Below are 223,071 nucleotides of genomic sequence, written 5' to 3' on the forward strand. Positions count from 1 at the left end.
CGCTGCCGCGACATCCCCTCTCCGCGCTGCCGCGACATCCCCTCTCCGCGCTGCCGCGACATCCCCTCTCCGCGCTGCCGCGACATCCCCTCTCGCCACTGCCGCGGCATCCCCTCTCCGCGCTGCCGCGACATCCCCTCTCCGCACTGCCGCGACATCCCCTCTCCGCACCGCCGCGACATCCCCTCTCCGCACCGCCGCGACATCCCCTCTCCGCACCGCCGCGACATCCCCTCTCCGCGCCGCCGCGACATCCCCTCTCCGCACTGCCGCGACATCCCCTCTCCGCACCGCCGCGACATCCCCTCTCCGCACTGCCGCGACATCCCCTCTCCGCACTGCCGCGACATCCCCTCTCCGCGCTGCCGCGACATCCCCTCTCCGCACTGCCGCGACATCCCCTCTCGCCACTGCCGCGACATCCCCTCTCGCCACTGCCGCGGCATCCCCTCTCGCCACTGCCGCGACATCCCCTCTCCGCACCGCCGCGACATCCCCTCTCCGCACCGCCGCGACATCCCCTCTCCACGACATCCCCTCTCCGCACTGCCGCGACATCCCCTCTCCACGACATCCCCTCTCCGCACTGCCGCGACATCCCCTCTCCGCACTGCCGCGACATCCCCTCTCCGCGCTGCCGCGACATCCCCTCTCCGCGCTGCCGCGACATCCCCTCTCCGCGCTGCCGCGACATCCCCTCTCCGCACCGCCGCGACATCCCCTCTCCGCGCTGCCGCGACATCCCCTCTCCGCACCGCCGCGACATCCCCTCTCCACGACATCCCCTCTCCGCACTGCCGCGACATCCCCTCTCCGCACTGCCGCGACATCCCCTCTCCGCACTGCCGCGACATCCCCTCTCCGCACTGCCGCGACATCCCCTCTCCGCACTGCCGCGACATCCCCTCTCCGCACCGCCGCGACATCCCCTCTCCGCACCGCCGCGACATCCCCTCTCCGCACCGCCGCGACATCCCCTCTCCGCACCGCCGCGACATCCCCTCTCCGCACCGCCGCGACATCCCCTCTCCGCACCGCCGCGACATCCCCTCTCCGCACCGCCGCGACATCCCCTCTCCGCACCGCCGCGACATCCCCTCTCCGCGCTGCCGCGACATCCCCTCTCCGCGCTGCCGCGGCATCCCCTCTCCGCGCTGCCGCGGCATCCCCTCTCCGCACTGCCGCGACATCCCCTCTCCGCACCGCCGCGACATCCCCTCTCCGCACCGCCGCGACATCCCCTCTCCGCACCGCCGCGACATCCCCTCTCCGCGCTGCCGCGACATCCCCTCTCCGCGCTGCCGCGACATCCCCTCTCCGCGCTGCCGCGACATCCCCTCTCCGCGCTGCCGCGACATCCCCTCTCCGCGCTGCCGCGACATCCCCTCTCCGCGCTGCCGCGACATCCCCTCTCCGCGCTGCCGCGACATCCCCTCTCCGCGCTGCCGCGACATCCCCTCTCCGCGCTGCCGCGACATCCCCTCTCCGCACTGCCGCGACATCCCCTCTCCGCACTGCCGCGACATCCCCTCTCCGCACTGCCGCGACATCCCCTCTCCGCGCTGCCGCGACATCCCCTCTCCGCGCTGCCGCGACATCCCCTCTCCGCACCGCCGCGACATCCCCTCTCCGCACTGCCGCGACATCCCCTCTCCGCGCTGCCGCGACATCCCCTCTCCGCGCTGCCGCGACATCCCCTCTCCGCGCTGCCGCGACATCCCCTCTCCGCGCTGCCGCGACATCCCCTCTCCGCACTGCCGCGACATCCCCTCTCCGCACTGCCGCGACATCCCCTCTCCGCACTGCCGCGACATCCCCTCTCGCCACTGCCGCGACATCCCCTCTCCGCGCTGCCGCGACATCCCCTCTCCGCACCGCCGCGACATCCCCTCTCCGCACTGCCGCGACATCCCCTCTCCGCGCTGCCGCGACATCCCCTCTCCGCGCTGCCGCGACATCCCCTCTCCGCACTGCCGCGACATCCCCTCTCCGCTCTGCCGCGACATCCCCTCTCCGCACTGCCGCGACATCCCCTCTCCACGACATCCCCTCTCCGCACTGCCGCGACATCCCCTCTCCGCGCTGCCGCGACATCCCCTCTCCGCACTGCCGCGACATCCCCTCTCCGCACCGCCGCGACATCCCCTCTCCGCACTGCCGCGACATCCCCTCTCCGCGCTGCCGCGACATTCCCTCTCCGCACCGCCGCGACATCCCCTCTCCGCACTGCCGCGACATCCCCTCTCCGCACTGCCGCGACATCCCCTCTCCGCACTGCCGCGACATCCCCTCTCCGTACTGCCGCGACATCCCCCACAATCAAATCTCCCCCTCCTCTCTTACCTCCTGTTCTATCTTTCCTTTATCATCTGCAACCCGGAACATTGAGCTGCCAGTCCTGCCCCTCCCTTAGCCATGTTTCAGTAATAGTTATAATATTCCAGTCCCGTATTGCTATCCATGCCCTGAGTTCAGGTACCCTTCCTGTGACCCTGGCTCCTTCACGTGCAAGAAAGGTGTCCAACCGCAGATAAAGAATACTGAGGGAGATAGAAAATGGGTGACCATCAGACAAAGGAAGAACAAGGCGGCAGTACAGGGGTTACCTGCAGTCATCTCCCTCCAAAACAGATGTACCATTTTGGATACTGTTGAGGGAGATGGCACACCAGGGGAAGATGGCAGCAGCCAGGTTCATGGCACCGTGGTTGGCTCTGCTGCACAGGAGGGCAAGAAAAAGAGTGGCAGAGTTATCGTGATAGGGGACTCAACTCTACGGCCGCAAACGATGGTCGCCCATTTCCTATCTCCCGCAGTATTCTTTATCTGCGGTGTGACCAATTCGCTAAACATGCTATCCACGACTTCCTCAGCATCATGGATGCCCCAAAGTGAATCCATCTGCAGCTCCAGAGCCGTCAAGCGGTCTAACAGGAACTGCAACGGGACACACTTCTTGCACCTAAAGGAGCCAGGGTCAGTGGAAAGGTATCTGAATTCCCACATCACACGAGAGGAGCATGACACGGGTCTATGACTCCTGCCATATCATAACCCTTAAGTCAGCTTACAATAACAACAACAATATCAAGAGAAAAAGAGAAAAAAAGAAAAGAAAAAGCAACTTGCTAGTCACCAGCCAGTCACTTATCTGCTGGCTGTAACGGCACATTTCGATTTCTTTCTACCTCTCACTTGCCCTCGAGTCTCCCTCGTAGGTCCGCCTCTCCACTCCTCCCGATGATGAGCACCTCGAGTCTCCCTCGTAGGTCCGCCTCTCCACTCCTCCCGATGATGAGCACCTCGAGTCTCCCTCGTAGGTCCGCCTCTCCACTCCTCCCGATGATGAGCACCTCGAGTCTCCCTCGTAGGTCCACCTCTCCACTCCTCCCGATGATGAGCACCTCGAGTCTCCCTCGTAGGTCCGCCTCTCCACTCCTCCCGATGATGAGCACCTCGAGTCTCCCTCGTAGGTCCGCCTCTCCACTCCTCCCGATGATGAGCACCTCGAGTCTCCCTCGTAGGTCCGCCTCTCCACTCCTCCCGATGATGAACACATCTTTCCCCTCAGCACTGAATTCCTACTCAGCTCCAAATGCTTAATACCTTCACTCTGGCTGAAGTCTCACTCCAGCTGACGGTCGCATGCTTAACCTACTGCCTTATATGAGCTGGGATGACTCACGCACCAGTTTAAAATTCCTACATAATTTTTGTGAGGGCCACGAAGAATCCAGTGCAAGTTTGTAGGATTGAAAGAAATAACTTTATTTACAATTGCATAACAACGGCCGCGGCAGTACTCCACCACTGCTCTCTCCTCTCTAGCTGGTCCCACACTGACCAGCTCTATTTATGCAAGTGACTCTGCTAATGATTTCTCCACCCTCCTCATTGAGGGAGCTCATACATATTAAGGATTGTGGGATAGGCAATAGTCCCCAGCCAGTAGTAATCAGGCAGGTTATCACAGTAATCACACCCATTGAGTCCCTGATCAGGCTTCAATTGATTAACTGAGTTTTTAAAAAAAAATTTAATTCAAAAAAATATACTTTATTCATAAAATTTATCATAAGCATAACAGAGCATTTCGAATTGGCTTGACTGTACATTTCCATCAGAGTTACACATTGCCTTGACTTTCTTCCATTCGATTCAATTTTGATAATATTATACACATATCACTCTTTACATTACAATTCCTTCTTAAATATTTACATTGTCATGTTTGTTTTATACATTGGAGTGTTGGTGGCCCAGACTGAGGGGGGTTTACACTGTTACCCGTCCCTCGGTGTACATTTGCTGGTAAGACCTTACACAGTGGTCTTTCCCCATTGCGCCTTGGCGGCAGCTGCCCCAAGCTTGAGTGCGTCCCTCAGCACGTAGTCCTGGACCTTGGAATGTGCCAGTCTGCAACACTCGGTCGAGGACAGCTCTTTGCACTGGAAGATCAGCAAGTTTCGGGCAGACCAAAGAGCGTCTTTCACCGAGTTGATGACCCTCCAGCAGCAGTTGATATTTGTCTCGGTGTGTGTCCCTGGAAACAGTCCGTAGAGCACAGAGTCCTGTGTCACAGATCTGTTCGGGATAAACCTTGACAAATACCACTGCATCTCTCTCCAGACCTTCTTTGCAAAGCCACATACCACAAGGAGGTGTGTGACCGTCTCATTTCCCCCACAGCCACTCCGAGGACAGCGTGCATTGGCGCAGAGCCTTCGGGTGTGCATGAAGAATCTGACAGGGAGGGCCCTTCTCACCACCAGCCAAGCTAGGTCTTGGTGCTTGTTTGAAAGTTCTGGTGATGAGGCGTTCTGCCAGATGACTCTGGCAGTCTGCTTAGGGAACCATCCAACGTCCTCCACGGTCTCCTTTTCCCTGAGGGCCTCGAGGACATTACGTGCTGACCACTGCTTCATTGCCTTGTGGTCAAAGGTGTTTTTCTTCAAAAACCTTTCCACGAAGGACAGGTGGTACGGTACGGTCCAACTACTTGGAGCGTTCCGCGGCAATGAGGCCAGGCCCATCCTTCGTAACACCGGGGACAGGTAGAACCTCAGTATGTAGTGACACTTGGTGTTTGCATACTGGGGGTCCACGCACAGCTTTATGCAGCTGGACACAAAGGTGGCCAACAGGATGAGGGAGGCGTTGGGTACATTCCGCCCTCCCTACTCCAGAGGTTTGTACAGGGTGTCCCTTCGGACACGGTCCATCTTGGATCTCCAGATGAATTTGAAGATGGCTCGGGTGACTGCTGCGGCGTAGGGTCGGGTTATGGGCCAGACCTTCGCCACGTGCAGTAGCACCGAGAGTACCTCACACCTGATGACCAGGGTTTTGCCCGCAATGGAGAGGGAGCGTTGCTCCCACCAGCCCAGTTTCTGCCTTGCCTTTGCTAAGCGCTCCTCCCAGGTTTTGGTGCACGCCCCAGCAGCTCCGAACCATATCCCCAGCACCTTCAGGTAATCTGACCTGACAGTGAAGGGGACAAAGGACCGGCCGGCCCAGTTCCCAAAGAACATGGCCTCGCTCTTGCCACGCGTTACCTTGGCTCCCGAGGCCAGTTCAAACTGGTCGCAGGTGGTCAAGAGCCTGCGTACAGATGCAGGATCCGAGCAGAAGACGGCAACGTCGTCCATGTACAGGGAGGCCTTGACTTGCATGCCTCCACTGCCTGGGATCGTCACTCCCCTTATACCCGGATCCTTCCTGATGGACTCGGCAAAAGGTTCTATGCAGCACACAAACAGGGCAGAGGAGAGAGGGCAGCCCTGCCTGACTCCGGATTTGATCTGGAACTTTTCTGTTTCCCACCCATTGATTGAGACTGCGCTATAGATGTTTGTGTGGAGCAGTTTGATCCAATTGCGAATTCCCTCCCCAAACCCCATTTTGGAGAGCACATCCATCATGTAGGTGTGCGATATTCTGTCAAAAGCGGTCTTTCCTGAGTTGGCTTCTCCCAGAATCCTCTTCTGCCACCTCTACTGAGTGAACTTCCTCCTGTTTGTCACTGGAGGGGTTCTTCGGCTCCCCACAGTACAGTCGAGGTGACTGATTGACTTCGCCCAGGATCTTCTTCTGCCGCCTCTACTGGATCATCCAGTCTCATGTGATATATGACGGGCAGCTTCCCAATAACATCACAGTCAAACGGGTCTTTGCATTTTATCTTCTCTGGGATTTGCTACTGCAGAGTGTATACATCTGGCCCCAGGTGGGTTATCCCCAATGCAATGCTGCCCTGGAGATCCAACAGCGGCTTCACATCTTGGCTGACAATGTGGAACTGGAAGTTGTCCTGCGTGCAGTGGAGAGAGGCTATGCCTCCCACACGTATGGTTTGTCCACCATATGCAACAAGATTTCCCTTTGTGGTGGAATCTAGTGCAGCACAGGGCCCGATTTCAACAGAAACGGCTTCGACAATACATTGCATTTTGCTCGGGTGTTGATTTTGACTTTAAAACTTTGCATTACTGCAAGCAATGTTAAACGTTTAAAATATTTCACCTTTGCCCATGAAATGAAAATCGCTTATTGTCACAAGTAGGCTTCAAATGAAGTTACTGTGAAAAGCCCCTAGTCGCCACATTCCAGCACCTGTTCGGGGAGGCTGTTACGGGAATCGAACCATGTTGCTGGCCTGCCTTGGTCTGCTTTCAAAGCCAGCGATTTAGCCCTGTGCTAAACAGCCCCTTAACATGATGAAGTCGACACTTTTGTAGTAGGATGTTTTGAGAGGCTCAGTGCTCTGGTTGTTTTGCTGTACCTCCAGCTTATTCTCACTGTTCATGTTGTGAACCGTGGAGCTGCAACGCGGCCAGTGGTAGTGGCAGGTTTCCGTGGCTTAGAGCTGCGGCACTTGGCAAAGCGATTCCATTTGCCACAGTTGTTGCAATGTTTACTAAATGCGAAGCTTCTTTTTTGTGGATGCTGGCCGTGGCAGTCTGGGCAGAGTGCGTCCTGAACTGAGAAACCAGTTCCTTGGTGCTCCTCCCGGGTTGCTCATTTAGCACGCAGATACTAATAGTGGGTTGAGATTTCTTCTCCCAGAGCAAATGCTTGCGCACAGCATCGCTGTGTATTCTGCATACTGTGCAATCTCTTCCGAGTTCATCGGTTAGGGATTTGACCACATCGACTTGTCGAGTTTCTGGTCAGTGGTGTTAAAAATGTGTCTGTCCAAGGTGTCTTCTTTGCTGGCGCACATATCTGTTCAATCTTTCTACAGTAGCTCAGGGTGCTCTTGGTCTTTCTCCTCTTGGAAGATAAGGGGTTCAGATTTTTCAACCATCTCCAGGCCGACTGGGTTCGACAATGTGTATGCTTGTATCTTCATCAATTTATCAGACAGACTGGCAGAGCAGGACTTGTGCCATTCTTTTTCAAAACTTCTTCCAGTTGTTGGAAATGTTTTCATCGAAGTTGAGCGGGTTGATGGGGTGAAGTCCTTGTGCCACCTCAGCCAGCTTCTGACGCCCATGTAAAGTTACTGGGTTGAATGGACTAACAATTTAAAGGGTTTACTGGAGTTCTTAAGCAGCTCTTACGTGCTGAGTGTGTGGCCATGCCAGGGAGAATGCCTGCGGCACCAACACATCACTTCCTGTATACAGGTTGTCACAATATACACATGGACACACAGTCTACACAAAGGAATATAGGGTGCGATCGAAAGGCCACGCTGTGCCCGAAATGCGTGGCTGCTGGAAGCCGAGAGACCCCGCTCAAAGGATCTACCCGGCTCCCAACGCCTCACAAGATCTAACATAATCTCGCGGGACGTTGCGAAATAAAGTCCGCCCATTGTGGGCGGGATCACTTTTGGGCAAATCTGCATATTAAAGCGAGACAGCTAGTCTCACTTTAATGTACAGTTTCCTGAGGTGCCCAAGGCGTTGGGATCTATCCCCTTCCCCTCGGAGACCTCGGGTGAGCGTTGTTCAGTACTGGTCTCCAGCAGAGCCAACAGCAAACTAGACGCTGCGTCCAGCCTCCTGATGAAAACGGTAAAAGACGCCAAGTTGCTCGACGTCTTCAGCAACCCTGCAGACGGAGCGCAGCGTAGATACACATGGTTACGGCCAGATTGGTCCGTCCGCTCCAGAATAGACTTCTTCTTTGTGTCCCGTGCTTTCACGGTCAGGTCCACCGATGTGAAGCCGGTGTTCTTCTCTGACCACTGCCTCCTACAGGCCGACTGCCACCTGCAGGAAGACCAGGGGGCGGGCAGGGGGACATGGAAGCTGAATGTAAAACTGTTGACTCCAGAGAACCTCAAGGAACTGAAAAGGCATTCAAAAGGTGAGAGAGAGACGAGGGGCCATGACCAGGCTCCAGAAATGTATGCAAAATTTGCCCCAGCTGCAGTCGATGGGGTTGATGTCAAGGAGGATCTCCAAGAGGTGAAGAGCCAGCAAGCCTCGCTCTACACCTCGGAGGCCTCCAAGGTTATCTTCCGTTCCAGAGTCCGCTCCGTGGAGCAGGATGAAAAGTGCTCACGATATTTCTTCCAAAAGGTGCACAGAGAGACCTTTGTGATCAGCAGCCTGAAGGAAGAAGATGGCTCTGTAAAGTCATCGCAGTCTGACATCCTGAGGATCAGCAAATCATTTTATGCCGGACTGTATGATCTGTTGCCAACAGATAACACTTTCTCAGGCCTTGCTATCGTCTATCACGGAGGTCTTAGGCAACAGCGAGCGGGAAAACCTGGACAAACCGCTAACTCTGGAAGAGCTGACAAAGGCCGTCAGGTCCTTTGAGATGAGTAAAACTCCCAGAAGCGACGGCTTACCGGTTGAGTTGTATTCGGCTCTGTGGGACTGGATGGGCCCAGGTCTGCTGGAAGTGTACGAGAATATGCTTCTGGACAGCAGCATGCCAGAATCCATGAGGAAAGGCATCATCACCCTCATCTACAAGCAGAAGGGGGAAAGGGAAGAAATTCGAAATTGGCGACCCATTTCACTGTTGAATGTGGATTACAAAATTCTAGCCAAGGTCATCGCCAATCCGGTCAGGTCTGCTCTGGAGTCAGTGATCAACCCTGACCAGACCTGTGCTGTACCCGGCAGGAAGATCTCTGATAGCCTCATGCTACTCAGGGATACGCTCGCCTATGTGCAGGACAGGAAGGTGGACACCTGCCTCATCAGCCTTGACCAGGAGAAGGCTTTTGACAGAATATCGCACACCTACATGATGGATGTGCTCTCCAAAATGGGGTTTGGGGAGGGAATTTGCAATTGGATCAAACTGCTCCACACAAACATCTATAGCGCAGTCTCAATCAATGGGTGGGAATCAGAAAAGTTCCAGATCAAATCTGGAGTCAGGCAGGACTGCCCTCTCTCCTCTGCCCTGTTTGTGTGCTGCGTAGAACCCTTTGCCGAGTCCATCAGGAAGGATCCGGGTATAAGAGGAGTGACGATCCCAGGCAGCGGAGACGTGCAAGTTAAGGCCTCCCTGTACATGGACGACGTTGCCGTCTTCTGCTCGGATCCTGCGTCTGTACGCAGGCTCTTGAATGCCTGTGACCAGTTTGAACTGACCTCAGGAGCCAAGGTAAACTGGCAAGAGCGAGGCCATGTTCTTTGGGAACTGGGCCGACCGGTCCTTTGTCCCCTTCACTGTCAGGTCAGATTACCTGAAGATGCTGGGGATATGGTTCGGAGCGGCCGGGGCGTGCATCAAAAACTGGGAGGAGCGCATCGCCAAGGTAAGACAGAAACTGGGCGGGTGGAGGCAACGCTCTCCATTGCGCGCAAAACCCTGGTCATCAGGTGTGAGGCACTCTCGGTGTTACTGTACGTAGCGCAGGTCTGGCCCATTACCCGACCCTACGCCACAGCAGTCACCCGGGCCATCTTCAAATTCATCTGGAGATCCAAGATGGACCGTGTCCGAAGGTTCACCATGTCCAAACCTCTGGAGAAGTGAGGGAAAAACGTACCCAACGTCTCCCTCATCCTGATGGCCACCTTTGTGTGCAGCTGCATCAAGCTGTGCGTGGACCCCCAGTATGCAAACACCAAGTGTCACTACATACAGAGGTTCTACCTGTCCCCGGTGTTACGAAGGATGGGCCTGGCCTCATTGTCGCGGAACGCTCCAAGTAGTTGGACCGTGCCGTACCACCTGTCCCTCGTGGAAAAGTCTTTGAAGAAAAACCCTTTGACCACAAGGCAATGAAGCAGTGGTCAGCACGTAATGTCCTCGAGGCCCTCAGGGAAAAGCAGACTGTGGAGGACGTTGGATGGTTCCCTGAGCAGACTGTCAGAATCATCTGGCAGAACGTCTCATCACCAGAACTTACAAACAAGCACCAAGACCTAGCTTGGCTGGTGGTGAGAAGGGCCCTCCCTGTCAGATTCTTCAGGTACACCCAAGGGCTCTGCGCCGTTTCACGCTGCCCTCGGAGTGGCTGTGGGGGAAATGAGATGGTCACCCACCTCCTTGTGGAATGTGCCTTTGCAAAGAAGGTCTGGAGAGAGATGCAGTGGTATTTGTCAATGTTCATCCCGAGCAGCTCTGTGACACAGGACTCTGTGCTCTACGGACTGTTTCCAGGGACACACACCGAGACAAACATCAACTGCTGCTGGAAGGTCATCAACTCGGTGAAAGACGCTCTTTGGTCTGCCCGAAACTTGCTGATCTTCCAGTGCAAAGAGCTGTCCTCGACCGAGTGTTGCAGACTGGCACATTCCAAGGTCCAGGACTACTTGCTGAGGGATGCAATCCAGCTTGGGGCAGCTGCCGCCAAGGCACAATGGGGAAAGACCACTGTGTAAGGTCTTTCCAGCAAATGTACACCGAGGGGCGGGTAACAGTGTAAACCCCCCTCGGTCTGGGCCATTAACACTCCAATGTAGAAAAGAAACATGACACTGTAGATATTTAAGAAGGAATTGTAACGTAAAGAGCTATATGTGTGTAAGGTTATCAAAATTGAATGGAAGAACGTCAAGGGAATGTGTATCTCTGATGGAAATGCACAGTCCAGACAATTCGAAATGTTCTGTAATGTTTATGATAGATTTTATGAATAAAGTATATATTTTTTAAAAAAACTGGTCTCCATAAACGGCGATCAGATGGAACGTCACTTGTGGGGGGTTCCCCAGGGGATTGGAGGCCACCAGGTGCATGCCCTTTGGGCAGAGTGGTATCCTGGCACTGTGGGTGCCACCCAGGCAACCTGTCAGTGTCACCTGGGTGCCAGCCTGGCATTGCCAAGATGCCGAGTGGCACTGCCAGGGTGCCAAGCTAGCATTTTGTGCGCGATGGCAATCAGGCCGGGATGTCCTTTGCGGGTGTTGGAGGGGTGCGCAGGGGGCCTGGGGACCCTCCCATTGGGGCTTGGGAGGGGGTGGTCAGGGACTACTTTGGGGGCTCCAGAGATCAGGATGCCATTTCTCATCTCACTACACTGAGAGGGTTCGGCGAGTGGAGCTCCTCAGTGCACTAACGGGGCTATGTGCAGCCTCGCCTGCGTGATCCCCGCTGCAGCCTCCAGCTAACCCGAGTGCCATTTTATAGCATTGTGTTTCTTGGAGCTGGAAGCGCTGGGAAACACGGCGTCAACCACACTCGCTATGGGACTTTGTTCCCATTTAGTTAAATCCTGCCCATATATTCATTAACCAACATCACTGATGCACAATCAATTACTCTCGAGACAAGGTGAGTCATAACTAATAGGCTTTAATCAGCTAGAACTGTACCCAGCAGCTTCGATACAGAAAGTGAAGGCTGCTGGGACGGCATTGGTTCTTATATCCCGCCTCTCAGGGCGGAGCTATGTACGTTAGCCAATGGTAGACTCCGAGGTCTTGCCAATGGTCATCCACCTCTCAGGTACTGCAATACCTGGTATTACCACATTCACCCCCTGTTAAAAAAGAACCCAGCGGGGTGATGGCCAGCGTTACTGTCGCCTTTTTGCATGGTAGGACCAGGTATGGAGGTACTGTGATGTCGAGGGTACAGAAAAAAGTTTTTATGGTGCAGCAATCAGACGATTGGATGGCCTGGTCGTCCTTCTGGAGCGTCTGGGCTTCGGTGATGATCCTGGTGGGGGCCCCGGCGGTTGTGGCTCCGGGAACGTGGTGTCTTCCTCCCAGGCAGCTTTGTCACCCCTAGGTGGCGCTGTTGGGGTGAAAAGTGGGCAGGGGGGAGGGGCGCCTGTAGGGGGCGTCGGTGCCTGTTCGGTGCTGGATAGGGGCGGCGGCAGTACTGACCCTCCGGTCAGGTGCTGCGGGGAGGGTGGGGGTGGGGGCAATGGTGCGGGTGCGCGTGGGGCTCCGGCGGGCACCAGGTCCCGAAGGGAGACCGTGTCTTGGCGGCCGTAGGCATACTGGGGGTTGGCATGCAGCAGGTGGACCCTCTCGACCAACGGGTCCGACTTGCGCGCCCTCACATGTTTCCGCAGCAGGACGGGTCCGGGTGTCACTAGCCTGATTGGGAGCGAGGTCCCGGAGGAGGACTTCCTGGGGAAAACAAGGAGACGTTCGTGAGGTGTCTGGTATGTGGTGGTACAGAGCAGCGACCGGATGGATTGAAGGGCCACTGGGAGGACTTCTTGCCATCGGGAGACTGGGAGATTCCTGGACCGAAGGGCCAGCAGGACGGTCTTCCAGACCGTTCCGTTCTCCCTTTCTACCTGCCCGTTTCCCCGGGGGTTGTAACTGGTCGTCCTGCTCGAGGCGATGCCTTTGCTGAGCAGCAATTGATGCAGTTCGTCGCTCATAAAGGAGGACCCCCTATCGCTGTGAATGTATGCGGGGAAACCGAACAATGTAAAAATACCCTGGAGGGCCTTGATGACGGTGGTCGTGGTCATGTCCGGGCAGGGGATGGCGAATCGGAACCGGGAGTACTCGACAATCACGTTAAGGAAGTACGTGTTGCGGTCGGTGGAGGGGAGGGGGCCCTTGAAATCCATGCTGAGGCGTTCAAAGGGACGTGAAGCCTTTATCAGGTGCGCCCTCTCTGGCCGGTAGAAGTGCAGTTTGCACTCCGCGCAAATTCGGCAGTCCCTGGTGACTGTCCTGACCTCCTCGATGGAGTAGGGCAGGTTGCGGGTCTGAATGAAATGAGTGACCCCCGGGTGGCAGAGGTCCTCGTGGAGGGCTCGGAGGCGGTCCACTTGGCGGTGGCACAAGTGCCGCGGGACAGGGCATCAGGAGGCTCGTTCAGCTTCCCGGGACGGTACAAGATCTCGTAATTGAAGGTGGAGAGTTCTATCCTCCACCGCAAGATCTTGTCATTCTTAATCTTGCCCCGCTGCGCATTATCGAACATGAAGGCCACCGACCGTTGGTCCGTGAGGAGAGTGAATCTCCTGCCGGCCAGGTAATGCCTCCAGTGTCGCACAGCTTCTACTATGGCCTGGGCCTCCTTTTCGACCGAGGAATGGTGAATTTCGGAAGCATGGAGGGTACGGGAGAAGAAGGCCACGGGTCTGCCCGCTTGGTGGAGGGTGGCCACCAGAGCTACGTCGGACACGTCGCTCTCGACCTGGAAGGGGAGGGACTCGTCGATGGCGCGCATCGTGCCTTTTGCGATGTCCGCTTTGATGCGGCAGAAGGCCTGGCGGGCCTCCGTCGACAGGGGGAAGGTTGTGGACTGGATCAGGGGTCGAGCCTTGTCTGCGTAATTAGGGACCCATTGTGCATAATAGCTAAAGAAGCCGAGGCAGCGCTTTAGGGCCTTGGGGCAGTGAGGGAGGGGGAACTCCATGAGGGGGCGCATGCGTTCAGGGTCGGGGCCTATGACTCCATTTTACACTACGTAGCCTAGGATGGCTAGACGGTCGGTGCTAAACACGCATTTATCCTTATTGTAGGTCAGATTAAGGATATTCGCGGTCTGGAGAAATTTTCGGAGGTTGGTGTCGTGGTCCTGCTGGTCATGGCGGCAGATGGTGACGTTATCAAGATACGGGAACGTTGCGCGTAAGCCGTACCGGTCAACCATTCGGTCCATCTCACGCTGGAAGACCGAGACCCCGTTCGTGACACCGAAGGGAACCCTTAAAAAGTGATAGAGCCGCACATCTGCTTCGAAGGCAGTGTACTGGCGGTCACCATGACGGAGGGGCAGCTGGTGGTAGGCAGACTTGAGATCCACCGTGGAGAAAACCTTGTACTGCGCAATCCTGTTTACCAGGTGGCTATACGGGGAGATGGTACGCGTCCAGTTGCGTAAACCTGTTGATGGTCTGGCTATAGTCGAAGACCATCCTATGTTTCTCCCCGGTCTTTACCACCACTACTTGAGCCCTCCAGGGGCTGTTGCTTGCTTCAATGACCCCTTCCTTCAGCAGCCTTTGGACCTCCGACCTGATGAAGGTCCGGCCCTGGGCACTGTACCGTCTGCTCCTGGTGGCGACGGGTTTGCAATCCGAGGTGAGGTTCGCAAACAGGGAAGGTGGGTCGACCTTAAGGGTCGCGAGGCCGCAGACAGTGAGGGGGGGTATAGGGCCGCCAAATTTAAAGGTCAGGCTTTGTAGGTGGCACTGGAAATCCAGCCCAAGAAGGGTGGCTGCGCAGAGGTGCGGCAGAACGTACAGGCGGAAATTGCGGAATTCCCTGCCTTGGACAGTGAGGTTCGCTAGGCAGAACCCCTTTATCTCCACTGCGTGTGACCTGGAGGCCAGGGAGATCCGTTGGTTTACGGGATGGGTGACAAGAGAACAGCGCCTTACCGTGTCGGGGTGGACAAAGCTTTCCGTGCTCCCGGAGTCGATCAGGCACGACGTCACGTGGCCATTGATGGCGATCGTTGTGGTGGCTTTCGCTAGCGTCCGGGGCCGACTCTGATCCAGGATAACGGAGGCCAGCTGCAGCAAGGGGGAGTTCTGGTCGGGCAGCGTGGAGTCGGCTGTGCTGGGGCTTGAGGCCCCATCCAAGATGGCGTCAGCCACGGGTCGCACATGGAGTCCGGGGATGCTGAAGATGGCGGCGGCGAGGGACAAAATGGCGGCGCCCACCCATCCAGCGTGGTGGCCGGGGGGCAAAATGGCCGCGGCCGTGGGTCGCACGTTGCCTGGGGATAGAAGGGCGGCGGTGAGCCTTGGACGGCCGGGACCTGAAAAAAAGGCTTCCGATAGTTGCTGGAGACTGCTGCCATGGCACAGCCCTGGCAGACCGCGACATAGTGGCCTTTCTTGCCGCCCCCTTTGCAGGTGGCGGTGCGGGCTGGGCAGCGCGCGTGCGGATGATTCGCCTGGCCGCAGAAGAAGCAGCGTTGGCCGGTGGTGAAAACGGGCCGTCTCGCGGCGCAGGCCTGCGGGGTTAGCGGGAAAGTCTGGGGGGCTGCCGCGACGGGGTGCCACGCAGCCCAGGGGGGCGCCGTGCGTCCGGGAGCAAAAGCCAGTGCGTTTTTGTACGCAACGTCCATGGACCCTGCCATGGCCCGTTCCTCAGTGAGGTCCAGTGTGTCCATTTCAAGGAGCCTTCGGCGGATGTCGGGGGAAGTCATACCTGCCACGAAAGCATACCGAATTAAAAGTTCCGTATGCTCGTTCCCCGTAACTGCTGGGCAGCCACAGTTTCGGCCCAGCATTAGTAGTGCCCGATAGAAGTCTTCCAGTGTTTCTTCTGGGCTCTGCCTTCTCGTAGCCAGCAGGTGACGGGCGTAATCCTGGTTCAGAGGACGGATGTAATGTCCTTCTAGCAGCTCCATAGCTGCAGCATAGTTCGCCGCCTCTTCGATCAGAGGGTAGATCGCAAGGCTGACCCGCGAGCGTAGAAGGTGCATTTTCTGCCTTTCCGAGGGGGTGTCGGCGGCCGTGTTGAGGTAGCCCTTAAAACACGCCAGCCAGTGCTTGAAAATAGCAGCGGAGTTGTCTGCGTGGGGGCTGAGCTGAAGGCACTCCGGCTTGATGCGGAGATCCATCCTTTCAGAAGTTCTAGCTGATTAAAGTCTAGCACAAGCAATTACTCTTGAGACAAGGTGAGTCATAACTAATAGGCTTTAATCAGCTAGAACTGTACCCAGCAGCTTCGATACAGAAAGTGAAGGCTGCTGGGACGGCATTGGTTCTTATACCCCACCTCTGAGGGCGGAGCTATGTACGTTAGCCAATGGTAGACTCCGAGGTCTTGCCAACGGTCATCCACCTCTCAGGTACTGCAATACCTGGTATTACCACAATCACTAAAATAGATTGTATCACATTGCTGTTTGCGGGGGGGGGCTTGCTTTTTGAAAATTAGCTGCTATGTTTCCAGCACAACAACAGTGATCACATTTAAAAAATATTTTGCATCCTGTGAAGCACTTTGGGACATCTTGAGGTTGTGAAACTTTCTATTATCTTGCTACTGCTGCCCGCTTCCTCTCATATTTCCAGCTCATGGTGTGGTATCCCTCACCCACGCAACACCATATTGTTTTGCCCGATGTTTTCCTGCATTGCCTTCCTCGGCCTCAGACCTCATTATTTTGCTTAAAGCTGAACCCTGAATAGGGTCTGCAGATATCACTACAATGGCGGATTCTCATCCAGATCCAGGGCGGAGTGTCTCTGCTTCTAAGGAGGTTGTAGCCCCTGCTTCTTCCCCTTTAGCACCATTTGCTTTGTGAAGGAGAGGTGGAAATGTAAAGGACGGTGTGTAAAGGAAATGTAAATGTATAGGCGGCATGGTGGCGCAGTGGGTTAGCACTGCTGAATCACGCCGCCGAGATCCCAGGTTCGATCCCGGCTCTGGGTCACTGTCCGTGTGGAGTTTGCACATTCTCCCCGTGTTTGCATGGGTTTCGTCCCCACAACCCAAAGATGTGCAGGCTAGGTGGATTAGCCATGCTAAATTGCCCCTTAATTGGAAAAAAATGAATTGGGTCTCTAAATTTATAAATAAAAAATAAAGGACAATAACGTTTAGTTGTTTCAAAAGTTTCATTTGGACCATTTTATAAGGCCACAAAGAGTCCACACCGAGTTTTGCAGGAACAACTGGGTCTTCCTTCGTTGATACCTGACTGGTCGTCTCTATTTATACACAGCCAGACATTGTCAGAGGTTTCCCACCCCTTGTCGGGGGAGCTCGTGTTCTGGAAGATCCATGGTGTAGTTAATCATTTCCACCCTGTAAGACACGTTTGGGTTATAACAGACCAGGAGAAACATAACTATGCAAGGCACTTCCAAAGGATTGCAAAATGTATTCTTAAAATAGCACCACTGCAGTATAACCTAGCAACTCAGAGACAGTAGAATTCTGAACCTGACTTGATCAAAATGAATATAAAGTGGAGTGGGGTGAAGCAACAAGCTGGAAAGGAGAGACTGTCTCTTGGACAGAATGGTAACTGAAATGAAATGAAAATCGCTTATTGTCACAAGTAGGCTTCAAATGAAGTTACTGTGAAAAGGCCCGAGTCGCCACATTCCGGCGCCTGTTCGGGGAGGCTGGTACGGGAATTGAACCGTGCTGCTGGCCTGCCTTGGTCTGCTTTAAAAGCCAGTGATTTAGCCCAGTGTGATAAACCAGCAGACATCAATACAGTATTATATTTTATTGATTCATTGAACAGGGACCTGACAATCAACAAGTAATAAACAGTCCACTCATCATTTTCTTTGCATCCCAGTTGTTATATAAGGGTCAAAAGCCACTGGTCCTTTCAAGGATCTGAGCGACAATGAACCTATCTAAATGGAGCTGTGCCTATTTTTAGAGTTGTTAAGTTAAAACATTTACTTTTTAAACGGAATTCACAGAAATGGTGTAAAGCGTGTGACAACAAGTCTATAGGCCATATTATATCTCTCTCAATCTCTCAACTCGCTATCACCCATTTTAAAATATCACGCAAAAGTCATATGATCTGTCCCAGGGAGTGCAACATGATTGAACTTATTTACAGAAGCCATTAGCTATAAATGAAGAATTCACCTTAACTTCACATACTGAAATTCCAAATTCTCCTAAAGATAATTCTTACTATTGGCTCACAGTTTGGGGAAGATGGGCAGGCAGCATGGTAGCACAGTGGTTCGCACTGCTGCCTCACAGCACCAGGGACCCGGGTTCAATTCCGACCTCGGGTAACTGCCTATGTGGAGTTTGCACATTCTTCCCGTGTCTGCGTGGGTTTCCTCCGGGTGCTCCGGTTTCCTTCCACGGCCCAAAGATGTGCAGGTTAGGTGGATTGGCCATGATATATTTATTGCTCCTAGGTGAGGTTACAGGGTTAGGGTGGGGGATTGGGCCTAGGTAGGGTGCTCTTTCAGTGGGTCGGTGCAGAATCGTTGGGCCAAATGGCCTCCTTCTGCACTGTAGAGATTCTATGATTTTCTGATGATCTAAATCTAAAATCTAAGTCTTGCAGTGGTATTGTCACTGGGTTAGTAATCCAGAGACTCAAGCTGGGGACATGTATTCAAATCCCACCAGATTCTGTCCTTTTTTTAATAAGACCTTTGTGAAGGGCTGGTTCATGATGTGGAGCGACGGCAACAGCACAGGTTCAATTCCCCGACCAACTGGGGTTATTCCTGCTCAACCTTGCCCCTCTCCTGAGTGTGGTGACCTTAATGTTAAATCACCACCAATCAGCCCTCCCTCTCAAAGGGTCCCCTGGGACTGTGGAGACATTTATCCTCTTGTTGCACTAATTACACTAAACAGCACTCTAAGGTCAAATATAGAACGGATTAGATGCAAAACATCTCTCTTGCACTCTATTCTAGCATATATTTCACTCTCAATTTTAGAAAAGCATTAATTATTGGAGCAGTTTAAAATTATCCACCCAGTAATCCTAACAGTCTGTCTGGGTAGGATGAACTATTCAGTGTGATTCATGGCATCTAGGAACTGGTGCCAAATGCTTCTAAGAGTCTTTGCTGAAAGAGAACGTTTCTTTCAATATTTAAGGTGTCTGAAAGGGTGAGGCAGAACCAGACATATCTAAAAGATGAAATGCCAACCTGGTGAAGCTACAGCACAGGATAAGCAGCAATGTAATAATCACGCCAAGACCAGTCTTCCGGCACCATACCCTTTTATTTATACAATGGACAAGGCCGCAGCCACGGCCTACAGCGCACATGGAAACTGACACAATACCGGCCCAGGTGGAAGCAGCGAGCTTCTCATTGGGTGAGCTCCCACCTGCTCAATAGTGAGGTTCATACACCACAAAGTCCATGGGAAGATCTATTGATGATCCCTTGTGTCCTTCGTGGCCACTATAACATCCCTCCCTCCTTAAGTCCATTTTCCCCCCCCGGTACCCCCACTGTGAGAAAGACCCTTCTGCCGCTTGGCAATTGGTCTGAGGTCAGCAGAGGGTGGGACCTGATCTGAGCTGGTGACCTTTGTTTCTGGAGGGAGTGCCAAAGGGTTACTGACGTGGTTCCTCTTTGGGGTCTGCTTCAGTCATCGATCGCTACAGTGCAGAAGGAGGCCATGTTGGCCCATTGAATCTGCACTGATCCTCTGAAAGAGCCCCCCACCTAGGCCCCATCTGCTGCCCTGTCCACGATACCCCACCTAGCCTTTGGACACTAAGGGGCATTTGAGCATGGCCAATCCACCTAACCTTCACATCTTTGGACTGTGGGAGGAAACTGGAGCACCCGAAGTAAACCCACACAGACACGGGGAGAAAGTGAAAACTCCACACAGACAGTTACCTAAGGTCGGAATCAAACCCGGGTCCCTTGCGCTGTGAGGCAGCAGTGCTAATCACTGTGCCATTGTGCCGTACAGTTGGGGCACCAGCGTTCTCAGCTCCTATCTCAGAGTCCGTGTCCCCATTATCAGGAGGGACACGCACTGGATTGGCTTTGAACTATTGTCCGGCTCTGGCAACAGCCACCTCCATGGCCGGCAATGAGGCTTGTTCGGGGGTGGAGTCCCTGCTCCTGAGGTGGTCCAGGTGTTTTTTTATGACCTTCCCCTGAACCTCAATTTTCAATGACACTGGCTCCCTTTTCTCTATTATGACCCCAGGGATCCAGCTGGGACAGTCTGTTAAGTTCTTCACATAAACCTGATCGCCTGTTTCGAATGTTCTTTCTCTCCTTGTAGAGTCGTAATTTATTTTCTGGTTCTCTTGTTGGGACTCCGCGCTCCCCTCCAGGTTTGTGAATAATAGTCTTAGTCTAGTATGACGCCGCCGTTCGATTAACAGTTCTGCTGAGGCAATTCCTGTTGTTGTGTGAGGAATGTTCCTGTAGTTGAATAAAAATGATGCCAATTTGGTCTCAATGGATGTCGTAGGTTGCTTCTTCACGCCACCTGTTCCACCAGCCCATTTGACAATGGGTAATAAGGTGCTGTTCTGATGTGTCTGATGCCATTGGATAGCGTGAAGTTTTGGAACTCATTACTGCTGAAGACAGTGCCATATCGGAAACCAGGACCCTGTTGTATTTCCTCAATTGTAGCGTGGGAGCATGTGGAGCTCATGTGGTGTATCTCCAACTATTTAGAGTGTGCAGATACCAGGATCAAAAACATGGAACCCATAAAATGCCATGTGCACTTGTACCTATGGCCTGCCAGGCCACTCCCATGGATGTAGGGAGGGTGAGGGAAGGAGCTTACAATTCTCCTGGCATGGATCGCACTGTCTCACCAAGACTGTGCTTTCTGAACAGAGGCTGGGCCACCAGATGTAGCTCCTGGCGAGCATTTTCATTTTCAATGTTCCAGGGTGGCCATGATGTAGTTCCATAAGTATCGGACACCGCCCTGGGCGAGGAACAAATACTCGGAACCATCAGAGAATGATGCCGTCCTCAACACTGAGCCCATCTTCCTTAGTCAGATGGGGTTTGATTTCTTCTGAGAGTTGTCCTTGGAATCCACCTTTCAGGATCATGTACTTAGGGTGGCATGCTGGCACAGTGGTTAGCACCGCTGCCTCACAACACCAGGGACCCGGGCTCAATTCGTTCTCCCCGTGTTTGCGTGAGTTTCCTCCGGGTGCTTCGGCTTCCTGCCACAGTCCAAAGGTTTCAGGTTGGGTGGATTGACCATGCTAATTGCCCCTTAGGGGTGGTTGCAAGATAATGGCAGGGCAATGGTCCTAGGTAGGGTGGCCTTTTGAAGGGTCGATGCACACTTGATGGGCCGAATGGCCTCCTTCTACACTGTAGGAATTCTAAAATTCAGGTTCACTTTAGTTTAGGCAGAGTTAGAGAACAAAGAACAAAGAACAATATAGGATAAAAGCAAATTACTGCAGATGCTGGAATCTGAAACAAAAGAGAAAATGTTAGAAAATCTCAGCAGGTCTGGCAGCATCTGTACGGAGAGAAAAGAGCTAATGTTTCGAGTCCAATGACTCTTTGTATAAGCTAACAGTCAGAGAATGTGGGGAATATTGGGGAAATGTGGGGAATGTGGGGAAAAGAACAATACAACACAGGAACGGGCCCTTCGGCCCTCCAATCCTGCGCTAATCATGTGTCCTATCTAGACCGCCTGTATCTTTCTATACCCCGTCTGTTCATGTGCCTATCCAGATAAGTCTGAAATGTCGCTAACGTATCTGCCTCAACCACCTCACTTGGCAGTGCATTCCAGGCCATCACCACCCTCTGTGTAAAAAACTTACCCCGCATATCTCCACTGAACCTTTCCCCCTCATCTTGAACTTGTGCCCCCTTGTAATTGTCGTTTCCGCCCTGGGAAAAAGCCTCCAACTGTTCATCCTATCCATACCCCTAATAATTTTATAAACATCTATCAGGTCGCCCCTCAGCCTCCTTCTGTCCAGGGAGAACAGTCCCAGTTTGTTCAATTTCTCCTCATAGCTAATACCCTCCATACCAGGCAACATCCTGGTAAACCTTTTCTGCACTCTCTCCAAAGCCTCCATGCCAGCCATGGTCTCATTGAATGGAGAAGCAGGCTCGAAGGGCCAGATGGCCTACTCCTGCTCCTAGTTCTTATGTTCTTATGTTATGTCCTTCTGGTAGTGTGGTGACCAGAATTGGACACATGTGACCTAACTAGCGTTCTATATAACATAGTTTTCGAGCTTTTATACTTGATACCCTGCCCTATGAAGGCAAGCATGCCATATGCTTTCTTTACCACCATTTCCACCTGTGCTGCCACTTTTAAGGATCTGTGGACCTGCACGCCCAGATATCTCTGTGTCTCTATGCTCCTGATGGTTCTGCCATTTATTTTATAGCTCCCACCTGAATTGGATCCACCAAAATGCATCACCTCGCATTTGTCTGGGTTAAATTCACCTGTCATTTCTCTGCCCAATTTTACAGCCTATCTATATCCTGTTGTATTCTCTGACAATTTGCATCACTATTATACTCCCTATACACACATGAATGCGTAGCAAAATTTGGTTCCAACTCCATCTACAAGTTTACTGACGACATGACCATAGTGGGTCGGATCTCGAACAACGACGAGTCAGAATACAGGAGGGAGATAGAGAACCTAGTGGAGTGGTGTAACGACAACAATCTCTCCCTCAATGCCAGCAAAACTAAAGAGCTGGTCATTGACTTCAGGAAGCAAAGTACTGTACACCCCCCACGTCTTTATCAACGGGGCCAAGGTGGAGATGGTTGACAGCTTCAAATTCCTAGTTGTGCATGATGTGTTGGGTGTTCTGGATCACATACAGGTCACCAACACTTGAAATAGTGCAACACTATTTTATTGAATCATTAACTGTTTAAACTTACTTAGACTGTGGGTTAATACGATACTAGCTTTAACTAAAGACCTTTGCCTTGTCCTAACCAGTCGATGCACTCAACACATGGTGAATGTCTGTGTTGCAGGCTGTGAGCTCTGTCCTCCTAGCTAGCTGCAACTCGAATGAGCGGGAACTCTGATGCCCCCTGTCTTTATCGTGCGTGTGCTCTCACTGGTGATTGGCTGTGGTGTTGTGTGTGTTGATTGGTCCCACTGTGTGTCCATCAGTGTGTGTCTGCACCATGATATACTGGTGTATATTATGACTGTGCACATCACCAAAAATCTGTCCTGGTCCACCCACGCCGACGCTACCACCAAGAAAGCACAACAGCGCCTTTACTTCCTCAGGAAACTAAGGAAATTCGGCATGTCCACACCGAGTCATACCAACTTTTACAGAAAGCATCCTATCTGGCTGGATCACAGCCTGGTATGGCAACTGCTCGGCCCAAGACCGCAAGAAACTTCAGAGAGTCGTGAACACAGCCCAGTCCATTACACGAACCTGCCTCCCATCCATTGACTCCATCTACACCTTCTGCTGTCTTGGGAAAGTGGGCAGCATAATCAAAGACCCCTCCCACCCGGCTTACTCACTCTTCCAACTTCTTCCATCGGGCAGGAGATACAGAAGTCTGAGAACACGCACGAACAGACTCAAAAACAGCTTCTTCCCCGCTGTTACCAGACTCCGAAACGATCCTCTTATGGACTGATCTGATTAGTACTACACCCCTGTGTGCTTCACCTGATGCCGGTGTCTATGTACTTACATTGTGCACCTTGTGTTGCCCTACTACGTATTTTCTTTTCTTTTCCTGTACTAAATGATCTGTTTGAGCTGCTCGCAGAAAAATACTTTTCACTGTACCTCGGTACGCGTGACAATAAACAAACCCAATTCAATCCACTCACTCAGCCTGTCCAAATCCCACCTTGGCAGCCTGCTAATGTATAGTTCCAGCATTTGGACATAATACTCTAGTTGAGACCTATAAAGGTTTATAAATGTTTAGCTGTATTCCTTACTTTTGTTATAAAGCCAAGGAGTCCACATCGTATTATAATGACTTGAGCATCTTATCTTGCCACTGTGAAAGATTTCTGTGCGTAAATTCCAAGATCTTCCTGTTCCTCCACCCACACTAAAATTGTCCCATTTTGTCTCCTCAATAATTTTGTCAGACTCCATTCCAAGTATATTATGATGTAGAAAATTCTGTGCCATGAGTCATTGCAGACTATTGATAAAAGTTCTTGTTGCCTGTCTGGTTACAACAGGGGCTGAAAGCAGAGTGTCTCGGTGAATGGTAGGGAATTGTGAAGTGCGGTCCCCCAGGGGTGAATGACCACTGCTCTATCTGGTATATATTAACAACCTGGACTCAGGTACACAACGCATAATTTCAAAGTTCACAGTTGACATGAAAATTGGTAAAGTAAACAGTGAGCAGGACAATAACAAGCTTCAAGAGACATAGATGGACTGGTGAAATGAGTAGACACATGTCAGGTGAAATTTAATGCAGAGCAGTGTGAAGTGATACATTTTCATTGGGTAAATTAGTAAAGGTAAAAATGGGGTGCCGTAACATCGAGACCTAAAGCGTGGATGAACACAGATCTTTGGTCGTGACAGTTGAGAAGGTTGTTAAAAAAAAATAGGATCCTTGATTTTATAAACAGAGAAACCATCGGTTGTGCTCCAGCTAGAATATAGGCTGCGATCTAACGGCCTCATTGCGCGGGAACCTGGCAGAATGGCTGCTGAGGGGATTGGAGGGGCTCTGTGGCTGCTGCTCCAGTGCTCGGGGAACATGGGGGAGCACCTGGGGGTGTGGGGAGGGGGGGGGGTACTGGCCGAGAGGGCTGGGTGCCATCGGTGGGCTGGAGGGGTGAGGGGCTCAGTGCCCATGGATCACACAGGCCACCCCCTGGATTGTGTATACCCATAACAGGGGCAACAAACACCCCCAGGGCAGAGCTCTGTCCATGGTAATATGATGAAGGTCACTTTAACTCCCTCTGACTATGAGCAGCTTCTGGCCGCACATTGAAGGCTATTGCGAATGGGGAATTGGCATTGTTAGTTATATGAACACTTCACAGCTCCCAAGTAGAATCCCGTGGGTACACCTCTCAGGTGAGTGTTATTGCCTAGCATCCCAATCAAACTGTGAGGCCTGGACATTTTGCCTGAACCCTGGAGGTGTCATCACCAGAGAGGCAACAGTCAACAATCTAAAGCTGGGGATATCCCAGCGATCAGAGGGTGAGTGTGTGTGGATCGAGGAGGTAACCTAAGTCTGTCCAAGTTATGTTCCCGGCAGGGGTCCAGGGTCTGGGGTCCGGTGTCCAGGGACCCTGCTGTGGGTGGGGTGATGGTGGTGGTGGTGGTGGTGGTGGTGGTGGTGGGGGGGGCAGGCAGACTCCACCAGCACAACCGGATTACACCCTGAGGGAGAATGCGGGGAATGTCAGGGCCGGGGAGGCTCGAAGGACCCAAGAGGTTCCACTCCCTGAATGTTCAACTCATGTATGACCATCACCTCTAGGCCAGGCACGTGTGTGTACGTTTCCCAGGGAGTGGGCATGACAGTTACAGCCTAGGACACTCAGAGATGCCCACCTTCTTCCAGAACAAATCCAGGATGATAGGTTGGCTCTTGGGGGATAAGGGGTACGTGCTGAGGTCCTGGCTAATGACACCAGTGCAGAGGCCGGAGACCAATGCGGAGGCCCGGTATAACAAGGCCCATGTGACCACCTGGGATGTCATTGAGCGGTGCATTGGTTTCCTCAAAATGTGGTTCCGATGCCTTGGCCGCTCTGGTGGTGCACTGCATTACATCCCCTGGAGGGCGATGTGCTGGAGATGGAGGAGGCCTGTGGTCTTATCTGAGGGAGGAGGACGAGGAGGAGCCAGACCAGGAGGGGCTGGGACACGTTCCTCAGCAACTGGGAAATGCTCTGGAGTGCCTCGGCAAAGTTTGGGACATGTCCCCCAGCGACTGGGACATGATGTTAAGGTGCTCTGCCATGGCTGTCACTAACTGAGCCACGCCTTGGATACACCACTGATGATGCTAATGTCATGCTGCAGGCTTTCCACTGTGGGCAACACCCAAGCAGCGTTGGCCTCGGTGCCACACATTGCCTGCGCAATATCTTGTGCCTGTAGCTTTTGGGACTCCTCCAATCGGCTATGGACCCACTAGAGTGTTACTGACATTGCCTTCTTGAATCTCATGGCCACACCCTGGCACCTGCATCAGCTCTGGGATAATCTTGTTCAGATACTCGGCATCTGACTGGGACCCAGCTGTGTCCTGGAAGCCAGCAGATATTCGATAGAAGCAGGAGGGTTGTTTCCACTGGCGGGTGAAACTAGAACAAGGAGGAATATCCTCAAAATAAGGGCGAGCAGATTTAGGACTGAGTTGAGGAGGAATTTCTTCACCCAAACGGTCGAGAATCTGTGGAATTCCCTGTCCAGTGAAGCAGTTGAGGCTACCTTGTGAAATGTTTTAAGTCAAAGATAAGCCAAATGTCTTCTTACTGCGATTATTCTCTGATTCTATGACCATAAGATTGCCTAAAATATGACATTAAGTTGAGAGATCTGCCAATATGTGTTTATAATATCTGGTGTGAGAAATGGAGGAGCGTTATTCTGTGTTTGAGGTTAAGGCACATTGTTGGGTGTGTATAGAAGCAGCCCGTCAAGTCTACAGTAACCCTCTGAAAGAGAACCCTACCTAGCTCCAGTGCCCCGCCCATCTTCGTAACCCCATTTAACCTGCACATCTTTGGACATTAAAGGGCAGTTTAGAATGGCCAATCCACCTAATCGGCACATCTTCGGACTGTGGGAGGAAACCGGAGCACCTGGAGGAAACCTATGCAGACACGGGGAGAACGTGCAAACCCCACATAGACAGTCATAGATTATCATAGAATTTACAGTGCCGAAGGAGGCCATTCGGCCCATCGAGTCGGCACCGGCTCTTGGAAAGAGCACCCTACCCAAGTTCAGCACCTCCACCCTATCCCCATAACCCAGTAACCCCACCCAACACTAAGGGCAATTTTGGACACTAAGGGCAATTTATCATGACCAATCCACCTAACCCGCACATCTTTGGACTGTGGGAGGAAACCGGAGCACCCGGAGGAAACCCACGCACACACGGGGAGGATGTGCAGACTCCGCACAGACAGTGACCCACGCCGGAATCGAACCTGGGACCCTGGAGCTGTGAAGCAATTGTGCTATCCACAATGCTACCGTGCTGCCCCTAAGGTCATCTGAGGTCGGAATTGAACATGGGTCCCTAGCACTGTGAGGCAGCTGTCCTAGCCACTGTGCCAACCTGCCGGGGGGGACCTTTTATGGTAAAAGCCACCATCAGCTGACAATGCAGAGCGGGCGGGCTATAAAAGAGCCTCCTGGACAAACAAGCAGGCTCTTTATCATGGATACAACTTACCTGCCCAACTCCATGATAATTAACGGAACAGTTACTGTGAACACAAGGGTGCTATTTAAATTTAAATGTTACTTGTAAATAATTCACTTTATATTGGTTTCATTTTTCCAAGTGTGCATCATCGTTCTTTGTTGAGATCAGCTTAGTCAGAGAGCACAATGTAGTGACACACCTCAGGATTGGCACGTATTGATGGTTACAGGGAAGTTAGGGCGTTTCTTTACTGTGGAACAAACAATGTGATTTTTGTAGCTCACTCTTTATTGAATGTTCATGTTAGTGTCCACTGTTGTACTCGCCACTCTGTGAGGTATGTCTGAACCTCGAGACTCAATTCGCCTTCCCTTCTACATATTGGCAGGGACAGTGGCTGTGATCACTCTCAGTGGAATAGTTGAAGCATTGCAGATGAACTCAAAGCTCTGTGAGGACTCTGCCAGCCAACATCCTGAGATGGAGCTACATGTGGACAGTATTGATACCGCCCTTTTCTGACCTTGGCCGACTTTTTCCATCAGCTCCCACCCCCCGCACAGCACCTGTACACCAGACTCTTCCTTCTTCCACTCCTCCGCACCTCCAATCCCGTCCTCTGTCTTCCCTTGGATTTCACTTCCACTCTTCCATCCCAGACCCCATTTCACATCCCCACCCTTCCACCCCTCACCACTGACTCATCCTTGGTGGTCCCGAGCCTCTGGGCATCCTCCTAATCCCCTCTGTAATGGCATCCTCCTAATGCCCCTCTGGAGGGCGGTGGAGGCCGGGGCGTTGAGTGTCTTTAAGACAGAAGTTGATGAATTCTTGATTTCCCGAGGAATTAAGGGCTATGGAGAGAGAGCGGGTAAATGGAGTTGAAATCAGCCATGATTGAATGGTGGAGTGGACTCAATGGGCTGGATGGCCTTACTTCCGCTCCTATGTCTTATGGTCTTATGGTCTTATGGTATTGCTGTAGAACTCAACAAAGAAAACCGCTGACCTCAGGCATAACTGTGCAAAGCTGATTGTTGCACATCACCTTTAAACAAACACGAACAGTGCCATGAGAGTCCTGTGTGCCGCTGGCTTTATCTTGAAGGTAGGACATAATTAATAAAAGATATGGGGGGGGGTCACGTCATGTGAGCACAGGATTGGCTGCAGTTTTGCGAGCTTCGGATCTGCTCATGTTTTATTCTGTCTTTCCATCCTGTTGCACACTTTGGATTTGTCTTTTCTTGGGGTGCATGACTTGTGTTATGTCCCGGGAAGTGTTTTGTCAGTGTTCTTGCAAGAAAGAGCCGAGACAAAATGCCCAAATCCTTGTTTGTCGGTAGCGGCTGGAGAGGGTTGGTGTGGGCCTTGCTTTCAGTGGTGCAGTTGCACTTCAGCGGCACTTGGTAGTGCTGGGTGCATCGAATGATGGCTGCCAGCAGAGATGCCATCCTGGCTGAAAGTCAGGGCTCACTGCCAAGAATTGCCGGGTACTGATTTGGAGGCGCACAAGGAAGTTCTTGCACTTTCCCTGGTGGGGCCCATCTCCATTCTGTCGAATTCCTGCTTCGTGGCTTGTTGACCATCCTGACCATTTGGGAGAGGGAGAGGAGGACTGAGTGGGGAAAATCACTGAGCCCGGTCGCCGGGATGAGGTGGCGGAAAAGTTCCCGCGTGAGTTTGAAGATTGGCTGCCATGTTTTAGCAATCTCGACTTGGAAACCGGCAATTTCAGATTCGATAGGGCACATTGTATTCTGCCTTTGAGGCTGGGGTCCGCTTGGTCTACCAATTGCTGGTCCTATATCGTCCTGTTCTCGATGTTCGTCGGAGGGGTTGGAGATGGCCATACCGGTCAAGTCACCCCTCCCCCACCGGCCGAGGGCTAGGCTGTGGACCGCCTGGGTGTTGGTGAGATAGCATGGTGGAGGTAATGGTGTCTCGTACTTCAACGTCGGAATCCGTGGGAGATCCTGGAGACTGTTCGTCGATTCTTGGCTTTTGCTTTCTTCATGCCTTCGAGAAGCTGTCTTTATGCTGAGCACTGCCCTGAAATTCATTAGTTATCGTGAACATTACTTGCTATTGATCATGTTGCTGTTTGCTTGATGCTGTCCTTTTTCCTACAGTGGAAAGTGCAATGTGGGTAAGATGACCTGTACTGTTCATTACCCTGATTCAGCACGTTCACGTTTCGTCGAATATAAAAAATGGGGTTTGTGCATAGTTTCAATCGTAAAAGTAATCATGTCTCATGGTGTCTTATAATCCTGGTGGTTAAAGGAAAAGGGTGTTCTTTGTCTTCACCTTCCTGTCTCATTTAGTGGGAGATGGAGCTTGGAGGTAGGAGATGGGTAGGATGTTGGGGTTGGTAGGGTTAGTTCATCCTCACTGTAATTGAAGATCGTTCCCCCCAGTTAGAGCTAATCCGTTTCGGGTTTTTCTTTTGTTTCCTTTTGAAGTTAAGAATCCGTGCTTTTATCCTTTGTCGGCCCGGAGAGATTTTTTGTTATCCTGGGGAGGACTGGGTCCTGTCTGACTCCTCCTTCGGGTTGAGTTTGCCTTTTCTCCTTACTTGAGTCTCTCTCTTCAGCTGTTTTCAGTACTATTGGAGCTGATTGACTGGCAGTCTGCTACTGAGCAGACTGAGATGGAATTGGTGTATATGGTTGAAGATGGTGGGAGGTGAGGATGGCCCTGGGTATCCTTTGTATGGCGGTGGTTTCTGCAAATTGGCTTGGGAGGCCCTCCCTACCAGGGCGTCCTTTTGATGTCACCGTGATGGCCCCCCCTTCTCTTTGGGGCTGGGAGGGAATGCCTCCTTTCTTCTGTTGTGGGTTTTGTGAGTGTCTTGTTGTCCCCCATGAGGGAGGGTCAGTTCTGGTAGCTCTGGTCGTTTCTTCCTCCTCAATGGGAGATCCTCGGTCCAAGCTTTACATGGACCTATTGCTGCTGGTTCTCTCTTCATTATTTTTTGACTATATGGGCGGCATGGTAACACAGTGGTTAGCACTGTTGCTTCACAGTGCCAGGGCCCCAGGTTCGATTCCAGCTTGGGTCACTATCTGTGCAGAGTCTGCACGTTCTCCCTGTGTCTGCGTGGGTTTCCTCCGGGTGCTCCGGTTTCCTCCCACAAGTCGCGAAAGACGTGCTGTTAGGTAAATTGGACATTCTGAATTCTCCCTCTGTGTACCCGAACAGGTGCCGGAATGTGGCGTCTAGGGGATTTTCATGGTAACTTCATTGCGGTGTTAATGTAAGCCTACTTGTGACAATAAAGAATATTTTAAAAAATAATAATAATTGAGTCTCAGGCCTGGATGGGGGTTCGACTGCACTTTGGATGTGTTTGTAACTTCCTCTGAGAGCTGGGGTTTGCGCGGGCTTCCTCTGGGCATGATGTATCCATTCATGGCTTCTGCATGGATGCAGTTGGGTCTGATATCTGATAGAGAAGGTTGGGTTGCTGATGCCTGTGGTGTTGCCGCAGACGAGGGGGCTGTGTGGCGGTGTGTGCCTGTTGTGGCTGCGGGGAGTGTGGCGTGGGAGGGTGGACACCATTCTGCCATGTCATGCTTTTGTGACTTCATCTTGTTCTTCCCTTGGTGTCTCGTGGGGTCGCAGGAATATTGGGTTTTGCCCAGCGATTGCTCCCAGCCAGCCATGATGTTGCACTCCTGTTCCATGTTGTGCCCATGTTTGTTGAGCCTTTTGCTTCTGCTCTTCTTTTGTATGGTATTAGTTTGTAACTTTGCTGCGTCCGTTTCTAAATTGTACTATTCCAATATACTTTCAAAAAATAAAAGATTTACAGTCATGGATTGTAAATGTATTACAAGTGGGAATGCGCTACATCATGGTGTGAGGGCCTATACCCGAACCTGATCCTCTGCATCTCGGCCCACCACCAGAAAACTGACATTTCAGCAGCCACTTAATTCAGTCGCCTGGGACACTTAGCTTTTAAATTGTAGATTTATTTGTTTAAATGATTTTAAACCCTCCCCCCCCAGCTTTTAAATTGTAGATTTATTTGTTTAAATGATTTTAAACCCTCCCCCCCCAGCTTTTAAATTGTAGATTTATTTGTTTAAATGATTTTAAACCCTCCCCCCAGCTTTTAAATTGTAGATTTATTTGTTTAAATTATTTTAAAGCCTCCCATTCCTCCCCAATGATATGGTGGGATTTGAATTCATATCTCTAATTTAGCAGTCCAGTACTATTGGGACATGCATCACATTGGGAGTGCCTAATGCCAGCACATGGCTAAAACAGAAACTTTTTCCAGTGCTGGCCACTGGGATTCAGCACTTCAATAAACAGAAAACATCCTGAACTCAAATCGAAATAACACCACGTGGATCAATGACAATCTGTTGCGTGCTGTCTACACAGAGTCGGATGTCGTTCAGTAGGCTTTAGGACCCAGAGGAATCCAATTGCGTCTCCTCTGTATCTGTGTGGGTTTTTTTTGAGTCAAGGAGTTAAGCAACCGAGAGGGAACTAAAAAGAATTTTGTGAAGTCAAAGTTGGCAAATCGTCTTCAAGACAGCAGTGGCTCCGAGGCTGCCGGCTGCACAGGACAGCGCTACTCCCCAAACAGGGAGTGAATCCGGGGACAGTGTGAGAGGCTTGCACCGAACGTCAACATGAGAGAGCCGCGCTTCAGGGACAACTTCTGGGTGAGTGGCTGAAGCTTGCGTGGGAGCGAAGCGGGGGCATTGGTGACAGACCTCCTGAGTGAACAGGGTACAGCGACACCCCCAGCACCGCTTTCACCATTCTCCCTTCATCTGCTGGGGGTTAAAGACATGTTTCACTCTTCCAGTTTCCATATGTGTGTCTGGAGGAATGTGTGTATGTATGTGTCTGTAGGGGAATGTGGGTGTAGGAATGTTTGTGGGTGTTTCTGTGTGTGCGTATGTATGTATGTGTGTGCGTCTGTGGAGGAATGTTTGTTGGTGTATATGTGCGAGTGTATGTGTGTATGTATATGTGGGTGTTTGTATGTGTGTGTATGCATATGTGTGGGTGTATGTGTGTGTGTATGCATATGTGTGGCTGTATGTGTCTGGAGGAATGTTTGTTGGTGTATATGTGCGAGTGTATGTATGTGGGTGTGTGTGTCTGTGTGTCTGGAGGAATGTTTGTGTGTGTGTGTATGTGTCTGGAGGAATGTTTGTGTGTGTGTATGTATCCCTCATGAATTCTGAAGGTCAGAATTATTCCTGGCTTTGTTCCTGGATTGATGGAAAGACTGCCTGCCTATGGGTGTCTTTGCATTCTGTGATTCCATCTAGTTCGCACCTACATTTTTTTCTTGGAATGATTCCGCATGCTGTCCCCCCTCCCCCCTCTTTTACTCACACAAAGGACAATTACAAAAATATAATACTGTTGGTGTTGGAAATCCAACCGCTGATATACTCAGACTGGCAGCTTCAGCGGGGAGAGAAACAGAGTTAACACTTCAGGTTAAATAACCTTGGTCATTTCCCATGTCAGGGCCTTGCCCTGAAACACTCTTGTTTCTCCTTCCACTGATGCTGCCTGACCTGCTGAATATTTCCAGCACTGACTTGTGTTTATCATGAAGAAATTTGAGGAGGCAAAGAAACATCAGTTTAAAAAGCACCTCGAAACAGATGGGAGGAACTGGGAGACTGAACCAGCTGAAATCTGCTTCCTCCTCCATACAAAGCATGATTTAATATGCCTCTGGAATGTGCCTCGAGTCAGCAGGGCTTATTTTAAATCGAGGTGTCACTATGAGGGAAATATCTGTGAGATTGCTACACGGCATTGGTCCGACTATCTAGAGGAGTGTGTACAGTTTTGATTTTATTTAAGGAATGAAATGAATGAAAATCGCTTATTGTCACAAGTAGACTTCAATGAAGTTACCGTGAAAAGCCCCTAGTCGCCACATTCCGGTGCCTGTTCGGGGAGGCTGGTATGGGAATTGAACCGTGCTGCTGGCCTGCCTTGGTCTGCTTTCAAAGCCAGCGATTTAGCCCAGTGCTAAACAGCCACTACCAATGCATTAGAAGCGGTTCAGGTGACTGATTTCTGGAAATGTGTGAGGGAGGAGAGAAAAACAAAGAACAAAGAACAAAGAAATGTACAGCACAGGAACAGGCCCTTCGGCCCTCCAAGCCCATGCCGACCATGCTGCCCGACTAAACTACAATCTTCTACACTTCCTGGGTCCGTATTCCTCTATTCCCATCCTATTCATGTATTTGTCAAGATGCCCCTTAAATGTCACTATCGTCCCTGCTTCCACCACCTCCTCCGGTAGCGAGTTCCAGGCACCCACTACCCTCTGCGTAAAAGAACTTGCCTCGTACATCTACTCTAAACCTTGCCCCTCTCACCTTAAACCTATGCCCCCTAGTAATTGACCCCTCTACCCTGGGGAAAAGCCTCTGACTATCCACTCTGTCTATGCCCCTCATAATTTTGTAGACCTCTATCAGGTCTCCCCTCAACCTCCTTCGTTCCAGTGAGAACAAACCGAGTTTATTCAACTGCTCCTCATAGCTAATGCCCTCCATACCAGGCAACATTCTGGTAAATCTCTTCTGCACCCTCTCTAAAGCCTCCACATCCTTCTGGTAGTGTGGCAACCAGAATTGAACACTATACTCCAAGTGTGGCCTAACTAAGATTCTAATCAGCTGCAACATGACTTGCCAATTCTTATACTCATAAATAATCTTTTATTGTCAGAAGCAGGCTTACATTAACACAGCAATGATGTTACTATGAAAATCCCCTAGTCACCACATTCCGGCGCCTGTTCGGGTACACGGACGGAGAATTCAGAATTCTCAGCTGGTACGGGAATTGAACCCGCGCTGCTGGCCTTGTTCTGCATCACAAACCAGCTGTCTAGCCCACTGAGCTAAACCAGGTTGAGGGAAGGTTGGAGATGCTGGGCCTGTAACCATTTGGAGTTTAGAAAGTTGAGAGGTGACTTGATTGAAACCCATAAGATCCTGAGGTGTTTTGGCAGAATGGATGTTTCCACTCGCGGGAGAGACCAGAACTAGGGGAGAATGTTTTTAAAAAAAAAAAAAGGAGAGCTCCCATTGAAGACGGCGACGAGAAGAAACTTTTTCTCTCAGAGGGTTGTGATTCTTTGGAATTCTCTCTTGACTAACCAGGGAGTGAAAGGTTATCAGGGGGTTGGTGGATTGTGGAGTTGAGGCCATAATTAAATCAACCGTGATCTTATTGAATGGTGGAGCAGGCTCAAGTGGTTGGATGGGCTGCTCCAGTTCCTAATTTGTATGTTTATAAGAATGTGAACCTTCCAGATGCACTCAGTTTTTTATGATGAAAGGTTCCACTGCAATGAAGCTAAGACTACACATTTTTATGAAATATATAAATATCATCGTGGCTACTTCCTAAAATTTTAAAAACTGAACTGAAGCTTTAAAATGACTGAAGCCATATCTGGCTATGACATTTGAAGAAAAGGAACTTTCTGGCCATATCAGAGAAGTAGACACCTCATTATTTCTGAACAACCGCTATTGGGTAGTGGGGGAGGGTATGGGAGCCGGTGAAGGCAGCATCATGTAAGGACACGAGTTTGGGGGCACTGTTAACGGCACCTCTGCCATTCTTGCCATCTCGGTACTCCACAAGGCCGGTAGTAGTGGCATCCTTGAGGGAGAGGGGACAGTGGAGGCAGCACATGGGGCTAGAGGGGTCGGTGTGGGCACCGATATGTGATAACCACTGGTTCGCTCCGGGGAGGCTGGACTGGGGGGGGGGGGGTTTCGGAGATGGCAGCAGGCAGGGATCGAGAGATTTGGGGATCTCTTTATAGATGATGGTTTCCCGAACTTGGAGGAGCTGGAGGAGGAGTTTGAGTTGCCAGGTGGGAATGGGAACCGATATCTACAGGTGAGGGATTTGTGCGGACGCAGGTTTCAACATTCCCGCACGTGCCGCCTCAGAGGCTACAGGATAAGGTGGCATCAAGAACAGGAGTCAGAGAGGGGAAGCTCTCCGAGATCTATACAGAACTGATGGAGTGGGACGGAACCCGATAGGAGAGGTGAGGAGAAAGTAGGAAGAAGAGTTGGGTGGGGAGTTGGAGGCCGGGTTATGGGAGGAGGCCCTGAGGAGAGTTACTGCATCCTCGTTGTGCGCCAGGCTTAGCCTGATACAGTTTAAGGTGGTGCACAGGGCACACAGGACTGTGGCCCGGATGAGCAGGTTCTTTGAGGAGGTGGGGGATAGGTGTGGGCGCTGTGCGGGAGGGGGGTCCTGCAAACCATGTCCAAATGCTTTGGGCATGTCCGAGGCTGAGGGGTTTCTGGCAGGGGATTTCTGACGTCATGTCAGAGGTATTAAAACAGAGGACGGTTCCGAGTCCAGAGGTGGTGATCTTCAGTGTGCCAGAAGATCCGGGAGCCCAGGCGGTGAGAGAGGCCAACGCCCTGGCCTTTGCCTCCCTGGTGGCCCGGAAACAGATCTTACTAGGGTGGAGGGACTCGGAGCTCCCAAAGCCGGGAGTGTGGGTTAGTGACATGGCGGTGCTTTTAAATTTGCCTTGAGCGGTTCATTGTAGGGGTTCGCTCGAAAGTGGCAGCCGTTCATTGACTTCTTTAAGAAAAATTAAGCTGTCAGTGGGGGGGAGGGGGGAAAGGAGAGGCATGGGAGAGATGAGTAAGGGTAGGAGAATGGAGGGGTGGTTGGGGAAGGTGGCATTGATTGTGTAAGCCATATTGGCTGGGGTCTGAGCCTGGAGGGGTTTGTTGGTTATATTATTGTGTTTTTGTTTTTTTGTTGAAATTTGATGTTTTAAAATTATAAATGCCTCAAAAAAATAATTTCTGAACAAACGCTAACAGCACTGTGGGCTGTGGGAACCAAATTCAAAGTGTCACGAGAATGTCACTTGAAGAAATGTTTGGTTGCTCATATTACTGCAGTGATGTTGGAGTGTGGGTGGAGCTGGGCTGTCTGTCAGCTTTTTACTTTTGTTTTAGGCTGTTTGCTGCAGGGTGTGTTTTAGTTTAGTTTTCAGAGCTGGATAGCTGCAGTCACAGCCAGAAGGTGTATTAGAGTCTCTCTAAAGACTGTAAATCGATCCTGGTGATTTAAAACTAATAACAGTAGTGACTTTAACTTGATGTGCTTCTGGTTTTCAGTCTTATGGGTGTTAAAAGGAAAGCTTAAACATAGAACATAGAACATAGAAAAATACAGCAGAGAACAGGCCCTTCGGCCCACGATGTTGTGCCGAACCTTTGTCCTAGATTAATCATAGATTATCATTGAATTTACAGTGCAGAAGGAGGCCATTCGGCCCATTGAGTCTGCACCGGCTCTTGGAAAGAGCACCCTACCCAAAGTCAACACCTCCACCCAACACTAAGGGCAATTTTGGACACTAAGGGCAATTTATCATGGCCAATCCACCTAACCTGCACATCTTTGGACTGTGGGAGGAAACCAGAGCACGCGGAGGAAACCCACGCAGACACGGGGAGAATGTGCAGACGCCGCACAGACAGTGACCCAAGCCGGAATCGAACCTCGGCCTCTAGAGTTGTGAGGAAACTGTGCTAAACACTGTGCTACCCACGGAAATTGTGAAAAACAAAATTGAATTGAGAAAAAACTTAATTTCACATGCACCCAGAAAGCAAATGAGCAGCCTTTGGGGGTGGGCACGCTCTGAGATATATCCTGACCTTTGGGTGGACTCATTGCCAAGCATTGCTTTGGCTCGTTCATAGCGGCATTAAGAGTAATCTGTATGCAGAAGGCAGCAGATAAAGGGCGACAGGCTTTTTACTTCATTTTGTTTGGTTGGAGGTTTTGGAACTGCTTTTGTATCATAATGAAACTGATGTAAATACAGTGCTCCCAAGAGCTATGAGGAACGAGAAGACCCTTGAACAAAGCAGGATCTGTGAAATGGCCCCCAAAGTATACCAACGTACACAGTATTCCAGGAAGCAATCATTCCAAGTTGCAGAATTATGTACTGTATTTTCATTTAAGAACAATCCACCAAACTCTCATTTATATTTTGGAGCCTCAGGGTGTCCTTAGAATATTCTAAAGTGCTTTGACTGCAAACTACAAAGACCAATGCTGTTTGGCAGGTCAATGCTAATAATTAATGCTCAAGTTTGCTTTCAAGGTGGCCCGATAGCAATATTTCAAATTCTAAAATAATACATTTGCTGACACGAGCAGAAAGAAAATCTGTAGACAAAGCAGTAAGGAAGTAAACTCAACATGTTCCCCTTCGTACTTGGGTCATACTTGTATAGTGTTATTTCCCTCCAAATTCCTCCTGTAATGTGAGGTCTGAAGAAGGGACGTACGGACTCGAAACGTTGGTTCTATTTTCTCTCTCCACAGATGCTGCCAGATCTGCTGCGTTTTTCTGATTTTGGTTTGGATTCCAGCATTCACAGTATTTTGCTTTTATATTATTGAGGTTTCTGTTCATTTATTTGTTCACAGGATGTGGGCGTCACTGCCTAGGCCAGCATTTATTGTCCATCCCTAATTGCCCTTAAGATCCTTGAACTGCTGCAGTCCATGTGGTGTAGCTACACCCACAGTGCTGTTAGGAAGGGGGTTCCAGGATTTTGACCCAGCGACAGTGAAGTCTGCTGCCCATGTCCTCATGGTGGTAGAGGTTGTGGGTTTGAAGGCGCATCTTGCAGATGGTACACACTGCAGTCACTGTGTCGGTGGTGGATGTAATGTAAGGGTTTGGCACCTAGAAAGTTAATAATAATCTTTATTGTCACAAGTAGGCTTACATTAACACTGCAATGAAGGTACTGTGAAAAGCCCCCAGGCCCCACATTCCGGTGCCTGTTTGGGTACACTGAGGGAGAATTCAGAATGTCCCATTCACCTAACAGCACATCTTTCGGGACTTGTGGGAGGAAACCGGAGCACCCAGAGGAAACCCAGGCAAACACGGGGAGAATGTGTAGACTCCACACAGACAGTGACCCAAACGGGGAATCGAACCTGGGACCCTGGAGCTGTGAAGCAACAGTGCTATCCACTGTGCTACCATGCTGCCCCATATAATGTGGGACTGAGTACAGTACTGCCTGCACAAATGTAAGAGAACATATGACCTGCACCCAGAGTTAGTCATATTGGACAGATGCGTGTGCATACCCAAGAATGGAGACAGTTCTGAGCTTGTACCTTTACTGTATATTTGCAAATAGTTCTACAAGTCAGCAAAGATGTGCAGTTCATAGAATCCCTACAGTGCAGAAGAAGTCTGCACCGACGCTTCGAAAGAGCACCCTACCCATGTCCACTTCCCTGTCCACCCTGCCCTATCCCAATAACCAGCACATGCCTGGACACTAAGGGGCAATTTTATCATCGTCAATCCACCTAACCTGCATATCTTTGAACTGTGGGAGGAAACGGGAACACCCGGAGAAAACCCACGTAGACACGGGGAGGATGTACAAACTCCACACAGACAGTGACTCAAGGCTGGAATTGAAGCCGAGTCCCTGGCGCTGTGAGGAAGCAATGCTAACCACTGTGCCACCTTGTTGCCCCTTTTAACAGCAACGGGGTCATTAGTCTACTTCAGACTATAAAGACTTCATCAAAACCTATTGGGATGTAACAGTGAGATGTTTTGGTCCCCATATTCAAAGAAAGATATTATTTCATTCGAGGCGGTTCAGAGGAGGTTCACGGATGATCCCCCGGTATGGAGGGATTGTCTTGTGAGCAAAGGTTAAACAGGTCGATACTCTACTCATTTGAATTTAGAAGAATGAGAGGTGATCTCATCGAAACATATAGGGTTCTTAAGGAGCTTAACAGGGTAAATGCTGAGAGGATGTTTCCCCTCATGGGACAGTCTAGGGCCAGAGAGCATAGTCTCAGAATTCTGCTCAAGCTCCGGAGGTACGACTTCCAACTGGTCATATATTCAGCTGCACTCAGTACACACCAATATTTATTACCATATAGGCACATATTCTTGTGAAAAGGGGGGATGTCATGATATTCATATAAACATATCATGGTGCAAACACACACGCACACTGATGGACAGATCAACGGACCAATCAACACACACGCAACATCACAGCCAATCATCAGTGAGAGCACACGCACTATAAAACGGGGAACACCACAGTTCCCACTCATTCCAGCAGGAGATAGCTCAGGGCACAGAGCTCACAGCGTGCCACTCAGACATACACCATGTGCTGAGTGCCTCTCGAAGATAGTGCAAGGGCTGGGTACACAGGTTAACTGGTAAAGTACGAACCACAGCCAGAAGTATACAGTAGATGTTATCAAGAATAATAAGACAGAGTTGTACCATCTACAACCGTGTTGGTGCGTTTGTATAGCGGAACACCCAACACGACAGCGCCATTAGTTTACATGAAGTACGGGGAGAGGAGCATAAATACCAGCACAAATCAGTTGGGCTGAATGGCCTGGTTCTTTCCTGTAAACTAAATGTAATGGCTTATATTTTGTATTCTCCACATCCTAATCTTGTGATCCTTCTCAGTGCATTCTGAGTGACCAGTATAAAAGAGGTGGCTGCTTATCAGGAACCGCGTGTAAGTATTGTAAACTGTGAGGAGGACAGAGTAGAACTTCAAAAGGCCATATGCAAGTTGGTGGAGTAGGTGGTCGATGAAGTTCAATGCGGAAAAAGTGTGAGATGATTCATTTTGTAAGGCAAAACATGAAGGCAGTATAAAATAATGGTTGAAATTCTTAAAGGGGTGCAGGAGCAGAGGGACCTGGTATTTCAGTGCATAGGTCATTGAAGGTGGCAGGGCAGGTGGCGAGAGCAGTTAATGAAGAATGCGGTATTGTGGACTTGATTAATCGGGACACAGTACAAAAGCAAAGAGCTGAACGTATACAAGACCTTCGTTAGACCTCAACTGGAGTATTCTGTACAGTTCTGGGTGGCATGGCACTCTATAAGAAGGATGTGAACACATTGGAGGGAGTGCAGAAGGGATTTGCAGAATGGTTCCAGGGATGAGAAACTTCAGGATAGATTGGGACTGTTCTCCTTGGTGAGAAGAAGACTAAGAGGAGATTTGGGCGGCACAGTGGTTAGCACTTCTTAGCGCCAGGGCCCTGGGTTCGATTCCCAGCTTGGGTTACTGTCTGTGCGGAGTCTGCACATTCTCCCCGTGTCTCCGTCGGTTTCCTCCCACAAGTCCCGAAAGACGTGCTTGTTAGGTAAATTGGACATTTGGAATTCTCCCTCGAGTACCAAACAGGTGCCAAAATTGTGAGGGGGCTGGACAGAGCAGATGGAGAGAAACTTTTCTGCTTGTAAAAGGATCAAGAACGAGATTTAAAGTGTTTTGTAAAACAAGCGAATGTGATGTGAGAAAAACGTTTGCACACGAGTGGTTCGGGGCTGGAATGTGCTGCTTGGAAGTGTGGTGGAGGCAGGTTCAATCGAGGCATTCGTAGAACATGCGGTGCAGAAGGAGGCCATTCGGCCCATCGAGTCTGCACCGACCCATTTAAGCCCTCATCTCCACCCTATCCCTGTAACCCAATAACCCTTCCTAATCTTTTTCGTCACTAAGGGCAATTTATCTTGGCCAATCCACCTAACCTGCACATCTTTGGACTGTGGGAGGAAACCGGAGCACCCAGAGGAAACCCACGCAGACACGGGGAGAACGTGCAGACTCCGCACAGACCGTGACCCAGCGGGGAATCGAACCTGGGACCCTGGCGCTGTGAAGCCACAGTGCTATCCACTTGTGCAATAGGGCATTGGATGATGACTTGAATAGAAATTGCAGAAGAATGGCACTAAATCATGACATTCGTTTGAAGAATCGGTGTAGATACAATGGGCCAAATGGCCTCCTTGTGCTCTGCGAATTGTGTGATTCTGTGAAGTTGCTTTGGTAAAGGGTACATTTATTTCACCCTTCTATTAAACTGTGTAGCAATGGCAGCAGTTATCCCAGATGATATTATCAGGTTTGCAGTTTCCATATTATTTAAAGTTAGAAGCGGGATTTTCCGGGCCTTCCCGTCGGTGGGATCTTTCGGCCCTGTTGAAGTCAACCCTCTGCCGTCGGTTCCCTGGCAGCGGGAAGTGTAAACCATGCAAATTTCCATTGATTGGTGGGAGATCCGACCGGCAGCCAATGGTGAGCCACTATCACTATGGGCAAACTCGCTGCAGGAGGACTGGGAAACTCCGGCGTGGGCCTTCTGAATGGTTAGCGCAGCACTGGCATGGAGTAGCACTGGGCTCTCTGGCTGCCAGTTCTGTGAGTTTGGTGCATGAACTCGGAATCGTCTAGTACTTTATTTGTCCTGCTGCTTCAGGAAGCCTTGGTGTTCTGATATGCTTTTGCTGCAATGCAATGTTACACAAGTTGTTACACAAGACGCACGTGGCTCTTCAGCAGGCAGATTAGATCCTGCAGCTCTCAATGAGGAAAATGTGACAGGTCTGGGACGGTCAGAGTGCATCATTCGGTGTGATGCTGGGCTGAGTGTGTCACACTGAGCACACAATATTAAACAGTAGAATGCTTTGAAATTCGCATCAGGTCTATGGAAGAAGGAGAAAATGATTAGACTTTGGGCGAATTTTAGTCAGGAGTGACATGCAGACTGTTAAGTTAACTGAAACATCAGAGAATTAGATTGAATGCATAGCAGAGAAACAGATCATTCAGCCCACATGTCCATGCCTATGTTATTCGGCACGAGTCTACCATCCATTGCATTTCCTTCCTCTCCGCTATTAAGACCATGAGACATAGGAGCCGAAAGAACCCACTCGATCCATCAGGTCTGCTGTGCCAGTCAATGAGATCATGACTGATTGGATACGCTTATCCTCAACTCCACTTTCCCGCTTTATCCCCAGAACACTTGATTTCCTTACTGATTAAAAATCTGTCTATTTCGGCCTTGAACATACTTAACGACCCGGCCTCTACAGCTCTCTGCGGTAAAGAATTCCACAGATTCACTACCCTCTGAGAGAAGAAATTCCTCCTCTGTCTTAAATGGGCAGCCCCTTACTCTGAGATTATGCCCCCTGGTTCTAGACTCTCCCACAAGGGGAAACAACCTCTCAGCATCTATCCTGTCAAACCCCCTGACAATCCGATATATCTCAATAAGGTCACCTCTCATTCTTCTAAACACCAATGAGTCCAGGCTCAACCTACTCAACCGCTCCTCATAAGAAAATCCCTCCATACCCAGGGTCAACCGAGTGAGTCTTTTCTGGGACTGTCTCCATTGCCAGTGTATCTTTCCTTGGATAAGGGACCAAAACTGTTCACAGTATTCCAGGTGTGGTCCAACTAGTAACTTGTATAGTTTTAGCAGGACTTCCCTATTTTTATACTCCATTCCCTTTGAAATAAAGGTCAGAATTCCATTTCCCATTCAAAATACCTGCTGAACTTGCATGCTAGCTTTTTGTGATTTCTGAAAAAGGACCCCCCAAATCCCTCTCTTTTTAAATTTATTTTGCAGTCTTTCTCAATTCAAATAATATTCAGCTCCTTTACTTTTCCTACCAAAGAACATAACTTCCTACAGTATATTCCATCTGCAAAGTTTTTGCCCACTCACCTAACCTGTCTATTACCCCTCTGTCATCCTCACCATTTGTCTTCCTATTTATTTTTGTGTCATCCGCAAACTTGGCAACAGTGCATTCACTTCCCTCGTTTAAGTCATTAATATATTTGGGGGTGAATTTTCCGAAGGCGGGGATCTCCGTTCTGCCGGCAGCGCCCCCCCCCCCACTTGTTTCCTGATGACGTGGGGTGGCTACAATGGGAAATCCCATTGACCAGCGGTAGGAATGGAGAATCCCAGTGCCAGCGATGGGGTGCCACCAAGAAACACGTGACTGGGGAGCTGGAGAATTCACCCCATTTGTAAATAACTGTGGCCCCAGTACTGATCCCTGTGGCACTCCACTAGTTACAAGTAGCCATCCTGGAAATGCTCCTCTTATCCCAACTCTCTCTCCTCTATCAGTTAACCAATTTTCTATCCCTGCTAGTATACTTCCCCCAACACCATGGGTTCTTATCTTATTAAGAAGCCTTTTGTGTGGTACCTTATCCAACTCTTTTTGGAAATCCCATCTACTGGTTCCCCTTCATCTCATTACCACCTCAAAGAATTCTAATACATTTGGCAGACATGATTTTCCCTCCATGAAGCCATGCTGACTCTGCTTGATTGTATAATGCATTTCTAAAAGCTCTGCTATTACATCCTTCACAATGGACTCCAACATTTTCCCAATGACAAAAATTAAGCTTATAATTACTTGTTTTTTGCCTCCCTCCTTTCTTGAGTAAAGGTGTTACATTGGCAGTTTTCCAATCCTCTGGGACAATTCCAAAATGTCACCATACCCTTCTGTTAATTTTCCTCATGATCATCTAGTTTCCCTTTGAAAACATCTAAGGTTATTTGCATCAAACACTTCCTGTGACAGCGAGTTCCACTTTCTAACCATGTTCCAAGAAAAGAATATTGTGATTATTTTTGTATTGTTTCTCTGAATAACCTTCTTCTCAAACCAGGGGCCGTAAGTGTATCCTCTCACAAGTGGGAATGTTCTCTCCATATCTAATCTGTCCAATTAATTCATAATGCCTTCGACCAAATCGTCTTTCACTCTTCTCTTCTATAAATAAAATAGTCAAACCTACTCAACCTTTTTCAATGGCTGTAATTTTCCTGTTCTTGTAAAACAAAATATTTGTGCATACCCCAGTGTTTTCATGTCCATTTTACAGTATGGAGATGAGAAGTGTACACCTTGCTGTAAGTGCAATTTAACATGACTTTAGTACTTTTGAGTTCCATTCCCACGAATATGAATTGTAAGCAGGAGTGGGCCATTCCGCCCCTCGAGCCTGCTCCAACATTCAATCAGATCACGGCCAATTTAATTGTGGCCTCAACTCCACATTGCATCTCCCCCAATCCTTGGGCAGATATTTCCTCCCCTTCTTACCAGCAGGTATCATCCGGTCCTGCCAAAGGCGACCCCCCCACTCCCTGGGAGGCAGGTTCCCCAGCGAAGAGACGGGCGCCTGCTGACGACCAATAGGAAGTCGCCTCTGTCGACTGCGGGGGAGCCAGAAGTCCCACAATTATTTTGAAACTGTGTCCCCTAGCTCTCCCACACTGAGAAACATCCTTTCAGCATCCACCCTGTCAAGTCCCCTCAGAATCTTGTGTTTCAATAAGATCATCTCTCATTCTGCTAAACTCCAATGGATACAGGGCCAGCAACTTCACCCTTTCCTCAAAAGAACCCCCCCCCCCCCCCAATCCCAGGTATCAATTAAGTAAGTGTGCCTTCTCTGTACTGCTTCTAATCCAGTTATATCCTTTTCAAATGGGGAAACTAAAACTAAACACAGTACTTCAGATGTGGCCTCACTAACACCCTGTACAATACTTCTGCTCCCAACTTTTATTTTCCATTCCCCTGGCAAGAAACGACAAAATCTCATTTGCCTTCCTAATCACTTGCTCTACCTGTGTACTAATCTTTGGTGATTCATGTAACAGGACACGCAGATCCCTCTATACCGCAGAGTTTTGCATCAATAATATGCTGCTGTCTTATTCTTCCTGCCAAAGTGGGCAAGTTCAATTATTCCCACTTTATACTCCAACTGCCAAATTTCTGCCCACTCATGTAACCTACCTATATCCCTTTGCTCCTTGCTCCTTACTCCTTACATCCTCTTCACAACTTACTTTCCAACCTTCCTACCTATGTTTGTGTCATCAGCAAATTTAACAACCATACATTCAGTCCGTTCGTCCAAGTAATTGATATAGGGCGTAATCCAACAGCTGTGCCGCGTCCGACTCGGGATGCGACTGCGAGAGGCCTCTCAAGATTTTTTTTAAAAAAATGTATTTTATTATAAACTTATCAAAACAGGTTACAGCGAATAAACACCCCGGGAAACATACTTCCCAACAATCAACTACACAGCCTATACAGATTTTTCCCCTTTTTCACCCCTACAGCCCCTGCAACGAACAGCCCCTCAAACACGGTCTCAAATATCCCCCACCTTTTCTGAAACCCCCCTGCTGAACCCCTTAACTCATACTTTATTTTCTCTAACCGCAGGATGTCATACAGGTCACCAAACCATGCTATTACCCCCCGTGGCGATGCCTACCACCACTCCAGTAAAATTTGTCGCCGTGCAATCAGAGAGGCGAAGGCCAAGACATCGGCCTTCCTCCTCTCCATGAGCTCCAGCTTCTCTGAAACCCCAAATATCGCCACCAAAGGGTCCGGATCCACCTGCTCCTTCACTATCCTGGCTAAGACCGCGAACACACCTGCCCAGAATCTTCCCAATTTTTCACAATCCCAAAACATGCGTGTGATTCACTGGCTCCCGCCCACACCTCTCACACTCATCTGCTACCCCCTGAAAGAACCCACTCATTCTCGCCCGAGTCATATGCACCCCGTGCACCACCGTAAGCTGTATCAGGCTCATCCTTGTACAAGAGGAGGTCCCGTTTACCCTACGCAGTGCCTCACTCCATACTCCCCAATTGATCTCCCCTCTCAACTCCGCTCCCCATTTCTCCTTGATCTTCCTTATCCGCTCGCCTCCCTGCTCTCCCAGCCAATTGTATATATCCCCAATTGTATATATCCCCTCCCCTTCCACATCCGGAACCAGCAGGTGCTCCAGCAGGGTGTATCCCGACAATCTAGGGAACCCCTTCCAGACCTTTTGTGCAAATTCCCTAACCTGCAGATTCCTGAGCTCACTCCCCCTCAGCAGCTCTATCCTCTCCCTTAGCTCCTCCAGACTAGCAAACCCTTACTCCAAATACAGATCCCTCACTTTGATCAGCCCCTCTTCCCTCCACCTCCTATATACACTATCCATCCCCCCTGGCTCAAACCTCTGATTCTCGCACAGCGGCGTTAACGCCGACATCCCTTCCACCCTAAAATGTCTCCTCAACTGATTCCATATCTTCACCGTGGACTGCACCACTGGGCTCCCTGAATACCTACTCGGAGCCATTGGCAACGCTTCCGTCACCATAGCCCTCAAACTAGACTCCCTACAAGATTCATGCTCCATCCTAACCCACTCTACCCCTTCTTCCCACCACCGCCGCACCTTATCCACATTCGGCGCCCAATGGTTAGCGTAGCGTTCAGGATAATGTCAACAACATGGATTCGGTTCTCGTTCTGGTTGAGGTAGACCTACCTCCTCAATCTGCCCCTGAGAGTAGAAACCACCGCTGACAAAAATCTGCTGGAAAACTGCTCTGGATGAAGCATCAGCAGAAAACCGCTCTGTACGAAGCATCTGCAGACAATGGGCCAAGGAGTTGTCTTCAGGGCGACTGCGCATTGTGATGATGATGATGACACCAGGAACAGGCCATGAGGCTTGCCAGATCCATGCCAGTGTTTCTGCTCTACACTGAGTCCTTCTGCACCTGTTTGCACAATATCAGAATAGAACAATTCCTGTGCTGTTAATACCACCTCAGCAAAGTTAGGAAAAGGAGCTTCCATGCTTGGAAAAGCTGACCGACCAACCTCAAAATGTCCCCTTAAAAGCTGAGAGCTCAAAGTACAAATGTGCTTTGTTTCACGGCGACTAAACTAAATTAATTTTATTACACAGAATTCCAGGTTTACTCAACCCTCCGAAGAGATGACTGAATGAATATAACGCAACAGACTTGCATGCATGATTGTGCCATGAATGCGATCTGCTGAGCAGCACATTCTTGGATCAGCATTCCTTCAAAAATTACAAGTCAAAATGACTCGAGACTTGCCAGGAACGGCTGCCAGGCAACCTTTTTTTAAAAAAAAAAAAATGACGTCAGGTTTCAAAAATATAAATCTGATTGAACCTGAAAGTAATAATATGGAAAATAAGTTAGTGGGGTGATAGAAATAAATTATGTTTGGATAACTTTAAGTGCTATTTGGTACCTGAAAGTAATGACGGGAATGGATTGACTGACTATTACTATTAGAACTGGTAGCAATGATCAGGAACATATTACAAGCAGCACCTTGCCCTGTTCAGTTTTAAGCAAACTAAACTTGTTATGGTTGCCTGGATGAATATTAGAAAATCACCTCCCCTCTGCATTATAACAGTAAATAGTAATTTGCAGAAGAGGTTATGTCATTTTTGAATCACATCATTGCAGTAAAGTTGCCAATTTGGACAAGACCGTTCTATACCTCATGGACATGTTGTTAGTTAGTTTGAACTTGTTTTTTGTGTGTTCGTCATGGCCATTGTGGGAAAGAGCAAGCGCCAGGAGCTGCTTGCTGGTTTGTGGCGTCCGAGGAATGTGATGCCACATCGGTTGTTTCAAACTGAATAGGTGACAGTAAAGCAAAGGAGCTAATTGTGCTCCTGCCCAGCCTTTTAAACCCACATCGCTGACTCGTTCTCAACATTCGGTCAGGTCAATATTAACCTTCGGGCAAGTCTAAAATATTCCCTGCCCAAAGAGAGTTGGAGAATTATGGAGAATCTTACTCTGCTGCAGATCCTGATTTTGTGCAAAATGGGTGGCAGTGAGCTGGAAGCTCAATGTAAAACAAACTTCAGGCTTGTTATCCTCTGTTTAACACTGACACACCAAGCCAAGACCTACCCCACAGTCTGAGAACAAGACTGGGCAATGTCTAGCCCCACGAACGGCAACCTAGAAGCAGTGTAAATATAATTAATTAATTTTTGTCCTATTTTTAAAAAGAAACATTAGTACTTACCTACCTTGACACTGTGCGTGGGGTGGATTGGGTGGGGGGGGGGGGGGGGGGGGGGGATTTTAACAGGCCAGCACAAGTGGGTGGAGTGTATGCTTAGCATGTCCAAAGATGTGCAGGTTAGGTGGATTGGCCATGCTAAAATTGCCCCTTAGTGTCCAAAACGATTGGGTGGGGTTACAGGGATAGGGTGGCGGCGTGGGCTTAAGTGGGGTGCTCTTTCCAAGGGCCAGTGCAGACTTGATGGGCTGAATGGCCTCCTTCTACATTGTAAATTCTATGTGGAAAATTGAAGCACGTCCGCAACCCATCCCTAATGTACTGACAGCGCACTTGTTTAACTGCGACCTGTTTGGCTGCATGCGAGTACCTGGCTTGTTAGAGTCTGCAGCATCATTCGTGATTAATTAAGACACCAATTAACCTCAATGACATGGAAACAAATTGGATTTAACACCTTCAGCGTGGCTTTCACGAGGTTCAGGAAAATTGTCTGTGAAAAAGGGGTGCCTATTGGATACAGTTCATGAGCGTTTTTAAACTCCAGGCTGTCTATTGTCATGAAAAGGTCAGTTCCTCCTGGCTCCCATCGGTTAGCATCGTTCTTTCTAGCATTAGATTTTGGAGATGTTTGGGCACTCTCCAAAGAGAGGAGCACCATGATAGAAAGTGCGATGGATATTTATCATACTAAATCAGGAAAAGCAATAATGTGGTGTGGTGGCATCAGGAGGTGGAGAAGGGAGAGGGGGGTCAAGATCAAATAATGCACGAGGTGGCACAGCAGCACAGTTAGCACTGCTGACTCATGGTGGCGAGGACCCGGGTTCAATTCCGACCACTGGAATTTGCGTATTCTCCCCAAGTCTGTGTGGGTCTCACCCCCACAACCCAAAGATGTGCAGGGTAGGTGGATTGGCCGCCGAAAAAAAGAATCGGCTACTTTAAATAAAAAAAGATCAAGGAATGCACTACCCAAAGGCACAGGGTTCTGTGACGTGGGAGGGGGTGAGAAATGACATGGTCAGGGGCGGAGAAAGGGGCCATCAGGGATGGGCTAGGTACAGAGTGGAATTAAAGGGGCAGGAGTTAAGTGGGGAAGATGATGGACGGCAGTGGGGATTGGAGGCGCAAGCCTCCGGTAAGGTTGGTAACGTGGAACGTCCAGGGACTGAATGGCCGGTTAAAAGGTCCCGGGTGTTTGCATACCTCAGGAGCTTGAAAGTGGGGGGTGATCTTTCTGCAGGGGTCGCACCTCTTTGTGAAGGACCAGGTTAGGTTAAGGAAGGGGTGGGGCAGGCAGGTTTTTCCACTTGAGGTTTGATTTAAAATCAAGGGGACTGGCGATTTTAATGAGCAAAAAAATGGGATTTGTGAGTGTGAAGGAGGTGAGGGATCCGGGTGGGAGATATGTGATTGTGAGTGGGGTATTGGAAGGGGCACCGGTAGTGTCGGTGAATGAGTATGCCCCAAATTGGGATGATGTGGGTTTTATGAGGGGGTTGCTGGCAGCAATCCCGGATTTGGCCACTCACCAGTTGATCATGGGAGGAGATTTTAACTGTGTCCTGGAGCCGAGGGTGGACAGATCGAGCCCCAGGTCGATGGGTCGGGTACGAATGGCAAGGGAGCTGGGGGGTTTATAGAGAGGATGGGTATGGTGGATCCATGGCGCTTTCAGAACCCAGGGGGAAGGGAGTATTCCTTCTTTTCACACGTCCATAAGGTGTATTCGATGATTGACTACTTTGTAGTGAATCGGGAGATTTTATTTGGGGTGGAGGGGGCAGAGTATGCGGGTATAGTTATCTCACACCATGCACCCCACTGGCTGGAGATCCAGTTTAGAACGGGACGAGAGCAGAGGCCGGGGTGGAGGTCTGACTCGGGGTTGTTGGCGGATGGAGGTTTTTGTGATCAGGTGCGGGTGGCGATTAAGGATTATGTGGAGTTGAATCAGAATGGGGAGGTGTCAGCGGGCGTCTTTTGGGAAGCACTGAAGGCAGTGGTCTGGGGAGAAATTATTTTGTTTACGGCTCGTGCAGATAAGGAAAGGAGGGCAGAACATGACCGTCTAGTGAGCGAGATAGTGGAGGTGGACAGGGAATATTCGAGGGTGCCCACCATGGAGGGATTGGCGAGGAGGATAAAGTTGCTGGGGCCCGGGGGTGGTGGCAGAAGATCAAACAGGCTTCGTGAAGAGCAGGCAGCTCGCGAGTAATATAAGACGGCTATTGAATGTGGTGATGAATCCGTCGAGAGCTCTGGTACCGGAGGAGGTGGTGTCCATGGACACGGAGAAGGCATTTGATCAGGTGGAGTGGCAGTACTTGTTTGAAATTTTGAGAAGGTTTGGATATAAGCCGAGATTTGTGGCATGGGTGCGGTTGCTGTATGTGATGCCAAGGGCGAGGTGAGGACGAATGATATGAGCTCATGAAGCTTTGACTTACACAGGGGTACGAGGCAGGGGTGCCCGCTGTCGGCGCTGCTGTTTGCGATGGCCATAGAGCCGTTGGCGATGGCTCTCAGGGGGTCGGCAGAGTGGTAGGGGATAATGAGGGGACAGAGGGAGCATCGGGTGTCGCTATATGCCGATGATCTCTTGATGTATGTTTCGGATCCGTTGGAGAGTATGGGAAGGATTATGGGCCTATTAGGGAGGTTTGGAGGGTTCTCGGGATACAAGCTGAATGTAGGGAAAAGCGAGGTATTCCCGGTGAATGAGCTGGCACAGCGGGCGGATTTAGGGGGGATGCCATTTACGGTAGCGAGGGATAGGTTTAGGTACTTGAGGATTCAGGTAGCGAGGGAATGGATGGGGCTCCATAAGTGGAACTTAACGAAGCTGGTGGAGGAGGCCAGGGAGGGTCTTAAGAGGTGGGATACACTGCACTTAACGTTGGCGGGGAGGGTCCAAGTGGTGAAAATGAATATTCTGCCGAGGTTCTTGTTTATCTTTCAGGCTCTCCTGATCTTTATACCAAAGGCCTTATTTCGGAAAGGGTAAACGGGACCTCCTCTTGTGCAAGGATGAGCCTGATGCAGTATAAGGTTGCACAGGGTGCATATGACTCGGGTGAGAATGAGTGGGTTCTTTCACGGGGTAGCAGACGAGTGTGAGAGGTGTGGCCGGGGGCCAGCGGATCACGCGCACGTTTTGGGGTTGCGAAAAATTGGGAAGATTCTGGGCGGGAGTGTTCGCGGTCTCAGCCAGGGTAGTGGAGGTGGACCCGGACCCTTTGGTGGCGATATTTGGGGTTTCAGAGAAGCCGGATCGAATTTTGCTGGAGTGGCGGTCGGCATCGCCACCGTGGGTAGCAGCTTGGTTGGGTGACCTGTATGACTTCCTACAGTTAGAGAAGATAAAGTATGAGTTAAGGGGCTCAGCAGGGGGGTTTGAGAAAAGGTGGGGGATGTTTGTGACCGTGTTTGAGGAGCTGTTCGTCGCGGGGGAGAGGGGGTGAAAAAGGGGGAAAATCTGTACAGACTGTATAGTTGATTGCTGGGAAGTATGTTTCCCAGGGTGTTTATTTGCTGTAACCTGCTTTGATACATTTTGTAATAAAATACATTTAAAAAAAAAAAGAATGCACTACCCACATCAATGAGTGTGGAGACACAGGCACAACTTCCTTAACCTTATGGAAGAGCAGTGTTTCTGCAGGCTGAATTTTGTTTTTGTTCATGGGAAGTGGGATTCAGCATTTATTGCCCAACTTTTAATTGCCCTCCAGAAGGTGGTGGTGAGCAATCACCTTGTACCACTACAATTACCTGGTGTAAGCACACCCACAGTGCTATTACCGAGAGACTTCCTGGAATTTTGACGGTGACAGCATGGTGATATGTTTCCAAGTCAGGATGGTGCATGGACTCATTAGAGAACCTCACTTAAACCACCATGAAGGTGGCCTCTCTCTCACCTTGGCATTCTTGTAAGTCCCTGTGACATCAAAACACTCGCAGCAAGGTCAGGGCCCTTCATCCTCTCTGCTATCGTGGAGAGTGTGTGTGGCTTGTTTTTCAATATCCTGTGGAGTTGATGTTGCAGCTCCAGCAGTCTCCTTCTCGATGTTAGTCCATGGGGGTCCCAGTGAGCAGAATCTGGAGAGGATTGCACCCACCCCATCACCCAATATGCACTCTTCAGCGTGTCCCTCTCCCCTGCTAGTTTCTGCTAGTGTTCACTTGTAAATCATTCGTCACCAGGTGAAAACCCAACAAGCTTTCTAACTGGCTCACTAAAGGCCTGAGTAATTACACTGCTGAATGGGCTGTGTGTCCTGTCATGAGATATCCTTGGAGGAAATGAGGTCCTTTTTTTTTTTTCTTTTATAAATTTAGAATGCCCAATTCATTTTTTCCAATTAAGGGGCAATTTAGTTTGGCCAATCCACCTTTGGGTTATGGGGACGAAACCCACGCAAACACGGGGAGAATGTGCAAACTCCACACGGACAGTGACCCAGAGCCGGCACCGAACTTGGGACCTCGGCGGCGTGAGACTGCAGTGCTACCACTGCGCCACCGTGCTGCCTCAAAATGAGGTTCTTTGAGGAATAGTTAGAGGGTAACTCCTGCGACACTTGCAGCACAGATGAAGACTTTGGAAGACAAATGAAGGGAATATGAATTTGTTGTGGTATTGATTTTGACAGTCATCATAAGTCAATCTTCTGACAGTTCAATCATTGATGATATAAGGTCAGCATGTGTGTGTCAAGTATTTTTAGTTGTCCACCAACCATCTCACAGGTGTTCCGTGCCCCTCCATCTTTACTTGAGAGCCACTTAACTTAATGACCTCTTCCTTTGCATATCTGATCTGCACAGTTTGCAGTGGCCCATGTCCAGTCGCTCTCGCACTCTCTCTCTCTCTCTCTTTTTTGCACTTCCACTCTCTTCTGCAAAGGAGGAGGTGAGTGAGTGAAGGTGAGGTTTTCACCCAGTGGATGGATACAGCACATCTGGTAAGGGACCAGATGACATGTAAGGATTGACCTAAAAGTGGATTGATAAATTGGGAGATGAGGATGTGGATAGAAAGTGGAAATTAGGAGTGATGTGGTGGAGTGCACTCGGTGTAACAGAGGGAAGGTGAGGAGGGTAGAGGTGGATGTGGGGTGAAACATCACTTTCTGATCTGGTAGGGCCATAAACTGCTTCCTGCATTGCCTGGGTGCAACACTCCTGGTTCTCGCCATCACAGCCACCCCCGAGCAGGCCTTCCTTGTGTCAGTCATAAGATTCTTCTCTGTAACTAGGGAATAGCATGTCCTGCCTTCTCCTGACTACATCCGGCAGTAACTCCAGGAAGGCATCGTTAATTCTGGTTGCTGCCCATGCTCTTTTTCTATCCATCCAAAGCAGCTGCTGACTCTCCCAATTTCCATTTTGCTATTGGCCATTTAAGCAATGGCCCTCAGATTGTGCCAAGTGAGTGTGCATTATGCCAGCTCCGGGGTTCAAAAGGAAGTTGTGCCATGTGAGTGTGCATTATGCCAGCTCCTCCCGTGCCCGCCCAGGAGTGAAACAGGAACAAACAGCGAAACGCTCCCGGAGACAACAACGCCCGAGCAAGCACCTGCACCACCACCGGGGCTGAGGCGATCGACGAGGAAGACCAGACCGCCCGCTCGACTCGTGGAATCCGCGTGACACCAAGAAAAAGCAAGAATGTTGTTGTAACAAAAAAATTTTTTTTTGCCCGTATTGTAAATAGTTCTCACAAACTTGTACATAGCCCAGTGTAGGGCTAAAGCTGTATTAACGCAGTCCGAAATTTGTTCCAGGGCCAGCCGTGTAAACCCCTACCACCATGCGAACCACCACCCCGCCGGGTTCCTTTTTAACAAGGGGTGAATGTGGTGGTATGTATTAGGGGTAATGTGGTACCTGTGAAGCCGAGAGGCTATTGGCTGACAGGTCCCGGGTCCTGGTTGGATCTGCCGACTTCTGGCTCCACCCTGAAGGCGGAGTATAAGAGCTCGAGTTTCTCCCCGCAGCCTCATTCTGTTGCTGAGCTGCTGGGGACAAGTCTCGCTTAATAAAGCCTAGATAGACTTCATCGCTTCTCGTCTCGCGTAAGTCATTGTGCGCTACAATAACCATGTAACTGTTGCAAGTTCTCATCACTTAAAATTGTGAAAGGATCTTGGAATGGTAACCACGATAAGTAAATTGTGAAATGGCTGCAAAGAGCATGACAATGTTCTGGGAAAGCTTCCATTTCATCATTAGCAACTGCAGTGTTCGACAATGCCTATTATTAGGTCACACAGAACGTTGTCACATGTTTAACAGGTTGTAGGTAAAATCCATCTCTTGTTTTTGGCCCCTATGCGCTCCAAAGGCATCCTGAACATTGTATCTGATGAGACTGGAAACTCTGTCTATTGCGAATGGCATGCTCTGCTAAGTTTCTTTTTGTTTTATTTGTTCACTGGATATGGCATCACTGGTCAGGCCAGCATTTATTGTCCATCCCTAAACCTGTCTTTAACTCTCCTTGGCTGAAGGGTAGATCATGAGGCACACACGTTCTCCATCCTGGAGGGCTGGAGAGCTGTCAGCCAATCTGATTGGTCATCAGTTCTCCAAGGCGGGTCTTCCTTCCAAGTCGGCTGCCAATCAATGTTCACTTGAGAGTAAAATGGCAGCAGATCTGTCAGAGATGGTGGGGTTGAGCCGCTGCCATCTGAAATATTCAGGCCTAGATGTTGGGAAAGATGCCTTTCCAGGCATTTGAAATTAATCAAACAGGAAGGATCTAGACCATCCAGAGGAATACGTTTGCAATGCAATAGACAATTAAATTTGACTCCTATGACCCATAAGGTGCCAGTAACCAACGTTGAACGATTACATTCTATCAGATTTACAAAGGAGTGCTAAAAATAACAGGAAATCTTCACTGTATAAATGACCTTTTACAGTCCTCATTCAATACTTATGTAAAAATTTACACTAGATGCTGCGATACTTCTCTTTTCCGAATCCTAGTTCAAACGTTGCCTTGGGGGCAGCAACAACTTGTATTTACATAACAACTTTAATGGAGTAAAATGTCGCAGTATCATTATCAAACACAATTTGGCGCCAGGCACAGATTGGGGAAACTGAGGAAAAGCAGTCAAAGAGGTAGATATTATGGAACATCTTAAACCTCTCCATCTCTCTCCTTCCGTTATGAAGGAAATGTTAGCACTTAATGGCCGGGATTCTGCGTTTGGGAGACTATGGGTGTGGTTCCTAATGGCACCTTCAGCGGGGTGATTCTTGGCACCTGCAGTGCCACAAAACACCCCACTATTCAACGGCACTTTACCTTTTTCTTTGACCTCTGGGAGATTCTCTCTGCCGAAGCTGCACTTAGAATTTCCTGCTGGCGAGCTCGTCGCCATTTTGTCTGGCTACTCCAATCGTCTCCACCTCCCTACCACCCCCCCCCCCCCCCCCTCCATCTTTCACCCCTCTATCATCCCCAAACTTAGGGTGGCCTCTGGGAAACCCGCCTCACCCCCACTACCTGGGAAGGAGCCCCCGCGCCAGGCCTGATGCCTGGCAGTGCCACATGGGTGCCTTGGCAGTGCCAGTGTGGCACTCAGGAACCAGGCTGGCAGTGCCAAGGTGCCCAGGTTCCAGGGGGAGAACCAGGGTGCCGTACTGCCCTGTTTCCGACCATCTCGGGGTCTCGTATAGCCTGGGAGACACCCCCCAGGTGCAATTCCACCTAGTCCATGTTTGTGTGGACCCATACTAAACCACACGCTGGCGATGTCTCCCAGGTGTGGTCGTTGAGTGCCGGGTGCATTTGGCAAATGGATATTTAAATGAGAGGCCTCTTGCGAGATTCAACAGCCTCATCCCCACACCATATTGGGCGCGGTGAGGCTCCTAAGGTTCCCTCTGGAGCTGAAACTTGCGCTGGGAACACAAATCAGGACGTGATTCCCAATCCTTAGCCATGCAAATTTATGTGTGGGGGTCTCTTTAACTAGAGGGTCTTCTAGGTGGGTGGGTGGGGGGGGGGGATGTCAGTGGGGGGGAGGTGGGCCTCCGATGGACTTTGGGGGTAACTCTCTTAAAGAGTTACCCCATTGGACCACCGCTCGGCCCACCGCTTGTCAAGACCTGCACAAATTCTCGTGCACGTGATTCCAGGCCCAGAGGACTGGAGAATCACGAGGGCCGGATAATTATGGTGTCCGGCCCGATAAATGTGTCATTAAGACCCCACTTGTATCCTCTCGCTGGAGCAGGCGTGAACCTCGATCCCAGCGGCAATGCCATTTTCTGCCCGACGCTTGATTCTCCGCCGCCGGTAACGGAGTTCCCGTGCAGCTAAGAAATAGTCCAATTTTTATGCATATATTAGGTTGATGCGACCATAAATTCACACGAGACTATGAGTAGAAGTGAACAGTGGTTTTAATCATCTAGATCTGTGCCTGTCTGCGACTGCACTGTACTGAGTGCCGCCTACAGGCTGCAGATCTATATACCAGCCCTGAGGGGGTGGAGCCATAGGCGGAGCCCACAAGGGCATCAACATAATACAATACAATGTAATGCAATACAATGGTGAATGGTAGCAGTAATACATTCACCACATCCACCCCCTGTTAAAAATTGAAGTCCAGCGGGGGTGAAGTGGGTTCACAGATTGAGTCTGCCCAGCGCCTTGATCGTTCGCTGCGATTGTCTGAGCTCTGGCTTCGCTGCGGGCACGGGTGTTGAACTCGTAGCTGCAGGCACGGGTATTGGGCTCGTTGACTCCGGGAGCGTGTCGTCTGGAGCTTCATCACTGTAGGTCGGCGATGGGGGAAGGGGGGGTGTAGGCCATGTAGGGGTGGGGGCAGTGTTCGGTGTGGGGGGGGGGTTAGGTAATGGTCACAGGGGAGCTGGCGGGTGCCAGATCCCAGAGGGAGACTGTATCTTGTCGGCTGTCGTGGTGCGCCATGTAGGCATACTGAGGGTTGGTGTGAAGGAGCTGGACCCTCTCGACCAGGGAATCGGACTTATGGCTCCTCATGTGCTTTGCTTCCGGAGGAGGACAGGCCCCGGTGTCGCCAGCCAGGACGGAAGTGAGACCCCAGAGGTTGACTTCCTGGGGAAGACAAATAGGCAGTCATGAGGGGTCTCGTTCGTGGCTGCGCAGAGCAGCGACCTAATTGAGTGGAGCGCGTCGGGGAGGACCTCCTGCAAGCGGGAAACTGGGAGGCTTCGAGACCGTAGGGCCAGAAGGACGGCCTTCCAGAACGGTGTTCTCCCTCTCCACCTGTCCGTTTCCCCGGAGGTTGTCACTGGTAGTCCTGCTCGAGGCAATGCCCTTACCGAGCAGGTACTAACGCAGTTCGTCGCTCATAAACGAGGAGCCCCGGTCACTGTGGACGTAAGTGGGGAAACCGAACAGGGTGAAGATGCTATGTAGGGCCTTAATGACCGTGGCCGCGGTCATGTCGGGGCATGGGATGGCCAAGGGGAAATGGGAGGAGAGGGGCCCTTTGAAATCGACGATGAGGCATTCAAAGGGGCGGGATGCCTTCACCAGGTGGGCCTTGTCTGGCCCATAGAAGTGCGGCTTGCACTCCACGCAGACTTGGCCCTGACCTCCTCGGTGGAGTAGGGCAGGTTGCGGGCCTTGATGAAGTGGAGAAGCCGGGTGGCCCCGGGTGACAGGTCATTGCGGATGGCACGGAGTTGGTCATCTTGCGTGCTGGCGCATGTGCCGCGGGACAGGGCATCTGGGGGCTCGTTGAGCTTCCCGGACGATACACAATATCGTAATTATAGGTGGAGACTTCGATTCTCCACCAAGATTTTATCATTCTTGATCTTGCCCCGCTGTGTGTTGTTGAACATAAAGGCTACCGATTGTTGGTCGGAGACGAGGGTGAACCTCCTACCAACCAGGTAGTGCCTCCCATGTGCCACAGTTTCCACAATGGCTTGAGCTTCTTTTTCGACCAAGGAGTGTCGAATCTCGGAGGCGTTGAGGATACGGGAAAAAAAGGCCACGGGCCTGCCTGCCTGGTTAAGGGTAGCGGCCAGGGCGACATCTAACGCGTCGCTCTCCACCTGGAAGGGGATGGACTCGTCCACCGCGTGCATCGCGTTGTCAGCCTTGATGCGGCTGAAGGCCAGACGGGCCTCGGTCATCAGGGGGACGATGGTGGCTTTGATAAGTGGGAGGGCTTTGTCCGCATAGTTGGGGACCCACTGGGCATAATACGAAATGAACCCGAGGCATCTTTTCAGTGCTTTGGGGCAGTGGGGGAGGGGGAGTTGCGGTTGGGGTCGGGCCCTAGGACTCCTTTATCCACGACATAGCCGAGGATGGCTGGTCGGGTTGTGCGGAAAACTCATTTCTCCTTGTTGTAGGTGAGATTGAGGGCTTGGGCGGTTTGGAGAAACTTCTGACGGTTAGCGTCGTGGTCCTGCTAATCATGGCCGCAGATGGTGACATTATCCAAGTACGGAAACGTGGCCCACAGCCCGTACTGGTCCACCATTCGGTCCATCGTTCTTTGGAAGACCGAGACCCCGTTGATGACGCCGAAGGGAACCCGGACGAAGTGGAAGAGGCGGTCGTCTGCCTCAAAGGCAGTGTAGTGGCAGTCTTCCGGGCGGATTGGGAGCTGGTGGTATGCGGACTTCAGATCTACTGTGGAGAAAACCCGGTAGTGTGCAATCTGATTCACCATGTCCGCTATCCGGGGAAGGGGGTACGCATCGAGCTGCGTGTACCGATTTATCGTCTGGCTGTTGTCTATAACCATCCGGTACTTTTCCCCAGTCCTGACGACCACCACTTGGGCTCTCCGGGGCTATTACTGGCCTCGATGATCCCCTCACTCAAGAGCCGCTGGACCTCTGACTTGATAAAAGTCCTGTCCTGGACACTATACCGCCTGCTCCTGGTGGCGACGGGTTTACAGTCGGCAGTGAGGTTCGCGAAGAGCGAGGGAGGGATGACCTTAAGAGTCGCGAGGCTACATCCGGTGAGAGGGAGGTAGGGGCCTGCCGAATTTCAGGGTCAGGCTCCTGAGGTTGCACTGGAAGTCCAGTCCTAACAAGAGAGGAGCGCAGAGATGGGGGAGGACATAGAGTTTAAAATTGGCGTACTCGGTGCCCTGTATCGCGAGGTTCACGACACAGTACCCCCTGATCTGCACTGAATGTGATCTGGAAGCAAGGGAGATTGTTTGGGATGTGGGGGAAATCTGGAGAGAACAGCGCCATACCGTGTCTGGATGTATGAAGCTCTCCGTGCTCCCAGAGTCAAACAGACAGGGTGTTTCGTGCCCATTGACCCTGACGGTCATCATCGAGTTCCTGAGGTGCTTGGGCCGTGACTGGTCGAGGGTGACAGCGCCGAGCTGCTTGTAGCCGGCGTGGTCGCAGGTAGTGGGGTGGTCCCAAGATGGCGGCCCCCTTCGGTCGCACGTGTCGGGCGGTGTTGAAGATGATGGCCAAGATGGCGGCCCCCATGAATAGCACATGGCAGGCTGGGTTGAAGATGGCAGCCAAGATGGCGGCCCCCATGAGTCCCACATGTCGGGCGGAGTTAAAGATGGCGGCCCCCACGGATAGCACAAGGCGGATGGCGTGTCGGAAAGGGGAGGTACCGGCAGGCATCAGCCATGCTGCGGGGTCTGCGGGCCTGTGAGTCTGTGATTCGGGCCTGCGATTTAGGAGCTTTGAGTTGGGCCAAGCAGACTTTGGCAAAATGTCCTTTCTTGCCGCAGTCGCTGCAGGTCGCGTTCCGGGCCGGGCAACGCTGCCTGAGGTGCTGGTTCTGCCCACAGAAATAGCAGGGCGGCACCCCGGGTTGGGCGGGCAGCCGTGCGGCACAGGCCTGGGATAACCTCGGGTCAGGTGACCACGAGGGACTTACGTGGTCGGAGGGGAAAGCATTGATGCTCTGGAAAGCTACTTCTAAGAAGGTGGATAGTTTTACCGTCTCTTCTGGTCGAGGGCACCCTATTCGAGCAGGCGCTGTCTGACATAGTTGGACCGGACTCCAGCCACATAGGTGTCCAAGATGGCGAGTTCCATATGCTGCGAGGCAGCGACATCCTTGTAATTGCAGTTTTGAGCGAGTACCCTCAGGTCACGTAGTTATTCCTCCAGCGATTCCCCGGGGCGTTGACGACGAGTGTCAACGAGCGTTGACACCGGCCTCAATTAGTGTCTTTTCGGGATCGCGACTGCGTCTGCGTACGTGGTCGCTTCCTCGATAAATACGGAGATCCGGTGGCTTACCCGGGCGTGGAGCAGACTCCGCTTCTGTGCCTCGGTGACGGCGGGCGAGGAAGAGGCAGCGAGGTAGGCCTCAAAGCAGCGGAACCAGTGCAAAAAGATTATTTTGGCGTCAGCTGTCTGTGGGTCGAGTTCCAGTCGATCAGGTTTGAGGGCGGCTTCCATAGCGATATCTTAGCTGATTAAAATGATGCGACCATCAATTCATACGAGACAATGAGTAGAAGTGAACAGTGGTTTTAATCAGCTAGATCTGTGCCTGCCTGCGACTGCTCTGTACTGAGTGCCGCCTACAGGCTGCAGATCTATATACCTCCCCTGAGGGGCGGAGCCCACAAGGGCATCAACATAATACAATACAATGTAATGTAATACAATGGTGAATGGTAGCAGTAATGCATTCACCACATAGGAGCAGGAGGGGAGCAAGATAAAGAGTAGGCCCACTCAAGAAAAATGGAGGGTGGTTATGCGTGGCATCACAGGAAGTGGGTGAAACCCTTAATGGGCACTTTGTATCGATATTCACCAGGGAGAAGGACATGATGGATGTTGAAGTCAGGGATAGGTGTGTGAACATTATTGAGAACGTCAATATATTAAAGGAGGGGTGTTGAGTATGCTAAATTGCGTTAAGGTAGACAAGTCCCCGGGGCTGGATGGGGTTTATCCCAGATTACTGTGGGAGGCGGCTGGTGAGCCTGACATCAGTGGTGGTGAAGCTTTTGGAAAAGATACTGAGGGACAGGATATATGCACATTTGGAGAAAAATAGACTAATTAGTGACAGGCAGCATGGTTTTGTACAGGGAAGGTCATGTCTCACCAACCTGATTGTGTTTTTGAAGAGGTGACAAAGAAAATTGATGACGGAAGGGCTGTGGATGTAGTTTATATGGACTTTAGTAAGGCGTTTGACAAGGTCCCACATGGCAGACTGGTAGAAAAACTAAAATCACATGGGATTCGAGGTGGTCTGGCGAGATGGATACAGAACTGGCTTGGTTACAGAAGACGGAGAGTAGCTGTGGAAGGATGTTTTTCTGAATGGAGATATGTAGCTGGTCGTGTTCCGCAGGATCAGTGCTGGGACCTCAGTTGTTTGTAGTATATATAAATGATCTGGAGGAAAATGGGGGTGGTCTGATTAGTAAGTTTGCGGATGACGCAAAGATTGGAGGAGTTGCTGATAGTGCCAAGGACTGTCATAGGATACAACAGGATATGGATAGATTTGAGACTTGGGCACAGAAATGGCAGATGAAGTTTAATCTGGACAAATGCGAGGTGATGCATTTTGGAGCATCAAATCTAGGTATGAATTATACTGTAAAAGGCCTTAGGAACATTAACATACAGAGGGATCTGGGCGTGCAGTTCCACAGTTCCCTAAAAGTGGCAACACAGGTGGCCAAGGTGATTAAGAAGGCCTATGGCATGCTTGCATTCATCAGCCGGGACAATGAGTACACGAGTTGGGAAATCATGTTGCAGCTTTATAAAACCTTGGTTAGGCTGCAGATGGAGTATTGCATACAGTTCTGGTCACCACATTATCAGAAGGACGTGAAAGCTTTGGAGAGAGTGCAAAAAAGGTTCACCAGGACGTTGCCTGGTCTCGAGGGTATTGGCTATGAGGAGAGGCTGGATAAACTAGGATTGTTTTTGCTGGAAAGACGGAAGCTGAGGGGAGACCTGATCGAGGTCTAGAAAATTGAGAGGCATAGACAGGGTGGACAGTCAGAGGCATTTTCCAAGGGTGGAAGTGTCAATTTCTTTGTTCTTTGTCTCAGAAGCTGAAGGTGCATTCAATAAATCTGGAGCAATTATAAACAGGAATTCTCAAGAAGCCAGTAATGGAAGAGTTCCAATAGTGCAGGAGCAGGAAGAGGAGCAAGTGATACCTTGGCTACGATTGGGTAGATAAGAATGAAACTAGGTGAGAACAGCACCACCCAACTGGGTGACATTGGAGACGTGTTGGAGAAGGATGGTGTGCCCAACCATGTCAGAGGCTGCAGATAGGATGAGGAGGAATAGTTTACGTTTTTCACAGTCGCATTGGACATGATTTATGACTTTGATTAAAGTCGTTTTGGTAATGTCAAGAGACCTGATTGGAGAGATTCAATTATGGATTTCTGAATTGGCGTTGCCAGTTGCTTAAAGCAATCGGTTTTACAGAAAGTAAGAGTAAAAAAGAACAAAATGATTAAAACGCTAATCAAACACTTGAAATGTTCTAAAAATGTAATTGGAGCTTCAACTGTTGGGTAGAATGGAGTTTCCATCTGTAACCGTAAAACTTGAGTTTATTGGGACACATACCACATAAAATTTCGAAACACCTTCACTATGGGCTGCATAATAAAGTTTGACAGCCTTCCCATTAGGCCTACATTACATCTTTAGTTTGGTAGATTGAGGAATAATAACCTTCTGGTTTTATGGACTCTTTTGTTCTATCACCTGAATGAATGGTGGTTTGTGATGAGTCAGGCTTAAACCAACACGTACTTCCTCAAAGAACTTGTTTTACCCTGCTTGTTTATCAACAGATCTACCTTGCTCCCTCTCTCGCACTCTATCCCTGCTCTCACAATCTCAAGTACTTTCAAAACTATACTGATCCATTCTTGGCCAACTTGAAACAACATTTTGCCTGAATTAACAGGCACTATTAATTGACCAAGAAATGAATTCATCAAGCCCTTTGCCAGGCCAGAGCATTATATGGACTTCCTCAAAAGTGTATTCCATTGTTTTGATTGGGGCTTTGTGTTGGCTGGACCTGTTGAGCTTTGAATCTTTTTGATTCATTTTTGGGATGTGGGTGTCGCTGGCAGGGCCAGCATTTATTGTCCAGTCCTAATTACCCATAAAATATTATGATGTGGAGATGCCGGCGTTGGACTGGGGTGAGCACAGTGAGAAGTCTTACAACGCCAGGTTAAAGTCCAGCAGGTTTGTTTTGAATCACTAGCCTTCGGAGCACTGCTCCTTCCTCAGGTGAATGAAGAGGTAAGTTCCAGAAACATATATATAGACAAAGTCAAAAATGCAAGACGATACTTTGAATGCGAGTCTTTGCAAGTAATTCTGGCTTTACAGATCCAGATGGAGCAATTGGAGAGAGGGATAGTCACAGGTTAGAAAGGTGTGAATTGTCTCAAGCCAGGACAGTAGGTAGGATTTTGCAAGCCCAGGCCAGATGATGGTGAGGTGAATGTAATGCGACATGAGTTCCTGGTTGAGGCCGTACTCATGTGTGCGGAACTTGGATATAAGTTTCTGCTCAGCGATTCTGCGTTGTCACGTGTCCTGAAGGCCGCCTTAGAGAACGCTTACCCGAAGACCAGAGGCTGAATGCCCTTGACTGCTGAAGTGTTCCCCGACTAAACATTCCTGCCTGGTGATTGTCGCGCGATGTCCGTTCATCCGTTGTCGTTCATCCTTAGAATGTTGGCGGTGAGCTGCATTAATGAGCCGTTGCAGCCATGCCGAGTAGGTACACCCAGAGTGTCGGGAGGAAATTTCGGATTTTTGACTCTGTGATAATAAGACCATAAGACACAGGAGCAGAATTAGGCCATTCGGCCCATCGAGTCTGCTCCGCCATTCAATCATGGTGGATATGTTTCTCATCCCCCATTCTCCTGCCTTTAAAAAAAAAAGAATTTATTCAGTCACTTGTATAACAAACAAAACAAATAAGAGCAGAAGTGAAATTGTACAACATAATAAATAACCAACACCCACTCCTCCTCCTCTGCCCCCTTCTGCTGACACCTCAATCCTCCTTAAAAAAGTCAATGAACGGCTTCCACCTCCGAGCGAATCCATCGACCGACCCCCCTCAAGACCAACTTGACCTTCTCCAGCCTCAGTAATTCTGCCAGGTCATTCACCTACACACTTCGCTTTCGGTGGCTCCGAGTCCCACCATCCAAGCAAAATCCGTCTGCGGGCTATCAGGAAGGCAAAGGCCAAGACATCGGCCTCTCTCGCCTCCTGGACTGCTCGGTCTTTTCCGACACCCCAAATATCGCTCTCTGGACTCGGGGCTGTTGTGTTGAGTGCTCTGGATCCGTGGATCACATACAGAGGGCGGTGGAGGCCGGGACGTTGAGTGTCTTTAAGACAGAAGTTGATAAATTCTTGATTTCTCGAAGAATTAAGGGCTATGGAGAGAGAGCGGGTAAATGGAGTTGAAATCAGCCATGATTGAATGGTGGAGTGGACTCGATGGGCCGAATGGCCTTACTTCCGCTCCTATGTCTTATGGTCTTAAGGTCACCAACACTTGAAATAGTGCAACACTATTTTATTGAATCATTAACTGTTGAACACACTCTGACTGTGGGTTAACACGATACTAGCTTTAACTAAAGACCTTTGCCTTGTCCTAACCAGTCGATGCACTCAGCACATGGTGAATGTCTGTGTTGCAGGCTGTGAGCTCTGTCCTCCTAGCTAGCTGCAGCTCGAATGAACGGGAACTCTGATGCCCCCTGTCTTTATAGTGCGTGTGCTCTAACTGGTGATTGGCTGCGGTGTTGTGTGTGTTGATTGGTCCCACTGTGTGTCCATCAGTGTGTGTCTGCACCATGATATACTGGTGTATATTATGACAGGGGCCACCTTCACCTCTAATACCACAGACATTACGTCTGCAAACCCCTGCCAGAACCCCTTCAGTTTCAGACATGGTTCGTGGGGCTCCCCGCGCACCGCCCACACGTGTCCTCCACTTTCTCAAACAGCCTGCTCATCCTCGCCACCATCATATACGTCCTGTAGACTACTTTAAACCGAATAAGACTGAGCCTTGTACACGACCAGGACGCAATCGTCCTCCGCAGGCCCCCCCCCCCCCCCCCCCCCCAATCCGTGGGCTCTGACTCCTACAACCTCCTGTAAAATTCCTCAAACACTCCATTCACCCCCACCGGGTCCAGCACCATGCTTCCCATGGTTTACTCTACCAATCTCCCTCACTGCCTCCTGTTTCCTAAACCGGTTGACCGCCATCCTACTTGCCTTCTCCCCACACTCGTACATTGCCCCTCTGGCCCTCCACAACTGCCTTACCGCCTTCCTCAAACTTCATCTGGAACCTCTGCCTCTCCCTCAACAATCTTGCCTCTGGGGCCTCCGAAAACCTCCTGTCCACCCTCAGAATCTCTTCCATCAGCCTTGCCTGTTCCGCCTTCTCTCTATGTGCCCAAATCGAAATAACCTCCTCCTTGAGTGCCTCCGATAGCATGGCGGCGGTGACCACCCCCGTGTCGTTCAGCTCCACATACCCACAAAGAGGCAACCCTCACTCACTCGCACACCTCCTCATCCACCAACAGCCTCACATCCAGCCTCCACTGGGGTCGCTGGGCCTCCCCTGGTCCACTTGCAAATCCACCCAGTGCGGCGCGTGGTCCAAAACCATGATTGCCGAATACTCCGAATCGACCGCCCCTGCCAGCAATGCCTTGTCCAACAGAAAAAAGTCAAAAAAGCCTCCCAAACCTCCACGGGTCACTCCCCCCTCCCCCATCCGCTCCATAAACACCTCCAGCTCCCTCACCACCCACCTCATAAACTCCACATCATCCCAATTTGGGGAGTAAACATTTACCAGGACCACCAGCATCCCCTCCAGCTTCCCACTCACCATCACGAAGCCCCCCCCCCCCCCCCCCCCCCCCCCCCCGCCGAATCAGCCACAATATCTGGCAGCTCGAACGTCACCCACTTATTCACCAGCACCGCCACCCCCCCTCGTCCTCATGCCCAGTCCCGAGTGGAACACCTGCCCTACCCATCCTCTCCTCAACCTTGCCTGATCCCCTATCTTTAAATGAGTCTCTAGTACAAAACAAAAGCTACGTCCTCAGGCGCGCAAACACACGTGACCGTTTGACCCGCCCATTCAGCTCCCTCACGTTCCACGTGATCAGCCTGGTCGGGGGGCTCCCGCATCCACCTCCCTTGCCGATCAACCACATCCCTTTCTGGGCCAGCCCCTTCCCTGTGTCATGCGCGCCCCCCCCCCCCCCCCCCGGATGTCCGCTGTCATCGCTCCCTTTTCAACTGCTCCACACCTTCCACACCCTTGTCAGCATCCCCCTTCCCCCAAAGAGAACAGCCGCACCCCCATCTCCTGCACCAACCACCTAACAATCCCCCACTGCCCTCCCGTTAACCAGCCCACCCAGCTAGCCTGACAGCCCCATGCCCAAGACCTCCAAACCTCCTACTACCACCCCCACCTGATTTCCCCCCCCCCCCCACCACATCCGCACTCCCTCAAGAAATACAGAAACAGAAAAAGGTGCACTCACCCTTGATGCTCCCCAATACCCTGCCACCAAACCCAACAAAACATTTCAAAGGAGAAAAAGCTCTCCAAAAACAACCAAAAGAAAACATCTCCTCAAACGTTGAATGTCCTCCTTCTCCTGCCAGCCCATTGTCCTTAAAAACTCCACCGCCTCCTCTGGCTTACCAAAATAATATTCCCGACTCTGGAAAGTCACACAGAGACGGGCCGGGTGCAGCACCCCAAACTTCACCCTCCTTATTGTGGAGGGCAGCCTCGACCTGGTTAAACCCGGCCCTCCTCTTCGCCAGTTCGGCTCCCAGGTCCTGTTACACCCGCAGCTCGTTCCCCTCCCAGGTACACTTCCTCGTCTGCCTCGCCCACCGCAGAATCTTCTCTTTGTCCAAGCAGCGGTGTAATCGCACCGTCGCCCTCGGCAGCTCGCCCGCCTGCGGCCTCCTCATCAGCGTCCTGTGCGCTCGGTTGACCTCCAGAGGCTGGTCGAAGGCCCCTCTCCCATCAACTTTTCCAGCATTTTGGCCCCATATGTGCCAGCCTCCGCTCTGTCGGTGTCTTCGGGCATATCCACACGTTCTGCAAATTTTGCCTTCTGGAGCAGTTCTCCAGATCCTCCACCTTCTCCTTCAGCTTCTTTTGGGTCTCCCGCATCACCCCCACCTCAGCCACCAATGAGGCCAACTGCTCCTAATGCTCCCCCACCACCCAGTCCACTTTCTAGATCTCCTGGCCCTGGGACTCCAGCCTCTATTGCAGTCACTTAAAATTCCAGTACCAGTCTCCCCGAACAGGCACCGGAATGTGGCGACTAGGGGCTTTTCACAGTAACTTCATTTGAAACCTACTTGAATAAGCGATTTTCATTCATTTCATTTCATTTTCAAATGGCCAACTCCCGATTCAAAATGGCGAACGGCAAAGGCTGATGGGAAAGTCAGCCAAGAAGACACAAACGAGCAGCTGCAGGTTGGCTGTGTATTTACCTCTGGAAAGGCCAGACACTATCGATACCAGCAACCATCAGCATAACAAAACACCAGCCATCTGCATACTAATGAGCAATCCCCGGGAACAATAAGCAACATTTAGACACACAAAGCAAAACCAGACTCTTCGGCGCCAGCAGGAGCCTACACAAAAGGAGGTGAACGAGCACCTCAAGACCGCCCATCGATCAGGGAACCGCTCCAGCATTGGAGAAAATCGAACCAAGCGATTGGGACAAAGTCCAATCACTTGGGATCAGGTACAGGGTCCGCCCCGAAAGGCGGGAAGCCCCTGGGGACTATAAGAATTGAGCCCCAAGTTCAAATCGCTCTCTTCTTCTCCACCTCTTCGCCCGGGTCACCCAGCAACAACGAACCAACATTGACCGTGACCGGTGCAGCGACTCCAGTGATCATCGAACTTGTAAGTCTTAATTCAACGCTCGCTATGAGATAGGCGCTCCTATCTACCAATCTGTACCCACTTCGAATCCCGCAGACTCAGAACCCGAACGAAAGGCCATTTGTTCCCCTGACCTGGTGGGCCAGTTCCAAGTTAAGTATAGGCCTGTTAGTTGTAGAAGTAGCTTAGATGTAGAATTTGTACATGAGTAGCGATTACTGTGTATAATAAATGTGCTTTGATTTAAATCTTACTAATCGGGGTATTGGATTATTGATCATTACTCAGACTTGAACCTCGTGGCGGTATCATAAAGATACCTGGCGACTCGAGAGCAAAGGTAATAAAACAGAGCAATTGAACTAAGGCAAAGTTAGCAACACTATCTACTCGCTCAATCCCCACTTTGGCGGCTCTACCACCTTCGCTAGGTCTTCCTGGGCTTCCCTTCTCTGCTGGCTGAACTACTCATTTAAGAAGTCCACCAGCTGCTCCATTGACCACTGGATGGCCAGAACAGGCACTTTGCTCTCTGCCATCTTAACCTGTGGCACATGAAGACTCTCCTGCTCCATCAGCTCCCTTCTTCTCAACTCACTCTTAATTCGTGGATCCATCCACCAGCTACACCAGAGGAGTTGCACCTTCTCCTGGCACACTTGCACCTCTTTCCATCCAAAGTTCCACCCCTCCGACAGGGAAAGGACTGAAAAATTCCACCTTGAGCGGGATACACGAGGAGAATGTGCAGTGACCGCCCCGGCCTGGCATACCGCCACAAAATGGCCCTTTTTGCCACAACCTTTGCAGGTGGAGGAGTGGGCCGGGTAGCGCTGCCGGGGGTGCTTGGCTTGCCCGCAAAAATAATAGCGGGGCCCCCCAGGTTTGCCTGGTAGCCGCGCGGCACAAGCTTGTGGGGGGGATGCATCGGGGCCGGCCGAGGGTGGGTTCCATGCTGCCCAAGGGGCTGCCGCGCGGTCGGGGACGTACGCGCAGGCGTTTCGGGAGGCCACATCCAGGGAGCTAGCAAGGGCCCGTGCCTCCTTGAGGCCTAGTGTCTCTTTCTCCAGCAGCCGCTGACGGATTTGGGAGGACAGCATACCTGCAACGAATGCGTCCCAGATTAAAAGTTCTGTGTGGTCGCTGGCTGAAACTTGCGGGCAATCACACTTCCTACCCAGTACCAGGAGCGTGCGGTAGAATTCATCCAGCGACTCCCCTGGGATTTGTCGCCTTGTCGTTAGCAGATGTTGGGCGTCAACCTGGTTTACTGGGCGAATGTAGTGTCCTTTCAACAGGGCCATCGCTGCCTCGAAATCGTCCACATCCTCGATAAGGGTGTAGATCTCTGGGCTCACCCTCGAGCCAATCTAAGGAATTTTGGAAAATTAAGAGGGAAATTAAAACCAATGCATCTATTATCGCAGCAGCCACTTTTTAAAAGACTCTAGGACTAAGCCCATCAGGACCTGAGAACTTGTCAGCCTTTAGTCCTAATATTTTTCTTGGTTGTCTTCGTACCCTTTCCCTGGTGACCCTCAGTGGGGGAGACGGTGGGTGGCTTTGGAAGACTTCCACGAGAAACTCTGGGCCTCGAAGATCAGGCTCCGGACTGCACCAACCAGATATGGCAGCTGACTGGGCTGGCTGGCTGAGAAACAGCAACGGGGCACTGGTAGAAGTGCGAATGCTGTCATTCTGAGAGAAGGTGGCAGTTTGTGCTCCAGGGAGCTACTGCTATTCCACCCGGGGCGATGCTTTAGCAACATAGAAGTCTGCTGGATCTCAGACAGCTGTACGCGATAAGAACTGGAAAGGTCCTTTTGAACAGCGGTATCCACAGTCCTGAACATAGCAGTCTCGGCCTTGAATGGCAGTGAGCATCAGCCTCATGACCAAGCTTCGGCTACAGTGTCGAGGCCTTGCTTTTGTTGTGGTGGAAGTTGAGACCTACAGATGTTGCATCATGGCCACGTTTACAAGTGCTGTCATTGGAGTTGCCCACCAACTCCAAGCTGGAAAAGATGGGCTCAAGGCTCAGCACAAATAACTGTTTAAAGTTGGAGCTGGACTCCTCCATGCCCCTTAACAGTGACCACAGCTTGTCTGGCATGCCTGTCAAAGCACCAAGCACAGGCTATCATCATTTACCTGTATATCTCCCATTGAATCATCTGAATACCCTGCAGCAAACACATCACAAAGTCCGTAATCACACAATCTGTGGCTTGCATCATTCCAAGGGCCAGTGCAGACACGATGGGCCAAATGGCCTCCTGCACCGTAAATGTTATGATTCTATGAATAACATCCCTAATTTCCCATGTAAGCCATGGGAAGCCACCTTTATCATAGAATTTACAGTGCAGAAAGATACCATTCGGCCCATCGAGTCTGCACCGTCTCTTGGAAAGAGCATCCTACTTAAGCCCACGCCTCCACCCTATCCCCATAACCCAATAACCCCACCTAACCTTTTTGGACACGAGGGCAATTTATCATGGCCAATCCACCTAACCTGCACATCTTTGGACTGTGGGAGGAAACTGGAGCACCCGGCGGAAACCCACGCACACACGGGCAGACTCTGCACAGACAGTGACCCAAGCCGGGAATCGAACCTGGGACCTTGGAGCTGTGAAGCAACACTGCTAACCTCTGTGCTACCGTGCCACCTTTTCTTGTTTTACTTTTGTGCCAGACAGGAATAAACAATTGTTGCAGTTCCTCAATGCGCTCTTTGAATGTTTGCCATTGCCTATCCATGTTATCCCTTTAAGTGACATTCCCCAATCGATCATAGCCAACTCATTTTATTGTAGTTTCCTTTATTAAGATTCAGGACCCTAGTTTCAGAATCAATAACTTCACTCTCCATTTTGATGAAAAATTCTATCATATTATGGTCGCTCATCCCCAAGAGATCGCACACAACTAGATTGCCAATGATTCCATTCTCATTACATAGTACCCAGTCTAGGATGGCCTGTTCTCTAGTTGGCTCCTCAACATATTGAACCAGAAAACCATCCCGCATACACTCCAGAAATTCCTCCTCTATGGTATTGTGGCTAATTTGATTTTCCCAATCTATATGCAGATTACAATCATCCATAATTACAGTTGTTCCTTTATCACATATGTCTCTAATGCCATTCCCAACAATATCACTGTAATTTGGGGGTCTATGTATGACGCCCACTAAAGGTTTTTGCCCCTTGCTGTTTCGCAGCTCTACTCAAACAGATTCTGCATTATTGGAGCTATTATCCTCCCTCACTATTGTGTTAAGTTCCTCCTTAACCAGCAATGAAACCCCATTGCATTTTCCTTTTTGTTTGTCTGTCTTTCCTAAATATGATGTGGAGATGCCGGTGTTGGACTGCGGTGAGCACCGTAAGAAGTCTTACAACACCAGGTTAAGGTCCAACAGGTTTGTTTCGAAGATTCGAAACACACCTGTTGGACTTTAACCTGCTGTTGTAAGACTTCTTACTTTCCTAATACTGAATACCCCTGGACATTCAGTCTCCATCTCTGGTCACCCTGCAGTCATGTATCTGTAATCCCGACAATCCATTTGTTCATCCACTTTATTGCAAATGTTCCACAGTTAAGGCACAAAGTCTTTAAGTTTGTCTTTTTAACATAACCAGTCCCACTCCCAATATTTTTCACTATGGCCCTGTTTGAATATGTCTCTTGGTTTATCTGCCTATCACTTCTTATTCCCCTTTCTGTCTTTTGTTTTTGTTCTTATTTCCTCTTCCTCTGACTCCTTGCATACGTTCCCATCCCCTTGCCCTTTTAGTTTAAACCCTCCCCAACCACTCTAGCAAATACACCTCCAAAGACATCAGTCTCGGTCCTGCCCAGGTGTAACTGGTCCCAATGCCCCAGGAATCTGAAACCCTCCCTCCCATCCCATCTCTTCAGCCACGTATTTATCCGATGTATCCCGCTATTTCTACTCTGACTATCACGTGGCACTGGTCGTAATCTTGAGATCACTACCTTAGAGGTCAAACTTCTCAATTTCTTCCTAGCACCCTGTATTCTGCTTTCCGGACCCTCATCCCTTTTTTACCTATGTCGTTGGTACCCATGTTACCACGACCACTGGCTATTCTCCCTCTCTCTCCAGAATGTCCTGTACCCGCTCCGAGACATCCTTGACCTGACACCAGGGGAGGCAACATGCCATCCTGAAGTCTCATTTGCATCCACAGAAATCTATCCATTCCCCTTACAATTGAATCCACTATAACTATTCCATCCTCACACTTTTTATTCCTCCCCTCTGCAGCAGAACCAACTGTGGTGCAACAAATTTGGCTGTTGCCGTTTTTCCCTGAGAGATCATTCCCCTCAACAGTGTCCAAAACGGTACCTGTTTTGCAGGGTAATGGCCACAGGAGATTCCTGCACTGCCTGCCTAGCTCTCTTCTGCCTGGTGTTCACCCTATCCATTGCAAGTGGTTTGGGTCTGGAATGCTCTGCCTGGAAGTGTGGTGGAGGCAGGTTCAATTGAGGCATTCAAGAGGGCAGTAGATGTGCAGGGGTATGGGGAAAAGGCAGGGGAATGGCACTATGTCAGAATGCTCATTCGAGAGTTGGTGCAGGCACAAGGACCAAATAGCCTACTCCAGTTATGAAAGCAACTTCTAATCCCACGAGACAACTGGTGGAATTTAAATTTAATTAATAAATCTGGAATATAAGATAGTTTCATGACTATCGCAAAGACCCATCAGTTTCACTAATGGGAAGGAAATCTGCCAGTGTTATCCAGTCTGGCCTACATGTGGCTCCAGACCCACAGCAATGCGGTTGGCTCTTAATTGCCCTCTACAGTGGCCTAGTGAGCTCCAGGCATTTGGGGGTGGGCAACAAATGTTGGCAGGAATGGCCTTGCAAAAAAAATAAACATGTGCCTCATCATAGGAGTTGCACCACAATTGTTCATCACTAAAACTTGGTTCTTGTATATATTGACATGTGTGCGTGGAAGAATGGTATAGTAGATATACAAAGAACTTGAGCCATCACGCCTGCAGCTCCCGCAGGACCCCACTGCTTTATTATTGTATTTAATCTGAACAAAAGCTAAAAGAGGAGACTTATCGAATGCTGGGGGGGGGGGGGGGGGGGGGGGGGGGGGGGGGGGGGGGGGAGGGGGAAGAGAGAGAGAGAGAAACCAGTCAGTGCAGAACTTTCCACTTCCTGTCAGCTATTCATGGAGCAACATCTGTTTCTGTAACCATTGGTCTGTGATGGTCCTGAGCCACAGAGAAAACAGAGGGAGAACTAGTTTGGGGGGGAAGAAATATAATTTCAACCCTTTCGACTGTTTGGATTTTCAACAAGGCCGTCCCTTGTAACCATGAATGGTTAATTCCAATTGTGAGGTACCCTCAATAATGATGCTTAGAGATTAAACTGTAAAGAAGGCTTATTAGGCTAATAACTATGCTACAGATTTGGACGAGAGCTGACTGCTATACAGACCATGAGTCAGGCCTTTATGTATGGCTCCCAGATGGGCGGAGCCAGAGGCGGAGTCCCAGGGTTCCAAGCCTGGCCTTAAAGGGGACATCACCTTACATGATGATAAGGCAGTAACCGTTCATCACAAATTGTTTCTTTCCCTCTGGCTTATGATATTTGCATTTCTTTCTACTTCCAGAGTACAGACATAACCAGTTCCGTTGGCTATGATAATCTGATCCAACACATGAACGATGGCGAAAAACATGCAAAGAGTTGGAGGATTTTATCAAACAGAGGTATGGGACTTATTGTGACTCACAGCTGGGTTAAGGATCTCCACTGACAGTCTATGGTGTGGTGTGAGGCGGGTGGCAGCACACTGGTCAGCGAGAGTTTGGGTAGAATTTGGATCCACTCTGTGCTGTGGAAATGGCTACACGGCACACAGACCTGTTTTCCTGATCAATTCCCACCGACTACCACCTTAATATGACGGAGTTGCCCAGACTGGGCAACCCTCAGCTGGGACCCTCCAAGAACCCATGAAAACCAGTGTGCCGTTACAAAGAACAATACAACACAGGAACAGGCCCTTATGCCCTCCAAGCCTGTACCGGTCATTATACCAACCTGTGCCAAAACCCTCAGCTCTTCCTTGCGCCGTATCCCTCTATACCCATCCTATCCATGTGTTTGTCAAGGTGCCTTTTGAACGCTGTGACATTGAGATGACCCCATAATATTTACAGGGCAGGCAGTCTGTGGAGCAAACTCTGGGAGGGAGAAAACAAATCCCCACTCCCTCTGCACTGCGCCGGTTTTGTGAGACATACTATTATCACTGGAATGGGACTTCCTTCCATCCCACAAGCGAGTGTCGCTACTAAGCTGATGCCGACATCTCCAAAGTCAAAGATGTGCAGGTTCGGTGGATTGGCCATGATAAAAAATTGCCCTTCGTGTCCAAAATTGCCCTTAGTGTTGGGTGGGGTTACTGGGTTATGGGGATAGGGTGGAGGTGTTGACCTTGGTAGGGTGCTCTTTCCAAGAGCCGGTGCAGACTCGATGGGCCGAATGGCCTCCTTCTGCACTATACATTCTATGATTCTATGATAATCGGGAGCTATCAGGACAGAAGGCTATGAGAACGTTTTCTAGAGGTTTAGAAAACTGTGAAGGGTCTTTTCTCATTCTTCCCTGGGATGTGGGCAACTCAGTCCCGAAGTTGGTCTTGACTGAGTGGCTTGTTAGGCCATTGCAGAGGGCAATTAAGAATGAACCATATTGCTGTGGGTCTGGATCACGCGGAGGCCAGACCAGGCAAGGGTGGCAGATTTCCTTCCCTAAAGGGGCATTAGTGGGACAAATGGTTTTTATGGCAATGTCACAGTTTTAAGACGTCAACCATTACTGGGACTAGTGTTTTTATATTTCAGATTTATTAATTGATTTCAAATTCACCTGATGCCATGGTGGTTGGTATTGGAACCCATGTTCCCAGGGCATTACCACTACACCCACCATCTCCCTGTCTTGATGGTTACAGAAGGAAATGCTATTCACTTGGCAGGGCATCTACAGAGTGAGGATAGAAATTGAGGAAACTTCATACTGAGAATTGTCAGAGTATGGAAAGCTTTGCCCTTGTACATCAATATTGCGAAGCACTTCAGGACGTCCCTAGGCAGCTAAAGGTCCTTAGGTAGCGAAAGATTCTGAGGGGTGTCCATTATGTCGTTTAAATGAGGAGCAGATTAATATTTGAAGCTGAAGAAATTGTACAGTTGACTAAGAGACAGCAGTGCAGTGGAGTTGGTCTAGAAATACTCGCAGGAAGACCCACAGACTCGTATAACTCAATGGCCCCTTCCGTTTTATAAATGTTGATGAATCCACGGTGGACTACATCACAGTACTTTTGGTGTGCGATGGCCTTGGGTTTCATGCCTGTTCTCTGAGTCATTTGGCTCAGGTGAAGCAGCAATAGGGGCTCTACAGTTAGCCTCAATATCCTTTTGGCTAGGAGAGAGTGAATGCAATCGGCAGAGTCTAGCGACAAGCCGCGATTCCCTCATGATCGAATATTTTGCCGTCTTGTGGTTCACACCGTGCAGAATGGCCACATGGCTGAGGGATCAGCAAAGTTATGGGCAGTGGCATCTGGTTCCAGCACGGCTCGCAGCTGCAGGAAATGAGGCAAGATGAACTGTATAAGACTAGACATAGCATCTTTTGGTGAATGAACATTGTTCAACAGGAAACAGGCCTTGTGCTCCGTGGAAGTGGCAGAGCTGATTGCGAATGGCTATTTCCGGAGTGTGAGTCTCTACAAAAGCTGAAAAGCTAAGGACATAAAACACTGGAAATACCCGGACAGTCAGTTGCCATCTGGTGCCAACTGGAGCATCAAGATGATGTGCCCATCCTCACTTTCCCATAGCAACTTGGGTGAGAATCAATATGCTCTTTCCCCAACAAATCTCACATTACAGGAAGGGCTTAAAAGATTTGTGCAAAGTTGTTCACATCCAACATTTTTTTTCTGGAATTCTAAATTCGAGCTGTTGCTGAGATCAAAGCTGAAAATGATATTTGTGGATCTTTGCCTTGTTATATTCCTTGACGCAAACACTGTGCAACTGGCAAAATGGGGTTGCTGGGGACTGGCAAAGTGCAGTTAGAAGTCACGATAAGTGAAACTCGATGTGTAGTAAATGCAGAAGACGGAATGAGGATGCTGGATTCGTCTCTTCATACTGCAGTATCGCAATTACAACCTCAGTCATTGGCAGATCAAGATGGTGAAACACTTTGAACGGAAATCATGAGTAACTTTCCTCCTGCTGACTGGGTGAGGAGGGGGGGCGGTGTTAGCAGGAGGTCTAACTACTGACTGAAATCAAAACCCAGTTACAGTCACATAGTTGACAAATCTATGGACGTTGCACAGACTTTCCCATTAGATCATTTTGTCAGAATGTTGCAGGTATCTTCAGCTAATTGACTTATTGGGCGGAATTCTCCATTTTTCTTTGTCTTAAGTGCAATGGCGGGCAGCACCATTCTCGGTGGCCAGATGAGTGAATTCATGTCCGATTCAGCGCTTGGAGCATCATTAATTATGCATGAGCGAGAATCTCTCTGAATCACCTGGCATGCCGGGAGCTGATTCATCCACCCGCTATCAGTTGACGGGTTCCAAGGCCGAGGTGCCATATGTACCCACCAGTCGGTACTCTCCTATCACTTCCCACAGCCCACTTGTCTTCACGAGAGCCTGAAGGATATCTGGAACCCAGAGGCAAAAGGTTAGCAACCTCCAGAGGTCTGCACCGCAATTCAACCACCATGCCCTCGAGGACTCGATTTGAGGAGTCCAGGTGCAAAGACATATCATCTACCTAAGGAATGGGCCCAGAAAACACATCAACCTCACCTCTCTGTCTTGGGAGGCCATTGCCCAGGAGTCAGCACAGCTGGCAACTGCGCCTGAAGCACCACGCAGTGCAGGAAGAGGATGAATGATCTTGTCCCTCCACCACGGTAAGTCCTCTCTCAGCTCCCTCCACCATCTAACTGGCATCATGTACTCAAAGTGCATCATCTTCATGGATCTCACACATCCAATTGCTCATTCTCTCATGGACACTTTCGCATCTGTCATGTTGCTCACACTCCATCCCTGACCCTTGTGGGGTCGGCTCCCCTCTCTGCTTAGCCAGATTGTGAAGGGCACAGCAAACTGTGATAATGCAGGAAACCCTCCGATGTGTATTGCAGAGAGCCCCCTGAGTGGCCCAGACATCTGAATCGCATCTTCAGAAGGCCTATGGTCTGCTCTGTGAAGGAGCATGGGGAGCTGTGAGCAGGGCTGTTCCTCTCATTGGCAACCGATTCGGCAGCCTTCCACTGTTCGTCATCCTCATCTACCTCCTTGCCCCCCCGCCTGCGATCGTGCCCCTTCAACTTTCCACCACTCCCTGCCCTTACCCCTGTCCTTCCACATTGCCCCCATCGTCTTCATTATCTCCCCCTCACCTTGCACCCGACCTCCAGTCAAACTTCGGTCTGTGGGAATGGAGGCTGCATGGGTCCATAATGACCAGCTTGGCATGGAGCTGGAGGGCATGAATCATTCTTCCCCAGCAAAGTGGCGTTCAGTATTACAGGACCGGCGCAGCACTCTGGTGGGGCGGAGGATGGGGGGGTGCGGGTCTGTGGCAGTCAAATCGCAGTGCTGAGTGAACTGTGGTCCGCCTTGCACCGCCACTCTTTTTCAAACCGGTTTGAGGCCGGCGTGATTTCCTGCTGCTGTGACACTAGATTGGGAAGCCGTGTGGAGATTCCGGCGAGCAGAAATTTTGATGAACATTCATGAGATACAAATGAATGTCATGGGCGGGATTCTCCACCCCCCGCCGGCTGCCCTATTCTCCGGTGCCGTTTTTCGGGCAGGGGCGGGATTCACGCCATGCGTGTCGCAGGCCATTGGCAGCGCCCCCCCCGACGATTCTCTGAGCACCGACGGGCCGAGCGGCCGTCCGTTTTTGGCCAGTCCCGCCGGCATGAATCACTCAGCTCTGACACCGGCGGGACCTGGCCGGTAAGTCGGCGGGGGCGGTCCTCTGCGGGGGGGGTCCACGGTGGCCTGGCCCGCAATCGGGGCCCACCGATCTGTGGGTGGGCCTGTCCCGTGGGGGCACTTCTTCCTTCCGCGCCAGCCCCTGTAGGGCTCCGCTATGCGGCTCGGAGAAGAGAACCCCCCGCGCATGCGGCAAAATGTGCCAGCCGGTCTGCGCATGCACGGAACCACGCCGGCGGTTCCGCGCATGCTCGAGATCACACTGGCCCTTCGGCGCATTTGCAAACTCGCGCAGTCCCTTCGCCACCAGCTGGAGTGGCGCCAAAGACTCTGGCGTCCACCTAGCCCCCGAGACAGGTGAGAATTCTTCACCTTGTGGGGCTGTTGACGCCGGAGTCGTTGGCGCCGGTTTTCCCGCTGGCGTGGGGACTTAGTCCCCGGAAGGGAGAATCCCGGCCATGGTGTTCACGCCACCAGGCAATGGAAGATCCGACCCGCCATTGGGAGAATTTCAAACTGAGTTTTCGCTGGCGGGTTTCCGACTATTCGGCTCCCGCGGGATTCTCTGCTCCACCCGCCGCCAAACATGCCATGGACGGGATGAGACAATTCCGCCCGTTGTTGGTGGTGTGTTTTATTGCAAGTCTGTAATCATTTCAGTAGCATTCTACCTAGTTGTTAACACAAAAGCAATTCACCCTGCTCTCCACAGCAATAATTACTGCTTCTGCACCCGTGGGTATATATAACTTGGTGTTCAATACGTTTCATTTTGGATTTCTTTCCCCATGACAACCAGATCACACGGGCCCGTCTCCGGACAAAGTTTGAGTATAACATTCGTTCCCCTATCTAGAACATTCGGTTTCATCTCGAGTTAACAGAGACATTTTAAAACAAAACTGTCCTGTAAAGTCCCACATTCGTAAAGGTAGCCCGCTGAAATAACTTGGGGATTAGGAAATCATTCAGCAAGATGTGATCAACAAATTGCTGACCTAATTGTACCTTTTTCAATAAATCCATTTTCATTTGCAGATGAAAACTGGCCATCTGGACAAGTCACTAGAGCACTAGGCGTCCACAAAACTGTACATTTGCATTTACCCAAAATATAATAGTGCCAGGGTTGTGAAACGTCAGTTACATTAGAGACTGGAGAAGCTGTTTTTTCCCCTTAGAGCAGAGAAGGTAAAGGGGATATTTGACAGAGGTGTTCAGAATCATGAATCGTTGTGATAAAGTGATTAAAGGGAAATTAATTCCCGTGGCAGTAGAGTCGGTAACCAGGGCCGGGATTCTCCCCTACCCGGCGGGGCGGGGGATCCCGGCGGGATGGAGTGGCGGGAACCACTCCGGCGTCGGGCCGCCCTAATGGGGTGGAAAATCCGCACTTTTTGGGGCCAAACCCTCACCTTGAGGGGCTAGGCCCGCGCGGGAGTGGTTGGCGCGCCGCCAGCCGGCGGGAAAGGCCTTTGGTGCCACGCCAGCTGTGGCTGAAAAGACTTCGCCGGCTGGCGGAAGTCCGCACATGCGCGGGAGCGTCAGCGGCTGCTGACGTCATCCCCGCGCATGCGCAGGGGGGGTGTCTCTTACGCGTCGGCCATGGTGAAGGCTGTGGCCGAGGCGGAGGGAAAAGAGTGCCCCCACGGCACAGACCCTCCCGCGGATCGGTGGGCCCCGATCGCGGGCGCAGCCACCGTGGGGGCACCCCCAGGGGCCAGATCGCCCCGCGCCCCCCCCAGGACCCCGGAGCCCGCCCGCGCCGCCTGGTCCCGCCGGTAAGAGAGGTGCTTTGATTCTCGCCGGCGGGAGTGACATTCCAGCAGCGGGACTTCGGCCCATCGCGGGCCGGAGAATCGCCGGGGGGGGTTCGCCGACCGCCGCGGCGCGGTTCCCACCCCCGCCGAATATCCGGTGCCGAAGAATTCGGCAACCGGCGAGGGCGGGATTCACGCCAGCCCCCGGCGATTCTCCGACCCGGCGGGGGGTCGGAGAATCTCACCCCAGAAGTCACTGATTTAAGATAATTGCCAAAAGGTGAAATGAGGAGAATTTCTATTGCAATGAGTTGATATGATCTGGAATGCACTGCCTGAAGGAGTGGCGAACACAGATTGCAAAGCAACGTTCAAAAAGAGAACAGGAATTAGGTGAATTGCCATAGAGGGATTGCAGCGAAGGTTGACGGACTGTTTCCCAGGGTGGTAGGATTGTTGTACAAGGAGAGATTGGGTTGTGTGGGCCTGTATTCACTGGAGGTTAGAAGAATGAGAGGGGATCTCATTGAAACATATAAAGCTGTGACAGGGCTGGCCAGACTGGATGCAGAGATGTTGTTTCCCTTGGCTGGGGGGGGGGGGGGATCTAGAACAAGGGGGTCACAGTCTCAGGATACAGGGTAGGACTGAGATGAGAAGAAACCTCTTCACTCAGAGGGTGGTGACCCTGTGGAATTCTCTACCACAGAAGGTTGTGAAGGTCACGTCACTGAATGCATTTAAGAAGGAACTAGATAGATTTCTAGACACTAAAGGCATCAAGGGGAATGGGGAGAGAGCGGGTGTGCGGCGCTGAAATAGACTCGGCCATGATATTGAATGCTGGAGCAGGCTCGAAGGGCTTAATGGCCTCCTCCTGCTCCTGCTTTCTGTGGTTCTGTGAATGCATGGCAGTTTCAAGGAGCTGGAGCAAGTCCGGAGAATGACACAGGCAGGGGAATGGAATTTACCAGAAGGGATGTTTTGTTGCAGTTGTACAAGGTGAGAGCACCTCTGGAGCACTGTGCAGTTTTGACCTCATTTGAGAAAGGGTATAAATGAGTTAGAGACAGTTCAGAAAAGGTTCACTTTACTGATAGCTGGAATGGGGGTGTGGTGAAGGAAATATCTTATGAGGAATCAACATCCTGGGGGTTACCATTGATCAGAAACTAAGGATTAGCCATGGGGAGGTGGTGGCGTAGTGGTATTGTAATTGGACTTGTAAACCAGTGACCCAGAAGGTGTAACACCTGCCACTTGACCTCTTCCATGCTTAACATCCCAGGCCCAAAACACTCATTCCAGGTTAAGGAGCGTTTCACTTGCATCCCTTCCAATTTGGTCTACTGCATTCGCTGCTCCCAATGTGATCTGTTGTCAACAGGGGCTGTTTAGCACAGGGCTAAATCGCTGGCTTTGAAAGCAGACCAAGGCACGCCAGCAGCACGGTTCAATTCCCGTAACAGCCTCCCCGAACAGGCGCTGGAATGTGGCGACTAGGGGTTTTTCACAGTAACTTCATTTGAAGCCTACTTGTGACAATAAGTGATTTTCATTTTCATTTTTCATTTCATTTCATCTCTATATCGGAGAGGCCAAACGCAGACTGGGTGATCGCTTTGCTGAGCATCTTCAGTCTGTGCGCATTCAGGACCCTGATCTTCCTGTTGCTTGCCATCTTAGCAAAAGACCCTGCTCCCATGCCCACATGTCTGCCCTTGGCCTGCTGCAATGTTCCAGTGAAGCCCAACGCAAACTGGAGGAACAACATCTCATCTTCCGGTTAGGCACGCTACAGCCTTCCGGCCTGAACATCGCATTCAACAACTTCAGATGATCAGCTCGACCCCATCTCGACCCATTTGTTTTCATCCCATTTCATTTTAACTGTCTTTTACCATTTCTTTCTTTCTTAATATATATTTAATTCCCCCCCCCCCCCCCCCAATCTTATCCACCTTTCTCCTCTTTGCTTCTCTCTTCCCCTCCCCTACATCTACAGTTTACCCACTGATGTTAGTTGCCCTGCTGTTTGACCTTTCACATCTTTTGTTCTCTCTGGGGACTGCCATGAGCACTCTTTCCCCTTGGGTTCTGTGGCCATTAGCACCCGGTTTCCCTGGGTTTCTGTGGCTACGACTCATCTTTCATTCTCACTCCACAGTATAAATGTTTCCCACTTTCTCTGTCTGTTAGCTTTGACAAAGAGTCACCGGACTCGAAACGTTCGCTCTTTTCTCTCCCTACTGATGCTGTCAGACTTGCGGAGATTTTCCAGCATTTTCTCTTTCGACCCAGAGTAATGCTCTGGGGACCCAGGTACAAATTCCTCCACAGCCGATGGTGAAATCTGAATTCAATAAAAAATCTGGAATTAACCATTGTCGATTGTCTGGTGTCCTTTAGGGAAGGAAATCTGTCGTCCTTACCTGGTCTGACCTACACGTGACTCCAGACCCACAGCAATGTGGCTGACTTTTAACTGCCCCCTCAAGGGCAATTAGAGATGGGCATTAAATCAAAATCAATCAAAATAAAATATAAAAATTCTGTGGCTACCAGTGTAGGTCAAAGGTGAAAAATCCTATCACGTGTAATAGGATCCTGACACCCCCCAAAGCCTGTTCACCATCTACAGGGCACAAGTCAGGAGTGTAATGGAATACTCTCCACTTGCCTGGATGAGTGCATCTCCAACAACACTCAAGAAGCTCAACACCATCCAGGTTAAAGCAACCCGCTTGATTGGCACCCTATCCACAAACATTCAAACCCTCCATCACCAAATAGTAGCAACCGTGTGTACCACCTACAAGATGCACTGCAGTAACTTGCCAAGATTCCTTAGACAACACCTTCCAAAGCCACAACCATCTAGAAGGACAAGACCAGCAGATACCTGGGAACCGCACCACCTCCAAGTCACTCATCTCCCTGAATTGGAAATATATCGCCGTCCCTTCACTGTTGCTGGGGCATCATCCAGGAACTCCATCCCTAACAGCACTGTAGGTGTACCAACACTTCAGGGACTGCAGCGGTTCAAGAAGGCAACTCACCACCACCTTCTGTAGGGCAACTAGGGATGGGCAATAAATGCTGGCCTAACCAGTGATGCCCACATCCCATAAAATGAATACATTTTTTTCAAAAAGGAAAGGTTGGACTGGCTGTGCCCGTGTCCATTGGAGTTTAGAAGGTGAGAGGTGATGTTATTGAAACATATAGGATCCTGAGGGCACTTTTACAAAAGAATAAATTCAGAGTGCCAAATACTTTTTTCCCAATTAAGGGGCAATTTAGCGTGGCCAATTCACCTACCCTACACAAATTTGGGTTGTGGGGGTGAGTCCCATGCAAACACTGGGTGAATGCAAACTCCACACGGACAGTGACCCGGGACGGGATCGAACCCGGGTCCTGAGCGCTGTGAGGCAGCAGTGCTAGCCACAGTGCTGCCCAGATCCTGAGGGGACTTGACAGGGTGGATGCCCCCTTGTAGGAGGGATGGAACTTGGGGATACCATTTAAAAATAAGGGATCTCCCAATTTAAAGCAGCGATGAGGAGAGGGTCGTGAGTCTTTGGAACTCTCTTCCCCGGAGATCAATGGAGGCAGGGTCAATTAATATTTTTTGAACAAAGGTAGACAGATTCTTGATTAACAAGGGAGTCAGAAGTTATTGGGAGCTGGGAATCTAACATTGAGGCCACAATTGAATCAGTCAAGGCTCGAGGAGCCAATTGGCCTACTCTTGCTCCTAATTGTATGTTCATATGCACAATGGGCAGAATGGTTTCCTGTGCATTATAATTCTATAATGTAAAAACTGCTTTCTTCCTCTGTGTTCTTTCCAGGTCCCGGGCTGGCTGCACTGCTAAATCTTCCTTCCCACCCCCATCCCAGTGGTCAGATAGATAGGTTCTTGATTAATAAGGCGATCAGGGATTATGGGAAAAGGCAGGAGAATGGGTTGAGAAAAATATCAGCCATGATTGAATGGCGGAGCAGACTCGATGGGCAGAGTAGCCTATTTCTGCTCCTGTGTCTTATGGTCTAATGGACGAAGTCTTTAGTGGATGATCACAACATTTTAGGCAAATATCATAAAGTATAGGGCAGTTAACAGACTTTAATTTCCCCGAGCCGTTAGGAAAGAGTTAATTAGATAGAAATGCTGTTGATTGCTCTTTACGTAAATTTATTTATATTACCTGTGTCCAGTAACTTCTTGCTGGCAGTATAATGATTCCTTTGATATTAACATGCCCCATTGTTAACAAGGCCATGTCAGTTTATGTGCCTGAGTGAGTATGTAGACATGGGTTCATAGGTCCTAGAGATTCATTAATTGACACATACATTCCACAAGTTGCTGTTTAGTGTCAAGTGGAAAAAGAAAGCCGTTTGTCTGATATCACTGAGGACTAGGTCCACTATCCAGAAAGGACATAGTGGGGGGGATATGTTGGGAGACTTGACAGGGTGGATGCCCCCAGCCCAGGGGTGATCGGGGACATGTGGGGCAGTGGACCTGGCACGCTGGCTATGCCAACCTGGCACTACCAGGTTGGTGGTGGTGGGTGTCTGTGCCAGATTGGCACTGCCAAGGGGGTGAGGCTTGAAAGGGGTGGGCTTGGAAGGGGGGAGAGAGGGATGATTGCTACCGCGATTGGGGTGGGGGGGCTGATGCCAGCAAGAAGGGGGAGGGGGACATTAGTCCTGACGCTGGCAACGTTGCAGAGGGAGGCCTGAGCAGTCACCAGGTGTCCTTTTCTCTGTGAAGTCGGGTTTGCTGGTGCGTTTAGGCCCTGCATCTCTCAGTGCTGGTACAAATTATGCCCCCTCCAAAAAAAATGACTAAATGCGGGAAGATCGCGATGCATGATTGGCAGCAGTTTTCTCGCCCGAAGAAACACTGTCATTTTTTGAGGAATTCCATCTAGTGTGTCTTTCACTGAGAGAAATCTGTCACACTATTCACGACGCCCTATGCTACTCTTGCTCATGTATTTGCTTTGTTTGGCCCCTTGTTCCGCACTGTAACCAATCACTGTTTGTCGATGTATCATTTGTCAATGTTCTCTGTTGATAATTCTCTTTTGTCTACTGTGTACGTTCCCTCGGCCGCAGAAAAATACTTTTCACTGTACTTCGGTACATGTGACAATAAATCAAATCAGAATCAAATAATGAGATTGCATTTCTGTGAACCAGGGCTTCCATCGAGGAGAAGTACGGGAAGGAATTGGTGTCATTGTCAAAGAAAGTGTGTGGGCAAACTGAACTGAAGTAAGTGCATTCTTCAGATTAATCTTTCTGCTTAAAGTTCAAGAGTGTTCCGAAGGGGATTAAAATAAATCTGCCAAGTCCCCCCAAATATGATGGTTGATATGAAGGGTGATGAACCAGTATACATGGGAAAAGCTGAGGGAAGGAGGATTAGAATCCTGTCAGAGGCTAATGTTAATAAGGAGTATTTGGTCTGCACCACATTAATTTTTTCTTTAATGCGATGCAAATTGAAGGGAATCCTCTTCAATTAAGGTAATAACCGGTTTGGTATGTGGCAGATGGTATGGGGACACGTTCTGTCAGTGGACTAGTAATCCAGAGGCCCAGGCTAATACAAAAATACGAACATACAAATTAGGAGCAGGAGTAGGCCGCTCAGCTCCTCGAGCCTGCTCCACCATTCAATAAGATCATGGCTGATCTGATTGTAACCTCAACCCCACATTCCTGTCTACCCCTTTTGACGCCTTGCTTATCATAAATCTATCTACCTCTCCCTTAAAAATATTCAAAGACTCTGCTTCCACTGCCTTTTGAGGACGAGAGTTCCAAAGACTCTCTACCGCTGAGAGAAAAAAATTGGCCTGGTCTCTGTCCTAAATCTAGTTCTGGCTTCTCCCACACAAGGAAACACCCTCTCCACGTCGACTATGCCAGAAATCTTCAGTATCATATGTTTTGATCAAGTCACCTCTTACTCTTCTAAACACCAGTGGACACAAGCCCAGCCTGTTCAACCTTTCCTCATTAGACAACCTGCCAAGTCCAGGTATTAGTCAAGTAAATCTTCTCTGAACTGCTTCATACACATTTACAACATCCTTCCTTAAATGAGGAGATCAATACTGTAGGTTGCACTCCAGATGTGATCTCACCAATGCCCTGTATAACTGAAGTATAACTTCTCTACTTTTCCAATCAATTCCCCTCGCAACAAAGCTTAACATTCCATTAGTTTTCCTAATTACTCGCTGTACCTACATTCGAATCTTTTGTGATTCATGCATTAAGATTCCCAGATCCCTCTGCACTCCAGAGCTCTGCAATCTCTCACCATTCAGATATTTTAAAACATTTTTCCTGCCAAAATGGACACTTCCACACTTTCCCACATTGTACACCATCTGTCAGACCTTTTCGTATTTATAGCCCTTTGTAACATCATTCTGACCTCTTAACATCTTACTTCCATACCTTTGACCCCATTATCCAAGTCATGTATGTAAATTGTAAAATGTTGAGGCCCCAGCACTGACCCATGTGGTACACCACTTGTTACATCTTGCCAACCAGAAAATAATCCAATGGGCCAACTCTGTGTTTCTTGTTAGCTGGCCAATCTTCTATCCATACCAGTAAGATACCCCCTACACCTTGAGCTTTTATTATTTGCAACAACCAGGTTGGTATCTCATCAAGTGTCTTCTGGAAATCTAAATACAGTACATCCACAGGTTCCCCATGATCCACAGCATCTGTCACTACTTCAAAAAACTCCCAATAAATTGGTTTCCCTTTCACAAAACCATGTTGACTTTGCCTGATTGCCTGAATTTTTTCTGTTATAATGTCTTTAATGGTAGCTTTCCGATGACATGTTAAACTAACTGGCCTATAGTTGCCTACTTTCTGTCTTCCTCCCTTTTTGAACAAAGGGGTTACATTTTCCATTTTTCAATCTAATGGAATACTCTGGGGACATGGGTTTGAATCCTACAATGGCAGCTGGTGGGATTTAAATTCAATTAATAAAATATAGATTCAGTTCATTAAAATATAAAATATAAATTTAGTTAATAAAATATATACATCCCTGCACCAAAAAAAAGTCAAGCCTTAATGAATATCGTCCAGTGGCTCTGACATCCATCATCATGAACTGCTTAAGTCATGAAGGTTAGTCATGGCACGAATCAACTCCAGCCTCCCGGATTGCCTTGATCCACTACAGTTCGCCTACCGCTGCAACAGATCCATAGCAGACACCATCTCCATGGCCCTGCACTCAACACTGGAACACCTAGATAACAAAGACACCTATGTCAGACTCCTATTTATCGACTACAGCTTAGTCTTCAACACCATCATTCCTATGAAACTTATCTCCAAACTCCGTGGCCTTGGCCTCGGCTCCTCCTTCTGCGACTGGATCCTGAACTTTCTAACTCACCGGCCACAATCAGTAAGGATAGGCAACAACACCTCCTCCACGATCATCCTCAACACCGGTGCCCCACAAGGCTGTGTCCTCAGCCCCCTACTATACTCCTTATAGAACATAGAACATAGAAAAATACAGCACAGAACAGGCCCTTCGGCCCACGATGTTGTGCCGAACATTTGTCCTAGATTAATCATAGATTATCATTGGATTTACAGTGCAGAAGGAGGCCATTCGGCCCATTGAGTCTGCACCGGCTCTTGGAAAGAGCACCCTACCCAAAGTCAACACCTCCACCCAACACTAAGGGCAATTTTGGACCCTAAGGGCAATTTATCATGGCCAATCCACCTAACCTGCACATCTTTGGACTGTGGGAGGAAACCGGAGCACCCGGAGGAAACCCACGCAGACACGGGGAGGATGTGCAGACTCCGCACAGACAGTGACCCAAGCCGGAATTGAACCTCGGACCCTGGAGCTGTGAAACAATTGTGCTATCCACAATGCTACCGTGCTGCCCTTGAGAACAAATAAATCTACACTATATCATTTTACCATAATCCATGTACCTATCCAATAGCTACTTGAAGGTCCCTAATGTTTCCGACTCAACTACTTCCACAGGCAGTGCATTCCATGCCCCCACTACTCTCTGGGTAAAGAACCTACCTCTGACATCCCCCCTATATCTTCCACCATTCACCTTAAATTTATGTCCCCTTGTAATGGTTTGTTCCACCCGGGGAAAAAGTCTCTGACTGTCTACTCTATCTATTCCTCTGATCATCTTATAAACCTCTATCAAGTCGCCCCTCATCCTTCTCCGTTTTAATGAGAAAAGGCCTAGCACCCTCAACCTTTCCTCGTAAGACCTACTCTCCATTCCAGGCAACATCCTGGTAAATCTCCTTTGCACCTTTTCCAAAGTTTTCCACATCCTTCCTAAAATGAGGCGACCAGAACTGTACACAGTACTCCAAATGTGGCCGTACCAACGTTTTGTACAGCTGCATCATCACCTCACGGCTCTTAAATTCAATCCCTCTGTTAATGAACGCTAGCACACCATAGGCCTTCTTCACAGCTCTATCCACTTGAGTGGCAACTTTCAAAGATGTATGAACATAGACCCCAAGATCTCTCTGCTCCTCCACATTGCCAAGAACTCTACCGTTAACCCTGTATTCCGCATTCATATTTGTCCTTCCAAAATGGACAAACTCACACTTTTCAGGGTTAAACTCCATCTGCCACTTCTCAGCCCAGCTCTGCATCCTATCTATGTCTCTTTGCAGCCGACAACAGCCCTCCTCACTATCAACAACTCCACCAATCTTCGTATCGTCTGCAAATTTACTGACCCACCCTTCAACTCCCTCATCCAAGTCATTAATGAAAATCAAAAACAGCAGAGGACCCAGAACTGATCCCTGCGGTACGCCACTGGTAACTGGGATCCAGGCTGAATATTTGCCATCCACCACCACTCTCTGACTTCTATCGGTTAGCCAGTTCGTTATCCAACTGGCCAAATTTCCCACTATCCCATGCCTCCTTACTTTCTGCATAAGCCTACCATGGGGAACCTTATCAAATGCCTTACTAAAATCCATGTATACTACATCCACTGCTTTACCTTCATCCATATGCTTGGTCACCTCCTCAAAGAATTCAATAAGACTTGTAAGGCAAGACCTACCCCTCACAAATCCGTGCTGACTATCCCTAATCAAGCAGTGTCTTTCCAGATGCTCAGAAATCCTATCCTTCAGTACTCTTTCCATTACTTTGCCTACCACTGAAGTAAGACTAACTGGCCTGTAATTCCCAGGGTTATCCCTTGTCCCTATTTTGAACAGGGGCACGACATTCACCACTCTCCAATCCCCTGGTACCACCCCTGTTGACAGTTAGGACGAAAAGATCATTGCCAACGGCTCTACAATTTCATCTCTTGCTTCCCATAGAATCCTTGGATATATCCCGTCAGGCCCGGGGGATTTGTCTATCCTCAAGTTTTTCAAAATGCCGAACACATCTTCCTTCCTAACAAGTATTTCCTCGAGCTTACCAGTCTGTTTCACACTGTCCTCTCCAACAATATGGCCCCTCTCATTTGTAAATACAGAAGAAAAGTACTCGTTCAAGACCTCTCCTATCTCTTCAGACTCAATACACAATCTCCCGCTACTGTCCTTGATCGGACCTACCCTCGCTCTAGTCATTCTCATATTTCTCACATATGTGTAAAAGGCCTTGGGGGTTTCCTTGATCCTACCCGCCAAAGATTGTTCATGCTCTCTCTTAGCTCTCCTAATCCCTTTCTTCAGTTCCCTCCTGGCTATCTTGTATCCCTCCAATGCCCTGTCTGAACCTTGTTTCCTCAGCCTTACATAAGTCTCCTTTTTCCTCTTAACAAGACATTCAACCTCTCTTGTCAACCATGGTTCCCTCACTCGACCATCTCTTCCCTGCTTGACAGGGACATACATATCAAGGACACGCAGTACCTTATACACCTATGACTGTGTGGCCAAATTCCCGTCTAACTCAATTTTCAAATTTGCTGATGACACCACCGTAGTGGGTCGAATTTCAAACAATGACGAGACAGAGTACAGGAATGAGAGAGAGAATCTGGTGAACTGGTGCGACGACAATAATCTCTCCCTCAATGTCAGCAAAACAAAGGAGATTGTCATCGACTTAAGGAAGCGTAGTGGAGAACATGCCCCTGTCTACATCAATGGGAACGAAGTAGAAAGGGTCGAGAGCTTCAAGTTTTTAGGTGTACAGATCAGCAACAGCCTGTCCTGGTCCCCCCATGCCGACACTATAGTTAAGAAAGCCCACCAACGACTCTACTTTCTCAGAAGACTAAGGAAATTTGGCATGTCAGCTACGACCCTCACTTCTACAGATGCACCATAGAAAGCATTCTTTCTGGTTGTATCACAGCTTGGTATGGAGCCTGCTCTGCCCAAGACCGCAGGAAACTACAAAAGGTCATAAATGTAGCCCAGTCCATCACGCAAACCAGCCTCCCATCCATTGACTCTATCTATAATTCCCGCTGCCTCAGAAAGGCAGCCAGCATAATTAAGGACTCCACGCACCCGGGACATATTCTCTTCCACCTTCTTCCGTCAGGAAAAAGAGACCAAAGTTTGAGGTCACGTAACAAACGACTCAAGAACAACTTCTTCCCTACTGCCATCAGACTTTTGAATGTACCTACCTCGTATTAAGTTGTTTTTTTTCTCTACACCTTGCTATAACTGTAACATTATATTCTGCAGTCTCTCCTTCCTTCCCTATGTAAGGTATGCATTGTTTGTACAGCATGCAAGAAACAATACTTTTCACTGTATACTAATACATGTGACAATAATAAATCAAATCAAAAAATCAAATATAGAACATAAAGCTAGTCTCAGTAATGGTGACCATGACAACTAGCATTGATTATTGTAGAAACCCATATGGTTCACTAATGTCCTTCAGGGTAGCACGGTGGCCCAGTGGTTAGCACTGCTGCCTCACGGCACTGAGGTTCGATCCCGGCCCCGGGTCACTGTCCGTGTGGAGTTTGCAAATTCTCCCCGTGTCTGAGTGGGTCTCACCCCCACAACCCAAAGATGTACAGGGTATGTGGATATAAAAATGTTTTTTAAAAGTTTAATGATGTCGTTTAGGGAAGGAAATGTGCTGTCGTATTTGGTCTGGCCTAAATGTGACTCGAGACTCGCAGCAATGTGGTGGCACAGTGGTTAGCACTGCTGCCCAACAGTGCCAGGGACCTGGGTTCAATCTCAGCCTTGGGTGATTGTCTGCGTAGAGTTTGCACGTTCTCCCCATGTCTGTACAGTTTCCTCCGGGTGCTCTGGTTTCCTCCCACAGTCCAAAGATGTGCAGGTTAGGTGGATTGGCCATGCTAAATTGCCCCTTAGTATCCAAAGATATGTAGGTTAGGTGGGTTATGGGGATAGGGCAGGGGAGTGGGCCTAGGTAAAGTGCTTTTTCAGAAGGTCGATGCAGATATGATGGGCTGAATGACCTCCTTCTGCTCTGCAGGAATTCTATGACTCTTAAATGTCCTCTGAAATGACCTAGCAAGCCATTCAGTTCAAGGGCAATTAGGGATGGACAACACATGCTGATCTTGTCACATCCCAAAAAAGATTAAGTAGAAAAGATGCAATTCATCACTCTCTCTACATTATTTGAGCACAAAGATTTTATTTCAGCTCTTGGCATCCTGTTTGTCCTGGTCAGACTAAAGTATTGGCCACACTTCATTGCTCCCCTGACATTGTATTTATTCCTGTCCTTTGTTATTTTCTGTAGATCCACAATTTCTTGGAAAAAGTGGTAATTAAGTTGCCTTATTAGTAATTAATAGAATTAATTAATAGACTGTACAACTAAATGGTCTGCCAGGTCTTCTGAGGGCATAAGGAGTCAATTGCATAACATGAAATGGGATTAAACATAAGAACATAAGAACTAGGAGCAGGAGTAGGCCATCTGGCCCCTCGAGCCTGCTCTGCCATTCAATTAGATCATGGCTGATGGACTCCGCTCCACTTTCCGTCCCGAACACCATAACCCTTAATCCCTTTATTCTTCAAAAAACTATCTATCTTTATCTTTAAAACATTTAATGAAGGAACCTCAACTGCTTCACTGGGCAAGGAATTCCATAGATTCACAACCCTTTGGGTGAAGAAGTTACTCCTAAACTGAGTCTTAAATCTACTTCCCCTTAATTTTAGGCTATGCCCCCTAGTTCTGCTTTCACCCGCCAGTGGAAACAACCTGCCTGCATCTATCCTATGTATTCCCTTCATAATTTTATGTTTCTATAAGATCCCCCCTCATCCGTCTAAATTCCAATGTGTACAGTCCCAGTCTACTCAACCTCTCCTCGTAATCCAACCCCTTCAGCTCTGGGATTAACCTAGTGAATCTCCTCTGCACACCCTCCAGCACCAGTACGTCCTTTCTCCGGTAAGGAGACCAAAACTGAACACAATACTCCAGGTGTGGCCTCACTAACACCTTATACAATTGCAGCATAACCTCCCTAGTCTTAAACTCCATCCCTCTAGCAATGAAGGACAACATTCCATTTGCCTTCTTAACCACCTGTTGCACCTGTAAACCAACTTTTTGCGACTCATGCACAAGCACACCCATGTCTCTCTGCACAGCACCATGTTTTAATATTTTATCATTTAAATAATAATCCCGTTTGCTGTTATTCCTACCAAAATGGATAACCTCACATTTGTCAACATTGTATTCCATCTGCCAGACCCTAGCCCATTCACTTAACCTATCCAAATCCCTCTGCAGACTTCAGGTATCCTCTCTACGTTTTGCTTTACCACTCATCTTAGTGTCGTCTGCAAACTTGGACACATTGCCCTTGGTCCCCAACTCCAAATCATCTATGTAAATTGTGAACAATTGTGGGCCCAGCACTGATCCCTGAGGGACACCACTAGCTACTGATTGCCAACCAGAGAAAAACCTTTAATCCCCACTCTTTGTTTTCTATTAATTAACCAATCCTCTATCCATGCTACTACTTTACCCTTAATGCCATGCATCTTTATCTTATGCAGCAACCTTTTGTATGGCACCTTGTCAAACGCTTTCTGGAAATCCAGATATACCACATCCATTTTCTCCCCGTTATCTACCGCATTGGTAATGTCCTCAAAATTGCAGGCCACACCGAGTAAAAGTAACACTTCCCTTTTTCCTGGTGGACATAACAACTATGTGGCAGAGTCTGTCATGGTATCTTTCTCCGTTGCTACCTCACAAACTGTAGGCTTTAGTTACTGATTAACTGGACTAGTCATCTGAAAATAAAAAAATGCTGTTATGGTAGGTTGTGAAACTAAACTCAGTAAATCTAGTAAACTGTGGGTCAAGAGTGACTGTGATTGTTTGTCTGCAGAATTCAGGTTTCCTAAAGTTGTTCCTTGCCACCAGAGTGGCCTACATGAAACCCAATCCCAATATTTGGTTAATTCTTAATGCCCTCTGAAGTGGTCCCTCCTGCTACTTTTTTAACCCAACTAACAGATGGGTGATAAATCCCGAGAACAAAGTACTATAGAATTCCTACAGTGCAGAAGAAGGTCAGTTGGCCCATCGAGGCTGCACTCACCCTCGATCCGAAGTATACTATCATTGTGAATGTAAAGAAGGCTTGTTACACTTTCAGGTTACTTCTAATGAGGGCACAACTTGTTACAACTCTCTACTCTTATAAAGGGAGTTTAATAATTAGTTGAATGATCACATCTACAAGCGAAAGAACAACATTTGAAGTTTATAAAGAACACGGATTTAATCGTATATTTCAATGACTGTCGATCACTTCCTCTGCACTGATCATACCTTATAGTCCCAGCTGTCCGCTCAGTCTTCTCTTTTTCTTTGCTCCCCCCTCTAGCACTTTGAAGAGAGCGTTTGATGTCTTTAAGCAACGTAAGTATTTCCCTTTTCTAAGCTGCGAGTGAGAAGCTGGTGAAGTGGTCCCAGTTTTCTGCTAATGTTACTTTGAGCGGCATGCGAGAGTTGTTTTAGTTTGGATTCTGTGATTGGTGTTTGTGGGTTGTCTGCCATTGTGTACAGTGTGACACTCCGATGAGATAATACTGGACAAAAGCAGCAGTGCCGACTCGCTGCCATGAAGGACTATGACTGCAAGAGAGAGAGAGTTGAAACGTCGGAACTGATTTTATTAACCAGCGATTTGAGGGAGATTTTTTAATACTATAAATTATTAAATAGAAAAGGACTGTTCCTCCAGTTGAGGAGTCTAAATTTAGTGGACCGATATCATTCTGTTTTATAATTGGGTCCGTCAGTCTTGAACTCTAGGCATGGGACCTAGACAGATTATAGACATTGGGCTGGATTCTTCCGCCCAGCCCGCCGCAAGATCGCCACGGGTGAGACTATTATGGGCCAGGGTTTAGAAAACTCCAAAGTATATCATGGAGTTCACCTGACCCACGATTTTTAATAGATTGTGGTTATGGGGAGCACGTGGGTCCACTCTCCAGGTGTTATGCAACAGAGGCCCTAAGTATTTTTAAAACAAAACAATGTTTATTCTATGAACCCAGTTAACATTTTCTAAACACACAGTAAACATCTTATCAATCACCAGCACACGTAACCCCCACAGATACAATACTCTATAGGTAACCCTTAATACCTTTCCTAGCAACATCCAAAAGTTAAACCCTTTTTACAAAGACAGCAGGTTTAATTCTCTACAGAAACAGGAGAGAGAAATATACAGCATCTTGTTCGAATGCAGCTGTCCATCTCTGAAAACAAAACCAAAAACAAAACCAAAAACAGAGCCACAAAGCAGCTTTGCAGCTCAAAACGAAAGTAAAAAGACAGACAGCCCAGCTCCACCCACATACTGACATCACTGCAGCTATTTGATAAACAGCTAATTCTTAAAGGTACATCCACCTGACAGAGACGCGGACAGTGGAAAAGTCCATTGACCTCGGACAGGGTTCTCCGGTCGCCGGGCAGATGCGGCCAGAGAATACCGCCCATAATCTGGTATTTGCTCAATGCTTTTTAAATGTATTACATGTAAACAGGTCATAGAGTAGGCATGTTGCTCCTATATCTGATTCCAACCCCCCCCCCCCCACTCTCTCGTGTATCACACGTGACTAAGTGGTACATCATCAACTATGCCGTACATTAACGTATCCCATCTGTTCACCCTTTATGCTACAGTGGATACATGACCAAGTGCAAGAGATTTAGCACACGGAGCAGAAGAAACTGTTGACGCAGAGTAGGATGACCTGATTTTCAGAAGTGAAAACCAGGACAAACTGAGGTAATGCTCCCTCACAACAGAAACGGACTTCTCTTTGCAGTTCCTCACCTGCGGCAACCTCTCTGTTTTTATCATGGTGTTGCCAAAAACAGATTAGGCAGCCATGAATTGGTACCTTTTCTCCTGAAGCAGACCTGGGGCTTGATTCTCCGAGCCTCCGCAGTGAAATCGCGTTCGGCGCGGGGGCAGAGAATGGGCGTTCGTCCAGAAATCATGCCAGGCGCTGCTGAATCAATTCGCCCGGGAGTCGCGCGCGCAGATAGGGGGTCATTGGCAGAGCCCCCCCCAACTGCCGTGATTTTCCACGCGCAACTGGCCGAGTTCCCGACGGTGTGGGTCTAACCACGTATCGGCCGACAGGAACCGTGGGTGAAGGCTGCGGGCCCAGTCTGCGGCAGCCCTGGTGGGGGCATGGGGATCAAGTACCGGGGGGGGGGGGCCTCGTGCGGCTGGGAGGGGGGGCGTGATTGGGCAGGTAATATGGAGCGGCACGGGGCTGATCGCTGGGACCTTCTTTCCTGGTCCAGGACCGCCGGCTGAGTCCGCCATGTCGCATGGGACGGACGCCACAGGCCGCCCCCGTACGCATGCGCGGTCTCCGGACTGGAAGTGTGGGGCCCCGTATCCGCAGCCAGAGCTGCGAGAAGCATTCCGGGCCCTGCTAGCCCCCTGCAGATGGGAGAATCACTCAGGACTTTCTTAAGGGAAGTCCAGAGTGAAACGCTGGCGTGGGGTCATGGCCTCATTTTTGGAGAATCCAGCCCCTGAACTGTGCTGACTGATGTTGTGAAGCAGACACAAACTATACCAACTGCTGGGCAAAGTGGCAGATGTAGGACGCATGTGCAAACCTAAATTCAATTCTATCTTGTTCTGCTCCTGCAGAATAAATGGGAAAGCTGAAAACTGGGATATTTGAACCATTTTGCGGAAATGTCAGGACACTGGGGCACTGAATGAAAAACTGGTAGTGCCCCCAACAAATTCTAGCTGTTCACCTATCACAAGAGGCTGGATATTTGGCCCACAGGGGCCGGAATCCGAAGTGAATGGGAGCGAAATTTAGCCAGGGCAGGATGCCGGTTCCCCAGCTCCATCCTGCCTTTGGGTATCAGATGAAGATTAAATGAAGGAGTAAGTTTTGCGCATGAGCAGTGGGAGAGAGCACATCCTGAGTGAGACACAACCAGAGTGAGTGTGGGCATCGGGAATTTGGAGCGGGAATTCAGTGCAAAGGGGAAAGTGCTGCTTTTTTCTTTTTTTTTTGCTTTATAGATTTTTTAATCTTCAGAGTAGTCTTGCCCTGCTGCAGCAATAGAGGCAACAAGCTAATTGGTAAGTAGGGGTAATGTTTCTAATTTACTACTTTTATCACTTGGACTATAAGGTCTTTTTGTGGTTTGTAGTTTGTAGGGGTTATATTCTGCAGCAAGAAGGCCCTAGAGTATTTGATATTACCTGATATTAAGCATCTTCCAAAGGTTTAATTTAAAGGGGTAATTCATGGGAGAGTTCACAGCCATGGTTTGCTCCTTCTGCTCCATGTGGGAAGCAGGGAACATTTCCAGTGCCCGGGGCCAGCATGTGTGCCTGGACATGTCTCCTGGAAGCCCGGGTTTCTAAGCTGGAGTGGCGGCTGGGGACATTGTGGAGCATCCACGAGGCGGAGACTATCGTGGATAGCACATACAGAGAGGTGGTCACACTGCAGGCTGAGACATCACAGGCAGGAAGGGAATGGGTGACCACCAGGCAGAGCAAGAGGACTAGGCAGGCAGTGCAGGAATCTCCTGTGGACATTCCTCTGCTAAACATATATACTATTTTGGATACCGTTGAAGGGAATTGGCGGATTTGTTCAATGTGGATAAGTGTGAGGTTCTCCATTTTGATCAAAAAAATGGAAAGGCACCTTATGATCTAAATGGAAAGGAACTGCGAAGTGCTTCAGTGCAGACAGATCTGGGTGTCCACGTGCATAAATCTCAGAAAATTAACATGCAGGTACAGCAGGTAATAAAGAGTCCTGGCCTTTTATAGCTAAAGGAATAGAGTAATAATAATAATCTTTATTGTCACAAGTAGGCTTACATTAACGCTGCAATGAAGTTACTGTGAAAACATAAAGTAGGGAAGTGTTGCTCCAACTATACAAGGTATTGGTGAGATCGCACCTCCAGTACTCTGTACAGTTTGGTCCCCCTTCTTGAAGAGGGATGTAGTTGCATTCGAAAAGAGGCAGTTCAGAGGAAGTTCACTATATCGATGAGGATTTGTCTTGTGAGGAGAGGTTGAGTAGCTTCGGCCGATACTTGTCTCGAATTTCGAAGAGTGAGAGGAGATCTAATTGAGGTATATAAGACGATAAATGGTATTGACAAAGTAGACATAGAGTGGATTTTGCCTCTTGTAGGGCAATCTAGAATGAAAGGTCATAATTTTAGGATAAGGGGTAGCAGATTTTAAAAGGGATGAGGAGAAATTGCTTCTCTCAAAAGGCTGGGAATCTGTGGAATTCACTACCCCAGAGTGCAGTGGATGCTGGGACATTGAGTTAATTTAAGGAACAGATAGACAAATTTTTAATTAGTAATGGGTTGAAGATGGAGAACGGGCAGGAAAGTGAAGTTGAGACTGAGAGGAGATCAGCCATGATCATATTGCATGGTGGAGCAGGCTCGAGGGGCTGAATTACTCCGAGTTTCCTATGTCTTACAGTCAGAAACGGGAATTTATAATGGAGAACAAAGAAATGGCTGACCAACTACGTATATACTTTGATTCTGTCTTCACAATGGGGACACAAATAACATATCAGAAATGTTGTGGAATGCAGGGTTTAGTGAGAGGGAGGAACTGTAGGAGTTCAATTTTAGTAGAGAAATGGTGTTGGGGAAATTGATGGGATTGAAGGCTGATAAATCCCAGGGCCTGATGATCTATATCCCAGAGTACTTAAGGAACTGGCCCTACAAATAGTGGATTCATTGGCAGCCATCTTGCAAGATTCTATAGACTCTGGAACAGTTCCTACAAATTGGAGGGGAGCTAAAGTAACCTCGCTATTTTAAAATGGGAGGTAGAGAAAAAACAGGGAATTATAGACCAGTCAGCCTGATGTCGGTAGTGGGAAAAATTCTCGAGTCCATTATCAAAGATTTTACAGCAGAGCACCTGGAAAACATGGCAGAATCAGACAGAATCAGCATGGAATTACCTGATAAATCTACTCGACTTCTTCAAGGATGTACCTAGTAGAGTTGATGAGGTAGAGTCAGTGGGTGTGGTTTATTTGGACTTTTGGGAGGCTTCCGACGAAGTCCCACATAAGAGATTAGTGTGTAAAATCACAGCTCAGGAGATTATGGGTAGTGTATTGAGATGGGTAGAAAACTGGTTGGCAGACAGGAAACAAAGAGCAGGAATTAACGGCAGTTAGGAATGGCAGTGACTATTGGGATACTGCAGGGATCAGTGCTGGGACCCCAGATATTCAGATGAGGGAGCTAACTATAATGGGTGTAATTCTCCCCCAACGGCGCGATGACCGCCGACTGGCGCCCAAATTGGCGCCAATCAGACGGGCATCGCGCCGACCCAAAGGTGCGGAATGCTCCGCATCTTTGGCGGCCTAGCCCCGACATTGAGGGGCTAGGCCGGCACCGGAGGGATTTCCGCCCCGCCAGCTGGCGGAAATGGCGTTTGTTGCCCCGCCAGCTGGCGCGGAAATGCGGCGCATGCGCGGGAGCGTCAGCGGCCGCTGAAAGTTTCCCGCGCATGCGCAGTGGGGAGAGTCACTTCCGCCTCCGCCATGGTGGAGACCATGGCAGAGGCGGAAGGGAAAGAGTGCCCCCACGGCACAGGCCTGCCCGCGGATCGGTGGGCCCCGATCGCGGGCCAGGCCACCGTGGGGGCACCCCCCGGGGTCAGATCACCCCGCGCCCCCCCCCCCCCAGGACCCCGGAGCCCGCCCACGCCGCCTGGTCCCGCCGGTAAATACCAGCTTTGATTTACGCCGGCGGGACAGGCAATTTCTGGGCGGGACTTCGGCCCATCCGGGCCGGAGAATTGAGCGGGGGGTCCCGCCAACCGGCACAGCCCGATTCCCGCCCCCGCCCAATCTCCGGTACTGGAGACTTCGGCGGGGGCGGGGGTGGGATTCACGGCGGCCACCGGCCATTCTCCGACCCGGCGGGGGGTCGGAGAATGACGCCCAATATCTCCAATTTGCAGATAGCACAAAGCTGGGTGGGCGGTTGAGCTGTGAGGAGGATGCAGAGATTCTTCAGTGTGATTTGGACAAGTTGAGTGAGTGGGCAAATGCAATGCAGATGCAGTATTTTTTTTAAACGTGTTTTTATTGGGTTTTGTACATGATATAAATACAGATATATACACATAAAAACAAAACACAAAGGAAGTAGGAAACACGTAATAGAAAGGGGGGACTCTTTCTCCCCCCCCCCCCCCCCCCCCCACCTCCTTTCTTTTTTTTCTTTTTACATAACAGCAAAACAGGGTGGAGGGGGCATCCGGGTGCTGCCCCTAATGTTATTTACATTTCTCGGTGCGGTGGCCTCGGCCATTGTTCGTTTTCTTCTTCCCATTTTTTTAAACTCTCTCTCGCCTTGCTGTGGTTGTTGTGGCCATTGTCCCCCTCCCCCCGGGTCCTCCCTCACTTCTGTCTTGTCCTGACTATTTATCCCTGGCTTCTTCTTTAATTATGTAGTCGTCACAAACAGGTCCCGGGACAGTCGGGTGACTGGCTCCCACGTTTTGAGGAAGCCATCTTCCGACCCACAGATGGCAAATTCCGACAGGTCGGACAGCCAGTCTGCAGCTTTAGGTGGTGCCGCTGACCGCCAGCCGAACAGGATTCTACGGCAGGCGATCAGGGAGGCAAAGGCAAGGGCGTCTGCCTTCCTCCCCATGAAGAGATCTGGCTGATCTGATACCCCAAAGACCACCACTTTCGGGCACGGCTCCCCCCTCATCACCACCACTTTGGACATCGCCTTGAAGAAGGCTGTCCAGTACCCTGGGGCAAGACCACAACATGTGGGCGTGGCTGGCTGGGCCTCCTTGGCACTGCTCACATCTGTCCTCCACCTCCGGGAAGAACCTACTCATTTGCGTTCTTGTTCAGTGGGCTCAATGTATCACTTTTAGTTGCGTTAGGTTGAGCCTTGCGCACGTGGACGTGGAGTTGACCCTGTGCAGTGCTTCCTCCCATTTCCTCCTTGTCGCATCCAGTTCGGTGTCTGCCCTCTCTATCAGTCTTTTGTACATGTTGGCAGATACAGTATAATGTGGATAAATGTGCAGTTATCCACTTTCATTGGAAAAACAGGAAGGCAGATTATTAGCTGAATGGCTATAAATGAAGAGAGGGGTGGTTGCAAAGGGGCCTGGGTGTCCTCATACACCAGCTGCTAAAGGTAAGCATGCAGGTACAACAGGGAGTAAAGAAGGCAAATGCTATGCTGGCCTTCATTGCAAGAGGATTTGAATACAGGAGTAGGGTTCTGAGTTGGATAAAGATGATATAATTAATGGGAGCAGCCAGGTCTGTCTGTAGTTTTGCAGTTTGATTTGGGTTTGGCAATATGCTAGGGGTTTTTAAGTTGAGCAGCAGTTTTGCCAAATGCTGTAAGGTTGCGCAGGAGTCTGACAGAGACAGAAGGATCTGCAGGCTTGCCTGAAAAGGGTGTGTCTCTACTTTCCTGAAAGGAAATTTCTGCACAATTGTGCAGCAAGTATCCCTGTGTTGGCTAACTTTATTTACCAGGGGCTTTTGTGGGCAGCACGGTAGCATAGTGGTTAGCACAATTGCTTCATAGCTCCAGGGTCCTTGGTTCGATTCCCGGCTTGTGTCACTGTCTGTGTGGAATCTGCACGTTCTCCCCGTGTGTGCGTGGGTTTCCTCCCGGGTGCGCCGGTTTCCTCCCACAGTCCAAAGATGTGCAGGTTAGGTGGATTGGCCATGCTAAATTGCCCTTAGTGTCCAAAATTGACCTTAGTGTTGGGTGGGGTTACTGGGTTATGGGGCTAGGGTGGAGGTGTATGGTTGGGTAGGGTGCTCTTTCCAAGAGCCAGTGCAGACTCGATGGGCCGAATGGCCTCCTTCTGCACTGTAAATTCTATGACCTGTAATGGGCTTTGCTTAATTGGAGATAGAGACGGTAGAAGTTAGTAGTTAGTGTTTCTTTTTATTTTAAGAATTGTTTAACTGTTAATTGAAAAGATATCTTCTGTGATGTTAATGTGGTTACTCGTGTGAATAATAAAGTTTAGTTTAATATGACAGCTCCCTATTTGTCACTGGAATCACCTCTGGGGCAAAGTATCATTTCCTCACAGTTTACAAATAGAAAAATTGTTGGTTTTATGAAGTCATGGGGAGTCCACACTGAGTTGTAAATCAAAGAAACGTAATTTTATTTACAAAGCTATAATGCACGGTGGTGCAGTGGTTAGCACTGCTGCTTCTCGCCGCTGAGGACCCAGTTTCGATCCCGGCCCTGGGTCACTGTCCGTGTGGAGTTTGCACGTTCTCCCTGTGTCTGCTTGGGTCTCACCCGTCAACCCAAAGGTATGCAGGGTAGGTGGACTGGCCACTTTAAATTGCCCATTAATTTGAAAAATAAAATTAAAATTAAATTAATTGAAGAAAAAGCTACAGTACACAGTTCCCGGTAGATCCCAACTGGGTCTTAACGGTCAGTGCCGAATTGGCCGACCTCATATACAAATGGAGAAAGCTTACCCCACCCTCTTAATGAGGGAGCTTATACTCCGCAAGGGACACGGGGAAGACGATCATCCCCACCCCGTAACCCCCGTGGGTGGGTTATGACATTTGTGGTTCCTTGTCTGGTTTCCTAATATAATTTGCAGAATTTCCTGATGTGACTCTGCCTCACCTCCCCAACCACTTTTACTCTCAGATGTGGCTACACAATCGTTACAGCTATTGATCAACACTCTGGTCAAAAATGTCAAAAATGTCATGCCTGTCAGCACAGTGTGGACGCATCCAACCCGCAAGTTATTACCAACGTTGTTAACACCATCTTCCTCACCTGTTTCCTGCCGGCCACAAAATATTCACATACCAATTGGTCATAAATCTTAATATACTCACAAGCTTCCGATTTCTGCCTGATCCTCAACCAATACATCTGAAACACCGGGAATGGTTTGCAAGCGTACTAATGGAGAGCTATTAATTTTGCCTCGCTTCATTTCTTCCAGAGATGGAGAATGTGGGACTGTTGCACATCCAGCTGGCAGTCAGCTTACGTGAAGAGATGAAGAAGCTGGAGGAATTTCGGGAAAAGCAAAAAGATCACCGGAAAAAGGTGATCTGGTTGTACATCTTGTTGAAAGCAATGGTTGTTATCCTAGTCACTTCCTTTTGTTTTCTTTCCCTCTTCCCCAGCTTCTCTTGAAAAGACTGCTTTATTTGCTTTTCATTCTTGCCTTTTTGAATCTAGTTACTCTGGTCTCCTTACTTTAGACTCCAACCTAAATTAATTTTGGCTTACTGTGGCCTCATGAGTATCTGTCCGGCTTCTGATATCTAGGCAAGTATTTGATAGTGCGTGTCTCCCCCCCCCCCCCCCCCCCCCCCGGCTGACCATTGTCTACCGTCCGATCCCCTTAAGGCAAATGTCACCCTCTCCAATTTAATGAACCCTGCCATATCATTGATCCCGGATTCCACGCTTGGGGGCCTCGCATCTTTCCACTGAAGAAGAATCCTTCGCCGGGCTACCAGGGACGCAAAGGCCAGAATTCCGGCCTCTTTCGCCTCCTGCACTCCCGGCTCCTCTGCAACTCCAAATATTGCGAGCTCCCAGCTCGGTTTAACCCTGGATCCTACCACCCTCGACACCGTCCTCGCTGCGCTCTTCCAAAATTCCTCCAGCGCTGGGCATGCCCAGAACATATGGATGTGGTTTGCTGGGCTCCCTAAGCACCTAACACACCTGTCCTCACCCCAATAAAATCGGCTCATCCTTGTCCAGGTCATGTGTGCCCTGTGCAGCACCTTAAACTGTATGAGGCTGAGCCTCGCGCACGAAGAGGAAGAGTTCACCTTCCCTAGGGCATCTGCCCACGTCCCCTCCTCGATCTCCTCCCCCAACTCCTCCTCCCACTTACCTTTCAGCTCCTCCACCGAGGCCTCCTCCTCCTGCATCACCTGGTATGTTGCCGAGATATTCCCCTCTCCAACCCACACCCCCAAGAGCACCCTGTCCTGTACCGTGCGTGGCGGCAGCAGCAGGAATTCCACTACTTGCCGCCTGGCAAACGCCCTTACCTGTAGATACCTAAAGGTGTTTCCCGGGGGGAGCCCGTGCTTCTCCTCCAGCTCACCCAGGCTTGCAAACTTCCCATCCACAAACAGGTCCCCCAACCTTCTTATCCCTGCCCTGTGCCACCCCGAAAACCCTCCATTCTCCCTCGGACAAACCGGTGGTTCCCCCGTATCGGGGCCCCCACTTCCCCCCTGTGCCACTTTCATTGCCCCCAGATTTTGAGGGTAGATGCCACCACCGGGCTCATGGTATACCTCATTGGAGAGAGCGGCAGCGGCGCCGTTGCCAGCGCCCCCAGACTCGTACCCTCACAAGACGCCGTCTCCAGCCACTTCCATGCCGCCCCCTCCCCCTCCATCACCCACTTGCGCACCATTGGCGTCCCAGTAGTACCCGCAGAGGTTGGGCAGTGCCAGCCCCCCCCCCCCATCCCTACGCCGCTCCAGGAACACCCTTCTCACCCTCGGAGTCCCTCGCGCCCACACAAACCCCGTTATGCTCCTGTTGACCCGCCTAAAGAAGGCTTCGGATATGAATGGGGAGGCACTGGAACAGGAACAAAAACCTTGGGAGCACCGTCAACTTGATTGACTTTGGATCCTCACTGTCTTCAGGTGATGTCCCGGAGGACTGGAGAATAGCCAATGTTCTCTGTTTAAGAAGGGTAGCAAGGATAATCCAGGGAACTACAGGCCGGTGAGCCTTACTTCAGTGGTAGGGAAATTACTGGAGAGAATTCTTCGAGACAGGATCTACTCCCATTTGGAAGCAAATGGACGTATTAGTGAGAGGCAGCATGGTTTTGTGAAGGGGAGGTCGTGTCTCACTAACTTGTTAGAGTTTTTTGAGGAGGTCACAAAGATGATTGATGCAGGTAGGGAAGTGGATGTTGTCTATATGGACTTCAGTAAGGCCTTTGACAAGGTCCCTCATGGTAGACTAGTACAAAAGGTGAAGTCACACGGGATCAGTGGTGAGCTGGCAAGGTGGATACAGAACTGGCTAGGGCATAGAAGGCAGAGAGTAGCAATGGAAGGATGCTTTTCTAATTGGAGGGCTGTGACCAGTGGTGTTCCACAGGGATCAGTGCTGGGACCTTTGCTGTTTGTAGTATATATAAATGATTTGGAGGAAAATGTAACTGGTCTGATTAGTAAGTTTGCAGACAACACAAAAGTTGGTGGAATTGCGGATAGCGATGAGGACTGTCAGAGGATACAGCAGGATTTAGATTGTTTGGAGACTTGGGCGGAGAGATGGCAGATGGAGATTAATCCGGACAAATGTGAGGTAATGCATTTTGGAAGGGCTAATGCAGGTAGGGAATATACAGTGAATGGTAGAACCCTCAAGAGTATTGAAAGTCAGAGAGATCTGGGAGTACAGGTCCACAGATCACTGAAAGGGGCAACACAGGTGGAGAAGGTAGTCAAGAAGGCATACGGCATGCTTGCCTTCATTGGCCGGGGCATTGAGTATAAGAATTGGCAAGTCATGTTGCAGCTGTATAGAACCTTAGTTAGGCCACACTTGGAGTATACTGTTCAATTCTGGTCGCCACACTACCAGAAGGATGTGGAGGCTTTAGAGAGGGTGCAGAAGAGATTTACCAGAATGTTGCCTGGTATGGAGGGCATTAGCTATGAGGAGCGGTTGAATAAACTCGGTTTGTTCTCACTTGAATGAAGGAGGTTGAGGGGCGACCTGATAGAGGTCTACAAAATTATGAGGGGCATAGACAGAGTGGATAGTCAGAGGCTTTTTCCCAGGGTAGAGGGGTCAATTACTAGGGGGCATGGGTTTAAGGTGAGAGGGGCAAGGTTTAGAGTAGATGTACGAGGCAAGTTTTTTACACAGATGGTAGTGGGTGCCTGGAACTCACTACCGGAGGAGGTGGTGGAAGCAGGGACGATAGTGACATTTAAGGGGCATCTTGACAAATACATGAATAGGATGGGAATAGAGGGATACGGACCCAGGAAGTGTAGAAGATTGTAGTTTAGCCGGGCAGCATGGTCGGGACGGGCTTGGCGGGCCGAAGGGCCTGTTCCTGTGCTGTACATTTCTTTGTTCTTTGTTCTTTGTTTGACTGCACCCTACCCGCCATGGACAGCGGCAACGCGTCCCACCTCTTAAACTCCTCCTCCATTTGCTCCACCAGCCTCGTGAAATTAAGTCTATGCAGGGCCCCCAGCTCCTGGCCACCTGGACCCCCAAATACCTGAAGCTCCTCTCCGCCCTTTTTAGTGGGAGCTCGCCAATCCCCCTCTCCTGGTCCCCTGGGTGAACCACGAACAACTCGTTCTTCCCCATGTTGAGCTTATACCCTGAGAAATCCCCAAACTCCATGAGGATCCTCATTACCTCCGGCATTCCCCCCACCGGGTCCGCCACATATAGCAGCAAGTCGTCCGCATAGAGCGACACCCTATGCTCCTCCCCACCCCGCACCAGCCCCCTCCAGTTCCTCGACTCCCTCAGTGCCACAGCCAGGGGTTGAATCGCCAGTGCGAAGAGCAGGGGGGACAGGGGACACCCCTGCCTCGTCCCTCGATGCAACCGAAAGTACTCAGACCTCCTCTTGTTCGTGGCCACACTCGCCATCGGGACCTCGTACAACAGCCTGACCCACCTGACGAACCCCTCCCCAAACCCGAACCTCTTCAGCACCTCCCACAAGTACCCCCATTCTACCCTATCGAAGGCCTTCTCAGCGTCCATCGCCGCCACTATCTTCGCCTCCCCCTCCCTCGCCGGCATCATAATAACGTTCATGAGCCTCCGCACATTCGCGTTGACCTGCCTCCCCTTCATGAACCCCGTCTGGTCTTCGTGGATGACCTGCGGCACCCAATCCTCAATTCTCGTGGCTAAGACCTTCGCCAGCACCTTGGCATCCACATTTAACAACAAAATCGGCCTGTAAGACCCACACTGCAGGGGATCTTTGTCCCGCTTCAGGATCAAGGAGATCAGTACCCAAGACATCGTCGGGGGCATCGCCCCCCTCCCTTGCCTCATTGAAGGTCCTAACCAGCAACGGGCCCAACAGGTCCACATATCTCTTGTAAAATTCGACCGGGAAACCGTCCGGCCCCGCTGCCTTCCCCGCCTGCATGCTCCCTATCCCTTTGGCCAGCTCCTCCAACCCAATCGGGGCCCCTAATCCCGCCACCAGTCCCTCCTCCACCTTCGGGAACCTCAGTTGGTCCTGAAAGCGGCCCATCCCTCCCTCCTCCAGTGGGGGCTCGGACCGATACAGATCCCCATAAAAGTCCCTGAAGATCCCATTGATGCCAACCCCACTCCGCACCACACTCCCTCCCCTATCCTTAACTCCCCCGATCTCCCTAGCTGCGTCCCACTTCCGAAGCTGATTCGCCAGCATCTGACTTGCCTTTTCCCCATATTCATAAATCGCTCCCTGGGCCTTCCTCCACTGCGCCACCGCCTTCCTGGTGGTCACCAGGTCGAATTCGGCCTGGAGGCTACGCCTCTCCGTCAATAGTCCCTCCTCCGGCACCTCCGCATACCTTCTGTCTACCCTCACCATCTCCCCCACCAGCCTCTCCCTCTGCTCTCTCCTCTTCTTGTGGGCCCTAATGGAGATCCGCTCTCCCCTAACCACCGCCTTCAGCGCCTCCCAGATCATCCCCACTCGGACCTCCCCGTTATCGTTGGCCTCCGGGTATCTCTCTCTGCTTCCTCGGACCCGCTCGCTCACCTCCTCGTCCGCCAACAGCCCCACCTCCAAGCGCCACAATGGGCGCCAGTCCCTCTACTCCCCCAGCTCTAGGTCTACCCAATGCGGGGCGTGATCCGAAATGGCTATCGCCGAGTACTCTGTATCCTCTACTCTCTCAATCAGCGTCCTGCTCATAACAAAAAAGTTGATCTGGGAATAGGCCTTATGAACGTGCGAGAAGAATGAAAATTCCCTCGCCCCCGGCCTTGCAAATCTCCAAGGGTCCACCCCTCCCATCTGGTCAAAAAAACCCCTCAGCACTTTAGCGCCGCCGACCTCCTACCCGTCCTAGACCTGGAGCGGTCCAGCGCCGGATCCAACACCGTGTTAAAGTCCGCCCCCCATTACCAGGCCCCCCACTTCCAAGTCCGGGATAAGACCCAACATGCGCCGCATAAAACCCGCATCGTCCCAGTTCGGGCGTACACATTGACCAGCACCACCCTCTCCCCTTGCAGCTTACCACTTACCATTACGTACCTACCGCCATTGTCTGTCACAATGCTCAACGCCTTGAACGACACCCTCTTTCCCACCAAGATCGCCACCCCCCGATTTTTGGCATCCAGCCCCGAATGAAACACCTGGCCTACCCACCCCTTCCTCAATCTTACCTGGTCTGCCTCCTTCAGGAGTGTCTCCTGGAGCATGACCACATCCGCCTTCAGCCCCTTCAGGTGCGCGAACACCCGGGCCCGCTTAACCAGCCCGTTCACTCCACTTACGTTCCAGGTTATCAGCCGGATCAGGGGGCTACCCGCCCCCCTCCCCCGCCGACTAGCCATAACCCCTCCTCGGCCAGCTCAGCGCCCCACGCCCGGCCCGTTCCCCACGGTGGCAAACCCCCGTCCCAACCCCCTCTACTCGATCCAGCTCCCCCTTGACCATACCAGCAGCAACCTGGTCCCCCCCCCACCCCCACCCCCATATCCCCCCAAGCTGGAACCCCTCTTAGCTGCATTGCTCCCCCCATTGCACTCCCGCAAGTCAGCTGACTCCTGCTGACTCCGGCCGCTCCCGCCTCTCCTTCGACTCCTCCCATTGTGGGACTTCCCCTCCCCCTCCATTACCCACCCGCAGGCTCTCCACCTCCTCCTTCCATCCCAAGCGCGGGAAAAACCCCACCCTTCCCTGCCCCGGCCCCGCCTCCTCCAGCCTTCAGCGCAGGAAAAAGCCCACGCTTTCCACCTGCCCGGCCCCGCCTCCTCTGGCGCAGCTCTTTTTACAGGCCCAGTCCCCTCAGCCCCGACTCGGGCCCCACCCTCCCCCGCGGGGCCCCATCCCTCCTACCGGCCATCCACCCCCTACTCCGTTTACTTGCCCCCGTCCAAGAGCCCACCCGACAAACCCAACCAAAACAGTGCCCTACCCACCCTAACCACCCACACCAAACCAAAAATAAACAAGAATAAAGAACCCCCCCTCAAAATGTAACACAACAACAACAATCCCCGACCATCCCCACACCAGACCCCCCCAACCCGACCCTCAGTTTGTGTCCAGCTTCTCGGCCTGAGCAAAGGCCCACGCCTCCCCCGGGGACTCAAAATAATGGTGCCGGTCCTTGTAGGTGACCCACAGTCGCGCCGGCTGCAGCATGCCAAACGTCACCCCCTTACTGTGCAGCACCGCCTTCGCTCGATTGTACCCGACTCACTTCTTCGCCACCTCCGCGCACCAGTCCTGATATATTTGAACCTCCGCGTTCTCCCACCTGCTGCTCCTCTCTTTCTTGGCCCACCTGAGCACACACTCCTGATCAGCGAACCGATGAAACCGCACCAGCACCGCCCGCGGCGGCTCGTTAGCCTTGGGCCTCCTCGCCAACACTCTATAGGCCCCTTCCAGCTCCTGAGGCTCCTGGAAGGGCCCCGCTCCCATCAGCGAGTTCAACATGGTGACCACATAGACCCCCACATCCGACCCCTCCAGCCTCTCCGGGAGGCCCCGGATCCGCAGATTCTTCCGCCTCGACCGATTCTCCATCTCCTCGAACCGTTCCTGCCATTTCTTGTGGAGCGCCTCATGTGCCACCACCTTTACCGCTAGGCCCAAGATCTCGTCCTCGTTATCTGAGATCTTTTGTCGGACCTCGCGGATCGTCACCCCCTGGGCCGTCTGGGTCTCCAGCAGCTTATCCACAGAAGCCTTCATCGGCTCCAGCAGGTCTGCCTTGTGCTCCCTGAAGCTGCACTGGATAACCACCTGCTGCTCCTGCACCCACTGCATCCACGCTGCCTGGTCCCCGCCTGCCGCCATCTTGCTCTTCTTCCCTCGCACTTTCTTTGGCTTCACCACCACTTTTTTAGTTGCTCCGCTCCTGCTCCAAGCCATACACCGTCGGGGGAATGTTGCAGTCTTCTTCCCACACCGGGAAATGTTGAAAAAACGCCGTTGGGGGCACTGAAAAGAACCCAAAAGTCCGTTCCAAGCGGGAGCTGCCGATCGTGCGACTTAGCTTCGCATAGCCACAACCGGAAGTCCAATATACTTCATATTTTGATACCTTTTTAAAAATTAAGACCACTACTCTAACCCTAAATCATTGATACATACACAGTGACCAGAAGTGGCATCAGAATTGAACCTTGTCGGACATGACTTTAAACTTCTAACCACTCGGATAAACTGCTTTGAACCCCTGCTCTCTGTTTTATGCTTTCTAACCAATATTATTTTGGTTTTCTATCCTTCCATGCCCCTTTATTGTGATATTTTCCTAAAGCTGACGTACACCATATCCACTGAAGATCAAAAGCAGGTAAATGGAATTGAGGTACATATTCCGGAATCACGGGCTTGGATACCTTCTTCATACCTTAACCGTTTCTTTTTGAAATTCATGTTTAATGTTGTGCCAAATCCGATCCCAGACAGCTGCTGCTGGGTTTCTTGCTGAAGGGGAATGAAAAAGTCGAAATGCTTTTTGGAGGGGGCTGGCGAAAGGGGTTATTTTTACTCCAGCAGAAACGGGAAGTGTTGGAAATGTTCAGCATGTCTGGCGGGATCTGTGCAGAGAGAAACAGAGGTCACTGACCCTTCATCAGAACTAGTGCAGGTGTGGACCTGAAGCATCGAATCTGATTCTATTTCCACAGATGCTGCTGGACCGGAGTATTTCCAACATTTTCTGCTTATAGTTCAGATGTCCGGCATCTGCATTTGCCCTCGTGTAATAAGCTGCATGCTGGGCATTTGTAAGTTTGGTTAGTTTCAGTTTAAAATAAGGAAAGTGTCATTTTTCTGTCAACAAAGACTTCTCGTGTAGATGGAAATAGCACATTATTGCTAGTGAATTGGTCGGTTTTAAGTTACTGGAAGATTCTGCCATTTTTAAACTGTGAAAGTAGAACCAGGAATCCTGCCCCAATAGAATATGTCACTGTTAGTTCAAGATATTCTCACTGGTACGTAGATTTGTTGTTTGTGGTGCTTGGGAATTCAGGTTTTGGGATGTTGCAGGCTGGATATTGTACAAGGCCAGGTACTAAGAAGCTGAGCTGATTGCATAATATGAAGGACCAAGTTGTTTGTAATTGATTGACAAAGACGGGAAGTATATCATTATGGAAACAACTTTAGATGGGCTTTATAAATAGAGGCACAGAGTAGAAAAGCTATGAAGTTTTGCTAAACCTATGTAAAACGGTTGTACCCCACTGTAAATGTGGTTCCCAATTCAGGAGGATTCCAAGGGGTGTGGGAGGGTCAAAGGAGGCCTGTGTGATAAGGGGCCCAGAAGCAGGAGACGCACCAGGTCCAAGATTCATCTCCCCGGCCCTGCTGCTCATCCAAGTTCTTGCAACCATCCACCACAATTTTCCATTTTCTGTCCCTAAGCCAATCTCCTCTGTGGTTCTGAGGACACGTAATCGGCGCAGGCTTGGAGGGCCGAAGGGCCTGTTCCTGCGCTGTATTATTCTTGGTTCTTTGTTCTCTCCTCCTGTTCCTGCTCTCGAATTGAACGCCGAATGGGCATGAGGAACTGAGTGGCCTCCTCCAGTCCCTGCAATTAAACCGTCGGTCATGACTTTCATTCCACTGCGACTACCATCATCCCAAAGAACTTTCCCTGCGGCTGACTTTGGGCTTTCCCTGCGGCTGACTTTGGGCTTTCCCTGCGGCTGACTTTGGGGTGCGAGATGCTGGGAGAAGCATTTTGTTGAAATGATGTTGCTTTGAAGCATCGACGTCTTGAGCACAAAACATCATTTAAAGTAAAACAGAAAATATGACTCATTCTAATTACATTTCAAACAAGGAAGTTGGAGATTGCTGCGGGCTTTTGACAGGAAAGAGGAATCAGGACTGCAATTTGGTTACTCATTTACTTTCCAATTTGTTTTAATATATATTTTTAGCGATGCACCGTAAATGGGGAACATGCTGATACACTTGTTTATTTCAGCAATTTAATATCTTCTTCAACATTAAATTATATTAGGTACATTAAACATATTCTACTTGATTTCCCACTTTTGTTACCAGAGATACCTGGGATGTTCCAGCAGTCTTACAATATAATGGATCGTAGCACAGTGGTTAGTCGGTTCGATTCGGTAGCTGGGATTCGATTCCTGGCTTGGGTCACTGTCTGTGCGTAGTCTGCATATTCTCCCTGTGTCTGCGTGGGTTTCCTCCGGGTGCTCTGGTTTCCTCCCACAGTCCTGAAAGACATGCTGTTAGGTGAATTGGACATTCTGAATTCTCCTTCAGTGTACCTGAACAGGTGCCGGAGTGTGGTGACTAGGGGCTGTCCAATTCACCTAACAAGCACATCTTTCGGGACTGTGGGAGGAAACCCACGCAGACACGGGGAGAACATGCATACTCCGCACAGACAGTGACCCAAGCCAGGAATCGAACACTGGTTCCTGGCGCTGTGAAACAACAGTGTTAACCAGTGTGCCGGCCCCCACTGTGAATAATTTGAACCTTTCTGAATACAATTGTAGACACCTTGGGCGGGATTCTCCGGTTGCCGACGCCGAAATCGCCTCGGAGATTCCGGCCGTGGAATTCCCGTTTGCACCGAAATCGGTGGCGACGCTGCTTTTGCGATGCTCCGCCCCCTCCAAAACGGCGTTCTCGGTAAGTACGCCGTATGGACGGCCTCAGGACGTCACCTGAGGCCCTCCCCCAATGCTCCGCACCCGATGGGCTGAGTTCCCGACGGCATGGGACACGTGTGCTCACATCGTTCGGGGACCTCGCGTGACGGCTGCAGACTGTGTCCAGTGTCGCCACAGTCGGGGGTGTTGCTAACTTTGGCGGTTGTCTCTTAATTTGGCTCTGTTTAATTACGTTTGCTCAAGAGTCGCCAGATATCTTTCGACACCGCCACAAGGTTCAGAACCGAATACTGATCACAGACTCGATACACCAGTTAGTAAGTTCAAAAGCAATGCTCATTTATTTACACACAGTCACATTTACTCATGCATAAACTCTACAAACTAAACTATCACTATTACTAAAGCCTATACTTAATTTCGGGTGCCCACTCAGTCAGAGGAACAATGGCCGTTGCTCAGTTCTGAGGCTGTTGGGTTGAGCTGTTTACAGGGTAGCAACTAGGAGCGTCTATCTCGTAGCGTGCGTTGACTTGGAACTTACTTGGTCTGATGCAGCTGCTAGGCTGGTCTCTCTCTTCGCTGAGAGCCAAAGCCAAAGGAGGAAGATTCTCCCTTGGGAAATACTTTTTATACTAAAAAGGGCTTTGCGCGCTTTTAGGCGGGCCTTGAACTTGGCCTCAATTAATTGGGTCTTTCCCAATCAGTCGTATCGATCTTCCTCCAATAGTTCCCTGATTGCTGGGCGTGTCCTAGGTGACTGTTGGTCTGCTTTGTTTTAGTCTCTTCTGGTGTAGGAGTATCTGCCTCAACATTGTGTATCTAAATGTTTCCCTTTTGTCCCCGGAGATGGCTCATTAGTATGTAGATTGTTTGGCAGTTTCTGCCCTGTCTGAGAGCTTAAGGTTCTAATCAACAGACAGACCTTGCAGCTGCTCGTTTCTTAGTATTGTCCAATTTTCCCTGCATTCTTTGCAAGTGTCCATTTTGTAATCGGGACGTGGCCATCCCAGATGGCTGCACACCCTCCTTGTGATCCTCATTCAAACAATCCAAAAATACAAACAATCCAAAAATAATCTATACATCTTAACTGTACAAAATAGCAGCACACACATTTCTCTGGCCTGGCAGTCAGACACAGAGGTTTACATCTCTTTATTCCACAGAATACATTAAGAAAAATGGATGCTCTTTAATCCGTCCCAATGGGTTCGGGGGTCTGGTGAAATCCGAAAATGGGGGACCTAATATTAACCGTTTTAGTTGCTGTGATATGAAGAGTCTAAAGTTCTTGTTCCTTTTCACCAAATACCATTTATTTCACTTCCACAGTCTCTGCTCAAAACTCTTAACAACACACCACCTGACAGAGTCCACCTGAAGCCCCTTTACATATCAGTGTCAATTAATGGATACTTAACATAAATGAGACAACTAATTGCAATGTCGCTTAACCCATTACTTAACAGTCTCCCCTTCCTAGGAGAAAAAAAATAATTAGGTGAAAACAAAATTTCAAGAAACTCAAAAACACACACATGATGTCCCCCCTTTTTCTTTGTTTGGACGAGAAAGAGAGAAAAAAAAGTCACAGAAACAAGTGCCCTTCATTAACAAACTTTTGTTATTTCCCCTCTGTCCAACATCTGCTTCAAACTTGCGATGTCTATCCGTAACGTCTTTTCATTGACACTTTTTGTAGAGTGCACATTTTCCCACAGGGATTTATTGTCAATGTGACAGTCAATAGGTATAATACCCAAATCCCCTAATCCCCAAATTTCTGTCAATATCATACTTGTGTAAAATGCCATATCCACCGCCTCTACAAGGCTTAACGTCTCAGCAGCCAATGTGCTTTTTACCACTCTCCTTATTTTCCTTGTTTCCCACACAAGCGGGCAACATTTACCATTGTTCCCCAAAAGGAAAATTATAAAACCTCCTGCGCTTGAAACCCCATCACAAATTTGCGTAGGACGCATCACTATAAACTATGAGTTTCAAGTGCCTAAGGTCACCTAAAACCGGGAACTTCAAAACACACTCCTGCATTTTTAGTTTGGCCAACGCTTTATTTGCTCTTATTATGTCTTCCACTTTGGGATCATTCATTTTTGTACTCAACTCTAAGACATCAAAACTCACGTCCGGTCTAGTCTGTCTACCTAACCAGTTCAGTTGCCCAATTACACTTCGCAGTTGCTCATTTTCTATCTTTGAAACCATTGCGTCTTTTTGTGAAATTCAGCCACGACTAATTGCTATTGGGGTGATGCTTTCCAAATAAGATTGCTGACGTAAAGCTGCCCCTAACTTAGTCTGTCCAATTTCCAGTCCAATATATTTAAATGCACCGGAAGCCTGACTTCCAACCCTGAATTCTTTCCTCAAACCAGAGATTACAATAGCTTCAAAATCACTAGTTCCACCCCACAAAAAATCATCGACATGCATCATAAAAATGCCAGAAAGATTTCCTTTATAGTGCCAGTAAAACATTGCAGGATCTGCTTTCAACCGGCAACAGCCTAACTTTAACAAAACTGACCTTACCGAAAAATACCAGACTCTAGATGCATCATTTAATCCATATACACATTTGTTCAACTTCCAGAGTACCCCTTCTGTGTTAGCTGCTTCTTTAGGAGGACGGAGAAAAATGTCTCTCTGGAGCTGATGCCCCTGCAAAAAGGCAGCTTTTATATCAATAGGTTTGCATTCCCATGCCTTTGTGGCTAATAGAGCCAAGAAAATCTTTAAAATAACCTTTCCTGCTGTAGGTGAATCTACCCTTAAATCCTGATCTTCTAAGTTTTCTTCAAATCCCCTTGCCACAAGCCTGGCCTTTGCCTTATAAGTTCCATCCGGAAGAACCTTTTCCGTGCAAATCCATCTGTGGGATAGAGCTCTTTGTCCCCTATCCGGTACTTCCGTGTATACCCCAAATTCACTCCAACTATGCAATTCTTGCTGTTTAGCTTCTTTAATAACTTTTTCATCTAATTTATTTGAAGCCACCAAAATCTCACGTGCATGTGGGCTTCTACTCCTATTAGTATTCATAGTTTTACTCCTGTTCCAAGATCTTGACAAACTACGTCCCCTCTCCCGCCTGGTATCTTGTTCTGTACTGCTACTACTTGATCTTTCCCTTCTGCTGTGGGATGTCCTTTCAATAGTTCTCGACCTTTTCCTGCGGACCTGTTCACTATCCGATGTAGTATCTGAACTGGCACTGCGTTTCTGTGCCCTCCATTTTTGAACTTTGTTTTCGCAATCCATTGTCTTGACTCCTTCCCCTGAATGCTGTACATTCAACCAATGTTTATACTTTCCAGTGGCCTTCCCTGCTCTACTAATAACAGTTGCATCCTTCCATTGACTATACCCTTCAGGCAAATATGTCATTTTTGTACCAACTTTTGGCAGTTGCCCTTTCGGAAAAATGGCCTGTTTTAATTCACCAGAAGTGTTGTGTTCCTCCACAAAAACCCTGTCTATATCATTTAATTGGTCCTCATAGTTCTGTAACACATGCGTACCAGATGACTCTGGTTCCTCGTCATGTCTGTCTGCTCTGTCTAAATTTGAAAATTTATAATCTGTACCCATTATCCTTGATGAATGGACCCTAACCGTTTGATTACCATGTTGCAAAACAATTGTTTTGCCATCTATGCCTATGATCTTCCCTAGGCCTTTCCATTCATTAGAATTGTCTCTCTTATAGTATACCATGCCTCCTTGCTGAAAAACGGCATCTGATGGCCGTACGTTATGTCTTAAAGCTCTGCGAATTCTTTCAGAGACTTCTGCTTCCAAAAAAGCTTTTCTACTGCTATGTAATGCATTGAAATGTTCAGCAAAACCAGAGCTAATTGTAGTCCCCTCCCAAGCTGGAGGCTGGTCATCCAAAATGGACGGAATTTTAGGATTTCTACCAAACACTAATTGATAAGGACTATAGCCCCCAACCATCTGCAATGAATTCTTTGCATGTACTGCCCATGCTAAAGCTGAATTTAGCCTGCAATTTGGTCGATCTGCCAACATTTTCCGAAACATGTCATCGATGACAACATGATTTCTTTCACAGACACCATTACTTAACGGGCTTTCTGCAGCCGTATTCATAACACTGATATTCATGTTTTCACACATATCCCTAAACTCATCATTAGCAAATTCTTCCCCATTGTCCGTAAGGAATTTTGCCGGTGGACCCATTCCTGTCCCTATCCATTTTTCCACGATTTAATCCAGAATTACTCTCTTTTCTTTACTTCGTTCAATCGTTGATTGACTAAATCTGGTTGCTAAATCTACAAAATGCAAAATAAATATATTATTTTCTTCATCCCAGATCTTAAGGTCCATGGCCACAATGTCATTAAAATCCCTGGCCAAAGGTAGGGTTACTATCGGTCGTGCTGGTGTCCTTCTGTACTTCCTACAAACTTCACAACGGTCACTAACCTGTTCTATCAGTTTAGTATAGTCGTCATCCCTTACCCCTGCATCCTTTAATACATTTTTCAGCGTCCAAGGAGACGGATGTGCAAATTGCCTATGCAGTTTTAATACCACAAGCTTTTTATCAGCTAAAGTCCCATTTTCAACTGCCATTAACACATCCTTAACCACTCTACTTGAAAAAATATTTGTCAGTAATGGAATACAATAGTGTCCCGACTGTGTAAAGTGTAAGTCCACCGTCTTTCCAAAAACTGTTGCCTTATCCTGTTCCATATCCAGTTTCATGTGTGCTTTCTTCATCGATGGTCTGCTCAGAAGCAAAGGTATCTCACTTGATACAACATCCGTGCTAATGAAATGATTCACTCCGGCAATATTGCAAGGGATCACCACTCTTTTCAGCGACTTCAGAGTATTATCATCCCCAAACCTGAAACTTGTGGAACTTTCAAATTCCTTGTATTAGTGAGAGGCAGCACGGTTTTGTGAAGGGGAGGTCGTGTCTCACTAACTTGATAGAGTTTTTCGAGGAGGTCACTAAGATGATTGATGCAGGTAGGGCAGTAGATGTTGTCTATATGGACTTCAGTAAGGCCTTTGACAAGGTCCCTCATGGTAGACTAGTACAAAAGGTGGAGTCACACGGGATCAGGGGTGAACTGGCAAGGTGGATACAGAACTGGCTAGGCCATAGAAGGCAGAGGGTAGCAATGGAGGGATGCTTTTCTAATTGGAGGGCTGTGACCAGTGGTGTTCCACAGGGATCAGTGCTGGGACCTTTGCTCTTTGTAGTATATATAAATGATTTGGAGGAAAATGTAACTGGTCTGATTAGTAAGTTTGCAGACGACACAAAGGTTGGTGGAATTGCGGATAGCGATGAGGACTGTCTGAGGATACAGCAGGATTTAGATTGTCTGGAGACTTGGGCGGAGAGATGGCAGATGGAGTTTAACCTGGACAAATGTGAGGTAATGCATTTTGGAAGGGCTAATGCAGGTAGGGAATATACGGTGAATGGTAGAACCCTCAAGAGTATTGAAAGTCAAAGAGATCTAGGAGTACAGGTCCACAGATCACTGAAAGGGGCTACACAGGTGGAGAAGGTAGTCAAGAAGGCATACGGCATGCTTGCCTTCATTGGCCGGGGCATTGAGTATAAGAATTGGCAAGTCATGTTGCAGCTGTATAGAACCTTAGTTAGGCCACACTTGGAGTATAGTGTTCAATTCTGGTCGCCACACTACCAGAAGGATGTGGAGGCTTTAGAGAGGGTGCAGAAGAGATTTACCAGAATGTTGCCTGGTATGGAGGGCATAAGCTATGAGGAGCGATTGAATAAACTCAGTTTGTTCTCACTGGAACGAAGGAGGTTGAGGGGCGACCTGATAGAGGTATACAAAATTATGAGGGGCATAGACAGAGTGGATAGTCAGAGGCTTTTCCCCAGGGTAGAGGGGTCAATTACTAGGGGGCATAGGTTTAAGGTGAGAGGGGCAAAGTTTAGAGTAGATGTACGAGGCAAGTTTTTTACGCAGAGGGTAGTGGGTGCCTGGAACTCACTACCGGAGGAGGTAGTGGAGGCAGGGACGATAGGGACATTTAAGGGGCATCTTGACAAATATATGAATAGGATGGGAATAGAAGGATACGGACCCAGGAAGTGTAGAAGATTGTAGTTTAGTCGGGCAGTATGGTCGGCGCGGGCTTGGAGGGCCGAAGGGCCTGTTCCTGTGCTGTACATTTCTTTGTTCTTTGTTCTTTAACCTTGTTATGATTTTCAGCATTCAAAGAGTCCAGGTAACATTTTAACCAGTCAATTCCACACACAGTAGATGTGCAGCCACTGTCCAATACAGCACAGTTGAAGGATTCTGCAACCAACACCCTCATTACCGGCGTAAAACTGCTTGTCAATAGGACAATGCCTTCTTTCTGGTCACTATCTTTTTCCTCTTCGGACTCTTCCATGTCATGTGTCGCTTCAAACACTCTTATCATAACGAGTAGGACAGTTGAAAGCATAATGTATTGAGAGTCACATCGAAAACATCGATTTATCATGTCCCGTGCATTTCTGGTGTTCATCTTCCTATTGTAGGTTCTAACTGGGTTTCTGTCTTCATAATTTCCTTGTCTCGGTTCCGTCTATAGTCTTGAGCCCTGTTTGTAGCCATACGATTTCGCCATCCTGTTACTATCTTCAATATTCTGCCTTATTGCAGGCTGACCTATTTGGGTCATCAGAGCCATCGGAATCGAATGTTTCCCCAGAAACCTTTGTAAAGCTTTTGTCATCTGTTCGAATAAGGTATTCTTATCAGTAAACTGAACTCCTGTCAAAACCAGGAGCCTATCCATGTTGCTCACTCTAGCACAGTCAAGTAATTTAAAGGCCAACACAGACTGTGGAAATTCCAGATTGTGTTTCTGCAGCCTTTTATATAGTCTGCCAAATTCCATTATATAGTCTTCCATGGAGATATCCTCCATTTTCCGGAACTTATCAAAATCCGACCATGCTTCAAACGCACTTAACAAGTCATCTTTCTTATAAATCTTATCTATATAATGTAATAAAGTCTCCAGACCTTCTTCGGAGTCTAACTCTTCCAATTCCAGCTCAGAAAGCACTTTGTTTCGGATTTTACTGCCATATGGTAGAGAAAGAGCCAATGCCATACCTTGTTTTCTCTTTCCCAAAGCAGTTACTTTAGTCCACATAACTACTGCACTTCTCCATTGGTCGTACGATTCCCTTTCAGAAAATAAGGGAGGATAGTCATATCCAGCCATCTTTATCCTCGGTTCAGCATATATCCCTTTTTATTTTTTTCCTTTTCTCACTCACTCCTTGGTTTGATCTGGAAAAGTTGTATCTTTCAACCCTTCACATTTACACAGCAACCATCCTCTGCTACTAATTGTTAGCCATTTTAGTTGCTGTGATATGAAGAGTCTAAAGTTCTTGTTCCTTTTCACCAAACACCATTTATTTCACTTCCACAGTCTCTGCTCAAAACTCTTAACAACACACCACCTGACAGAGGCCACCTGAAGCCCCTTTACATATCAGTGTCAATTAATGGATACTTAACAGAAATGAGACAACTAATTGCAATGTCTCTTAACCCATTACTTAACACCTAAACCTGTATATCGGGGTGCGAGAGCGATATGCTCTGTTTCGCCATTTCCTAACTCTAAACTTTGCACGACACTGCAAAGTATCGCCAGCACTAAGAGTGCCCCGACTACATATGAAAGTGAGTACCAGGTGATAAACTTATCACACCAGTTCGGGGTATTGCTTGTTGTCGCGGGGCTAGTTATCTCGGGATTCCGTGTATTGCAGGGGTGGGAATCAGTTACAGTTTGTGTGGTAGGGGTCAGGGGGGTAGCGTCTGCGCGCAACTGAAAGGATCCCACTAAGATCCATGTGAACACGAAGGCTGTCTTCATCTTTGTCTTCCTCTGGGGTTCCTGAAGTTCCGGAACACGAGCATAATTTCTGTTATTATCTTGCTTAAGATCTCGTATGTCTGTCTGTCCTTTATTGCCAATTTCCCTTTATGATTGGTCACCTCTGTGACTTCCTCATTTTTTTTTAAACCGAATATTTGGTCTAGACATTTAAGAAAAATATTGCCGTACTGCGAGCCGTCTCGCAGCCTGTGTGATTTACTATCCCAGTGTTTGAGGATGTAAATAGCAGAGCGAAGCAACCTAAGGGTTGCCAAAACCAAACAAAAGAATTTCGAACGTAATGAGCCAAAATGGGGTGCGTGTGGGCCACAGTGGGTAAGAAATGGGTGGAATCCCCGGGTAGGATGGTGATCAATGCCGTATGTGCTCTACCCGAGTGTAGCTGACCAGAGTGGGGTCCTCAGGCAGGGTGGGGACCAATGCCATTTCTCCACTGCCTGAGCAACCGGCAAGAACGGGTAAGAATGTGGTCATCGTGGGGGGCTGCCTCTCGGATTAGGAGAGCAACTATGAGTCGTGTTCTGTCGCCAAACTAGTTCCTCTGAACTATTGTCTGGGGACAAACTTGTTCCATTAACTGCCAGGGGGCGTTAAAGGAATGGTGACGTGGGGCCGTGAAAAACTTTCGAGTTTACGAACAACACTTAACGTTAACACTAACGAACAAACATTCAACAAACATGGTGCAGGTTCCATCAGAAAGGACACCGTATCTCTCCAGAGGTTCCTTTTTTCTCTATCATCTGGACACCTCACTGCTCAGTAGCGAACAGGGCCGCAAAGGGATTCGTTTGGTGGGAGTCAGACTCAAAGTCATCATCTTCTCCCGGCTGCCAAACTGTTGTCTGTAGTAACCGTGCTAAAGCTGCTTGGGGCGAATTGGCGTCCATCTCATCATTCCGGATGAGCCTGAACGAATTGTCTTGGTGCCAGAATCGTGTGTCAAGGTTGGAGCTACTATGCGTCAATCAGTAATCGTCGGGCGGTGGGTCTGGATCAGGGGCTTTGATATAAGTGATCTCAAATGGGTCAGTAGAATCATGCTCAGATTCGCTGGGAGTGTAAATGTAAATCGCTTATTGTCACAAGTAGGCTTCAGATGAAGTTACTGTGAAAAGCCCCTAGTCACCACATTCCGACGCCTGTTCGGGGAGGCTGTTACGGGAATCGAACCGTGCTGCTGGCCTTCCTTGGTTTGCTTTCAAAGCCAGCGATTTAGCCCAGTGTGCTAAGCAGCCCCAGTGGGGCCTGGTGCAGGGGTATAGTCGTAACGTGGTGTGCTGTGGCTAATGTCAACGTGATCGCTATCACTGTCGCTGTCGGTTGATGGAAGGGGGAGGCGGAGTCGTGTCTGAGGGCGGGCTGGAGTGGTTGGGGGAGGGTAGGAATACATCATCTGTGGGCAGGGCGTGACCGTCTGCTGCGATGAGCAGGATGTGGTGTGTGTGGTTATTCTGCGAGCCGTAAGCCTTGAGCTGGTTTATATGAAACCACGCAGACTTACCATTGGGATAGGTTATTTTGTATACTGAGGGGCTGACTTTGTCCGAAATGGAGTACGGTCCGGAAAATTTTGGGGAGAGGAATGAACTGGGGTTGTAAAGGGAAAGCATGACTTGTTGCCCTACTGTAAACTCAATGGTGTGTACTGTTTTGTCGAAACAAGCCTTGCTCTGTTTCTTCCTGGTCCAAGTCTCACTGCTGCTGCGAGTTGGGCTGCCTTTAGTTCTGTATCAGTTGTTTAACCGCATTTTCACGTGTGAGGGCTGTAACTGCGGGGCCGGCCAAATCCAGTCCCAATAAATACTCAGTGCCTTTCATGGGGCGTCCGGACATGAGGGTGTGGGGGGTGTAGCCTGTGGACGTGGATACCGTGTTTCTTAAAAACATTAAAGCAAATGGGAGTACTGAATCCCAGGTGCTATTATTCTGCTGTACCATTTTCCTGAGAGTGGCTTTCAATGTCCTATTCTTTCGTTCTACAATATAACTTGACTGGGGGTGGTATGCGATATGGAACTTTTGTCTAATGCTGAAAATCGTGAGGATGTTTTTCATTACACGTCCTGTGAAATGGGAGCCTTGATCGGACTCTATACTTGTAAAGATGTGGTGTGTTAATATTTTAGCTGTCGTCCTGGCCCTATTAGTTCTTGATGGAAATGCTTCCACCCATTTTGTGAAGGTGTCTATGACCACCAACACATACTTGTAACCATTTCTGCACGGGGGTAGGGGTCCTATATAATCTATCAGGAGATTGGTCCAGGGTCCATTAATGGGGCGGGTATGACTAAGTTGAGCCTATGTAGCATATCTGTCGGGATTGTTCTGGGCACAGATTAAGCAATTCTCTATGTAGTGTGTTACATCAGTTTTTTAAATCAGGCCACCAGCAGAGTGGTCTGAGGTGGGTTAGGGGGGGGTTTAGTTCCTTGGTGTCCATGATTGTCATGGAACTGACACATGACCTGGTTCCTGTCCTGGCTGGGGGCTATATAAATGCCATCCTTTAAAATCACACCGTCGTGTGTGGTGATTGAGTTTTTAAACTTGTATTACGGGGCTGGGAAGGTTCCCTTGAAAACTTCCCTGAGTTTCTCGTCCTCTTTCTGTGCCTTTGCTAGATCCTGAATGTTGGTCTGTGAGACCTGAACTGCGTGTACTGGGGTGCTTTCGGGGGGGGTTCCAGAAATACCCATGCCTGGAGCTTGCCTTCGCTAGGGTGTCTGCTTTAACATTACCAGGGGGGGAAGAACGGTGATGACTGCGACCCTTAATTATTCCGTATTTCCTACCCTTCGCTGTCTCTAAGATATGGCGGAGTAATGGGGCTGAGGGTAGGGCTTTACCGTCCGTGGAAACAAATCCTCTTGTTTCCCACAGGGATAGAAATTCTGTCAAACTATTACAGACATACAAGCTGTCCGAATAGATGTCTGCTGGGATCGGGAATGAGTCGGGGTGGTCTACAATATATGCAATTGCTTCCAGCTCTGCTGCCTGCGAGCCTAAGTGTCCTGGCAACTTTCATGACATTTCATCTAGGGCGCGTCCCTGCGCGTCCTCTACATATATACCGCAACCCGTAATTCTCTCTCCGTTTAACACTATGGAGGAGCCATCCACATAAATCTTGAGGGGTGCGCACGTATCTGTGGGCTGGGGTCTCTGGGGTGTACTACCTGTTTTCCTGGGAGGTGTTTGGGGAATAAATGGGCCTGTGTTCTGTTTCGTGGTGATGATCTCACATTCATGAGGGGTGCCTGCATACTGCAAATTATCGGCAAGGAAGGTGTGGGTTTTGGTTCTCTTTACTGTGATGTCCTGTCCCTGTAAAAGAAGGGTCCAACGGGCTGCGCAGATTTGGCTGACTGTGCCATCCTTAAGTCGGCCGTCTAACAATAGCTGTGTCGGTGTGTGTTCTGTGAGGATGGTGATGGGGTTGAATCCTGTAATGTAGGTGAATTATTGCACTGCCCAAAAAACTGCGAGTAGTTTTTCACAGGCAGAAAATCCTTGCTCTACAGGGTCTAACACACATGAGGCGTATGCAACGGGGCGTTCCTGGAGGAGCACGGCCGAAAGGGTTCGGTCGGTGCTTGCAACTTCGATTGCGTATGGGGAAAGTGGATCTGGGTTCTGTAGTACGGGGGCTGTGCTGAGTGCTCTTTTTAAAGCGTCCATGGCATCTGTATGCTGTGGAAGCCATTCCCAAGGTGCCTGCTTCTTGAGAAGTTCGGAAAGGGACGCTGCTTTAGTGGCAAAACCGTCAATATGGTTTCGGCAGGAGCCAACCAGTCCTAAAAATGACCGGAGGGCTGAGACATTGTGGGGAAGGGGCAATTTGACGATCGAGTCAATTCTTTTTTGCTCGATCTCGCGTTTACCATGAGTGATCACTGTTCCTAAGTAAATCACCTTTTCTTTCAGAATCTGGGCCTTCTTGGGGTTGACTTTACAACCAATTTCTTTTAGGAGTGCTAGGAGTTCGGCGAGAAGCGGAATGTGCTCTCCCTTTGTGTCTGTCTGTAGTAACAAGTCGTCTATGTACTGGACCAGACAATTGGGGCGGGAAAATTTTGGTAAACCATTTGCCAGCTGTCGGTGGAAAATGGGGGGGGAGTTGTGGAAGCCTTGTAGAAGGCACGTCCACGTGTATTGTTGCCCTTGGAATGTAAAGGCGAATTTGTACTGGCACACTTTAGCCAATGGAATGGACCAAAAGCCATTACTAATGTCCAAAACCAAAAAAGAATTTGACTGGAGTCCCTGTTTGACCATGGTCTCGGGACTCGTGGCTACGGTGGGGGCTGCTGATGGGGTTACTTTGTTCAGTTCCCGGTAATCAATGGTCAGTCACCATGATCCATCTGGTTTCCTGAAGGCCAAATTGGTGCGTTGTTTGTGAAGGCTACTGATCTGAGTACGCCTTGATCCAACAAACTCTCTATTACTTTGGAGATTTCTCCCTCTGCTTCCTGGGGAAATCCGTACTGCTTCTGGGGTTTAGGGTCGGAACCTGTAATGTTCACAAAGCCAGCCAAATTGCCACAGTCGTGCTTGTGCTGTGCAAATTCTGCTTTATGTTCCTGCAGGACTGCCCTAACCTGTTTGTGTGCACTAATGGCTCGAGGGTCGAACCAGAAGTCTCCGACTGAGCTAATCCTGTTTACGTACTCTCCTACTGTGAGTGTGGCGGGGGCTCGTGCTGCCTTTGCCATTTTCCAAACACACTTGTTAACTGGGTCAAAAGAAAGGTTATGGGGACTCATGAAATCGATCCCAAGGATATGTTCTGCTGTCTGGGGCAGATCAACTAAAACTACGGGGTGCTTAGTTGCGATGTTCCCTATTTGTATTGCTACAGGGGGTCTGATGTGTCCCTGTTGGAAATGGCCTGTAAAACCGCTGAGTGTGATGGTGTCTGTTGTGGGCCACGTGTCTCGCTGAAACATAGGGGAGGAATTGAGTGTGGTGCGGGACCCTCCTGTGTCCCAACAAAATTCTATGGGTTGTCCCCGAACTTTGCCTGCTACTACCGGTCTTGTCCCAAAGGGTGTCGCAGACCCAAGTTGGGGAGCCCGAACACCGTCAGTCGGTGCCGTTCATGTCTGTACTCTCTGAACGGGCGCTAACGCTATGGATCAGCTTTGCTCTATTCCTGTTTAGGGTGCCTGTCTGTTGGTTTCTTTGCTGCTTCTGGGGCGGGTTGCACTCTCGTGCAAAGTGTCCTAGCTGTCCACAGTTGTAACATTCCTGAGTTTTGGGCTGGGGTGGGCTGTTCCTGCCCTCATTTACCCATGCGGGGTTCTGGTGCGCTTTAACTGGGTTCATCTCTTCCTGCTCTTCATCGGGCGTTATAAATGCGGTTTTGCCTGCAGTTGATTGCTCCCAAGTGCGGGACAATCTCTTCAAAACTCATTTTTCATTGTGGGCCTCATCTGAGGGGTCATAATGTGCCCAAGCTTTTAGTCCTGCTTCTGTGGCGTGGGAGACTAGAATTCGGGTCCATTTGGCCATATTATCTGGGGACAAATGGGCGCGGGCTAACTCTCCAAAAACTGCGATGAAGTGAATCCACAAACGCTGTGAGGTGCTCTGTCTTCTGTTGCCTACACTCATTTAGGCCTTCTATGGGGTCTCCTCTGTTAAAGCAGATCGCATCAAGGATCGCTGTGTGCATGTCTTGGAGTGTGCCTCCTCCTACATTCTGTGGGTCGGGAAGGGCTGCTACGACTGAAGGGTCGAGGCTTAAAACTGTGAGCTTCACTTGCTCCTTTTCGTCCAGGCCGTACAGGGTTGCCTGTTGTCTGACTTTTGCGAAAAATTGGTGGGGGTCTGAAGTGGGAAAGAACGGTGTAATTTTTCCACATGCGTCCCGTAATTGGGTCACGGTTAACGGGGTTGTGTAAAGGAAATCTGCTTCTCCTTCTCCTGCGGCCCTGCGGTGTGTGGTTACAGGGTTCATGGGGGTGTGTTCTGCCTGTTCGGTTGGGGGTTGGGGCGCTTTCCTTTTCTGGGGTTTTTCCTGCGTACATGTCCCATGTATGTATCTATGGGCAGTCTCGTTCAATTCCTGCCAGTCGGGGCCGTTTTCTTGACCTAATTGGGGTCCGAATGTACTTTGAAATCTATTTTGAACGGAAAGTTTGCTTCCGGCATTTTGTGTTGTCTACGGAGCTCTGCCTTTGTTCCGTTGTGGAAGTATGGAGTGCTCATAGGGCTGCTTTTAAATCATTGCACTGTTTCTTCAATTTCTCAACTTGCTGTTCTGTTTCTTGTCTTACCAAGACCGCACGTTGCGTGTCCTGGTAGGCCTTATCATATTGCGTCTGAAAACTGTTCAACTGCACGAGACAAGACTGATGTGCCCACTTGGCATCATCCACCTCTCTGTCCCTTGCTGCTAACTGCTCTTTTAAATCTCGATTATTTTTCTCTACCTCACTCACGTCTACCTCACTAGTTCTGTCTCTCTCCTCTATCTCTCTACGGAGCATCCTAACGACCTCCTCTGTGCCTCGCAATTGTGCCAAACAGGACACGATTGCCAACGGCATGCGAGCTTTCCCTAAGCTCTTCTTGTGGATCTTTGACAGGTTCTCCCACCAAGTATGTCCTATACTCCCGGGTCCTGTTTCCTCATTATTGCAGAATTCACTCCAAAGGGGCCATGCTTTCCCTTTGAGATATTTCCTGATCTCATCTTCCCAAACGGGACACTGTCGTACTCTAGTGGTCTCTGCGACCTCAAATTCCTGGGGATTCATAAGGCGTTCCATTGCCATTTTCTCTATCTAGGTTCTCTACTGAATTTGGAACAGGGGGTGATGAAGTGGTGATGTAAACACGGGTTCGGCTTACGCTAATTTCCGGCCTACAAAACTCCCGACAGTTTTACGCAACAAAATCTCTCAGGTTTACCTTATATCCCTGTTAGTACGCATGCATTAACACACTTCCGAATCTCAGAGGCTTGATCAGTACTGTTCTTACCCTTGTGGTTTTTCTGTTTCCAATTGGATTCTCAATTCAAATTTTGGGTTCTCTCCAAGTGGTGAGGCCACTTCTAAATCGAGTCCAGTCAGATGTCACCAGTCAATGTTGCTAACTTTGGCTGTTGTCTCTTAATTTGACTCCGTTTAATTACGTTTGCTCAAGAGTCTTTCGACACCGCCACAAGGTTCAGAACCGAATACTGATCAATGACTCGATACACCAGTTAGTAAGTTCAAAAGCAATGCTCATTTATTTACACACAGTCAAATCTACTCATGCATAAACTCTACAAACTAAACTACCACTATTACTAAAGCCTATACTTAGCTTCGGGTGCCCACTCAGTCAGAGGAACAATGGCCGTTGCTCGGTTCTGAGGCTGCTGGGTTGAGCTGTTTACAGGGTAACAACTAGGAGCGTCTATCTCGTAGCGTGCATTGACTTGGGACTTACTTGGTCTGATGCAGCTGCTAGGCTGGTCTCTCTCTCCGCTGAGAGCCAAAGCCAAAGGAGCAAGATTCTCCCTTGGGGAATACCTTTTATACTAAAAAGGGCTTTGCTCGCTTTTGGGCGGGCCTTGAACTTGACCTCAATTAATTGGGTCTTTCCCAATCAGTCGTATCGATCTTCCTCCAATAGGGGGGTGGTTCCCTGATTGCTGGGCGTGTCCTACGTGACTGTTGGTCTGCTTTGTTTTCATCTCTTCTGGCGCCGGGGTGTCTGCCTTAACATTGTGTGTCTAAATGTTTCCCTTTTGTCCCCTGAGATGGCTCTTAGTATGTAGATTGCTTAGCAGTTTCTGTCCTGTCTGAGAGCTTAAGGTTCTAATCAACAGACAGACCTTGCAGCTGCTCGTTTCTTAGTATTGTCCAATTTTCCCTGCATTCTTTGCAAGTGTCCATTTTGTAATCGGGACATGGCCATCCCAAATGGCTACAGGGTGGGCGGGGGGGGGGGGGGCATTCCGCTGGCAGGGGTGTCTTCGGCGGGGGCTGGAGGCACTGGTGGGGAGGTGGTCCGGGGGTGCCGAGGGGAGTTACTGGGGGACAGTATCTGGCAGGCCGGATCCGCACACAGCTGACGCCATGTCGTACGGTGCAGCCGCCACAGGCCGCCGCCCTGCGCATGCACGGCCATGGACCTGGCAATTCTACGGCCATATCCGCAGGTAAAGCCGGGGCTTTATGCTGTGCGGCTGCTAACCCCATGGAGGATCGGTGCGGGGACGCCGCCGATTTTGCTGACGTAAAACACCACTGTTCCCACGCCGGCGTCAGCACTTAGTCTGCAAATCGGAGCATCCTTGTCTCCACCAAGAACCTCAGGAATGGGCCGCGCATTGGATACAGTTATCCCCACGTCCAAATGTGACCATATTAAATAAACATAGGCCATCCTTTGATTCTCTGAACATTTTTAAAGATGGAGACACATTCTGTGATTCCCAAGCTTCTTTTGGAGACAATCCTTTCCCTATTTCCATCCGGAAGATGAGGCAGCCTGTTCTTGGCCCCTTTCAATGGCGTTCAATTGGGATCTTGATGGATTGGAGCTTGGACTCTGCGTCTTGTTTGAGCACAGTTCTGTTCCAGAGAGCCAGCTGATGAAGGATAACACTGGAACCAATCTTTGCATGCCTCAATATTAATTTACAGAGTTAAACATTGCAATTCTTGTGTACAAGCGAATGTCCAGTTAATGCCCAAAGCCTGCATACAATACGCTCAATTAATGTACAATCAGGGATCCGCAAAGAGGTTCGAATCGGAGGAGCATTCAGAATTCAGAGATTTGTAGGGTTGTTCCAGCATTTGGAGGGAGGGGCCGTGGAAGGAACTGGAAACAAGGATGAGAACTTTAAGGTCATCAAGGACGATTAGGAATTGGTGCAAATTAGGATATGGATGGTAGAGTATTGGATCGACCTTTGCTTTTGGATGGAACAAAAGTGTAAGACGGGCTAAGAGAACACTGGAATAGCTGAGAGTGGAGGAAACAAAGGCAAGGTCAGGGGGTTTGGCTCAGTTGGCTAGACAGCTGGTTCGTGATGCAGAGCGATGCAAGCAGCGCGGGTTCAATTCCCCTACCGGCTGAGATCCCACATGAAGACCCCGCCTTCCCAACCTTACTCCTCGCCTGAAATGTGGTGATCCTCGGGTTAAACCACCGCCAGTCGGCTCTCCCCCTCAAAGGAGAAATCAGTCTATGGTCATCTGGGACTATGTCTACTTTACCTTTGATAGTTAGCTTTCATTGATCTCACTGCAGCCTTAACTCCCCTTCCCTGGCTGTCCCCCTTTAATCTCGACTCCCATGTATATTAAAAATCTGTCTATCTCAACCTTGAATATATTCAATACCCCAGCCTCCACTGCTCTCTGGGGAAGAGAATTCCAAAGTCTGACCCCCTTAAAGCTTTTTCTTGCTCACCGTTCAATATTTTACTCGTACTGCTATAGTTCATTTTAGGCCAGATGCTTTAACTACTATAGCCTTTGTAAATAATTCTCTAATTGTCTGCTTTATCATCTGAAGAGTCCCGTAATTTCTAACCTTCCCTTACTCTTGAGAGAACAAGAACGTAGAACATAGAACATACAGTGCAGAAGGAGGCCATTCGGCCCATTGAGTCTGCACCGAGAGAAGGAATACCGTCTCATCTCTTGCTTACACGGGAGACCCCTTATTTTTAAACTGTGCCGCCTAGTACTGGATATCCCCCACAAGGGGAAACAACATCTCAACTTTCCTCCAGTTATCTTATTTCTTTCCTCTTTTCAGACCGAACATTGCATGGAAAATTTGCACAAGCAGAAGGCAGCATTCTTCAAGAAAACTATGGATGTAAGCGTTTACTGTTAATTTATTTTCTTTCCCTTAATGAACTGGTGCTAGTCTGTTACCGGGGACCCATGCCGGGGACCCCCAACGCTTTCGGGACAATTCAGGCCCAATGTCCCAGTTCAGTGCGAATGTACCTCAGTGACGTACCTGACATTATACCTGTCACTATGGGATTGTACCTCATTGACTGACCTGACATTAATCCTGTCACAGTGGGATTGTTCCTCAGTGACTGACCTGACATTATACCTGTCACTATGGGATTGTACCTCATTGACTGACCTGACATTATACCTGTCACAGTGGGATTGTTCCTCAGTGACTGACCTGACATTATACCTGTCACAGTGGGATTGTTCCTCATTGACTGACCTGACATTATACCTGTCACAGTGGAATTGTTCCTCATTGACTGACTGATACTGTACCTTCACTGTATTCGGAGACTCACCCAGTTGCTGGCATTACACCCATCGTAGTGAAATTCTTCCACTAAACAAATGAAATCCCCATTACAATGGGATAGTCTCACTTCCCTGCATTAAAACATATTATTGTGGGTTTGCAACTCTCTCATGACATTACACCTTGTTATAGAGAGGATTTCCCTCGCTGCCTGATATATCATCCACATTAGTAGGAGAAAGAGAGTAGTTGGTTGCTGAAAGGTATTAAGGTAAATGGATAAGGGTGAGGACTTTCATTCAAAATCTCTGTTTTTTGAATAACTGTTCCTTCTTTTGTATTTATTCTAGTCCAAGAAGACGTACGAGCAAAAGTGTAAGGAAAAGGATGAGGCTGAACAGACACTGAATCGAGGTTCTGGGATGAATAATTCCAAACAGCAAGAGAAAGTAGGAATTCCTCACGGCAGATTATTAAATATTCTACCCTACTGTGTATTTCTTAACCTTTCTGTAGCTACTCTGTTTCAGTTCTTCTTCTACTATTTTACTTTGTATAAGATATTATTGGAGCTTCACTAACTCCTCATCTGACCAGCACAGTGTTCAGCTAAAGAGCAGGTCAGAAAACCAGAAAACAAAGAAAACTTCTCGGGTGAAGAAACATAGAATTTACAGTGCAGAAGGAGGCCATCTGGCCCATCGAGTCTGCACCGGCCCTTGGAAAGAGCACCCTACACAAGCCCACACCTTCACCCCATCCCCGCAACCCACTAACCCCTCCTAACCTTTTTGGCCACTAAGGGCAATTTAGCATGGCCAATCCACCTAACCTGCACCTAATCTTTGGACTGCGGAAGGAAACCGGAGCATCCAAAGGAAACCCACGCAGACACTGGGAGAAAGTGCAAACTCCGCACAGACAGTGACCCAAGCCGGGAATCGAACCTGGGAGTCTGGAGCTGTGAAGCAACTATGCTAACCACTGTGCTGCCGTGGCCCCCAAACACTGAAGCTCCTATCATGAGCAACTGGGCTGTGAGTGATGTATTGATGGTGTACACTGGGCTGTAAGTGCTGTATTGATGTGGTACACTGGGCTATGAGTGCTGTGTTGCTGGGGTACACTTGGTTGTGAGTGCTGTACTTATGGGGTACATTGGGTAGTGGGTGCTGTAATGATGGGCTACACTAGACTGAGTGCTGAATTGATGGGGTACACTGGATTGTGAGTGCTGTGTTGATGCGGTACACTGGGCTGTGAATGCTGTATTGCTGGAATACACAGGGCTGTGAGTGCTGTGTTGATGGGGTACACTGGGCTGTGAATGCTGTATTGCTGGAATACACAGGGCTGTGAGTGCTGTGTTGATGGGTTATGTACCTCCCTTCTACGGCCAGGAGGACAGCAATATATCACCGCAACAAATGCAATTTTGTACCACAGTAACAGTGACATTTTCTTTCTAAAAACAGGGATCAATGTTAATTTCCGAATTTTGGACCATGTAACAAGTAAAAGTTTTAATTTTGATCGGTAATCGAGCCCGACATTACAGCTCCGTTTCCTCCCAGTCCTATTTTTCCAACTTAATTCACCTTTATTTCTTTTTTCTGCAATTCCCTGTTTTGCTTTGGGAGGTAAATGAGAGCACTTTTGTCCATAGAACGCCTTTCATAACCTCAGCAGAGTCCTGAACGCTATAGAGTCAATGAAATGTTGCAAGAAAAGTGGCCGCCAATTGCAACATACCAAGCTTCTCCAACCAGCAATGTTTAACGGCCAGATAATCTGCTTCCTGTGATGTAGATATGTTGATTGAGGGAGAAATATATGCCAGCAAGCTCAGAATAACTCTACCGCTCTTCTTTGTAATTGTACCCTGGGATCTTTTACATCCGTGTGCAAGAGTGTAAGGAGCCTGGGGTTAACATCTCTCCCAAACGATGGCACCTCCAGCAGTGTGGCACTCCCTCTTGAGTCAGAAAGTCATGGGTTCAAGTCTCACTCCAGAGCATAGCAGCCCAGGCAGTACAGTACTGGAGGAGTGCTGCACTGCCGAGGTATCATCACACTGGCCATTGAAGTGCATCCAGTGACACTGTAACCCAGCCAATGATTTCCGGTGCTAAAGAAGGGAGGAAAGCAAAATGACTGGAGAAAGCATGACATCCTTTTTAATTCAGTACCAATCGATACTCTGGCCCAAACCCATGACTGAGAGTCTGATCAGTGGCCCAGCACAAGAATGTTTTAATGTGTGCTGTGATAGTGTGCTGTTTTCTTATATCATTCCATCTGGCAATATTATGTTTTCCAGCTGCAGGCAAAGGCAAACCAGAGTAAACAAAGTGCTGAAGATGCCAGTGAGTGAATCACCAGTAAAATGATTTCAGTGGGGAGGGGATGAGGGGGGGACCTCAGTTACATTGTGCGTGGAAAGCCAGACATAGCAAGTATTGCTCATCAGAAATTATATCGCCTGGATTAAATGTGACCCTGTTTTTCTCTCTTCAGTCAAGTCAAGCATTTTATTAACTTCTCTTGTTTGTCCTTGAGAAGGCTTCGGGTTTTCTTCAACTAATGCTGGTAAGGGTACTTGCACAATGCTCTTGGATAGGGATTAATAAATGACTGTATCCCAGGTTGGGATGGTATGTGACTCTCATAAATAAACACAGCTCCTTACTGAATGGTTCGCATTCAGTACCAGACATTCTCACTGTAAATTCTCCTCCTACTGTTTCATTGAAAAGGAATGGAAGGCTATGGAGATAGGGTGAGAGGAGCCTTGCATAGAGCACAAAAACTGCCACGAACTAGTTGGGCCGAATGGCCAGTTTCTTTGCAATAACATTCTAAATAATTACGGCATTGGTCAGTTAATTACAGTGGAGGGGCTGGCCTCTGGCTTACTCATTGGTGATGTCTGTTGACCGAAAGAGACCCAATTTGTTGGTTGTGTTCCAGAGTCAATGGTTTCACTGAAGCCAGTAATGTTTTGTTTTCTTTTCTGCCCAAATGTCTTTCTCCCCATCTGAAGGCATCGATTCCTGGCGGACAGTAGCACAGTGGTTATCACAGTTGCTTCACAGCTGCAGGGTCCCAGGTTCAATTCCCGGCTTGGGTCACTGTCTGTGCAGAGTCTGCACGTTCTCCCCGTGTCTGCGTGGGTTTCCTCCGGGTACTCCGGTTTCCTCCCACAGTCCAAAGATGTGCAGGTTAGGTGGATTGGCCATGCTAAGTTGCCCTTGGGTTAGGTGGGGTTACTGGGCTACAGGGATGTGTGGGCTTAAGTGGGGTGCTCTTTCCAAGATCCTGTGCAGACTCGATGAGCCGAATGGCCTCCCTCTGCACTGTAAATTCTATGAATTCTATGATTCCTTGCTATGTAAATCTTTCGCATTTCACGAGGGGAATGATCGTTTTTCATGTGCAATCCTTAACATTGAGTCATCAGCCTATTTTACTATTTTGTCAAGGAATGGGGGCATCACTGGCTTGTCAGCATTTGTTGCCCATCCCTAATTACCCTGATCAGAGCAGGGCAGATAAGGTGGGTGCAGGTAAGGATGGCAGACTTTCTGCCTACAAGAACATTCGCGAACGAGATGGGGTTTGACAACAATCGATGCTAGTGATGGTGACCGTGAAACCGAGATTAGCTTTTATATTTTTTTTAATAATCTTTATTGTCACAAGTCGGCTTACATTAACACTGTAATGAAGTTACTGTGAAAAGCCCCCAGTCGCCACATTCCGGCACCTGTTCGGGTACAGAGGGAGAATTCAGAATGTCCAATTCACCTAACAGCACCTCTTTTGGGACTTGTGGGAGGAAAGCAGAGCACCCGGAGGAAACCCACGCAGACACGGGGAGAATGTACAGACTCCGCACAGAGAGTGACCCAAGCCCCAATCGAACCTGGGACCCTGGATTTATTAGTTGAATTTAAATTGCATCAGCTGCTGTGGTGGGATTTCAACCTGTGACCCCAGACCATTAGCCTGGGCCCCTGGATTACTAGTCCAGTGACTGCTACGTTATCATATTCCCTTATAGTGGGGCATCGCAGTCCTCTCATCACTTTATCCGACATCCATCAATAGAAACCATCAGTAATTGGATAGCAATCAAGAAGTTACCCGGTCAATTCTACCCTTCCTGCTTGATGCCAACAGCAGGATTTCTACCACTGCCCAATTATGATCAGCTAACTCAACGTAGAGTGAGGATTGAGCCTATGTCTATCTATCTTGTTTTGAATGGTTCAAATTGACTGGGCTTGGCTGCCACATTATTTATTTTATTTTATTTTTATTTCAGTATTTAGATAGTCCTTTCTTTATAATTGTTTAAACTTATAATTGTTTAAACATTGTATCTTCACTCAGCCGGGATGGTGGGCACACTGGCCAGGATTCTCTGTTCCCCCAACTGCGTCTTCCTGGGCGCCACGTCCTCGCCAGCAGCGGGATTCTCTGTTCCCGCCAACTGGATTTCCCTTTGTGGTCACTCCAGGACGCCGGGAATCACGCGAGCGTGGGCGCGCTGCCGACTAAATGGCGATCCAGCTGACAGAGAATCACGCTGATTGTCTGCTTCTTAGCCTCTGCCTGCCCCCGTAGTGGTCAGGGACATTGCCCGGGTATTGCCCTTTCAACATCTTCTTCTTCTGGTAGGAAGATGCTGCAGCCTCTGCTCACTGCCTCCCTAGTCAACACAGGTGTGTGTTTCGTTCATGGGTAACTAGGGGTGTGTGGAGGCCCTGATGAGACCAATTTTCTGGTGTTGGGAAAGAAGAGGGCGGGCCTCCTTCGTGCCTGGCCCTCTACCCCTCCACACTCCTTTTGCTGGGTCCTGCCAGCCAGGCCCTGCCAACAACCTGGACTTTCCTTAATAATAATAATCCCTTATTATCACAAGTAGGCGTCAATGTAGTTAATGTGAAAAGCCCCTAGTCGCCACATTCCGGCACCTGTTCGGGGAGGCCAGTACGGGAATTGAACCTGTGCTGCTGGCATTGTTCTGCATTACAAGCCAGTTTAGCCCACTGTGCTAAACCAACCCCTTTAAAAGCCTTGATATGGAGATGTTGCCATTGGATTGGGGTGGGCACAGTAAGAAGTCTTACAACACCAGGTTAAAGTCCAACAGGTTTGTTTGGAATCGCTAGGTGGGTTACACAAGCACATATAGATAAAGCCAATGATGCAAGATGATACTTTGAATGCGAAACATGCCAGATCATCGACATGGATATCACCGTTACATGTGAGAACACCACCCACCAGGTACGCGGTACATACTCGTGCGACTCGGCCAACGTTGTCTACCTCATACACTGCAGGAAAGGATGTCCCGAGACCATGCAGATGATGCGACAACGGATGAATGGACATCGCGCGACAATTGCCAGGCAGGAATGTTCCCTTCTAGTCGGGGAACACTTTAGCGGTCAAGGGCATTCAGCCGCTGTACCTGTGGCATGCCAGTGATGGTGACGAATCCTGCTGCCCAGGCATCCTGGTGGACCTGGTCCAGGTTAAAGGTGATATAGTCTGATGCCCAGGTGCAATGGGCATCCATTACAGCGCGAATGCACCTGTGTGCGGGTTTTTGTGATATCCCACACTGCTCTCCACTCGTGCCCTGGAATGATCCAACGGTGTAAAGGTTCAAGTGAAAGTAACTTTAATGGCCTCTGGGAGCAGCTGTCTCCTACAAACCCCCGCTGTGTCAGGAGCACCACCATCTGGCACGGGTGTCTCACAGTCTCCCTGGTGAGCCAGAATCAGCGTCGGCACAGGAGGCTCGCCAGCTCTTTGAAGGATAGGTGCCAATGGTATACACGTGCCCTCGTGCGGCACCTCCTTCACACCTCCTGCTCGGCATGTTGAATGGCTGGCACATGTGTCTCACCAGTTGGCCCCTGTTTTTCTGGGGCAGGCTCCTCTTGTGCAGGGTCTTCCCTAAGCTGGCCCTGCTCGTCCAGCCTCCAGGAGTACACAACACCAGCAGCAGCCAGGTAGTTACCAAGCATAGCTGGCTGTACTCCAATTCATTCTTTGCAGCGGGTTGGGGCGAAGAGACAGAGAATGTTAGCAAGATGAGTGCCAAAATGAGGTGCGTATGGGCCGCGACGGGTAAGAGTTGGATGGAGTCCCCGGGTAGGACGGCTACCAATGCCGTGTCTCTCCTACCCGAGCGTAGTTGACCAGAGGGGGAGTTCCCAGGCAGGGCGGGTCCCAAGCCGTTTCTCCACTGCCTGAGCAACCGACAAGAATGGGCAAGAAATGTAGTCATCGTGGGGGGGCTGCCGTAGTGGTTCTTTCCTTCGAACCAGAAGGGCAGTTACGATCGGGCGTCTGGTACATTAACAAGTCTTTGCAGACAAGCTAGTTCCGCTGAACTAGTGTCTGGCAATAGTGAGTCTCTGTGGGCAAGTCCACAGAGGTATCGGCCGAAAAGGCGCGGGGCCGTGAAAAATGTTTTCCTGTCTGACATACAACATTTAACAAACTTACAAACAACATAAAACATGCTGCAGGTTCCATCAGAATACGGGACACCGTGAATCACATTTGGGCTGGGGTGTAACTAACTGGAGGGAGTGCAGCGTGACTGAAGAAGAAAGGAAGGAGGAGTGAAACAAAAATGAAGTGGCCTTGCTGAGGTAACGCTGCCATGAGAAGTGGTGGGTAAGCGCTCACAGTTTGCATGGGGCAGCTGGGACCTTGTAGCTGCTGTGGGTGGTCTTCTCTTTCATATCTGGGGGCTAGTCTAGCTGGTGGGGGTCTCCTGCAATCTCGGGCGAAGTGTCCTGACTGCCCACAGTTGTAACATGACCCCTGAGGCACATAAGGTGGAGCAGGCTCTCTGGTGCATTGTTTCCTTGGGTGTGGTTCCCTGGGTGGGGGGTCGGGGCTGTTGGTGTCTTTGCTGGTTCGGGGGGCATTTGTGGGCTTATTCCGTTGCAGTTTCAGGGGGGCTTGACATTCTTGTGCGTAATGTCCTAATTGTCCGCAATTGTAACATTCCGGTGGTTTCTGTGGGGGGCTGTTCCTTCCCTCATTTACCCATGCGGGGTTCTGGTGCGTTTTAACTGGATGCATGTCTACCTGCTCTTCCTGCTCTTCCTCGGGCTTCCTAACTGCGGGTTTGTTTTGGACAGACTGCTCCCAGGCGCGGGACAATCTTTTTAAAACCCATTTCTCATTGTGGGCTTCCTCTGAGGAGTCATAATTCGCACAAGCTGTTTGTCCTGCCTCTGTGGCATGGGAGATAAGGGTGCGGGTCCATTTGGCCATGTTGTCTGGGGACAAATGGGCACGGTCTACATCTCCAAAGACTGCTGCAAAGTGGATCCACAGGCGTCCAGCAAACGCTGTGGGGTGCTCGGATTTCTTTTGCCTGCATTTGTTGAGGCCATCTACGGGGTCACCCCGGTTATACCCAATCGCATCCAGGATCGCCGTATGCATTTCTGCAAGGGTGCCTCCTCCTACATTCTGTGGGTCGGGAAGGGCTGCTGCTACTGAAGGGTCTAAACTTAAAACGGTGAGCTTTACATGCTCTCGCTCATCCAGGCCGTACATGGTCGCCTGATGTTTAACTGTGGCAAAGAAATGGTGGGGGTCTGAGGTGGGGAGGAACGGTGTGATCTTATCGCACCTGGAAATCTTTCTGAACTGAAAGCAGCGATTGCAGCTCTGCAATCTGCTTCCGGCACTTTGCGTGATCTAGCGTACTTTGTCTTTGTTCTGTGGTGGCAGCAGGGAGAGCTCTTAACGCTGCCTTTAGGTCACTACACTGTCTCTGTAATGCTTCTACCTGCTTCTCGGTTTCTTCACATACCAGGACTGCACGTTGCGTGTTCTGATAGGCCTTTTCGTATTGAAACTGGAAGCTGCTTAAGTGCGCCAGACAAGACTGGTGTGCCCTTTTGGCATCCTCCACCTCTACATCTTTTGCTGCCAATTTCCTTCTCAATTCTAAATTCTCCTTTTCTACCTCACTTACATCGACCTTACTCATTCGATGTATGCCCTCAACTTCTTTCCGGAGCGTCCTAACGACCTCCTCTGTGCCTCGCAATTGTGCCAAGCAGGACACGATTGTCATCGGCTTGCGAGCTTTCCTTAAGCTCGTTTTGTGGTTCTCGCTCCGCTTCTCCCACCAAGTATGTCCTATACTCCCGGGACCTGATTCCTCATCACAGAATTCATTCCAAAGGGGCCATCCTTTCCCTTTGAGATATTTCCTGATCTCTTCCTCCCAAATGGGACATTGTCCCACTCTACTGCTGCTGGTCGCTGCGCCCGCAAATTCCTCTGGGTTCATTAGGCGCTGCATTGCCTGCATTGCCATCTTTCCTATCCGAATGCTGCTCTTCAAATATGGGACAGGGGTATTAAGGTGGTGCTGTAAACACGGGTACGGCTTTCGCTACTTTCCGATATACAAACTTCCGACAGTTTTGTCGCAACAAACAAAATCTATCAGTTTTACCTTATCGCCCTGTTAGTTACGCATACATACACACACTTCCGAATTATGAGAATTGATCAGAACTGCTTGAACACTTGTGGTTTTCTGTTTCCAATTGGATCTCGAATTCAAATACTGGGTTCTCCCGGAGTGGTTTTCCGCTTCTAGATCGGGTTCCGTCAGGATGTCGCCAAATAATGTTGCTAACTTTGCCTTAGTTTAATTGCTCTATTTTATTACCTTTGCTCTCGAGTCGCCAGGTATCTTTATGATACCGCCACGAGGTTCAAGTCCGAGTAATGATCAATAATCCAATACACCGATTAGTAAGGTTTAAATCAAAGCACATTTATTATACACCGTAATCGCTACTCATGCACAAATTCTACGTCTAAGCTACTTCTACAACTAACAGGCCTATACTTAACTTTGAACTGGCCCACCAGGCCAGGGAAACAAATGGCCTTTCGTTCGGGTTCTGAGCCTGCGGGATTCGAAGTTGGTACAGATTGGTAGCTAGGAGCGCCTATCTCGTAGCAAGCGTTGATTTAAGACTTACGATTTCGATCTTCACTGCTCTGGTCACGGTCAATGTTGGTTCGTTGTTGCTGGGTGACCCGGGCGAAGAGGTGGAGAAGAAGAGAGCGATTTGAACTTGGGGCTCAATTCTTATAGTCCCCAGGAGCTTCCCACCTTTCGGGGCGGACCATGTACCTGGTCCCAAATGATTGGACTTTGTCCCAATCGCTTGGTTCGATTTTCTCCAATGCTGAAGCGGTTCCCTGACCGATGGGCGGTCTTGAGGTGCTCGTTCACCTCCTTTTGTGTAGGCTCCTGCTGGCGCCGAAGAGTCTGGTTTTGCTTTGTGTGTCTAAATGTTGCTTATTGTTCCCGGGGATTGCTCATTAGTATGCAGATGGCTGGTGTTTTGTTATGCTGATGGTTGCTGGTATCGATAGTGTCTGGCCTTTCCAGAGGTAAATACACAGCCAACCTGCAGCTGCTGGTTTTTGTCTTGTTGGCTGACTTTCCCATCAGCCTTTGCCGTTCGCCATTTTGAATCGGGAGTTGGCCATTTTAAGTGGCTACAGCGGGTCTTGTCCGCATAGTTAGGGACCCACTGGACGTAGTACGAGAAGAAGCCCAGGCATCGTTTGAGGGCATTGGGGCAGTGGGAAAGGGGGCGCATGCGATCGGGGTTGAGGCCTATAACTCCGTTCTGGACCACATAGCTGAGGATGGCTAATCGGTTTCTGCTGAACACGCACTTCTCCTTGTTGTAGGTTAGGTTGAGGAGTTTAGCGGTGTGGAGGAATTTGGAAAGGTTAGCGTCGTGGTCCCGCTGGTCGTGGCTGCAGATGGTGACATTATTCAGGTACGGGAAGGTGGCCCGCAGTCCGTACCGGTCAACCATCCGGTCCATCTCCCGTTGGAAGACCGAGACCCCGTTAGTGACGCCAAAGGGAACCCTATGGAAGTGGTAAAGGCGGCCATCCGCTTCAAACGCGTGTACGGGCGGTCCGCCTTGCGAATGGGGAGGTGGTGGTAGGCAGATTTTAGGTCCACTGTCGAGAAGACCCGGTACTGTGCAATCTGATTGGCCATATCAGATATGCGTGAGAGGGGGTACGCGTCGAGCTGCGTGTACCGATTGATGGTCTGACTATAGTCCACGACCAGCCTGTTTTTCTCCCCAGTTTTCACAACTACCACTTGGGCTCTCCAGGGGCTGTTGCTGGCCTCGATAATACCTTCCCGTAGCAGCCGCTGGACCTCAGACCTGATGAAGGTCCTGTCCTGGGCGCTGTACCGTCTGCTCCTGGTGGCGACGGATTTGCAATCCGGGCTGGGGTTTGCAAACAGAGAAGGCGGGTCGACCTTAAGGGTCGTGAGACTGCAGACAGTAAGGGGTGGTAGGGGCCCGCTAAATTTCAGGGTTAGGCTCTGGAGGTTGCACTGGAAGTCCAGGCCGAGTAGCAAGGCAGCGCAGAGATTGGGGAGGACGTAGAGCCGGAAGCCGCTGAACTCTACGCCCTGGATGGTGAGGGCGACGGTGCAGTACCCCCGGATCGCCACGGAGTGGGATCCGGAGGCCAGGGAGATTTTCTGGTTACTGGGTGTACCGTGAGGGAGCAGCGCCTTACCGTATTGGGGTGGTTGAAGCTCTCAGTGCTCCCGGAGTCCAGAAGGCAGGATATCTTGTGCCCGTCGACCTTCACTGTCGGCGACGCGGTCGCGAGGTTTTGTGGTCGGGACTGGTCGATCGTGATGGAGGCGAGACACGGCTGGTCGGCGGCGGTTGCAGGCGATGAGTGGCCCAATGAGGTGGCCGACGAGCAGGGGTCCTGAGGCGGGGAAGATGGTGACGTCCAGGGACCGCACGTGTCCTGAGGCAAGCAAGATGGCGGCACCCACGGGCCGCACGTGTTGTGAGACGAGCAAGATGGCGGCGACCACGGGCCGCATGTGGTCTGATGCGAGGAAGATGGCGGCGCCCACGGGTCGCACGTGGGGGGTGCAGGGACAATGGCGGCGATCGAGTGGGCCTGGCACACAGCAGCGAAATGTCCTTTCTTCCCGCAGGCCTTGCAGTGCGCGCTCCGTGCCGGGCAGCGCTGCCGGGGGTGTTTTGTCTGTCCGCAGAAGTAGCACTTGGGTCCCCCGGGGTCTTCGCTGGCGGGGTCCACGATGCCCAGGAGGGGTGGGACTGTGAGCGAGATCGCTAGTTTCTTGGTCGCCACGAGGTCGAGGGTAGCCCCTTCTAAGAGGCGCAGGCAGATGTAGGTCGGCCCTATGCCCATAACGAACGCGTCTCTGACTAGCAGGTCAGAATGTTCAACGGTCGAAACGGCCTGGCAATCGCAGTCTCTCACCAGGGCGTGCAGGGCACGCCAGAAATGTTCCACAGACTCACCGGGGAGTTGATGCCGTGTGGACAGGAGGTACCTGGCGTAGATTTTGTTGGTCTGCTGAGTGTAGTTCTCCTTCAGTAGTGCCATGGCCTCAGCGTAGGTTGGCGCATCCCGGATGAGGGGAAAGATATCGGAGCTCAGCCGTGTGTAAAGGATCTGGAGGTTCTGTGCCTCTGAGGGTGGTTCAGTCGCAGATCCGATGTACGCTTCAAAGCAAGCTCGCCAGTGTGCGAAGGCAGACGTGGCATTGTCTGCTTGAGGGTGCAGCTGCAGGCGATCAGGCTTGATGCGGAGATCCATCGTTGTAAACTCTGTGTAATAAATTGATGCACTATCAATTACAACAAGACAAGAGTAGAGTGTAATTGAGGCTTTATTACGGAGAGGTGTGTAGCCTCCCAGAGTTGCTGCCGAAATGGCTGCAGCTCGGAGAGCCCACACATTTATACTCCATCTACTGGGCGAAGCCAGCAGACAGGGATCTACCCCCGTACCTGTAGTACAGGTGCCTTACTGTAATACCCCTCGTATGCGGTATATACAATACAACAGTGGTGACTACCACAGAGAGATTCCAAGAGGTCCAACAGCCAGTCTGCAACTTTGGGTGGTGCTGCTGACCGCCAGCCGAACAGGATTCTACGGCGGGCGATCAGGGAGGCAAATGCAAGGGCGTCCGCCCTCCTCCCCAGGAATAGATCTGGCTGGTCTGATACCCCGAAGACTGCCACTTTCAGGCATGGCTCCACCCTCATCCCCACCACTTTGGATATTGTCTCGAAGAAGGCTGTCCAGTACTCCACAAGTCTGGGGAAGACCTGAACATGTGGTTGGCCGGGCCTCCTTGGCACTGTTCACATCTGTCCTCTACCTCCGGGAAGAACCTACTCATACGAGTTCTTGTTAAGTGGGCTCTATGTACCACTTTTAGTTGCGTCAGGCTGAGCCTTGCACACGTGAAGGTGGAGTTGACCCTATGCAGTGCTTCGCTCCAGAGTCCCCACCCTATTTCAATCCCCAGGTCATCCTCCCATTTCTTTCTTGTTGCGTCCAGTACAGTGTTGGCCCTTTCTACCAGTCGGTCATACATGTCGCTACAGTTTCCTTTATCTAGTATGCTTGCATCCAGTATCTCTTCCAGTAATGTCTGTTGTGGCGGTTGTGGGTACATCCTTGTCTCCTTTCGTAGGAATATTTTGTGTTGCAGGTACCTTAGCTCGTTCCCCCTGGCTAGCTGGAATTTCTCTATCAGTTCGTCCAGTGTTGCGATCCTGCCGTCCGTGTGTAGGTCCCTGACTGTCCGTGTCCCTCCGTCCTGTCCCCACTTTTTAAAGGTGGCGTCAGTCAGCGCTGGTGTGGACCTGCGGTTGTTGCAGATGGGAGCTTTGTCCCGACATTTTGGTCAGGCCAAATTGCTCAATCACTACTCACATTTGGCAGGTCCTTCGGGTGGAGCCCAGTGGTTCCTCATCTCCGTGGTTTCCGCATGTCTCTGCGTGGGGGACCGATCTGTCATCGGCCTCACCAGTCACCTCCACGGTAGCATAGTGGTTAGCACAGTTGCATCGCAGCTCCAGAGTCCCAGGTTCGATTTCCGGCTTGGGTCACTGTCTGTGTGGAGCCTGCTCGTTCTCCCCGTGGCTGCGTGGGTTTCCTCCGGGTGCTCCAGTTTCCTCCCACAGTCCAAAGATGTGCAGATTAGGTGGATCGGCTCTTCTAAATTGCCCTTGGTGTCCAAAAAGGTTAGGTGGGGTTACTGGGTTACGGGGATAGGGTGGAGGTATGGGGCCTAAGTAGGGTGCTCTTTCCAAGGGCCGGTGCAGACCCGATGGGCTGAATGTCCTCCTTCTGCACTGTAAATTCTATGGTCTATGGAAACTCCCTGAAAAACCCGCCACAAATTAACTTGAAATATTTTGAGAGAATTACGCCCTCTGCCTCCACCCCCGTTTCAGGAAAGTTCCAAAGACTTGCGGCCCCCTGAGAGAAAAGATTCCTTCTCATTTCTGTCATAAATGGGCAACCCTTTATTTTTAAACAGCGACCCCGAGTTCTAGAGTCTCCCACATCCCCCCCCTGTCACGACCTCTCAGGATCTGAGGGGCTATGGTCCAGCTATCAGCCTGCGTGCAGGTGGATGGTAAATTCCTCCTCATCCTATCGGTGCAATCTCACAAATTTACATCGCAGCTTAAATAATTTGGAGCGATGAATCACGAACAATGTCCCCAGAGATGGCTCAATAGTGATTAGCAAGTGTCAATTTTCTCTGCCCCCATCTCCCCTCACCCAGGCACCTTTCATCAGTGGTTCTGCTGAGATCAACTACTGACTCGGGATTGACCCTGTGACCCTTCTGCTTTGTATGACTCAGCTGAGCTCCCAAGGACGGGATTTTCCATATGAGCAATTATTTGATTTGTGCTGCATCTGGGCTCTTTGCACGCTCAAGTGAAGTTGCTTTCCTAACAGCTGAATGAATCAGAATAGCTTATTTATTGGCACTGCCTGTTTGGAAGATTCCCAGCATCCATCAGCCCAAATGAAACGTCGCTTCCTCGCTCTTTTTCTTTGGACTGTTTCCAATCATTTTCTGTTTTGCTCACTTACGATGTAAAGGTGCAAATCTTCCTTTTCTGGAGACGAGCTTCGAATAAAGGTCAAAAAACAAGAACATTGAGCATGGGCTGTTGTCAAAATACCAATGTGGCAAATGGCACTTGTGATTTTATGAAAAATGAAAATCGCTTATTGTCACAAGTAGGCTTCAAATGAAGTTACTGTGAAAAGCCCCTAGTCGCCACATTCCGGCGCCTGTTCGGGGAGGCTGTTACGGGATTTTGTGTGCAAGCACTGCTTCAGGCGAGTGGCCGAGGTGCAGTTAACACCGAGTTTGCTGGCTGATTCATTGCTAGCTTCACAAAAACAGCACCTCGCTATCTGCCGCATCATTGATCGGTGTGAAGTTGCTGTATTTGTGCACCAAAAACTAATTAAACTCACCACAGAAAATTAAGTTCTCTATTTCAGTCCAAGTGCCCTTTTAACAATGTCATATGTTAACTGTTGCCGCTCCTCCTCGCTGGCACTAAAAATGAACTCTTCTAAGCGTGCGGTTTCAGTCCCTTAGCCTTTAATTGCTTTGGCAGATTTAAAAAATATAATTTTGAAATGAACATTTCTGCCACTCTTTCTGTCCCTTTCTCTGTCAATCCGATATTTCTTTGCCTTTCATTTCTGTTTATGTAGCTGATAAAGTCATCTTCACCGATTAACACTTCCCTCTCGTTCATCGTGCTGGTTATTTCACTGTCCTTCCATCTGATTGGTTAAGAAGTTGTTTGTCGACTTCCGGGTGCGGCGATGACCAGTTGAGTCGCACGTTTCGGCAGCTCCCGGTGAAACGGACTTTTGGGCTCTTGATAGGAGCCCCAACAGCAATTTTGACGGCTAAAAACACTGTGCGGTAAACCAGAAGGGAATCCCCCCTGGATACGGATGGAAAAAGGAGGAGAAAGTGGCCGGATTGCAGTGGATCCTTTAGAACAGCGGCAAGGAAGGCAAGCAAAAACCAAGATGGCGTCGGAAGGTGGCAGTTTAACATGGGGCCCTGAACAACAAGAGTTCTTGAAATGCTGTGTGGAAGAGCTCAAAAAGGAGATGAAGAAAGAGCTGTTGGCCCCGATACTACAGGCGATCGAAGGGCTAAAGGAGGAACAAAAGACCCAGGAGCGGGAACTTCGGGTCGTGAAGGCAAAGGCAGCCGAGAATGAGGACGACATACAGGGCCTGGTGGTGAAGACGGAGACGCATGAGGCACATCAGAAACGATGTGTGGAAAGGTTGGAGGCACTGGAGAACAACGCAAGGAGGAACAACCTGAGGATTCTTGGTCTTCCTGAAGGTGCGGAGGGAGCGGACGTCGGGGCATATGTGAGCACAATGCTGCACTCGTTAATGGGAGCGGAGGCCCCGGCGGGTCCGTTGGAGGTGGAGGGAGCATACCGAGTGATGGCGCGAGGACCGAGAGCAGGAGAAATTCCCAGGGCCATAGTGGTGAGATTCCTCCGTTTTAAGGATAGAGAAATGGTCCTTAGATGGGCAAAGAAAACTCGGAGCAGTAAATGGGAGAACGCGGTGATCCGCGTTTATCAAGACTGGAGTGCGGAGGTGGCGAGAAGGAGGGCGAGCTTTAATCGGGCCAAGGCGGTGCTTCATAAAAAGAAGATAAAATTTGGAATGCTGCAACCGGCAAGACTGTGGGTCACATATCGAGGGAGGCACCACTACTTTGAGACGGCGGATGAAGCGTGGACTTTTATGGTGGAAGAAAAACTGGAATGAGCGGGTTATTAAAAAGAACGTTTGAACAAAGTGGTGGGGCGAATGTGGGGGGCGAAGAGGGGGGTTAAAAAGGGGGGAAAGAGGAGTTTTATGTACTAATCCTGCGATGTGGTAACTTTTCTCTCTTCCACAGGTGGTGATGGGGGGAGGAGGGGAGGTGGAGGAGATGGGGCGTTGGCCATTGGGGGCGGGGCCAAGGGAGATGCGCGGGCTTGGCTCCCGCGCTATGATAATCATGGCGGGAATAGAGAAGCAGGAGGAAGGGGGCGTCGCACGGTGCGAGCCGAGGTCACGGGGGGAAGCCGAGGTCGGCCAGAGTTTGCTGACTTCTGGGAGCAACATGGGGGGAGTAATTACGCTAGCGGGGGATCTAGCGGGGGGGGGTGGGAGGGGGGAATTACTGGGTTGCTGCTGCTGGGGAGAGGGGGGAGCTGGTATGGGAGGGGATGGGCGGGGGGGCACCGCCTGGGGGAGATACAGCTGCGTGGGAATCGGGTGAGGAGCTGGAAAAAGGGGATGGCTAATCGACAAGGGGGGGGGGGATAGGAAGCCCCCCAACCCGGCTGATCACGTGGAACGTGAGAGGGCTGAACGGGCCGATAAAGAGGGCACGGGTACTCGCACACCTTAAGAAACTTAAGGCAGATGTGGTTATGTTACAGGAAACGCACCTGAAACTGATAGACCAGGTTAGGCTACGCAAAGGATGGGTGGGGCAGGTGTTCCATTCGGGGCTAGATGCGAAAAACAGGGGGGTGGCTATATTAGTGGGGAAGCGGGTAATGTTCGAGGCAAAGACTATAGTGGCGGATAACGGGGGCAGATACGTGATGGTGAGTGGCAAACTACAGGGGGAGACGGTGGTTTTGGTAAACGTATATGCCCCGAACTGGGATGATGCCAATTTTATGAGGCGGATGCTAGGACGCATTCCGGACCTAGAGATGGGAAAGCTGATAATGGGGGGAGATTTTAATACGGTGTTGGAACCAGGGCTGGATAGGTCGAAGTCCAGGACTGGAAGGAGGCCGGCAGCAGCCAAGGTACTTAAAGATTTTATGGAGCAGATGGGAGGTGTAGACCCGTGGAGATTTAGCAGACCTAGGAGTAAGGAGTTCTCGTTTTTCTCCTATGTCCATAAAGTCTACTCGCGAATAGACTTTTTTGTGCTGGGAAGGGCGTTGATCCCGAAGGTGAGGGGAACGGAGTATACGGCTATAGCCATTTCGGATCACGCTCCACACTGGATAGACTTGGAGATAGGGGAGGAAACAGGAGGGCGCCCACCCTGGAGAATGGACATGGGACTAATAGCAGATGAGGGGGTGTGTCTAAGGGTGAGGGGGTGCATTGAAAAGTACTTGGAACTCAATGATAATGGGGAGGTCCAGATGGGAGTGGTCTGGGAGGCACTGAAGGCGGTGGTTAGAGGGGAGCTGATATCAATAAGGGCACATAAAGGGAAGCAGGAGAGTAAGGAACGGGAGCGGTTGCTGCAAGAACTTTTGAGGGTGGACAGACAATATGCGGAAGCACCGGAGGAGGGACTGTACAGGGAAAGGCAAAGGCTACATGTAGAATTTGACTTGCTGACTACGGGCAATGCAGAGGCACAATGGAGGAAGGCACAGGGTGTACAGTACGAATATGGGGAGAAGGCGAGCAGGTTGCTGGCACACCAATTGAGGAAAAGGGGAGAGCGAGGGAATTAGGGGGAGTGAGGGATGAGGAAGGAGAGATGGAGCGGGGAGCGGAGAGAGTGAATGGAGTGTTCAAGACATTTTATAAAAAATTATATGAAGCTCAACCCCCGGATGGGAGGGAGAGAATGATGGGCTTTTTGGATCGGCTGGAATTTCCCAAGGTGGAAGAGCAGGAAAGGGTGGGACTGGGAGCACAGATCGAGGTAGAAGAAGTGGTGTAAGGAATTAGAAGCATGCAGGCGGGAAAGGCCCCGGGACCAGATGGATTCCCAGTCGAATTCTATAGAACATATGTGGACTTGCTCGCCCCAGTATTGACGAGGACCTTTAATGAGGCAAAGGAAATGGGACCACTGCCCCCGACTATGTCTGAAGCAACGATATCGCTTCTCTTAAAGAAGGAAAAGGACCCGCTACAATGCGGGTCCTATAGACCTATTTCCCTCCTAAATGTAGATGCCAAGATCCTGGCCAAGGTAATGGCAATGAGAATAGAGGAATGTGTCCCGGGGGTGGTCCACGAGGACCAAACTGGGTTTGTGAAGGGGAGACAGCTGAACACGAATATACGGAGGCTGTTAGGGGTAATGATGATGCCCCCACCAGAGGGGGAAACGGAGATAGTAGTGGCGATGGATGCCGAGAAAGCATTTGATAGAGTGGAGTGGGATTATTTGTGGGAGGTGTTGAGGAGATTTGGTTTTGGAGAGGGGTATGTTAGATGGGTGCAGCTGTTGTATAGGGCCCCGATGGCGAGCGTGGTCACGAATGGACGGGGATCTGCATATTTTCGGCTCCATAGAGGGACAAGGCAGGGATGCCCTCTGTCCCCATTATTGTTTGCACTGGCGATTGAGCCCCTGGCGATAGCGTTGAGGGGTTCCAAGAAGTGGAGGGGAGTACTTAGAGGAGGAGAAGAACACCGGGTATCTTTGTATGCGGACGATTTGCTACTATACGTGGCAGACCCGGCGGAGGGGATGCCAGAAATAATGCGGATACTTGGGGAGTTTGGGGATTTTTCAGGGTATAAATTGAACATGGGGAAAAGTGAGTTGTTTGTGGTGCATCCAGGGGAGCAGAGTAGAGAAATAGAGGACCTACCGTTGAGGAAGGTAACAAGGGACTTTCGTTACATGGGGATCCAGATAGCCAAGAATTGGGGCACATTGCATAGATTAAATTTAACGCGGTTGGTGGAACAAATGGAGGAGGATTTCAAGAGATGGGATATGGTATCCCTGTCACTGGCAGGGAGGGTGCAGGCGGTTAAGATGGTGGTCCTCCCGAGATTCCTCTTTGTGTTTCAGTGCCTCCCGGTGGTGATCACGAAGGCTTTTTTTCAAAGGATTGAAAAGAGCATCATGTGTTTTGTGTGGGCCGGGAAGACCCCGAGAGTGAGGAAGGGATCCTTACAGCGTAGCAGGGATAGGGGGGGCTGGCACTACCGAGCCTAAGTGAGTATTATTGGGCCGCTAATATTTCAATGGTGAGTAAGTGGATGGGAGAGCAGGAGGGAGCGGCGTGGAAGAGATTAGAGAGGGCGTCCTGTAGGGGGACTAGCCTACAGGCTATGGTGACAGCCCCATTGCCGTTCTCACCGAGGAACTACACCACAAGCCCGGTGGTGGTGGCTACGCTGAAGATTTGGGGACAGTGGAGACGGCATAGGGGAAAGACTGGAGCCTTGGGGGGGTCCCCGATAAGAAACAACCATAGGTTTGCCCCAAGGGGAATGGATGGGGGATATGGAATGTGGCAAAGAGCAGGAATAACGCAACTGAAAGATCTGTTTGTGAATGGGAAGTTTGCGAGTCTGGGAGCGCTGACCGAGAAATATGGGTTGCCCCAAGGGAATGCATTCAGGTATATGCAACTGAGGGCTTTTGCGAGGCAACAGGTGAGGGAATTCCCGCAGCTCCCGACACAAGAGGTGCAGGACAGAATGATCTCAAAGACATGGGTGGGGGATGGTAAGGTGTCAGATATATATAGGGAAATGAGGGACGAAGGGGAGACTATGGTAGATGAACTAAAAGGGAAATGGGAAGAAGAGCTGGGGGAGGAGATCGAGGAGGGGCTGTGGGCAGATGCCCTAAGCAGGGTAAACTCGTCGTCCTCGTGTGCCAGGCTAAGCCTGATTCAGTTTAAGGTATTACACAGGGCGCATATGACTGGAGCACGGCTCAGTAAATTTTTCGGGGTGGAGGATAGGTGTGCGAGGTGCTCGAGAAGCCCAGCGTATCATACCCATATGTTTTGGTCATGCCCGGCACTACAGGGGTTTTGGATGGGGGTGACAAAGGTGCTTTCAAAAGTAGTGGGGGTCCGGGTCGAACCAAGCTGGGGGTTGGCTATATTTGGGGTTGCACAGGAGCCGGGAGTGCAGGAGGCGAGAGAGGCCGATGTTTTGGCCTTTGCGTCCCTAGTAGCCCGGCGCAGGATATTGCTAATGTGGAAAGAAGCCAACCCCCCGGGGGTGGAGACCTGGATAAATGACATGGCAGGGTTTATAAAGCTAGAGCAGATTAAGTTCGTTCTAAGGGGGTCGGCTCAAGGGTTCACCAGGCGGTGGCAACCGTTTGTCGAATACCTCGCAGAAAGATAGATGGAAGGGAAAAAAGAAGGCAGCAGCAGCAGCCCAGGATCGGGGGGGGGGGGGGGGAACCAGAAGGACTCTCAGGGTTGTTAATATATACTGTATAGTATGTATAGGTCGTTGCTACAGATAATTATATATTGGACTGTTAAATTATATTTTTGGAGAGTGTTACTTGTGATAAGGCAGTTGCCAATTAGGGCTAGTTTTCATTTTTGTTATTTATTATTTATTCATTTTCTGTTTATAAAATAGGTCATTGTTATTTGTGTTGTTATAATATTGTGTAAAGGATGCACAATGTACTGTGTTGGTTGACCAAAAATTTTCAATAAAATATTTTTTTAAAAAAGAAGTTGTTTGTCCAGTTCACTCTGGTCCCTAGTGCCCTGTCTCCCTCGCTGTGGCATCTACTCTCACTTTCAGCATCTTGGGATGAAACGTTGGGGGAGATGGTGCCATGGGATAATGTTACTGGACCAGTAACCCAGAGGCCCAGGCTAACCTGCTAGGGGGCCTTTTAGGGGCACAAGGCCAAATCCCACCATGACGGCTGGTTAGAATTTAAATTCAATTGATAAAATCTGGAATTGAAAGCTCACCTCAGTAATGGTGATCATGAAGCCTTCATCGACTGTTGTGAAAATCCATCTGGTTCACTCATGCCCCTTGGGGAAGGAAATCTGCCATCCTTACCTGGTCTGGCCTACCTGTGACTCCAGACCCACAGAAATGTGGTTGGCTCTTAACTGCCCTCCAGAAGGACCTGGGAAGTCGGTTTAGCTCCGTTGGCTGGACAGCTGGTTTGTGATGCAGTGCAAGGCCAACAGCGCAGGTTCAATTCCCGTACCGGCTGAGGTTATTCATGATGGCCCCACCTTCTCAACCTTGCCCCTCGCCTAGGTGTGATGACCCTCAGGTTAGATCACCACCAGTCAGCTCTCCCCCTCAAAGGGGAAAGCAGCCAATGGTCATCTGGGACTATGGTGACTTTACTTACTTACATACTGGAATAGGACTTCTGCTCCCCCCCCCCAAGGCTGCAACCTTGACCCCATGCAGATTTTTCAGGGTCAGGATAATTTTCACTTACTTTAGTTACAGGAAAAGGTGAGTTTCCAAACCATTGTCAGGGGATCTGTCTCGAGAGGAGTTGCTGCAGTCTACTTGCCTGTTGACTTGGGGTGTATTTGTGGAAACGTTACACAACAGACGGTTCCAGGGCTGAGCTTCAAAACCACTGTTGCATGGCAGGTATCAGATTGAAATACTGGGATTTCCTGGCCGTGCACACTGGCGGGATTCTTACAGTCCCCTCGGCGGCCTACCCCATCACTGGTTTCACGCCAGCAAGGGGAGGTGCATTCAACAGGAAACCCAGTTGACACTGGCAGGACCTGAAGATCCCATTGCTGGCCACTAGTGAGCTACCCTCCGCCTCCACAGAACATGCCGCGGAGGGGGGAGGCGGAGGTGCGGAGGGTGGGGCCGTGGAGGGGGGAGGGGGGGTCCCACGGGGTGGGGGGGGGGGGGTCCCACCATTTAACTCTGTTTCTCTCCCTCCACAGAAGCTGCTTGACTTTGTCTATGTATCATTTCTATTTCAGATTTCCAGATTCCTCAATATTTTGTTTTGTGTTCCAGATTATTCCGATATTTTCCTGGTTGGCTTCCCATCTTCTGTCTTGCATAAAATTCCAGCTTATCCAACATTCTACTCCCTGTATCCTCACTTGCACCGAGTCCTGTTCACTGCCCTTGCTGACTGACATTGCTTCCTTGTATTCGGAGGTCTCCGTTTTAAATTGCCTTATGTTAAAATATCTCCATGGCTTCGCACCACCTTGGGTGCGATTTAACACCCAAAAAGCCGAGACCCGTTTTGTATGCGTTTAGCAGGTGTTTCTTGGCACTAACGACACTGGTATCAAACGGGGCTTTTTCCTTGACCCTCGGCGAGAAACGCCCCACCGAGGACACAAGCAATCGGGAAGCCATTTTTAAATGCCACCACAATCTCTCCACTCCACACTGTGGCGTTCGGACCCCCACCCCCTGCAACTTACCTCTTGGGGATCCTCGAGCACCCCCTCATCTCACCTCTTAAGGCACCCCCGGGCCCAAACCCCCAGCACCGGACAACCTAGCATCCAGACATATTGGCACTGTCAGTCTGGCACTTGGCAGTGCCCCTTCCAGGCTGGCAATGCCTCCCAGGCACCCTGGCACTGCCCAGGTACCAGTGAGAGTGCCACGGTGTCACCCATGTCCAGAGACCAACCACCCGGGTCTAATCACCTGGGAGGCGACCCCCCAGATGCCGTTACGCCTGGTCCACGAGTGTGTGGACCAGTGCTAAATGGTGCCATGGCAAGGTCTTTGTTCCTAGGCCTCGGGAGAATAGATGCTGATATATTTAAATAAGCCTAATGACTTACTCAAATATGTAAACCTTGCCCAGCGAGGGCGAGATCCAGATCGTGACGTCACGCAAGATCTCTTTGGACCTTGTGAGGCATTCCAAGCTTCGTAAATCCTGCAAGATGCCTGTCGCGAGATTTAACGGCCTTGCTGTGTCGGGCACAGCGAGGCTATTCGATTGCACCCCTTATCTCCAGAAGCTTCTCCAACCCTATAACCCTCCACAAACTCTGCAATTTTAAACTCTTGGGCTTGCCTGGTTTTAATTGCTTCACCATTAGCAGCCATGCCTTCTATTGTCTCGGTCCAGAGCTCTGGAATTCCCTCCCTAAACCTTCCCACATCTCCACCCCTCTGTTCTCCTTTATGATGCTCCTTAATATCTCCATTTTTCACCAAGCTTTTGCCCACTTCTCCTGTTCTCTCTTTATGTAACTCACGGTTCATTTTTTTGTCTGACAACATTCCTTTGAGGTGATGTCTTGTTATGTTGAAGACTCAATATATAAGTGCATGGTGCTGTTCTTGTCTTTGTCCAGCAGTGTTACATCAGGGAGTGGCCGTAGCTTGAGTGAAACATTTGCGACCTTGAGTATCAATTAGTAAAATTAAATTTATATTGAATGTCCAAGAAAAAAAAGTATTCTGGAACTAAGATCATAAGAAATGAGCAGGAGTGGACCACATGGCCCATCGAGTCTGTTTTGCCATTCAATACGATTATGGTGCTCTTGGGCTTCAAATCCCCGTATCCCTGAGGGCCCAAAATTCTATCTATCATTGCGTTAAATATAATGAAATGATCAGAATGTTGGGGAAACATACCTCAGGGTTTCCAGAGCTGGGAAGAGGCTCATGTATTTGATTGCTGTTATGTTCCCACAAAGATTGTTGAGGGTTGATACACGATCAATCATTACTGAAGCGAGATTGTAGTCCAATTGAAGGCTTTAATGAACAAGTAGTTACCCCAGCAGCTCCGGTACAGAATGACTGCTGTGGGTGAAACACAGACTCTTATGCTCCGCCTGCTGGGCGGAACCAGCAGGCAGGTTCTACCACTCATACTACAGAATAAGGTACATCCCACCTAGGTACCGCGATACCCCTAATATAGCCTACCACATTCACCCCCTGTTTAAAAAAGAGTCCGGCGGGGGTGGTGGCCTTGCTTTTACAATGGTAGAGGTTATAGCGGTACCCTTCGGTGCCTTTACATGCAATACACATATTTACAGACAATTATTTCACAATGAAACTATCAGCCGGTCGGGGGCCCTGATCGTCCTCTGCAATCGACGCAGTCCTGGCGGTGATGCTGGCGTCGGCTCGGGCATCCGTGGCTCTGGGAGCATGTCGTCTTCAGCTTCATCGCATTCGGATGGGGCCAGTGGGAGGATGGATCCTCCTGGGAAGGGGGCTGCGGTGGTGTGCGCCGGTGAAAAAATGGTTGGGGGTTGGTGAGGGGGGTGAGGGTGGGGATCCAGCGGGGGCCAGATCCCGGAGGGAGATCGTGTCTTGTCGGCCGTCGGGGTGCGCCACACAGGCGTACTGGGGGTTAGCATGGAGGAGATGTACCCTCTCGATCAGTGGTTCCGACTTGTGGGCCCGTACGTGTTTGCAGAGTAGGACGGGTCCGGGGGCTGCCAGCCATGTTGGGAGCGAGGTCCCTGACGAGGAGTTCCTAGGGAAGGCAAGGAGACGTTCATGAGGTTTTTGGTTGGTAGTAGTGCACAGTAGTGATCGGATGGAGTGAAGTGCATCGGGGAGGACGTCCTGTCATCGGGACACTGGGAGATTCTTGGACCGTAGGGCCAGTAGGACAGCCTTCCAGACCATCCCGTTCTCCCGCTCTAGCTGCCCGTTTCCCTGGGGGTTGTAACTGGTCGTCCTGCTGGAGGCAATGCCCTTGCTGAGCAGGAATTGACGTAGCTCGTCACTCATGAAGGACGACCCCCTAGCGCTATGGATGTAGGCGGGGAAATCGAACAGGGTAAAGATGCTGTGGAGGGCTTTGATGATGGTGGCAGCCGTCATGTCGGGACAGGGGACGGCGAAAGTGAACCGCGAGTGCTCCTCAATCACGTTTAAGAAATACGTGTTGCGGTCGGTGGAGGGAAGGGCCCTTTGAAATCCATGCTGAGGCGTTCAAAGGGGCGGGAAACCTTCACCAGGTGTGCTTTCGCTGGCCTGTAGAAGTGCGGCTTGCACTCTGTGCAGATTTGGCAGTTTCTGGTTATGGCCCTGACCTCCTCGATGGAGTAGGGCAGATTGCGGATTTTAACAAGGTGGAAGAACCGGGTGACCCCCGGGTGGCAGAGGTTGTCGTGGAGGATCCGGATTCGGTCTACTTGTACACTGGCACAAGTGCCGCGGGACAGGGCATCAGGAGGCTCGTTGAGCTTCCCGGGACGATACAAGATCCCGTAATTATAGGTGGAGAGCTCGATCCTCCACCATAAGATCTTATCATTCTTAATTTTGCCCCGCTGTGCATTGTCAAACATGAAGGCTACCGACCGTTGGTCAGTGTGGAGAGTGAATCTCCTGCCGGCCAGGTAATGCCTCCAATGCTGCACAGCTTCGACGATGGCTTGGGCCTCCTTCTCGACAGAGGAATGGCGGATTTCTGAGGTGTGGAGGGTGCGTGAAAAGAAGGCCACGGTCTGCCCGCCTAATTGAAGGTGGCAGCCAGAGCTACGTCTGATGCGTCACTCTCGACCTGAAAGGGGAGGGACTCATCGATTGCGTGCATCGTCGCCCTGGTGATGTCTGCTTTGGTGCGACTGAAAGCCTGGCGGGCCTCTGCCGATAGGGGAAAAACAGTGGACTGGATTAGTGGGCGGGCCTTGTCCACATAATTGGGGATCCACTGGGCGTAATAAGAAAAGAAGCCCAGGCAACATTTCAGGGCCTTGGGGCAGTGGGGGAGGGGAAACTTAATGAGGGGGCGCATGCGTTCGGGATCTGGGCCTATGACTCCATCTTGCACTACCTAGCCGGGGATGGCTAGGCGATCGGTGCTAAACACGCATTTGTCCTTGTTATAGGTTAAGTTAAGGATTTTTGCGGTATGGAGGAATTTGCGGAGGTTGGTGTCGTGGTCCTGCTGGTCGTGGCCGCAGATGGTGACATTGTCGAGGTACAGGAACGTGGCCCACAGACCGTACCGGTCAACCATTCGGTCCATCTCCCGTTGGAAGTCCGAGACCCCATTTGTGACAACAAAGGGAACCCTTAGAAAGTGGTAGAGCTGCCCATCTGCTTCGAATGCAGTGTACTTGCGGTCGTCCGGGCGAATGGGGAGCTGGTGGTAGGCTGATTTAAGGTCTACTGTGGAGAAAACCTTGTATTGTGCTATCTGGTTGACCATTTCAGATATGCGGGGGAGAGGTACGCGTTGAGCTGCATATACCTGTTGATGGTCTGACTGTAGTCTATGACCATCCTATGTTTCTCCCCGGTCTTTACAACCACCACTTGAGCTCTCCAGGGGCTGTTGCTGGCCTCGATAATGCCTTCCTTTCGTAACCGTTGGACTTCCGACCTAATGAAGGTCCCGTCCTGGACACTGTACCGTCTGCTCCTGGTGGCGACGGGTTTGCAATCGGGGTAAGGTTTGCAAACAGGGAAGGCGGGTCGACCTTGAGGTCGTGAGGCCGCAGACAGTGAGGGGGGGTATGGGTCCGCCGAATTTGAACGTTAAACTTTGCAGGTTACACTGGAAGTCCAGTTCCAGGAGTGTGGCAGTGCAGAGATGGGGGAGGACGTAGAGTTGGAAGTTATTGAACTCCACGCCCTGGACCGTGAGATTGGCTATGCAGCATCCCCAGAGTGGGACCCAGAGGCCAGGGAGATCTTTTGTTTAATCGGGTGTACAGCGAGGGAGCAGTGTCTTACCGTATTGGGATGGATGAAGTTCTCCGTGCTGCCAGAGGCGATCAAGCAGGATGTCTTGTGCCCATTGATGAGTACCGACGTCGAAGCGGTTGAAAGTGTTCGGGGCCAAGACTGGTCCAGTGTCACTGAGGCAAGTTGTGGCAGAAGCTGAGAGATCTCGTCGGGCGATACAAGAGTCAGGGTCCTGAGACGTCATCCAAGATGGCTGGCCCCATGAATCGCACATGGCCGGCTGAGAGGTCTCATCAGGCGATACATGGCCAGCCGAGTCGGGGTCCTGAGACGTCATCCAAGATGGCTGCCCCCCATGAATTGCACATGGCCTGTGAGGAGAGGAATGGCAGCGGGCCCGGTTCGTCTGTGGAGTCAGCGGCGGCCGACCGGGCCTGGCATCTTGCCACGAGGTGCCCCTTCTTCCCGCAGCCCTTGCAGATTGCGGATCGGGCCGTGCAGTGTTGCCGGGGGTGTTTGTTTTGCCCTCCGAGGTTTCCTGGCTGCCGCACTGCACAAGCTTGTGGGGAATTTAGGGGTGCTTTCGAATCGGCCGCGGGTGGGGTCCACCCTGTCCATGCGGGTACCGCGCGGTTGGGAACGTAGGCCTGGGCATTGCGGGAGGCTACATCTAGGGAGTGCTCAAGTTTCCGTGCCTCTTTAAGCCCTAGCGTGTCAATTTCCAGCAGTCGCTGGCGGATTTTAGAGGACAGCATGCCCGCAACAAAAGCATCCCGTATTAAGAGTTTGGTGTGGTCATTGGCTGAGTCTTGTGGACAGTTACAGTTTCTACCTAACACTAACAATGCACGGTAAAAATCCTCCAGTGATTCCCCTGGGATCTGCCGTCTGGTAGCTAAAAGATTCAGAGCATAGACCTGATTCACAGTGCGGACGTAGTGCTCTTTTAACAAAGTCATTGTGTCCTCGAAACCGTCGGCGTCTTCGATAAGCGTGTAGATTTCTGGGCTCACCCTTGAGTGGAGGACTTGCATTTTCTGTTCCTCCGTGGGGGTAGTCGGGGCCGTCCTGATGTACCCGTTGAAACATGCCAGCCAATGTTTAAAAGTTGCTGCTGCATTTGCCGCTTGGGGTTGATTTGTAGACACTCTGGCTTGATGCGGAGAGCAGCCATTCTTCAATTTTGTTTATTAAATTGATGCACGATCAATCACTACACTGAAGCGAGATTGTAGCCCAATTGAAGGCTTTAATGAACAAGTAGTTACCCCAGCAGCTCCGGAACAGAAATGACTGCTGTGGGTGAAACACAGACTCTTATGCTCCGCCTGCTGGGTGGAACCAGCAGGCAGGTTCTACCACTCATACTACAGTATAAGGTACATCCCACCTAGGTACCACGATACCCCTAATATAGCCTGCCACAAGGGTTAACGGCCCTTTTTAAATTTTGGTTTAAATTTGGACTCATGACTGAACATTGACTTACTACTATCTCAGAAAGTCTCCCTGGAAGCATCCTTAAATAGATGTAAACAGATCATAAATTAATATTATGTGTCACCCAGTAGAATGGCAGCCGGGACTAATTCTATCTTGTGTGCTTCTGGGAGAGTGTCCTCATCAAAGCTCTTTTCAATCTCTTTTTATATTAACAGTCACTTGGTAGTTAAGAGTGTGAATATTACTGAAGAGACACATGTTGCACTCAACAGGACAGATGCAAGAATGTCAAATTTCAAACTATCACAACAATTTCTACTGCAGGGGAAAAGGGTGCTGATTGGCTGGCCAGTCGTCCCTGATTGGCCGAGATATGGTGCCATGGAGAAAGCAGTGGGGAACTATGGGTTCCCCATTCTGCTGGGTGATGAATGCAAGCAAAAAGCTTCAGCAATATGTTCTCTTCATACTCTTGAGGTCCCAGATCGGTGTGCTCAGTGGCATGCCTGCCGACCATTTGATTGTAGCAAAATAATTCAAAAAAGTTCTATATATGAAGAAAATGGCAAATCCCAGCCCCCCCCTGCCTGCCCCATTCTGGGTCCACTTTTAAAAACATTTGTTCTTGGGATGTGGCTGTCGCTGGCTGGGCCAGCATTTGTTGCCCATCCCTGAGTGGCTTGCTGGGCCATTTCAGTGGGGTGCAGTTAAGAATCTACCACATTGCTGTTTGGGTCTGGAGTCACATGTAGGCCAGACTGGGTAAGGACAACAGATTTCCTTCCCTAAAGTGAACCAGATGGGTTTTTACAACAATTGGCAATGGTTTCATGGCCATCATTAGACTTTTAATTCCAGATTTTTATTGAATTCCGATTTCATCATCTGCATGGTGGGATTCGAACACGATGTTAATGCAGTCGAAAGCTAGACAAGACATCCCCTGGGGGGGCCATATTCAAGATGTTGGACCTGCCGGAGTTGCAGACGGGTGCGGGATCAGATGTGTTAGCCTTCTCCTCGCTGATCGCTCGCAGGCGGGTCCTATTGGGGTGGAGATCAGCTTCTCCACCCTCTGCCTCGGTGTGGCTGGGGGTTCTAATGGAGTTCCTGGGCTGGATTCTCTGCAGCCCCGCACCGAAATTGCTTTAGGCGCAGGGGCGGAGAATCCAATTTCACGCTGAAATCGGGCCCAGCGATTCTCCGGGACCCGAAAATCGGCGTGTTCGCGGAGTACTCCGCGCAGCTGGGGGGCCATTGCCAGAGCCCTGCCCAGCGATCCTCCGCTCCTGACCGGCCGATTTCCTGAGGTTTATAGGCGGCCGGGGGACAGATCGGTCCGGCCGGATCTTCGAGCACACGGCCGATTGGGGGGGGGGGCGTACATTTTTCATCTGCCTCTGCGGTCCGAGTCCGCCATGGCGCTCGATGCGGCCGCTGGAGGCCACCGCCGTGCGCATGCGCAAACTCGAAACCGGAGGTGCGGAGGCCCGTATCTGCAGCTAAAGTGGCGTGACTCACTCTGGGTCCCTGCTAGCCCCCTGCAGGTGAGTGAATCGACTGATCTTTTTTTTAGGAAACTCGGGAGTGAAACGCCAGCGTTTTTACGCCGGCATGGGGACATAGCCCCATTGAGGGAGAACAACCAAGGGTGTTTGGAAAAGGTGAAATTTGCCTGGAGGGGAATGAGTGAGGGGTTCCAGAAGAAATGGGGTCTGTTCATATTACATTTCGGAGAGCTAGTTGACACTGGCAGGGTAGGGGGGAGGATTGGTTTGTGGAGTTGCTTCTGGGGTATTTCAGTTGTAAATGTTGTGTTGTGTGATTGTTAAAATGTTAAAATATATACAAAAAAAAAAGCTAGGCTCGACAAACCTCATTCAAGATGTTACCAGATCACAAGGGGCTGGTTTAGCACAGGGCTAAATAGCTGGCTTTTAAAGCAGACCAAGGCAGGCCAGCAGCACGGTTCAATTCCCGTACCAGCCTCCCCGAACAGGCGCCGGAATGTGGCGACTAGGGACTTTTCACAGCAACTTCATTTGAAGCCTACTTGTGACAATAAGCGATTTTCTTTTTTTTTTTCACCAGTGAACAAACTAAATCATCGTGTTGCGGCGTAATAAGCTTTATTCAATCCAAACCTGCCAAAAAGTATAATAAGTTTTTAAAATGGTACAATACAGGGGATGTGATTGTTTTAAACTTTACACCGCAGCAATCGTACATGTCTCTGCCAAAGAATCTTGAGTTGCACTCTCTTTCTCTGGCAGAATGAATGGTCAGCTCTGTCCACCTTTCTCGGTGTTACATTAGAATGCTGCTCCACGGCATGTCACAAATGTCAGAACAGCATTCTAAGCTTTGGTGGCCTCACTGTAATCTCTTCAGTGTTTCATCCAGGTTATGTTATGGGGTTTCTCCAACGCCGTTAGTTCCATGAGGTGTACCGTGGTTGCCAAGGTGACACAGCTAAGATAATTCATCCTCCAGTGCCCCTTGTGGTACTATTGGGTCTCGCAATTCCTGCCACATTTTTGTCAATGTTTTAAAAAAAAAACCTTTGTGAGGCGACTCTGAATTTTGTTGACTGACGAGGGTCCCATTGGTGGACAAAATCTGAGAGTTTTTTGTATTACACACTGAGATGCTGTCAGGTTGGCATTCATGTACCTCTCTTCAAGGACTCTCATTCATTGATTTAACATGATGCTGCTTCAGAAGACAGACGTGGATATTTCGTAAATTCCAAATAAGGGGCAATTTAGCTTGGCCAATCCATCTACCCTGCACATCTTTGCGTTGTGGGGGTGAGACCCACACTAGAGACGGGGACAATGTGCAAACTCCACGCAGACAGTGACCGGGACTGGGATCGAACCAGGGTCCTCAACGGCGTGAGGCAGCAGTGCTAACCACTTCCCCCCCCCCCTTGCCGCCCCGGCAGACGTGGATTTTGATCCATTTCCCAGATATAAAAGATCAATGTCAAACGCAGTGTAATACCCGTGTAATTCAAACTTTAATCTCCTCAGTGCTTCACCCTGACTGGATGTTGTTTTCCACCCTCACAGATCGATTGTACCAACAAAATGTTTCCACTCTGGAGAAGATCCAGGAAGAATGGCAAATGGAGCACATCCAAACCTGTGAGGTCGGCAGAATATACATAAGCAAGATAATATCAAATACCTCTCCATGATGAGAGGCGATTTAATAGAGGTTTATAAGATGATGAAGGGGATAAATAGAGTGGACCTTCAGAGACTATTTCCTCGGGTGGAAGTAGCTGTTACAAGGGGCCATAACTATAAGGTTCGGGGTGGGAGATATAGGAGGGATGTCTGAGGTAGGTTCTTTACTCCGAGAGTGGTTAGGGTGTGGAATGGACTGCCTGCTGTGATAGTGGAGTCGGACACTTTAGGAACTTTCAAGCGGTTATTGGATAGGCACATGGAGCACACCAGAATGACAGGGAGTGGGATAGCTTGATCTTGGTTTCGGACAAAGCTCGGCCCAACATCGAGGGCTGAAGGGCCTGTTCTGTGCTGTATGTTCATACATCTTTGAAAGTTGCCACTCAAGTGGATAGAGCTGTGAAGAAGGCCTATGGTGTGCTCGCGTTCATTAACAGAGGGATTGAATTTAAGAGCCGTGAGGTGATGATGCAGCTGTACAAAACTTTGGTAAGGCCACATTTGGAGTACTGTGTACAGTTCTGGTCGCCTCATTTTAGGAAGGATGTGGAAGCTCTGGAAAAGGTGCAAAGATGATTTACCAGGATGTTGCCTGGAATGGAGAGTAGGTCTTACGAGGAAAGGTTGAGGGTGCTAGGCCTTTTCTCATTAGAGCGGAGAAGGATGAGGGGCGACTTGATAGAGGTTTATAAGATGATCAGGGGAATAGATAGAGTAGACAGTCAGAGACTTTTTCCCCGGGTGGAACAAACCATTACAAGGGGACATAAATTTAAGGTGAAAGGTGGAAGATATAGGAGGGATATCAGAGGTAGGTTCTTTACCCAGAGAGTAGTGGGGGCATGGAATGCACTGCCTGTGGAAGTAGTTGAGTCAGAAACATTAGGGACCTTCAAGCAGCTATTGGATAGGTACATGGATTACGGGAAAATGATATAGTGTAGATTTATTTGTTCTTAAGGGCAGCACGGTAGCATTGTGGATAGCACAATTGCTTCACAGCTCCATGGTCCCAGGTTCGATTCCGGCTTGGGTCATTGTCTGTGCGGAGTCTGCACGTCCTCCCCGTGTCTGCGTGGGTTTCCTCCGGGTGCTCCGGTTTCCTCCCACAGTCCAAAGATGTGCAGGTTAGATGAATTGGCCAATGATAAATTGCCCTTAATGTCCAAATTGCCCTTGGTGTTGGGTGGAGGTGTTGAGTTTGGGTAGGGTGCTCTTTCCAAGAGCTGGTGCAGACTCAAAGGGCCGAATGGCCTCCTTCTGCACTGTAAATTCAATGATAATCTATGGTTAATCTAGGACAAAGGTTCGGCACAACATCGTGGGCCGAAGGGCCTGTTCTGTGCTGTATTTTCTATGTTCTATGGGCCAGTGAATTCACGAGAGACCTACTAACGTCTGTGAAGTAAATTTATGTGATTCTAAACTCCACATTTGGATTGCTGTTGTTGATAATGGTACAGCAAGGTGAAACATTTATATTGTATTTCTTCATTTCACCTATGGTGATGAATTATTTGTTTTTTAAGACATTCTTTGCCATCATTCTGAAGATGCACTGAGTTTGTGGTTTAAGAACCTGATGCATTTCAATTTTTAGATATTGAATGATGGGAAAGCCTCTTCCTTGTACATTGTATTTTAAAATAGCAGCAGCAATAAGGAAGTGTATGTCTGCCTCAGGCACCCTTTATTTCCTCCACACATACATCTCGCTCTCCTCACCTCCCTCTCTCGCTCCCTCCTGCCGCCTCTCGCTCCCTCCTGCCGCCTCTCGCTCCCTCCTGCCGCCTCTCGCTCCCTCCAAGCCTACCCCTCTCTCCCTTCTGCTGCCTCCCGCTCCCTCCTACCATCCATTTGCTCCCTCCTTCCGTCCTCTGGCTTCCCCCTGCCATCCTCTGGCTCCCCCCTGCCGCCCTCTGGCTCCGCCCTCTGGCTCCCCCCCTGCCACCCTCTGGCTCCCCCCACCACCCTCTGGCTCCCCCCTGCTGCCCTCTGGCTCCCCCCACCGCCCTCTGGCTCCCCCCTGCTGCCCTCAGGCTCCCCCCTGCCGCCCTCTGGCTCCCCCCTGCCGCCCTCTGGCTCCCCCCGCCGCCCTCTGGCTCCCCCCTGCTGCCCTCTGGCTCCCCCCTGCCGCCCTCTGGCTCTCCTCTGGCTCCTCCTGCCGCCCTCTGGCTCCCCCCGCCGCCCTCTGGCTCCCCCCCCCGCCGCCCTCTGGCTCCCCCCCGCCGCCCTCTGGCTCCCCCCCGCCGCCCTCTGGCTCCCCCCCGCCGCCCTCTGGCTCCCCCCCGCCGCCCTCTGGCTCCCCCCCGCCGCCCTCTGGCTCCCCCCCGCCGCCCTCTGGCTCCCCCCCGCCGCCCTCTGGCTCCCCCCCGCCGCCCTCTGGCTCCTCCAGCCGCCCTCTGGCTCCCCCCCCGCCGCCCTCTGGCTCCCCCCCGCCGCCCTCTGGCTCCCCCCCGCCGCCCTCTGGCTCCCCCCCGCCGCCCTCTGGCTCCCCCCCGCCGCCCTCTGGCTCCCCCCCCGCCGCCCTCTGGCTCCCCCCCGCCGCCCTCTGGCTCCCCCCCCGCCGCCCTCTGGCTCCCCCCCGCCGCCCTCTGGCTCCCCCCCCGCCGCCCTCTGGCTCCCCCCCCGCCGCCCTCTGGCTCCCCCCCGCCGCCCTCTGGCTCCCCCCCGCCGCCCTCTGGCTCCCCCCCGCCGCCCTCTGGCTCCCCCCCGCCGCCCTCTGGCTCCCCCCCGCCGCCCTCTGGCTCCCCCCCGCCGCCCTCTGGCTCCCCCCTGCCGCCCACCTCCCCCTCTCACTCTTTCCGCCTCCCTCTGTCTGTCCCCCACCACCCTCTCTCTGTCCCCCGCCTCCCTCTCTCTGTCCCCCACCTCCCTTGAGGTTTCTTGAGCATCACGAATCTTGCGAGAGGCCTCTCACGAGACTTAGCGGCCTCATCGCATCCCGAGTCAGGCGTGATGAGGCCGTTTCTGCTCTCCCTCTCTCTCCACCCTCCCCGTGTCTGTGACCCAGCCCCACCCTCCCCGTGTCTGTAACCCAGCCCCACCCTCCCCGTGTCTGTAACCCAGCCCCACCCTCCCCGTCTCTGTGACCCATCCCCTCCCTCCCTGTGTCTGTTACCCATCCCCGCCCTCCCTGTGTCTGTTACCCATCCCCACCCTCCCCGTGCCTGTGACCCAGCCCCACCCTCCCCGTGTCTGTGACCCACCCTCCCCGTGTCTGTGACCCATCCCCACCCTCCCCGTGTCTGTGACCCAGCCCCACCCTCCCCGTGTCTGTGACCCATCCCCACCCTCCCCGTGTCTGTGACCCAGCCCCACCCTCCCCGTGTCTGTGACCCATCCCCACCCTCCCCGTGTCTGTGACCCAGCCCCACCCTCCCCGTGTCTGTGACTCATCCCCACCCTCCCCGTGTCTGTGTCCCACCCCCACCCTCCCCGTGCCTGTGTCCCACCCCCACCCTCCCCGTGTCTGTGCCCCACCCCCACCCTCCCCGTGTCTGTGACCCAGCCCCACCCTCCCCGTGTCTGTGACCCACCCCCACCCTCCCCGTGTCTGTGACCCACCCCCACCCTCCCCGTGTCTGTGACCCATCCCCACCCTCCCCGTGTCTGTGACCCACCCCCACCCTCCCCGTGTCTGTGACCCAACCCCACCCTCCCCGTGTCTGTGACCCACCCCCACCCTCCCCGTGTCTGTGACCCATCCCCACCCTCCCCGTGTCTGTGACCCACCCTCCCCGTGTCTGTGACCCATCCCCACCCTCCCCGTGTCTGTGACCCATCCCCACCCTCCCCGTGTCTGTGACCCATCCCCACCCTCCCCGTGTCTGTGACCCATCCCCACCCTCCCCGTGTCTGTGACCCACCCCCACCCTCCCCGTGTCTGTGACCCAACCCCACCCTCCCCGTGTCTGTGACCCACCCCCACCCTCCCCGTGTCTGTGACCCAACCCCACCCTCCCCGTGTCTGTGACCCACCCCCACCCTCCCCGTGTCTGTGACCCACCCCCACCCTCCCCGTGTCTGTGACCCACCCCCACCCTCCCCGTGTCTGTGACCCAGCCCCACCCTCCCCGTGTCTGTGACCCATCCCCACCCTCCGCGTGTCTGTGACCCAGCCCCACCCTCCCCGTGTCTGTGACCCATCCCCACCCTCCCCGTGTCTGTGACCCACCCCCACCCTCCCCGTGTCTGTGACCCAACCCCACCCTCCCCGTGTCTGTGACCCACCCTCCCCGTGTCTGTGACCCACCCCCACCCTCCCCGTGTCTGTGACCCAACCCCACCCTCCCCGTGTCTGTGACCCACCCCCACCCTCCCGGTGTCTGTGACCCACCCCCACCCTCCCCGTGTCTGTGACCCACCCCCACCCTCCCCGTGTCTGTGACCCAGCCCCACCCTCCCCGTGTCTGTGACCCACCCCCACCCTCCCCGTGTCTGTGACCCACCCCCACCCTCCCCGTGTCTGTGACCCATCCCCACCCTCCCCGTGTCTGTGACCCACCCCCACCCTCCCCGTGTCTGTGACCCAGCCCCACCCTCCCCGTGTCTGTAACCCACCCCCACCCTACCCGTGTCTGTGTCCCATCCCCACCCTCCCCGTGTCTGTGACCCACCCCCACCCTCCCCGTGTCTGTGACCCACCCCCACCCTCCCCGTGTCTGTGACCCACCCCCACCCTCCCCGTGTCTGTGACCCACCCCCACCCTCCCCGTGTCTGTGACCCACCCCCACCCTCCCCGTGTCTGTGACCCACCCCCACCCTCCCCGTGTCTGTGACCCACCCCCACCCTCCCGTGTCTGTGACCCATCCCCACCCTCCCGTGTCTGTGACCCACCCCCACCCTCCCCGTGTCTGTGACCCACCCCCACCCTCCCCGTGTCTGTGACCCACCCCCACCCTCCCCGTGTCTGTGACCCACCCCCACCCTCCCCGTGTCTGTGACCCACCCCCACCCTCCCAGTGCCTGTGACCCACCCCCACCCTCCCGTGTCTGTGTCCCTTGAAAATGTAAAACAAATTGAGGAAATGCTGCTAACACTCAGCTGATCAGTCAGCAACTGAGAAACAAATAAGCTCAGGTATAGATTCTTCCAGAAGCTGGATTTGGATTTGTTTATTGTCACGTGTACCGAGGTACAGTGAAATGGATTTTTCTGCGAGCAGCTCAACAGATCATTAAATACATGAAAAGAAAAGAAAATACATAATAGGGCAACACAAGGTACACAATGTAAACACATAAACACCGGTATCGGATGAAGCAAACAGGGTGTAGTGTTAATCAGGTCAGTCCATGAGAGGGTCATTTAGGAGTCTGGTAACAGTGGGGAAGAAGCTGTTTTTGAGTCTGTTCGTGCGTGTTCTCAGACTTCTGTATCTCCTCCCCGATGGAAGAAGTTGGAAGAGTGAGTAAGCCGGGTGGGAGGGATCTTTGACTATGCTGCCCGCTTTCCCCAGGCAGCGGGAGGTGTAGATGGAGTCAATGGATGGGAGGCAGGTTTGTGTGATGGACTGGGCGGTGTTCACGACTCTCTGAAGTTTCTTGCGGTCCTGGGCCGAGCAGTTGCCATACCAGGCTGTGATGCAGCCAGATAGGATGCTTTCTGTGGTGCATCTGTAAATGTTGGTAAGGGTTAATGTGGACCTGCCGAATTTCCTTAGTTTCCTGAGGAAGTATAGGCGCTGTTGTGCTTTCTTGTCGGTGGCGTCAACATGGGTGGGCCAGGACAGATTTTTGGAGATGAATTTGAAGCTGTTAACCATCTCCACCTCAGCAACATTGATGCTGACAGGGGTGTATACAGTTCTTTGCTTCCTGAAGTCAATGACCAGCTCTTTAGTTTTGCTGGCATTGGGGGATAGATTGTTGTCACTGCACCACTCCACTAGGTTCTCTACCTCCCTCCTGTATTCTGACTCGGAGAAAACCAATGAAACTGCGGAAGCCCATGGAGCCATGGGTAAAGATATTGAAGTGGCCATTTTGAACCACAGTAATCAGATTACCTCACAGGAATCGGAGCTATCTTTGGTGGTCAAAGCGAACAAGTCGTTGAAGGCCAAGGTGAATGATCTAGGGATCCAGGTCCAGGAGGCAAAATATCGAATTGTGGGGTTGTCAGAAAGGATGGAAGGTCCAATGCCCATGGAGTACTTTGCAGTTATGATCAGTTGGTGGGTGAGGGTAGATTCACATCCCCTCCTGAGTTGGACCAAGCCACCATACACTCCGGCAAAGGCCTCGTCCTGAGGATCCACCACGTGCGGTAATAGTGAAGTTTCATATCTTCAAGGAGAAAGAGCAGGTTCTGAGATGGGCGAAGGAACATTGGGACTTCAAGTGAGAAGGTCACGCTATCGGGTTCTACCAAGACGTAGGAAGAAGAGGGCTGGGTTCAATAGAGCCAAGGCCGCCGTGTACAAACAGTGGAGCCCAGTTCAGTTAAAATGACTGACTTCAGATTGAGGGGGGAGCCCCCCCACTTCGCTTGGACACCTGGAATGTTAGGGGGTTGAATGGCCCAGTGAAAAGGTCGAGAACATTTGCTCACCGTAAGAGTTTAAATTCCGATGTGGTGACTTTGCAAGGCACATTTGCAGGTCAGGGACCAGACAAGCCTGTGGAAGGCTGGGTAGGACAGGTCTTTCATTCGGGTTTCGATGGTAGGGACAGGAGTGCAGCAATATTAATGAATGAAAGGGTTCAGTTTTCTGCCTCATAAGATTTTGACCGCCCTCAACGGCAGACATGGTAATGTCTGTGGCTTTCTGCTGGGCACCCCGGTGGTTATGGTTAATGTCTACTCCCTGAACTGGGATAATACCAACTTTATTAATAATCTGCTGGCTCCCTCCTCGATTTAGAATGCACCAGCTCATTTTGGGTGGTGGTAGATAGGTCTCTCCTCCTTTCAGTGGTGGTGACTAAGTTCTCCGCTACTGTGATTTTGGACCATGCCCCGCAGTTTGTTGATTTGGCGATAGAATCAGGTCCGTCCCAATGTTTGCAATGGAGGTTGGACACAATATTATTAATGGATAAGAACTTTTGTGAACGCATGTCCACTGCCATTGATGACTGTATAAAATTTAATAAAACTGAGTCAAACCCACCTTCCACACTGTGGGAGGCCCTCAAGGTGATCCTCGGGGGGAAATTGTCTCCTATAAAGAGCATTTGGTGAACACAGTGAGGGTGGAGCAGCAAAGGCTGGTGGATTCCATTCTTAAGGTGGACCACCAGTACTCGCTTGCCGTGACACCGGAGTTTTTGGCAAGTAGGAAAAAGCGGCAAACACAATTTGAGCTATTATCAACAGACGGGGCAGTGTGCCAGCTGTGATGCTCAAGAGCCATGTTTTATTGCTTTCAGACCGAGGTAATGAGATATATATATTTTTTAAAAATTAAAATCAAATTAGAAACTAATTAAAGAAAATAGAGATGGAAAGTTAAGTCCTGAATAATGTGGGAGCTGGTGGACTCCATTGTGGTTCCCAGTGAACACATCTGTAGCAAGTGTTGGTTGCTTGAGGAACTCCTGCTCAGTGTTGATGAGCTGGATTCTGAGCTTTGGACCCTGCGACACATCAGTAGGGGGAGAGGTGCCTGGAGACTTTCAGGAGGCAGTCACACCTCCTAGATTAACTACCTTGGATTCAGCCAGTGGTCCAGGACAGGAAGGTGTGACTATGTGTGAGGCATGTAGAGGGATCCAGGAGGTAGGGTTGCAGGATCCTCAGCCCTTGTCCCTATCCAACAGGTTTGAGGTTGTTGCTCCCTGCGTGGACGAGGGCGGGGACTGTAGGGAGGATGAGCAAACTGACCACAGCACCGTGGTACAGGGAGCTGTTCAAGTGGGGGAAGAGAAAAGACATGTTGTCATAATTGGAGATAGTATACTTAGGGGCATTGACATGTTCTCTGTGACCATGATCGAGAATCCCAAAGGTTGTGTTGCCTGCCTGGTGCTCGGACTCGGGATTTCTCTGGGTTACAGAGGAACTTGGAGTGGAGGGTAAAGATCCAGTTGTCGTGGTCCAAGTAGGTACCAATGACATAGGTAAAACAAGGACTGAGTATCTGCTAAGGGAGTATGAACAGCCAGAAGCTAAATTACAAAGCAGAAACAAAAAGGTAATAATCTCCGGATTACTACCTGAGCCACAAGCTATTCGGCATAGGGTCAATAAGATTCAAGAGGTAAATACATGGCTGAAAGATTAGTGTGAGAGAAATTGGCACCAGTACTCGGGAAGATGGGACCTGTTCCGATGGGATGGTCTTCATCAGGGGACCAGAGCCCTGGCGAATCGATTAACTAGGGCTGTAGATGGGGCTTTAAATTAAATAGTGGAGGGGGACGACGACACAAAGTTAAAGAAGAAAGTAGGGGGCAGCATGGCGGTGCAGTGGTTAGCACTGCTGCCTCACGGCGCCGAGGACCCAGGTTCGAACCCGGCCCCGGGTCACTGTCCGTGTGGAGTTTGCACATTCTTCCCGTGTCTGCGTGGGTCTTACCCCCACAATCCAAAAAGATGTGTGGGGCATGTGAATTGGCCACACTAAATTGCCCCTTAATTGGGAAAAAAAAGAATTCGGTACTCTGAAATTTTTTAAAAAATAAATAAAGGAGAAAGTAGAAGTGCAGGTTAACGACGAGGACTTTAAACTAGGTAAAGGAGTCGAGGGCTCAGGAGAGGTTAGTAAAGTTTCCAGAACATGTAATAGAATAGAGAGGTGGCAGAGCAAATAAGGGGACAAATATGGGAAGGGGAGGCGGTTAATGCAGGGCTGAGAAAAATCAGGTTGTTAGTTTCCTTCCAAGAAAAGGAAGGAACCCTTAGGTTAGGGGGCAGTGACCACAATATGATAGAATTCATCCTGCAATTTGAGAGGGAGAAGCTGGAATCAGATATAACGGTCCAATGTCAATTAAGTAAAGGTAACTACAAAGACACGAGGGAAGAGCGGGCCAGAGTTTTTTTAAAAAAAAACATTTTATTAAGGCATTTATGGTTTTATAACGATGAACGATACAAGTACAAATGTAAACATAGTTCAGTGCATAATCCACCCCTCCATCTCCCACTGTTCCCGCCTACTCGAAACACAAAATAGCCTAACTCCCCCCGAGTTTACTGAATCTGCTGACAGTTTAGTTTTCCCCGAAGAAGGCGATAAACGGCTGCTACCTCCAAACGAACCCTAACATTGATCCTCTCAGGGCGAACTTAATTTTCTCAAATTGAATTTAATAAAAATCTGGATTTAAAAGTCAATTTAAAACATTGTCAATTGTTGGGGGCAGCACGGTAGCATTGTGGAAAGCACAATTGCTTCACAGCTCCAGGATCCCAGGTTCGAGTCCCAGCTTGGGTCACTGTCTGTGCGGAGTCTGCACATCCTCCCCATGTCTGCGTGGGTTCCTCCAGGTGCTCCGGTTTCCTCCCACAGTCCAAAGATGTGCAAGTTAGGTGGATTGGCCATGATAACTTGTTCCTTAGTTTCCAAAAAGGTTTAGGGGGGTTACGGGGATAGGGTGGAGGCGTGGGCTTGGGTGCTCTTTCCAAGAGTAGGTACTGATTCGATGGGCCGAATGGCCCCCTGCACTGTAAATTCTATGATTCTATGACCCACATTGCTCTGGGTCCTTCTCCCGCTTCAGGATCAATGAGATCGAAGCCTGCAACATTGTTGGGGGAAGAACACCTCGCTCCCTTGCCTCATTAAATGCCCTCACCAGCAGCCGGCCCAGCATCCCAGAAAATTCCTTGTAAAATGCCACAAGATAGCCATCCGGTCCTGGGGCCTTGCCCGACTGCATGGCCCCCAATCCCTCTACTACTTCTACAATCCCGATCGGGGCTCCCAATCCCTCCACTGACCCTTCCTCCACCTTCGCAAACTCCAACCCTTCCAAAAACTGCCACATCCCCTCCATCCCTGCTGGAGGTTCCGACTCATCCAGCCGATTATAATCCTATCTCCCTTGCCGCCTCCCTCTTCCTTAGCTGGTGTGCTAGCATCCTACTGGCCTTCTCCCCATGCTCATATATCGCCTCCCTCGCCTTCCTCAACTACCCCACCGCCTTCCCTGTGGATAGCAGACCAAACTCCATCTGCAGCGTCTGCCGCTCCTTCAACAATCCCGCCTCCGGGTCTTCAGAATACCTTGTGTCCACCTGGAGTACTTCCCTAACCAGCCTATCCATCTCTACCCGCTCCACCTTCTCCCATATCAAAAGAGCCCGTATCAAAATTACCTCCCCCCTAACCACTGCCTTCAGCGCTTCCCACAGCATTGCTGCCGAAACTCCCCCACATCATTTATCTCCCAATAATTCTGGATGTCCTCCCTCATCCGCCCGCACATCTCCTCATCTGCTAGCAGTCCTACATCCAATCCCTCATAAACTCTGCATTTTCCCAATTTGGTGCGTAAATTTTCACTAGTACCACCAGCATCCCCTCCAGCTTCCCACTCACCATGATATACCTACCTCCTTAGTCCGCCACTATGTTCCCTACCTCAAAGGACACCCGCTTATTAATCAAGATCGCAACCACCCTAATTTTAGAGTCTAGCCCCGAATGAAATACCTGCCCGACCCACCCCTTCCTCAGCCTAGTCTGATCCACTAGCCTCAGGTGTGTCTCTTGTAACATTGCCACGTCCGCCTTCAACCTCCTCAAATGCGCGAATACGCGAGCCCTCTTGACCGGCCCATTCAGCCCTCTCGCATTCCATGTGATCAGCCTGGAGCTGGCCAGAGTTGGTTGGAAAAGGAGACTAGCAGGAAAGACAGTGGAACAGCAATGGCAGGAGTTTTGGGGTTATTCGGGAGGACAAAAGAAATTCATCCAAGGGAGGAGGAAACATGCTAAGGGGAGGACGAGGCATCTATGGCTGATGAGGGAAGTCAAGGACAGCATAAAAGAAAAAGAAAAAGCATACAAAAGTGGTGAGCATTAGTGGGAAGCCAGAGGATCGGGAAGCCTTTAAAAGCGAGCAGAGGACAACTGGAGAGGGCGGGTGGGGGGGGAGACGATGACATATTAGTGTAAGCTAGCTGGTAATATAAAAGAAGATATGGTGTGGAGATGCCGGCGTTTGTAAAAAGATAATCCATGTCTACGGCAAATTTAAAAGTCTATGTATTTAATTGACTGGGCACACAGAATAAAACAATTTCAAGGGGCCATTGATAACATAGAGCTGCAACACTTAAACATAGCAACCAGCCCAATTAGTCAGTGTTTATCATCCACATAATCCTATGTACCTGCCCTCTGGCTGTATCTCTTCATTAACTTACCGATCTAAAGGGGCGCAGTGGTTAGCACTGCTGCCTCACAGCGCCGAGGTCCCAGGTTCGATCCCGGCTCTGGGTCACTGTCCGTGTGGAGTTTGCACAATCGCCCCGTGTTTGCGTGGGTTTCGCCCACACAGCCCAAAGATGTGCAGGGTAGGTGGATTGGCCACGCTAAATTGCCCCTTAATTGGATAAAATGAATTGGGTGCTCTAAATTTATTTTTTTAAACTTGCCTATCTAACCTATATTTATAAAGTGGGACGAGCCAGCTGTAGAGTCTTTCATGAGTTTAGAAAGTTCCAGAATGCTTCATTGTCAGTGAAGTACTTTTGAATACATTCAGTGTTATAAAGTAGGAAACACAACTGTCAGTTTGTGCACAGCAAACTCACAGAAATTTGATAAATGGCCAAATCAGCTCCTTTTTTTAGTTAGTTAGTTGAGGGATAAATATTAGCCAGGAAAAGCTCCTGCTTTTCTCCAAAACCATACATCCACCTGAGAGGGAGGATGAGGCCTTACTTTAATGTCTCACCTGAAAGACGGCTCTGCAGACATTGGCACACCTCCGTCATATCCACCTGTAATCTGTATTGTCCCGATGAAAACCCCCCCACGTTTCAAATCCGCAATTTGTATTGCTGGTTCCCCAGACAGGGCAGCCTGGCAGTGAATATGCCTGTAACATTGCATCAACATTCTTCCTGTACTGTGGGGCCAACAACTGCACACAATCCTCCCCTTCTGCACTTAATAAGATCTTTATACATGTTGCAACGTTCTATATGTTGGATATAAATATAACTGTATTAATATGTTGTTGTTGATGTCATGATATTCAGGTAAACATCATGGTGCAAACATACATACATACTGATGGACAGATCAACGGACCGATCAATACACACACAACACCACAGCCAATCACAGGCAAGAGCATACACACTATAAAACGGGGAACACGACACTCCCCGCTGATTCCACCAGGAGACAGCTCAGGGCACAGAGCTCACAGCAAGCCACTCAGACATCCACCATGTGCTGAGTGCCATTGTGTTAGGGATAGGTCCACAGATTCAAGGGTAATGAACGAACCACAGTAACCAGTTTACCACTGTAAATATATGTCAGTAATAAAACTGAGTTGTACCATCCACAACCATGTTGGTTCGTCTGTGTAGCAGAGCACCCAACACGACAGTTGATTATGTTATGAATATGACTGTGGTTCAAGATCAGCACTGTAGAAACACCCCTGGTGGTGGTGCTGAGTACAAGCTCAACACTGACCCCAGGAGGCTCGGAGTGGGACTACAGGTATTTGGAAAGGAGCAGAATGAAAATTTTAAAATGCAAACGGGGGAAATGCCATTTTAAAAACAAAAAATACTGGACATGTTCACAGATGCCCTGTATGGGTTACATCAGGATCTTTTTGTTCCAACCTCAATACAGCTTTAGCTGCAGGCATGGACACGAGAGAGCTGAATTAGAGAGCTGAGGTGAGAAGTGACTGCCTTTGACATCAAGGCAGCCTGAGGTCTAGTAACTGGAGTCAGTGGGAATTGGAAGAAAGCTCTCCTCTGGCTAGAGTCCATACGTGGAGCAAAGCAAGATGGTTGTGATGTCTGGAGGTCAGTCATCTCAGCACCAGGTCATCACTGTAGGAGTTCCTCTGGGTAGTGTCCTCGGCCCAACCACCTTCAGCTGCTTCATCAATGACCTTTCTTCTATTCTAAGATCAGAAGTGGGGATGTTTGCAGATGACTGCACAATGTTCAGCATCATTCACAACACCTCATAGACTGAAGAAGTCCATGTTCACTTGGAGCAAGACTTGGGCGATATTCACTTCATGCAAGCACCAGGCAATGACCACCTCCAACAAGAGAGGATCTAACCATCTCCCCTTGACATGCAATGGCATTTCCATTGCTGAAATCCACACCATCAACATCCTGGAAGTTACCACTGACCATAAGCTGAACTGGACTAGCCATATAAATACTGTGATTCCAAGAGCGGGTCAGAGGTTGGGAATTCTGCAGTGAGTAACACTGATTCACTAGGCATGTCTCTCCAAGCATAGGTCAGCAGTGTGATGGATTGGTCGCCACTTGCCTGGATGAGCGCAACTCCAACAGCGATCAGCCTGTTTGATCAGCACCCCATCCACTGACTTAAACATTCACTTCCTCCAACATCATTACAGGAGCCGTAATGTGGCAACTAGGGAGATTTTCACAGTAACTTCATTGCAGTGTGACTGTAAGCCTACTTGTGACACTAATAAAAATTATTATTTAGTGCTGGGCTTTAAATGTAATGACTGTGGAAAGAACATTCCCTTTCTTTTAAAAGTTTAAAAAAAGCAAGCACCAGTTTCCCTTCATTGACTTGTAGGCAATCTGATTTGAAATGGAGAAAACACCATCTGTTGTTTCAGTTTCAAGCTTTGGAGTTTGGAGGCCAATGTTTCGTTAGCTGTGGCTATTTTGAATGCTTGGTCTGTTGACTAGCAGTTTTATGGGGTTATAATAACATGTTCTGTCTTTGATGTGGTTTCAGAGTACATGGTTTTTATTGTTTACACAAAGGATGAAAGTTTTCTATATGTGAAACAGTTTTTTGCATTTTGAATGGCAGTGTGTTTAAATTACGGTTTTATTAGATTGTCACAGATTGAATTCTTTTCAACAATTTAAAAGAAATCCCCTCCAGGCAGCACGGTGTCGCAGTAGTTAGCACTGCTGCCTTGTGGCGCCAAGGACCCAGATTCGATCCCGGCCCCGGGTCACTGTCCGTGTGGATTTTGCACATTCTCCCCATGTCTGCGTGGGTCTCACTCCCGCAACACACATGTGCAGGGTAGGTGGATTGACTATGCTAAATTGCCCCTTAATTGCAAAACAAAAAAATTGGGCATATTACATTTTTTAAATAAAAGAATTCCCCTTGATGTTGCATGGTTCCTGAGGACATGCATGGTGCATATTGGGTGAGTGGCTATGGAGTCATAAAGGGGGCATGCAGGTAGCATCGGGTTCTGCGGGCGCATGGAGGTGTCATAGAGAATCTGGGAGCATGGAGGGGGTAGGGCTGGCATGAGTTATCTGAGGGGGCATGGAGATTGAGAGGATGAGATTTATCAGGCCTTTAGATGATATTGAGAGCAGGCTGCTATCTCTGAGAACTAAGGATGTCCACATCTGCACCCACACTCCTCCCACACTATCGCGGCTTGCAAAATGCACCATGGACCCCGCAAGGCTGTGTACTTAGCCTCCTACTCTACTCCCTGTGCACACACGACTGCGTGGCAAAATTTGGTTCCAACTCCATCTACAGGTTTGCTGACAATATGACCATAGTGGGCCAGATCTCGAATAACAACGAGTCAGAATACTGGAGAGAGATAGAGAACCTAGTGAAGTGATGCAGCGACAACAATCTCCCTCAATTCCAGCAAAACTAAAGAGCTGGTCATTGACTTCAGGAAGCAAAGTACTGTACACCCCTGTCAGCATCAACGGGGCTGAGGTGAAGATGGTTAGCAGTTTCAAATTCCGAGGGGTACACATCTCAAAAAATCTGTCCTGGTCCACCCATGTTGACGCCACCGACAAGAAAGCACAACAGCGCCTATACTTCCTCAGGAAACTAAGGAAATTCGGCATGTCCACATTAACCCTTAGCAACTTTTACAGATGCACCATAGAAAGCATCCTATCTGGCTGCATCACAGCCTGGTATGGCAACTACGTGGCCCAAGACCGCAAGAAACTTCAGAGAGTCGTGAACGCCACCCAGTCCATCACACGAACCTGCCTCCCATCCGTTGACTCCATCTACACCTCCTGCTGCATGGGGAAACATTCATAGATTATCATAGAATTTACAGTGCAGAAGGAGGCCATTCGGCCCATCGGGTCTGCACCGGCTCTTGGAAAGAGCACCCTACCCAAGGTCAATACCGCCACCCTATCCCTGTAACCCAGTAACCCCACCCAACACTAAGGGCAATTTTGGACACTAAGGGCAATTTATCATGGCCAATCCACCTAACCCGCACATCTTTGGACTGTGGGAGGAAACCGGAGCACCCGGAGGAAACCCACGCACACACTGGGAGGATGTGCAGACTCCGCACAGACAGTGACCCAAGCTGGAATCGAACCTGGGACCCTGGAGCTGTGAAGCAATTGTGCTATCCACAAGGCTACCGTGCTGCCCAAGCGGGCAGCATAATCAAAGACCCCTCCTACCCGGCTTACTCACTCTTCCAACTTCTTCCATCGGGCAGGAGATACAAAAGTCTGAGAACACGCACGAACAGACTCAAAAACAGCTTCTTCCCCACTGTTTCCAGACTCCTAAATGACCCTCTTATGGACTGACCTGATTAACACTATACCCCTGTATGCTTCACCCGATGCCGGTGTTATGTAGTTACATTTTGTACCTTGTGTTGCCCTATTTATTTTCTTTTATTTCCTTTCTTTTCATGTACTTAATGATCTGTTGAGCTGCTCGCAGAAAAATACTTTTCACTGTACCTCGGTGCACCTAACAATAAACAAAATCTACGATCCAAACGCTGTATTAAAAAGCACGAATCCCAAGCAAAATCATACATGTGTCAGATCTATACCAAAGTTCTCAAGTCAGGTTTTCCCCCAATCCACATGAAAATCCATGTTATACGTTTTAGTTGCTGTGAAATGAAGAGTCTAATGTTCTTGTTCCTTTTCACCAAACACCATTTATTTCACTTCCACAGCCTCTGCACAAAACTCTTAACAACACACCACCTGACAGAGGCCACCTGAAGCCCCTTTGCATATCAGTGTCAATTAATGGATACTTAACATAAATGAGACAACTAATTGCAATGTCTCAACCCATTACTTAACAATCCAGGCCAATGTGTTTGGAACATTAAGAACCGAGACCTCCTTCCACCTGCCTGGAGTGAGTGAATAAACAAATGGAATTATATAGAATTTACAGTGCAGAAGGAGGCCATTCGGCCCATCGAGTCTGCACCGGCTCTTGGAAAGAGCACCCTACCAAGTCCACACCTCCACCCTGTCCCCATAACCCAGTAACCCCACCCAGCACGAAGGGCAATTTTGGACACTAAGGGCAATTTATCATGGCCAATCTACCTAACCTGCACATCCTTGGACTGTGGGAGGAAACCAGAGCACCCGGAGGAAACCCACGCACACACTGGTAGAACGTACAAACTCCGCACAGACAGTGGCCCAGCGGGGAATCGAACCTGGGACTCTGGAGCTGTGAAGCAATTGTGCTAACCACCATGCCACCGTGCTGCCCACGGTGATTGTCCTGAGAAAAGCCCGAATGATCCATTCGGAACACTTCAGCTCAGCGTGAGGAATGTGGATCTCTCTCAATCAGGCGAGCCATGCCCACAGAGAGCAAAGTTAATGTTAGGATATAAATCCCATTCACATAAACATAAAATATATTGGCCATGGCTTTTCTGACTCTGTGAAGCACCTTGAGACGTGTACCTGTGATAAAGGCGCTATAGAAATACAAGTTGTTATAGTGTCTCAATGAGGTAAGAGCGTGTATCCAGTCCAGTTTTTGAAATGAAGAGAATTATGCATTGACATGCGATACATTCCAACATTCGGTGTGCATGGTAGAGCATTCCATCTTATCCCTGGCCACACAATATTTACCAAAATGTTGGACAGCAAAGGGTGCAATCTGTATTGTGGGGCATGCGATGACCTTCGGGACGGCCACTGATGCTTAATCCATCAGCATATCTGGCCCAAAAGCATTAAAATGTGGCAGTTTGAGAGATGGCAGATCTCTTATCCATCAGTTGTTTTATGCTTCATTTTCTAACCAATCTGATGAAGCTTGTAGATGAAAAATGAAACCAGGAGCTCTCATAGGAAATCTGAGTGCTGGGGCTAACTAGCGCTTGATGAATATGAAACCTGGTCTGGCATGGCAGTAAGTTTATGTCTGTTTGAAAATATCCCTCCAGAAGCCACAAGGACAGTCTCTGGTGGAAAGATTAAAAACTGATGACTTGGTAACAAAAAAAACATTTATTCTAATTGCAGTTCCTTGAGAAGCAGGATTGCGAGCGAATACATACTATGCGTAATGCCATGTGGGTACATGCCAACCAGCTCTCCAAGGAGTGCGTGACCAGTGACGAGGTAAGATATTGTTTATTGTTTTCTCGCCTGTTTCAGATTTTCTCTTTATTTTTTTAATTCCTCACCTGGGGGAGATGCATCATTTCTTGCCTCCCTCAATGAAAAGACAGACGACTTCCGGTGGCGGCATGTAGATGGAAGTCGCACGTTGGGTGGATCCTGCTCGAGGCTCTATTTTTTTGATTTTAATGCCTGGTTTCAAGGACAGTTTTTGAACAAACTGGTGCAGGAAAGTATAAGGAAGGTGGGGAGTTTCGAAGACCCAGAAGAAAGCCGCTGGGAAGAAGGAGCACAGTAAGAAGTTTTACAACACCAGGTTAAAGTCCAACAGGTTTGTTTCAATGTCACTAGCTTTCGGAGCGCTGCTCCTTCCTTCACCTGAGGAAGGAGCAGTGCTCTGAAAGCTAGTGACATCGAAACAAACCTGTTGGACTTTAACCTGGTGTTGTAAAACTTCTTACTGTGCTCACCCCAGTCCAACGCCGGCATCTCCACATCATGGGAAGAAGGAGGCGAGCGAAGTTCACCGTCGAGTGAGCGGATCAGCCCAACAGCAGGAAAGATGGCGGAGGCTGGATCTGGATCTCTGGGTGGGGCCGCTCCCCTCACAGTGGAAACTCTGACCGAGGTGATGGCTGGAGAATTTGTGAGGCAGTTTGCTAAGCACATGGAGATGCTGCGAAAGGAGATGATGGCTGCGATGAAGGAGTGGGTGGAGGAGGCGATTGCCCCGGAGAAGGTGGCAATGTCGAAGACATCGGCCGAGGTACGGGAGCAAGGAGAGAAGTTGAAGGGGGTGGAGAAAGCTCTGTCACAGCACAGAGACCAGTTTACCTCGATGGGTGAGGAGCTGCGGAGGGTGGCGGAGGCTGACAAAGGACTTGGAGCCAAGGTGGGGGACCTGGAGAACAGGACGAGACGGCAGAATCTACAAATTATGGGCCTGCCCGAGGAGGTGGAGGGCCTGAGGCCGACTGAGTACTTCACGAAGGTGCTGGCAGAGTTGTTGGGGGAGGGGGAAGAGCCCTCCTGAAATGAGCTGGTCAGGACTCATTGGCCGCTCAGGCCTAAACCGAAAGGAAACGAGCCACCGAGGGTAGTTATAATTTGCTTCCACAAATTTCACATCAAGAAGAAGGTCGCGAGTTGGGTGAAGCAAAGGTGTGAGGTGAAGTGGAAAGGAGTTGGTATTCAAATATACCAGGACTTGATGGTGGAGCTGATGAGAAGACAGGCGGACTTCGGACAGATGAAGGCGGCACTCTACAGTAACGGCGTGAGGTTTGCCGTTGTCTACCCGGCGAAGTTGAGGGAGACCTACAATTAGAGAGACTTCTACTTCGAGATGGTGGAGGCGGCAGAGGCATTCGTGAAGGCCGAAGGATTGGGACTGAAATGAGGGGTGGGACTGAGATTGGGACTTGGACTGAGGGGATGGGGACTGTGCTTAGCTTATATCTCTCATTTCGGATTGTTTTTTGTTCTGTACTTTTGGGGGGGAACAGCTGGGATTTTGGGTTGGTTGAATGGGGAAGGGTAGATTGGCTTTGTTATAGTCTACAGTTGGTCACAATTATATTGGGCTCTAGGGTTATGGCGGTTTTCTGGGGCGCGATTCTACACCGGCTCTGGTTATTTGTTTGTTTCCAGGGACTGGGTCATGGGGAGGGGATTGGGAGAAAAGAGGCCTCCACACTGGCAAGCGAAGATTGGCTAGTGAGCGGGAGTGTGGTAGGGGGAGGGGCCGTGGTCTTTGGAACATGGTCGACAGGTTTCGATGTGCCTGAGAGGTGTGAAAGGTGGGGGGATGGGATTGATACCGGGAGAAGTGTTTTCAAGAGGAAGTGGATGGGGGTATTTTGGGAGGCGGGAAGGGGTTCGATGGTAACAAAGGGATGGGGTGGGTCAGGCTTGAAGGGCAGGTTCCGGCTCTATGATGATGGCAGATAGGAGGGGTGGAGGGGGTGACACACCTTCGGTCAGAACAGTGAAGTGCAATGAGAGGGGGTTAGGGGGGAGGTGAAGAGGTTGAGGGTTTTTACACTTAAAGAGCTTAATGGCCGACGTGGTGATGTTGCCAGAGACCCATCTGAGGGTGAAGTTTAGGTGAGGCTTAGGAAGGTTTGGGTGAGTCAGGTTCTCCACTCGGGGTTCGATAGCAGGGTTCGCGGGGGGGGGGCGCGGTATTGGTGGGCATGCGGGTGAGGTTTCAGCTGCAGAAGGTAGTGGTGGATCAGGGGGGCAGGTACGTGATAGTGATGGGAGTGCTAGGGGGAGGTTGATGGCATTGGTGAGTGTATATTGCCCCAACTGGGATGATGTAGGGTTTGTGAAGAGGGTGCTGGGTGCCATCCCAGATTTGGACCCCCATGAGTTAATAGTGGGGCGGGGGGGGGGGGTTTGAATATAGTGCAGGAACTGAGGGTGGACAGGTCTCAGCCGCACTCGCTGGCCCAGTCAGGGAGGGCAAAGGCGCTGGCTCGGCTCTTGAGGGAAATGGGAGGAGTGGACGCGAGGATGTTCTTACACCTGAGGGAATGGGTGTATTTGTTTTTCGCCCCGGTACACAATGTGTACTCGAGGAGAGACTTTCATGGTGAGGAAGGTGCTGTTGGCTGGGGTTAGCAGGTCAGAATACCCAGCAATAGTGATCTTGGACCATGCTCCGCATTGGTAGGATGTGGTTCTGGAGCAGAGGGTGGCCCAGAGGCTGGAGCGGAGAATGAACTTGGGGTTGTTAGCGGACCGGAGCTTTTGTGAGAAGATTGGGAAGGTGATCGAGGAACTTGTGGGGTTTAGCTGCACGGGGAGGTTTCACAGTCGGTGGTTTCGGAGGCTCTGTTGAGGGGGAAGGTGATCTTGTTCAAAGCTAAGATGAACAAGGAGGAGAGCGAGGCACGCCAAACATTGATAGAGGTTAGGGCGGCACGGTGGCGCAGTGGTTTGATTCCGGCCCCGGAGTTTGCAGGGTCTTCTGTGTCTCCATGGATCTCACACCCACAACCCAAAAAGGTGTGCAGGGTAGATGGATTGGCCACGCTAAATTGCACGTTAATTGGGGAAAAAATTAATTGGGTACTCTAAATTTATTATTTTTTTAATTGATAGAAGAGATTCTAGAGATGGATAGGAGGTACGTGGGAGACCAGGGGCGGGATTCTCCGACCCTCCGCTGGGTCGGAGAATCGCCGGGGGCTGGCGTGAATCCCGCCCCCGCCGGTTGCTGAATTCACCGGCACTGGATATTCGGCGGGGGTGGGAATCGCGCCGCGCCGGTTGGCGGGCCCCCCCCCAGCGATTCTCCGGCCCGCGATGGGCCGAAGTCCCGCTGCTGGAATGCCTGTCCCGCCGGCGAGAATCAAACCACCTCTCTTACCGGCGGGACAAGGCGGCGCGGGCGGGCTCCGGGGTCCTGGGGGGGGCGCGGGGCGATCTGTCCCCGGGGGGTGCCCCCACGGTGGCCTGGCCCGCGATCAGGGCCCACCGATCCGCGGGCGGGCCTGTGCCGTGGGGGCACTCTTTTCCTTCCGCCTTCGCTATGGTCTCCACTATGGCAGAGGCGGAAGAGACCCCCTCCACTGCGCATGCGCGGGGATGCCGTGAGCGGCCGCTGACGCTCCCGTGCATGCGCCGCATGGCAAAGTCATTTCCGCGCCAGCTGGCGGGGCGCCAAAGGCCTTTCCCGCCAGCTGGCGGGGCGGAAATCAGTCTGGCGCGGGCCTAGCCCCTCAAGGTGAGGGCTCGGCCCCTCAAGATGCGGAGGATTCCGCACCTTTGGGACGGCGCGATGCCGGACTGATTTGCGCCGTTTTTGGCGCCGGTCGGCGGACATCGCGCCGATTGCGGAGAATCCCGCCCCAGGATCTGGACCTCTTGGAAAGTGGTGTGCCAGTTGAGAAGGTCGAGGGGGGTGGTCTACAAGCACAGGGTGTATGCTGGCCAGCCAGCCCTGGAGGGAGGCGGCAGCGAGGGAGGTAGTTCAGTAACGGGATATGATGGGGAAGCTGGTGGTGGCACTGGATCAGATCAATAAAATATTCAAGGAGTTTTATAAGGATCTATATAGGTCGGAACCACTGGGGGAGGAGCGGGGATGAGGGAGTTTCTGGACAGTGTGGGAGTATCCGAGGCTGAGTGAGGACAATAGAGCAGGCCTGGAGGGGCCGGTAGGGGAGCAGGGGGTGAAGAAGGCGATTGGGAGAATGCAGGCAGGGAAGGTGACAGGGCCTGACGGGTTTCCAGTTTAATTCTATAAGAAATTTAAGGATAAGTTGGCACCGTACCGCTGATGGTGGGAATGTTTGAGGATGCGATGGGCAGGGGTGTCTTGCCACAGACGATGAGGCAGGCTTCGATTTCGCTGTTGCCAAAAAATGATATGGACCCAGTGGAGTGTGGGTCGTATACACCTATATCCCTACTGCAGGTAGATGCCAAGATATTGGCAAAGGTTCTGACGATAAGGTTGGAGGGATGTCTTCCGAAGGCGATTGGGGAGGATCAGCCTGGGTTCATGAAGGATAGGCAGCTGTTCTCGAATGTGAGGAGGTTGCTGATTGTGATCCTGTTTCCGGCGGAGGGAAAGTAGACGGAGATGGCGGTGGCACTGGACGCAGAGAAGGTGTTTGATTGGGTAGAGTGGGGTTACTTGATGCCGGTATTGGAGAGATTTGGAATTGGGCCGAGGTTTGTGGCATGGGTGCGGCTGTTGTACAAGGAGCCAATGGTGAGTGTTGGCACTAATAGCATGAACCCGGGGTACGAGGCAGGGGTGTCCTCTGTCCCCTCTGTTGTTTGTATTGACTCTGGAGCCCTTGGCCATCTCGCTAAGGAGTTTGGGGCTGTGGGAGGGGATAGTGATGTGGAGGGGTGGAGCATAGGGTGTCCTTGTATGCTAATGCTCTGCTACTATATATCTCAGAACCCAGAAAGTCGGTGAGGAGTATTAGAAATGAAAAGACAGATAGCTGACCTACTCCTTAAAAAGCAGTGTTGCTATAAACTTTGCAGCAGACTTGCATTCGAGCTACTGTTAGGTCCTTATCTGCAAGGCAGGGGAGAGAGAAAGGGGTCCGAATGAATCCTATATGTGGCAATAAATGACATGCCAACAAGATTACAAAGTGCGTTTTCAGCTTGGAATTCCGGCCAATATTTTTTTTTCTTTTAATCCTCTTTCATCTTTTTGCTTCATCTTTAGATGTATGAAGAAATACGGAAGGTTCTGGAACAGTGCAACATCCAGAAAGACCTTGAATTCTTCATAGACTTGAAAAGGACTGGTGACTCTCCACCAGGTAAAGCTGTCATCTTTAGCAGGAGGCTGTGCTACAACTCGTGACAGATACGCTGCATTCCAGTTAGAGTTTATGGAAGAACCCTTGAGCACAATTCCTGGCTTAACGAGTGTAATAAAATCAAATGCTGAATTTAGCCCTCCCCCTACCCCATCCTCCAGTAACCCCTACCTGAATTTTAGAGTCACAGAGGTCTGCAGCACACAAGAGGCAATTTGGCCCATTGGGTATGCACCACTCATATGGTCTTGTCATATTCAGGTATTCATAGATAAACCCATCGTTTTGGCTATGGTTACAGGCTCCAGGTCTCTGAGCTGTGTATACCCCACAGAGAGGGAATAATTACTGAAGATTCATCCCAGCGTCTCGTCTCGCTCACACATTGACAGAGGCTGGAAACAGGCCTGACAGCAACACTGCCAAAAAGCATTTCTGTGGTCATAGAAGCCCTACAGTGTAGAAGGAGGCCATTCGGCCCATCGAGTCTGCACCGACCCTTGGAAAGAACACACGGCTTGAGCCCACACCTCCACCCTATCCGCATAACCTAGTGGCCCCACCTAACCTTTTGGACACTAAGGGACAATTTAGCATGGCCAGTCCACCTAACCTGCACACCTTTGGACTGTGGGAGGAAACCGGAGCACCCGGAGGAAACCCACGTTGACACGGGGAAAACGTGCAAACTCCACATAGGCAGTGACCCAAGGCTGGAATTGAACCAGGGACCCTGGAGCTGTGAGGCAGCAGTGCTAACCACTGTGCCACCATGTGGTGCAAGTGGGGAAAGGAAATTTTGGGCCCCATCTATCGGCCACATTGTGCCCGAACGGCAGTACGAAGCTGCCGGGAGAGGCCTCCTGCTGGGCTTCCCGACAGCCAGTACGCCTCACAAGATCTATCCAGATCTCATGAGGTGCCGCGATCAGGGTCCCGCCCACAATAGGCGGGACCAAGCCACGCGCACCTCAGTTGGATTAAAACCTTCGGATCGGGTAGCATGGTGATTCAGTGGTTAGCATTGCTGCTTCACGGCACTGAGAACCCGGGTTCGATCCCGGCCCTGGGTCACTGTCCATGTGGAGTTTGCACATTCTCCCCATGTCTGCGCGGGTTTCACCCTCACAACCTAAAGATGTGCAGGTTAGGTGGAATGGCCACGCTAAATTAACCCTTAATTGAAAAAAAACATAATTGGGTACTCAAAATATTCAAAAAAACCCGCTTAGGTTTGCTGACCCGGGATTTATCGCGTTCCCGGCATCTACCGGCCACCCCAGCCGGGTGCCGTTCAGTACTGCTCCAAGTGGAATGGCATCCGGGGGTTTCCCAGGCCACCGAAGCCTCCTCGTTGGTCAGGGGCCGGGCTGGGCGGCCCCTGGCCCTCCCCCTGGCACCCAGGCACAGTGGTGCTGCCAGGCTGGCACTGTGGCACCTCCCAGGTGCCCGGGTAGCACTGCAAAACCAGCAGGAGCACTGCCAGGGTGACAGTGCCAGCGTGACACAGTCAAGGGTCAGTGCCAGAGGGGGGCCATGTCTATGAAAGGTGGAGGAGGTATGAATGGTGGGGGGGTTGCAGGATGGGTATGAAGAGGCCTCTGGAAGGTCGAGGAGTGAAGGGTAGGGTTCCTGGAAGTGGGGGGACCCATTGGTGGTGGTGTGGGGGGGGGGGGGGGGGGCGGTTCAGGATCCTCAAGCCCGCTTAGAGATCAGGGCACCCTTTCAAAATGGTGGCCTGATCTCTGCAGAGCCAGTCTGGCCAGCATTTAGTTCCCCAGTGATGAAAATAATTTATGTGTGGGCTTGACCAGTGAGAATCTCCCCAGGGCCCGAATAAAGCGACAGAACGACGGAGAAACTCCCAGCAATAGGCGCCACAAATGACACTTTACAACTTTCCATTAGATCGTGCATATTATTATTTGAATTTTAATAAAAAGCTGTGCTTAAATTCATTTGTTTTATTCAGCCTCCATTCCATATGAGAATTACTACACAGGGCAGAGAGGGCTGCCTCCGAGCCGGGCTCCAGTCACCCCAAGGTGAGACCTATAAGCAGCAAGGAAAGAAAAGGGCTTCAGGCTTCAGCATTGTTTATTCCCTCTGATTAGGTTCTTCAGTCTGTCCCAGGATGGGAGAAAGGAAACCTCATAAAATCAGACTCTCACCGTAAAATCACATTAATATAAAATGTGAGAGCTTTGAATGTATTGTGCACAGTACAAAATCTCCTTTTAATTCTCTCTCCTGAGCTCTTGATTTCAAACTGAAAACTGGTCAAGGTTTGGGAGAACAATTGCCAATCGGTGGTGCAGGATATGTAATGATGGGAGGTTGGGCTGGATCAGTAATGGTGGGAAGTTGGTCAAGGATCAGTAATAGTGGGAAGTTACACTTGATCTTAGCCAAAAGGCTGAGAAGCGATAGTAATGGTGGGAAGTTGGTGTAGGATCAGTAATGGTGGGAAGTTGGTGTGGGATCAGTAATGGTGGGAAGTTGGTGTAGGATCAGTAATGGTGGGAAGTTGGTGTAGGATCAGTAATGGTGGGAAGTTGGTGTAGGATCAGTAATGGTGGGAAATGTAGCCATCTAAGATGGCCACCTGCAAAGGGCCATGGGAATTATGGCCAACACAGGACTCAGACAGATACAGAGCCTATGTGTATCTGAAACACAGGTAACCAGACCTGATCGAAATCCCCGCTCGTTTGCATTTCAATGGCACATTTTCCCAGGACAATAGAACTCCAATCAAGCAACCGGTACAGCCACAGACTGATCGGCACCACTCCCCTTACTCAGAAAGCCCAACTGCCAAGGTCAATGACTGCTAAGGACCCGCCCAGCTACCAAGGCACCCGCCCCTTTATGGCCGACATCGAAGACAATGATCAGAGCCCTGTCGAATTCTTGGGTCCAAGGTGTTAAGGACCGCCCTAAAGAGCGCAAAATCCCAGATGGATAAAAGAGGACACAGCCATGTGTTCTGTCCCTTTTGGATCCGGCCTGTGCCAACCCAATCGTAGCAGGAACAGCCAGCCAAGTTCAAGACCAATGATCGCAACCTGATGGATGAGCCTAGCAGAGACAGAGTCACTTTCTTCGAGCCAAGAGAAATCCAGATAAAGGCCTTATCCATTTGCACAGTGCCGGTCGCCCTGAAGTTAAGTATAGGTTATTGTAGCTGATAGGTGTAGTTTAACTCATAGTAGATATTGTGTTTGCATGTCGCGATAACTCTTGTGTATGTAAACCATCTATTGAACTAACTAACTGGTTGTGTGGTCATTTGATCAATATAAGGGAAGGCTTGTGGTTCACCAACATTATTAATTGGCAACAGAAGTTGGTGTAGGATCAGTAATGGTGGGAAGTAGGTGTGGCATCAGTAATGGTGGGATGTTGGCCTTGATCTGTTATGGTGAGAAATTGGTCTTGACCTGTACGGGTGGGAAGTCAGTCTGCGATCTGTCATGGTGGGAAGTTGGCCTGGATAAGTAATGGTGGGTAGTTGGTGTGAATAAGTAATGGTGGGAAGTTGTTCTGGATTGTAATGGTGGAAAGTTGGACCAGGATCAGTAATGGTGGGAAGTTGGCCTCGACCAATAATGGGGGAACTTGATCTAGGATCAGTAATGGTGGAAAGTTGGACCAGGATCAGTAATGGTGGAAAGTTGGCCTGGATCTGTAATGATGGGAAGTTGTTTGGGATGAGAACAAAGAACAAAGAAATGTACAGCACAGGAACAGGCCCTTCGGCCCTCCAAGCCCGTGCCGACCATGCTGCCCGACTAAACTACAATCTTCTACACTTCCTGGGTCCGTATCCCTCTATTCCCATCCTATTCATGTATTTGTCAAGATGCCCCTTAAATGTCACTATCGTCCCTGCTTCCACCACCTCCTCCGGCAGCGAGTTCCAGGCACCCACTACCCTCTGTGTAAAAAAAATTGCCTCGTACATCTACTCTAAACCTTGCCCCTCTCACCTTAAACCTATGCCCCCTAGTAATTGACCCCTCTACCCTGGGGAAAAGCCTCTGACTATCCACTCTGTCTATGACTATCCCTCATAATTTTGTGGACCTCTATCAGGTCGCCCCTGAACCTCCGTCGTTCCAGTGAGAACAAACCGAGTTTATTCAACCGCTCCTCATAGCTAATGCCCTCCATACCAGGCAACATTCTGGTAAATCTCTTCTGCACCCTCTCTAAAGCCTCCACATCCTTCTGGTAGTGTGGCAACCAAAATTGAACACTATACTCCAAGTGTGGCCTAACTAAGGTTCTATACAGCTGCAACATGACTTGCCAATTCTTATATCAATGCCCCAGCCAATGAAGGCAAGCATGCCGTATGCCTTCTTGACTACCTTCTCCACCTGTGTTGCCCCTTTCAGTGACCTGTGGACCTGTACTCCTAGATCTCTCTGACTTTCGATACTCTTGAGGGTTCTACCATTCACTGTATATTCCCTCCCTGCATTAGACCTTCCAAAATGCATTACCTCACATTTGTCCGGATTAAACTCCCATCTGCCATCTCTCCGCCCAAGTCTCCAAACAATCTAAATCCTGCTGTATCCTCTGACAGTCCTCATCGCTATCCGCAATTCCACCAACCTTTGTGTCGTCTGCAAACTTACTAATCAGACCAGTTACATTTTCCTCCAAATCATTTGTATATACTACAAACAGCAAAGGTCCCAGCACTGATCCCTGCGGAACACCACTGGTCACAGCCCTCCAATTAGAAAAGCATCCTTCCATTGCTACTCTCTGCCTTCTATGACCTAGCCATTTCTGTATCCACCTTGCCAGCTCACCCCTGATCCCGTGTGACTTCACCTTTTGTACTAGTCTACCATGAGGGACCTTGTCAAAGGCCTTACTGAAGTCCATATAGACAACATCCACTGCCCTACCTGCATCAATCATCTTTGTGACCTCCTCAAAAAACTCTATCAAGTTAGTGAAACATGACCTCCCCTTCACAAAACCATGCTGCCTCTCACTAATACGCCCATTTGCTTCCAAATGGGAGTAGATCCTGTCTCGAAGAATTCTCTCCAGTAATTTCCCTACCACTCAAGTGAGGCTCACCGGCCTGTAGTTCCCTGGATTATCCTTGCTACCCTTCTTAAACAGAGGAACAACATTGGCTATTCTCCAGTCCTCCGGGACATCACCTGAAGACAGTGAGGATCCAAAGATTTCTGTCAAGACCTCAGCAATTTCCTCTCCAGCCTCCTTCAGTATTCTGGGGTAGATCCCATCAGGCCCTGGGGACTTATCTAACTTAATATTTTTTAAGACTCCCCAACACCTCGTCTTTTTGGATCTCAATGTGACCCAGGCTATCTACACACCCTTCTCCAGACTCAACATCTACCAATTCCTTCTCTTTGGTGAATACTGATGCAAAGTATTCATTTAGTACCTCGCCCATTTCCTCTGGCTCCACACATCGATTCCCTTGCCTATCCTTCAGTGGGCCAACCCTTTCCCTGGCTACCCTCTTGCTTTTTATGTACGTGTAAAAAGCCTTGGGATTTTCCTTAACCCTATTTGCCAATTACTTTTCGTGACCCATTCTAGCCCTCCTGACTCCTTGCTTAAGTTCCTTCCTACTTTCCTTATATTCCACACAGGCTTCGTCTGTTCCCAGCCTTTTAGCCCTGACAAATGCCTCCTTTTTCTTTTTGACGAGGCCTATAATATCTCTCGTTATCCAAGGTTCCCGAAAATTGACGTATTTATCCTTCTTCCTCACAGGAACATGCCGGTCCTGAATTCCTTTCAACTGCCACTTGAAAGCCTCCCACATGTCAGATGTTGATTTGCCCTCAAACATCCGCCCCCAATCTAGGTTCTTCAGTTCCCGCCTAATATTGTTATAATTAGCCTTCCCCCAATTTAGCACATTCACCCTAGGACCACTCTTATCCTTGTCCACCAGCACTTTAAAACTTACTGAATTGTGGTCACTGTTCCCGAAATGCTCCCCTACTGAAACTTCTACCAGCTGGCCGGGCTCATACCCCAATACCAGATCCAGTACCACCCCTTCCCTAGTTGGACTAGGGAACTTGGACTTGTTTTAAGAAGCCCTCCTGGATGCTCCTTACAAACTCTGCCCCGTCTAAGCCCCTGGCACTAAGTGAGTCCCAGTCAATATTGGGGAAGTTGAAGTCTCCCATCACCACAACCCTGTTGTTTTTACTCTTTTCCAAAATCTGTCTACCTATCTGCTCCTCTATCTCCCGTTGGCTGTTGGGAAGCCTGTAGTAAACCCCCAACATTGTGACTGCACCCTTCTTATTCCTGATCTCTACCCATATAGCCTCACTGCCCTCTGAGGTGTCCGCCCGTAGTACAGCTGTGATATCCTCCCTAACCAGTAGCGCAACTCCGCCACCCCTTTTACATCCCCCTCTATCCCGCCTGAAACATCTAAATCCTGGAACGTTTTGCTGCCAATCCTGCCCTTCCCTCAACCAGGTCTCTGTAATGGCAACAACATCATAGTTCCAAGTACTAATCCAAGCTCTAAGTTTATCTGCCTTACCCGTAATACTTCTTGCATTAAAACATATGCACTTCAGGCCACCAGACCCGCTGTGTTCAGCAACTTCTCCCTGTCTGCTCTGCCTCAGAGCCACACTGTCCCTATTCCCTAGTTCTCCCTCAATGCTCTCACCTTCTGACCTATTGCTACCGTGCCCACCCCCCTGTCATACTAGTTTAAACCCTCCCGTGTAACACTAGCAAACCTCGCGGCCAGGATATTTATGCCTCTCCAGTTTAGATGCAACCCGTCCTTCTTATATAGGTCACACCTGCCCCGGAAGAGCGCCCAGTGGTCCAGATAACAGAAACCCTCCCTCCTACACCAGCTGTTTAGCCACGTGTTTTGCTGCTCTATCTTCCTATTTCTAGCCTCACTGGCACGTGGCACAGGGAGTAATCCCGAGATTACAACCCTAGAGGTCCTGTCTTTTAACTTTCTGCCTAGCTCCCTGAACTCCTGCTGCAGGACCTCATGCCCCTTCCTGTCTATGTCGTTAGTACCAATATGTACAACGACCTCTGCCTCTTTGCCCTCCCCCTTCAGGATGCCCTCTACCCGTTCGGAGACATCCTGGACCCTGGCACCAGGGAGGCAACATACCATCCTGGAGTCTCTTTCACGTCCACAGAAGCGCCTATCTGTGCCCCTGACTATAGAGTCCCCTATTACTTTTGCTCTTCTGCGCTTTGACCCTCCCTTCTGAACATCAGAGCCAGCCGTGGTGCCACTGCTCTGGCTGCTGCTGTTTTCCCCTGATAGGCTATCCCCCCCGACAGTATCCAAAGGGGTATACCTGTTCGAGAGGGGGGGGACAACCACAGGGGATTCCTGCACTGACTGCCTGCCCTTTCTGGTGGTCACCCATTTCTCTGCCTGCACCTTTGGTGTGACCACATTTATATAACTGCTATCCATGACACTTTCCACCACCTGCATGCTCCTAAGTGCATCCAATTGCTGCTCCAACCGAACCACGCGGTCTGTGAGAAGCTTTCTGTGAGGAGTTGGGTGCACTTTCTGCAGATGAAGCCATCCGGGACGCTGGAAGCCTCCCGGACCTGCCACATCTCACAGTCAGAGCACTGCACCCCTCTAACTGACATTGTGTCAATTAATTAGTAAATTAAAGTTAAAAGTTTTTGAAAAATGTAAAAAGTAACTGTTAACTATCTGTTTCCTAGCACTAGATTTGTACTGTAAATGTGAAAGCTAAATATAGTAGTCTCCGATCTCTGGCTTAGATACCCCTCTAAATTATAATTAAGTAATTATGTTTAATTAGCTACCAATGCTTAATTTTTAAATTTAGTGTAGATTCCCAACCAGCCGCTCAGGTCACAGCTTTTCTGTGATGTCTCATCAGTTTCCCCCCCCCCCACACACACACAATTTGAAAAAGTAATAAAAGTAAAAATGAGTAAAAATCACTTACTTACCTTCTGTGAGGGTCTTAGATGTTCTCAGGTTCTCTCCCTGACAGAGACTGCTCCTCCTCCTCCGAACGGCTCCCGAAACTAGGCCACGATCTTTTTAAATCTCTGCTCTGACTCGCAGCTCCCACGCTTTTTAAATCTCCGCTCCGACTCGCAGCTCCCACTCTTTTTAAATCTCCGCTCCGACTCGCAGCTCCTGCTCTTTTTAAATCTCCGCTCCGACTCGCAGCTCCCGCGCTTTTTAAATCTCCGCTCCAACTCGCAGCTCCTGCTCTTTTTAAATCTCCGCTCTGACTCGCAGCTCCCGCGCTTTTTAAATCTCCGCTCCGACTCGCAGCTCCTGCGCTTTTTAAATCTCCGCTCCGACTCGCAGCTCCCGCGCTTTTTAAATCTCCGCTCCGACTCGCAGCTCCTGCGCTTTTTAAATCTCCGCTCCGACTCGCAGCTCCCGCGCTTTTTAAATCTCCGCTCCGACTCGCAGCTCCCGCGCTTTTTAAATCTCCGCTCCGACTCGCAGCTCCTGCGCTTTTTAAATCTCCGCTCCGACTCGCAGCTCCCGCGCTTTTTAAATCTGCTCCGACTCGCAGCTCCCGCGCTTTTTAAATCTCTGTAATGGTGGGAAGTTGATCCAGGATCAGTAATGGTGAGAAGTTGGTGTAGTATCTGTAATGGTGAGAAATTGCTCTGGATTGTAATGATGGAAAGTTGCTCTGGATTGTAATGGTGGGACTTTGATATTGATCTGTAATGTCTCTCTCTGTGTACTCGAACAGGTGCCGGAATGTGGCGACTAGGGGATTTTCACAGTAACTTCATTGCAGTGTTAATGTAAGCCTACATTACTAGTAAAAGGTTATTATTAATTGATTAAATTGGCCTCTATCTGTAATGGTGCGAAGTTGGTTTGGATCTGTTGGAGTGGGAAGCTAGTGTAGGATCTTTAATGGTGAGAAGTTGGTCTAGATCTGTAATGATGTGAAGTTGGTCTGGATCTGTAATGGTAGGAAGTTGATCTGGATAAGTGATGGTGTGTTGTTGATCTGGATCTTTAATGGTGGGAGGTTGGTCTGGATCTGTGATGATGGGAAGTTGGACTTTAATCTGTAATGATGGGAAATTTGTGTAGGATCAGTAATGGTGGGAAGTTGGTCTAGATCTGTAATAATGGGAAGTTGGTCTAGGACCTGGTTCCTTCACCCATCCCCTCACTCTCTCTGCTGTGCTGATCATCTCCCTGGACGCAGAAAAGGTCTTCAAAGAGTCGATTGGAAATACCTCAATGAGGTACTGGAGCGTTTGAGCTAGAAACAGGGTTCACCTCCTGGGTGAGACTCCTGTACAACGCTCCTATGGCAAGCCTACGGACCAACACCATCAGCTCTAAGTGCTTCCAGCTGCTCAGGGGCACAAGGCAGGGATGCCCTCTGCCCCGCTTCTATTCGCGCTGGCATTTAAGCTGCTGGCAATCGTCCCCAGAATGGCGAAAAATTGGAAGAGAATCCAGAGAGGGGGCAGGGAGCACAGAGTTTCACTCTATGTGGATGACCTACTCCTCTACATCTCGGACCCGCAAGGCAACATGGAAAGGATCATGAAGCTCCTGAAGAGTTCAGGGCCTTCTCAGGCTACAAACTCAATCTGTGCAAGAGTAAAATCTTCCCACTCAACCCGAAAGGGAAAGGGGGGCAGAGCTAGAGGTGCTACCTTTCAAGCAAACCCAAAGCAAATTCTGCGACCTGGGAATCCCAATTGCCCACGACTGGACACGGATCCACAAATGGAACCTGACTAGTTTGGCAGAGGAAGTTAAAAAGGACCTGCAGAGGTGGGACACACTCCCTCTCTCCCTAGTGGGGAGGTTGCAAACGATCAAGATGAACATACTGCCCAGGTTCCTCTTCCTGTTCAAATCCATACCGATGTACATCCTAACACAGTTGACAAATTGATCATGGCGTTCATCTGGGGGCAGGGGGCGTGGGGGGGGAGAATCCAAGGATTCCCAAAAGGGTCCTGCAAAGAAAAAGAAATATGGGTGGCCACTCCATCCCAAATCTACAATATTACCACTGGGCAGCAACTTTATACAACAACCCATAGTAGCACTTGGAACTGTCATGCCTTTCAAGGACTGGCTTCTTCAGCCATCACCAAAGATGTGCCATATGAAGACACCCCATTTGAAATTGTCTTTCATTGGTCAGAACATTGAATACAGGAGTTGGGACGTCTTGCTGAAGTTGTACAAGACATTAGTAATGCCACACTTGGAATACTGTGTACAGTTCTGGTCACCCTATTATAGAAAGGATATTATTAAACTAGAAAGAGTGCAGAAAAGATTTACTAGGATGCTAATGGGACCTGATGGTCTGAGTTATAAGGAGAAGCTGGATAGACTGGAACTTTTTTCCCTGGAGCGTAGGAGACTTGGGGATGATCTTATAGAGGTCTATAAAATAATGAAGGGCATAGATAAGGTATATAGTCAACATCTTTTCTCAAAGGTACGGGAGTCTAAAACTAGAGGGCTTTGGTTGAAGGGGAGAGATACAAAAGGGTCCAGAGGGGCAATTGTTTCACACAGGGTGGTGAGTGTCTGGAACGAGCTGCCAGAGGCAGTAGTAGAGGCAGATACAATTTTGTCTTTCAAAAGTATTCAGATAGTTATATGGGTAAGCTGGGTATAGAGGGATATGGGCCAAATGCGGGCAATTGGGACAAGTTTAGTGGTAAAAACTGGGCGGCATGGACCAGTTGGGCCGAAGGGCCTGTTTTCATGCTGTAAACTTCTATGACTCTATGGCCTGTAATGATAGAAGTTGGTCTCAGATCCGATATGATGGGAAGTTGGTCAAAAATGCAGAAAACAGAAATTGGAAGTTTGAGTAAAAGAACTGAAAGCAACAGGTGTGCAGGTATAGTCTTCATTTCCTCATTCAGTTATGGTGACATCTAGCTAATTAACATTGTAGCAACGAATTGATACCATTGGCTCATTATTCCAAAGTAACTTGAGGCTGAATATTTTGTGCTTCTGGAAGGTAAATAACTTACAATCTTTGTTTCTTTCCTTCAGACGTATGCCTCTGCCAAGCCCTGACAATACAGCATGTAAGTAACCAGCCCTACACATAATTCATAAATCATATTAAAGACCGAGCCTTCAAAGGTATTTAGATGAACTTCCGGTGACGGCGGGCGGGAAGCGGCCGCACAATGGAGGGCTCCCGTTCGGGAACGGCATTTTCAGGGCTTTAAGCCCGGTCCCAGGGTCCATGGAGGCGGCAAAAGCAGGAAGAAACAGTGAAGGCACAGTGAAGAAAAATGTCGAGGGTAAGCAAAAAATCATCCGTAAAGGAAACAGCTGAAGGTCCGTCGGGGAGTGGAAAGGTCACCGCGGGGTCACCAAGGAAAATGGAGGCTGGAGCACCAGTGGAGGCCGCATTTCTTACGGCTGAAGAAATAACTAAGGTGATGGCTGCGGAATTCGAAAGGCAGTTTACAAGATACATGGAGACAATGAGGAAGGAGATGAGAGAGGTTTTGAATGCGCTGGTGGAGGAGGCGATTTCCCCAGTGATGACAGCGGTGGCGAGCGCAGTGGCGGAGGTGCGAGAGCAAGGGGAGGCGCTGAAGGAAGCGGAGGAGATGTTATTGTAGCACGGTGATCAACTTGCCTCGATGGGGAAGGAGATGTGGAAGGTGATGGACATTAACAAGGATCTGCGAGGAAAAATGGAAGACCTGGAAAACAGATCCAGGCGACAGAATTTGAGGATTGTGGGGCTGCCCGAAGGAGTTGAAGGACCGAGGCCGATTGAGTATTTTGCCGCGATGCTGGCGAAACTATTGGGTGAGGGGGAGGATCCCTCCTGATATGAACTGGATCGGGCTCATCGGTTGTGGAGGCCTGTCCCAATGGCGAGTGAGCCGCCAAGGGTAGTGACTCTGTGCTTCCATAGGTACAGTGTGAAGGAGAAGGTCCTAAGCTGGGCCAAGCAGAAGCGGGTGGTGCAGTGGGCTGGAGCTGGTATACGTCTATACCAGGACTTTACGGTGGAGCTGGCGAGGAGGCGGGATGCCTTCAACCGGGTGAAGAGGGCACTGTACATTAGCAAGGTGCAGTGCGGCATTGTATATCCAGCGAAGCTGAGGGTGACTTACAAGCTCAGGGACTTTTATTTTGGAACGGTGGAAGCAGCGGAGGTGTTTGCGAAAGCAGAAGGACTGTGGCAGAACTGACAAATTGAGAAATGGACATGTGCCAATGTAACCTCATGACTGACTGTATTTTCTTCTTTTTTTGTTTTGCGGGTGTATGGGCTAAAGGAGCCAATGTTGTATATATTTGGACAAGGGAAGTGATGGGACTTTCACTCGAAATGAGGGCTCTTTGGGGTGTAGCTGGATATGCGGGGTTTGTGTGCTAAAAGGGGATTTCTGGGCTTTCCTAGGGCCGGGCAAGGGGGAAAGGGACCCGGGCGGGGGCCTCCACGCTGGCCGGTTTAAGTCGGCCAGTGAACGGGAGTGGGGTGGGGGGAGGGGCTGCGGCCATCGGAGCCTGGCAGAACAGGGTCCGAGTGGTCTAGCCGGGGTGGAAAGTTGGGGGGAAGGAACCGAGGTTGGGGGGAGGAGTTTTACAAGAGGCAGTGGACTGGAGGAGTTGGAGACTGGGGGGGGGGGGGGGGGGGGGGCGGGGGGGTGTACAACTCTTGGGTATCATGTACGGTACTCTTTCAGAGGTTGGGTGGTGTTGGGTGGAGGGGGAGTGGACTCTATAGGTCAATGGTGATCATGGGCGTTCCTGGACTCCTTTTTCTTTTTCTCCTTTGTTTTTTGTTGCCACCGTGGGAGGGTTTGTTTTATTGGATGCATATATTGACAGGTGGGCTGTTGTTTGGGGTGGTGGGAGGATGGGATCGTTGGTATTGTTAGGGGGATTGATTTTGCATTTGTTACCGTTTACTGTTTGTGGGTGGGGTGTAAATTCTGAAGGAAAATGTGAAAATGGAGAATAAAAACATTTTTTTTAAAAGGGTATTTAGATATTCAGTTACGGCCTCCGCGTTCTACCTTATTATTTTGGTAATGGGTCTGATGTTGAAGCTGTGGTAAGAAAACTAGAATCAGAAAGAATGCTGTTGAAATATTGTTAACATAATGTACAACTGACAGCATGAGATTCGCGGACCACCTCTTGCTGTTGACACAGGTGTGGCCACTTTACAAAAGTGTGTGTTATCAGTTTAGCTGTAGATTTTGACCAGGAAATAAAATGCCTAGAGGACCGCAAGAGATCCGCTAGTAATTGGAGCATTCCAGGGCGGCACGCTGGCGCAGTGGTTAGCACTGCTGCCTCGCGGCGCTGAGGACCAGTGTTCAATCGCAGCTCCGGGTCACTATCCGTGTGGAGTTTGCACATTCTCCCCATGTGCGGGGTAGGTGGATTGGCCAAGCTAAATTGCCCCTTTAATTGGAAAAAATTGGATACTCTAAATGTATAAAAATAAAATTAAAAATTGGAGCATTCCATCTACAGGAGTAAGAAACTGGCAAAACCTGCTAGAATGATTTAGCCTGCATTATGCTAACAGTTTTTCAACAGCATTCTTTATGATTCAAGTGTTGATACCACACTCCCAGCTGTACCATTTCAATTCCATGGAAGTATGGCATTGTGTTGTTTCAGTACTTCTTAAATGATTGTAGAGAGATGTAATTAATTAAGAGACTACAACTAAACTCAGAAAATGCTGGGAAAATTTGCATGGTCGCCATCTTTGGAGAGAGTTAATGTTACAGGTCACTCAACAGAAATGTCAACTGTTTTCCTCGCTCCATAGATGCTCCTTGATCTGCTGTGTGATTTTTGCTTTTATTTCAGATTTCCAGTATCTGCCATATTTTCCTTTTGTTTGTAAGTCCACATGTTTTGGCTTTAGTTGTTGCTTTATTTTCTCAGACAGGAGATGATTCAATGTCTTTGCTTATTCTCTTACCGCAGATGCTGCAGTTGGAGAAAATAATTACAGTTTTATTCACTACAAATAGCAGTGTAAGTATATCAAATGTTCCTGTTTTCTCTGATTTTTCTTTCTCTCTCTTCCCTATGGTAATAATCACTGTTCATTTCTTTCTGCCAAATCATTGATCTTAATGTGAGTCCAAACAATAAGCATCAACGGCCTGTTAAATAATGAGGGGATCAGCTGAGATCAATCTCTATCTCGCCAATATTTACCAGCAGGAGTCACTGGATAGGGATCAAGCATGGGCCTGGAACAGAATCTGTGGAACTGCACGAGCAGTGTTGTCCAATATATTAGTCATAACCCATGTGTGGCTAAGTGGAAATCCAGGTGTGATGAGTTGTATTTTGGTTCGTAAATAACTAACTTCAAGACGCTGTTGTTGGGTATGTGATCTCAACAACCACATTCACATTGTTATTTGTGTGTGTACATTAACCTTTTTGGCAAAATGGTTATTCAAAAAGCAGAGTGTGCAAGTGAAAACATCAGACTTCAACACCATGAAACATCAGCGAGAGAGAGCTGTCAGCCATGACTGTTTGGCCAATTGGAATGACCTCTGCAGGCCAGCAGAAGAAAGCAAGGGTTACCATTACTTCACACCCTTTAATGGACATGTAATTGGCAAAAGTCTGTTTCATTGTGCACAGCAACATTCTCACCAATCTTTCTGACATCAAAATACCGCTCGTAGTGGGCGGTACGGTGGCACAGTGGTTAGCACTGCTGCCCCACAGCGTCAGGGGTCTGGGTTCGATCCTGGCCCTGGGTCACTGTCCGTATAGAGTTTGCACATTCTCCTCGTGTCTGCATGGGGCTCACCCCCAAGTCCAAAGATGTGCAGGGTAGGTGGATTGGCCACGCTAAATTGCCCCATTAATTGGAAGAAAAATAATTGGATACTCTAAACTTTAAAAATATTTATAATTTTTTATAAAGTACAGCTCGTAACTGCTGGGCTATAAACCTGCAAACTGCATTTAGATGTTTTATCTCTGATGGATTCAATTCAGAATTTCAAACTTTGGAGTTAAAGGAAGGCCACAAAGATTCACACTGAATGGTAGTAGATGTTTATTAAGTAACTGCACCCATGAGGAACATTTACCTAGAAAGAGTGTAAGGTATTTATTCTAACCACATGCAACAATTATAGTGTTGCCACAGCCAGATCTGTGGTTAGTCATCATTTTCCATTGAACATCGCTGCGCTATTAATTGTCCTTAGCAGGAACTTAACCATTTTTACTTCTCGTTTTCTAATATCAAAGCGGTTTCTATTCGGAGCATTCATTAAATATTAATTCAACGAGCCCTAATTTCATTTAAAACGCTCACAAGGAATTTTACTAAGTGCCTTTTGAAAATCCAAACAAATTATATTGACTGGATAGCAAATTGTTATGCCAACCTGGGCAGGTACATGATCAATTCCAGCCCCATGTGCCCTGGATTCACAACACAAGTGACTTAACCAATAATTCTTGTACAAATTCCTGAAGTCCTTGGCTCTTGGTTACCCAATAATTACAGTCACCAGGTTTGTAAGTTGAAACACAATTACAATTTATATATAACAAGATTACTGGTGAAATACGCAGCAGATACATTTGGTTAAATATTAATAAGTACCGAACTGCTATTGTAACTTGCCTCTCCCCGCCCCCCCCCCCGCCCCCTATCCTATATATATATATATATACACACACACAAGGCAAACACAGAGGGAGGGAAGGGAAAAAATATAAATGAAAGAGAAAAGAGTCTGCTTCAAACGATGGTCCCTTGTAGGCTTTCTCCAAATAAGCTTGGAAATCACAGTCCTTGTTTTGCAGCCTGTACTCACAATTTCCCTGGACAGACAAAGTCCCTGTTTCATCAGACTTTGCTCTCATAAGACCATAAGACATAGGAGCGGAAGTAAGGCCATTCGGCCCATCAATTCCACTCCACCATTCAATCATGGCTGATTTCAACTCCATTTACCCGCTCTCTTTCCATAGCCCTTAATTCCTCGAGAAATCAAGAATTTATCAACTTCTCTCTTAAAGACACTCAACGTCCTGGCCTCCACCGCCCTCTGTGGCAATGAATTCCACAGACCCACCACTCTCTGGCTGAAGAAGTTTCTCCTCATCTCTGTTCTAAAGTGACTCCCTTTTATTCTAAGGCTGTGCCCCCGCGTCCTAGTCTCCCCTGCTAATGGAAACAACTTCCCTACATCCACCCTATCTAAGCCATTCATTATCTTGTAAGTTTCTATTAGATCTCCCCTCAACCTCCTAAACTCCAATGAATATAATCCCAGGATCCTCAGACGTTCATCGTATGTTAGGCCTACCATTCCTGGGATCATCCGTGTGAATCTCCGCTGGACCCGCTCCAGTGCCAGTATGTCCTTCCTGAGGTGTGGGGCCCAAAATTGCTCACAGTATTCTAAATGGGGCCTAACTAATGCTTTATAAAGCTTCAGAAGTACATCCCTGCTTTTATATTCCAAGCCTCTTGAGATGAATGACAACATTGCATTTGCTTTCTTAATTACGGACTCAACCTGCAAGTTTACCTTTAGAGAATCCTGGACTAGGACTCCCAAGTCCCTTTGCACTTCAGCATTATGAATTTTGTCACCGTTTAGAAAATAGTCCATGCCTCTATTCTTTTTTCCAAAGTGCAAGACCTCGCACTTGCCCACATTGAATTTCATCAGCCATTTCTTGGACCACTCTCCTAAACTGTCTAAATCTTTCTGCAGCCTCCCCACCTCCTCCATACTACCTGCCCCTCCACCTATCTTTGTATCATCGGCAAACTTAGCCAGAATGCCCCCAGTCCCGTCATCTAGATCGTTAATATATAAAGAGAACAGCTGTGGCCCCAACACTGAACCCTGCGGGACACCACTCGTCACCGGTTGCCATTCTGAAAAATAACCTTTTATCCCAACTCTCTGTCTTCTGCCTGGCCTGCTTTCAGGCCCTGTTTTCAGAAATCCAACCCCCACAGGTGTTATTCGAGAGTATGCTGGATCTTTTTAGCAGCAGTTTTCTGTAGAGGATTCAGCTGGAACTTTTATCTCCACTGCCAGAATCAAAAGTGAAACTAAATGGAACCTCGTGGCTCTGAAAAAAACATTCCAGATGGATGATATCCAATCACCACCTGTTACCGGGCAGAGCACAGCCATTTGAAGAACAAAGAACAGTACAGCACAGGAACAGGCCCTTCGGCCCTCCAAGCCCGTACCGGTCATGATACCAACCTTTGCCAAAACCCTCAGCACTTCCTTGTGCCATATCTCTCTATACCCATCCTGTCCACATGTTTGACAGGATGCCTTTTGAATGCCATCAATGTATCTGTTTCCACAACCTCCCCTGGCAACGCGTTCCAGGCACTCACCACCCTCTGCATAAAAAAACCTGCCTCGCACATCTCCTCGAAACTTTGCCTTGCGTACCTTAAACCTATGCCCACTGGTAACTGATCCCTCCACCCTGGGAAAGAGTGCCTGCCCATCCACTCTATCCATGCTCCTCATAACCTTGTAGACCTCAACCTCTGTCTTTTTAAAAATAAATTTAGAGTACCAATTCATTTTTTCCAATTAAGGGGCAATTTAGCGTGACCAATCCACCTAATAATAATTACACATAATAATAATAATTAAATGTGGGTTGTGGGGGCGAAACCCACGCAAACACTGGGAGAACGTGCAAACTCCACATGGACAGTGACCCAGAGCCCGGATCGAACCTGGGACCTCGGTGCCGTGAGGCAGCAGTGCTAACCACTGCGCCGCCGTGCTGCCCCAACCTCCGACTTTCTAATGAAAACAGTCTGAGTCTACTCAGCTTTCCATTCTTTCCAGTTGTCACTAAAACTAACTTGTTTAAGTCATCCTCTCCTTTGCCTGTACCATCTCATGCCAGATGTCACTATTTTTATTGCTTTCCTCCTTACTTTGGATATCAGTAGTCGCTCTGTTCTTTTCCATCTCATCTGATATGCTGGAATCCAATGTCAAATGTTTGGTATAGATCTTTGCTCTGTGGCTATTTAACCTTGACAACTTCTGTTGCAAGTTGTTCATGTATTATGTTACACTTCGCTATTCAGTTATAGTTATCTTAATGTCTTGAAACTAACTGTGAGAATTACCTAATCCCTCTCATTTTTTCATAATACTGTCACTTGGGGTATCATGCATAGTTCTGCTCCGCACTTTATATAAAGGATATCGTGGCCCAGGAGAAGGCACAAGAATATTTACTAGAATTATATCAGAAGTGAAAGGGTATAACTATCGGGAAAGGCTGAACAGTCTTGGTGCTTTTTTCTCTAGAAATTAGAATATTTTTGCTTCAAGAGCAGGTGGGATTTCTGTGGGGAGTAACTCACCTCCTGTCTCCTCAAAGTCTGTCCACCATCTACAAGGGCCAAGTCGATGGTGTGATGGAATACGCTCCACTTGCCTGGATGAATGCAGCTCCAACAACACAAGATGCTCAACACTATGCAGGATAAATCAACCCACTTGACTGGCACTCCACACAACACAATAAACGTTCTCCACGTCACACACTATCCTGACTTGGAATTATATTGCTGTTCCTTCACTGTTGTTGGGTCAAACTCCTTGATCTCCCTTCCTAACAGCACTGTGGGTGTACCTACACAACATGGACTGAAGTGGTTCAAGAAGGGAGCTCATCACCAACTTCCCAAGGGCAATTCAGGATGGGCAATTCGGGATGGGGATTACAGGCCTAGCCAGCGAAGCCCTAATGCCATGAATGATATAAAAAAACCTAAGGTCTTCAAGATTATTAAAGGGTTTTATAAGATAGATGTAGAAAATATGTTTCTGTTTGCTCAAGTTTATGCAGTGCGAGGCCAGCCAGGAGAGTCAAATCTGGAGGTGCGAAAGTGTAAGTTATTATTATTGTAAGTTACTATAGTTATTATCAGCAAACTTGGGAAATCCCAAAACATCAATTTGTAAGGGATCCCTGAGGAAACATCATTTGTGCTCCCACAGTCTCCAGCCAACATTTGCATCAAGATAGGAGCACGAGTAGCCCATATGGCTCCTCAAGCCTGTTCCACCATTCAACACGACCATGGCTGATCTTTGGCTTCAACTCCACATTCATGCCCACTTCGCACATCCCTTAATTCCGTGAGAGACCAAAAATCTGTCCATCCCAGCCTTAAATGTATTCATCGATGGAGCATCCACAACTCTCTTGATTTTCAAAGATTCACAACCCTTTGAGTGCAGAAATTTCTCTTCACCTCAGCTCGAATTGATCATTCCCATAACCTGAGACTGTGCCCGTGTGGTCCAGATTCCCCAGCCAGGGGAAACAACCTTTGCAGTATCTTGGTTTTGTTTTTTTAAATTTAGAGTACCCAATTCATTTTTTCCAATTAAGGGACAATTTAGCGTGGCCAATCCACCTAGCCTGCACATCTTTGGGTTGTGGGGGCGAAACCCACGCAAACACGGGGAGAATGTGCAAACTCCACACGGACAGTGACCCAGAGCCGGGATCGAACCTGGAACCTTGGCGCCGTGAGACCGCAGTGCTAACCCACTGCGCCACTGCAGTACCTTGTATGCTTCAATAAGATCACCTGTCATTGTTCTAAACTCCAGATATTATAGGTCCAATTGACTAAGCTTCTTATCCCACTAACATAGCTACTAAACCTGCAGAATAGAAACTGACCACTCCAACTAGTTTGTGCTGGTGTTTATGCTGTAAACGAGCCTCCTCTCAACTGACTTCATCAGTATAATCTTCTATTCCTTTATCCCTCATGTGTTTGGCTCTTCAATGTGGCTAATCTTATGTGTAGCCAAAGGCAAATTTTTCAACTAGCTCAAACTCTGAAATTTGTAGCTGGTTCTGCCTAGAATCAAACAAAACTCCATGTTAGTTGTGTAACGTTACCAGTTATTGATGTAACATCTTAATTTGAGTTAATCAACCTCGATTACTTATATCCACAGACTGGAGATCTCTGAGATCAGATCTCAGCAGCAGAAATGCCATTGGATGCTCTACAATGTTGGGGCAGTAGACACTCTATTCATCGAGGAATGGAAGTTCACTTGAGGACTGTGGCATACATGTCGATCACAAGGAATATGGTTGTTGCTGCCAGAATTAATATATTTTCATTTTTATATTTCTCTGTCATATTGACACATCAATGATATCAAACTCTGTTGCGATCACAATCGGTACGAGGATGGAATTATGATTTGAACATTGTTTTCGTTCTTTCCCCCTCATGTCAAACCGAATGACTAACTCTACAAAGACCTGCTTGCCTGATGGCTCAGCTGGTTAAGTCTAAGTAACTGAGGCATGCAAACAAGGAGGGAGTCGATAAATCTCCAATCCGTCATGCTGGCCAGTGTCATGTGGAGTGGAATTAAAGGCACAAAGGTTTCCATCTTCCTGGGCTAAGAAGAGGAACATCAGCCACGGTTCCTGGTCAACAGTTGAATAATCCTGCCAACACAGTTAATTAGTCTTACTCTGGATTGTTTCTTGTCTTTTTCTAGAGCAAACCTAAACCTTCTGATACAATGATTGCTGTCCCCTAATTGCTCCCCTACTGACACTTGATCCAGTGCAGATTGGATTCTGTACCATTATATTCTTAGCCCTGTTTCAGGAATGTAGATGCATGGTACTCACTGTAAGTAGTATAGAGGCAGAGTTTTGAAAGCTGTAAGATTTTTGTTTTGGTATTTTGTACAATCTTACTGAATGGCGTAGGAAACGCACATAGAACTCTGGAACTATTGCAAATACTGTTTGGGTTTATGTAACAACTCCTTATTCCTCTGGTAACCTAGTAACTGTTGCAGTTCTGTTTCTTGATTAGCTTGTCGCTGGTTGGGTTACTATTACTTTTTTTTATATTTCCAATTCCCTTTCTGTACAATTTCTCACGTACAGCTTGCTACATCATTTCAGAATCAGCCACATATTATGGGGCTGAAGTCACATCAGCTCAGGTAGGTAGGGTCTCTTCTCTGAAAGACATAAATGAACTTCTTCGGTTTCATGGAAGTCCAACAGTTTTCAAGGTTATTTCCTGATTCTTGCCCATGAATTAATATGTGTATTGAATTCCGTTACACAACTTGGTGGGATGCATGGTTTCTGCATCACTAATCCATTGCCATGTGTACTATCCGACTGCACAACCCAGAATGGATAGATGGGATGATGGTGTTATCTCTAGTTGTGTTTTCATCCGGAGAAGCACCCTTATCCAGAGTCGAGCTGACTGATATGGACCAGTGAAGTCCCAGGTTCAAGCTCTTGTCTGTGTCAAGTTAGCTGCTTTTAGCCCAGATTTGGGCAGTGCAGTGGCTAGCACTGCTACCTCACAGCGCCAGGGTCCTGGGTTAAAATCCGGCCTTGTCTGTATGGAGTTTGCACATCCTCCCCGTGTCTGCGGAGGTTTCCTGCCACAGTCCAAAGATGTGCAGGTTACGTTGATTGGCTATGCTAAATTGCCCCTCAGTATCCAGGGATGTGCATAGGTTACAGGGATAGGACGGGGTGACTGGGGGAGTGGACCTAGGTAGACTGCTCTTTTGGAGGGTCGTGCAGACTCAACGGGGCTGAATGGCCTCCATTGCACTGTTGGGATTCTATGAACAGCAGGTGGGATTTCAATAATTGACCTCCGCACCATTGGGCTCAGGAGAGAAAGATTCCGTGACTCCTCTGAGGCATCTCACTGATGAGCCGGGAATCCAGGCTCAACCTGCAATACTGTTCATGGTTGAACAGCCTTTCAATCCACGTGATCACAACTTGCCCTGTGAAACAACACCCCAGTGAGGGAGGAACACTTTTATAAGGGCATGAGAGAAAATCAATAAAGTAGATGGATAGATTATAAAGAAAAAAGCTTTTGAGTGTATCATCGCAATCGTAGATGTGGGAGTTCTGTAATCTTCAAAGAAAATAAAAGATGAATAGAATCTTACGGCACAGGAGCAGACCATTCAACCCATCATGCCTCTGCCAGCTCTTTGAAAGATGTATTTAGTTAATCCCAGTCCCCTGTTGTTTCCCTTTGGTCCTGAAATTTCTTTCTTTTCATGTGTATATCCAGCCCCCTTCTGTGAAAGTCAGTGTTGAATCTGCTTCCACTCTCCTTGGAGCCAGTGCATTCCAAATCATAAGAATTTACTGCGGAAAAGAGATCTCCTATCCCCCACTGATTATTAACCCTCCTGCCAATGAAAAGTGTTTCTTTTCTAAAAAAAACCTTTCCTTTTTAAATTCTTTCCCTCCAATTAAGGAGCAACTTAGCGTGGCCAATCCACCTGCACATCTTTGGGTTGTGGGAGACCCATGCAGACACGGGAGAATGTGCAAACTCCACACGGGCAGTGACCCAAGGTCGGATCGAACCTGGCTCCTCGGGTGCCATGCGACAGCAGTGCTAACCACTGCGCCACCGTGCTGCCCTGGAAAGTGTTTCCTTACCAAAACCAGGCGGAATTTTAAACACCTCGAACAACTTCTCACCTACCTGCAAACTCACCCCGTAATATGAGGGTTGGGGGGACTGAAATTGGCAGCCCACCTTCCACATTTCGATTAATATGAGGTGCTAGCCAAGCCAATTGACCCCGATAATACACTGTCCATACCATAAAATGGTTCGCATAGGCAAAGACAGGAGGACACTTGTTAAAAAATATATATTTTTCAGAGGCTAGAAAGGAAGGAGGATATTATATTTGAGGGGCCCTTTGTGGTTCGCCTGTTCCATTAAACACGTCTTCCCACCCCGACTTCCCTAAACTGCCCAAACCCTTCTTGCCTGTTACCTGGGATCCATTGGGCCTCCTTCATGTTCCTGGTTCCAGTCCCAGCAGTGCCCACAATGCTGTCTTGGCACTGCCAGGACTGATAGAACTGCCAGCCAATCCTATTGGATAGTCACTCCTGAGGCCGGGCTCCCCACACTGCGGGGAAGGCTGGTGTGGAGCAGGTTAGCTCCATGCAGGCTTTGCTTCTGGGCGGGCGATACCTCTACTGCACCGGCCCTAATATTCTGCCCTAGGTGCATCCAGTACCGAACTGCTTTGAGCTGTACTTGTTGCTCCCAGTGCTCTGGCACTGCCAATCCTCATCACATTGCAGGACAGATTCCAAAACACTGACGACATATAAACAGCACACAGCTTAAAGGATGCGCCATCATATTCTTATGGGTAAATTTAAGGAAAGACTTCCTTTTATGAAACACCTTTTACAATTCCGGCAGTCCTGTGCTTTACACATAATTGGAAGTGTTGTAATATGGATATGTGGTAACCAATTCCCCAAAATCAATGAAATAATTGACCAGACATTCTGTTGTAGTGATGTTAGTCAAGGGTAATTAAATGTTGGACAGGACACTGGGGAAAATTCCCTTACTATTGTTCCAATAGGGTCATGGGAACCAAGAGGGCAGACAGACCCTCAGTTTTTTATTTTTCCAATTAAGGGGCAATTTAGCCAATCCACGTATGCTGCACATCTTTGGGTTGTGGGGGTGAGAGCCACGCAAACATGTGGAGAATGTGCAAACTCCACATGGACAATGACCGGGGGCCAGGATCGAACCTGGGTCCTCGGCAGCGTGAGGCAGCAGTGCTAACCACTAGGCCTCCATGGCACCTGACAGGCCCTCAGTTTAACATCTCACTCAAAAGAAGGCAACTCTCACAATGCAGTACCTTCAGTGCTACACTGGAGTGGTAGCCTGGATTACGAGTTCAGGTCACCAGAATGGGGCTTGAACCCACATACTACTGCCTCGAGAAGCATGAATGCTTCCAATTGATCAAGACAGGCACATTCTTGGTTTATTTAATCGAAATTTCTACAACTGTGAAATACAAAAATAAGCAAATTGCAATTAAATAATTCACTGCATCAATGAAAACAAAAAGAGGGTAATGATATGAAATAGGTATGAAAATAGTCACAGCCCCGCCGTCAGTACTCCTATCCCTGCAGCACAGCTGGCCACTTAGAGTTAGAGTGCCTTTGGAGATTAATGTGAAACCTATTAACTACAACCAACTTATTTTATTTACATAGTTCTCTTTGCTTTGCAGAGTAAAATTCTTCAAATGTTAGGGGTAAGAGTGAGAGGAAGTAGAACAGAACAGTGCACCATAAAAGCAAAATACTGCGGATGCTGGAAATCTGAAATATAAAACAGAAAATGCTGGGAAAACGCAGCAGTTCTGGAAGCATCTGTGGAGAGAGAAACAGAGTTAACGTTTTGAGTCTTCTAAAGTATATCAGTTGGTCAGAGTTTCTCAGAAACACAATGCGCCACATGAAAGAATCACGTTAATATATGGTTCACACTGCAGTAAGAAGCTAGTGACTACTGGGACTGTCACGATTCTAATGTGCTACACCACACATTTAATCTCCAGTGATTCTTGATTCTTGACATTTCTACTTGAGTTTGGAATTTTAACTGTCTGCTAGTAATGGGATTGGCATTCTTTTAAATGTTTGTTCTCAGGATTTGACGTGTCACTGACCGGTCTTGAGGTTATAGTCAAGTGGGTGACACTGGCATTAGGTATTAGGAGTCAGCCAGTGTGAATTCTAGCACTGGAGCCCAATTTGGGCCGGGCCGGGTAAGGGGGTGTAGTCAAATACTAATAACTCATGACTACAACTACAATGAATGTTCCTTCATTATTTTCTTGTTACATTTGTTTTAATTAACTTGCTGGCTAAGCTTACCTTTTATTTATTTTGTGAAGGGTTTTGGTAGATTATCAATTCTGATTTTTACTACATACCAAATGGTTTCTTTTTTGCTTGAGACTTGGCTGCTGGATAATACTGTACTGCACAATCAAAATAATTAACTGCTTGTATTTAATTTAGATTGTAATTAAACTTTTGGAGGAAAGCAATTGCACGTGCATTATTGTTGGATTCTCGTGCCTAGATCTTGACTACGTGACTGTGTAAGATAGCTTTTAAAATGGGTTTGTGATTCACTGTCACCTGTAATATTTCCCATTCGCCAATTAGTTAATAATAACTGCAACATTTATTTACATATAATTACAATGCATAGGCATTCAGCCTTCAACCTCATGTCTGCAAGTCACAATACGCAAGGCCAAACAGCTGCCTCCTGTTGCAAGATTCTTTGGTTGTATTTGAGGCAGGCAACACAAATTAAATTCCATTTTCATGAACAGTTGTGTGAATGATTTAAGAAGAATGAGGGGCCTAATAATTAGTGTTGGCTCATAATTCTGCATGAGAACACCACTAGGTATGAGTACCTATGGGAATCATGTCTCTCTAAATGTTTAGATATTCCAGTAACAATATGGAGAGCTGTGCTGATGTTGGAATTCGGTGACCAATTTAATCCATTCATACCTGAAGGGTGTAACCCAGCAATAACTGAGAAAACAACAAGGGCAACTGCAATGAATACAACAGTCACAGGCTGTGTTGACATGCCCAGTGCCAGCTTTCAGGACAACTGCTCAGGACTGGAGATAACCTTGCAATGGGAGGGGGAAGGATCCAGTTGTCTAGGTCCATGTAGGTACCAACAACAAAGGTAGAACTTGTAAAGAGGGTCTGCGTAGAGAGTACGAGGAGCCGGGCACTAAAGTGAAAAGCACAACCTCAAAAGTTATAATCTAATATTACTGGAGCCACATGAAAATTGGCACGAAATACATAAGGGTAGAGAAGTGAATACGTGGCTCAGACGGGTGCAGGAGAAGTGGGTTCCGGTTCATTAGACACTGGCACCAATACTGGGTAGGAGTAGCCTGGATGCTTATAGAATGCTTTCAAGGTAGTTTCTTAGGGCAGCACATTCTGGGACAAACCAGAGAGCAGGTTAGATTAGACTTAATGTTGTACAATGTGAGAGGATTAATTAGAGTAAAGACATCCCTAGTTGCAACCACGATATGTGACTGGCGTCACAGTGGCAGTGGTTAGCACTAGTGCCTCACAGCGCCAGGGACCCGGGTTCAATTCCAGCCATGGGTCACCATGTGAAGTTTGAACATTCTCCCTGTGTCTGCGTGGGTTTCCTCCGGGTGCTCTGATTTCCTCCCACAGTCCAAACATTAGGTGGATTGGCCATGCTAAATTGCCCCTTGGTGTCGAAAAAGGATAGGTAGGGTTACTGGGTTACAGGGATAGGGTGGGTTTTGTGAGGGCCACGAAGAATCCAGCACGAGTTTTAAGGATACAAAGTAATAACATTTATTTACAATAACATATATATATATATATAACAGCAGCAGCAACTTCCCTTGCTGCACACTCCTTCCTGCTGGTTCCAAACTGGCCAGCTTTATTTATACTTGGAGTTTATTAATGGTTTCTCCGCCCCCCTCATTGGGGAAGCTCATACTCCCACAGGATTGTGGGATTGTCATTAGTCCCCAGCCAATGGTAAGCAGGCAGGTTATAACATCCCTCCACCCCCCCCCCCCAAAGTCCAAGGAATCCACCGAAGACCCTGGCGAAGGAGGGCGTTGGACTCGTTTTGCCGCAGGCCGGACACCATTTGCACACGGCGCTGGATCAGGCGGCGTGTAACGAGACGGAGACCGGCGCTTCCGTGATGAACAGCGCAACGGTTGTACATCCACGGCCCGTGGACCCGAGGATTACCCCTCTGATGAGTCCTGGGTCTCCATCTCGGAGTCAGAGTCTGCTGCCTCCGTCATGTCAGCGTCTCTATCTCCATTCGGTTCTGTAATGACCTGCACAGGCTTTGAGTGAGGCACCAGTGGAAGATTGTGAGGACTACCTTCCCTTGTCTCTGGTTTCTGCGGCTGTAGAAATGAGCTCCAGGGGCGGGGAATCTTTTGAGGGGATAGTCTTCTGGACCGAACGTGGTCTACATGTTTGCGCTGGAGACGACCCTGGGCTTGCAGCTGGTAAGATATAGGGCCTGTTTGGCGAAAGATTACGCCAGGAACCCACTGGGCACCACCAGCAAAATTCCGAACGAACACTGGGTCACCGGGCGCAAACTGCCGAATCGGCCGATGCCGAGAAAATCTCTGTCCCTGCCGTTCTTGTGTGCGGCGTACGTTTGTGCCAATGTCCGGGAAAACCATACTAAGGCAGGTGCGAAGTCTCCGGCCCATTAGGAGTTCTGCGGGAGCTACCCCAGTCACCGCATGGGGGGTGGTCCTATACGTAAACAAAAAGCGAGCCAGTCTCGTGTCCATTGATCCGGAAGACTGCTTCTTTAGGCTGAAATACGCACTTTGTGCGACATAAACGGACTCCAGCCTCCGAAAAGCGTCTAAGGACAGCCTCCAGATTTTCCAAATGTTCCTGCTCCGACGTCCCTGTAATCAAAACGTCATCTAAGTAGACAGCAACACGTGGTAAACCTCTCAAAATGCCCTCCATAACACGTTGAAGAATTGCGCAGGCAGAGGATACTCCAAAGGGCAACCGTGTATATTCATACAGGCCCCGGTGTGTATTAATCGTTACATATGGTCGGGAGGCAGGGTCCAGCTCCAACTGCAGGTAGGCGTGACTCATATCTAATATTGTGAACGAGAGTCCACCTGCAAGCTTCGCGTAGAGATGCTCTATGCGAGGCATTGGATATCGGTCGAGTCGGGAAGCCGTATTCACTGTAAGTTTATAGTCGCCACACAAGCAAACTGTGGCATCTGGCTTCATTACAGGTACAATTGGTGCTGCCCAGTCAGCAAAACGGATGGGCCTGATAATACCCAAACTCTCCAAACGAGTGAGCTCCCCTTCTACCTTCTTGAGCAAGGCGTAAGACACCGGGCGGGCCCGGAAATAGCGCGGCGTGACTTCTGGTTCGACTTGGATACGGGCTACGGCCCCTTTTATTTTCCCCAAACCAGGCTGGAATACATCTGGGTATCGTCCTAGCACCTCAGTCAACCCTTCAGAAACTGTTTGGAGGATGTGCTGCCATTGCAACCGCAAATGGCGCAACCAGTCCCGACCCAACAGGCTGGGCCCATGGCCGTGCACCACGATAAGTGGGAAACGCCCCTCCTGGCGTCCATAAACAACAGGGGTCATTGTAGTTCCTGCAATGTCCAGTGGTTCCCCCATGTAGGTGGCCAACCTGGCCTGTGAGTCAGTTAATGTAAGGGTCTGTATACCCTGCTTGATGCGGTCGAATGTCCTCTGGGCGATCACGGAGACCGCTGCGCCAGTGTCCAACTCCATCTCAAGTGGGTGACCATTGACTCGTACTGTCACCTTAATGGGGGCCACACGGGGAGCTGCCACATAAAGCAGCTGCAGGCAGTCATCCTCCGTCTCCACGTCCTCAGGAGTAGTCGCCGCAGGTTCATCCACATGGAAGGTGGGCTGGTCCCAGTTTCAGTCGTAACGACAGCGGGCCCCCAGGACCGGCGTCCGTGACAGGGTCGGCGCCTACAAGTCTGACACGGACATGGCTCCTCATCCATTGGTTCTGGAGAAGGCTCCCTTCGGGGAGGAATGTCCGACGGCCACTGGCGTCGGTCCAGACGTCGCCTCACCCAAGGTACCGCAGGAGTGCGGGGGAACGTTTTCGGACGGAAGGGGTTGCGCCCCAAGGCATGCACTTCCATTCCCTGTAGCTCCTGCACTCCTCGTTCTGCGCTCTCTCGGGACAATACTATTTGAATGGCCCGTTGAAAAGTCAATGTTGGCTCAGCTAACAACTTTCTCTGGGTGGCCGCATTGTTAATACCGCAAACCAAACGGTCGTGTAACATTTCTGACAAGGTCTCACCATAGTCACAGTACTCCGCAATCCTGCGTAGCCTGGATAGAAAATTGGCAAGGGATTCTCCACGGGTCCTCTCAGCGGTATTAAACCGATAACGCTGGACTATCGTGGACGGGGTTGGGTTAAAATGTTGCCCCACTATATTCACAAGTTCATCAAATGTTTTGGTGTCCAGCGCAGCTGGGTACGTAAGGCTCCTAATCACCGCAAACGTATGTGGGCCGCAGGCGGTGAGCAATATGACCACCTGCCGCTCGTTTTCGGTGATATTGTTTGCCCGGAAATAGTAACGCATCCGTTGTGCGTACTGGTTCCAGCTTTCCAGCGCAGCATCAAAAACATCCAAACGTCCGTACAGAGGCATGGTGTAATAGAAAACAACTTCCAACCTGTATCCAACAAAAATCCAGGGAGGTGGCTTCAGCTGTGTATGCAGCTACTCACTTTAACCTTCGTCGCCAGTTTTGTGAGGGCCACGAAGAATCCAGCATGAGTTTTAAGGATACAAAGTAGTAACATTAATTTACAATAATTTATTTATTTATATATATATATATATATATAACAGCAGCAGCAACTTCCCTTGCTGCGCACACCTTCCTGCTGGTTCCAAACTGGCCAGCTTTATTTATACTTGGAGTTTACTAATGGTTTCTCCGCCCCACTCATTGGGGAAGCTCATACTCCCACAGGATTGTGGGATTGTCATTAGTCCCCAGCCAATGGTAAGCAGGTAGGTTATAACGGTGGGGGAGTGGATCTAAGTAGGGTGCTCTTTCAGAGGGATGGTGCAAACTTGATGAGCCGAATGGCCTCCTTCTGCACTGTAGGGTTTCTGTGATTAAATTTTACATCCAGTTTGAAAGGGAGAAGAATGGATCTCAGACCAGTATTTTAAACTTAAATACGGGAGTGATGTGGATATGAAAGCTGAGCTAACTGATGTGAACTGGAATATTCAGCGAGGGGATAGATCAACAGAGCAGCATTGGCTGACATTTAAAGGGATATTTCAGAATAATCGGAAAAATAAGTATATTACTACTATAAAGAAAAAATCTAAAGGGAGGACTCACATCCATGGTGAACTAAAGAAGTTAGGGAAAGCATCAAACTTAAGGAAAAAGCATGTAGCTGCATAAAGATGAGTGGCTGGTCAGTTGATTTTTTTTTTAAAAAGAGAGTGACTAAAAGGGAGGTAGAAAACAGGAAACTATAAGCCAATTAAAGGGACTAGAATTGATCATTATGGAGGTAATTGGGAAGAGTCAGCATGGTTTTATGAAAGTGAAATCCTGTTTCACCAATTTGTTAGAGTTCTAAGGAGTATCATGTGCTGTGGATAAAGGGAAGTCTGTAGATATACTGGGCTGGATTCTCCGCACCCCGACGCCAAAATTGCGGCTGGCGCGGGGCGGAGAATCCATTTCCCTGCACGGAATCGGGACCAGCCACCTTTCCCCGATTCTGCACCTACCTGGGGCCATTTCTGGAGGCCTGCTCCGCCCCCAACCGACCGAAGTCCTGATGGCGTGGACCTACTGTGGTCCAGCCGGTCGGGAAACTAGCGTGGTGACTGCGGACTCGGTCTGCGGCCGCCCTGATCAGGGGCGGGCCGGTCGGAGGGCAGGGGGGGGTTGGGGGGGGGTCCTTATACGCTGCCGGGCAATGTTTGTGCGGGCGGTCATGGTCTGGCGTGCAGCCAATCAGGAGTTTACTTTCCGCGGTCCGAGTCCACCATGGACCACGGTGCGACCACTGGAGGCCGCCACCGACCCGGAGGTGCGGGGGCCCGTATTTGCAGCAAAAGCTGCTAGACCTACGCCGAGTCCCTGCTAGCCTCCTGCAGGGCTAGGAATATATGGCCCTTTCACGCCGGTTCTTCACAATTCTGACGCCGGCATGGGGGACATAGTCCCAACAACGGAGAATCAAGCCCACTGTACTTGGATTTCCAGAAGGCAGTTGATAAGGTGCCACATCAAAGGTTATTGCAGAAAGTCAAAGTTCCTGGTGTAGGGAGTAACATGTTAGCATGGATAGAGGATTGGCTGACTGGCTGGCAGAGGATTGCCTGGCTGGCAGGCAGAATGGGTCTTTGCCTGGTTGGAGAATGTGAAAAGTGGAGTCCTGTAGGACTCGGCACTGAGGCCTCAACCGTTTGCAAGTTACATCAGTTATTTAGATGAGGACTTCCGGTTGCAGCGATGCGGAGCAAGACCGCGTGTTTCGGTAGCTCCCGCGATAACGGACTTTTGGGCTCTCCAGAGGAGCCCCAACGGAACTTTCTTGATTTGATCCCGTGTGGGAAGGTGTAGTAAGGTTATATGGCCGAGATTAGCGGTGGAGCGGCGAGAAAAGAGGCTCTGGAGCAGCGGCAAAAACGAGGGGGAAAAAGCAAGATGGCGGAGGGCGGAGAGCGAGCAGCATGGGGGACGGACCAGCGGGAGTTCCTTAAGCGCTGTGTGGAGGAGCTTAATAAGGAGGTGCTGGCGCCAATGCTGTTGGCGATCGAGGGGCTGAAGGAGACCCAGAAGGCCCAGGCGGTGGAGCTTCGTGAGGTGAGAGATAAAACGAATGATAACGAGGACGAGATCCTGGGCCTGGCGGTAAAAATGGAGGCGCACGAGGCGGTGCACAGGAGGTGGGCCGAGAGAATCGAGGTCCTGGAGAACAGGTCGAGGAGGAAGAATCTCCGGATTCTGGGTCTCCCCGAAGGAGTGGAGGGAGCTGATGCCGGGGCGTATGTGAGTACGATGCTCCATTCGCTGATGGGTGCGGAGGCCTCTCCGACCCCCATGGAGCTGGAAGGGGCTCACCGGGTCCTGGCGAGGAGACCCAAGGATGATGAGCCGCCAAGGGCGATAGTGGCAAGGTTCCATCGCTTCGCGGACAAAGAAAGTGTGCTGAGATGGGCCAAGAAGGTGCGGAGCAGTAGATGGGCGAATGCGGTGATCCGAGTTTACCAGGATTGGAGCACGGAGGTGGCAAGGAGGAGAGCTGGCTTCAACCGGGCCAAGGCAGTGCTGCATAAAAAGAGAGTCAGGTTCGGCATGCTGCAGCCTGCGCGACTATGGGTCACTTATCAGGACCGACACCATTATTTTGAAACGCCAGAAGAGGCTTGGACCTTTATTCAGATGGAAAAGCTGGACTCAAACTGAGGGAATGTGGTTGTGGGGGGAGATGTTGGTGGTATATGGGGTTGTAAATATGGGTAAAGAATACTTCATGGGTGGGATGATGGATGGGGATGTGGGTAGCGTTCTGGTTAAAATTCCTTTTTTCTTTTCTGTAGACGAGATGACGGGGATTGTGGGCGTTGGTGCTGGAGGGAGGTGAGACTCGGGGATGAGGGAACTGGGATAATGGCCGCAACAGGAGCTGCGCCACAGGGGGCGGGGCTGGTTCAGGAAAGCGCGGGCTTTTTCCCACGCCAATAGGGGCGGGAGGATGGGGGAAGGTAAGGAGGAGAGACTCCCACACGGGGAAGATCAACGGGAAGGCGGGGGAAGCCGAGGTCAGCTGACTCACAGAAGTAATATGGGGGGAGCAAAAGAGCTAGATGTGGATCTAGCGGGAAGGGGGGGGGGGGAGAGGGGGGACATCAGGGTTGCTGCTGCAATGTCCGAGGGGGAACTGAAAATGGAAGAGGTGGTCGGGGCGGGGGTTCCCCGCCTGGGGGACTAGGGTGCGGGAGGCGGGAGCACGGGACTGGCCTAAGATAGGAGATGGCTAGTCGGCAGGGGGGGGGTAGCCCCCCAATCCGGCTGCGCCCCCCAATCCGGCTGATCACGTGAAATGTGAGAGGGCCTAAATGGGCGGTTAAGAGGGCCCGTGTGTTCGCGCACCTAAAGGGACTGAAGGCAGACGTGGTCATGCTCCAGGAGACACATCTGAAGGTGGCAGATCAGGTCAGGTTAAGGAAGGGATGGGTAGGATAGGTGTTCCATTCGGGCTGGATGCGAAGAATAGAGGGGTGGCAATACTGGTGGGGAAGCGGGTGTCGTTTGAGGCCAAGAACATAGTAGCGGACAAGGAAGGCCGATACGTGATGGTGAGTGGTAGATTGCAGGGGACGGAGGTGGTACTGGTGAATGTATATGCCCCGAACTGGGACGATGCTGGATTCATGAAATGGATGTTGGGGCGTATTCCAGGCCTGGAGGTAGGGAGCTTGATAATGGGTGGGGATTTTAACACGGTGCTGGACCCAGCATTAGATCGCTCCAGATCTAGGACGGGGAAGAGGCCGGCTGCGGCCAAGGTGCTTAGGGGGTTTATGGACCAGATGGGGGGAGTCGATCCGTGGAGATTTGCCAGGCCTTTGGCCAGAGAATTTTCTTTTTTCTCCCACGTACATAAGGCCTACTCCCGGATAGATTTTTTTGTTCTGGGCAGGGCATTGATCCCGAAAGTGGAGGGAACGGAGTATTCGGCCATAGCCATTTCAGACCATGACCCGCATTGGGTGGAGCTAGAGCTGGGGGAGGAGAGGGACCAACGCCCGTTGTGGAGGTTGGATGTGCGACTACTGGCAGACGAGGAAGTGTGCGGGAGGGTTCGGGGGTGTATCGAAAGGTATCTGGAGGCCAACGACAACGGGGAGGTGCAGGTGGGAGTAGTATGGGAGGCGCTGAAGGCAGTGGTCAGGGGAGAGTTAATCTCCATCAGGGCTCATAGGGTGAAGAGAGAGGGCAGGGAAAGGGAGAGGTTAGTGGGGGAGATTGTAAGGGTGGACAGGAGCTGTGCGGAGGCTCCTGATGAGGGACTACTCAGGGAGAGACGAAGTCTCCAGATGGAGTTCGACCTGTTGATCACAGGGAAGGCAGAGGCAGAGTGGAGGAAGGCACAGGGGGCGATATATGAATATGGGGAGAAGGCGAGCCAGATGCTGGCACATCAGCTCCGTAAGAGGATGGCAGTGAGGGAAATAGGTGGAGTCAAGGATGGCAGGGGAACTACGTTGCGGAGTGCGGGGAAAGTGAATGAGGCTTTTAAGGCCATTTAAGAGGAGCTGTATAGGTTCCAGCCCCCAGGGGGAAAAGAGGGGATGCGGCGATTTTTGGACCAATTGAGGTTCCCAAGGGTGGAGGAGCAGGAGGTGGCTGGTTTGGGGGCGCCAATTGGGGTGGAGGAGCTGGTTAAAGGAGTAGGGAGCATGCAGGCAGGGAAGGCCCCGGGGCCGGATGGGTTCCCGGTGGAGTTTTACAGGAAGTATGTAGACCTGTTAGCCCCGTTGCTGGTAAGGACCTTCAATGAAGCAAGGGAGGGGGGGACCCTGCCCCCGACAATGTCGGAGGCGACGGTCTCTTTGATCTTGAAGCGGGATAAGGACCCACTGCAATGTGGTACATACAGACCGATCTTGCTCCTAAACGTCAAAGCTAAGTTGCTGGCCAAAATGTTGGCTACGAGGTTTGAGGACTGTGTCCCAGGGGTGATTCATGAGGACCAGATGGGATTCGTAAAGGGTAGGCAGTTAAATACTAATGTGCGAAGGCTCCTAAATGTGATAATGATGCCATCGGTGGAGGGAGAAGCGGAGATAGTGGCAGCCATGGACGCAGAGAAGGCCTTTGACCGGGTAGAGTGGGAGTATCTCTGGGAAGTGTTGAGGAGGTTTGGGTTCGGGGGAGGGTTTATTAGTTGGGTTAAGCTCCTGTATAGAGCCCCGGTGGCGAGTGTGGTCACGAACCGGCGGAGGTCGGAGTATTTCCGGCTGTATCGAGGGACGAGGCAGGGGTGCCCCCTGTCCCCTCTGCTGTTTGCATTAACAATTGAACCTTTGGCCATGGCGTTAAGGGAGTCGGGGAAATGGAAGGGGGCGGTTTGAGGGGGAGAGGAACATCGAGTTTCGCTGTACGCAGACGACCTGTTGCTGTATGTGGCGGATCCAGTGGAGGGGATGGTTGAGGTCATGCAGATCCTAAGGGAGTTTGGAGACTTTTCGGGCTATAAGCTCAATATGGGAAAGAGTGAGCCCTTTGTGATACATCCGGGGGACCAGGGAAGAGGGATGGATGACCTACCGTTGAGGAGGGCGGAAAGGAGCTTTCGATACTTGGGGATTCAGGTAGCCAGGAGCTGGGGGACACTGCACAAACTTAATTTGACGCGGCTGGTGGAAGAGATGGAGGAGGATTTTAAAAGGTGGGACATGTTGCCACTCTCGCTAGCGGGCAGGGTACAGTCGATTAAAATGGTGGTCCTCCCGAGGTTTCTTTTTGTATTCCAATGCCTCACAATTGTGATTACTAAGGCCTTCTTTAAGAGGGTAAGCAGGAGCATTATGGGATTTGTGTGGGCGAGCAAGACCCCAAGGGTAAGGAGGGGGTTCCTGGAGCGTAGCAGAGATAGAGGAGGGTTGGCGTTGCCGAATTTGGGTGGTTACTACTGGGCAGCCAACGTGGCGATGATCCGTAAGTGGGTGATGGAGGGAGAGGCGGCGGCATGGAAGAGGTTGGAGATGGCGTCCTGCAAAGGAACAAGCCTGGGGGCGCTGGTGGCGGCGCCGCTGCCGCTCTCTCCGACAAGGTACACCACGAGCCTGGTGGTGGCGGCAACGCTAAAGATCTGGGGGCAGTGGAGACGGCACAGGGGTGCGACGGGAGCCTCGGTACGGTCCCCGATCAGAGACAACCATCGGTTTGTCCCAGGAAGGATGGACGGGGGGTTTCAGAGCTGGCATCGGGCAGGGATTAGAAGAATGGGGGACCTGTTCATTGACGGGACGTTTGCGAGCTTAGGGGCGCTGGAGGAGAAGTTTGGGCTACCCCCGGGAAACGCTTTCAGGTACATGCAAGTGAGGGCGTTTGTGAGGCGGCAGGTGAGGGAATTCCCACTGCTCCCAGCACAGGAGATTCAAGATAGGGTGATTTCGGGCGTATGGGTTGGAGAGGGCAAGGTGTCGGCGATATACCAGGAGATGAAAGAAGAGGGGGAGGCTCTGGTAGAGGAGCTGAAGGGTAAATGGGAAGAGGAGTTGGGGGAGGAGATTGAGGAGGGGCTATGGGCTGATGCCCTAAGTAGGGTTAATTCCTCTTCCTCGTGTGCCAGGCTTAGCCTGATACAATTTAAGGTGGTTCATAGAGCGCATATGACGGGGGCGAGGCTGAGTAGGTTCTTTGGGGTGGAGGACAGATGTGGGAGGTGCTCAGGAAGTCCAGCGAACCATGTCCATATGTTTTGGTCATGCCCGTCACTGGAGGGGTTCTGGAGGGGAGTTGCGGGAACAGTATCTAAGGCGGTGAAAGTCCGGGTCAAGCCAAGCTGGGGGCTAGCACTATTTGGAGCCGGAAGTGCAGGAGGCGAAAGAGGCCGGCATTCTGGCCTTTGCGTCCCTAGTAGCCCGGCGAAGGATCTTGTTAATGTGGAAAGAGGCAAAGCCCCCCAGCGTGGAGGCCTGGATAAATGATATGGCAGGGTTTATCAAATTGGAAAGGATAAAGTTTGCCTTGAGAGGGTCTGCGCAGGGGTTTTACAGGCGGTGGCAACCGTTCCTAGACCATCTCGCGGAGCGTTAGATGAAGGTCGGACAGCAGCAACAGCAACCCGGGGGGGGGGGGGGGGAAGGGGGGGGCATCATTCGTGGGGGGGGGGGAGGTGTTCTCTTGGGGGCATTTGAGCAAGAAAACACATGAATGATCCGGAAACTGACATGTACGGGAAGAATCCAATGTACAAAGCTCTGTATCTTATTGACTTGCCAGGTTCATGTCGGGTCATGCAAGCTTTCTTTCTTTTCTTTGTTAAGGGGGGGGGGGGTTTGTATGGTGGAAAATATTGTTGAAAAATTCTTAATAAAAACATATTTTTTAAAAAAGTTATTTAGATGAGGGGAGAGAAGGCATGGCAGCTAATTTGTAGATGAAACAAAGATAGATAAGAAAGTATGTTTTGAAGAAGACATAGGTTTATAGACAAATATGCTGAGCGAGCGGCCAAATGTCTGGCAAATGGAGTATAGTGTGGGAAAATGTGAAGTAGTTCTTTTGGCAGGAAGAATAAAAAGCATTGGGGGGGGATTTTCCTCCCTCTCTTGTGACGTGTTCTGCAGTGAACATAGAACATTACAGCGCTGTACAGGCCCTTCGGCCCTTGATGTTACGCCGACCTGTGAAACCACTCTAAAGCCCATCTACACTATTCCCTTATCGTCCATATGTCTATCCAATGACCATTTGAATGCCCTTAGTGTTGGCGAGTCCACTACTGTTGCAGGCAGGGCATTCCACGCCCTTACTACTCTGAGTAAAGAACCTACCTCTGACATCTGTCTTATATCTATCTCCCCTCAATTTAAAGCTATGTCCCCTCGTGCTAGACATCACCATCCGAGGAAAAAGGCTCTCACTGTCCACCCTATCCAATCCTCTGATCATCTTGTATGCCGCAATTAAGTCACCTCTTAACCTTCTCTCTAACGAAAACAGCCTCAAGTCCCTCAGCCTTTCCTCATAAGATCTTCCCTCCATACCAGGCAACATTCTGGTAAATCTCCTCTGCACCCTTTCCAATGCTTCCACATCCTTCCTATAATGCGGCAACCAGAATTGCATGCAATACTCCAAATGCGGCCGCACCAGAGTTTTGTACACCTGCAACATGACCTCATGGCTCCGAAACTCAATCCCTCTACCAATAAAAGCTAACACACCGTAAGCCTTCTTAACAACCCTCTCAACCTGGGTGGCAACTTTCAGGGATCTATGTACATGGACACCGAGATCTCTCTGCTCATCCACACTACCAAGAATCTTACCATTAGCCCAGTACTCTGTCTTCCTGTTATTCCTTCCAAAATGAATCACCTCACACTTTTCTGCATTAAACTCCATTTGCCACCTCTCAGCTTATCTATGTCCCTCTGTAACTTGTAACATCCTTCCGCACTGTCCACAACTCCACCGACTTTAGTGTCATCTGCAAATTTACTCACCCATCCTTCTACGCCCTCCTCCAGGTCATTTATAAAAATGACAAACAGCAGTGGCCCTAAAACAGATCCTTGTGGTACACCACTAGTAACTGGACTCCAGTTTGAACACTTCCCATCAACCACCACCCTTTGTCTTCTTCCAGCTAGCCAATTTCTGATCCAAACTGCTAAATCTCCCTGAATCCCATGCTTCCGTATTTTCTGCAGTAGCCTACTGTGGGGAACCTTATCAAACGCTTTACTGAAATCCATATACACCACATCAACTGCTTTACCTTCATCCACCTGTTTGGTCACCTTCTCAAAGAACTCAATAAGGTTTGTGAGGCACGACCTACCCTTCACAAAACCGTGTTGACTATCTCTAATCAAATTATTCCTTTCCAGATGATTATACATCCCATCTCTTATAAACCTTTCCAAGATTTTGCCCACAACAGAAGTAAGGCTCACTGGTCTATAATTACCTCTACTCTATAGTTGTCTCTACTCCCCTTCTTGAACAAGGGACAACATTTGCTATCCTCCAGTCTTCTGGCACTATTCCTGTAGACAAAGATGACTTAAAGATCAAAGGCAAAGGCTCAGCAATCTCCTCCCTAGCTTCCCAGAGAATCCTAGGATAAATCCATCCGGCCAGGGGACTTATCTATTTTCACACTTCCCAGAATTGCTAACACCTCCTCATTATGAACCTCAAGCCCTTCTAGTCTAGTAGCCTGAATCTCAGTATTCTCCTCGACAACATTGTCTTTTTCCTGTGTGAATACTGACGAAAAATATTCATTTAGCACCTCTCCTATCTCCTCGGACTCCAAGCACAACTTCCCACTGCTGTCCTTGACTGTCCCTACTCTTACCCTAGTCATTCTTTTATTCCTGATAT

The 223,071-nt window shown here is 49.7% G+C and overlaps 1 protein-coding gene and 1 long non-coding RNA gene across 2 annotated transcripts; one reads left to right on the forward strand and one right to left on the reverse strand.

Moving 5' to 3' along the window:
- Positions 1-16,902: 16,902 nt before the first annotated feature.
- Positions 16,903-24,013, reverse strand: LOC140409614 (uncharacterized). The gene is made up of 2 exons (XR_011940429.1): positions 23,745-24,013; positions 16,903-17,111 (listed from the first exon to the last, which is right to left on the reverse strand). It is a non-coding gene; the product is annotated as an uncharacterized lncRNA (long non-coding RNA).
- Positions 24,014-62,225: 38,212 nt separating this feature from the next.
- On the forward strand, positions 62,226-209,387 carry LOC140409427 (proline-serine-threonine phosphatase-interacting protein 2-like). The gene is given in 16 exon segments (XM_072497863.1): positions 62,226-62,303; positions 73,706-73,763; positions 73,766-73,805; positions 85,072-85,146; positions 93,786-93,820; positions 102,465-102,571; positions 130,103-130,165; positions 130,921-131,019; positions 132,891-132,936; positions 161,410-161,489; positions 178,966-179,064; positions 184,265-184,361; positions 186,334-186,406; positions 195,448-195,482; positions 198,376-198,426; positions 204,423-209,387. Coding segments are annotated over 15 exon segments (1,032 nt in total). The 3' UTR covers positions 198,423-198,426; positions 204,423-209,387.
- Positions 209,388-223,071: the final 13,684 nt, after the last annotated feature.

The sequence above is a fragment of the Scyliorhinus torazame genome, chromosome 3 (assembly GCF_047496885.1).
Source record: "Scyliorhinus torazame isolate Kashiwa2021f chromosome 3, sScyTor2.1, whole genome shotgun sequence".
Lineage (NCBI taxonomy): Eukaryota > Metazoa > Chordata > Chondrichthyes > Carcharhiniformes > Scyliorhinidae > Scyliorhinus > Scyliorhinus torazame.